General features: G+C 42.3%; 51 protein-coding genes and 4 non-coding genes across 55 annotated transcripts; 25 read left to right on the top strand and 30 right to left on the bottom strand.

Moving 5' to 3' along the window:
• Positions 1-2,413: 2,413 nt before the first annotated feature.
• On the top strand, positions 2,414-4,221 carry PCOAH_00049550 (Uncharacterized protein; the record flags this gene model as incomplete). The annotated part of the gene is made up of 6 exons (XM_020061737.1): positions 2,414-2,713; positions 2,908-3,187; positions 3,361-3,502; positions 3,727-3,844; positions 3,968-4,041; positions 4,196-4,221. The coding sequence occupies 6 exons, from the start codon at positions 2,667-2,669 to the stop codon at positions 4,219-4,221; spliced, it is 687 nt and encodes a 228-aa protein (XP_019917344.1).
• A 1,538-nt stretch (positions 4,222-5,759) lies between these two features.
• PCOAH_00049540 (DNA helicase) lies at positions 5,760-9,023 on the top strand (the record flags this gene model as incomplete). Its single annotated transcript, XM_020061736.1, has 2 exons — positions 5,760-5,913; positions 6,108-9,023. The coding sequence occupies 2 exons, from the start codon at positions 5,908-5,910 to the stop codon at positions 9,021-9,023; spliced, it is 2,922 nt and encodes a 973-aa protein (XP_019917239.1).
• Positions 9,024-9,607: 584 nt separating this feature from the next.
• On the bottom strand, positions 9,608-10,731 carry PCOAH_00049530 (Uncharacterized protein; the record flags this gene model as incomplete). Its single annotated transcript, XM_020061735.1, has 4 exons — positions 9,608-9,787; positions 9,947-10,031; positions 10,213-10,266; positions 10,616-10,731. 4 exons carry the CDS (start codon positions 10,729-10,731, stop codon positions 9,608-9,610), a joined length of 435 nt encoding a protein of 144 aa, XP_019917462.1.
• A 621-nt stretch (positions 10,732-11,352) lies between these two features.
• On the bottom strand, positions 11,353-14,227 carry PCOAH_00049520 (Ubiquitin fusion degradation protein; the record flags this gene model as incomplete). Its single annotated transcript, XM_020061734.1, has 10 exons — positions 11,353-11,727; positions 11,834-11,959; positions 12,157-12,197; positions 12,294-12,375; positions 12,516-12,609; positions 12,761-12,891; positions 13,040-13,108; positions 13,263-13,348; positions 13,577-13,706; positions 13,810-14,227. The coding sequence occupies 10 exons, from the start codon at positions 13,810-13,812 to the stop codon at positions 11,644-11,646; spliced, it is 846 nt and encodes a 281-aa protein (XP_019917361.1).
• A 910-nt stretch (positions 14,228-15,137) lies between these two features.
• Positions 15,138-25,419, bottom strand: PCOAH_00049510 (Uncharacterized protein; the record flags this gene model as incomplete). Its single annotated transcript, XM_020061733.1, has 2 exons — positions 15,138-18,875; positions 18,934-25,419. The coding sequence occupies 2 exons, from the start codon at positions 25,417-25,419 to the stop codon at positions 15,138-15,140; spliced, it is 10,224 nt and encodes a 3,407-aa protein (XP_019917163.1).
• Positions 25,420-27,645: 2,226 nt separating this feature from the next.
• Positions 27,646-28,597, top strand: PCOAH_00049500 (Uncharacterized protein; the record flags this gene model as incomplete). Its single annotated transcript, XM_020061732.1, has 3 exons — positions 27,646-28,006; positions 28,146-28,240; positions 28,553-28,597. 3 exons carry the CDS (start codon positions 27,646-27,648, stop codon positions 28,595-28,597), a joined length of 501 nt encoding a protein of 166 aa, XP_019917195.1.
• A 430-nt stretch (positions 28,598-29,027) lies between these two features.
• PCOAH_00049490 (Calmodulin) lies at positions 29,028-29,438 on the top strand (the record flags this gene model as incomplete). The annotated part of the gene is made up of 1 exon (XM_020061731.1): positions 29,028-29,438. The coding sequence occupies one exon, from the start codon at positions 29,028-29,030 to the stop codon at positions 29,436-29,438; it is 411 nt and encodes a 136-aa protein (XP_019917431.1).
• Positions 29,439-30,548: 1,110 nt separating this feature from the next.
• Pro_AGG lies at positions 30,549-30,620 on the top strand (the record flags this gene model as incomplete). The annotated part of the gene is made up of 1 exon: positions 30,549-30,620. It is a non-coding gene; the product is annotated as a tRNA-Pro (tRNA).
• A 1,397-nt stretch (positions 30,621-32,017) lies between these two features.
• Positions 32,018-32,135, top strand: PCOAH_00049474 (the record flags this gene model as incomplete). Its single annotated transcript, XR_002198264.1, has 1 exon — positions 32,018-32,135. It is a non-coding gene; the product is annotated as a 5S ribosomal RNA (ribosomal RNA).
• Positions 32,136-32,635: 500 nt separating this feature from the next.
• On the top strand, positions 32,636-32,753 carry PCOAH_00049475 (the record flags this gene model as incomplete). The annotated part of the gene is made up of 1 exon (XR_002198265.1): positions 32,636-32,753. It is a non-coding gene; the product is annotated as a 5S ribosomal RNA (ribosomal RNA).
• Positions 32,754-33,691: 938 nt separating this feature from the next.
• On the top strand, positions 33,692-33,810 carry PCOAH_00049476 (the record flags this gene model as incomplete). Its single annotated transcript, XR_002198266.1, has 1 exon — positions 33,692-33,810. It is a non-coding gene; the product is annotated as a 5S ribosomal RNA (ribosomal RNA).
• Positions 33,811-36,414: 2,604 nt separating this feature from the next.
• PCOAH_00049470 (RNA helicase) lies at positions 36,415-39,147 on the bottom strand (the record flags this gene model as incomplete). Its single annotated transcript, XM_020061730.1, has 2 exons — positions 36,415-36,455; positions 36,624-39,147. 2 exons carry the CDS (start codon positions 39,145-39,147, stop codon positions 36,415-36,417), a joined length of 2,565 nt encoding a protein of 854 aa, XP_019917137.1.
• Positions 39,148-40,372: 1,225 nt separating this feature from the next.
• On the bottom strand, positions 40,373-42,727 carry PCOAH_00049460 (Uncharacterized protein; the record flags this gene model as incomplete). Its single annotated transcript, XM_020061729.1, has 1 exon — positions 40,373-42,727. One exon carries the CDS (start codon positions 42,725-42,727, stop codon positions 40,373-40,375), a length of 2,355 nt encoding a protein of 784 aa, XP_019917241.1.
• Positions 42,728-42,810: 83 nt separating this feature from the next.
• PCOAH_00049450 (Uncharacterized protein) lies at positions 42,811-43,682 on the bottom strand (the record flags this gene model as incomplete). Its single annotated transcript, XM_020061728.1, has 2 exons — positions 42,811-42,828; positions 42,864-43,682. 2 exons carry the CDS (start codon positions 43,680-43,682, stop codon positions 42,811-42,813), a joined length of 837 nt encoding a protein of 278 aa, XP_019917299.1.
• Positions 43,683-46,564: 2,882 nt separating this feature from the next.
• On the top strand, positions 46,565-49,423 carry PCOAH_00049440 (Uncharacterized protein; the record flags this gene model as incomplete). The annotated part of the gene is made up of 1 exon (XM_020061727.1): positions 46,565-49,423. The coding sequence occupies one exon, from the start codon at positions 46,565-46,567 to the stop codon at positions 49,421-49,423; it is 2,859 nt and encodes a 952-aa protein (XP_019917401.1).
• Positions 49,424-50,454: 1,031 nt separating this feature from the next.
• PCOAH_00049430 (Uncharacterized protein) lies at positions 50,455-52,789 on the bottom strand (the record flags this gene model as incomplete). Its single annotated transcript, XM_020061726.1, has 4 exons — positions 50,455-51,730; positions 51,843-52,298; positions 52,483-52,556; positions 52,724-52,789. The coding sequence occupies 4 exons, from the start codon at positions 52,787-52,789 to the stop codon at positions 50,455-50,457; spliced, it is 1,872 nt and encodes a 623-aa protein (XP_019917181.1).
• Positions 52,790-55,004: 2,215 nt separating this feature from the next.
• Positions 55,005-55,958, top strand: PCOAH_00049420 (Glutathione s-transferase; the record flags this gene model as incomplete). Its single annotated transcript, XM_020061725.1, has 2 exons — positions 55,005-55,236; positions 55,379-55,958. The coding sequence occupies 2 exons, from the start codon at positions 55,199-55,201 to the stop codon at positions 55,956-55,958; spliced, it is 618 nt and encodes a 205-aa protein (XP_019917284.1).
• Positions 55,959-56,872: 914 nt separating this feature from the next.
• PCOAH_00049410 (Uncharacterized protein) lies at positions 56,873-63,054 on the bottom strand (the record flags this gene model as incomplete). Its single annotated transcript, XM_020061724.1, has 4 exons — positions 56,873-56,927; positions 57,108-57,350; positions 57,538-57,602; positions 57,721-63,054. 4 exons carry the CDS (start codon positions 63,052-63,054, stop codon positions 56,873-56,875), a joined length of 5,697 nt encoding a protein of 1,898 aa, XP_019917346.1.
• A 2,918-nt stretch (positions 63,055-65,972) lies between these two features.
• Positions 65,973-66,614, bottom strand: PCOAH_00049400 (Uncharacterized protein; the record flags this gene model as incomplete). Its single annotated transcript, XM_020061723.1, has 1 exon — positions 65,973-66,614. The coding sequence occupies one exon, from the start codon at positions 66,612-66,614 to the stop codon at positions 65,973-65,975; it is 642 nt and encodes a 213-aa protein (XP_019917448.1).
• Positions 66,615-67,537: 923 nt separating this feature from the next.
• On the bottom strand, positions 67,538-70,781 carry PCOAH_00049390 (Uncharacterized protein; the record flags this gene model as incomplete). The annotated part of the gene is made up of 11 exons (XM_020061722.1): positions 67,538-67,886; positions 68,051-68,125; positions 68,236-68,291; positions 68,462-68,533; positions 68,655-68,717; positions 68,850-69,079; positions 69,404-69,467; positions 69,604-70,000; positions 70,224-70,325; positions 70,526-70,586; positions 70,766-70,781. The coding sequence occupies 11 exons, from the start codon at positions 70,779-70,781 to the stop codon at positions 67,538-67,540; spliced, it is 1,485 nt and encodes a 494-aa protein (XP_019917359.1).
• Positions 70,782-72,862: 2,081 nt separating this feature from the next.
• PCOAH_00049380 (Uncharacterized protein) lies at positions 72,863-74,314 on the top strand (the record flags this gene model as incomplete). Its single annotated transcript, XM_020061721.1, has 1 exon — positions 72,863-74,314. One exon carries the CDS (start codon positions 72,863-72,865, stop codon positions 74,312-74,314), a length of 1,452 nt encoding a protein of 483 aa, XP_019917254.1.
• A 530-nt stretch (positions 74,315-74,844) lies between these two features.
• On the bottom strand, positions 74,845-76,815 carry PCOAH_00049370 (Glutathione reductase; the record flags this gene model as incomplete). The annotated part of the gene is made up of 3 exons (XM_020061720.1): positions 74,845-76,230; positions 76,396-76,474; positions 76,610-76,815. The coding sequence occupies 3 exons, from the start codon at positions 76,813-76,815 to the stop codon at positions 74,845-74,847; spliced, it is 1,671 nt and encodes a 556-aa protein (XP_019917150.1).
• A 1,070-nt stretch (positions 76,816-77,885) lies between these two features.
• PCOAH_00049360 (Uncharacterized protein) lies at positions 77,886-79,703 on the bottom strand (the record flags this gene model as incomplete). Its single annotated transcript, XM_020061719.1, has 1 exon — positions 77,886-79,703. The coding sequence occupies one exon, from the start codon at positions 79,701-79,703 to the stop codon at positions 77,886-77,888; it is 1,818 nt and encodes a 605-aa protein (XP_019917413.1).
• A 1,106-nt stretch (positions 79,704-80,809) lies between these two features.
• PCOAH_00049350 (Uncharacterized protein) lies at positions 80,810-82,407 on the bottom strand (the record flags this gene model as incomplete). Its single annotated transcript, XM_020061718.1, has 3 exons — positions 80,810-81,993; positions 82,120-82,230; positions 82,335-82,407. The coding sequence occupies 3 exons, from the start codon at positions 82,405-82,407 to the stop codon at positions 80,810-80,812; spliced, it is 1,368 nt and encodes a 455-aa protein (XP_019917286.1).
• A 1,635-nt stretch (positions 82,408-84,042) lies between these two features.
• PCOAH_00049340 (Uncharacterized protein) lies at positions 84,043-88,398 on the bottom strand (the record flags this gene model as incomplete). The annotated part of the gene is made up of 1 exon (XM_020061717.1): positions 84,043-88,398. One exon carries the CDS (start codon positions 88,396-88,398, stop codon positions 84,043-84,045), a length of 4,356 nt encoding a protein of 1,451 aa, XP_019917185.1.
• Positions 88,399-90,990: 2,592 nt separating this feature from the next.
• Positions 90,991-94,452, bottom strand: PCOAH_00049330 (Uncharacterized protein; the record flags this gene model as incomplete). Its single annotated transcript, XM_020061716.1, has 1 exon — positions 90,991-94,452. One exon carries the CDS (start codon positions 94,450-94,452, stop codon positions 90,991-90,993), a length of 3,462 nt encoding a protein of 1,153 aa, XP_019917452.1.
• An 804-nt stretch (positions 94,453-95,256) lies between these two features.
• On the top strand, positions 95,257-96,060 carry PCOAH_00049320 (Uncharacterized protein; the record flags this gene model as incomplete). The annotated part of the gene is made up of 1 exon (XM_020061715.1): positions 95,257-96,060. The coding sequence occupies one exon, from the start codon at positions 95,257-95,259 to the stop codon at positions 96,058-96,060; it is 804 nt and encodes a 267-aa protein (XP_019917351.1).
• Positions 96,061-97,323: 1,263 nt separating this feature from the next.
• Positions 97,324-99,840, top strand: PCOAH_00049310 (Glycyl-tRNA synthetase; the record flags this gene model as incomplete). The annotated part of the gene is made up of 1 exon (XM_020061714.1): positions 97,324-99,840. The coding sequence occupies one exon, from the start codon at positions 97,324-97,326 to the stop codon at positions 99,838-99,840; it is 2,517 nt and encodes an 838-aa protein (XP_019917245.1).
• Positions 99,841-100,240: 400 nt separating this feature from the next.
• Positions 100,241-105,553, bottom strand: PCOAH_00049300 (Uncharacterized protein; the record flags this gene model as incomplete). The annotated part of the gene is made up of 5 exons (XM_020061713.1): positions 100,241-103,186; positions 103,277-103,343; positions 103,448-103,548; positions 103,808-103,994; positions 104,196-105,553. One exon carries the CDS (start codon positions 103,160-103,162, stop codon positions 100,241-100,243), a length of 2,922 nt encoding a protein of 973 aa, XP_019917326.1.
• A 2,932-nt stretch (positions 105,554-108,485) lies between these two features.
• PCOAH_00049290 (Surface protein) lies at positions 108,486-111,459 on the top strand (the record flags this gene model as incomplete). The annotated part of the gene is made up of 2 exons (XM_020061712.1): positions 108,486-108,604; positions 108,753-111,459. The coding sequence occupies 2 exons, from the start codon at positions 108,486-108,488 to the stop codon at positions 111,457-111,459; spliced, it is 2,826 nt and encodes a 941-aa protein (XP_019917406.1).
• A 632-nt stretch (positions 111,460-112,091) lies between these two features.
• PCOAH_00049280 (Uncharacterized protein) lies at positions 112,092-115,059 on the bottom strand (the record flags this gene model as incomplete). The annotated part of the gene is made up of 6 exons (XM_020061711.1): positions 112,092-112,181; positions 112,275-112,449; positions 112,586-112,677; positions 112,779-113,189; positions 113,602-114,465; positions 114,661-115,059. 6 exons carry the CDS (start codon positions 115,057-115,059, stop codon positions 112,092-112,094), a joined length of 2,031 nt encoding a protein of 676 aa, XP_019917134.1.
• A 1,078-nt stretch (positions 115,060-116,137) lies between these two features.
• On the bottom strand, positions 116,138-117,221 carry PCOAH_00049270 (Uncharacterized protein; the record flags this gene model as incomplete). Its single annotated transcript, XM_020061710.1, has 4 exons — positions 116,138-116,181; positions 116,416-116,647; positions 116,855-116,948; positions 117,070-117,221. 4 exons carry the CDS (start codon positions 117,219-117,221, stop codon positions 116,138-116,140), a joined length of 522 nt encoding a protein of 173 aa, XP_019917126.1.
• A 1,356-nt stretch (positions 117,222-118,577) lies between these two features.
• PCOAH_00049260 (Uncharacterized protein) lies at positions 118,578-121,244 on the top strand (the record flags this gene model as incomplete). The annotated part of the gene is made up of 1 exon (XM_020061709.1): positions 118,578-121,244. One exon carries the CDS (start codon positions 118,578-118,580, stop codon positions 121,242-121,244), a length of 2,667 nt encoding a protein of 888 aa, XP_019917230.1.
• Positions 121,245-121,923: 679 nt separating this feature from the next.
• PCOAH_00049250 (40S ribosomal protein S25) lies at positions 121,924-123,082 on the bottom strand (the record flags this gene model as incomplete). Its single annotated transcript, XM_020061708.1, has 3 exons — positions 121,924-122,449; positions 122,643-122,716; positions 122,911-123,082. Coding segments are annotated over 3 exons (318 nt in total).
• Positions 123,083-123,964: 882 nt separating this feature from the next.
• PCOAH_00049240 (Uncharacterized protein) lies at positions 123,965-127,212 on the bottom strand (the record flags this gene model as incomplete). The annotated part of the gene is made up of 6 exons (XM_020061707.1): positions 123,965-125,460; positions 125,569-126,318; positions 126,490-126,578; positions 126,666-126,722; positions 126,854-126,922; positions 127,136-127,212. 6 exons carry the CDS (start codon positions 127,210-127,212, stop codon positions 123,965-123,967), a joined length of 2,538 nt encoding a protein of 845 aa, XP_019917461.1.
• A 783-nt stretch (positions 127,213-127,995) lies between these two features.
• Positions 127,996-129,815, bottom strand: PCOAH_00049230 (Uncharacterized protein; the record flags this gene model as incomplete). Its single annotated transcript, XM_020061706.1, has 6 exons — positions 127,996-128,004; positions 128,146-128,538; positions 128,701-128,766; positions 128,855-128,911; positions 129,134-129,429; positions 129,611-129,815. The coding sequence occupies 6 exons, from the start codon at positions 129,654-129,656 to the stop codon at positions 127,996-127,998; spliced, it is 867 nt and encodes a 288-aa protein (XP_019917453.1).
• A 587-nt stretch (positions 129,816-130,402) lies between these two features.
• On the top strand, positions 130,403-133,698 carry PCOAH_00049220 (Uncharacterized protein; the record flags this gene model as incomplete). The annotated part of the gene is made up of 7 exons (XM_020061705.1): positions 130,403-130,471; positions 130,660-130,729; positions 130,890-131,055; positions 131,276-132,092; positions 132,201-133,371; positions 133,464-133,527; positions 133,665-133,698. The coding sequence occupies 7 exons, from the start codon at positions 130,403-130,405 to the stop codon at positions 133,696-133,698; spliced, it is 2,391 nt and encodes a 796-aa protein (XP_019917186.1).
• A 608-nt stretch (positions 133,699-134,306) lies between these two features.
• Positions 134,307-135,410, bottom strand: PCOAH_00049210 (Uncharacterized protein; the record flags this gene model as incomplete). The annotated part of the gene is made up of 1 exon (XM_020061704.1): positions 134,307-135,410. The coding sequence occupies one exon, from the start codon at positions 135,408-135,410 to the stop codon at positions 134,307-134,309; it is 1,104 nt and encodes a 367-aa protein (XP_019917287.1).
• Positions 135,411-136,083: 673 nt separating this feature from the next.
• On the bottom strand, positions 136,084-136,569 carry PCOAH_00049200 (Ctr copper transporter domain containing protein; the record flags this gene model as incomplete). The annotated part of the gene is made up of 1 exon (XM_020061703.1): positions 136,084-136,569. The coding sequence occupies one exon, from the start codon at positions 136,567-136,569 to the stop codon at positions 136,084-136,086; it is 486 nt and encodes a 161-aa protein (XP_019917390.1).
• A 186-nt stretch (positions 136,570-136,755) lies between these two features.
• Positions 136,756-139,364, bottom strand: PCOAH_00049190 (Ribosomal protein; the record flags this gene model as incomplete). Its single annotated transcript, XM_020061702.1, has 5 exons — positions 136,756-137,152; positions 137,316-137,383; positions 137,485-137,651; positions 138,131-138,960; positions 139,074-139,364. 5 exons carry the CDS (start codon positions 139,362-139,364, stop codon positions 137,066-137,068), a joined length of 1,443 nt encoding a protein of 480 aa, XP_019917211.1.
• A 1,028-nt stretch (positions 139,365-140,392) lies between these two features.
• Positions 140,393-141,310, bottom strand: PCOAH_00049180 (Uncharacterized protein; the record flags this gene model as incomplete). Its single annotated transcript, XM_020061701.1, has 1 exon — positions 140,393-141,310. One exon carries the CDS (start codon positions 141,308-141,310, stop codon positions 140,393-140,395), a length of 918 nt encoding a protein of 305 aa, XP_019917329.1.
• Positions 141,311-142,156: 846 nt separating this feature from the next.
• On the bottom strand, positions 142,157-143,332 carry PCOAH_00049170 (DnaJ domain-containing protein; the record flags this gene model as incomplete). The annotated part of the gene is made up of 1 exon (XM_020061700.1): positions 142,157-143,332. One exon carries the CDS (start codon positions 143,330-143,332, stop codon positions 142,157-142,159), a length of 1,176 nt encoding a protein of 391 aa, XP_019917128.1.
• A 1,754-nt stretch (positions 143,333-145,086) lies between these two features.
• On the top strand, positions 145,087-149,763 carry PCOAH_00049160 (Uncharacterized protein; the record flags this gene model as incomplete). The annotated part of the gene is made up of 1 exon (XM_020061699.1): positions 145,087-149,763. One exon carries the CDS (start codon positions 145,087-145,089, stop codon positions 149,761-149,763), a length of 4,677 nt encoding a protein of 1,558 aa, XP_019917391.1.
• Positions 149,764-151,384: 1,621 nt separating this feature from the next.
• On the top strand, positions 151,385-153,555 carry PCOAH_00049150 (Uncharacterized protein; the record flags this gene model as incomplete). Its single annotated transcript, XM_020061698.1, has 4 exons — positions 151,385-151,519; positions 151,726-151,989; positions 152,107-152,997; positions 153,193-153,555. The coding sequence occupies 4 exons, from the start codon at positions 151,385-151,387 to the stop codon at positions 153,454-153,456; spliced, it is 1,554 nt and encodes a 517-aa protein (XP_019917334.1).
• Positions 153,556-154,832: 1,277 nt separating this feature from the next.
• Positions 154,833-156,254, top strand: PCOAH_00049140 (Uncharacterized protein; the record flags this gene model as incomplete). The annotated part of the gene is made up of 1 exon (XM_020061697.1): positions 154,833-156,254. One exon carries the CDS (start codon positions 154,833-154,835, stop codon positions 156,252-156,254), a length of 1,422 nt encoding a protein of 473 aa, XP_019917231.1.
• Positions 156,255-157,360: 1,106 nt separating this feature from the next.
• On the top strand, positions 157,361-160,369 carry PCOAH_00049130 (Uncharacterized protein; the record flags this gene model as incomplete). Its single annotated transcript, XM_020061696.1, has 1 exon — positions 157,361-160,369. The coding sequence occupies one exon, from the start codon at positions 157,361-157,363 to the stop codon at positions 160,367-160,369; it is 3,009 nt and encodes a 1,002-aa protein (XP_019917172.1).
• Positions 160,370-161,136: 767 nt separating this feature from the next.
• PCOAH_00049120 (Actin) lies at positions 161,137-162,627 on the bottom strand (the record flags this gene model as incomplete). The annotated part of the gene is made up of 1 exon (XM_020061695.1): positions 161,137-162,627. One exon carries the CDS (start codon positions 162,625-162,627, stop codon positions 161,137-161,139), a length of 1,491 nt encoding a protein of 496 aa, XP_019917438.1.
• A 2,343-nt stretch (positions 162,628-164,970) lies between these two features.
• PCOAH_00049110 (Uncharacterized protein) lies at positions 164,971-166,671 on the top strand (the record flags this gene model as incomplete). The annotated part of the gene is made up of 1 exon (XM_020061694.1): positions 164,971-166,671. One exon carries the CDS (start codon positions 164,971-164,973, stop codon positions 166,669-166,671), a length of 1,701 nt encoding a protein of 566 aa, XP_019917421.1.
• A 629-nt stretch (positions 166,672-167,300) lies between these two features.
• On the bottom strand, positions 167,301-168,920 carry PCOAH_00049100 (Autoantigen ngp-1; the record flags this gene model as incomplete). Its single annotated transcript, XM_020061693.1, has 1 exon — positions 167,301-168,920. The coding sequence occupies one exon, from the start codon at positions 168,918-168,920 to the stop codon at positions 167,301-167,303; it is 1,620 nt and encodes a 539-aa protein (XP_019917183.1).
• Positions 168,921-172,693: 3,773 nt separating this feature from the next.
• Positions 172,694-174,886, top strand: PCOAH_00049090 (Uncharacterized protein; the record flags this gene model as incomplete). The annotated part of the gene is made up of 1 exon (XM_020061692.1): positions 172,694-174,886. The coding sequence occupies one exon, from the start codon at positions 172,694-172,696 to the stop codon at positions 174,884-174,886; it is 2,193 nt and encodes a 730-aa protein (XP_019917335.1).
• A 1,472-nt stretch (positions 174,887-176,358) lies between these two features.
• PCOAH_00049080 (Cyclophilin) lies at positions 176,359-178,739 on the top strand (the record flags this gene model as incomplete). Its single annotated transcript, XM_020061691.1, has 8 exons — positions 176,359-176,578; positions 176,688-177,481; positions 177,633-177,698; positions 177,872-177,929; positions 178,070-178,143; positions 178,262-178,291; positions 178,459-178,518; positions 178,695-178,739. The coding sequence occupies 8 exons, from the start codon at positions 176,359-176,361 to the stop codon at positions 178,737-178,739; spliced, it is 1,347 nt and encodes a 448-aa protein (XP_019917439.1).
• Positions 178,740-179,425: 686 nt separating this feature from the next.
• On the top strand, positions 179,426-188,913 carry PCOAH_00049070 (Serine/threonine-protein phosphatase; the record flags this gene model as incomplete). The annotated part of the gene is made up of 20 exons (XM_020061690.1): positions 179,426-179,663; positions 179,801-179,939; positions 180,055-180,181; positions 180,313-180,408; positions 180,498-180,623; positions 180,749-180,828; positions 180,952-181,112; positions 181,252-181,332; positions 181,441-181,958; positions 182,068-182,225; positions 182,338-182,642; positions 182,769-183,125; positions 183,252-183,355; positions 183,521-183,625; positions 183,723-183,883; positions 183,993-184,092; positions 184,751-184,793; positions 184,932-185,011; positions 185,151-187,971; positions 188,090-188,913. 20 exons carry the CDS (start codon positions 179,426-179,428, stop codon positions 188,911-188,913), a joined length of 6,624 nt encoding a protein of 2,207 aa, XP_019917330.1.
• Positions 188,914-189,170: 257 nt separating this feature from the next.
• On the bottom strand, positions 189,171-192,424 carry PCOAH_00049060 (Uncharacterized protein; the record flags this gene model as incomplete). Its single annotated transcript, XM_020061689.1, has 2 exons — positions 189,171-189,280; positions 189,394-192,424. The coding sequence occupies 2 exons, from the start codon at positions 192,422-192,424 to the stop codon at positions 189,171-189,173; spliced, it is 3,141 nt and encodes a 1,046-aa protein (XP_019917433.1).
• Positions 192,425-195,714: 3,290 nt separating this feature from the next.
• Positions 195,715-197,498, top strand: PCOAH_00049050 (Calcium-dependent protein kinase; the record flags this gene model as incomplete). Its single annotated transcript, XM_020061688.1, has 10 exons — positions 195,715-195,818; positions 195,931-195,976; positions 196,095-196,220; positions 196,320-196,376; positions 196,468-196,539; positions 196,662-196,726; positions 196,846-196,951; positions 197,115-197,177; positions 197,275-197,338; positions 197,461-197,498. 10 exons carry the CDS (start codon positions 195,715-195,717, stop codon positions 197,496-197,498), a joined length of 741 nt encoding a protein of 246 aa, XP_019917121.1.
• Positions 197,499-198,407: 909 nt separating this feature from the next.
• On the bottom strand, positions 198,408-202,223 carry PCOAH_00049040 (Uncharacterized protein; the record flags this gene model as incomplete). The annotated part of the gene is made up of 1 exon (XM_020061687.1): positions 198,408-202,223. One exon carries the CDS (start codon positions 202,221-202,223, stop codon positions 198,408-198,410), a length of 3,816 nt encoding a protein of 1,271 aa, XP_019917225.1.
• Positions 202,224-229,366: the final 27,143 nt, after the last annotated feature.

Here is a 229,366-nt window from a genome sequence, read left to right as displayed (position 1 = left end):
AACATGTGCTTTCCTATGCGATGATAAAAAAAAATGCTTCCAATTGCTAACGTTGCAAGGAAAAATTAACTGCTTGCATTTCCGATGTGGCAAGCACGTACATGATATTTCCATTTTTCTCAAAAGACTTTAAGCGCTCTATCTTTAGTGGTGATTCGTCAGTCTCACCCGTAACGTACACCTTTATGAAGTGCCATCAGCGCGTTAAATTGACATGTGTATTTCTGTGAGCTTGTTTAAAGTTACCTTTTTTTTTTATCCCCTCGATGTGAAAGCGGGTATGTGTCAGTCCCAATTTTACATTTTGGCCTTTCATGAAAATTTCAAAACGTGTAGACAAGCAATTTTGTGTGGAAATAAAAACAAAAAAAGGACATGCTTTAAATTCTTCTGTCCACGTAGACTTCACTATTGTGTGCCCAAATTTTTTGATGACAACGTACTCAAATGTATGAATTCTTTTATGTTCAAAAAAAATAGGACATTGTATTATCGCGTTAATCCTTGCGAGCAGTGATGTGTGGCGTCTGCTTCGGGTTACTTGTCGCCCCTTTTTGCTATTTTTCTTTTACCATTTTTTCTCCCCGAGGGAAAGAAAAAAAAAAAAAAAGGGCGCGCCAAAGCTTCGGCTTATTTCTTCACATGCACATATACATTCACAGCATATTAAGTGCAATTTTTTTTTTTTTTTTTTTTTCCGAAATGTAATGTGCTGTGGTGGAACATTTTGGCTAGCTCAGATATTACATTTCTCAAAGGCGGAAAAAACGTAGAGGGGAAAAAAGAAAAATTGTATAACGAAAAAGTGCAAAACGAAAAAGCGCAAATGCGTAAAGAGTGTAGGAGCGAAATGCAAAACCATCGACTAAATCTCCCCCACAGGCGAGGACTCAGCTACGCCCCCTTCCCATTAATGTGTAAAAAAAAAATTATCAAATGTTAGGCAGTTTCTCAATTACACACTCGAGAAAGACAATATTTACAAATTTTATATGTACATATAAAGCCTCAGATCATACTTTAAAAAAACGCAAAAGTGCATAAGAAAGAGCTCCACGCAGGTTGACATGAAAATTGCTCCTCCAATGGATGTAAAAACGGGGAGGGGGGAGCATATCATCCTCCATGAATCGTGGTACACTTGCCTGATTATCCATACTTGGTACTTTTTTAAATATATTTTCCCTATTGTTACATCTTTTTTTGCCAAATTGGAAGCACACTTTATTGATTGTTAACAGTCCACAAAAAAAAAAAAAGGATAACACTCCTACTTAACTGTTAGCACATTTCTCCTCAACAATGGTGTTTCGCAGCAAAAGGACCATTTTAGAAAAGTGAAAAATGGAAAGAGCGTGTGTAAATATTTCCTCCCGCGCACACATTTAATTCTCCACCAAACAAAACACGCATAAGAAAAGGTATGCGCAACATGTTGCGGTTTTTCTAATCATATGCTACACGGTACATATTTATATAATTGACTCATTTGACATTTTTCTCATGTGTAAAAATTGATCCCATAAAATTAAATGTAAAATGGAGATAATGTACTGTACGCTTTAAGGGTGTGTGTGTTTTTTTTCTCTCTCTTAAGAACATTTTCCCTTCACGTTATTACACTCGGGTGGGAAAAAATGAATAAATAAAACACAAGATTGTTATTAATCTTTTACACACTTCCCTAGGATTGACAACTTTGAAAATACTCATCCGTGGTAAGAACTTTTATATGCAACGTGTGCCAATAAAAAACAAAAAAAAAAAAAAGGGGGAATCCTTCCATGAGCTGTGACGTTACATTTATGTAAGATGATATCCATAAGCACGTAAACTACACATATTATATCACCCAATTTTCCCCTTTAAAGAAAAACCATCTCTGCTTTTCCTTTTGGTATACCAAATGTGAGATTGTTCCATTGTGAAAAAGTTTCGAATTGCTAAAAGCCTTGGATGGAAACTCCTTGAGAAGTAATATTTTTAAGCTTGGCATGAATTTTCCTCAATTTTATCACCCTTAATTTTATGAACATATATTTAACGAATGACCAAGCGCGGTAGAAAAAAAACTGGAATTTAATTTAAGTGGCTTTTTACAAGTACATCAATTTTAACGGAAAAGGCTTACCACGCGATTGTGTGGCATCGAATAAGAAATCTATACACCACAGGGAAGGAGGGAAAGCGCGGACACAATAAATGCGAGAAACCCGATAACCAGAAAAAAAAAGTTACGTCACTGACTCAGGTTAACTGAACGAAAACCATTTGCCCCTTATGCGCTCTCAAAATTTTTCCATTCTGCATGAAGCAACAATTTTTCTTCCGAATTTATGCCCTTTTCGATTGTTCCACTTATTTTTAAAAGCTTTTTTTTTTTTTTTTTTTTTTCGTACTTTTAAATGTTCGTAATATATGCTATCATTTTATTTTTATTATTTTTTTTATTGTTTTATTTTTGCCTGTTCGCATATGCCATATCTTTCCTCATATTTATTTAAGTTGAATAATTTAAAATTATTCAATTCAGTTGTGAGATATCGCATTGGAACAGCATCATTTTCGCGTGCCTACATACGTAGAACATTTTTATAAATATTGTGTAAAAGGTTAAAAATTTCTCCGTTCTTTTTTTTGGGGTCATTTGGTTAAATTTTTTCAAAATGGGTGTTGAAGACATATCCGCTGAGGAGCTAGAAAAGGCGACAAGGTAATATAAAAAATGAGAATAGGAAAGACATTCTTCTGTTCACTCCAAATGAAGGGATTACACCTGTTCTTGTTTTGTCTTTACGTGACAGTTTTTTTTGTTTTTTCCACACAGGTGCACAAAAATGCAACAGTGTTTTCGTTTACTTCTTTACATTTTTGGAGAAATAAAATTCCCCTCCTCGCCTTCCGCAGATCCTTCGTTTCGATAGAATCGGCTACCCAAATAAGCAGAAGATACGTCCGAAAAAAGCTAGAAGAGATTTTTAACTTGGAAGAAAATTCCCTGTATGAAAGGAAAAAAGAGATTAACGACATTGTTGCCAAGGTATTGACAAGCCTCCTGGAAGAGGAAAATAGGAAAAAAAATGAAGAGTTGCGCGCTAAGGATGCAAACACGCACAGCATAGAAACGAATGACAAGGCTGATCAGAATGGGGAAAACTGCAATTCGAGGAAAAGGCGCAATAGCCAGGTAAGTCTGAACAGGCACCTCGAACATTGCTTACACATGGCATTTTTAGAGAGCCTCAATATCGCATCATTTGTGTACACCTCTATCACGGCATTATATCTCGCACATTGTGTACTATTTAAACGAATAAAAAATTGCCTACCCATTTTTAAACCCACGAACACTTTTTGTAGAACAAGACGAAGGGAGAGATTGTAAAAAAGGAAAACTTGAATGATGATAAATCGTCTAGTGCAGAGTCAGATAGCAATGATAGAAGTTCATCCAAAAGGAGGAAAAAAAATGACGAACCCCTTTCTGCTAGGAAAAAACAAGGTACTAAAATGGAACCAATTGATTTTAGCTCAATGTTCTTAAATGTTAAAAGAAAGTTACCCCGTCCTTCAATCCTCCCTTCCTGCCAATTGGGGATAGACTCACGTTTTTTTTGCTCTAAATTCGTAATGCGATTCTGACAGCACCATATATACATATATGTATACGCACATGTGCACACCTTTTGGCTCGTTTGCCCCCCTTCCCTTTCCCCTTGTAACCAGCCAACGTGATGACGAAGGATTACTTCCTAGACAATTCCGAGTCTCTACTTTGCAACATATCGGATAACATAAAATTAAAATTGGAGCCACGAATTTTCAGCACGGGAAGTTGCGGATGGTAGGAAAATTCACTTCAATCATCCATATCAATTTGTTGCAATTTACTTATATTGTTACTTTTTTTTTTTTTTCCTTTGCATCTACATGGCGCCATTTTAAAATTACCCCCCCCTTTTGCCAGGCACATGATGGACAAGGTGTATCTGCTAGTTGGGGATCACAACGTTCTTTGCCAACTTTGCATTAACTGTTCAGGTAGATCGACACATGAGAGTGATAAAAAGAGCGCACACCATACCATTTCCCTCATAGTACATAACAGTGTCGTGAAAAAATCTGACAAAGTGTAATTTAAAATATGCTGAAACATTTTGATTTTTCACTTTTTCGTTTTTATTTTTGCGTACAGTTATCGGCAGCAAGCAGTGGAACTAAATGGTCAATGATTAAACGAATGTCATGAGAGCAAGTGGACGTGGACCCAGCAGACAACTCGCCGTTGTTAAAGTGGCCGCGAATTGACTTCCTATTGGCCACGTGTTGTTCGACAATTGTTTCGAATTGATGTGAAAATCGAAGTTGCTACAAAAAGGCGAGACGCTTTGCAGGGAAAATGGCTTTATTAAGTGTCCTTTAATTGTTTACGTTGTTCCTGTAAAAGGTTGTTCATTTTTTTCCCCCACAGAAGTGCTATTATTTTTTCCCATTAATTTAAATTTTTTTTTTTCAGTTTTTTAAATCATTTTAATTAAAATATCATTTTTTTCAATTGCCTTTTAATGAATTACATGTGCCACGTTGCCAAGTTGCTTATTCCCCCAAAGTGTTTTTTTTTTTTTTTATGTGTTTGCTTTGGAGGTTTTCCTATGCTCGCGTAAGTATTTCCATGTTTTCCCTGCCCGTGTGAGTATTCCCATATTTCCTTATGCGCACTTACGTTTTTCTCCCCTTTTTACGTTTCCTATGCCACCACCCCTTGGGTCAGGAAAATAAAAAAAGCGAGCAGCACTTGTGTATGATGATTTACCTGCAAAATGTGTGTACTCCCTTTTTACACATTTTACGAATAAATTTACCCATTTCGGATGCAAAAAATTGCACTGTTCAAATTTTTGGCGCTTTTTCAAATACCCGCGGGGAGGAAAATAACAAAGCAATGGGAAAGCGCGCCAAAAGGAAGTGACTATTCAGCTTATTTTTTCCTCCCAAGGAGAAGGCATACGTATGCGCTACTAAATTGATCGAATTGTTTTTTCTCGTTCTTTCGCGTTTTCCTGCAGCTAAGGTCGCGATAAAAACGTGTAAAGTCCCTTTTCCCGAACACAGCGCGACGCACGTACGTATGTGCCTGCTTGGGCGCGAGGTGTGCTGCGAATTGGGATTTCTCTCCAACAAAATTGGGATAAAAGGAGCAAACCTTCTGTGCAGTATCAGCAGAGCATCTTAAGACACATGCATTTCTTTGCCTTCGCAGGGGTTACTATTTTTGGTTTAATGCCAGAAAAAAAATTAGCAAAAAAATTTTTTCAAATATGCGCTTAAAAAAGGTGAGGAGAAAGCAAAAAGGTTCATCTTAAAACAATCGGTAAATAATCCCACATGAGGACATCCGCGCAGCTCATTGGGGCCCATTACACATTTATTTTGCACAAAATTTGCAAATCGTTTTTCAAGGCAACATCGAGCGGGGGAAACCGCTTTATCGCATGAGCGCATGCCAAAAAAAAAAAAAAAAAAAAAAAAAAAATATAATTTTTTCCGAAGGAAAAGAGGAAAAAAAAATATTCGCACAAAATTGTAAATGTACACCACTAAACACACAAGAGCGAGGAAGTGCAAAGCAATGCCCGAGTTCCAATAAAAGCACAACGAACTGATATCGAGCCGTGCAAAGTTGCAGGGATAGGCAACGAAGTTGCTGGGCGAGCAGGAATTACAATAAATTACTGCTGAAGAAGGGAAAAGCTTAAAATCCGGAGGACATAACGATTGTGCGGTGCGCATGCTACGAGTGTGTACACCTTTCAAGAGCAGGAATAAAAGGAAAAGTAGATGTTTTGCACCCACCCCCATTTGAGGGGCCCCTTTAAATAAAAACCATTCCACCTTTTCCACACAGCAATGGAGGTAATACAGGAGATGCTTGATAAGCGTGGAAAGTGGAACAAACGATTCCACGTTTCAGTGCACCATTTTTTTTCTTTTTGCATCTTCGCACTGGGCGCATATTTATGGCCCCCACCAAGGGGTGACTTCACACGTAACATCACCCGTGAATGGCTCCCTCATGCCCTGCCATTCTTCCCACACACACACCGCAGGACAAGGATAAAAAACTGGAGGAAGACTTAGAGTCGAACAAGTACGACATTGACGAGGAAGACCTGTTAGACGATGAAGGAAGATTAAACGAGGAAGAGAGGCAAGCGGAGCTGGAAGGAGAGAGTCTGTTTGAAGAGGATGAAGGGTTCATATTCGGAGTGGACGATGAAAAGAAGGAAATGCAAAAGCTCCGAAATTTGGGGCTAGACAATGACGAGTATGATGATGATTTTATCGACGATGAGCTGGACTATGAAGACAACTTGAAAGCGAGAAGAGCAGCAGAAAGACACATACAAATGCAAAGGAAACAGGAAGGGAAATATGAAAAGAATAAATTTTGGAAGACACTAGAAGATCAGCTAGAGGGAGATGATGAAGAAGAAGACATATTTGACAAAGTAGCAGAAAAAGTTGCAAAGAGAAGAGAAAATATGCATCTCTCAGCAGAGGAAACAGATATCCCTGATTTATCAAATTTGGAAAGCGCCAAAATATGTCTCTCTGTAAATCCAAAGGATGTCATATTTGATGAAAGATACCAGCAAGCAGCAGACACATGCTTCCGCTACTTCCTGCATAAGTTTTCTTTGAAAGATTCCATGGGGGTCAATTTGGACCAATCTATCCAATCAGAAGGAAATGATGAAGAAAGTATGAACAACTCTCATCAGTATTATATTGACAAAATAGAAAAAATGATTTTAAATGATAAGCACACCCTAATCGTGTCAGCGAAACATCTGATTCAATTCCATTGTGAAAATTTAGTCCAATGGATCGAATTTAAGCCAGAACAAATATTAGAAGTGCTACACGAATGCCTCATGGTGGAGGCTTATAGAATTTCTCCAAAGCTGTATAAAGGAAGATTGTGCAAAGTCGTTTTGAAGGACTGGCCCTATTCTACTCAGTTAAGAAATTTAAGGTGCACCGAATTGAACACATTAATTAAAGTCACAGGGGTGTGTATAAAGAGGGGTTACGTATTGCCTAAACTGAGAGTCATGTACCTGAAGTGTAATTCTTGTGATACCACCTTATCAGAAGTACCCATTTATTTTGCTGATGGGAAGAAACCAGTACTTCCTAGACGCTGCCCACACTGCCAATCGGCCACTTTCTCAGTGGACAGAATCAAAACGGCTTACACAGATTTTCAAAAAATTACGCTGCAAGAATCACCCAGTTCTGTTCCAGCTGGTAGAGCCCCCAGACAGAGGGAAGTAATAGTCACAGGGGATTTAGTAGATAAAGTAAAACCAGGAGAAGAAGTAGAAGTACTGGGAATATACAAAACCAAGTACGACATAGGACTGAACATAAAGTACGGCTTCCCCATTTTGCAAACAGAAATTGAAGCAAACAATATAGAGAGAAAAGAGGATATTCAACTGAGTGAATTAACAGAAGATGACATTAAGGATATTATAAAATTGTCCAAAGATCCAAACATAAGGGAAAGAATTATCACCTCCATCGCACCAGCTATTTGGGGACACAAGGATATCAAAACGTCTATTGCGTATGCATTATTTGGAGGGGTCCAAAAAGGGGGAGACAAAAATAATGCAAAAGGTAGTGACAACAGCAACTTTGGAATTCAAAATAAAGACATTTTAAATAGCTTCAAAGGGGGGCATACCATCAGAGGAGATATCAATGTGCTTCTTTTAGGAGACCCAGGGTTGGGAAAATCACAAGTATTGCAATATGTGCATAAGACTAACCTAAGAACTGTGTATACAACTGGTAAGGGAGCTTCCGCCGTTGGTTTAACTGCTGGAGTGAGAAAGGACTACACAACTAACGAGTGGACATTAGAAGGAGGAGCATTAGTCTTGGCTGACGAAGGAATCTGCATCATTGACGAGTTCGACAAAATGACAGATAAGGATAGAGTCAGTATTCATGAAGCCATGGAACAGCAATCCATCTCAATTTCGAAAGCTGGTATTGTAACGACGTTAAGGGCTAGATGCGCCGTGATCGCTGCTGCAAATCCGATATATGGTAGATACGACCCGACGCTGACATTTAAAGAAAACGTAGATCTTTCTGATCCCATTTTAAGCAGATTCGATTTAATTACCGTCTTGAGAGATATTCCAAATGTGGACGAGGATTTTTACCTAGCCGAGTATGTCGTCACAAACCATCAATTGAGTCACCCGAAATTGGAGAACACACAAAATTATCAGAAAAGAATTGAAAATTTAAAAAATGTGATTGTCTCCTCTTCTGCGTATGAACCAATTCCACAGGATTTATTGCAAAAGTATATCATCTATGCGAGAACCAACTGTAAGCCGAGCTTGTCAGATGTGCCCTATGCAGAAATTAGTGCAAAGCTTTCCAATTTTTACAGCCGTGTTAGACAAAAGGCTAGCGCATCAGGGGGGTACCCATTAACCTTAAGACATATCGAAAGTATCATTCGTATTGCTGAAGCAAATGCTAAAATGAGATTGTCTCAACAAATTGTCTCCAAAGATGTAGATTACGCAATTGCAACGTTGCTTGAATCTTATGTGTCCTGTCAAAGATTCGCTGTCGCTAAACAGTTAAGTAAGGAATTCGCTAGGTACCGGGCTCTCTTCAGAGGTGGCCATGAAGTCCTTTGCGAATTGGTTAGAAGAACCATACAACAGACCATCCAAAGGGAAAATCTAAAAAATGCATCTGCCAAGGCCTTCCAAAATGATGCCGAATCGGGAACCGAAAACGAAACGGAAATTTTGAACCCGAACAATGTTTTCCTTCCGTTGCAAATTTTTATGAAAACAGCCATGCAGAATAAGTTTTCCGAGTACCAAATTGTCAACTGGATGAAGTCCAAGGTTTTCAACGAGCAGTACGCGGTTATAAAGCGGGACGGCGTCGAGGGCATCATCAGCAAAAAGTTTAAGCTGTGATGGGGGGCGCCAAGCCAGGCCAAGCGGGTAGTGGCAATTTGCGGCCATTATTGGCTTGTTACATGCATACATAAACCCACCGTAGTGATTGCCTTACATGGGTGTATGGAACTCTTTAAGAAGTCAGAATGGACATCCTCCACAGGAGCATACATCCTTTTTTATTTTATTGAAGGGGAGTATTCACTCCACTGCATAAGCTTACACTGTTGTTGAGGGAAAAAAAAAAACGCATAACAGGGACTATATAAATTATGCTCATCCTACTGTAAAGATTTTTTTTTTCCTATCCACCCCATTTGGGGCATTCTAATCCGACGCTGCAAACATTGCAGTCGTGGGTATAAAACTATTCCATACCGTATAAGTGTCAAAGTTTAAACAAATGTTAAAACATTTCCATTGGAAGTGTTTCCACAGGAATGCAGAGCATCATGTGATCACGTGCGATCATTCTGTGCGAAACTGGGGAGTACAACACACCACGTGTGCCACCCTTACATTTTTAAAAAAACGAGAAAAAAAAAAGAATATATTGGAGGGATAGAAATTCCTCTTGTTCACATGACGGCGCTTCTGCACATTCACCACTTGTATGCAACGAATTTTTCCTTGAAATTTTTTAAGTGCAGCGTTTCTTTCATTTTTTCCAGAAATGCTGCCGTGTTGGAGTTGACCCTTTCTGGGGCGTCCACAGGCCCTATGGTGGCGCTGCTAACGTTGTACTTGTCCAGGTGTTCCTTCGCAATTACGTATTTTCCGTCCTGTCGGTGGAGGAAGGTTGTGGGGGTGAATGCGCAGGTGAGTATACATGCGTAGGAGTACACGTATCTATGCATCCACGTGGATATGTGTGTTTGGACGAGGCAGGTGTGTTCCCGCGTGTACATTCTATTTGCCTCCTTTTCCGCTTTTCAAAGAACCTCTATCAGCATGTGCGGTCCATCCGGGCGGTTGCACTCGCGGAAAAGGAAAAACTCCTTCGCGCAAGCTGTGGGATCGGGGTTCCTAATAAATTGGGGGCCAACAAAACGAATTAATAGCTATTTCATGTAATTTGTCCCGCTTTGCATTTCGGGATGGAACAAACGAAATGTTCGTTCGGAAAATTCTATTACGCGTCATGCGGCTGTCAGATTGTGGGTTTTCCATTTGCATATAACCCATTCTGTGGGGAGCGTAAAAATACCTGGAACAATCCATAAGGTTGTTAATCTCGTCTATGCAGTAGGAGTCCCCTGTCCTGTGGTGGACGTAACGAAGAGAAGCGTGATGAATTATCGTTGCAGGTAGGTTGGCACACGGCGATATGATATGATATGTGCATGAGAGGGGGGATACACTCTGACCAGTTCATTACGTTTAGGAAGTCAGTTTTCACGAATGGGGAGGGCAACGTGTGTGCTCGCCGTTTCCCTCTCTCGACGTTCCATCTCTTTCCTTTTTTAATTTTCCTCGTCCTTTCACGGAAAACGCTCAAGAGGTCTTCTACTTTTGAACTTGGTCCGAAAGAGAAGACCCCCCCACCCCGTGTGCATAAATATAAACATATATACGAACATATGTGCATATATTTATTTGTGCGTGCTTACGTTTTGGAGCATTCCCTGAGTTCGGCTTCCACACCCCTGCACCTGCTGGGGTCCCTCTTGCTGCTATTCAAGCATGTGTAGTAGTTTAGTTTTATCTCTTCACATTTTTTGTTCATTTTAAACGGTTGCCTTATTTTTATTTTCGTGTATAACTGGTTGGTCTGCTGGAAATGGCGCTGCAATCAGATGCGCTACCACGTGATACGATGCTATACGATCCTTTGGGGGGTTGCACACAGATTTGGATTGGTCCCTTTGTGAGGTGATGCATACAACGTGTTGGGCAATCGCTCCTTGTGGGTGGTGAGGGTGTTAACCTTGTTCCTCCGTTTTTGCTTCCTTAACGGTTGGTGCGATATGCCGTCACATCGCCTGTTCGACTGCTCGTTCCCTCATGCAATTTAGTTCTTCTCACGGTTTAGTGATGATGAGTAGGGGACCCTCTTTCGTGTTCAGTGTGGGCCGCAAAGGTTATTTTATTTTTTCTTGATTCCAAATTACGCTGCTCGGGTTAAGCTATCATTATCACGTGCGTTCTACTCTTCCAAAACTAATCACACAAATGTTTACACTTACTGCATACATTTATGGATACGCCGCGATCACACCAATGCATTTTTTTTCTCTCTATATATTTTGCGAGAAGATTTGAAGCAATTGTTTTCGCTATGCATATTGGATGAGGTGACTTAAAAATTTTTTTTTTTTTTTCCGAAAATGGGCTTTCATTTTTCGGATCGTTTTGGGTAGTTTTTCCCCTTTCGCATTTTTTTATTTTTTTTGTTGCAAGTTGCTAATCATACATAAAACACATTTTAACAAAAAATATTTGTGAATACGCAGAGGTGACGTTAAAAAAAAAAAAAAAAAAAAAAAAAAAAAAAAAAATTTAATACACAAATTTACACGAATTCGAATTATGGCTTGTGAAGAGAAGGAGCTCCCTTCAGCGTGGTAACTAAATGGAGGCAAACCGAACAGGAGCCAAAACGTATACAAAAGTGTACACTGCATGCCCTTGATTGTCCTCAGTTTTTTCGTTCTTGAAATTTTCCGATTATTCCAGGGATACGGCCCTTCCTTAGCAGATCTTCATACTCGGCACACTTGGTCTAAAAAGGAGGTCATTTGGCAGCATATTTTAGTACTTCACTTATTTATATATGGATCGCATTTACATGAAAAGAAGTATTATTGATTGATCGTTTGAAGAATTACCCTGACTCCTCCAACTAGCTTATCCTTCCACGGCTCAATATTTTCAACAACCTTCTGCTTGACTTTATCCTTCTTACTGGTTTTGCAGACTTTTCCATCTGTCCTTTGTCCCTTTCCTTTGAATTTCTAAAGCGGGTTAAGGGCCCATTTGTGATGTTTGTACAGGTACACACACATTTGCGTGCTGATCAGGGGGGAGCTCAAAAGGCTACGCGAAATGGTCGTATGGAGATCCCTTTAATGCTAAATGGAGTCCACATAGCAGTGGCGTGACTCCCCTTTATAGTTTATATATATATATTTTTTTTTTTTTTTCCACTTACGCTTTCTTCCACGGACACGGGCTCCTCTACATATTGCACACCTGTGATGTGAGTGCACGTAAAAAGTATGTATTACTGACTACCTTAAAATGGATGCAGAAATAAATGCAAACGTTGGTGCGTGCAAGTGTAATTACTTTGGTTGTAGTCCGCTGGCTCTTCAAATTCAACCTCGACGTCCGTTTCGATAATAGTGCATGCGAAGGCGGGTTTCAAGTCCTGCGTGCCAAGAAAAGGGTGCGTAAAAATTGTTGTGTATATGTAGATGGAACAAACAAGATGGGTTGCTAAAAACCGGTCCGTTCACGCACACATGTTAGGGCCATTTCGAGCCGCTTCTAAAAAAAAAAAAACTGTACCACAATCTTTATCTCGTATGTCTTTCCCAAGTAGTGAATTACGATATTGTCGCCAATGGTCAGGGTGGCGTAATTCCGCAGGGCCGTTTCAAGGCTGAATGGAGACAAAAAAAAAGAAAACCGTTTTGCACATTTCAGCCTAATCAATCAAGCACAAAAAGATGCTCCAAATATAGCAATACACACATTTGCTTGTTGATTAGGGGGGGAGGTACCCCCTTAACCCTGAACCCATGTAACTGTACACAGCTCTGTGGTTGGAGAGTTCCATAAAATCCGTCGAGCACGGCTTCAGTTTAACAAATGTGCCTTTGGGTAGGCTAACGCTGGTGACTCTCACGATGTCTCCTTCCTTCAGGCACAGCTGCTGCATCATCTGCGAAGGGAGGGCACGGAAGAAATGCCATTTATACGCACTTACATAGGTACACCATTAATGTGTGCTCTATTAAATTTGCACGCTAGCGTGAGCGTCGTTTTCGCTGGGAGATTAATGCCTCTCGTGCCAATTCAGCGTCCCTTACCCAGTATGGCATGTGGCACGTCCCCTCGTCTGAAATAAACTCCAGAACCCCACTGTGTGTGCGCTTCTCCTGTAATGCAATTTGGAACAGATAAATTTGGTTGTCGGTGAGTAATTGCCAAAACAGGTGTGTCGTCCAAGGGAGCTTCCTCCTTATACACTTGGGGTCATCATTCAACTGGCTTCATTTGATGTAGACCCCTTCAGGAAAAAACGACTCTTACCGTGTACGGGTTAGAAACTTCGAACAGCATTGGCCATGAAATGTGCCTCCTAGCTAGGGCATTTAGAGCAGTCTGTGGAAGTATAACTTGGGGTAGTGAAACGAAAGGGAAGATGGATTACTCGAATGTGTAGGAGTAGAACGACACGGTGGAAAAATTAAACATGCCCCTCCCACGGTTAATCGTTTTCAACACGTAGTATTATTTGTTTATCATGTATGCACATCAGCTGTGCCTGATGAAGTAGGTTGAGCTGACAGTGTCCTTCTAGCAGCACTGCTGGGTAAGCACGATCAGCACAAAATAGTAGTTACTTTTGTTTCCATTTTCCATGTCATCTTTCCCAATGAATGACACAGGATAGCAAGTGTATTCTTCCGTGAACGGTTCGGATATGTTTAAAAAGTCCCTTCCCAGGAAATTATTAAAATTCGTAAAACTCCACTGCGGAAAGGGGAATAAAGACAATTTTTTCCATCACCTTTTTTTTTTTTTTGAAATTTCGTATATACATCATGCTTACACGTTTTAATGTTTCAATTTTTACCATAGTTAACACGATGATTGTGAAAAAGAAGGGGGGACCAAAAGAACTTTGATGAATTTTTTCTTTCCTTTTTCGTATTTATTTTGTGAAATGTTATGTAATCATTTGGCTGGGAAGACTTCTTCAAATTTGTGCGGCCAGGGGGGTGTTTAGCTATTTTGCTGTTTGGTTGTTTGGTTGTTATGCCGGTTGATTATTAACCGAGTGGACTGTTCAGCTTGTGGACTGCTCCCCCCGTTGACCAATCGGTTGATCGATCAATCTACTGACTGACTGCACGAAAAAAGTCGTATCACGGCAAGGAAGGCAGTTTCCCTTGCCGACGTGGAAAACTGCTATAATATGTTGGCAAGCGGAGTGTCACACTTCCGACTTGGCGATGTACCTGCGCGTGCGCTGGGCATGCATATAAATGCATACGTTCGCATACACGTTTTTTTTAATTTCCTTCTTGCAATGGTCTTTCTGCGCAGAAGCAATTTTAAGTCTCCGAAAATGGAGCGGACCCCTATAATCCTTCGTGCTATATCCTGCAGTTTTCTTTTGAGTTATATTTTTTTTTTTTTTTAAAAAAGGTGAAATGTGGAATGTCATACATTGGTATTTGCTACAACGATTGGCAATATATATTTTTTTTTTCCGTGCAGAAGAAATTCACGCATTTTTCTCCACATAAAATTTTTTTTTTTTTTCGCCAATTTTATTTCGAAATGGCATGTGAGGGTTGGAAACCTTTACAGTGTCATTCCCACTGTCTGCACGGAGCGAGAAATACATGCATATTTTCCCTCGAACGGTGTGGCTGTTTTGCAGCGCTTTTTGGAGGGACACACGCCAATGTAAACATGTCAACATACGAAGTACCACCGTTGCCAATGCCTTTATCCCCATAATCTTTTGTGGACAACGGGGAGACCGAAAACCGGCTGAATAATTTGCCCTCAGTGTGGATACAGTGCGGGGCTGTTTTCCCCCAATTGTGCGAAATGTGTTTATTAAAAAAAAATCGTGTTAAAGTGGAACTTTAAAAGGTGTTTATTTTTTTTTTCTAGCATGTAGTGGTGAGGAGTTCTCCACACCCCGTCAATTCTTTAGGAATCACTATCCTAGTAGAAGTGGCTCTTTGGATGTCTCTCACGTGTGTGGAGTAGCCCCCCATGTGGTGATATCTCGTGGGGTTCCACAAAATTACAGAAGCACAACGGTTGATAAGGGGGAGCTCTTAAAAAGGTGCTCGTAACAAACGCAACGATCAGGGGGGAAGGTGCACATTCGTGTAAAATTATAACGCTCTCCCCTCGGGTGCACTTTTTTTGACACCCACTGTATCATCTCCTTTGCAGCGACTCGTAAGAAAAGTCAATAACGACGGAGGAAAAGTGTTTAATAAAGTCATCGTAAAAATTGGGCTTGAAAATCTTGACCTTGTCTAGCTGTAGAACCAAACCAGCGTTGTAGTAGACGCTGTAAAAATTGGACACAGTGAGGTTGCTCAGAATGTTCGCGTTCAGCTCTTGTATCTTTTTCGTGACGGGGTTCATGCTGACTATTACTAGGTTTATTTCAAATTCGTAAAATCTGGTGTGGAGATTTTGGGAAAGTTCTAGGCGCTCAAAATAGTCCTTAAATAAAATGAGGAGGTATTCCTTGATGGAAACAATAAAGGTGCTGGAAGGGACGTTGTTGATAATAATTTTGGGGGTAGTTGGGTCTCTGAAGAGGTTGTTGTTTTCCAGTGCCTTCAGCTGGAGGTACATCACAACTTGGAAGTTGTTTTGGCTCAGGTCGACGATGGAGGGGTACGAGCTGAGGTGCATCTCGGGCATGTCACTCAACGCGAGGTTGCTACTTCCGTCATCACCGGTACGATCGCTTCCCCTTTGATCATCCTTCTTCACCACTTTGAGGAGAAAATTCGACTTGGAGTACCTCAGCACAATGTCATACACGTCCTCGATGGATGCGTCTGGCTTTATTTCGAATACATCCTTTCCGTCTAGGATGTAGATGAGCTTATAGAAGGAGGACACCTCGTTGTACTTCACCCCGTGGATGTGATATCTTGCCTTGGACAGCTCATTGATGAGAGTGGATACAGTCATGTCTCTATATACATTCTTCACAAACACATGTGTTCCATCCGAATTGTGAAGAAAGAATTCCACAAAATGTTGTTCATGTAAATTTTGGAAGGAATGTACTTGGGTTATGTCGAAAGATTCTACTCCCCCCATTTGGAACCCGTAATAATTATCCAACTTGTTGTTGTGACTCAGATCGAAGTAAATGCTGAACCCGTAAGATAGCAAACACTGAATATGAGGCACGCTATTTTTCAGTCCTTTCTTAAAACTAATTCCTTTCTTATCAATGTGGGTCAATTCGAAGAGCTTATACAAGTAAGGCGACAAGTTAATGTGGCACAAAATATTTTGGAGAAGAATTTTTTCATTCACTCGGAAGTCAATGTATGGCAGCATCAACGTGTTGTTGTAATTATCCCGGATGACCACTGAATTTGCCATAAAACCTAAGACGCTACTCCTCCAGAATATGGACGACGTGTTGAGAGCTGATATCATATCGGTACACTCCTCCATGTCTTCCTCATTTTCTAACTTCTGACATTCTATGTTTAATTCGGAGGTTGTCAAATCTTTTATTGTGTCGATGTATTTCACATCCTTCTTTCTGACCCTCATGATAAGTCTCATTTTCTCCTTTTTGCTTTCTCCCTTGAGGGAATCCTTCAAAATGGGGTCTCTCTTTTTTAATGCGATTTGCGTATGATCATACGGATCCTCTTCGTTAAACCTATCATCGTACGAACACCCGAAGAGGTCCAAGTACGTCTTCCCTATCAGTTTGAAAAAATTGTATTGCACTATGGTGAGTGTGAATGCAGGGGTTAAGTAACTTGGGAACCCATACAACGTCGTGGAATTGTTGTGAAAACCGCTAATGCTCGTTTTTAGGGAGATGTATTTTGTCTGGTAGTTTATCATAGCAGGCATGTAGATAACTCTGGAAATTAAATAATCATGTATTGCATTATGCTCCGATTTAAAGATGAAGGTGATGTTTCCTTCTTCGTACAGCTGGTCCTTAAACGTTTTTGCCTTCTTATCTTCCTGGTAGTTTCCCTCTGGTTTGTCTTTCCCCAGACCATTATGGTTATACTTGGAATTGCTCCCAACAAAGGTGAACAGATCCTTCCACTTGTAACTCTTCGTCGTTATAGATTGAAACGTTTTGCTTAGCAGATCTTCTATCTCCATGTCCATGTTGAAATTTTTCACTCGAATAGTTTTATGCACATTTGGGAAGTGAATATTCACATCGATGTTCATTAGGACATCTGGGTTATTGTTTTTCTTGTTGGCTTTTGTTTCGCTAAAATATTGAGATTTTTCAAAGTTGAATTCGAAGTGACTCATTTGGCTGTAGAAATTTTCATGCGATTCGACTGTAGACAAATAGATGATTTTCTTCTTGGCGATGTGGTATGATAAAGACGCAACGAAGGAGAGCTGCTTCTTCTCCAAGTGGACATACACAGGGTTACAATTCGGGTAGATACAAACTGACGTGTTGTCTTTCATAAATTTAATCACTTCTGCATTTTTTGTTAAATAATTTAGCAGGTAGGTAACTAAGTTGTCCTCCGTAATGCCAAAAGGAATATTTTTCAATTTCACGTTTTGCAAATGTCTTCCTTTTTTTATGTACAGCGGTATGCTCTTCTTCACAAAGGTGTCATTCTTTATGTCTATGACGGTATCGTGGAGAGTCACATGCACAAGGTTCAATAGTTCATCCTTCTCCGAGACGGAAACAATAGACGGCGCATTAGTAAAGTAGTAATTTATCACATATTCCATGTTCAGTTCGGCTGGTATGGTTACATAAGATTCGTTAAATATAATTCTAAGTTGTAGGTCATCCACATTTTTCATCTTCGTTTCTTCTTTCAACTTTTTCTTCACGTAGGCCAGTACATCCGCCACGGTGTAATTTTTCGGAATGTTACAAATTCTGGATGCTCCAAAAAGGTGCTTCTCGTAGAGGCCTGCATTGTATTCGAAGCAGACAACGGAGATGTCTAGTTTTTTATTGTCAATTTCGTCTGCCATAAGTTTACTTCTTAACTCCTTTATGACTACATTTCCCCTGTCTTTGTTGTCTAGGTTTTCCTTCTTCAACTTGTTGGCTGAGTCATGACCCATAAATTCAATGTGAAGGGTACATGGGTCTCCAGATTTACACATTTTGAAAATTTCGCTGATAGTTCTTCCATACCGTATAACATCCTTATAATCGTTTAGGACGTACTTTTCGCTTCCCTTAATGAGGTAAAAGTTGACATATTTGTAGATCCATTTTCGCTGATATCCAATGACAAATCGTAGAAACTCTGTAATGTACATATTATGTGGAATGTTCAGAACAGTTAAAACTTTTTTTTTGTTTTTGTTAAACATGAGATTAAGGGTGAGGGTACCCTTCTCCTCACTCACATTTATAACGGTATTCTTTTCCGACTTGAAGTCATACTTTCTTCCTGCCACATTTCTGAATATATCGTCTAGTGGGTTAAATAGGGGCTTATGAACTATGTACAGTTTGGTTCTGTCCAAATTGATTAGTTCTGTGAGTTCGCCTATGAAAACGACATTTTGCTCCACAATGGTTTTTGTCTTCATCAAAATAAAGGACTCTTCGTTCAGCAGCAGAAATTCGTCCACCAATTTTTTCGTGTTAATATGATTTGCCTTTATCAGTAGGAAGTTTATAATGTCCTTGTTGGTTGCGCTCAAGGGGACGTTAAAAATGACCACCGGTTTGTAGGCCACACCGTCATACACGTAAATGGATAGGGTGTATCCACTCACGGAAATATTATTATAATCGATGTAGTCCTTTACTAGGATCTCCCTCAATGTCTTATCGTACAGCTGAGCCGTCTTCAATTCTGCATCAGAAACGTTTATCGTATCTACTTCTGTTATTTTGTCCAAATCGACGTAATTCTTTTTAGACTTTTTCTGGTCACTTTTTTTTTTTGCCTAATGAGATGAAGGTGCGCAAATGGGCGCCCTCCCCAGAATTTATGTACTTCCTCACATCCGTTATTTCGTCGTTGTCCACGTAAAGCGAAAATTTAATCTTCTCATCCTTTGGCAATTTCTGCCACTTGGAGTACATATCTAGCAGGATACTCTTGAGCAGTTTATCTGTGGTTATCTTCTCTGGCACGTTAATAATGTGTGTAATTTTTTTTTCATTTTTGTAGTTAACGTAAAAGCTTAGAGACCCAACCGGGTTGTTAAAGTCGATGACGGAGGGTAGCGAATCAAGAGGGAACATCATATACGAGTCGAAATGTTCGCTATTCCGAATATGGTTGAGGTGATCTGGGTATGCCTTCATCAGAAGTAGGTTGTCCTTTTCTATAATTTTTAGCACTTCTTCTATGGTATACCCAGGGATGGAGCTAAAGTAGTAGTCGTGGTTCTTCACCTTTTCCTTATCCCTCGGTACGATTACAAATAAATTGTACAACTTTTCTTTTTCTTCCACGGGGATGTTGAAGGATCCTCTCATCAGTATGTTGATAAATTTCCACACCAATAGGGATAGGGGTACATTCTTTACTGATATCTTTTTGGAGTTGGTCCCTAGGTAGAGTTCCAAATTTTTGGTCTTCTTTGACGACTTTTTCACTTCCAGTAGTGGGTTTTCGACTGAGTCTTTCCCGCTCAGTTCTAGCAGCGACGCCAGGACGGTCTCCACCATTCTGCTCGCACTGAATTTTATCTTGTAGAACCTGCTAAGCATATTGAGGAGGAAGAGGAAAGCTATTTTTTTATCCCCCCCTTTGGATTCTTCCTCGTCGTCGATGTGCACTTCTGAGTTATCTCCGCTGTTCAGTTGATCGCTACTGAATTGACCGGTGCTGAGTTGGTAGTTCACCGAAGGTGCGCTGTCCTGTTCTGGGTGCGCCACTTTGTAACCACCCCCCACCGGGTGCCTCCTGCTATACACAAAGAAAAACTCGCGCAAAAAGGAGTCCGAAATGAATGCATTCGTATTTCTCAGCACCAGGTGCTTCAAATTGTTAGAGTCAATGTAGAGTGATAAATGGTGCAAGCTATACGGACCAAAATTATAGTTCATGTAAATGTCCAGCTTCTTTATGTAGATATTACTATCGGCTAAATCGATTTCCAAATTAGCTAAAATCTGGAAGTTGTTTTTCGACAAAAATTTTTTCCTAATAAAAAGCGTATACAAATCATTGTGGTTCATTTTTAATTCACTGACGGTTAACTTGTCATCCACATTTTCCCACTTCTTCTCCCGGATGGTAAAAATTTGTAAATCCTTAAGGGTATTTATGTTGTAGGAAATCAATTTAGCGTTAATTATATTCTTCACCAAATTGGACAAATCCAATGCGGTCATATTTTCTGGCACATTCATCAGCGTTAATCTGTCATGATAAAAGTAGGACTGTTCATCTAGATAAAATATTGGTATTTCCAAATGTATTATTTTGGAATCCTTTAAATTTACGGATTGTGGAATTTTTACATTTTTCAAATCGTCCACGTCTTCACAGTCTTCCGTCCTCTTATTTCGAATGAGCAGATGTTCGTCCTTCTCCTTCAGGTGCTTCAGAATTTCATATAAGGTGACCGATTTGTCGTAAATAATCGAACTAATAACGTTCGTATCTCTGTTAAAGGAGAAATATTCCAAGCAAGTGTATATGTCCAGGATGGACATGCCCTTCTTGTACGAGTTGGTATTTATAAATGTGGACGGCACGTGCACTATTTTGTTCATAAGGTCCACTGCGAAGAGATGCAAGTTATACGTCTTCTGAATCGGTGCGTTGTAGACGTTCACTTTCCTATTCGGGTTGTCCAGGTAAATTTCAAAGAAGCTGTAATAACTTCCCTTTCTGTACAATTCTTCATCTTCCAAAATGGTTATTTCTTTGTTTATATACTCGATTTCGCTCTCTTCGTAACTTCGCGTTGGGGGTTTCTCATCAGGTACGATATGCTTACTCTTCTTGCTAAGGGTAATTTCGCTTCCCAGGGTTGCCTTGTCGTCGGTCACTTCTGATGCAGCGAGCGCCTGCACGAACTCCTCCTCCCCCGGGACGAACTCCTCACCTTCTCTATTCGACTCGTACAAGTAGTCGAAACTTTTGGGTCTTATACTGTCCATGTCTTTCTCATCAACCGAAGCAATCACTATTTTTCGCCCCATCGATCTGCTATAGTTATGCAAATCTTGCACGTTCCCGATGGAGTGCGGAATTTCCTGAAATACGCTTGGGTTGTAAAACTCGACTTCCTTCGGGACGAGGAAAAAATTAAACTGATCTATCGACTTGTCCGTAATGTTGCTGATTCCGAGGATGCTCATCTTGAGCATGTCCAAATTGCAGTTAACATCCGATGTGACATGGATGGTGTTTTTTGAAATTTTCCCATTTTCTATATAATATATGGGTATATTGTGAACGCTGAAATATTTTTCCATGTACTTTTTCACTGTTTCGTTAATTGTGTCTACACCTTCATCACCATCAATGGAAATGGATTCGTACTTATCGTTACTTTCGTCCACCTGTTCTTTCTCTCGCTTGGGCTCATTCCTTTTTATAATAATTTCTATGATTTCTCCTCCGTTTATTATCCTTTTGTCGACGACCAGATTATTTATGTTGTCTTTGATCACGCTCATGTCCTCCTTGGAGAGCAGACTTCCATAATTCGATAGGATTTTCAGGAATTCTGCATTGTGTTCCTGTTGGCCCTTTTCGCTTTCTGCTTCCTTTCCACTGGGGGAGACGTCCTCTGTTTTTTCGGTTGGTTTGTCCGTTAATTTTGCTTCTTCACCTTGCGTCTCTCCACCCAGCATGGGCTTCGTCTCCTCTTCCTTCGGCTTCAACTTTTCCACCTCCTGATTCAGCTTTGCCTTTTTCAGTTTCAGCTTGTCCGCTTTTTTTTTCGCCTTCTCTGACTTGTGCTTCTCCTGTTTCGTTTTGCCTTTCTCCTGTTTTGCTTCGCCTTCCTCTTGGTTTGCTTTGTCTTTCTCTTGGTTTTCTTTGTCTTTCTCTTGGTTTTCTTTGTCTTTTTCTTGGTCTGTTTTTCCTTTCTCCTGATCTGATTCTGCGCGCTTCTCCTGGTCAGGTTCACCTTTCTGAGAGCTCCCATTCTGGTCCTCCTTCTCCCGGTTTTCGCCTTCGTCCTTGTCCGTTCCCACTCGTTCTGCTTCCTTCTCCTGTTTCGCTTGTTTCGCTTGTTCCGCTTGATCAGTCTCATTCACCTCTCCGTTTGACACCTGCTCCACCGCTTCCTCTCCGGGGAACGTCTCCCCCTCCTGGGTGTCCCCCTCTTCGTAGCGTGTCACAACCCCATCGGAGGGTTTACCCTCCCTTTCTTGGTGTATCTCTCTGATGATGTCCTCGAGAAGAATGTACTTTTCATCTGGCCCAATAAAATAAATAGCCATATTGTGTATGTCAAAAACGGAGTGCCTAAACATGTTAATCGAACCAGCATAATGCTCCTTTACTTTTCCAAAATCCATATCGAACCCGGTTAGTTCTGCATCCTCCTCTTCATCACTCTCCACCACCGGGATCATCTGAACTAGCGATTCCTTAATTTTATAATCTACGTCTTTAAAAATTTTGCTGAACAAATTTTTGAATAAAAAGAGGATTTTCCCCTTGTTGTACTGGACGTCTAAATTAGGCGTTTTCAAAAAGGCACTTACAACTGTCCTCTTCCTGGTAAAGAATGTAGTCTTATATAAAAACCTCAAGTTTAGGAGGAAGCTCTTCTCTTCTTCCCTGTTTTCATTACTGTCTTTGTTATGGACAGTGCTGTAATAGAGGTCCTTAAAATAGTTCATGTGCTTGTCGCTCTTCAGCATTTCTCCAAAATCGTAAATATTCGTGTCATCTAGGATGGCATCATCCTCTTCTTCCATTTCGAGATCTTTACCCGTGACATGAGTTTTGTCCTCTCGCTTTACGTCCCCCTTACCCGCTTCGTCATCTTTTCGTTGGCGTTTCTTTGCCGTTCCTTTGTTGTTCATACGCAGGTCAGGCTCGTTCATTTGGTTATCTCCTTCCTTGATTGATAATTTTTCCTTCCTTCTAATTCCATCTTCATCGTTTCCGTCATCATCTTCATCTGCTTCGTTTTCCTCGTCTTCTCCGATGACATCTGGTCCATTTTCCCCCTCCTTTTCTCCACCTTTCTCCGTGTCCTTCTTCCCCTCTTTTACCTCATCCTCCTCTTCTTCGTCTTCAACCTCCTCGTCGTCCTCCTCATCCTCATCGTGGGCCCCATCTTTCCTCTTTACGTTGCCTTCATCGAAGAAATCGCTGCTTAGGGGCACCACCCTATTGGGGGATCTCTGTTCTTCTTCGTCGTACTCGTTTGCATTTATGTCTATCTTGTACGTCTTTTTGAAATATCTTTCTTTTGGCTGATCGTTTTCACTTGGATCCTTTGGTTGGTCTCGTCCTTTCTCACCATGTGGCTTCTCATCTGAATGCGTTTTCTTCTTATCGTCCACTTTTTTCCCAGAGGTCACTATTCCCCGCATGTAATCGTCATCCTCATCATCATCAAGGATGGTAAAATTCGACACGCCCTGTCCGGAGAACGCGCCCTGCTGACTCTTGCAGGATGGCATCTCAGTAAAATGTCCACCAATGGAATCTTCCCCCTTGGGCGATCTCCTTAATTTACAATGCGGGCAAATATAGCTTCTCTGAAAAAGGCTAAAGGTTTTACTACTGGGATGGGCACAACTGGTGCATACGTTGTTGTACATACAACTCTGATCATGCGGGTGATGCAAAATAACCTGCGGATGTTTCACCAGTATTTCTTGAGCTGACCTGTTCATCGTATTCACATTACAGATGCAAGTGTTAAGTGCACCAGTGGGGACACATACAAGGCAGTTGTTGCCATAATTGAGATTGATAAAATGATCCCTGAAATCGCACTTTTCATATGTACTTTTATCATAGCTAGAACAGGGTATACAGTACATACTACCTGATGGGTAGTTAAAGTGGATTAGGGGGATGGCATAAAAGTAACCATCCCTAATGTACTGGGAGTTTTCTGGACAGGGTGGTGTACCTTGTCCTTCATGTTCTAACGGTTGTGGATGATCCTTTTCAATTTCATCCCCCGTGGAATCTTTAGAAAAAAACTTTCTAATTCTTATCATTTTTAAAATATTGCTACCGCTTGTGTGGGGGCTGGACACTGTTATGTGTTCCACTGGCACAGTCTTCGTATCAAAATCTGCAATGGCGTCTGCAACAGCGTCAGCTCCTACCTCGTCTTCTTTCTCTTGACACTTGTTTAAAAATATGTGATACTCGCATATATTCTTTTTGTCTTGCTCAAAATTTTCTTTCTTCCTAAGAAACAGTTGGCCAACTTTGACAGGCGATTTGACCTTAATATGTGTTTTATAATTTGTAAAATTTTTTTTTCTCTTCACGGGAATTTTTATAATTCTTTTAAATCTCTTGGGTTGAATGTATACAGGTTCCTTAGCATGTCTACCGAGGATGTGCCTATCAGCCGGTTTGCTGTTCCCCTCGGAAATTCCCCCAGAGTAGGTAAAGATCCTGTTATATTCCGTGATTTCTTTTTTCATTTCATCATTTGGCTTAGAATCAGGAAGTTTGCTCATTGGGATGTTCAGCAGGAACTTCTTCACTTCTCCATAATTTTTATAATGGTCTCGAATGAGGAAAAAGATCTCCTTCTTTGAGTCTTCATATGCCTTCATTTCATGTTTCAGTGCAATTTCTAGCAGTTCTAGGTTGAAATCAAGAACGGGTTTGTACAGATCGATAAATTTGTTAAGCTGGATCGATTGGAAGGAGCTACTGCTACTTGAGGATAGATCATCTTGACATGCATCCTTATTTATAATGTTAATGAAGAGAGGGTAATCTATCTCTCTTATGCTACTATCTGATAGGTTGATTTTTCCGGGGGCTCCATATAAAAACTGTTCACTCGATATGCCACACATTTTAAATTTTTTATCCAAGTAGGATTTTCTTATAGATATGTCTTCTGTAATTTTTTTAAAATTGGCTAAGTCTCTCTTGATATATGTATTTTCTAGTTTAAGTAAAAAGTTGCTTTTGTTTAGCTCTTTTTTGCTCTCCACATCTTCGTTGTTTTGGTCCACTTGGGGGATATTTTTCTGAAGAGCCTCCCTAATATCAATAATGATATTTGCTATTGCCCGCTTTTTAGCTCCATCGTCAATTTCTTTATATTTCTTATCTAGTAATTTTAAGGTCGACGCTATATTTTCCTTGGTCACTATTTCTTTTTTTTTTATTTTATTGAATAATTCGCTGTCTACCTCTTGCAACAATGTTTTGTATTCATCCTCGGCTAAAAAGGAGAGGTACTCCACTAAGTTGCTACTCTTTGGAAAACTTCCAAGAAGTTTTCCTTTTTTTTTGCTGCACAGAACATCATGCGCTGCGAGGAATAGCAGGCTCAGGGAAAAAAGGAGGGCCACCCTCATGTTTTGTTTTTGCAGTTTGATCGCGGGGGTGATCAATTCGGCGCTCCCTTCCGCCCTGTGGAAATATGTCCCAAGCTATCTTACAAATGTATGTACGTACGTAAGTGTGTATTTGTTTTTTTTTTTTTTTTTTTTTTCTTTGCAGCCTCCCGCTTAGAACAAACCGGGTGAACAACTCACGCCGCAATTATCACCTGTCTTGGGAATTTTTTTTTTTAATTTCCCCCTGTTGCACCCTTAGCGCAAATCTAATCAGTGTTGCAAAGCGGGTACAATAACTGTGCACATAAATTATTTTTCAACGGAAATATGTAGAGAGAGGAAATCAAATCTTACGAATGAGAGTTACACGCTGTGCAGTTTCTTATCTTCTTTTTTAATAACATAAAAATGGGCATTCATTTTTACGTAGCTTTGAGTCGACAAAGAAATGGGCGAATGCACATGCCTATGCATGCGCGTGTAAAAGGTGTCTCCTAGAAAGCCTATACTCTTTTGGCATACATGAACGTATAGCATGTGACATTTAAGCGAAACTTAAACCACTTACAATAATCGTTCGAAAAATATATCCTGTTGCAGAGTGTTTGTTTTATAATTTACCATTTCCCTTATTCACCCAATTAACCGAATGATTGAATACATATATAGAGCATTTTTTTTTTTTTTTTTTTTTTCTTTTACCTTACAAAATTTGGTTGTCGATTTATTCGATTGTAATTTTTCACAAACTGCATGTCCACATGGAGCCCCTCCTCACATATGCATATTCGTGGTGCATATTCCTCACGTGCCCATGCAGCATGCAAATGTAGAAAAAATTAAAAGAAAAAATTGCCCTTTCCCTTAAATAGGTCGTTAAAAAATGCAAGCTTCCCTTTTCGATCTGCACATCAGAACACAGCAAATCTCCACTAACGTCTGAGCGTTTGAAAAAGTAGGCCACAATGCAAGAGAGGTCGTTATTATTAGCCTTCCAGAGGAGCCAATCGTTTAATTCGTTGACATGTCAGTTCGAAGAGGAATGCAAACGTACATATACATATGTGTAAATTGTTATCGTTTATTGGGGTGTTTATTCAATGTAGGTTCCCAAATTGACGTAGGCCAAAAGGTGACTTCCTTAATTTTAATAAAACTCCTCATCATGATGATTTGTGAAGGGTCTTACGGAAACCACATGACACGAGTTGCACAGACGACAAACACCAATTGACAACTCCCCAGTTGTATTTATTTCACAATTTAGCCAAGCAAATTGGTCTATTTAAAAAAAAAAAAAAAAAATGTTATTTCTGTGCATACATTTTTATCACATAAAAAACGGGAATTATTCCAAAAGATGCAAAAAAATCGCAAATTTGTTATGCTACCTGATGTAGTGAAAAGTATTACATGTTGTTACATTGTCACATTGCTACACCTCAGTAGAAGCTCATTCTGGGAGTATTCCTCTTTAACTCATGTTTCTTCCCCCTTTATATGCGTGGAATGGCAAATTTGCACATGTGAGAATATAAACTGTAAGTGCCCACAGCCCGATCGCACGTCGTTCTACGCAACTGTAAGAACACACTGACGTATGCGAACGTGCGTGTTGACTGCACAGATTTACGTGCTACGCGAAGGGAGCATGTTTCAACGTAGATCTGTCCCCTTAAATTTTGCACTTGCAATTTTTTCCGCCATTTTCCCTTTTCCGTTTATCAGTGAATTCTTTGCTTTTTTTTTCTTTTTTTTTTCTTTTTGCGACTACGCGAACGTATTAAAGTGCACTTACTGTACGTGTACCAACGTGTACGTTTTTACCGCAAAAATAAGAGTTATTCTTGCGCGGAAAGGAAAAGTGAAACAAAGCAGGAACACAGCCATTTTTCTCCGGAACCCTCATTTAAAGCAACTTTTTCACAATTAAAAAAAAAAGAAAAAGAAGTAACCTTCCAACATTGTTGCGATGAAGTATATTTTTGTAGCTAACGCTTCTTCAAATTGAACGAACAGCATGTGTATTTATAAACAGCGGTAAATATGAAAGGCTTCCCCTGATCTGCGAAATTACATGTTGATAAAGTTACTTAAAAACAGGGCGTTCATCGCAAAATAGGGGAGAATCTACGCATTCGTACTCGTTCCAGCTGTTTTTTATGAAAGAAAACTTGCTCCTTTTCTTATTACACTTAACTGTTAAGCAGTATTGTTCCCGTCCATCTGATCGTTTTTAAAAATATGCACGAAAATCAAAAAAATGTTGATAAGGAAAGGAGTAAAGCGAAAATATCGAGGGATAGCTTACTAGATGACCAATTCAAACAAGACACAAAGGATAAGCTTTTTTTACTTAATGACCAGGATAAAGACCTGGACGAACCGCGCGACACTCCCCCAGAACAAAAAACAAAGAGGGAAAAACCGCGCTTCCACAGGGATTTAATAAGCAGTTCGTCCTTAGAGAAATATAAAAATTTTCTGGCAAAGATGGAGAAGTCGAACGAAGACTTAAGAAATATGGATGCAGAAAGCGTGAGGATTGACAAGGACATCCTTGATGAGTCTTGTGAGAATAGCGACGAAGCATGCGTTGTCATGGGTAAGCACCATGTATTTACGTCACCACCTTTTAGTTTTACGAACAAAAGACAAGCTGCATATACATATACATGTGCATATGTATAAACTTGTATGCACATTTCCCTTCAAGACGTTATTCCCCCCCTTTCCCGGTGTAGACGTTTCCATGGGGATTTTCGACGTGTGCAACGACAACTTAAGCGAGAGCAAACTTAAAGACATGAACATTACAGTGGCGGACGTTGCGAATCAGGTAGGGAAAAAAATTCGGCCAAGGTGTCCATTTCGCAAATGCGTAAAATAAAAGTGCACTCTCTTTGGAGAAGGAATACACAGCTGTCTTCGTGCAATTACAACAATTTGCGCCATTTCGTTCGATAGAGGGAAATTCATAATTCTACGTGAGGAAAAAATGGTTATTCCATTTTTGGGAGTTTTCTTTCGCAATAGTGGCTACATTTTTTGGAGAGCAATGCTATTTTTTTTTTCAAATAATGGCTGTTTTTTTTCTCATAATGGCTTTTTTTTTTTTTTTTTTTTTTTTTTTTTCTGAACGTTCATGCAGGAACCCGAGGATCAGGGCGAGGAAGGGCTAATTCAAGAGATGTAGAAAAAAAAAAAAAAAAAATATGAAGCAGAACTAGCTACCATGGCCACGAGCTGTCTAGCTATTTTGCCATCCAGAAAAAGAAAAAAAAAAAAATTTTTTGACAATGTTGAAGAGAAAGGAAAGAATTTGTTGAGTTCTTTTTCAACCCGTTTGTTTCCGAATGTAGTTCCCATTTTTTTCCAACCGAAACAGCTAATATATATTTGGTGTGAAGATTTATCTGTTTATTGACAAAAATTGACTTTATTTTTTTTCTGCCCCTTACGTTTTTTACCCACTGCCACAGTTTATTGTTAATTTTGTTAGTAGCACCCTCGAGTTACTTTATTGTTACCTCTATTATAGGATCATAAAATATTATTTGCATTTGCGCGTGTGCACCACGTGAACTGAACACCATTTTACGTAGGATTTCCCCCCCTCTGTCACCATGGCCAGGACAAGTACCATAATTAGTGAGTCGTTCATTATAATGGACAAGGACGCTGACGGGTTTGTATCCTTAAACGAGTTAGTGTATGCCTTAAGATTCATCGGAATATCGACCGATTATAGCAAGCTGTATCAAAATAATAAAATCACTTATAACTTAGAAGAGTACTCCAAGATAGCAAGGAAGGAGCTGGGAAAGCTGACCCCTCAAAAAAAATTAATACACACTTTGAAAAATTTAGACAAAGATAACACTGGCTATCTAAACGTAGATACAATAATTTTTTTAGTTATGACAATGAGTAATGTTTTATCTGATGAGGATTGCAATAATTTTAAGAAGTTTGTTGATCCGGACAATAAGAATTTAATACCCTTAGAAGAATTTGCGCAGAAGATATTTTCTTGAGCCCGGCTGTGGAAACACTGTTGTGAAGGTTTATTCGTTTACGTAGAGAAGCAGTAACCCGCTTATACTGCCCCACGTCTGTTACCCTTTTTTTTGTGTTTTTTTTTTTTTTATTTTTTTTGTTCTTAATGGAGAAGTGGTGTCACTCGCTCCTTTATTTCACACAGTTTATTTTTCTCTCTTTAAAATATTCCCCTTGGAGAGAAATAAAAAAGACGGGTTTCTTTCCCTCGCCATCATATTGAACCAGCGGGCGCAGATCACGCAGAACACGTCAACTGCCCCCAAATGAACTCTACCAAGAAGCTTTCAAATTTACTTTTTTCGGTTAATCCGCGAGCAAAAATGTCCTTGCAGGGTAAATAAATTGCTCACCATTTTGAGTATTCCTCGGGGAAGCACGAACACATGTGTATGTCGATTGTTAAGGGAACCTCCGAATGTGTATAGTACACGTTTCTACATTTTGCATTAATTGCGTGTCTTAAAAACTGTCTTAACAAAAATGATCACAAATGTAAGGTACTGCTATTGTGCAAGATGAGGAAAGGAAAAAAAAAAAAAAAAGGGGAAAAAAAAAGAATGAAAAGTTTTTACTATCTCCGAAAATGGACGGAAGAGAGAGGGAATGCATGCCTCGCCACAGCAATATGTATTAAAAAAAAAGTGCCCTTTCGTATTAGAAGAGAAGCTTTTTTTACACCTTATCCAGGTTATTATTCCCGTCCGCATTAAACAAATTATTTAAGGTTTACCCTTTAGCGCTTCTCCTTCTATTGGAGGGACTTTCTCAAATGGGAAATGCCATCCATCATTATATGTGGTACATCCTTCTCATGCGTAACATATATTCTTTTTTTCCCCACGTTAACTGCTCTCCTTACGTTTCCCTATGTTGTTGCATAGAAGCATACTGGTATGAATACGCAGAGATATATTCCCCGCTTTATGTTTTTCCTATCCGATTAAGTGGTGATTTATGCTGCATTTTTTCCAATGCGTGCACAGGCTATAAGGCACTAAAATTATTTTTTTTTTGTGTTATTTTTTTCATTATATGCTAAGGAGTATTGAGGATTCAGGGCGAAAGAGTAACATATAATAAAATGAGGCTACTTAGTCTAGTGGTATGATTCTCTCTTAGGGTGGGAGAGGTCCCGGGTTCGATTCCCGGAGTAGCCCACAGTGTTTTTTGCTTTTGTTGAAAAGAACGAAAAAGGGATAAATGTTGCAGGCAATATATATAATGTTTTCCTCAAAGTAATAAATTGTTCGGAAAAGTTGTTCTTATTTATTATTTAATTTTTTACAACGTGGCTGATTTATTATACCCAAGTGGGAAGATGGAAGCAATTTATTTTACCTCTTTGCAAATGGGTACAACTTATTTTTATCCCTTCAGGGCGGGGGGGAAGGATGACTCTGTTTATGAATACGACCTAGTATGCCATATGGTACGTACAAAAAAAATATATTTTTTTTTTTTTTTTTGGGAAAAGATAGTTCCTAATAAAGCGAACCATTAGTGTAGGAAGCAGAAAAAATCGCTTACATTTTTTCATGCCTTCTGTATATTTATTCATGACCGGTTGGGTTGTTCGATGGGGTACCTGTTCGCTCGGCTTGTCCCTACCAGGGTGAGGAAGCGCATATTCAGCCATAACATACGAACTAATGCTTAAACGCATTCGCACATATTTGCGCATTTACCACCGAAGGAACGGTGTTTCTATTGTCATTAAGAGGACAGCATAACTTGCCTTCATTGTATTAGAACGCAGAATGCCTATTAGGAGGTTACTGCCATCTGGTGTTAGTTGTGTTCCCATTTTGTTAGAAGTTGGGTGTCTTTTTTTCGCTAACTTTTTGGCTATGTAGAAGGGGATATTATGTTTCCTTGTTGGTATTTTTTCCTTTCGTACAAGGGGGAAATAACTGGCCGCATCGAGACGGACAAGATGCAATATTTCGCTATATACAAAATGGGAACAAAGTATTGAGTGTTTTACCAAAAGAAGCAAAACAAAATGGTGATGCTACCAGAAAAGAAATGATGTTCGCAGCCAATTTTGGGAAACTATCCTTTACTGGACTGTAGCATAACGCGCGAACGAAGTTCCATTGTGGAACAAAGATGATAACACACAACGTAGTTTATGTTAACTGCAGAACTTTATTCAACTTTATATTTGTGCCTAATTTTAAATTTAAATTGTTTTCACAAAGCTGGCCCTGAAAATACGCATAAGTGGTTGAGTTGTATAATAATAACTGTTATTTTATTTTTCTTTTTTGGTAGTTTTTTTAAAAAGGACTTCACAGAAAATTTGCCATACATATACGCAAACGCTTGACATAATTTTTTTACGTAACAATTTGAACCATATCGCGGGAAAAACCATTAAAAATGACCTCAATTTTATTGAGCGATTTTAACCCATTTTGTAGCTACGAAATGTAGAAAAAATTTTTGCGACAAATGAAAATATAATCGGCAGTTATTCTCATGCGGTGGAAAAGTTATAGCTTCGGCAAAATTAAGAGCAGAATAATATGACCCGTCAAGTGAATTACAACTTCGACTCGTTCACACTACAGTGGCCACACCAGATCCCATCAGAACTCTGAAGTTAAGCACTGTAAGGCTTGGCCAGTACTGAGGTGGGAGACCGCTCGGGAACACTAAGTGATGAGTCATTTTTTTGGGTCACGAGAAAAAATAAGCAGCACATAATAATACTGTCATATGGTAGCATTTTACGCATTGTTTTTGTTATATGAATAATAAATTTCATTTATTTCCTCTTTTGAATTTTACTTGTTACCTCTTTCAAGAAAAAATGGCAGCGTTATGCCGCATTAATGAAAAAGTTATTTTTCCCATGGGGAAGGTTCCCAAGCTTTACGCAAAAATGGGTCCACCTGAGCACTGGATCCCACCGGGAACTCTTAATGGAAAAATTAAGGGCTCTGGAGGAACCGCTAACAGATGCATCATGTGACGGTTCGCAATTTTTTTTTTTTTTTTTTTTTTTTTGCCACAAATGAAACTATACTGAGGGGCCACGGAATAAAGATGGAAGAAAATTCATGCAATGTTAAGGCGTAAGAAGCGCCATACATAGGTGCCCCTTGAACGATATGCTTGCCTCGCCAAAGAAGAAAAACATAATGACATTCCAGGTGCCTTATAATTTTGACTCGTTCACACTACAGTGGCCACACCAGATCCCATCAGAACTCTGAAGTTAAGCACTGTAAGGCTTGGCCAGTACTGAGGTGGGAGACCGCTCGGGAACACTAAGTGATGAGTCATTTTTTTTGGGTCACAAAAAATTGTTTGCATATCGCCATGGTGGAAAATTAAATGGGCATATTTTATTAAGAAAAATGGGGTCATCTTCTCATGCTATTGGCATAATAATAACGGTGATAAACAACTTTACTTTTTACTAATAAGAATACAGCAAAAAAATAAAGATATAAATGAAAGGGAAAAAATTACGTGAATGTTCCCATACCTTTTAATGCTACAAAGAACTTTGCCTTCTTTTGTACCTACTTGTAGGCGAAATTGAAAGAGATTTTTGCTCTACATATGGTAAAATAAAATAAAGATTACCCCATTTGTGAAACCTTATAGAGTTGGGTAAATTTTTAGTTTAATGACTAATCCACTTCAGGGGATGTTGCGGGAGGAATACGCTTACATTGACGTAGTTCCACAATATTGTTCCTTTCAAATTTTACGATTTTAAGGGTTTTCCACTAAGTCAAAACTTTTGGGGAATGGAATCCCCCAATGGTTTCGATCAAGGATACCATACTGGGAAGATCCCCTTTTTGAAAGCTGTGTTTTTATGATGGCTTTTCGGGAAAACCTATATAATTTTCTGTACTTTTGGCGCGCGGCTTTTTCTTTTTTTTTTTGAAATTCGCCACGTACAATAGAAGCTCAAAGGTATTATTCTTTCGCAGTATTAAATTGGCACATACAAAATTTTCATTCCTCCTTCGGGGAAAGGAAATGGACTGATTAATGTTATTTTCTTTGAGCATCGTGCTAGTTGGCCTACCAATTATGCATACGCAAGTGCTCAGTTATTATATGTACATTATGGCCTTTATGGGTCATATATATATACGTATGTTTATATGCACTTTGGGTGAGGAAGCACCGGTACTCTTCTGAGTCCGTTACATTTAATGAGGGGCCGTGGGAGCAATATTACCTTGCAGTTGCCCTATAAATTCGACTCGTTCACACTACAGTGGCCACACCAGATCCCATCAGAACTCTGAAGTTAAGCACTGTAAGGCTTGGCCAGTACTGAGGTGGGAGACCGCTCGGGAACACTAAGTGATGAGTCATTTTATTTTTGGGTCACAAAATTTTTTGCAACATTATCGACATTTATGGGGTCCCCATTAGAAGTTAAGCAAAGTGAGCCCCTCGTAGAAGAATCTTTATATTATTTCTGCTTGTCGTTTGAATCGCTTAGTAGTAAGTAATAGAACCAGGCATTATGGGTTAAGAAGCCCCACACCCAGTTCCTTCTCCCTTCCCCATTATGTTAAGGGGCCGCGCATTTTTATATTATGGGTAATACCATTAATCTATATTTTTTTCTCCTGAAGGGGGGACTATTTCTTATATGGGAAGGAAGCGCCGCCGATATAGGCAAATAACATAGCTATCCCACTTGGAATAATATTATTTCAACACCTATGAGGTTATAGTTTCCATCGTGGGCGCCCTTATTATTTAGCTTTATTAAACATCGAACGCAACGGAAGAGTTATATTATACTTAACAGTTTTTATTGAACCATAAGCCTGACTGTTTTTACTTTACTGTATAGATCTCACTACTGAAGTGGTAAATCAACCAAAGGGGAAAAGTTCCACATTTATGAATAAATTTCATATGATGGGGGATGGGCCATTTTGGCTAGCTATGGTTCATTTTGACCTTTGAAAGGGGAAATTAAGGAAATAAAAGAAAAAAGCCTTCCATACGGGAATATATATAGATGACGGAAAAATAAGGTTTCATTTGAACAACCCTCGTATGCCCACTGGGCAGGAAAAGTAACTCATGAGTAGTACCAAAATGTAGAAGAGTGTTCGGTGCCAAGAACTACTCCCACCTTACTATGACAAAATCCTAATGCTTAACCCTAAAAAAACATATTCTCCACATAGGCGCTTATTCTCCATGATGATAAAAGTATCATTACTAAGGCTCTATATCATATTTCGAATGTTCCTCTTATTCTCCACATATGGCCGTATTCTCCGCAATGTTCTCAATACACGCAATATAATTACATGCCTTTTTTTTTTGTGCAAAAAAATAATGGTGCACATACCCTGTCAGAGAGATTCAGACACCTTGCCCGCTCAACCGTAATCTTCGCACCGTACACCAGCGACCACTGACCCTGCTCTGTTTCCAGCCTGAGGCGGTTTGCAGTTCATTATTACTTCAATATGTTCTCTTTCCAACAGAACACATTCAGTAACTGGTGTCTTGCAATAGACGGGAACGGACGTTAGGCATTGGAATATCCTCTCCACATTGTAGCATCCCATGATTTTTGCAAATAAATTTGCGCGTCTCAAAGTTACAGCTGCATACCCGAGGGCATGCAGCCAGACGTAAAGTATACAAACTCGTAATGTACGTATATGCTAAAAAAGAGCCGTTTCGGTCACCCAATTTTGGGGATATTTTGCGGGCAATTTTTCTGCCCACAAGAAAGCACCCCGTTCATTAATATTTAACCTGTGAAGAGCTCTTCGCCCCTTGGGGGAAAAATAAAAATTGTGCTCACATACCAATGATGCAGGGGCATTGAGGCCTCTTTTACACGTATACCTAAAGTGCCTGGAACGCAAGTTTACGTGTACCTACAATAATGCTCAATGTGCCAATTCATTAAATCGCGGGCCAATTGTAATTTTAATTCACAGAAAAAAATAAAATGCCTTTTAACATCACCACTTCAACCGCAGAAATGAAATTTTTTTTTTTTTTTCCAATTTGTTACATGTTTCTTGGATTTTTTGCGGGCGTGGCCTTCCGGAAGAGTAACCCCTATTTTGGGCATTTACAATTTTGCCGAATTGCTCTGATAAATTTTATATATATAGAAAAAAAAAAAAAATACAGCTAATTCTCCCACTTTGTAAAAATGTGCTGCTGTAAGGCTTCACTTAGGGTACATTTACTCATTTAGCCATTTCACTATAGGATTATGCTTCCTACTACGAATTGTAGCAACACGGCAGTTACGAAACAAGCGCCCATTTGGCCTGTCCATTAGCCGAACTGTTCGCAAGCTCGTTCCTTAAACTGCTTCTCATCTCCGTTTATTTCCCTCCTTTTGTGTATCCCCACAATTTTACATATACGCAGGTTGAACATTTACGAATTTGGACCCCCGAGCGCGCTCTTTTCGTGGGCCATTTTACCATAATCCGCCACCTCCCTATATGATAAGAGGATAAACCGATAGAACATTGCCCTTTCACCAATTGGTTAGGGGGCTAACGTGCTCATCGTGATTGAATATACGTTCTCCACTGCACCAAAGCGATGCTTTTCTCAATTCGTAAAAATTAACGACAGCAAGGGGGAATTGGGAAAGACTTTCTTTAATTTTTACATTTAAGGGGAATGATAAAGGTATGCACTCATGTGCCTATGTCTATATGCACCGCATGTAAACCGCTTGCCATTTTAAAAATGGCAAAGTCACAGCAGTAGTTTCAAATGACAAAAACAAAAAATAACTCCATAGTTGGACTCTTTAAAGGCAGAGTACCACTGCATGGAGAAATTTGTACCATTAAAAGCACCTCTCAAAATGAACGATGCTATGCTTAGCAAAAGAACAAAAAAAAAATAAATAAATAAACACTTCTGGAGGCGGGAATTAAAAAAAATAGTCCGGGCATGGGGAATATTGGACTATAAAAACTGCATCACCTTACTTTCCAAGTCGGATATATCTTCTAAAAAAAAAAAAAAAAAAATCGTTCATATGTGAGAAGGTAACATTAAATATGCAACGATGGGGAGGGGGGCTGAAATTTCCACTATTTTGCGAATGTACGCATGTAGGTGCATAATAGGAGTAAAAAAATATATATATAAATAAGACGCAGGGCGCTTCTTACCATTTTCGTTTTCCTCCGGAGTAGCCTTCAGTTTGCCCTTATTCAACATGGTTTTTTTCCTTTTCACAGAATGTTTATCCTTTCCTCCCTCCGACTTTTCTCCTGAAAGTTGGTCACTCTGGGAACTTCCCGATTCGTCACTTTCGTCGGTGGGTGAATCTGTTGCGACGTCTGAATAGTCATCTGAGTTATTCACATGCTCACTTCCGTCTTCATATCTTAGCTTGCTCATTCTTCTTTTCTCGTTTTCCCTTTGGATTTTCTCCTTCAGCAACTGAATGTAGGTATTTCCACCAGGGGCAGCATCACCGTTCTTGTCATCGTCACTATCGTATTCGCCTTCCGTGCCTTGTGCATCCTCATTCAATTCGTTCACCAAAATTTTTAACTTCACCCCATCGTCATTGATTTCATTTCCGCTGTCATCATAGAGCACACTCCTACTTAGCGTTTTGGCGACCTTCACTCGCTTCTTTCTCTTTTTCGTTGGTAACATCACTGGAGAGTCGTCCTCAATTTGGGCTTCCCTTTGGGTAAATAAATCTTCGTCCTCTTCTGCGTTCAAATCTGGTAGCTGTGAGGTATTTCGTGGGGAGTTGTCCCTCGTGCCTTGTCTACCATCGGGTTCGTGTGAAGGAACATCACCTTGGCTTTTCTCCCCCTCTATGGGTGCATTTCCCCCCTTCAACTTCTTCTTTTTTAGTATTTCCATAAATTTCTCAAAACGAGACCTCTTCTTTTTCACTTCGACCTTCTGGTGGTCATCTATATTCAACTCCTCCATCATGGATTGGGAAAATTCGATGAGCCCATATGAGTAGGCCAGCTGATTAAGGTTCAGCTTCTTTATGTCCTTAAATTTCATGACAATATACAAATGCCTTAGATAAATGATGAGGGCCTTTTTGGCCAAATATTTTATATCGACAAAGGCAGCATTTAGAGAGTGTATTTTATTGTTAATGTCAAACAGCTTATTTTTTTTGATAAATTTTTCCTTAATTTCTATGTTGTTTTCCTTTAGCACATTTAAGAAAATATTTTTGTTATCAATTTCTGTGGTTAGGAAGATGAGGCTGTTGCCCACGTTGGTGAATCTTCCCGTTCTTCCTGACCTGTGAATGAAGGTTTCCACATTTTCTGGAAAATCAAAATGGATAACCCAGTCTACAGAGGCAAAGTCCAAACCTCGGCAAGCGATATCAGTAGTGAATAAGCAGACGAAGTTTCTTTTTTTGGAAAAAAAATGGTACGTGTTTAAGCGGCTTGTTTGTTTTAGCTTCCCATGCAGTTGTAAGAACTTCATTACGCCAACTTTGATTTTTCTAAACACTTCATACATAAATCGAACTTGCTTACATGTGGAGAAAAAAACAATTATCTTCTTGTTCTTTTTTGAAAACAAGAAAGTATACAAATAGTTGATTTTGCTATAAATGTCACACTCGATGTAGATCTGCTTCACGTTGTTACTCTCGATGTATTTGTCGTTGTCGTTGATGCTCACGTATTCGTAGTCCTTAATGTTGAAGGTTCTTAATATGATGCTTAAGAATTTACAAATCGTAGCTGAGAACAGACAGATTTGGCAATTTTCCTTCGGTTTGTACAGCAAAATATTCTTCAAATTGTCGTAAAAACTGCTATCAATTAATTTGTCAATTTCGTCAATCACGAGGGTGCTCAAGTAGTCCAAGTTGCAGTAGTAGTTGTTTTCCAAGTGGTACAGTAATCTGCCCGTTGTGCAAACAATAATGTTTGCGTAACTAAAAATGGCTTTTTCTCTCTCTTCATCCTTCCCGCCTATCGCGCAACATATATTTAGCTTGTGATATTTATTTAACATATTTAGGACTTCAAAAATTTGAAATACCAGCTCCCTCGTTGGGGTAATTATTAGCCCTCCCAAAATTCGATTGTAGTTGTCGATGCTATTTCTGTACAGTTTTTCCACCAGGGGAATACAGAAACATAGCGTTTTCCCAGTTCCCGTTTGTGCCTGTGCGTAGATATGCTTATTTAGTAAAACGATGGGGATAGACACTGCCTGTATGTTTGTCATGTGCACAAAGTTGTTTTCGTGCAGCGCCCGTAGTGTCCTTTTACTTATTGGCAATGACTTAAACTCGTGTTCTGTCAGAACATTTTTGTCTATGATCGTTAGGTTATTTTTATAAACCTTATTATTTTTTTCCTTCTTTTTGTCGCCATTGTGGTTGCTATTCCCATCCGTGTTGCTCTCATCTTCGCCATTTTTCCCCTTCTGGGGGCTATCACTGGGGTGGTTGCCTTTTTCAAAGTGGCTTTTCCATTGTTCTTCGTATTGTTTTCTTTTATTTTCCTCAACAAGGGCTTCTAACTTTTCATCGATATCTTTCTGCAACTGGGCTCTCTCGTCGACGTGGTTCTTCCCATCATTCTTCCTGCCCTGGTTTCCTTTCCTGTTCTTCTTCACTTTGTTTCCATAGTTTTTGTTAAAAATTTTTTTCTTTTGAATTGACTGTCCCCCGTTTTTACCTGACATGTTCTTATTCTTTTCTTAGCTAGCTATTTTTCTCTCTTACAACATTTACAAGCTGGTCGTCTTATCGCTTGTGGGGGAAAAGCAAAACGGGAGGCAACTCCAGTGGAAACTTACATGTATATAGAAGCGTATTCTTTTGCGTATATATGTACATATTGAAGATCTTATAATTTAAACATGTAACCACTGCATCGTCTTGAAAAAACGAATTTACAGAAATGAACTTCAAAATGGCATAAACTCTATATTTTTAACTTTTGCCCCAACATGCTGATATTTATGGTTAGGCAAAATACATGTTGCTAGTGGACCGCACTAAGGCGCGTTATTTTATTATTTTTTTTTTCATCACAATATCTCGATATGTTGCACGAAACGTAAATAGTAAAAAGATGTGGGGGCAAATTATTTATCCCAATTCAGTGACCCCAATTTTCTGGTTTGTTGCGCATCCCCGCGAAGATTCAAGTTAATAAACATGCGTCGCTTGAGATTTATTCTTTTCATTTATAAACGGGAAAAAGCACTGACGGTTTTGCTTTTTTTCCTATTTTTACGCTTTACAATATAGGAAAAGAAAAGGCCATTTATCCTGCTCACCTCTGGGCAAATATGAATGTTTTATGCGATCACTCGCTACAGCGGTCAGAACTCCTAATTTGCGCAGGGCGGCTAAAACAGCATCCCAAATTTTTGTTCTCCATTGCTAGACGCCCTTTTTGCGTGCTTCCCCCTTTTTTAAATAATACTCGAAACAAGCAATTAAAAAAAAAGCAACACAGGCGATTAAAAATAAAATTTCGCAAGGATTAAAATGTTGGCACACGTGCGCGAATGATGTATGCACGTGCAAACGCATATGCTCAATATGGGTAAAATAATAAAACACTAAAAAGGGAATAATTTTTTCTTTTAAGGGGAAAAAGAAACACGTGGCTCATTTAAAAATTACTTAAAAAGGTTCACAACAAAAAAGGCAGAATGAATACGTCAAGAGGGAATGCAAAAAAGGTTAAAAAAAAAAAAAAAAGGAATAAAGAGACACTTTAAAAAGGTGTTTAAAAAAAGAACAAAATGACAATTTTAAAAGGCGTCTTAAAAAGAACGAATTGGCGACAAAAATTTATTCCTTTTGCCACACCTAAACGCACGGGTGTAGGAAGATTCTCCTCTGTACGCGCAGGGAAATTTATAAAAAAATTCGCGAAACGTCACGAACGTGGAGTCACTCGTCGTACTTTATAAATAGCATTTTCTTCAACTCAAGCGGCTCCAATGTGTCCAAATGGGAAAAATTTGTGTTATCAATATAGTCCAGGTGCAGGGCTGAAAATTCACCAAACTTTGTTTCATCCAGTTTATCGGAAAAGGCATTTAAACGAATAGAATATTTTCCTTTAGAAAGAGACTCACATTTTAAATAGTTTACTTTATTAAGAGTTGTAAGCTCAATGGATTTATCAAGCAGTTTTAAATCTATGTTATGTTTTATGTCTGACAAAATGGCATTTCTCTTCACCTTAATTTCTCCAATCACTTTGAGATACCTCTGTTCTCCCTGTTCATTTTTCAGACATAGAACAAAATCTGTATTTACACTACTTGCTGTGCTTTCACTACTTTTGGAATATAAAACAGAGTATAATTCCTTTTCCGTTTTTTTTATGAATTCACTCGATTCGGATGTTTTTATCACCATGTTGGTATCCTCATTCGGCTTCACAGATAAAGGGGCTGCTTCCTTCCCTGCCTTTTCATCTTCACAGTCATAGAAGGTCATCTGGTTGCTGTCCATCAATTGGGCTCCTTTTCCCGGGGTTACCAATAAGTTGTCATTCAGTGAGATATTCAATTCTTCATCGTGGATTATCTCCCCAATTTGTTCATCCTGTCTCGCGTCTACGTCCTCGCAGTAGACCCGCGCGTGTTGGTCGATGGGTGGTGGGCAAAAGACACTGCCATCCGAGTGGCAGTTCTTGTTAGCATAATCCGTTTGGCCATTTTTGTCCTCCTTAGAAGGCTCTTCTCTGTTTGTGTTACCTTGCAGAAAATTATCCCCTTCCGATTTGTCCAAATTATGTTTACTCTTATCCGAAGTGTGATGTTGTGCGTTGTTGCGCGAATGGGCCTCTTCGTATATGTTGGGCTGATTTAAACTTTCGGGAGCCGTGCTAATTGGGGGTCCCTGACACTGCATTCCGTTGAGGCCATCTCCAGAGGTGCTAACCTTTTCCCGCACCATTGGTGATACGCTGTTCGAGTGGGCAATTCGGTTGGTGGCTTCACCAGTGGAGCTTGTCCCGTGCCGAGGAGTGCCAAAACTGGCGTGAAAAATGTTGCACAAGTTGTTCATGTGTGGTCCTTTCTTTTGCTCACTTTGAAAAGGATGGGAGAAAATCCCCTTCGGAGGTGTCATCCTCCTTGGTGTTATCAGCTCCTTGGGCGGTGTCATCGTTTTGGGGGGTGTTAACGATGGATATTTTGCAACTGGAGTGCCCGCCGGAACGGTGTGGTTACTTCCCTCGTCCTGTTCTTTCGTGACACTTTTGCTTATCTCCTTGCACAACTCAACACACGCATTAAGCAGTGTCACTGGAAGTTCCTTCTTTGTGTGGTTGACACCTTTTAACGTGCCCTTTACTTTTTCTTCTTTCTTAATGGATTCCTTTACGCACAAAGGGGAAATCCTGCTTTGGCAAATTTTGTTAATCTTTTTAATGCTTTCATTAAATTGGGTATTTGGCGAATCCTCCTTAATCATTTTATTAACTGACGTGGATGCCTTACTTCCCACGGTATTATCCTCCACACTGATCTTCCTTGGTGTGCTATTAAGATTAGCGAAGGAGTTCAAATTGTCGATGTAATGCACCGGTTCATTTGGTAAGGACGCTATTTCAATAATTAAAAATATCAAAATTGATATATTCGATTCCTGTTCCTCATTTTGATTGGTTAGTGAAAAATTAGTGGATACGATTTTGCTAGCTTTTCCATTTTCCGTGTTGGTAATTAACGTCTTTTGTATGCAGTTGTCTTTACTGTACGTACACAAATTATTTATGTTAAAAATGTTGGCCATTTTATTGTACTTAATTTTGTATATATATTTTGCATTTGTCTTTTTTTCCATATTTTCGATGCCCAGGAAAAGGCTATCTTCATCTTTGACTTGATCAATATCCACCACTGAATTGTTCAGTAAGGTGGAATTGCTTTTCGACTTGTTAATAATAAATAAATTGTATTTATTAATTTGTCTATTTATATCACTACAATGGTTGATATTTTTCTCCACACATTTGCACACCAATTCGCATTGTTCTCCTTCGATGTTTCCCCTTAAAACTAAGTCGCACTTCCTATTGGATGAACCGATAACAAATTTTTGCTTTTTTATATTTATAATTTCTGGTATTTTATTCAGCTTTCTTTTATTTTCTTCTCCATCGGGTTTATCTCCACTACTGTAGTTAATTCTCTCCAAGGAGTAAAATACGTTTTTGCCTTTCCCGTAACTATATATATTGTACTTACTGTTTGGTGAAAAATTGCTGTTATTGCGAGAAGTATTTTTCATGAATTCGTTTATTGACTTCCTTATTTGCTTATTCTTAATGATCGCCATTTTTTTTTTTTTTTTTTTTGGAACTCTCATTTGGGTTACTCCTTTCTCTCGCGCTGATTGCCAGATTAGGGTAGCTTGCCTTATTCACCTTCAGTCTTTTTTGTAGAAAGATATCCTCTTTGCATTCGGAATCGGATCCGCTTTTTATCTTGTCGCATGGGAGGTTGTCCTTCACGGGGGATGGTTCCTTCTCTACCTGCCCGGTCTGTATTTCCTCTTTTTCCTTCCTTTGAAAATTACTCCCTATTCTCATTTTGCACCCCATGAGGGAGTTACCTTTACTCTCCCGCGCTTTCCCCTTGTTGGCCAAGAGGGGCTCCCTGTTCACCCCCGTCTTGTGCTTTTTCTTCTTCACGATCATTGTACTGTGCACTTTGTTGGCTATTCCTTTTACGCTTGTTCCTTTCGAATTCGTGCTGCCCTTGTTTAACGATGTGTTTTTTTTCTTATCCACCTCGACGATCACGCCCTTTTCGATTTTTTTCTTATTCACTTTTTGGGTCTTTCCCTTGTTTCCGATTAAAGAAACCTTTTTAACTAATCTGTTCTGCTTTACACCATTTGCCGCCTTGATGTAGGTCCCCCCATGGGCGCCCCTTTTCTCCCCATTTTGCAATTTGTCTTTGTCCCTACTTGGTGCCCTTTCCTTAAGCTTAACCTGCACGATTGTCTTTAAGCTCACACCACGTCCCGTGGTTTTTCCCCCATTCGTACCATCCCTTAGACCCGAATAGTCATTTTGTTCTATCAGTTTGGTTTTATCTCCACTAAGCTGTAACAGCCTGATACTTCTCCTTCTCTCCGTGGAGGGATAACCATAAGTGGCTATTTCTTCCTCTTTGCCTTTTTTACTCTGCACATGGTTTTCATTTTGTTTTTGGATTTCCTGGACAATGTTCAGCGTCATGCTTGTCTTGTCCGGGCGGTGGATGCCACTTCTATGTTGTCTTCAATGGTGTATCTCCCACGTCTTTCCTGCTCTGGTGGTAAGTTTCCTCCCTTTTTAACAAACGCGTTTCTCGCGCGTAAATTTGCACTTCCTTCCTCCTTCCACGTTCAAGCAAAATGACGCCTTACCAAAACCTTCTTTTAGCGCGTTCTCTTTTCTTTTTTTTTTTTTGTCTTCCTTGTTCGTATTCGATCCTCCAACATATGCCTCTTTCCCCTCTGGGGATTCCCCTTTCCGTCCTTTTTATGCTTTTCCTCGTGCAACCGCACCTATAGGAAGCACCTTCATATGTCAGACGGAAGAAAATACACCTCCAGACGACTCTTACAATCAGTGCAAATACATACACTCATAGCATTTGTATCCACACGTCTGTCTGCCTTTAAAAAAGTCAACTCACTCTGGGTAAGTACCCTTTCAAATGAGTGGTGTCAAATGGGGTCGGTGGGTTGCTAACTGTGCCACTGACTCGTGCGAACACACGGGTGGGTGTGCACAAAAATGTTACGCCTTATGTGCGTATGGTTAAGTGCCCTCTAGTCAGCGTAAATAAAACAGTGCCACAAAGTGGGCAAAAATTATTCACAACAAAAATGAAAAGGGGAAGAGAACAAGCTTGAATGGGTAATAAATCCCCCCTTATGGTACTTAAAATGATAAAACAGTGCAGCACACTGGATTCAAATTGAGCAAAAAAAAAAAAAAAAAGAAAAGGAAATCATATAACCAAAAGAAGCAAGCGAAGAAAAAGGCTGTTAAAAGATGGAGTAACAAAATTTTTTTTTTTTTTTTCCCAATTTGCCAGAACTTATTTTACATGAGTTGATACGATGTGTATTAGGGAAAATGTAAGCTGAAACTTCAGAGACGAGGATGAGGGATGGGGGGAAATTAAAAAAAGGGGAATTCACTAATGGCAAGCGGAATTGATTGCGCCGAGCGGGGGGTTGACAGAACAACTTTCAACCTAACAAGCGGGAAGTCGAATGTGTTGGTTTTAAAAGAAGCAAAGCAAAAGGGCTTCGCTCGGTACTGTTTGGTTGCTTTGTTCCACTTCTTTCCAATTTTTTTTTTTTTAAATGACAATTTATTCCCAACTTGGCTGAACGGTGCGCGCAGCAAATTTCATTCCCCCGGTTGGAATTTCTTTTCGTCCCAATTGTCAAAGTATTGTCTTTTAGAAAAAGCCCCCCTTTAGCAACTGGGCTGGAAAATTATGCACACAAAACTTATGCAGCTCATTCAGGTTGACCTTCCTCCTGCCACAGAATGTGCAAGTGACCGGGACGTAAAAAAAAAAAAAAAAAAATTGCACAACGTTTGATGTGACAAGTATTTACGCAAAATAGTGAACATATCAAAGTTGCATTTCTTTTCACCTTCCTCCACTCTTTTTTGTAAAATATTACTATGTTTTATTTTGCTAACCTTGCGATGCTGAGCTCCATTCTGTCTTGTACCTCTTCCCCTTTTACTCAAACTTATTGGAGTGCGTCCTGCTTGGAGCTCGCTTCCAAAGAGGCATTCCAGTTTCAAATTGCAATTTGCATGCTGCGGAATTTTTAGGAGTTACAAGGTGTAGGGGGAAAAAAAAAAAACGAATGGGTGATAATCAAGTAGACAAACCGTTTAACAAGCCGTGCTCCACGCGCATGTCAAGGAAAATCACTTTATTCCCCTTTTCGACTAAATATTTCCCTCGTCCGTTTGTTCCTGTGTAATCAATCATTTTGGTTTCTATAGCGAAGCTAAGTAAGGTGAAATAGGGGGAAAGGGCATTCATTTAGGCATAGCGATAAGTCCACATGTGAAAGGGAGCATGGTGGGAATTCCACCTAGTAGCCAACCGTTTAGTGTTTGCCAAATGAAAATTGTTAGCCGTTCATTTTTGGTGCTCTATTTTGGTCTAATAGTAAGGGGGGGAGAGTACTTCGGGGATGAGCATTATAAATGAGGAGGAAGTTTCTCCCTTTCTGTGTTAGTCAATCCCTCAGTATGAATAAACCCAGAGTTACCATTCACCCGTTACACGTACTTCTATGCATGCACGCCGATTTGCCAAAGCGCTGTTGCAAAAATGGGCAACATGGGGGTGGCCATTCTGCTAGACTTTGGCTAGCAGTTCCCTGTTGTTGTTGTTCCCCAATTTTTTTTTGCATCCGACAACATTTCCACACGTATGAACTACCGTATAGACGAAAAAAAGAAACATGGAGGGGATAAAATTCTCAGGATTAGCATAAAACTTTGGTGTTTTGCCTTTTTTTTATCAATATAAACTGTCCTTTTTTTTTCGTTGCTTCTTCCACATGCGCATACCTCCAAGGGTTAAAAAACTGTGCCTTTTTTATTTTGCATCAATAAAAATGGCCAAATGGTACGAGGAGGATGTCCACAATTTTGCAAAAATAAAAAAAAAAAAAAAGTTGAAATAAAGAGATGAACAAGTCATTTTGGGATTTTTTTTTTTTTTCTTTCAAGCTAAATATTCTCCACCGCCCAGCGGAGTTGGCAAAACGGTTCCCCCCGCAGGAAGTACTTCAGAAAAAAAAAAAGAAAAATTCATAAGTTGTTTAAAAAATACATACCGCTGTTATTCTGCGGGGAGGCAGTTTTTTAGCCCCTTCAAATTTTAGAAGGAAGAAAAAAAGGAAAGAGCGCAAATTATAAATTACAAGTCACAAATTACAAACGCGTAGATGGCAAGGTGTGGAAGCTGCTCACCATTAAAAGAAAAAAGGGCTAAATTGCCAGCTTTTTTTTTTTTTTTCTTTTGCCGACATATGAATGAGCAGCATATAGGTTGGAAGAAATAGTGCCATGTGATGAGTATGGACAAGATGAGCGAGAACGAGGGGGAGAAGCAGCCCGTAGAAGGTGCTTCTCTCTTAGGGGAGCTGCAACCCACGGAGGAACGGACGAAGAAAACGCCCTTCACGCAGTTGAAGCTAGACGAGTCCATACTATTTTCGCTGCTGATTCAAAGGTACCTGTTCTGCGCCAGCATACAGGAAAAGGCCATTCCCCTCATTGCGAAAAAGGAGAATGTCCTCCTGCACTCCGAAACGGGCAGCGGAAAAACGCTATGCTTCGTTATTCCTATGCTGCAAAATTTGGTGAAGTCCAAACTTGGGGCCATAAGGAGAGACCGCTTTCGCACGTCCACATGTGAGGAGGCAAAGGAAGGGGAAGTAGAAGAACACGATTGTTACGACGAGGGCAGGGTCAACTGTATCTACAACAAATTTGAAAATGTAAACATAGAGAAGAGCATCCCCCCTGTTGACATAAATGTAGCAAAGTTTATTCAGCATGTGAGGGCGTCCTTGGAGGAAAAAACCCTCAAGAAGGATGGCGCCGTGGGGAATAGAGGGAGAGTTAAAAAAGATGATCAGTACCCACCAGGGGGTAATAACCTGCACAGCGAATCCATTAAGGACGTTGTAAAAAAAGCCATTCGATGCACCACGAGTGAGAACAAGAGCAAACAAAAAATACACGTGAACGGAGTGATTGTAGCCCCCACGAGGGAGTTGTGCATACAAATATACGACGTAGTAAATAAATTTCTCTTTTTCATAAGGTTATATTTTGCAAAAACTTTTAACATCAATGTGGACGAATTGGACAAGGAGGTCTTTTTTGTGAACTCGCTATTATTTAGGGGTGCCGTAAAAATTGAGGAGGATTTAAAAATTATAAAAAATGAAAAAAAAAAAAAAAGCAGATACCAAATAATTGTGGCCACCCCGGGGAAATTATCAACTTTGTTTGTCGATCACAACTGCCACTTTGACACGAACGAGTTGGCATATTTAATCCTGGATGAGGGGGATAAATTGTTGGAAGAGAGTTTTTTAAACTATGTCCAGGATGTTGTTAGGAGCATTGTCTCGAAGGACTATGCCACGTGTATTTGCAGCGCAACGTGTCTACAGGAGGAGAAGTTTTACAACTTGTTTTCTGACAAGAAGAGATCCTTTATCAAGTGCGTGGGGGGGCCAGCACCGACAGCGTCAATTACAACGGGCATGGGAGTTGCTCCTTCTACTGTAACCACCAACCCTGGCAGCACCGCGGGAAACTCCTTCCAAATGCCAGACAAAATCGAAAATTACTATATCACGGTGCGAAACCTGGACAAAAGCTTCTTCCTCTTCAAATTCGTTAGCACAGTGGTGCGCGAGGGGGAAGCAGTGATCGTATTTTTGCCGACCTGCTTCTGCGTGGATTTCTTCTTCCACGTATTCAAGAACGTACTTAACACGGAGCAGAAAACCGCGAAGGAAATTTTCAGCCAAATTGTAACACTCAACGAGAGACATAGAAATGTATTCACCCCAACTGATCTTGCGCTCTTCTGCAAAATGATTTGTTACACTCAAAAATACATGGGGAAGAAGAAATTCACCCTTTTAAAAATCCACAGGAAAATGAAAGACAAAAAAAGGATAAGTGCGTATAAGAAAATAAAAGAAAACAAGAATAAGAGGAGGATCAAAATTATTCTGTGCACAGATATTATGAGCAGAGGAATTAACGTGGACATTCATTGGGTCATTAATTACGATGTTGCGAATAAAAATATGACATACATCCATAGGAGTGGAAGAACAGGCAGATTTGACAAAAGGGGGAAAAATATTATTCTGCTTAATAAGAAGGAGAAAGAGTATATATACTTCTTAAAAAATAAAAAAGTGAATATCAGCAATTTTAGGAAAACGTCCATGTTTAGGGATATGCTCAGTTGGGAATCTCGAGTGATGAGAAGTGAAGACGCGTTGGACACACAAGTGAGGGAAGTAACCAACTTGGAGGACGTGAGGAAATCTGTCCCCGAGAAAACCTTTTCCTTTTACCGATGCCCACGTGGGGAACGCGTTCAAAGGAGGGAGGCAAAGGGAGGTGCCAAGGGGCACATTCTTAAGGGGGATGATCGGGATGACCACATCCTTCTGCTGAACAACATGGTGAACATATTTCTAAAGTACATAATTTTTTTCATCATCGAGAACAGAGAAACATATTTGCTCTCGACAAAGGCATTCCTGTCTTACATTGAGTTTTACAAAAACCACCAGCTGAGTTTTCTCTTCCCCTTCCACAAGCTCAATCTTTCGCACCTGTGCCACTCCTTTGCGCTGGTGAAAATCCCCAAATTTAAAGAGAAGAGCCAAATTAAGAATTTCAAGCGGGTTGGCCTAAACACGTCCGACATACCATACAGAAATGAAGAGAAGGAGAAAAAGCGGCAGGAGGAACTGACACGCTTGGCGCATTTAAGGAGCGAGGAAGACGCGGTCAAGGGGAAGGCGGAAAGCCAGACAAACGTGGAGGGAGGCAAACCCCACAAGAGGAAGCAAGAAAAAAAACAAAAAAAAAGAAAAACCATTGTTCAGAGAAAACACGAACAGAGAGACATGGAGGAAAACGAAATTGAGTCCCTATTTTTTGAAGAAAATTTGTACAAAAAATTAAAAAAAAAAAAAATTTCCAAAGATGAGTACGACAGGTTGCTCAACATGGAAAACCTGGACAAAATATTTTCCACCTCGCCTAGTGCGGGGAAGAACCAGACCGTGGCCCCCCGGAAAAATCAGGCAGGTGCGTCAAACAGGAAAAAGAGCAAGAAGAAGAGAAAGGTGTACAACTTGAAGGTAAAGAAGAGGCGGAAGGGGGGCGGCAAACGGAGGTAACGACCAGCTGTGCTAGGGGAGTTGGTAACACAGGTTACAAGGCGGAGGTGCCCAACGGGGGTGGGGAATTCCACTTGGCGTTTTCCCCATTCGAGTATGTCTTTACCCAGGTTACAAAATATCATTCTGTAATAACCTACTTTTAAACGCGTTTGTAAGGTGCGACAGTCTCATGTAGACGCGTGTCCGTTGACAATTTTTTTTTTTTTTTTTTTTTTTTTTGTTCTCGTCCCATTTGATGGGAGGCGAGTTGGCACACATGTGTCACATTTCATTCGCCCATTCCGTCAAACATAACTCACGCGTTGGGGTGGACGGAGGGAAAAATCATTCCCAACAAGAGTACACTTGTGAATGTACAATTTTGTGTAAATAAAAATTATACGTGTGTGTAGACGCACGTGAAAGAAACTCCTATTTGCTATTTGCGAATGGCATTCCCTTATGAAGGGTGCATACTTTTTTTCCTCTTGGGGAATTGAAAAAATTATTAAATGTGCCAATTTAAAATTTAACAAAAAAACGTTTTATTCTTACGCGAAATTAATTAAAAAGGGGGAAGTAAAAATGAATATTTTTAATTATAAATGGATATACGAGAAAACGCAAAATGGAGGCAATTAAAAAAAGGGGTGTAATTTAAAAATGCTGCTCCATGCTGTACAGACCAGTACGCACACATGTATGCAAATATACACACCGCTGCGCAGGACAAAGATTAATAAACCAGGCGGCAAAAAAATACGAACGTTATTATAAACATTAACGTTTTCGCATGGGGATACGCAAAAAGAAAAAAAAAAAAAAAAATGCTTCAATTTGGGGGGGAAAAAAAAGATGATGTAATATACAAACGTAGCCATAATGCTGTCCCGCACGGGACTAACGAGACAATCCCATTTTTGGCAACAATGTGTCATAATGGGAAGGAAGAATTGACAACTTATGGGTGAAGGGATGGCCCATGTGGTACACACCTTTGGGCCGTCTGCACAGTGATAATACTCCTTAGCTACTTTCTGCCCGGCGGGCTATACCCCCCTGGTGAGCACAATGGGAGAGGCGTACAAGTCGTCGCCATAGTATTTGTTCACGAAGCTGAAGAATTTGTCCTTGTTAATGACGCTCTTGCCAGCCAAATTTTCTATGACGTCCAGTTTGTTCACCTTGTCCTTAAACATCTTCTGGTTAAACAAATCCAAAATGACCGCCTGGGTGGTGTTATCCACTGCGCAGAGCTTTTTCAAAGCTTCGTACTTTTTATCGTCGGTGACGAGGAAGTAAAAGTTAATTTTCTTGCCCTTTCTGTTTTTATTATACTGGCCAATCAAGTCATTGTACTGGTGTAGCAAATCCAAGTTGAGTTTCTCACTGAAGAGGATGAAGATTGGCGAGAAGACGTTTAAGTTATTTAAGTTGCTAACATTTTCATATTTGTACATGTAATTTTTTTCATTTGCCTTTTCGTGTAAACTTTTGTAATTATTTTGTATGAAGCCAGCTATTTCGTCTTCCTTCTTCTCCACGTGGATATACTTGCTTATAATGTTTCCCTTTTTGTTTACGAGAATGCACACAGGTTTGAATGTCACGTCGAACATGTCATAAAGGAGCAGTTTGTAAATGGCGTTATTTTCTTGTTCACCTAGGTAGTACACATCGTCGACGTAGTGTTCCGTCTGGTCATTTGTGCCACGCGATTGGCCGATTTGATTAGACGTGTTTTTTTTCTCCCCCTGCTTTTCAGCCACAGGAAGTGCGGACTGTCCTTCCTTTTTGCTTGACTGGTGTGTATCCTTGTTGTCGATTCCTTCGCTTGGAACATTCCCCTCAGTTTTTCCATCCGTCAGTGGGCCTACTTTTTCACCTTCCTGCTGACTCACCATACCATCTCCCTTGGAGGAGGTCTTCCCCTTCATCATTTCCATGTCTTTCACAAAAATAATATCCACGTTAATATTTTTCGCCGCCATTTTTTTCTTCACCTTGAGGAGGGATTGGAGGTCCCCCTTGTTGTCCTTCTCATTGTTAAAATAAAAGAGTACATAATCTGAATTTAATTTTTTAAAATCGTATTTTCGACCATTTTTATCATATAGCCAATTTATGTATGTCAAATGGTTAACGTCTCTGTAGGGAAAATCCTTCCTCTGGTGAAGCAGCAAATAATTTATATTGTCATTTATGATGTTCATATTTTTGTCCAACAATACCATCGTGGGGATATTCATAATATTGTAATTTTTTATCATTTTTAAAATTTGTTTTTTATCGTGAAATAATATACTGTACCAATTGTTCATATTGCTAAAGTGTTTAATATTAAAAAGCAGTTTACTATCCAGCGGGACGTAAACAATGTTGACATTTTTTTTTTTTGTTAATGTCTTGGTAAATTTCCTTCAACCTTTCAGCATACGTTTTGATATTTCTTGTGTGCAAAAATCTGTCCACATTGTAGGAATGGAAAAATAAAATGGTGTACTCATTTGAGGCATCCTTTGTACTGACCTTTTTTACATTCATGTAAAAATTTATTAACGTTCGAATGTTGTTATATATGGCATGGATTATGTAAAATAAATTGTAGGATTTTTCTTCCTCATAGTTGCTTCCTTGTGTCAAATTATTTTCATGCTTGTAGAGGAACTTTCCCATAATTTTTTCCGCTTCGGTTAAATTTTTGTTGTCATTTTTTATTTTGCTGTATATCATGTAGGTTGCTAGGAACAGCGGGATGGACAACCCGGAGAAACCCATCAAGCCTGCGAAGCTCACCTTCCGCAAGGGGCACTGCCTACTCCCTCCCTGCGTACCCAGGGCGTTCCGCTTCCCCTCTTCACCTTTGCTTCTTCGTAGATCCACATAGGCATATCTGCGGTGAGGAAGAGGTCACACGGTGTGTTACGCAGTCATCACGCGATGCTTAAACCGTTTGTGGAGCGGGTGGGCCGATGCACGACCCAACGTGTGCACACAAATGGATGAACAAATAGATGAAAGAGTGCATACGCGGGGGAATAATCCCTCCGATTTGGTAAATTCTCCAATTTTCATACTTCCTCTGTCGGTTAGACTGCCATCCTAGGGGCGCATTTACGTGGCTTATGGTGAGAAAATTTTTTTGATTAACCTACGGGGGAAGGAAAAAGGGAATTATGAATGCATGTGGAGTGTAGGTGCAGGTCAATCAGTAGGATCTACACTCATTAAGGATGCATACGGGTGTGTACGCTCATAGGTCTATGCCAACTGCGCCGCACACTTGGGCTCAGCGGATTATCCCTCCCCTCCCCTTACCGCATTCACATTTTGTATACACACTGCAATCACTTGGAAGATAAAAAGGAGAAATATCTTTATCATTCTAGGGAAGCGAGGAAACGGTCATCAAGAGACTTCCCTGATGTTGCTGAATGTGGTGATAGCTTGGCTTCTGTTTGGCTTAAGCTCTGTTCCTTTTTGCTTTTTCCAGTCTCGTTTTGTTTGCCGTTCTACGTTCCTCTTTCGTTGCTTCTGAGATCGGATTCGTCGTTGATTTTTCACTTCAGCTGTTTTCTCTTCTCCGTGGGGTGTTCCTCCAAGCGTTTTTGTTTTTTTTTCGCCCCCTTCGTTTTCAGGTAGCTATAGTTACACGGTCCCCCCCTACCACTGCTGAGGCGTCCACGACTGCCACGATGTCACGGCTACTATGGGTGCTACACCTGGGAAGTCTCTCCACCGCGCGTTACTACTCGTGAGCGTTTTTGTTTGCTCTTTTTCTTGCAATGACGTTCCGATTTTACGCTTCAAAAGTGCTTCAGTGAGAAGGAATGGCAAACGTATATGGCGAGGTGCTATGAAAAGATTTTTTTATTTTACGCGTCGATGCCACGGCGGGAGAAACAGAAGAGAAGAGAAAAAGTTCAATTGGCAATTCCTCAAATGTTTTGGCGCCCTTTTTTTTTTTTTTTTAAAAGGCATAAATTGGGGAAGTCAAGTGTAGAGTTGAAGGGCTAAACGAAACAGCGCTACCATGCAGGTGAGTATAAATATATACGTATGTACTTGTATGCACACATGCCGGTACACGGTGGGACCCTTTTGTGCATTTGTCGAGGCGAACATGCCGTCGCTGCTTCAGACCAGCAGAATAACCTTCCTCTGCCGTTCGTCCGGTACACACCACGAATAAACTTTTTTTATACACCGAAGAGCAAATACACATGGGTCATTTGGCGCTCATGTATTCTGCAAACTCTTTGTAGAACAACCCCCCAAAAGTTAATTGCACATATTAGCCTTTTTAAGGGGGGAAGATTTCTTTTTTTTTTGATGTATCCCAATTTTTGCACGAGTCGAAAAGGGACGCGACGTGAAATGGTAACACTGGAACGATTGAAAGTTGCAGTGGACGAGTGGGCAACAAACAAGTGTGACTCAGGTGGCGCTTCTTCCCCACCACATGGTTATAAGTATGCACATGTATGTACGCATATGTAGGCAGGATTATACAAACACAACATGGAGTGTATGCATGGCGAAACTGCTATACGGTGAGGTAGGAACTTCGCTGTGCGAAAGATGTCGAGTGTAAGTATAAAACCGAGGTGAGTGTTTATGTGAGCTTCTTACATTACAGAGTTACAAAAAAGAAAAAAAAAGGAAAAACGTAGCATCAAAAATAAACTGTTTTTTTTTTTTTTTTTTTTTTTTCCTCCAAATGTATCCATACGGATATGCACATTAATACGCATCCATCATCAAGTATACGACCAGGGGATTATTACCTCTTTTTTAAGCGCTCCTTTTTTTTTTTTTTTGCACAGATTGTTTTTCGCCCAAAGGGCAAATAAGGTTGTCGTGAACATGGATGGAAACGTTCATGAAAACATCGATGCGAACACTTTTACCCCATTACATACACAGCAACGTATGCCAAGCGTTGGAATGCTTTAAAGAGTACGTTATAGGCCTCACTTTTTCATCCCGCACCTGAGTTACTTCATCCCAATTTTTATTCGCAACTTCTTCACCTCACCGTTGCGACACAGTTTTATTCCATTCCACAGTCTCCCTCCTCTTTCAAAACAAACAGCTGCTTTGCTAGAAATTTGGCTGAGCAATTTTCCCCTGCTTTGTTAGTTTTTGCCTTTCCCCCTCCGCCAAATTAAAATCCCTCTTTATTTTGCCGCATCACCACGTTGCTATCCCCCAACACGTGTGTCACGCGCAGTTATTTGTTCAGTTTTTTTATTCTTCATTGTTCATTTTATTTTTTTTGCGATTTGTTCATCGTCCAAAAAAGCGCTAGGGGGTCTTCGAAAGTTGTGCTGTCGGAAAAAAGCGACATATGTACGAGTGCCCTGACCAGCTACATAGTGGTTTTTTTTCATCCCACCCCATTTGCCATACATAATTTTTTTTTTTTTTTTTGTTCAATATTTTTAATTCCGCCCCAAACGGGTTGGCAATACTCAGTGGCTTAAAGCAGAAGAGGAGAAACGAAATAAATGGGGAATGGTCCAAATAAGAAGTGAAGCGAGGCACCTTTCACACAGACATTTTTCTCCCTTCCCCGCCGTTTTAACAAGCAATTGCAACGCTTTAACCGACGCGCTCCTTCCCTGATCAGACGAGACAGACATCACATTTTTGCAGACCGCTCCCAGTAGCAGTGGGATAAGGGATGAAGCATATCTGCACATGGTGACTACACCTGTCCATATACACACTTTGCACATTTCCATTTTGAGAATTTGAAAGGAACCCACAGGTCTTTCGTTGCACAGCAAAATGGCGGGGGAAATAGTCCTATACTACTTCGACGCGAGGTAAGAAAAGGGGGAATGCTCACATAGTAATACGGTTCAATGGGCATAGTTCACACCGTGCCTTATTTGAAACCGCGAACTAGCCTCCCATTAACCTTCATTAACCTTTCTTAATCACGCTTTAACCTCCTCTCCATCGCAGGGGCAAAGCTGAGCTGATTCGGTTGATCTTCGCCTACCTGGGAATCAAGTACACGGACAAGCGCTTCGGTGAGAAAGGAGATGCCTTCATCGAGTTTAAGAATTTCAAAAAGGAAAAGGAAACCCCCTTTGAGCAAGTCCCCATACTAGAAATGGACAACAAAATATTTGCTCAAAGTCAGGCCATAGTAAGGTACCTTTCAAAGAAGTACAAAATAAGTGGGAATACTGATCTGAACGAATTCTACGCAGATATGATTTTTTGTGGTGTACAAGACATACACTATAAATTTAACAACACAAATTTGTTTAAGCAGAATGAAACTACCTTTCTTAATGAGGAGTTGCCAAAATGGTCAGGTTACTTTGAAAACATTTTAAAAAAAAACAAGTCCAATTATTTCGTTGGCGATAATTTAACGTATGCCGATTTGGCTGTTTTTAATTTATATGATGACATCGAAACGAAGTACCCAAACAGTTTAAAAAATTTTCCCCTTCTGAAAGCCCATAACGAGTTTATTAGCAACTTACCCAATATTAAAAATTATATTAGCAACAGGAAGGAGAGCGTCTACTAAGCTTTTTTTATATAATTTTTTTTTTTTTTTTTTTTTTTTAATTTACTTTTTTTTTTTGGGTGGGGTAGGGGAAAAGTGTTAAACGTTCATGGTTCATGGTGTTCCCCCGCGTTCGTTTGTTCGTCCCTGGTCCGATGGTGTGCATCTCCTTCATTTGTTGCGCGCTCGGCGTCCATTTTATCCTCCCGTGCTTTTAAAAAATCCCCACATAATCTTTCCACATGTTTATAATTTTTTTTTTTTTTACATTTATGCTTTTACCAAATTTATGTACTCTTTTGCGTTTCCTACTTTGAGTGGTACAATTTCCCCCTCCAGCAGGGCAGGGGCGCAGTCACACGCGTACACACATACATATGTGTGTATACGCATAAACCTCGCGCGCACAGTGAATGCTCGCCAACACAGAAAACGTCCTACACACTCTACATGAGTTTCCTACAGAAATGTACTCCGTGCGAATGTGCCTTTTTTTTTTTTTTTTTTTTTTTTTCGTTCATGCATGAGATGATACAAATACAAGCTTATATAGCGAAATTTAGAAGTTTAAAAAAATTACTCTTAAAAAATTAAAAAAAAACTTAAAAAAAAACGACCTGGTCGGGGGGACACTACAAATGGGTAGGTTTACTCCACCAAGGTGTACTTCTCGCGTATGTAAATGAGACAAAAAAAAGTGTAACAAAATGGGTACGACGACAACGTTATGATATTGATAACGTGACAGGTTAAGGAGGGTGGAGATTACCCTCTAAGGGGAAGGAGGATGTTACCATCCCCTTTAACAATGCCAACCATGAACAAACTAAAAGACAAAAAAAAAAAGGCGTCTCTCCCCCACAGCGCCACTATGCTGGGGTAAATGACGTTAACCGAATTGGGGCCTCTCCTTAAAAATCTCAGGTGGTTCTCCCTCATTTCTGAATGTAGTTCATTATGATCTCTACAATAGGATCCTTTCCTAAATCTCTGTGGTGAGAAAAGGGGGGAGGGGAAAAAACAGAGATACATGAGGTGATGTGATAACGCGATAATAACACACAATGTGGGCAGGATGGACAAGGGAACAAGGTTTGTAGCAATGTGAGGTTAGGAATGCCAGACATATTCCCCTAAGCACCCTCACGACTTTTCGACGTGGCGACTTACTCTAGCATGCCGATGATCTCCTCCTCGAAGAAACTATCCTGGTGGGAATAACTGCACACACTCTTGTAGACAATTTTGTAAAAGCTAATTTCGTTGGACATGCTCGTTAATATTTTCAAGTGCAACTCCGATTCGGGTCCCTTATATGTCTTCCTTTCCTCCTCCAGGCGGTGCGTGAAGATGTTGCACAGGATGTAGAACACACTGTGCAGCACAGAGTAGAGGAAGCATATTATGAGGTTTCTGCGGTGGGGGGGAAGGAAAGGGAAGCATGATAGGTGGCAAAATGGGAAGCAGATACACGGCATGGAGTAACCATGATATGCTGCATCTTATGCATAGGATGTGCGCACACACGGGGGCTCCACTTTTGCGCGCATTACAAAATAGGAAAAAAAAAAAAAAAAAAAAAAAAAACATGCAAACAAACCTATCAAAATCCTTCACGTAGGGGATAATTTTGACAAGGAAAATGGTTAAAAGGGCGGTTCCACTCTGAAGGAGGAAAAAAAGGAGTCAGCAAATGGAAAGAATTGTGCATGTGCGTGGGGTGGTGAAACATGGGAAGTGGCGCCACATGGTCACTAAACGTGACCGTCCGCTCAGTGCTTACCTTGTAAAAGAGAAGCTTCGTTATGTACAAATGCACGTAGTTGTAAAAGAGGAGGAGAGCCAAGATGCTCTGCACGTAGGAAATGCCAATGCCCGGGGTAAACAAATAGGAAAGAGACACATCCAAGAGGTAGATATACAGTGATGAATAAACATTACTACTGTAGAGTTTACACCTAATGTTAATAAACTCGTGGATCCCGCTATTTCGCAAGTGATCTTCGTGTTCGTTCATGAAAAATATGTTCTGCATTTTCTCATTTTTAATAAACTTATTTAGTGTGTTTATATTTGCGTTCATGTGGAGCAGCTGCAACTTTAGGAACTCCTCATATTGGAGCATATTTTCGAAACAGTAATCCGCATGGGAGAAGAGGAAGAGGAGAAGAAGGTAGTTACTGAAGAGGGAATAAATGAGGGTCATTCTCTTTTTCCTTTTTACAATTTTTAATATTTTCTTGTATACGCATGCTCCTTTTTTTTTTAATATGCTATTAACGAATAAGCAGTTTATACTCTTCAATTTTTGGAGCTCCTCATTCAGCTGGTTTGTGTCCACGTCCAGTTTGGTTACCTCGTTGTGTATTCTCATGCTGTTTGCGGATGTGGGAAGGGCTTCATTCTCTTTTTCTTCACTCGTTTGATCATTTGCACCTTTTTTACTCTGCTTCTCCTTGAAGAAGAAGAAGGATTTTTTCTTCTTTTCTTTGGGGGCCTCTACGGAGGCGCCGTTTCCTGTACCGTCTGCATGACTCATTGCGGCACTGTCCCACGGGGGAAGAATGTCCCACTCGTTGTAGCCTCCGAAGTTGTAGTAGCAGTACGTTCTGTTGAAGGGGACGACTTTGCCAAACTGGGTGGAGCTTCCCAGTTCCGCGAGGTTATCCTTGTAGGGGAACTGGTGCGAAAAGATGTTACCAATGTTGCCATTGTTGCTATCTGACGTAGTGTCGTTACCCTTGGGGGGAAACTCCACATCCCCTAACTGCTTACCACCGCGTCGTGCCAACTCTCGCTTGACGTATTTCGCAACGTGGTCCTTGTCAAAGGAAAGGTTTATAATCAAATCTGCGACAGTCGGGTAAATGAGGAATTCAAAGTTCCTATTGATGCTGCTGTAGAGGCAGTCCGTTAGGTACAGGTAAAGGTGCTTGTTAACAGTAACGTCCACGTTGCTTATGTTTTTCATCAGGAACATGTTGTTATGACTACTCATGAGGGAAGTAGAGACGGTTTCCTCGTCGCTGGTTTTCTTCAAAAGTATAAAATTGAAGAGAGTGTTTTTTTTCTTTTTAATCTCTTCATTATATTTGGATATAGTTTCTATATGTGTGTAGGGGCACTTGTCTATGTCTTTGTAAATGTTCTTTATGTCTATATAGAGGTCCCACAGCATCTCCAGCATTTTTTTCGTGACGACGTCTCGCATGGGAAGCTTAGCCATCGCTGATGCTGTTTCATCTTGAGCAGGTTTTTTCTCTTCCCTTTTTTTGTCATCCTTTTTTACACCCTTCGGGGTGATCTTCTTAATGTTCATAGGTGTATCCTCTTTACTTTCCCCGTTAGGTCCCTCCATGGCTACCTCACTAACTATGATATTTTTAAATTTTTCCACCACCCCATCGTAGCTATCAAATAGGGGATCATTCTTCGCTAGAGTTATTAAGTTTCTTGGTTCATGCACCGTGGCGAAAACGAATCTGCCCAGTTTGTTTGCGTTATCATACTTAGGCGTGTCGACTTGACCTCCAGCTTTGTTGTCAGTTTGGTTGGTAGTTTCTCCTTTGTCCTCTTTAGAGACTTCACCTTCGGTTGGTCCTTTACCTCCCCCGTTTGGATGATCCGCGTGGGCATTCTCACCACCTGCGTTATCATTCTCACGGGAAATTTTCCCCTCTTTATTCCTTTCCTTCTCTACCTTCGATTCTTCACCCTTCAGTTCTGTTGCACTGCTGGAGGTTAAGTTTAATATTTTGTTCAGGTCAATGTTGAGTATATTTTCGCTGTGCAGATCAAAGTTATCCTCATGCAGTAGGTTGTACAGTTTTTCTTCCTCCCCATTGGCATAAAGCATGGTAAAATTGTCACCGTTTGGCAAACAGTTCGTTTTTATCCTGTCTGCTCCACCAGAGAGGTTTATAATTTCGCTATCACCGCTGTCCACACTGTCATCATCGGTGTGGTCACCTTGATCTGCTGCGTCATTATGAATTTCATAACCATTTTTTTGGGTGGGTTGTGCCGGGTCAACATTTCTGGCCTCACTTTTAAAGTTCCACTTGCCACTATTCCTCTGTATGGACGGGTTTATAATCATATAAGACAGTTGTATCCTCAGCAATTTATCTTTGTCACTTTTCTTCATGAGATTTCTATACCTGAAAAAGTAATTACTCTGTTTAATGTTTCCATTTATTTTGTTCAAAAATCTGTAGTATTGATACAGATCGTCATTCATATCATTGAGGTTGGCTTTTTTGTAACTCATCCGTAGGAAGTTGGTTAATTTGAGCATGTGTTGTTTTTTCAAACGGAGTATGTAGTTTTCGCATATCGATCCGTTCGTCCCGTTCGTCCCACTTGTACGACGGTAGATTTCGCTGCTCATCACATTTCTCAGGGGAGGACCACGTCCCTTACCACCTCCACCTTCATAGGTTAAGGAGTAACTCATTTGGTACGCCTTACTGTTATTATTATTTTTCATTCTGTCGTTTTTGTAAAAATAGTTCTTCTGATCGTATTTGTCTATGTACCCACCGGACGACGTGCTTCGGTGGGGTCTATCCCGTAACATGCCTCCATGGGCATTCGGGTAGTTCTTGTTCGTTAGGTTGTTCCCCTTATCGAAGTGGTTGCCGTGATTGCCGTGGCGGTTGCGGTGGTTATCCTTCGCATAGTTGGGCCCGCCTTTCACCTTGTGTCCTGCTGATTTGTTGACCTGCTGGCGGTCTCGAGGGAGGCGCTCATTGGGTGGTCCCCCCAGTAGCGATCGTCCATTTGGTGATCTCCCCTCTCCTGGGTACCGCTCACCCTGGTAGTCCGTACCCCCTGACAAGTTCAACTCCCCACCGAGGAGCGAATTTTTATTCTTTCCCATTAAGAGAAAATCATCAGCCTTTTCATCCAAGTAGTAGTTATTCAAAATCTTCAGCGCGTTCAGGTCATTGGTTATGTCCTGTTTTAAATCCCCCTCTTCATTAAGCAGCAATAAATCCTCCTCTTCCTTTACGTTTTTTATTTTTTCATTTAAATTGGCGTAATAATTTTCTTCTTCGAGGTTATTCCTCAATGGGTAGTCCTCCGCAGGGGGGATAACTTCCCCGTTAATTAATCGCTCTCCTATGTGCATACCCCCCAAATGGATGTCCTTGGTGGGATCCACCTGGAAGAGAAATTCACTTGACTGATCTTCCTGTTCAGGAAAAATGAACGATTCGTTCTTATGACCTTCCTTGTAATGCCTCAGGTCATTCACAAAATGGTGGTTCATTTTATCACTTTTCATGTAATACTCATCCTCCTTCGAAGGATACAAGGATTGTTTTCCGTTCATGCTTAGCAGGAACTCATCGTTTATTTCGTCCTCCTTGAAGGGGTACAGATTTGTTAGATTGGCAAGTTTGGCCAGGTCGGCTGGTATTTTTCCCGAGGGGTCCAGATAGCCTTCCTCCGCTGCTAACCTCAACTGCTGCATCTGCTGCATCTGACGCAGTTGGTGGTGCGCTTCCTCCTTCTGGTGCACATCATTAGTGTACGTGGCATCCATAACGGGGGGGTGTCCTCCCTTCAAATCTCGCATACCAGTCATGCTGGGCATCCTGGCCCCGCCTTCTTCCTCACCCAAGTGGCCATACACACTTTTGAGGCTATTCAAAAACTGCAGATTTTCGTCCAGTTCATTATTTCTGCTATCCAACATCAGTTCGTTCATGTCCCTGATGGGGAAGTCCCTTTCTGCATTGTTCATCAAGCGGTGCTTTAACATTGTTGCCTCTTGGGATTTGTCTTGTCCCCATGGGAGACCCTCCATTCGTATTGCTTGCTCTGCAGCACCTCCCATTTGGAGACCCCCAACGACGTTATTACTACTGTTTGCCTTTTTCACATTTTTTCTCCCCAAAAGGTGTAAATAATCTGCCTCCAAATTTTCAACAAAAGTGCTGTTTTCATGGATCTGTTCAAAATTGTTCATCAGATACATTTTGGTGAAATCATTTTCGCTAAGTCTGTACGGATCGATATTTGCGTTCCTCTCGAATTGGCTGTTTGATTGGTCCCCATTTAGGTGTTCTTCTTTTTGGTAAATTTTCCTCTCCATGTGTTCCTTACCGTTGGAGGGGCTTTTAATTCGTTCTTTGCTTAAGGCGTTATTTTGTATTGACTGTTTATTCCCCTCGGGGGTGTCGATAAAACTGAATGGGTCTGCACTCTCCACGGATTCGTAGTCGTCCATTACGTCTCCTTTTATCTCGTCATTTTCATTTCCGTAGAAAATATTTTTATTAATAAATTTGGTTAGGTTACACATTTTGTTGTCAAACTGGAAGAGGTCATCATTTTCGTTGTTCCTTTGTTTGCCACTGTGGTTTGCCTCATTCGATGTCACGTCCTTTTCGTTAATCCCGTAGACACCCACCTGTGGTTGCCCCTCCTTGTAGGCAAAGAAGGGATCCCTCTCATCCTCCCTTTTGATAAAATGTGCGGAGTTGCCATCAAGGATGTCCCTCTCATGTAGACGCAAAAACTCGGAGCAGTCCACATTTTTATTTTCCAATTTATTTAGCTTAAATAATTTTTTTTCATTTTCAATTAGGTTGTTATTCATAGTGTAGGAGAAGTCCCCTTCGGGATTGTCGTTGTGGCCGAACGTGATGCTGTTTATTCTGTCTACGTCTTCGTAGATGCTATCATTTTTGTTCAGACTAAACGCCGCAAGATCTTCATGCGTCTGGGCGCCTCCTACGTGGGGGCTATTGTCGACGCCTCTATTCGGGCCACCCCTACTGGAGGTGCCACTATTCGTGTTACCCCTGTTTCCGTGTCCACCATTCGATTGCTCGTTTTTGTGAGGCCTCCCATCGAAATTCTTCTTCTTTTTATCTCTTTCCTTTGTGTACTCATTATCGTACGCACCTTTTCCATACTTGGCGCTGTTTTTTTTTTTGTGGTAAGACGAACTGTTGTTGGGGTAGTAGCCGCTGTTGTAGTTGTGACTTCCACTATACCCGCCGGCGTACCCCACATTATATCCACCGCCATGACCTGCCCCCTGGGCAGCGCCCTTTTCCCCCTTCATTTTGCTCCTAGAGCTGTTAGCGTTGTAGTTTTTCATTTTTTTCGGATGGGCCAGTGGATGGTACTTTTTCTTCCGGTTGGCTCTTCCACTGCTTATTCACTTGGTGGCACGTGGTGCGTTTCTCGCAGGTTAGTATGTGCACTAGTACGTGGGCTTGTGCGTGACATATGCATAAGGTATGTCTGCCAGGACATGCGTACACGTCTGTTTATGCATACACATGTGCATGCGTGTATAGGTGTATACACGCGTTACGGGACAAGGGGTAGCTGCTCTGCGCCTAATACGCAAACAATGTCAGCATCCCTGGGTAATTTTCAAAAAGGTGAATTCCTTTTTGGATCGGATTAACTCTATTTGGTTAACAAATCAAAAAAAAAAAAAAATAAATAAATAAATTACATAAAAAATATGTAAAAAATAGAATTTTCCTTCCAAGTGGCTATTTCTCGCCACTTTATTGGGTTTTTCCCCTTTTATGTTTATTTTCCCCTTTTCCGGTTTGAAAATATACCTCCATAAAATGAGCAACAAAATGGGCGCTTCGCGTTGTGCACGTATGATGTAAGGAGAGGGACGCATTCGCGGTATGCACAATCGAGGTAAGGTATGGAGGGCGGTATGCGCGCGTGGTATTTTATGTAAGGACCTCGCGCCTGCTAGGGTGACACACAAAGGGGGCTTAAACAAACATGTACATATCTGTATGCAAACGGAATGAGCCAGAAAAAATGACAATTCAAAACGAAAGCCTTAAGAGCGATGGATGTCCCGTGCTCCCTCCCCTTTAGGGCATAATCAAACAGAGGTTAGGCTCTTTTAAAAATGCAAAACTGGGGAATAAAACGTTGAAAATGCCAATAACGATGAAAACGCTGGAAATGGAGAACTAAGCACGTTCAAAAGGATCAAAATACGTAAGTGGGAATTTTTTTTTTTTTTTTTTTTTCCGTTTGATTTTTTCGCTGTACTGTTTGGGAACCTTTTGCGTAATTTTAACGTACCTTTTTGCGCGTTTTTTTCCCCTACCTATTTTTGCGTACATTTTTCCCGTACCTTCTTTTTTTTTGCTTACCTTTTTCACTGCCTACTGCGCATGAACGTGGAAAAAAAAAGGGCGGGGTGGGGTCGTGGAAAGTTGCTCTGCGTGGATTGCCCAACGGTAGGCAAGCGCGACAAGAGTGGTCAACAACGGTACGATATAAAAAACGGAAGGGTAGCCTTTCCCCCTCTTTTTTTTTTTTTTTTTTTAAAGATGCAATAAGTAAAAGAAATAAGCAAAGAGAGGAAATAAAAAAACCCCGTCGGGTATGCAAAGTTTTACGCATAGAAATGGCTGCCCGGAGGTGAAAATAAAAAATTTGGCCTTTCTTATATTAGCACGAAGCATATAGGAAGGACGGCGTTTATTATATATACCTGAGCGTAAAAGGAGAAAAGGAAGTTTAAGTTTGCTTTCAACCCCGTTAATCCGTTGGCAGGTGCTCTATGTTTGCACATTTAGGGTTGGGGGGAATTCATTATTCCTTCGGTGGGTGCTTTTTTTTTCTTTTTCAATCATACCATCTGAAATATATACCTATATCTACTAGATAAGAAAAAAAGGTCGGTAATGAAACCATTAAGGTAACTTCCTCCCATTTTTGAAAGGAACAAAAAAGAAAAAAAAAAAAAAGTAGCATCCGTGTAGGATAAAACAAGTAGTGCGCCTGCAAGCTTGTTATTAGGTTTTTCCCTTCCGTAAAAGCGTGCAAGTGGTAGCAAGATATATGTGTACAAGATAGATACACCTTCCACCGTCACTACCACAGCGCCTACAGTTTGTGCTTACCCCAACTCTGTAGTAGCTGCACGTGCTTCGCCAATACACAACCCTCCCACGCGCATTCTATATACGTATGTTATATAAGCTGCGCCGAAGTAAAAAGTTCGAAGTGTGAAGCGGGCGATACTTTAACAGTCCTTTCTGTGAATGCTTTCGCCACTCAGAAGGCACTTAGCCTTCGTGAAAGGGGGATGGCGCCCCTCTTCCACGTAGCAATGCACCCCACAAAGCAAACTGTCATAACGCAATGGAAGGAAAAACGTATACTGTGTCGCTGCAGCGTTTAGCACGGAAAAAGATCGATAGGCAATTTTTGCACATTTTTTTAGTGCCCAAAGGGTGGGAATACATGTGCATATTTTTTTTTTTTTTTTTTTCCGTGCTGCTAACGCGTCGCAGCACTTCACAGTCTATGTCACCCATTGGCACATATTTCAGTGCTATTTTTCATTTCCACGCTTTAAGTCAAACGTGGCAACATCTTTGTTGGACCTCTCACTTGCACGTTGTGAGAGCAATTAAGGTCGTATTTTTAACGGGTTATAAAAATGCGTTAAAATTGCATTTAGGAGGTGAACAAACACGCAGCTGATTTTTCAAATATATGCAAAAAAAAAAAAAAAAAAAAAAAAAAAAAAAGGTTTTTCCTTTTTGCTCCAACGCGCGTGTAACGGTTTCCAATAAGACGTAAACAAAAAAGGAATGACGCAGCAAATGTAACGAATCAGACCAGCAAAAGGAACAGGGCAACACCTGTGCAGTGTGCATGTTGGGCTAGCTTCACGAACCTCGTCCGTCGCTCGCTCCAGGGGATATTTTCCAGTCCGGGGAATGTATCTGCTGGAGCGTGGTGAACGAGGGGTTCCTTTAAAGAAGGCGTCTCTCCTGCACCCCTAGGGGCAAACGATTAAGAATTAAAAGAAACTGACAATTTTGTAAGGGGGCCCATTCGGCCGGGATGTAGGGTCGTCCAATTTTCTCGGCAGCGGAAAGTGTGACCCTATTCCGAACGGGTGATATTAAAGCAGAGTTATGCAGAATGGCGCCTCGCAATGTAGACAGGGTAAATATACACACACTGCGAATACCCACACTGGAGAAGCCTTCCCCCTGGCGCGCTTCTTAGGAGTCACAATCCGGTGAGGGAATTTTCCACTTGGTGATAAAAACGCTGAAACATGTTGGCCACCTCCTTTTGAAAGAGCAAGGAATTTTTGGCCAGGACGAACAGGTCGGTTAGTGCATTGTTATTTATCGTCTGCAGAAGGAAGTGAATCTCTTTTTGTAGGATTAAAAATTTGTTAAAATATGCAGTGGCTTTATTTTTAATTTTTCTAATTCCTTCAAACATAGACTTTATGGAATATTCTCTCTGCACGTTTAACATTAAAAAGTTTTGCTTCACTTGGTCGGTGAATTCTTTCAACTGTTGGAAGTTAAAACGTTTGTGTAACAAGTTTTCGTTTTTTTTCTTTTCATTCTTTTCGTCTTTCACTAACTTTAATTGAAAAAGAACGTCCCTTTTTATATCCTTCATGTATTTTTTTTTTTTGTTGGAATTTTCCTTTTTTTGCAATAATTTTTGTGCAAAGCATTTGTTCGCGTTTAGCAATTGTTTGTTGTTTTTTTTTTTGTTTAATTCGCTTACATGTGTGTCAAGTAGCTTTATTTCATTTTTTATATTCTCTATGTTGCGTAACTCCTGCTCCTCAAATTTGGCAATATTTTCTTCGAGTTTTTTTATCCTTTCTTCAACTTGGTCCAAGTCCATGTTTGTCTGGGATTTTATCACTGTTCAGGGTTTAGGGTTGGAAAAGCTGTCCTATTGTTACTTATTCGCGCATTTGTTTTGGGCAATTTTTTCATACACTTGTTAGTATGCTGCGATTATCTTTGCGAAAGGGAAGGAACGGGGGAATAGGAAGCTCCCTCAGAATGGCGGGCTGACTGTACTGTTATGATGCTGTATCAGTTTGCTTTCCCCGCGCAATGCGGATTTAACTTCAGCTGATAAGTTCCAAGGTGGAGGTTTTAAATGGCCATGGGCGTCACATAACTGTGCGAGCTTAGGACGCACACCCAAATGGGGCGCTAAAAACGAGTTCGCGCTTTTTATCTTCTTAAGAATTGTTGGCTCAGTGGGGAAAAAAGAGAAATAAAAAAAGCGAACACAGTTGCGCGCAAAGGTTGATCGCCACAAAAAAGTACACACACTCATGAACATTAACACAAACAAAAACGTATCAAACAGTGCCGCTAACGGCACAAGGATTGACGCACCGTAAGACAAAAAAACGAAAAAAAGAATGTGGCCCTTTCCGTGCCTAACACTGTTGCACGACTGAGTTGCGGAAATAGCCGATGAAAGTTGGAACACCTCGATAATTTTTTTTTTTTTTTCTTTCTTAATACCTTTGGCTAATTTGTGGAAGTAAATCGGGCTGGGTGAGCTATCCAAGCGCACCAAAAAAAAGATCGAAAAGGAAACGAAAAAAGGAACTAAAAAAATAACTCGCACAGTGCATCCTCCTTTTTGTAACTGCTAACACACGGTGAAGTGTACACACGTGCAGGTGCAGACCTTAATGTGGTGCATTATAACCAGGGGGGGAATAACTCAGGTGTTCCATTGATTCTTCGCTTAACCGCTTTGTCAGACGAACCCCCCCCCAATAAGATCAGACACTCCTGCCATCATGTCCTGTTCTGAACATTCATCATATAATCCTTCATATACGTATGAACCAACTCGTCTGTGATTACCGGCTTGTTGGACTTAACCAGGTGGGAGTTTTTTCCATTTGTTCTATCATCCCTGCTTTTTTTAGGACTAGCAATCACGCCGTGATCTTGTCCTGCTTCCCTTTTTTCAGCGACCTCTTCATGGTACTCATGTGGAGCTTCGTTAAGAGTCACGTTTAGCGGTTCGTACAGGTGGGGGAAATTATTCACCTTGCCCTCATCAAATTTTTCTATAATTTTAAATTTGTCGCTTTGTATCAGTTGCAGCTCTTTGTTAAAGAAGTAGGTGTCCACCATGTTCCTGTGAGGGAGTTTCAGTTTTCGCGCAAAGGGGGAATAACAAATCGATTAGACAGGGCACATTCACGTGTGGCACACTGATTGGTGTGTTCACCACGCAGGTGCTGTCACTACGTTTCAATGTATGTTTTTTTTTTTTTTCTTTTTTCCCCGGGGGGTCATTACTTCCTTTTCTGCTTGGATAGTTCGTCATTCAGGGTTGAGTTCTCCTTAAGAAGGTTATTTATTAAGTCATCAAATCTGCAGGTTTGGGGGGGAGAGCAGTTTACAGGAAGTGCTTAAACGGAACGATGCAAATGGGGGAAACTCTCTCCGAACAGTGGAAAAGGCCACTAGGGGAAAGGACTTACTGGTGAACATTCACGTCCCCGCGATGGACCTTGTTGATGTACTCCCTCAGAGTGTCCTAATTTGAGAGGACAACAAAATCAAGCGAAAAGGAAAAAAAAAAAAAAAAAAAAAAAATGGGGGGGGGAGGGGGAAATAAACATATCAAAAGAAGTATTTTATCGCCATGCAAAAATAAGGGCCTGTTTTTATATTTATTCGCTATATGCGGGTGGAAAAATGACTTACGATGATTCCCAACAAATCCGTGTTTTCCTTTTTCAGGTCATCTATATGATCAGTCAACTTTTTAATTTTGTTCTGCGGGGGTGCATACGTGTGACGTTGATGCGGGGTGTAGAGGCTGGGTTAGCGCTAACTCAGCTACAGCAATGACGATGTTGGTGCGCGTGGTGTTTCCCGCTGCTTCTTTTCTCCTCACCTTCAATTGGTCATTGTCACTCTGTGACTCCACACACTTTTGGTACAGCTCCTCCAATTTTTTCTGCGCACAAGGGAAGGGTTTTAAAAAGGGAAGATGGACAGAGGTGCATCCATGTCGATGTAATAGAAGTGGGACCAATACGGGTCAACGTAAGGGAGAATATGGTTCAGCCCACTTGCCTTTAAGACTAACCTCGAACGTAATTAGTTGCTCCCCGTTGTGGTTAAAGGTGTTACTGTTTGGGGAGTCCTCCTCATTTGGGCAATCCTTTCCCATTGTATTGTCCTTCCCGTTGCAGCTGCCATTGTTGCTTTGGTCTATTCCCTTCATCATCTCCTCCGTCAACCTCTTCCGCATCAATTTTTTTATTATCATATCTTTGTACTCTATTTCTAGTTTGAGCGGATTGGCTTCACTTCCATCTGGAAGAAAAATTGGGAGAGACAAATGTGAGAAACTCAACAAAGCTTAAGGAGAATAATGCAACAAGCGATGGTACCTTTGCTGAGGTTGCTCTTCTTCAGTAGACCCTGAAATGGGACGAAAGGGTAAAAGTAAAATGAAGAGAATTATCAATACGGAGAAACAACACACTTAGTGGATTCATCAAACAGGAAAAGTTCACACACACATGAATGGGACAACCTTCCTCCCCCCACTCAAATGGAGGGCACCCATAGGATAAAAAGGTGAAGTTTTTTAAAAACAACGTGGCGTTCAAATTTGAAAAGGTATGAAACATTCACGTGTAAAGCATTTTCCTACCGTTCCGAGGTTTAAAATTTGAAGGGCGCTTTTCTCGTCAAACTCCTGTAGGGTGTACATGTGTGGGGTGCAGGTTAACAAATCGAACGACGTCATGAACATGTCGATGAGAAAAGGGAGCCTCGTGAAAGAGCTCACATGACAAATGTTCCTTTCCATCCCAAGTGCACAACTCACCCACCTTTGTACTATGCATCTTTACAATTTCCAATTTCTTTTGACTCTCCTGCAGCTGCTCTTGTAGCATTTTGCAGGAGCATTTAAGGCCACTATTTTCCGTAAGCAGATCAGAATATTTGTTCGTTAGCGTTTCATTGTCCTTTTTAAAATCTTCATTCTGTTTTTTTAGTGTAATTATGAACTCATTCGTTTTATCGTTTCTGTATTTTTTTTTATTTTTCAAATGTTTCAGCTCCTCTTCCTGTAGCTTCGATTCCTTCGCCAAGACATCGTACTTGTTCGATAAGATGAGGAGCTTTTCGCTCATGTTTAGGATGGCTTCATCCTTTTCATCGGATTCTTTTTTCGAATTCTCTAACTCGTTTATTTTTTCTTCCAGGGATTTTATGCTGTCCTCCCTGCTCATTGGTGGGAAGAACGAAGAAGTGAGTAGGAGGTAAGGGCACATGTGCCCAGATTAATCTGTGCCAGGGGGACATCGTGCAGGGGGGTAGTTGCGTGTTCTTGGCACCATATATAGGGAAGTGCATATACATGTGCGGATCTGCACAGATTCGAGCGAGTCGAAAGGGGCTGCCCCTTACGTTGCGGCAACGTCGTCGTGCCTTTTTTCCTTCCTACTTTTCCTGTACTTCAGCCTCGTGTCGATTTATTTCGTACTCGAGCTGCAGCTCCAAATCCTTGACCTTTTTCTTTAGCTCCTCGACGGTCACCTCTTCGCTGCTGCGATTTCCAAGGGGGGCATGCGTGAAGGGGTACATCGATGTGGGGGGAACGAACAGAAAAAAAAAAAAGGTGTACATTAAGCCGTCAACGCATTGAACTGCTATGTATATTTGCATGGCAGGATACGAAGCCGTCGACATGTCACGCCGCGCAACCATCGACATGCCATCCAGGCGTACACACCCGTAAGTATGTACCCTTGCTTTGATGAGGAAAATGCTTCACTAGTCGTCCTTGACAAATCCTCCGGATGTGATTCTACCAAGGGAGGAGCTACGTAACAGCAGCAGTGGGTGTAATGTGAATTTGGTCTCACACAAGTGAACAAGGTATGGCGTGGAGGTATAATGAACCATTCGCTTGTATGCACTGGGAGGTGGCTAATGTTGCCGTTGGGTTGGCATTCGTAATGGGTGTGCTGTCGAGGAGGGTTATACCTGCGGACTGCTCCATTGGCGAGGAATTCGAAGAACGGGACGGCGTGAGGTTGAACTGTGTGATCACTCACGTCGACAGAATGATACAAAAGACGAAGAGGAAAAGCATGTGGGGTGAAATCAAACCCACACATGTAGATGAGGAAAAAAAAAAAAAAAAAAAAAATCACCAAAATTTCACATTTTGTGAACCAAATTAAAACCCTGGGGAAAATTAATTCGCGCGTGTCACCTAATGGGTTATTTTCCGTTTCCCCATTTTGGTAACTTCACCGTTTCTAAACTTGGCCGTTTGGCAATTTCGCTGCTCCACAAAAAATTTTCCCCTTTACCCGTTTCAGCTTGCCTTTTTTACAACGCTTCCTTTTTCCAACTGTTCACATTTATTTCAAACAGCGGAAAAAAAAAAAAAAAAAAAAAAAAAATTGATAATTTCCAAGCGGATGGAAAACGGATGTAGATTTCCCAACTTTATGCGAAAAAAGTGGTTAGTTTAAAAAGAAAAAAAAAACAGAGAGAGGAGAAAGTCTAACAAGTGGGGTGTTTGCCGAAGAGGTGGGGAAAAAACGCTGCTAGTCGTGTGTGAAAGGGAGGCCCACTCCACATAAGCGCATACGCGCATACGTGCGTTACATACATGCGTGCGTGAGTGCGCGAGGGAACAGCGCCCCCCTTCTTTCTTAATTTGTCAACCCCGTGGTGATTTTTTTCCTGCACCAAGTATAGCGTGAACGATGCAAACTGGGGGGGCTGGCTTTCCACTGCAGAAGGGAAGCGGCAAAGAGAAGCGACCAACGGAAAGCCACGCAGCAGCGCCTGTTTGCCACTTCCGGTGTCACTTTCTCGGCCAAAAATTCGCATACCGCGCATTGTATGCTACCACTAACCTGACTACTAAACCTGTGTTTTTTTTTTTTTTTTTTTTTTTACTTTATCCCGTTACGCCCTTTACCATTTCGGTTTTCCTTTTCATATTTTTTACATTTCATTTTTTTTCCCATTTCATTTTTTTTCTCACTTCAATTTTTTTTCTTGCGTATTTTTCCTCCCTACTCATCACTTCACGAAGGGAAAATAAATATACATAGTAAAAATACATATGTATGTATTTATGCGCGTACGCATTTGCATACATTTCCCTGCGTATGAGCAAAAGCATAGAAGCAAAAAAACCACGCGTTCAACGTAGGTTATTGTTACCAACATAAAGAGTAACCCATCAACTGCGATTGGGAAGAAAAAATGCAGAGGCATATGTAGATACTAAATATGAAATTACATAAAATGAAATACATAAATATGTAGCATTATATATAACATACACTTTAAGAGTTTTTTTTTTTCCCCCTTCTTTTCATACCATCTTTTATTGTTGACATGGTTAAATGTACTGTCACAGCGCTGAACACCATAAATTGACCAACCCCCCCATCCTATATTGGTGGTACATTTTTGCCTAGTCGCATCTTTTTGCGTTGAATTAGTAACCCAATAGCAGAACAGCGTTAGCAGCCTTGGTCGAGGGTTCATAAAAGGGAAACGCCTCCCCCCCCTTAAGGAAAAAAAAAAAATTCACACCCCTGCTGCCCTTCTGCTAAAACAACCATTTTTGCATTTCCCTATTGATGTTCTTGGACATCTGACGCGTTGTTGCATAGTTCGCCCCCCCTTGTGCTAGCGTTCGGATGTGCCGACGTAGATACGTATGCACGTGGGGGTTCGCATCAGCATGTGATATGCTTATCGGAATTAAATTTTCAGCCCATTAATTCATCTTTTTTTTTTTTTTTTTTTTTTTTGAGTGCAAAAAATTAAAAGTTTGTTTTGCCACCACATCGTGATAAGTTATATTATTGTTCTGTTTTGCTGTGTTGCTCTTCGTTGCATTGTTTTCTTCATTCGAAATTGCAATTTTGACTAACCTGGGTGTGGCCTCAAGGAAAAGCAGAAGAAAGCACCTCACGTCGCTTTACTTAGCTCACAGGCCGCATATTTGCCTTACGCATAGACAAACGGCAACCTCCCTTCCCCTTTGCGCAATAGCCGCAGTTAGGTATAATCGTCTGCACGCAGTCCTCATAATTACGTGACGGCAGAATGAAGTACGTACCCCCCCACATGAGGGCCCAAACGGAGGCCAAGGAAAAAAAGGAAGCAGAAGCAGAGAAGCTGGAACAGTTAAAGGAGAAAATCGAAAACGCAAAGGAGGAAAAAGACATTGACAGTGACAGCTCGACGGAAGGAGATGACTTTGAAATTGTACTAAACAGTGTGGTGATCAGTCAGATAGCGAAAAACAAAGACCTGAGAGGAGAGTTGCTAGGATATTACATAAAAAATGGGGATGAAAAAAAAAAAAAAAAAAAAAAAAAAAAGGGAAAAAGTGGAAATAACGAGGAAGAAGAAGATGGAGCGGGCAATAAAAGGAAAAATGACAACGACGAAGAAGATGACGAAGATTATGATGACGACGACGATACGGATGATGATGATGAGGAAGATGATAGAAAAAGAAAAGATACAGCAAAGGATAAGAGAAAGGGTAAAAAAAATGACCCAAAAAAATTAAACGTCATAGAAATTAACCAATCGTTCTGTGTGTGCAACACTGAAGACATATGCATAGACAAAATATCGAAGATCACGAACAAGTATCAGATTGCAAAGCAAAGACAAACGGAGCTGCTAAATAATTTAACCTTATATTTTAATAAAAATAAATATGAAGAAGAGGGAGAAAAATATATAAGTGACGTAAACGCATATTATGACGATTATGTTAATATTATGGCAGAGCTAAATTTCGATACAACTTCCTTCGGATTTTACGTTAACATTTGCGACATTAAGAAGAAGGATGTGTTGGCCACATTGTTGATGTGTTCCCTAATTAACAAAAATTCCTTTGTCCTTTGCTTTAGTGAAAAATATGGAAAATTAATTTTCTCTGCATACAAAATAGACGTCGATGTGGTGTTCGAAATAAAGAACCAAATAAAAAATGGGACATTTAATCAGTTCAATGATATTTTGAACGTTGAATTGAAGAAAAAGGGACTGAACAGTAAAACGATTTTGCAGAAAATCCCCATTCGTATAAAAAACTCCGTTATAAGTTCCCTCTTTTTGAAGGTACTTAAAAATAAAAACAAGAATTTTGTGTCCTCTATGGATTATTTAAACGCACAGGAGGTGGACTCTCTCGAAAGTTACATCCACGATACGTGCAAATCCCTCGAGTTGCTAAAAACGGAACAAGACAAAATGATCAAATATAAGAAGGACGTCTTCAAGCAACTACAGACACAGAAAATTTATCAGGAAAAGAAAAAACTCGAGAAAGAAAAAAATAAAATTGAACACGACAATCAGGAGACAAACGAAGAAGACATTAACATGCAGAATATTTTTAAGAACATCCCGCAGCCATCTTTACTGTTCCCCTACGTGCTGACCATGAGCAATAACCTGCTAAACGATAATATCAACAATTTGTGCAGCCATGCCATTGCCAAGTCGTACTTGTACTACAAGAATGCGAAGCCGTGAAGGGAGGATTAGACGTTGTGGACGTTTTGACTTTTTAGGGCCCCTTGCAATGTTGCTGCGTGGGCTTGGTCGGATTTAGGATGGGCGCCCCGTTTGAAAGGGGTCGAACGAGTTTGCCCACCCAAATTAGCGAAGTGTTCGTGCCAGCCAAATGTTTACCACGCACGTATTTATGGGTGCCCTTTTTTTCTGCACACATTTGTGTATGGCCATTTTTACAGCTTTTTTTAAATGCCCTTTTAAATGCGTTTTTAACCCTTTTACGTTGAACGAAAAGGAAAAAAAAAAAAAAAAAAAAAAAAAAATTTTTTTTTAAATATTCCATGTGGAAGTAGGTGTGGCAAAACACTGCTAACTTATTACGCAGTGGTGCCCCCGCAGGTTGATCGATTTAACGAGTTGAAAAATGAGGGAAAGGTTCACAGTGCAAACGGTCCATTAATGTTTGCATGTGCACATGAACTGGTCGATCGCACAGGCGAAGCCGCCAAATTGGCAAGGGGTGAACCTCATACCACAGGAAGGTCACTTCACTTCATCCAGGGATGCATGGTGACGAACTCTTCCGCAGCCGTGGGGTGTATAGGTATGGTCTCATCGAAGTCCTTCTTCGTGGCATTCATCTTCAAGGCAACGGCAAAGCCTTGTACAATTTCATCGGCATTGAGTCCGACAATATGAAGGCCCTTAATTAATTCTTCCTTGCCAACGCAAACCAACTTGAGGTAAGTCTTCTCCTTCTGTGCAGGGTCCATATCGTATACTGAGAAGAATAAGTTTGTAAATCTGGACTCGTAAACTTTCACATTCTCCTTTCCATATATATCAATAGCTTCCTGTTCTGAATATCCTATAGTTCCAATTGGGGGATGAGAAAAGATAACAGTAGGTATTAACTTATAGTTGGTTTTTCTGGACCTGTTAAGGAAGAGTCTATCGGCTAGTAACCTTCCAGCGTTGATTGCAACTGGGGTTAGTTGCACATTATAGTATACATCTCCAGAGGTGTTTTTCTTTTTGTTTATGTAGGCGTCTTCATTGTAAAGTTTGAGTAAATTCAGATCTTCAATTTCTTGTTGTTTTTTCACCATAGCACAATCACCTACGGCATAAATGTGTTTAACATTTGTCCTCTGGTTATCATCCACGAGAATGTAGTTCTTCTCTGTCTTTATGTTGAGTGCCTCCAAATTTAGGTCCTCTGTATTTGGCGATCGACCAACACAGTAAATGACATAATCGAAGTGCTCATACTTCCTACCGTCTGCCAAATAAATAGTTAAATTTTTTTCTTTCACTTTTTCGATTTCTTCTACATTTGCATGGGTAATAATATTGATGTTATTCTTTTTCATGTCATTTTCTAATTCGTTAATAACCGTTTCGTCGAATTTTCGGAGGAGTCTATTTCCTCTAGCAAATATGTACGACTCGATTCCTAACCTCCTAACCACGTTAATGAGCTCCACTGCTATGTAGCCACTTCCTACAATTCCTATCCTTTTGGCTTCCTTTATTTTAAAAAAATCATCACTCGAAATGGTATGTTCTATTCCTTTCACGTTGGGGAATATTGGTTTATTGCCGACTGCAATGAGGATGTTCTTTCCTTCGATCACTTCGTCGTCCTCCTCATCGTCATCCGGCACGTATTCCTCTTCATCTTCCTCGTCGACGTGACCTTCCTTCCTTACCTTTTTTATTAAAACTTTATTTTCGCTGAGGAGGCTAGCCTTACCTTCAAAATACTCCACGTTGTCCTTCTTCAAATTTTGCCTATAAATATCGTTCAGTCTTCGTATGTACTTATCCCTCCTTTCGACAAGTAGCGGCAGGTTGAAGGTGAACTGCGTGTCGAATCCGTAGTGTCTCGAATTGTCCAGGATATCGTGGATCGACGCAGCGTTGAACATTATCTGGTGGGACAGAAAAGGGGAAGTGGAAAAACGGGGTAATGAAAAAAGGGGGAACTACAACCTAGTGGCGCATTTGCTTTCCAGTGCAGATAAATTCGCTCCCCCCCCTTTCTAGGAATGTCAAGAAGGGGCGGATTGGACTCCGCCGCTTTTCCTTTCCTGTACCTTCTTTGGCACGCAGCCGACATTCACGCAGGTGCCTCCCAAGTAGGACTTCTCCACAAGCGCAACTTTCGCCTTGTTCCTGCGAAGTGAATATGTGTGTGTGTGTGTGTGTACATAGGTTCAAGTGGTCATTTTGATGAAAATTGTAACGTGGATGCAATGCATGTGAACCCTTTGGTGTGTGTACGAGGGCCACCCCTCCGTGAGAACCTACTTCGCTGCTCGCCTCGCAGCGGCCATGCCGCCACTGCCGCCTCCAATGACTATGAGGTCGTAAACCATGTTGGGCTTCTTCTTCAGGTACGTGGGGGCGCTCGAGTGATCCAAGTTGTGGTAGAAGCTAAAGCTCCTTGTTAATTTTATCGACCGGTTCAGGAGGGCGAAAAGCAAAAGAAGGTGAAAATAGCTGAGTTGGCGCATGTTTTGTCAGGGGGGGGGAGGCAAATCGCGAAGTTGTAAAGTTAAGCAGTTATGAAGTTACTACGTTGCTACGTTCTACGTTGCAATTACGAAGTCACAGGTGGGTGGTTCTCATGTAGGGGTGAAAAAATTTACACAGGGAGGTACGTACACGCGGTCACGCGGGAAGAAAAGGTGTAAAAAGAGTGACAGTGCAGTGCTTCGCAAAAAAAGTGAGATGCCACACGTAATGGTACATACACTACTATATATAGGGGTGAACTGACGAACGTTAAAAGGAACTGCCTTGCGAGTTACGCAGGGGGGGAAGAAAAAAAAAAGTCAGGGCACGAAATGAGGAAAGGGCAAAAATAATATTATACAAAATTCTCTTGCAAAATTGGTATCATACCTATTTAAAATTAGCAGGGATCGAAGGGGCGTCGTTTTCATGAGAACACGTTTTCGCTAGCTGGAAAGGGAATTTTTACACGCAAATGCATTTCCGTGTAAATGCATAAATGCGCACGTTTGTTCGTCTGCAGGATTTGTAGGTTGCTTTTCCTTTGATTCAAGTAACTCTTTTTTTTTTTTTCCTTTATCATTAAAAATGTATATTGGTATACCTATAAAAGTCCCTAAGCAACCACTTGGGAGGTTTCCTTTTTTTCCCAACTGGCTTTTTATGCCTTGGTGGTCATGACGCACAAAAGTGGCTTAAGCTTATTGAAAACGTTTTTGCAGCAAGGGAACGGAAAGAGCCAGCGCTGCCGCTTTTATTTTTTGACGCGCCCCGTCCTACATGTGCACCCAACTTAGTTGCATTCGTTTTTTATATAGTAGTTTTTTTTTTTTTTTTTTGCCCCTTCGGAAGGCAAACTGCTCTTTTTGCATTTTCTTTGTGTATTTTTTTTATTTTTTATGGCTGTTCCTACATTTGCAGTCAGCTAATGGGGAATACACGCAACTAACACGCGCAAGGAATTTTTTTTTCCCACGTAAGGGACAAATTGCTATGGCGTGTTAGTTGCGTGTATTCCTCACGGGAGTGCATCGTTGTGGGGGTGTAGTCTCTCCCTGTGGATTTGTTCCTACCCGATGGCCTGCTCCGTGCCGTCGATGAAGGTAATACGCTCACAGTCGGACTGCTGGTTGAGGCAAAATATACGCATATCCCAAACGGTGTTGCTGTTGAGCAAACCCTGTTTGTGTAAATTCTCAAAAAAGGCTCCATGGTTTATCCGGCGCTTGTACTCATAAATGGTGCCTGCTAGGAAGTCTTCACTTGGCAAAGCATATATCCTGTTGCATATGATGGAGGCCAAGTTTAGGGGCAACTCAGTTCCATCTCTACTTTTTTTCAGAGGTAAATTATCGTTACATGGATTCTTCATATTCTTAAAAGCATCAAAATCAATTTTGGCAATCTTTATCCACTGGATACGAAAATTCCCCCCCAATCTACTCGTTATAGGTCCCCATAAATTTTCATACAAATTTTTTATCGGTACAGTTACCATCTTTGCATAACCTTGAAACCCTCCACTTTCATTAACAGAGAAAAGAAATACGATGGTGTAATTTTCCCTAAAGAGGGTGGTAAATTTCCTTGTGTTATTTTTTCCCGTGGCCCATACACCGTACAAAATGGATAAGTAGAGGTGAGAAATTTGATTACACTTGATTATAAAAATTTTTATTTTTTCACTTGGGACTATATTATTGTTTATGTCGTATATGCTTGGGATGGTCATCAGATTGTCTTGGTTCCTCTTGTCTGCATTGGAACCCATCCTGTTGTTTGTGAATCCCCTTTCGTTGTCTCGACTAGCCATTGTGCTGTTATCACCAGGGTGGGGAAATTCATCAAAGTTAGAAACTGCGCTCCCTCCAATTTTGTTATTATAGTACCTGGCGTTGCTTTGCGCATTTGAACCATTGGGATAATTTCTACCCCCGTCAGGTCCATTATGGTCGTCCTTTTGGAAAGACGAACCACCCCCGTTGTAGCGGTGCGTATCACTGTTGACTCCACGTTGGTGGTGGTCTAAATTCCCAGCAAATGTATCACCCGTTGGGAATATATCCTTATCGTTTTTTAGACTGCTTGAATTGGTAGAGAGAGGCACCTTCTCCTGGTACTTCTCCCCACTAAGAATAATTAAGGCGTCCTTCAACTTGCTCATATCTGAGGAAAGCTTCCTCTGATTGGTGTACAAGTGGGCGTACAAACGCTGGTTCACTAAAATGTGATCCAAGTAAAACTTGGGAAGGATACTTATTAGGTTAATAAATTTCCTACCTTTACATTTGTGTACCCTTTTACAGTTGTAACCTAAGTTACAAAAGCCTAGCAAATAATTCACACAAATATTTTTCTCATACAACAGTTTCAATACATCGTCCAGGTGCTCGTCTTTATTTTCTGAGAACCCTCCAGGGTTGACGTTCTCCTGCGTGTGCCGGAACATACAAGACCCTCGTACCTTATCAGCGCAGTAATTATTTTTTAGGAAATTTTTACAGGCTGGTATTTTAGCATAGATAAGTTGGTGTAAATAGTTACAGAACAGATTCTTCATGCACATGTTTTTTATGTAGTGAATACAGATGATGGAATGTTTTCCTTTTTTCTGTTGGATATCCACTCTGTCAATACCCTTTATGGAGAGTAAGCTAGATTGTTCCTCCAGCTTTATTTTGACCTGCTTTTCTAAATGCATAATGTGGGGTTGCTCATTTGGGTGGACACCACTTTGGTGGTTTGAATGAATCCCGTGGGGATGCTCCCCATAGGCATCGTCCTGACGTCCTTCTTCCTTTTGGCATTTCTCCTCTCGCATGCTCAGGTACAGTTGGAAGAGGTTCCTCCTCCCCCTCCGTTTGGCTATTTCCTTTCGGGGGATCATTCTACTGTTGGGGGGTGGGTTCCTTCATAAGGAGTTTCCTTTGGGGGCCTCCCTTGGTGACCTTCCCCCTTGTAACCTGCATTAACCCGTTCGATGAAGCGCGTGATTGCGCCTACACGGGTACAGCGTTGCACTGTACAAATGCTAAGGAGGTACTCACAAATTGCTTCACTATTCCTAGTACATTTTTGCTCCTATTGAGATGATTCCCTTTAAGGTATAACGAGAGTATTATCCACATTGCATGCATGGCTTAGCCTCGCTGCTGCAGTTACACCGGCAATGAGCAATTCAAACGTGCAACGAGTAGCGTATTCTTAGCGGAGCGGAGTTCCCCCTCGCGTATTTTTTTTTTTTTTTTTTTTTCCCATTCAATGTAATCATTGGCACAGTTACTTGGGGTACTTGCCATTGACGTTTTCCGCGTGGTGCTTTTTCCTTTTTTAAAAAAAAATTGTCGTATTTGTTAGCGCACGATTTGTTCTTGCGCCTGCAAAAAGGACTATTTCGCCTCAAGGGGCAGTACCCGGAAGGAGATTAAATTTTGGCCTTGCCTTACATTAGGCCGTGGTGAGGTGAAACTGGCGCTCCACAAGGCAGAGACTGTTCGGCAGAAACTGTTTGGCAGGTGGCGCGACAAATCGGAGATGCACAACCTAATCTGTTGTCCCACCCAGGGTGAGGCACACTTTCGTCATTTTTAGAGGGTCCTTTTATTCAAACATCCTTTTTAAAATTATGTGATAATTCGCTTGGTTAAAAAATGAGGGGAACAAAATGAGTAGCAGAATAAATGAACAGATAAGTAACTAAAATGGGAGTAGTAGAGACCGTTTAAGAGGGGCAAAATGCGCATATGGTATGAAAAAAAAAGAACGGGGGAAATGTCCCTTCCTTTTGTAGGCGCATGTGCATTTCAAATGGAGGTGCAAGAAAAGAGCGCGCCTGGACGTCTCTATCTCTTTTGCAAACATGGCAGGAAAAGAAAACGCATTATAAAAACGCATTATAAGAACATATTATTAAAACGCATTGTAAAAATGCATTGTGAAGGCACAGTACAGGATGCACAGGATGACTGTCACGCTGCTCGGTCCCTGCCAGGGCTAACTCCCCGTGACTTCATTTTGCTCACTTGGGCCACTCTGACTCGGTTCCGCAGTTGATGATGCGTTTAAGGAGCCGCTGAGTTGCATACCGGCTGGAGGGGTGGGCGGCAAATTGGGGGGAAAATTGGGTGGAAAGTTCGGAGGCATGTTGGGTGGCATGTTGGGTGGGAAATTTGGCGCAAAGGATGGAGGGAAATTCGGGGGGAAGTTGGGGGGAAAATTGGGGGGCATATTCATGGGCGGCATGTTGAGGGGCATATTTGGGGGGGGCATATTCAGTGGCATGTTTGGTGGTATATTCATAGGAGGCATGTTCAGAGGCATATTTGGAGGGGGCATGTTCGGGGGTATATTCATAGGCGGCATGTTGGGGGGCATTCCTGGAGGCATATTCATGGGTAGGTTCGGGGGCATATTCCCCACCATCCGGTTGCCCATTTTCTGTGGCATCATGAAGGAGCCATTGGGGCGCATTCCGTTATTCATGTTCATCGGTTGGTTCGTAAAACTGGACCCCATGGGGGGCGGCATGTTCCCTGGAAAGTACGAATTCATAACTGGCGGCAGGGAATCGTTTGAAGGGGGATTTATTGCATTCGAAGACGTTAAGGGCGGTCGTACAAATTGACTGTTGTCCCCATTTAACGAGGAATTATTTCTGCCACGTTTTGTATTAGTTGTATTTTCTGCATTGGATAAATTATGTGGCATTACATGATTGGCATTTTCATTTCCTGAGTATAAACTTAGAGCCTTGTTAGCGGCAATGAATCTTTCAGCCGCTGTTCCATGCCTTTCCCCTTTGGAATCTTTTTTAAAAGCATAGGATATGTGAACCTTTTTGTTGCATATAAATTGGTTGTTCATATTTTCGATGGCCATGTCACTAGACTCGAAGTTGTCATAAGATATAAACCCATGTCCTTTAGACGTATCATCTTCATTTCTAATTATCCTAACGGTTACTACTTGCCCAAATGAGGAGAAAATATCGAAGAGCATTTTCTCATCCACTTCTGCGTCTAGGTTTCCTATGAATAGATTCGCTCCCACGTCGAAGGACCTTCTATCTTGGGACGCCTTGTTGCACCGCAGGGGCTTTCCAAACAGCTTCGTCATGTTCAGCACCTTCCCTGCGTATTCGCACTCGTATTCGTATTCGTATTCCACGAAGCCGTAGCCTGGGGGGGGCAATGACACAATAATGACACAAAAACGGATGAAGTACAAATGGTTGATGTACAAATGGGTGATGTACAAATGGGTGATGTACAAATGGGTGACGTACAAATGGGTGCACCTCGTACCTGCGTGGAAGCCATTGATCTTATCCCGTGGTATGTGCACATTCTTGACGTTACCGCATTGCATAAAAAGCTCGCACAGGATTTCTTCGTCCACTTGGGCGTCCAAGTTGGCTGCACACAAGGAGGGAAAACAACGTACACATGATAATATTACATGCGTGAATTGAATACGTGAGGAAATGTGAACGGGGCGGTACGACGGCACGACGTCCTACCTATATAGAGTGTCGCTTCATTGTTTCGTTCGTAGATTTGACTAATCTCCTGGCTCTTATGAGGAGCGAACATTATATGATGTTCCTATGCTGCAGTGATACTCATAAATGGACTCTCTCTTTCGTCTGTATGGGGAGGTTCATCGGCTTGGACGCTATGCACTCATAGGCGTGGCAGGAAGTGGAGCGTAATATAGCACAAGGGAGAGAGCGTGTCCGTATAGGTATATGCCACCACCACAAAACGATCATATGCATCTGAGTACACGCGGGGACACCCCAATTGATTGGCTACCTATCAGTGAGGCTCAAACAAAAACAAAACAAAAAAAGGACCAAACGGCAGATGGCACAAAACGGGCTTCCCGCGCAAAAGGTACAAATAGCTCAGTCGCGCAGAACGCACAAATCGAAGAGAGGGACAATTCAGCCGTTCCCAAAAAAGAAAAAAAAAAACACAATAAAAGGGGAAGCCTCAGAGAATGATAACTTTTCCTATTTTTTTTTTTTATTTTTCCTCCTTAGGGTAAAAGAAAAAGAGGAAACTTTTAAATATCATTTCGTACATAAAGGAAAGGGGGTCCAGGTGTTTAAACAAGTTTTCATTTTTTTTTTTTTTTTTTTTTTTCACTGAAGCGCTTGATGCGTAACGCGTATGCAAACACAAAAAATACCTGTGCTTATTTTATGCCCTATATGATAGGTATCTGTTAAGGGGAAAATGGGCACGACACTTATATGAGAGGTGTTCATTACGGTGGATAAAAAGAAAGGGCATTTCAGTGTCCCACGTTTTCTTTTCTTTCCTTTTTTTTTTTTTTTTTTCCCCTTTTGACAGTGGCTTCTACAGTGTGGAGGAACCCTTTCAATGATGGAGAAAATTCTAAACGGGGCTAGCAAAATTTCACGGGGTAGACCCACGACCGGCGCGGAAATTAACGCACAAGTGGAGAAAGCGGCAAGGGAAAGGGTAAAAAGGTTATGCTCCACAGTTTGGGAAATATTGCCACGCAAGGGAACCCACCTGCAGCTAAATAACTGAGTTTTTGCGATGTGACGCTGATGGGGCGACAAAACAACTGTGCACAAAGGAACCAGTCACTGCACGCGGGGGAAAGCAAGCCATCGTTGTGTCAGCCAAGCCTTCCACTCTGGAAGGTGACTTGCCCCTAGAACAAGCTTAAAAAAAAAAAAAAGAAAAAAAAAAAAAAAATACTAATAGTAATAATAATAGTAATAGCAATAGTGATATTATTAAACCGTGAACTGTGTGTGTTTCCCCCAGTGGAGCCAACCCAAAGGGATAAAAAAAGAAAAAAAATCCGATGGGATACACTCATGTGCACACACCCCTTTTGGACAAAACAACCTGCTCGATGCATCCATCGTTGTTATGTCAGAAGGGGGGAAAAAGAATCCGATCATATGGGTACTCCATCTGCTCTCCGGCCAGTGTTTTCCGCGTGGGACGGCTAACTGGATCATGTGCTGCGTATCGCCTCCGGACTAACCGCCTGGTGGACTAACGTAGTGGTGACCCCGGTGCTTCACTTACGCGGTTCAAGTTGGTGGACGGTACATCATGCAGAAAAAAAAGTAGTTTATATTGGACGAAAAAGAGACAGGGACAGACGCATAGGCGCATGTGTAGATATACGTTTGCCCCCCTTCACATTGCGTGGCGGCGTGTTGACCGAGTGCGTTGTCTTCACCGCGTAGCGACCGCGCGCAGGATGCGGGAGTCCATGTCCACCACGCAGACGTCACGCAGTTCCTCCATTTGGAGCAGCTCCACCAGCTTTACGCAGTGGAAGACGCTCTCACAGAGACGCTTGTTATAGTTGTTCATCATTTTCCCCTTCAACGTAGAAATGTTAATGCCCCTCTTGTGAGACTTTAGAATAGCACCCAAATAAAACTTTAACTCTTCCATGGAGGCAATATAATTTTTTGCATTACCCCCCCGGGTGTTTAGTATACCCATCTTAGCATCCTCATACTTCCTACACTGAGAAATAGGCTTTATAAAATTATTCTCGTAGGCAATGATTTTTTTGGTAGCACTGATATGAACAATGTGGCATAGGTGACCCAAGTAGAGTCCCTGAAAAAAGGGAAGTTTCCTTCTTTGCAGCTCCTTCGCCATGCCATACCTCCCCCCTGTAAAGGAATACAAATTCGGATCATCCGAGCTAGCTATTTCGAGTAAATATTTCTCAAACTGATCCCATAAGGTAGAATCGTATCTGTCTACTGAATCGTTAATGGAGAAAAAATAATCCTTGCCTACCATCCTATCTGCAAAATGAACCAAACAGTTGTCAGCAGGGGGAGGGGAAGAAGCAGTAGAGGGGTGGTGCTCCTTCAGTGTGTACTTCTCAGGGAATAACCCATAGGCATTTAGGATGTTGTTCTTTAGCACATCCCTGAAGTTATATTCGTCTGCCCTTCCTTTTAAATTAATGATCAGCGGAATTATCCTGTCGTCGTAGAGAGACTCTAGTAGACGCTCCAAGTCCTGCTCATCCTCTTTCGATAGACATGCCTTTAAGGTTTGTGAGGATAGTTGATCCCGCGCTTCTGTCGATTTCTTCTTTCCCCTTGTGTTGGACATCCCTCTCTTTTCCTGTGATTTGGGTCGATCCATTCGGAAGTTGTTTCTGCCTCTGTTCCTTCTACCGTTGTTGTTTCTAACGCTACTGCTGCTGTTGCTGCGGGGAAGGGCGTATGCACCGTAGGTGCCCCGCGTGGCCGACGAGCCGGAGACAAGGTTCCTATTCCACAGGGAGTTATTTCCGCTATCTTCAAACGCATCCTTCCCTCTGCTGCTGAAAGATGGGTCTCTCCTCCTTCCTCCAAATAGGATGTCCTCCCTCTTCGCCTCTTCGGTGTCCCTTTCCCTTTCCTTAAAATTCCAGCTAGACCAGTTCGACCCCACCTCGTCTATGAAGTGTCCCTTTTCGAAGGATCCCACAACACCACTGAGGGAGTCACTCCCGCCGCTGGCACCAAATGCCCGATCCATCTTCAGATTTTCGGAGCCCCTTTTCAGGAAAGAGTTTCCCCCCTTTGGAGCTAAGACGTCATCGCGATGTGCATTTGTGGGGATTCTCATCAGGCTGTTCCCCTCGTGTGGTGGTAAAACGTAACCATTCGTAGAAGCATCCTGTGCTGCACTCCCTTCCTGTTCCACCTTCGACACATCACCGAAAGGAAGGCTTCTACTATTCCTTCTACTCAGTAAAAATAAAATTTCGTATATTTTTCTTAGCTCCTCTTCGTTGTTCTCTTCCTTGTTAGCTCTTCTTACATGTCCACGCGTCGCATCTCCCCGTTCGATGGAATAGTCCCCCCATTGGAAAGAACCCACGTTTTCGGAGTTTCTCCCGTCTGACGCGGCCAAGTCATCCCCACGTGGGCCCAACGCGGAATCACCACCGAGGCTAGTACGTTGCCCGACTGTGTATCCGCTCATGTTCCCTCCTGGGATGCCGGGCTCCACCGCTAAACCTGCACCACCAACTGCCCCTACAGCTGCACCCTGCGCGCCCCTCGAATTGCTAATGTTGTTCGCCACTAGACTGTTCGCTAGGAACAACTTCAGATTGGCCATGTTGCTCCTTTGGGTTCTGTTCCTCACGTGCGGGCTGCCACCGTTGAAGTTGTCTGCCCTCCAGTTGTCCTCACGGATCGCCTCCAACTCTGCACCCTGAGGGGGAGATCCACGTCTTATGCGATCCACCTGTGAATATCTCCCATTATACGTTTCAGTGTGGGCCCTCCCCAGGAGAAAATCTGCTGTAATGCCATGCTGGCTATGGAGATCCGCTTCGCTCAGATGCTCAGTTGGTCGACTGTAATTGTAGTTCATTGTCTCACTTTTGAGGATACCATTTTGTGTGCTCTGTCCAACATGGCCAGTTTGTTGTTCTCCCGCGAGTCGGTTATACACTAATCCTGCACTTGCCCCAACTGACGGACGACCCACTTGCATGCTTTCCCTGGTGCTGGCGGCCCTTCCCCATTTGCTACGGTTATAGTCACCTATAGCGTCCATAATATATTCACTCAGAGAAGCCTCATCATCCTCGTTGTCTAGAAGAAATCCTATCTTATTCTTCAACGCTTCGAACATAACATTTTTTTTTTTAGCAACAGTATTCGGTGAGCCATGTGTAGATTGTCCTCCATTGGGGGAGCTACCCCGTGCATTATCATGCGAAATGGACAAAGGGGTAGTGGGGTATTTCAAGTAGCTCTTCACTGGTAAGGTCGTACTGCTCATATTCCCCATGGTAACTCCTCTTTCTAATTCGCTCATCTTTCCACCATTGTCCACCCTACTTGTTCCGTTTGCATAGTTCCTCACTGCTTCGTAATTGGCCCGACGTATAAATGCATGATTACCCCCCCTGTGGTGGTCACCCACATGAGAATCTCTCTCCCCCTCATGTTTCATACGTTTAAGAATATCTCCATGGTAGTACGGGGCAGTTCCGCCCCTAATGAGGTCTTCCCCTGAGTGCATCCCCACTTCGTGGTTCATGTTATCCACCTTAACATTGTGAGACCCATCATTTAGTAGTTCCAACAAATTATTGTATAGCTCTGACGTGGTGTACTCCTTAAAATTCGTTCCAACTGAAGGAATCTTTTCATCCCATTCGTTTGCAGGTGCCACATGATTGGGCGGTGTGGCGGTACTTCTCTTCCCTTCAGTGTCCCCCCTGTCGAGACCTCTTCCTTGCATGCCAGTTCCTCCCTGATAGGTACGAACCCATTCGGGGATGAAAAACAAACTTGGGGCATTCGAATCGGTGTGCTCATAGCCTTCCTTCTTGTACTCCTCCAGGTCCTGCTTCACGGAGTTGTCCCGATTTACGTTGTCACCGCTCGATTTTGATCTTTCCGATTTGAAACCAATGCCTCCTTCGTTGCCCCTGCCGCTCTTCACATACGTCTGGGTGTCTTGACCGTTCAACATGATGCTGTTCTCCCTAGAGGGTAAGTCGAAGCACACGCTTTTCCCCTTCCCGTAGCAATCCAAACGGGGGGCATTTTGCCCTTGCACGTGTCCTTCGACGACTGTCCCGTCCACACCTGTCTCTTCGACGGCTTCTCCTCTGATGACTGCCTCTTCGTCGCATTCTCCCACCTCCCGATACTTCTTAATATAGTCACGAAGGAACTCCCTATTGCTGCTGCTGAGAAGTTGGAACAGATTCTTGTTCAGCTCCTGTGGATTTCCCGTTTGGACAGTCTCTATCCCGTCCACGTGTCCGTTACTACCGCTTAGCTGCGCTAGAAGGAGTTCCACATTAACGTCGTCGCTCTCCTGCTTTTCTGAAGATCCACCCATATGAAACGCATCCTCCTCTAACATATGGAAGTTTTCGCCCCTCTCCATTGGACTACTCCCCCTAACAACATCATCTATGAGGAGATCACCTCTCCCCTCGGTCATTTCCATGCATTCCCCATTTTGCACACCCTTACCCTTTGGCGCATTATAAATTTCTTCCTTCTCCGTCAACCAAACTCCTGGGTTGCCATTCTTGTTAAATGATCCAAATTGGTTGAAGAGAGACTTGCTTCCGAATATGTTGTAGTTCTGTTCGTCCATGTTTTCTGTCACCTCTACTGCAGCCACCCCTTCCACCAACTGTGCGTCCCCATTTGGGTAACCCCCACTCTCCATCGTCTCAAACTCGTACGTGTTGTCCAACTCCCACTCGATGTTCGAGCTATTATTTTTTGTGTGCAGGCGCGAAATGGTTTCACCAAGTTCGCTACTTTTTTCGTGGGTGCCCTTCGTCTTATCATCCTCCTTCGACGATACCGAGCCGTCACCTTTTGCCAGCTCGAATATTTCCGTCAGGTAACTGTTAATGTAGTTGAAATTTTCTGCTTCGTCGTTCTCCCCACTATTTTTTTCCATCTCCGCTTTTTCATTTTCTTCTCTCTTTCCTTGGATGGTCTCACGAGTGATGTCTACATTTTTTCCCATTCCGTGCTCCAACGGTGTAGTGGTATTATGGTTGGTCCTTTTATTTGTCTTCTTCATCCTCGTTGTGTGATTCTTCAAATGATTGCAATAGGGAATAATCTACAAGTCGGTATTGCTTCTCCTGGTGTGATAGGCTCTATTCCGTTCTTCTCCAGATGTCACTACCTTAGGTGTATTTTTATACTATACAGTGTGTATTCCCTTCCGCGGGGTTCAACACTTATTTTTTGAGTGGGGTAAGCCCTCCCTACTTCGATTCGCACAATATGATACGATATGTCGCTACTCAGATGGGTCTATTGCGTGAAAGACTCAACTGAATGGTGCAGAAGACTGGCTGCTCAAATTATGAACCAGTTGCATTACCCCAGGTACAATTATGGGGATCTCCTCCCTTTCACAATTTGTGTAAATGTTCGTGTAAATGCTCGTGTAATATTTAAAAGAGTCCCCCCCAACATGAATGGACGTACTTATCGCCTGAACATATATAAGGGTAAAAAAAAAAGGACATAAAAAGGAAAAAAAAGAAAGAAAACATGGACAGCTTCGCTTGAAAGTGCTGACTTGTATAAGCTTCTAAAAAAACCTCTTCTACAGTTCGAACAAAACAGAACAATGAACAGGCATGTACGCATGTATGTATGCTCATGCATGCGCAGTACAAAATGGTGCGTAAAAAAGGAGAGCACAAACAGAAACCACTACGTGGGGAAATTCAAACATGCGATAACCCCATCCCCTTTTTCTTTCATAAAACACTTTACAAAATGTATACACAAAATAGCTCTTAACTCTCCAAAAAAAAAAAAAATAATGCACGGAATGGAGGCAGTTAAAAAAGGACAAAACTAGCACTTCGCATTTGGAACAACATATGCGTAATGTGTAAACAGTTCAGTGGGAACCCCAAATCTGCTTTGTAGCTTTTATATACACAACACGGTGAGCAAGCAATTTTAATAAAAATATATGTAGACACAGTGGTAGTTTTATAAATGAGAACTACACTAACATGGGGAAGTGGGAAATGGCAGCAGGGGGGAGAAAGGAGGGTCGAACAAAATAGAAGAATATTTCTCCCCCTCGATGGTGCATAATAATACGCACCAACACAGGATGCACTACACAAAGCTGCTGTGTCACGTGCAAAATGAGAAATGTAAACGGAAAAAGAGGCTGAGTCGTTGCACTTCAAAAGGGTGCAATCCGTATGTACACAATTCATTCGTGTCACTCGCTGGACAGATGTAAGGCCCATGGAACGATTTAAAATTCAACAATTACTAATTCGCATTCGCTTTCATGGATGCGTATACAAATGTATGTGGTAGAACAAGGGAGAAACAGGTTTCGTCTTGTTTTTTTCAGGTCGCAACAAGCGCAAAACAAAGATGGGGGGTGCATATGCATATGCGTGTATGTACGCTGAAGCGCGATTTTTTTTCTCCCCCGCGGTGATTGAAAAGTGCAATTAAAAAAAGGCAAATTAATGTTGCGGGCGAAGTGCAACCGCAGAGCGTGCTACGAATTGCGCCTTACCACATGGCAAGGATGGCGCACAAAATGAGCAAAAAAAAAAAAAACAAAAACAACTGTTACTACACTGGCTAACGGGTTCCTCCCCACGCGCGCTCACAAAAACATAACATTTGCGCGGATAAACTTACTCTCACACAAGTGCCGAATGAACAACGGGTTAAAAGGAAAGGCGGCTCAGGTTGAGAATTTTCAATATTTTTCGAGCATACACAAGTGTTAACATTATGTTGCATACGAGAAAATTAACAATAACAACAACTGCATTTTTTTTAGGGAAAATTGGGAGAAAAGAAAACTGTTTTGAATTAAGGCGGAAGTAGAACGGGAAAAATGTTTGTAGTTGCTGCGCGAAGGTAGACAAAGTGGCATGGAAGAAATAGCAAAATGGTGAAAGATACGAACAATGAAGCGGCGAAATGCCGAAATAGCGCGCTAGCCAAATCGCTTGCAAAAGACGGCTGTTCTGACAGAGTGTTGCAAAGCGTGTGCAAAGCTTTGTAAACAGCTACCTACGATAAAAAAAACACTATGCACATTTTTGAGAAAAAAAAAAAAAAAAAAAAAAAAAGGTGTAGAACAAAAATTTTATGAACGGTTCATATTTTTTTTTTTTTTTTTCGAAACAGCTAAATGGCTAGCTACAGTTGTAATTGCCTGGATTTCTTTTATGGCTAGCCTTATTAACCATTTTGGAAATTAAAAAAATGCTGACGATCTATAGACAGCTTTTTTTTTTTTTTTTTTTTTTTCCATCACGGCTAAGAATTATCAGGAGTGGGGAGGAGATAAAAATGTAGTCACGTGGGGCTGCCTTGGGACAGCTTTTTCCCAATTTATAAATAGATTTAGAGGTAGTTACAATTTTTTCGCAGAGCTGCTCGGTTTGTTAGAAATATGCACAAAATGATGCGGACGTTCGTCAGGCGCACACGCGAGTCGTGCTACCCGTTATGTCCAGCGAGGCTGCCCAGCGGTGTGGCTGTTCCGCATATCCATATGCACATATACGTGCGTACAAAAAAAAAAAAAAAAAAAAGGATAGGGGCGATAGCAACCCTTATGGGCAGAGAAACGGTAATCCGCTAAAGGCGACTTTTCGGGACAACATCACTGAAGAATAAACTGCGCAATTTGCGCATTCTCGCCATTCAAACCCGCCTTACCCCGAACGGCGTCCCTCACCCGTTTCACATCATCCGATGGGACATTTTCTCCCAGTATAACATTGTTGAAAAAGGTTAAAATGCGAAGTAAAATCTGATCATCGTTCGTTTCGTTCAACGCGTTAAAAACGTGGTGGAAGCCCTTTGTCCGTGTTAAAAATGTGGGCAAGCGCAAATCGGAGGACAACATACCAAGTGCCCCCGTAGCAGCAAAAACGGCCTTGTAATTTTCCTTCTCCATGGTAAAAGAAAACATTATTTGTATGTCTACGAAATTGATTTGTTCATCTTTTCCTCCCCCCTCGGTAATTTTTTTATACTTATCATACACGTACTGATGGACGTAGGGCTGAGAGCATAAGTTGCATATGCACTCTAAGCTGGCCGACCTTATGGAGTCATTTTCCGATGCGAGTATGTCGAAGCATTTGTTCCACAAATTCAGTTGCATGGCTTTAATGGCTACGTTCTCGTCGATGGTCAATATATTCGTTATGGCCATTAAGGACTTGAACACCAGGAGCTCTTCTTCGCTATCCAGTTGGTGAATCAACAGTGGCAGTGAATCATATGCTTCATAAAAATGGATCAACTTCGGGTTGGTGTAAATAAAAATTTCGCTCAAAGCTAAGGCGCAGTTTTTCTTATTAGCAATATGTTTGGATGCTAACAGTAGTGTCTTCAATCCGTTGTTCACAACAACGAGGCCAATATTTTTTGTATCCTTAACAAGCTTGGAAATGATGTCACACACAGCTTCCGCTATGTTGACGGTAAAAAAATTGGTGTTAATAAAATTATATATGGTGTTAACAATTGCGCCATTTTTGTACTTGCCCCCTTTGGGTAGGATAACTTGTTCGCCCCCTTTTTCCTTCACCTTGAGTACATAGTTCTCATTATACATTAATAGGTTAATTAGCTTATTGCTCGTTTCTTCATCCCCATAGTCATAGAGGGGGTCAGTTTTCGGCTTCGCTCCTGTGGGTAACTTTTCGTAAAATTGTTCCAATGCTTCAATTTGCTCAGAATCAAAGTTGGATAAATTGGCTTTGTTAATTTCTCTTCGTCTAGCCTTTTCATCTTTTCTTGTTAATGTTAAATTGTTGATGGTGTTGCAGTATATGTACTTGTAGGTGTTGTCTAGCTTTTTCTGGTTAATATCGTCTCCGACTTTGAGGAGGAAAAAGAGGATGTAGTGGTTGTCCTGGTTGAGGAGCTGCTTCTTAAATTCGATGTGCAGGCTGAGGTAGAAGACCATTTCGATGAGATCCTTCAGCGCGTGTGCATCGTAATCTGCATTGCCATTCGAGGAAAGGTTCGTTTGCTGTTTCGTCATTTTGCTCACTAATTCGCAGTTCTTTTTGCCATTGTGCGTGGCTTCCGTGGGCTTCTGCATTGACTCGAGAAACTCCCTCTTTTGTAAACCCGTTGGGGGATCCTCCCGGGTGGGACCATCCTCAGTTAGCTTGCCCGTCTGCCCCTCGCAGCGCAACAGGAAGCGCTTCAACAACTCCCTAGCGTAGGAAAACAAGTCGACTCTTTTTACAATTTCCTCCTTGAACTCCTTACTGTGCATATACAGTTTGAAGGAGCCCACGAGGAATTTTAAAAAATTCTCGTCATAGGGAAAGGTCCTCAAAATGTTTATGTACAGATCGATGTAGCTGTTCAGCATGAAGCGTAGCTCTGGGATGTTCAGAAGTAGAAGCAAAACGTCTATAAAAAGGGAGACGTCTTTTTTTGGTTTCCTTCCCACGGATTGGTTAATAAAGGTAAGTATGTCACACATGTATTGATTTTTTCCAATTAGGTAGTTTAGAACAATATTTTTGTCCACCAGGAAGAGGCACTTAAGTGAGAGAAACCACTCCACGCCAATGTCTCCCGGTTTGAAATACAAATCTATGCACTCATATATTAGGTCGTTCATTTCGGTGTCCTTTTCACTCGGTCTGTTCTTATCATATAGCAGGGAGAGGATAAGAATTAAGGCGTACTCCACGTCACTGGAGAAATTCTCATGCATACTAATGCACTGCTGAATGGTTGCTTTAATTTCGAGGCTGGCACAGAGGGGGTGTTTACATACGTCACCAAAGTGGGCGTCAATCAGGTTATGCTTCACATCCACGTGGGCATCATCCCTTAAGGTGTTTAAAAAAGTGACTGAATTGTTCCCCCCTTTTGTATTTCTCCTGCTTATAAAGAATTTTTTCTTTTTGCAGAGGAAAATAATCGCGTCAAGTGCGCTGCTGGCTATGTCTACGTCGTCGTTGGGGAGAAAATACACGTTGAGCATTCTTATGACTTTTTCATTTGTCACCACATGGATGTACTTAACTATGTGGATGGTAAAGATGAGGATGTCCTTCACAAGTTGGTAGATCTCCTTCTTCTTATCGAATTTGAGCGTTTCCATTTTTTTCACCTTATCTTTTATATAGCTATTTATCCATTGCTCGTCGAAGGACTCATGGAAGGACAAAATCGTTCTCACGAAGTCAACGTCGTAATAATATTCCAACTTCATGTCACTCACTTTGTTGATGCACACGTTGGTGTTCTTCGACGTTTCCTCTGCTTCTCTCTCCAATTTGGACACTATTTTGTAGATGACGTGGAGACATGCCTTCTGAATAGGTAGGGAGTTCCCTTCATTATTTAACACTTGGGAGAAAAAGTGGAAAATATTTTCCCTCAAGAGGGTGTGTATTTTATGCTTATAAATACTGTATATCATTTTTATTTTCTCCTCTTCCGTGGTGGCATTGTCGAGGATTGTCTGTTTGATCACTTCGATGGTGATGCTCACCCCCTCCTTTTGCTGCTTCGATTCTTCCATTTCTCTGATTAGCCTCTTCAGCTTCTCATTAATTCGGTTCACTTCGTTTTTCACCTCGGCACTGTCACAACTGTTAGAAGTGGCCTCCTTCAACAGGACAACCTTACAGCGCTCAAAAGACTCTACGCACTTTTTGTAATTTTTTAACTTCTCGTAGCACAGACCCAAGGTGTGATAGCTCTTGTAGTGCTTTCCATCCATCTCACTTACATAGGAGGAGTAATCTATTGCCTCTTCTGGCCGGTCCAGGAAGTAGTAACATAAAGACACGTTGTGGCATATCTTTGTGAACAGGTCCTTCACGTGCTGCTTCACATGGGGGGGATCTGCGTCGTTACCCTCACGGATGACCACCTCCTTTTTTGCCCCATTTTCGCGAAAAAACTGGACGCACTTTCGAACCTTAATCGAATCGACTGGCTCACCGCAGAGCTGCCCAACGGCACTCAGATAAACGCCCAGAGCCTCTTCATACTTCTTGCTTCGGAAGAGCTTGTTCCCCTCGTTTTTCGTTTCGTCCAGCAATTGGGCGCTGGCAGGGGTAATCTTGGGTGCCTCCATTGGGAAAGGAAAAAGGAGTTCCTGCACAGACAGTTGTTTCTTCCCTCGCAGTGATACTATATGCTTCCGTTAGCCGGGGGGCTCCCTTCCTGGACGTGAGAGTTGCCTGGGCTGTTATGGGGGTCACTGTGCAGCCAACTCGTGCAGACCAGCCCGTTCGATGTGCATTAAAAAAACTGCTCAGCAAGGTTTCCCCCTCGGTTGCGCAAAAATTATTTTTTCACTTTTCGCTCTTTCCTGAAAACATCCGTAGGGTGGGATGTCGGAACTGTCCCATTTTTTCGCCTCAATTTGTTTCCGTCATTTTGCTATTTGTTAATTTGTTGAAGTGCTAATTTTGCTAATTTTGTTGATTTTTTTTTTTTTTTTTTCCCGTGCGTTCGCTATTTTCACTCCGCGCAAGGGCCCACAATGCGCGTGTTTTTACGCATCCCGTGCAACGCGGAAAAGTGCAGTCCGTTGCCCTGACGGCTTTGCGAAAGAGTCGGCAGAGCGGTGTTGTCCCAATGCAGGAGCATTCTACGCAGTGGGGTATCGTCCTGCCGTTCACCGCTAATTGGTCACCTTTGTGGCACGACGTAGTGTGAGAAAGAGCTGAGCAGTGACAACTGCACAACATGCACGCAACGTCAGGAGGAACAACACAAAAAAATATATATTTAAAATTCTTCATCTACACGGGCGCATGGGCACTTGTGCCTCCAAATGAGCGAATATATGATCAGGCAGCCAAAGTGAAAAGCTCCCCCCTCCTTGTGCGGTCGCAAGTGGTTTTAAGCGACAGACAGAAAGTGACCCACAAAAATGGTGCAAAGGGTGGGGTATATAATAGCGCAGAGCGCTGCACACGTGGTGACCCGCTTCGCAACAGGGAGGGCGCAAATTGCAACGAAAAGAATTCCTGCAAATGCGCTCACTTGTTATTTTCCACCCCGAGGAGGAACCTGGGGAAACAAATTTAAAAACATACTTGCGTTGTCCACGCTTGGAAGGAAAAACCTTTGTGAGGGCTGCCACAGTAACAACCGTGTGTCATTTAGGAAGGAGCATTTTGGGACAGTTAATAAAGGGGGAGAGACGGGGAAGGGAGATGCATGTAACCTTCAGAACGAGGCCAACACAGTGGTTTCCCCTTTGTGTGGAGAAAAATCACATGATCAGAATGCGTGTAAGGGGAAAACACGTGAAGAGCAAAGCAGCCATGAATATGGAGCCGCTACAGATATCGTCCAACTGAATGAAGAGGGTACCCCCCTCCCAGGTAATAACCCACATGTGACAACCACCGATGTGACAAAAAATGAAATTGCAACAGAAGAGGGAAGTGACCAAGTGAAGAAAGAATACATGGTTCTCATGTTTACGTGCAAAATATGCGAAAAGAAAAGTGCCAAGAAGTTTTCCAAGCAGGCATACAATAACGGGGTGGTTATTATTCGTTGCCCGTCTTGTGAGAACCTTCACTTAATTTCCGACCAGCTCGGGTGGTTCCAGGACGGGAAGACTAACATCGAGGATATTCTAAAACAGAAGGGGGAAAACGTGATTAGGAAGTTTTCCTACAACAACATGCTCGAGATAGACGATCTGCTCAATGCATACAAGTGAGTCCCGCAAGGGGGGGGCGCCTACGTGTGAACGAACTCACGTGTTAATACACTCATGTGTGAATGAACTTATGTGTGCCTATGGGTAAAACATAATACGTCTGCGCATGTACTCACACATCCGTATCTACGTGTGTTCCTTTTGGCCACGTTCGCAATAATTAGAATTATCACTTTTTTTTTTTTTTTGTTCTTTTTTTTTCTTTTTCAAATGAGAAAACCACAAATGTTATGTTAGTCGGGGAATGGGAGTCGATTATCCACTCACCCCCAGGGGGTTCCTCCCCTTTTATATGCTCATGTTAAATAAGGCCCCTCCGTTTAGCCACTAATTCTGCTTTGTGCGTAAATGCCAAGTTGGAAAGCCCACGCAGTTCCGCTACATAGGTTTGAAAATGGTGGGGTAAACTTTTCTATATGTCCTCACCTCGGACGTGAGGTAACTTGGCAGAGGGAACTGCCCAGGTGAAGTTGCCGACGAGATAGGCGGTCTCCTACCATGTGTTGCTTGTCAGGAGGGTGGTCAACCCTTGATCTCTCATCCGGAGTGTGTCATGTGTGGAGACCCCAGTTTGCGAACAGTGGACGCACCGCCATGATGCTGATACGGTTTGCCAAATATGATTTTAAAAGGAGCAGAGCGGGAAGTAGTCCCTCCCCGGACGACGGATAAAACAAGCACAGCAAAAAAGTTCAGTTACAAAGAGGGGATATTCCCCTGAATGTGCTCACATGAAGATGTACCAAAGTGTATATATTCACTCGCGTAGCTACGTTGAGGGGGAAAAAAAAAAAAAAAAAAATTTTTTTTTTAATGGTGCCATGTAACCAAGGGAAGCCATTTCGCCCTTCTCAGATCTGCCCATCGGATGGTGCGCCACCCGCTGCACGTGATGGATGCAACTTGGCTGCAGCACGGCGCTCACATTTGCGCAGCTCGCCTTGCACGCGTCGTCCCAAAAAATTGCCTCGAAATATTTCCATACGTTCGCAATTTTGCCCACATTTTTTGACGTTACTTTTTTGACGTTATTTTTGAGGCTACTTTTGGGACTATTTTTGAGACCATTTTTCGCGCTTCTTCATTCGGTTGTTTCGTTTTTTTTTTTGATGCTGTGCGGAGATTCCCCTGAGAGGATTTTCCAGTCGTTCTACTACCCCCCGTAGTTGCATTAACCTTTGGGCAGCCGCTTGGTATCTGCATCGACATCGCGGCAAAGCCATTCGTTCCACCCCCAAACGACGGCGCAGGAAGGAAAGGTACATGAGACTGTTGGGGACGTTGCTCATTTTGGTGCCCCTGCAAGTGAAGGCGCGCAGTGACGTTCTTAGCAGAGTGAACTCCAAACTGCCCAAGGTAACCCTCAGCACCGTTTGCGCGAATAGGCATAACAAGGCCACGTATATCATACATAGGCCAATACCCAGGGAGAGTAAAAGGAGGTACTACTCCTTTGTAAGCAGAAGGGTGAGTGCCCACCCAAGGAGCGCTGCTTTTAGAAGCATGAAACAAAGCCACGTTGAAGCAAGCGGCTCAGCCGCTGGGGAAACGATCCGCATAGAGGAGCAAATAGAAAGGTGCAGCCAGGAAATATCAACCCTTGTCGAGAGGAATGAATGCATCCAAGGAATAGACGATGAGGAGATGAAAAAGGAACACGCTGCGAATGAGAAATCCCTGCAAGAGAAGAAACGAAAGTTAAAACTTTTGTATGGTGTCCCAAGTGAGCCACTAAATTTAGTGAATAACAGAACCAAGGTAGATAACTTAGCCAAAAGGAAGCTCTTTTACACCAACTCTTTTGAAATCTATGGAGGTTCCTCAGGGTTAATTGATTACGGTCCATCTGGCTGTCTTCTAAAATCAGAACTGGAGACCCTCTGGAGGTACCATTTCATTTTTTACGATGAGATGCTCGAAATCTGCGGAACGTGCATAACCCCCTACAACGTTTTGAAGACCTCTGGACATGTGGACCGGTTCACAGACCTTATGATCAGGGATGCCGTCACGGGGGATTTCTACAGAGCGGATAAATACATCGCAGAGTACTTAACAAGTAAGGTAGAGGAGGCGAAGAAGAAGAAACAGGAAAACAATACGGCGAAGAGAACAGAGGGGGATGACGGGTCCATGGATAAAAGGGATAACAAACTCGAGCAGGACAGCCAAATGGATGACCCCGAAAAAATGATGGCGATCGTGAGGAGGCTAGACGGAATGAATGAGCAAGAAATAAAAGACGTCATCAAGCAGTACGATATAAAGTCCCCTGCTAAGAATGACTTCGTAGGTCCCTTCCCCTTCAACCTCATGTTTCAGACGAGGATTGGCCCGAAGGAAGACGTAGAAAATAACCCCGCCCAGAGGGGAAAATCAAATGAGTCATCCACACATGTGGACGCAAACAGTTTGAACAGCGTTGCATTTCTTAGACCAGAAACTGCGCAAGGAATTTTTGTAAATTTTAAAAAGTTGCTAGAGTATAATGGAGGGAAGATGCCCTTCGCAGGGGCGCAAATCGGACTGGGTTTTCGAAACGAAATATCTCCAAGGAATGGTCTCCTACGTGTACGTGAATTTGAAATGGCTGAAATTGAGTACTTTGTAAACCCGGAAAAGAAATGCCATGAAAAATACCACCTGTTTAAGCATTTAATTCTGCCCCTGTATCCACGAGAGGAGCAGCTCGCCAGTGGAGAACACAGCCATGTAGTCTACATGGAGATAGAAGAAGCAGTCACCAAGGGTATTATTGCAAATGAGGCGCTAGCGTACTTCCTAGCAAGGACCTATTTATTCCTCCTAAAATGCGGTATTAACAAGGATGGTCTACGATTTAGACAACACTTACCCACTGAGATGGCTCACTATGCGAATGACTGTTGGGACGCAGAAATTTTAACATCCTACGGTTTTATCGAAGTGGTGGGACATGCAGACAGATCTGCATACGATTTGAAGAATCACATGAAGGTAACGGGGGCAAACTTATATGCCTGTGAGAAGTATGATACCCCCGTGGAGGAAGAGCATATAAAAATTTCTCCAAATAAGGCAAAGATAGGAATGAAGTTTAAAAGCCAACAAAATGCCATCTACCAATGGCTGAATGAGAGGACAAAGGAAGAACTATTATCCATCGATGAGGAGTTGAACAGGAACAACTCCTACGTTGTGGAAATAAACGTCAGTGGTGCTTCCTCCTCTCCTATGTCATTCGAATTAACCAGAGATATGATCAAGTTTGATAAATGTAAAAAGAAAGTACAGGAAAGGAATTTCATTCCCAATGTGATTGAACCTTCGTTTGGGATTGGTCGACTCATTTTTTGCATTATTGAGCATTCATTTAGGACCCGCACCTTCACAGATGACAAGGAGGAGAGACAATACTTGTCTCTGCCCTATGCACTGGCACCGATTAAATGCTCCGTGCTAACCATATCGAACAATAAAACGTTCGTTCCGTTCGTGAAGCAGGTTCAAATGATCCTAAATGAGTTCAGCATTTCCTCCAAAATTGATAACTCCAGTGTCTCCATTGGAAAGAAGTACGCTCGGACAGACGAAATTGGCATCCCCTTTGCAGTCACCATCGACTTCCAGACGCTGAAGGATAAGACGGTCACACTGCGGGAGAGGGACTCCATGCTGCAGGTCAGGATTGGCTTGTCAGATTTGGTCGAAATTGTGACTTCCCTGCTTCGCCAGAAGAAGACCTGGGCCGATTACGTTGCTCAGTACGGCCTCTTCACGCAGCAGAATTTGGACCCCTAGGGGGGGGGCATCACATCATCACGGGGAAAAACCCCACTGGAATTGCCATGCGGTGAGAAGGTCTTCACACCGCTTAACAAAACGCCACGTTCAGTTTAAAAAGAATACCGCGCGGAGAATCTCACCGGGGGGGTGATGCAAAATGGAAAAAAAAAAAAAAAAAATAGCTAGCTGGCTAGCTGTATGAACCGTTCAGGTGAAAAAGAAAAAAAAAAAACACACACACACGGTTACAAATTTCGGTACTCCTGTTGGAGGAGAACACTCTGTGCCACTATTTTTTTTTTTGGGTTCATTGGAGAGGCGTGGGTAGGCACACCCGTCTGGCCATTTTGTCCTGTTAAGTGGCAAGTGGACACATTTCACATGGTGGGCATCGCATATTTGTGTCGCCTTTGTGTCATATTTCGCGGAACTGGCTGGAGCGGTGTTGATGGTGGAGGCGAATTAGGAAGAGCGAGATGAACAAAGAAATGACGTAGACGAAGTCAAAGTGGTACTTGAGCTTGAGCAAATCCAAAAGGTTGTTATTAAAAAAAATGTAAAGTATTTTCATCTTCTCCATGGCAGGAAGGTAATCAAACAGCTGTATGCAGTAAGCAGAAAAATACAAGTCCATAATTTCACACATGAGTAAAATGGCTAGATTTGAATAAAGGGAAGATTTGGCAGAATATCTGAGCTTAATTATTCTCTCCATAAAAGATTTAAGATTTGCAAAAATGAAGCATAATAATAAAACTGATGTAATGGAGACGACGTAATTTTCCAGGTTTATATTTATGTGAACAATGTGGAGAACTTTCTTCAGGTCATTGATAAAATCGATGTTAATATTTTTTGCATAAAATAACATGAGAACATGTCCACTGCTGTACGTACAGATAAATCTGTAGTAAATTTCTACCATGTAAATGATGTAACAGGTTCTTGTAATTTTATATACACATAAAATTGACATGAGTATCCCCAGGAGGTAGAGTAACATACCAGTGAAGGAGGAGCTTTGGTTTATTCTGATCTGCTCCTTTATTACGTCGTCCAGGAGGAAGTACAGATTTTTGGCCATATATTCTAGTGACTTAATATCCTGCATGAGGATTTCTTTTTTTTTTTTTTTTTTTGCGTTTGCTTTGTTTCGCTTGAAGAAGTCCTTCACGCTCTTCAGCGTCCTGTACGATCGTTCGATGCTCGCGGAGAGGAACTCGGAGATGTGCCTCCTTTGCTTGGGGGTCGCACCGTCAGCATTTGCGCCCTTTTCAACATTTGCAATATCTTGCTTCGTACCCCCCTGCGGCAGCATCTCGCTGTGCTGGAAGAATCGTCTAACTGAGCAGATGCCCCTCAACCGCGATAGGAAGGCCGTCCCTTTCTTCTGCCTCTTTTGCTTCTTCCTTTCCTTTTCCTCCCCCGGGGCGGCCGTCGCTTCTGGGCACAGTTCCCCCCCCATTTGGAAGTCCACCATTTCGGTGTCTCCTTCATGCTGCCTAGATTGAAGGTGCTTCTCCTCCCCGTCAGTTGTTTTGAAAAAGAGGAAGCGCCCCGTATAATAGACATGCTTCCTCTCTCCTACAGAGCTCCCCGATTTTATGCTTCTCTTGTAGAGCGAGCTGCCACTTCCCATTTTGTTCATCTGTGCGGTGCTAAAAATGCTATTAGGTTGCTGTCCCCTGGGGTTGTTGCAGTCCCAACATTCGCCATTTTCCTCATCCGTGTGGCTTCTAGCTGCCGTTTCTTCACCCCTTGAAGGGACAAGTGGGTTGGCATGCCCCCTGTGCGGGGTTTCCATTTCGCGTATGCTACAACGCTTCTCCAGGTTTGACAGATTAGACAGGTTGTCCTCCCCCTCAAAGGTGGGCAAGTCCTTCCGGATGTCCTCCCCCATGCAGGTCTCTTCGTCGTCTTCCCCGCCAGGTAGCATCTCCCCCAAGTCAAAATCATTTTCCTTTTTCATGAAAGTCTCGTATATGTCTTTGTAGATCGACTTGTGTGAACCCAGGTAGAGGTTGCACTTTTTAAATGGCTTACATCCGATGTACTCGACTTCATCCTGCCCCGTGCCCATGCGCGTTTGGGAATGTTTTTCCCCCGTTGAGGTCCCTACGAAGTGGTCACACATTATGGTTGCCAACTGGTCAGACAGCCCCCCATCGATATTCTCACCCATCCCCATGTTTGAATATCTCTGCATCGTGGCGATGTGGTGGTACGGCCCCTCCGATGAGTGGAGAGAGGAGGTGGTGGTATGCTCCACGGGGATGTCCACGCCAAAGGCGGCACTTCCGATGCGATCTTCGATGAGGCTCCCCCCATTGGTGAGAGACCCATGCAGGGTGGAAGAGTCCCCCGCATTTCTGCAATGGAAGGTCTGCATCAACTGCGGGTGATCATACAAAACAAGGAGTTTCTTCTTAAGGGACAATTCATTTGTTACAAACTTAATTTTATTCTCAATAATTTTCACCTTTTTAACGGTGACGAAGAAGAAAAAGAGACTGATGTTTGTGTAGGGGGAGTACAAACTGGTGAAGGCAGAAAGTGCACTGACCAAAGTCATGCCAGTAACAGACATATAAATGAGTAAATTTTTCATAACTTTAAAAAAAAAAGAGTTTTTATTTTTCTCACTATTTGTATCATAGTCTTGTGAAAATTCCCTATTCACATCGTTCAACTTTTCCTGTAAAACATTCCCAATGTTGTATAAATCAGAAGATTGATCGTATATGTCGTTATTGTTCTTCAGTGTGATCATGGAAATTTTGTAAAAAGTGAACCAGATAAGTGGTAATATGATCAAACAGCCAATAATAAACTGACAAATCTTTTGTTTGTTTTTATTTCTGATTTTTCTGTTGTAGTTTTCCATTTGTTTCATTAAGTCTTCACTTACGTAGAGTAATCTTCTCATAAAATTTGCCTTAACATGTTCAGGTAAAATATTTTTTTTATTTTTCATTTTTCTCAATGCATTGTAAAAATAGTTAAACTTGAAAAGTCCATTTGCCGCCTCTTCATCTTCGTACGTAACGTATGTGTAAATTAAACTGATTGGGATGATCAAATAAATGAATAGAACCAAGGAGGTTATGTCTATGTACCAGATGAAGAGCTTCAGCGTTGTCGTGAGGAAGCCGAGTATTTCAAAAAGCAACATGGACAGCAGGGACAGACACAACACGAAGGAACAACAGAAAATTATTTTGACGATACTGAAGCTGTTGTCAAAATCCTTGAATAGGAAATTTTCGAAAAACACGGAGCCCAACACTGCCAAGGCGACGTGGTAGACGCACAAGAAGACCGCTGCTGGGCTAACCATGTTTTCCCCGCGATTGACAAATGGCTACTCTCCCAAGGGTACATCCCCCCTGCGGGGAAGACGTTCCAAGCAGCGCTTTTTTGCCTGGTGTCCACGTGGCCAGATAAGACGTACCCATTGGGCATACACACTTTTGTTGTGAGCCCGTGGTCCTTCAAAGGTGTTGCGGTGGGCCAATCGTCTTATCCACGGGGGGGCAAAAAAAAAGGGTGCCAAAAGAAGCGGCCACACAAGGGAGGAAACAATGTAGAAACAATGTAGAGACAAATGATGGGCGAACTGGACTAGGAGAAAAAACACCCGATGGCGCCTAAAAACCCGTCGTGCTTGAGGAACAAAACTTCGGGCAGTGCGTCCCTCCAAGCTGCTTCTCCGCAGTTGCGTTCCTTCAAAAAAAAAAAAAAAAAAAAAAAAAGTGCAAATTGGGGAGGTAAAAATGTGCAAAGGGGAAGGGGAAAAATTGGGTAAAAAAAATTGCAGTCGCGCTAGCCGCCTCGGATGTGTGTGCGGGATGGACTGCATGTAGAATCCCAGTTGAGGAAATGCCCTGCAGGGGAAAATTACACCCCGAATAGGATCCCTCCGAAAAGGTGTATCAAACCGACGCAAAGCATCAGTTCATGCACCTCCCCTTTGGTAGCTTACCCATCCGCGAAAAGGACACTGATTGGAGGGTTTCTTAGGAGTTCCCCCGTCGATTGGCTTGCCGCTGAAACTATCCTTTTCTCCTCCCCCGCTGGTATGGCAGTACATATAATAGTAGTACACCCCCAGGGTAAGGGACTCCATGATACAGTCGTGGTTACTTATGTATTTTCCCGAGAAGAATATTCTACAAAGATGGGAAGGTGAAGAGAAAAAAAAAAATAAACACCGGCCGGAAATAAAATTACTTACAGTTTACAATGCATAACGCGCTATTGTCAATGCATTAGTATTGATTGTGGGATTGGATCCAGTTTGGACCAAACGGAATGGTAACTACGGCTATTACTCCCTTTTTATGATGGAAAAAAAAGGGGAAAGGTCTTACCTGTGCACGCCGTGGATCCGTGCAAGGAGGTGAACCAAGTAGCCTATGTTGTACGACACCATGGTGATGAGGCTCCTGGCTACAGACTGCCCAAGTGATTTCACATCATCAGTATTTTTCGTTTTTACAATATTGCTCAAGAATCCAAAGCTCGCTGCCAGGGCGTCCTCTGCATACGGGGGGGCGCCAATCCAAGCTGCGTCTTTTCGAATATGCCCCAACGTTAGGTCGAAGGGGGGAGGTGATGACCATGTGGAGGTTGTCCCCTCCAATGGCGCAGCCAATTTGATGAGCTCTTCAAAGGATACCTTCCCTAAAATCATTTGAGCCAATCCCAGGAGGGTCCCCCCACCGATGGCTGTCCCACCGATCCTCTTATATTTATTAAGTCCATTGGACAATAGGATGGAAATACCTGATCCTATGTTTGCAATGATGAATGGCTCATAGGGAAGTTTCACTCTAACAGGAACTTGCGTTTTTAAAAATAAGTCATATCTCACGATACTCTTTTTTACACAAAATAGTTTGTACAATCCATTCATCACGCAGTGCATTTCGTCCTTCCTACTGCACTGTAGAAGTAGTTCCCCTTGGAAAATCTTTTCGGGGGAATTGTATTCCTCATCGTTTGCTTTATCCACCTGTTCGCAATTTGTATGAGTGGGAAAAGGGTCTTCCCTCTGTTGCTGCTCCGCTTTTGGGTGTACCAAATATATGCGAACGGTTTCGCAGGTGGGGAAGGAGTCCAGCAGGGATTTGTCGAAGGGAACCCCCTGGTCGTTATGGCCATGGGGGATGGTAGTCCCCCTTAGTTGCAGCTCCACGGATAGAGTGCGTGACGCATCGCAGTGGTACCTCTTGGAAACCCACAGGGGGCACTCCTCTTTTGAAAGAATCCCCCGAGAAATCACCTCATGTCTGATGATCTGATCAATTATGTGAAAGAAGTACTTGTGAGCCCCCCCACCAGTTAAAAATATTTTTTGTCTCACCAATCCATTTTCAGTTAAAAAGGATAACGTCTCCTTAAGTTCATTTATGTTGAAAAAGTGTACATACAAATTTTGGCCCTCCTCAATTTTAATACTTAAGAATTTTGTATTTTTCCGCGTGGGATGACGTTCATCTGTTATGTAGTGGTCATTGAGGTAGGCAACTTTTATTAAGGTCCCTCCGATGTCCAGTGCGCAAGTGTTAAGCTGATCGGGACCGTTGAACAAGTTTTCCACAAATTCGTAATTATAGTGTTCACATCCTTTTTGTTGGTTTCTCACTTGTGATGCTTTCCCTTCATCCGACTTATGGTTCTCTAGTGAGTTGTTTCCTCCCCCAGGTGTAAGCAGCATTGCGCTCATCTTTGCCTTTTTGCGGATAGGTGCACCCTTTCAAATAGCAGTGGTGGAAAGTTTAAGTCTGTTTGCGTGTGACCTACACCTCGGCGGCGAATCAACCGTTAAAGTGAGCATATACCAGGATGGTTATTTGTTGGGCTGCCTTAAAACATATCTATACACTTACGTATCGCTTCTCTCAGGAGGCCTCCCCAGCTGGAACGAAACAAATGTGCGCCTGGGCTAACCCGTTTTTTTACTCCCTTTTGTAATCATAAAAAAGTAATATATATATATATATTTTTTCACCTGAACGGTTCATACAGCTAGCTATTTTTTTTTTTTTTTTTTTTTTTTTTTTTTTTTTTTTTTTTTTTTTACACATAATGCGCTTAATCGGAGGGATGGCTAACTTAGACTCATTCACAAAGAATTAAATTAAGGAGATCTTTCATTTTCACAATTTTCATTTCGCTTCTGCATTCCATCCAAATGAAAGTTCCGCCATGTGCGGAATACCAGAACACATCTATACCTTTACGGAAGGCTTACACGAAAAACGTGTCGCAGTTTTGGAGAAAAAAATCCTCTACGGTGAATCGAATAAAACTCCCTTTAGAGGGTTAGCTAGTGGCACTCTCCCCCCGTCCAGGCATGCAGGCACGGAATGGTGAAGTTCGTTAGGGAGATCTCCTTTTACCTATCGTTGCGGATTGACATAGCATGTCATGCAAATTCTTTTCGTGAGAAACAAAAAGGGAGGTAACATTTTTTTCAAGGTGCAGAACAAGTACAGAGGGTGATGTCCCCAATAGAACTGACCTTCTCCTTATATGTGCGTACCACTTGGGTTAAGATCGTAATAAATGGGTAGTGGCTCGCGAAGGAGGTTGTTGCCTTTGTATGGCCACTCACCTGTGAGTGTTGATTAACCCCCATCCCTTTTGGACGTACTTGTTCGACCGTGTTGCCACTGCTTGGCGCATCCGTATGGCAGCATAAACTGGGAGGGGGGCAAATAACCTTCCCCTTGTGTCCACCAATACATGCGCCACGAGAACAATGCGGGTAAAATTGGCATGATGCAAGCGGCCCATTCGAGCTTTCCCTACCCTGTGTTACTGTAGCGTGGAAGCGGTGGAAAATTAAAAAAAAAAAAAAAAAAAGGAGGGGGAACATGATGAAAAAGAGGAATAGAAACGAGCATATGACCGTGGACCTACTAAGACCAAGTGCATGTGGAGAGTGGATCGCACAGTTTTTTTTTCCTTCCTGTTTCGGTTCATCGCCCCGTTTTGTGGAAGCAGTTAAAAGTAATTATGGCAGTGTGGGGATCAGCAAACAACGGGGGAATTATTTTTCCCATTTGGTGAAAGCGGCCATTCGCATTATGCTGGCAAAAAGAAATTGCACGGAAGGAGATCTATTGGCGCGACGAACTGTTCTTTTTTTTCCGCCTCGTCCGCATTAATTAGGCGCGTTCGTTCATCTGTTCGTTGCTTCTTTGCGTTTTTGGGCCACTCCGACTTGCCCTCTTTTTGCAACGCCGGTCACATATTTTGGGAGGGTGCTCCTTTAAGGCCACTTTAGGAAGTCCGCCGTGGGGTTCGTTCGATACATAGTAGCGGGGGCGAAGTTGCTCTTGGGCCACTCTTGCGCCCTTGCTCTTTTTCCCCCTTTTTTTTTTTTTTTTTTTTTTTTTTTAATTGCGCTACGTGAACATCTGAATGCGCATATATAGGGAGGGCCACATAAATACATCAGGTTGGATTTAAAAAAAAAAGCAGAAGTGAGCAGTAGCGTAACGGAAAGATGCACAACAAAAATTACAAAAAATGAGCAATGGCGCAATGAACGGTGACGAAACAAAAATGTAAAGAGCCAAAAATAAAATTTCTTTTTTTTTTTTTTTTTTTTTTTTTTTTTTTTTTTTTCTTCCAGCGATCAAACAGCATCATTGCTAAAACGCGCAATTATGACCCTACTACTGTGAGCCCCTCCACGTTTTGAAGTTTAGGGAGAGTTTGCGAAGGATGTGATAAAAAGCCCATCCGGCAGCTGCGCGGATGAGAGGAATTCGAACGTAATTTACAAACGCCATGTATATATATATGCGTAGTCCGCCATCATTGGGGGGGTTACCATTTTACGCTTTGTAGAAGAGTGTAGGATTAGTAACCCCTGCTTTGTGTAAGCCCCCCTCGATCGGCTTGCGCAAGGAGAGCATCTATACGTGGGCGGCGTGGTGGTATTTACACATGCGCATGTAACGTATAGTTGTGTGCATGTATATAATTTCTGTACCTCTGATCATTAGAAACTTTTTTTTTTTTCCTTTTCCTTTCTTTCTGTTTTTTCACCCCTCCACGCCCAAGCCGTACAATCTGATGTTCCCTTTTTTTTTTTTTTTTTTTTTTTTTTTGAGTCGACCTGAAATAGGCAACCACTTTGGTTTGTGCCATTGGTACGACATGCGCCCCGGTGAACACCTGTGCTGCAATTCTTAAAAATAATTTGCGCACCCTTTGTGTCGTTTTTTTTTTTTTTGACCAGCAGTCAGTTTTATTTGTTTCTTCTTCCCCTGCGTTTTATTTTTGGCTTCATTTTTCGTGTTCGTGTTCGTTTACAAGTTTGTTCTTCTCTTCTACCTTTTACTACCACTTCTTTTCCCTAGTTGCGGCCATTCTGCACACGGCCCGCCCCGTTCAACCTAATTAAATTATTATTCCCCTCCATTTATTAGTGTTCGTGTGTGCACATAGCGTTGTGCACCTGCGTATGTTTGTGTTCGAGCGGGGGGTAATTCCACGGCTGCTCAACTGTGCAGGAGAGCGCTTAGCTGCCACCTTCGTTAAGCGTTGCTCCGTTTGTCCCAGTTGGCTACCAGTTTAACCTCTTTCTTGTGTACCTTTTTTCATGTCGTTTTGATTCCTATTTCGCCCTTACCCTCTTTAAAATGAAGTTTCCCCCCCTGTGGCGCATCCCCCTGGCCCTCCTGGTGCTATGTCTGACGTCTCTAGGGAGATGCTACGTGAATAACGACGTGATTAAGTTTGGGGAGCAAAATTCATTGAAGTAAGTCCAAACGGGTGTCTGCTGTGTTGTCTGAGTGTAGAGCGGGTCTACTTACCTAGCGGGAAAGCACACCTCAAGCTACATCCCCCCAAACACATGACGCTGTGAACCCCGCATAATCCTCATAACCACCGTTTCCCTTCCATAGGTGCCCCCAGGGAAGCCTCTACATCCTGCACTGCGAAGTGAAGTGCCTGAACGCGAAGAATCGAATCATCCACCGAAGCTGCATAGATGAAGTGGAAGCCAGATGCATGGGTAACAGCAAGTGCAAGTACTACTTTGACTACGTAGTGAATAGAAAATCCCATAATTTGCGAAACGAGAACGAAATAGAAGTGGAGGAATGCGTCGAATCGGAGAGTAACGAGATCAAAACATCGACTACGTGTCTCCTTAGCAACTCCTTTCTGCTAGACGAGAACTACATTCAGTATTTTTTTTTTCTTAAGAATAAGAATGAAGAACCAATCACCTGTAAAGATGGAAATATCAACGTTAAGAGTGCAATACTTCACTCCCCTTTTTGTAAAGTTAACTTAAAGGACGTGACTGAAGTGCTGAAAAGACAATGTGACAACAATAAGGAGTGCGTGATCAATCCGTATGTGTTGCAGAAGGATGCCCTGAATGAGAAGGACCAGTGCTACATTAACAACTCCTACGTGTCCCTTAATGTTGTCTGTACAAAGGAGGGGGAAGAACTACCAGGGGAGAGTAGCCAAAAGGAGAAACTAGATGATGATCTGGATGAGACTGAAGGAGGAAAGTATGAAAACAGCTTGGAGAAAAAACAAAGTGGGGAAATTGCAGACGGGGATAGCGACCCCGAATCGTCCAATGCGGAGGACGAGCTGAAACAAATAAATGAGCAAGTAGACCTTATAATGAACAGCAGTGAAAGTTTCACAGACAGAGTAAAAAAAGCGAAGACGATTCTCTTATCTGAAATGAACGAACAAGCAGGGAGAAAAAATGCCATTTTTAAATTATTAGGAGAAGAATTGTCTAAAATGGTTCAGAACAGATATGATCCAGCTGAGCTGAAGGATCTACTGGAAGATCGATACAATGAAATGAAGAGAAGTCCAGACCAGGATCTGTATTACATCTACTTGTTAGATACCCTAGACATTAACAAAATGGAAGGCGTAAATGTAACAGCTCTGCAGGATAATCTAGCCATTTTGCTGAACGAAGAAATGGAAAAACTAAACCAAGTAGAAAAAACCATAAACAGGTTAAGGAAGGTATATCTCTCCATTTATAAAAAAGCAAAGGATAAGGAAGTGAAGGATGTGTTCGATGAGAACGTAGATCCTGTCTTAACTTATGACGACTTTGCTCACGGCAATGGAATAATTTCAGCAGATATTTTTTTTAAATACAAGCCGAACGTTAAGCCGCTCATATTTACCCAACCTAAGGAGAGCGATACGAAAGGTGTTGCCAAAAAGGAGTACAAGGATTTAAATGAGATTGACACACTTGATGACTACGGTAGGAAGAAGGTCATCGTCGACATGAGAAATGGTCTTGTGGAGACCCTGAAAAAGTTGTATTATGAGAAGAATGGAATTTTTAACAATTTAGCTAGCTGTATTAAGTCCTACTGTTATAAGAACCCACTGAACCAGAACGTGCTCAGTAATGTGCTGAAGAGTAACTTCGAGGGGCTGAAGGAGAATAAGATCAGCGATCCTGTTGCGGGGATTGTCAGGTATCTCGAGAAGGTGAACATTCAGGGGGATTCCCCTGCAGGTGGTAGTTCCTCCCAAGTGGGGGTTGCTGGATCAGATGATGGATCAACTGATGGATCAACTGATGGATCCGTTGGTAGTGCCCCTCCTCTGTGGGAGAAGAACAAGCGAATCTTGGGGAAGCTTCATGCACTGCTACATCTAGGCTACCAGCAGGCGTACGAAAAGGAACTCGAAATAGAAGAGAGGACAGAAAAGTACAGCGCTCTGAATGAGAAGGCCAAGGAGTACAACCTTCACCACCTATTCAGCGAAAGTGACAAGGTCTTGAAAAAGGTTTCCGTACTGACAAGTGGAAAGGAAAGTGCCGATGAGGTGTTCGGAAATCAGGCCTCCTTCTTCGACGTATACAAGGAGGGAGAAGCACCAACAGGAAAGAGCGACGCCACAAGCGATAAAGACAAAGACACGTCACAAACGAATAATGAGGAGATGAAAAAAAAAGAAAACGAAAAAGAGGTAAAGGGAAGCAATTCGGATGAGCAAGTGGTTGATGAAAAGGAGAAGAAAAATGATAAGGATGACCCCGATGAAGGATACGAAAGCGACAAAGAGGATGGAAAGAACGCGCCAGAGGAAGAGGGAAAAAGTGAAGAAGCCGACGGTATAAATGCGGGAAGTAAAAAAGAAGGTGACACTGATGGAGGTGACAAGGATGGACAGTTGGATGACGTGGGAAGCAACGACGATGAAAATGACGATGATGAGGAGGACGACGAGGAGGAAGCTGAGGAAGAAGCCGAAGAAGCAACGACCAAGGTGGTGGATAGCGCAGCAAAGGATGATAAACCAGATGAAGGCTCCAACGATTCGACCGCCGCAGGTGAAGCCACTACTGATGCAACCGATGGAGAAGTGGCCGAACCGACGGGGGCAGATCAGAAGGATGTACCAGTTAAAGGGGAAGACAACGAAGATGCAGGGGATGCAACGGATAAACCCACCGAAGAGACAGTGGTGAAAGGCGACTCAGAAGGGGCGGTGTCTCCTCCAGATACAGAGAAAAAGGGCAACGATGGAGGGTCCTTCTTCCAGGGCCTGAGCACAGTACTCCTAGCCGTACTGGCCATCCTCGCCCTGGTGTTCCTCTTTTAGGAAGATCCACACGTATATATGCACAGATGTGTCTATATGTGTACTGTGCTCGGACAGTCAGTTTGAAAAGTTGTAGCGACCACCACAGGTCCCCCTCTGGACAGTTTATTTTTTTTTATTTTTTTTTTATTTGATCATTCCTCATATATGATTATGCTCACTCCATAAAAAGATGATTCTCAGTTGTGGCATTTTATTTTCCCTTAAAATTGAGGAGAAGTCTTCTTTTTAGATTTTCCTTTTTTTAATTTTAGCAGCTTTAAAAATTTTCACGTTTACGTATTTATTTATTATTATTTTTTTTAAGCTTTCCTGCTTTGTATATTTGCCCAGTTTATTAACCCTAACGTTGGTTTAATTCGTTCACTTAGTCTTCGTCTTTACTTTAGTCTTCATTTAATTTCGTTTTTTTTTTCTTTTTTCCAAATATACATCCCAATTTTGAATGATTTAATTTTTTCTTAGTTTTTTTTTTTATTTTCAAATTGTGTATACTTAGACTTTTTAGGAAAAAAAAAAAAAAAAAAAACGAAATGAAATGAAGACAAAGATGTAACGTAAATCGGTACAAACGTAAGGTCAAAGGAGAAGCCTCTTCCCGCTGGGCAATCGCTTTTCTTTTTTTTTTCCCCTCAGAGCTGCAGCAGCCGTGTGAACTCGTCTCGCTTCCTCTGGTTGTTCTTCTTCAGCTTGTCTATTTTGTTCTGATAAATTATGTTCACCTGGGTGGTAGGTGGGTTGTTAGGGGTTGGTAGGTGTAAGGGGGTAGAAGGTGGTATGTGGTAAATGGTGGGTTGCTTCCCCAACAGCTGTACCTCGGAAATCTCCCGCTCCGCGTTCTTCCTCTCCTCCCCGATCAGCTGGTCCGTGTCCAAAATTTCGCTCTTCAAAGAATTTATGGCCTCCTTTTTGCGCTCTATTTCTTTGCGCAGCTCGCTCATCGTGTGTCTCCTTTTTATTTCCTTCTTTAAATTGAAGGCCAGAGATGACCTACCAGGGTAGGGAAGAAGAATCCACGTGGAATGGCAACTCAAGCAGGATAAAACGGGAATGTCGATCACGTGGAGAACAAACTGGAGAGAATTTTGAGAACGCCGCAAGGTGGCCTGGCGGAAGGCTAACTCACCTGACCAATTTTTGGTAGTGGAAGAGGAGCATGGTGTTGTAGTTGAACAGCTGCCTGAGGAGGGATCCTCGCTGGAAGCACGTCACGGAGACCTGCACGTGGTGGGGAAGGTATGCACATGTCCCCATTAACACCACAACTGCTCCCCCCATTCGAACCATGACAGGTGACCAAGGCAGTGATATAGACTTACCTGCCTGCATAGCTCCATAAAAACGGACAAGAGGTCCTCGAGAAAGTCCTTCTCGATGAGCATATTCTTCACATACATCTTCGAAACAATGTCGTGTATTTTTTTAAGACAAACAGTTGCATCCTCCTCGTTTGTCACTCTACACACGTAGGAAATTTTGTCCACTTTTTTGTCCTTCAGACATTTGAGTGGAAACATATTATATAGGGGCTCATTGAAGAGGACATTTTTCCTATCATTTTTGTATAGCACATTTGACCGTAAATTTTTTCGGATTTCTTGTATGACGCGGACGATGTTCTTATCCTTCACGCAGTTTTCTCCTTTCGCACTTTTGCTCTCTTCCTCCTCATGTTCCACAAGTATGCAGTTGTCGTACTTTAGGTATTTGTTGTACCCCTCTAGGTAGTCCTTCATTTTTTTTCGCGCATTGTGGGGAAATGTTCACGCGGTTAAACAGTTAAATGGTTAAATGGTTAAACGGTTAAACGGTTAAGCGCATTGGGGCAGTTCAGTGGGACGTTCGAGTTGTTCGTTCCACTTGTACCGCACAATCCATGTTGTAGATGTTTTACACTTTAGGTGAAGTTTAAGAGGGCAATTTGCGCCCCGCTTTCGCGAAGGCACGCACGTGCTATGCGGGGGAAAAGCCCCGTCCATAAGCGCGCTCCAAAAAAAAAGACATACACGTACACACACAAGTGTGGTGAACCGCTCACGCACTATAGGGAGGACACAAAAAAAAAAAAAAAAAAAAAAAAAAACTAAACAAAAAATTTTATCACATGATAATCGCGCCCTTTTCATATATCGAGCTGGTGACCTCCTTGAAGGGCAGAATGAAGGCATTGTTGACAAAAATTTCGGGCTTCAAAATGACGTTCTCGCCCAGCACGCATAGTCCCTCAATACGAGACCAGCTTCCAACCCTCGACTTGGAGCCAATGATGGAGTTCTCAATGTAGGAATACGAACTGACGGTGGAGTTGCTCATGACGCAAGAATTTTTTATGCGACATCCCTCTCCAATGGTGACGTTTTCCCCCAGAACGACGTTATCTCCCAAGACGCAATTTTTTTCTATGATCGTCTTGGATGAAATCAACACATTTCCCTCGACTTTTGTGTGCACAAGGATTTCATCGAAGAGGTGGCTCTTCCTATGGGTAAATTCCTCCAACTCGTTTATATCTTCAAATGTTATAAAAAGGTTTTTCTTGCTGCCACTCTTTGCGCCATTTTCCTTGTCCGCTATGCCGTAGCGTATGAGGAAGTGGTCTCTCAGAATGGACTCCTCCGTGATGGGTTTTGTCTCGGTTACCTTTGCAGTAGTTGTTTCTTTCGCTATTTTTCCTTTCCCTTCTATTTCTCTTTCCTTGTTCTCCTTCATATCCTCCAAGTACAACGCCTGTCCCTTTAAAAAGTCCATCGGCTTGCCAATGTCGGCCCAAAATTTATTTAATACGTAAAAATACAACATGTTCTCTTTGGCTAGCTGGGGAAATATTTCCTTCTCGAGCGACGTGTTCCTCATCGGAATGCGATTTAAGATTTCTCTGTTCATTATGTAAATTCCTGCATTTATTAAGCTCGACTTAGGGACTTGCGGCTTCTCCTCAAATTTGGTAATTCGATTTTCTTCCGTTATGACTACTCCGAACGCTCTGGGGTCTTCCACTTCCTTCACCTGCACAAGCGGGAGAAAAAAAAAAAAAAAAAAAAAAAACTTATTTTTGCCTGAACGATGCAGGTGAAACGGTAGACATGTGCGATGCACACGCTATGTGTGTGCACAAATTGACACAAAAATTTGCAACCAATTCATACGCAGACAAGTAGTATGCAACGAACACACACGCACTGCGCCCCCCTCTTGATTTACCAAAATCGTTAGTGGCGCATTGCTCTGCTTGTGGAAGCTCATCATCTCCAAAAGGGGGAAGGAGCAAATAATGTCCGAATTGAACACAAAAAAATCATCGTACTTGCTCAAATACTTCTCTGCCAATTTTATTGGCCCTCCCGTGCCCAAAGGCTCCTCTTCAATAGAGTAAATAATTTTAACGTTGTATTTTTTTTCTAGGTCATCCACAAAATTCGTTATGTGCGTGGGTTTATAAGCTATGGCCAAAATTATTTCCCTGATTCCACATCGTGCCAAATTAAAGATTTGGTGTTCCAGTATTGGCTTGTTGCAGAAGCTGATTAGTGGTTTGGGGGTTGTCAGGGTGAGCGGTCTTAACCTCGTGCCGTACCCCCCGACTAGGATGAGCGCATTCATCTTCGCTCGATGGGAATGAAAGAAAAGTGTATGTCCGAACAAATGATAACTGGTGGGAGGAAAAAAAAGGAGAGGATGGACCCTCTGGGGGTAGTAGGTGATCACCTAATTTGAGCGGAGAGAGAAAAAAAAACACACCTACGAACAACCACAGGTGTTTGAGGTGGACATATATTGATAAGGCGAATTAAAACATACAATGAAAGCGCAAATTGGGGGTTTTCAAAATGCGCGCATGGTCCAACTGGGGTTGCTCAGAGTGTGGTGGCAGCATGCACACGCGGTATCAATGAGCAAATTTAAGGCACGCATGGGGGCATTTTCCGTTGAACACTGAACCAGACTGTATGTCCGGACTGGGGTTGGAAAGAAAGGGGGGACGTGTGAAAATGAGGAAAAACACGAAAAAAAAAAAAAAAAGCTACCAAACTCTTAAAACGCGAAAAAAAAAAGAACTGCTCCTGTGTAAAGGTGAGAAATATGAGGGCAGCCTTCCGTCGGCACGGAAAATTCCTCTGCCGATTGGAACATTGCCACGATGGGCACTACTTCAGTTCCGTTTGGCAGACGTGCATGTATCACTTTCGTAGAAAATGCTATTATTAATCAGTGCCGTTTTGTTTAGACTCCCGTCGCATGCTTAGCATATGTGGGACAGTTACACGTTTAACTGTTCGTTTGCTGGCTTATCCTTTTTTTGTTTTTTCCCTCACTCAAAAATTGTTATCTTGCAACGAAGGATGTTTTAGCTCGAACGCGCAAGCACACATTCGTATGAACATGTACATAAACATTTGCGCAAAAAAAAAAAAAAAAAAAAAAAAAAAAAAAAAAAAAAAAAAAAAATTATCAGGTTGATTAATTGGTATGTAATTGGCACAGGGGGGCGAGTTCATTTCTTCACATGCTTATTTATGCATACATGGGAAAAAAAAAAAAAAAAAAAGGGTTGGTAGCGCAGTCAGTAGCGCTTTCAACAGGTGGTAAAAAAAAAAAACCAACATGTTGTTGGACGGATAGACTACAGTAAGGAATACAGTCGAGTCAGGCGGGAGGAAAAGACCTCTCCACAAGCGGCCTAATTGAACATCAAGTCGAGGTAATTTTGGTCCTTGGCGTTATCTGCGGGAATGGGGAAAAAGGAGGTGGGGATACAACGGATAAGTGCTTCTGTCTGTGCTGCCTGTGCTCGTGTAGGCCTATCTTAACCACTTCACATGTGCGCACGTCCGAACACGCATTGGTACACACGTGTGTACGCCCACTTGCACACACTTCCTAGGAGTAACGCCCTGCAGGGAGGATGCCCTTCACTCGGTGCAACAATTCAGTTGTGGCCCTGCTCACTGCCCTTACCTTTCCGTTTGCCCACATCCACGTGCATACCCTTGTGGGGAGTACTTTCAAATAACAGCATGTCGATGTTCCCCTTGGTCTTACTCATCTGCACATGATCATCTGATTTGTTTTCCTTTATGTCAAACATAGTTTTCTCGTTTTTGTACAATTTTGGCACATTTTGATCGAGAAGTTTCCTGTCAGGAGCTTCCTTTGCCTTTTTGTGGTCCATCCAACTGAGTCGCAAAACCTGTGCAAAGTTGCAAAGCGTAGTTACACTTGATGGGAAAATAAAAAAAAAAAAAAAAAATACTTCCTCAATCGTTTTTTGCCCAACCGTGGGGATGACCATCCTACGTTCACGGTTTAGCGAGACTGTCCACCACACGTTCCAGTTAGTACATGTATGTTATTCCTTTTCTCTTAACAATGTTGCGAAGCGGGTAGAAAAATTTACCTTCGCGTAGATACAGGAATTCAAGCTGGGGATTGGCGAGGACTCTTCACTGATGTCTACCCACGCAGGGGTGTTGTTATGGATTATTTTAAATCTGCAACGGAGTTGTTGAAAAAGAGGAATGGTGAGCAGGCAACGTAATCACGTGAACGCAACACGACATACACATGCATTTTCCGCTAGTGCGTGCAAATATCCATGGTGGAAGCACGAACCTGAAGTGGTAGGTACCAACCAAGGGAAACGCATTCCGTATGTCATGTAACGTTATCGTGTTTATCGGTTTTTGGATGTAAAAAACGTTTTGTGAGTTTTTGTCCTCTTTGTCATTAATTATGTTGTAAAACACAACCGTCGTTTTCGACATGGTGATTGCTTTGACGTGGAGTAAGTGGTTGCACAGGTTGTTGCATAGGCGTTCGGCGCAGCCGTACTGGATGCGTAGGCAAAGCTGTAATTCAAATTGGGGTGGAGGCACACAGCTAGGCATGCAGATGAGCCATGGTTGGCCGAATGCGTTTTGTGCAGCCTGTTTAGTGGTGACGCGTAGGTTGGTTTGTCAGTTTGTCAGTTTTCCCCCTTTGTGGGAATTCGTGTGACCGTTTCGCTAGGCCCCTGTTTCCCCCTAACGACGCTTGTCTGATCGCCCTGCATGAAAATGAACAGAAAAAAAAAAAAAAGAGGACACTGAAAAATTGGGGATTTTTAAAAAAATTTTTTTTTGCGGTGCTCAGTGATCAAGTGAATGCAGATAAGTGACCCAGCGCGTGTGATTGTATCTCTAGGGGGGGGGAAAAAAAAAAGATAAAAAGAAAGAAGAAAAAACACCCTCGTATAAGTAGTTAATTGTCGCCCTAGGATATGAACACATATAAACTTACGCAACTGAATATATGTACAGTAATATATGAGGAAGGCGTAACATGAATATGGGGAGTTTACCACTGGCACATGCGGGTTTTTCACTGAGAGCACAATTACGTGCACCGCCTTTTTCCGTGCCGCACTTCCAACCCCCCGCCTGCACCGCCCAACTTGTTCACCCTCAACACAAATGGAGGCGGCGTCGCGGAACAGGGCATAACTGCGGAACTGCATAACTGCCCAACTGCCCAACTGCCCAACCGCGGTGCCCCTTTTTTTATGGCCGTTTGTTTCATCCCAGAGAAGTAAAATTGAACACCTGTCACCGCACGTGTAGGCATACATACAACTACATCTTCTGAGAAGGCAAAAAAATAGCCACGTGAATGTACCAAAGTAGATTCTTGCATGTTAACACCGCGAGCAGTTGATTCTGTGTCCCGCGCCTGGAGGGACATACAATATATTTGATTGGAGTAGAGGGGTGTTTTTTTTTCCCCCTCTGGTAACGGTTACCGTGGAAATAATAAGCTTATAGAGGGAAGGTCCTACTGCCCGTTGTGCTTATCCTACCATTACGAATGAAGGAGTGATTGCTTGTCCGTAGTGCAACGCGCATGTCAGTAGAAGTGACAACGCCTAGGAAGAGCAGCGAATAGATCCCTGTGAGTTGTTAGCGGCGTAAAGAGTGGTAGTGCAGAAGTGCGTGAAATGATCGAAGAATAGGAAGACAAATTGCGAACAAACTGGTAGACCCACCCGTGGCTGAATTGAGCCACGTCCCCCTCGTGAGAAGAATAACTGCACCCCATCCTCTGGTAACCGCTTTGCCCCGTGCCCCACAGGACAACATCGCAAAATGAAGGACGTCAAGCTGCTTCTGGAGAAGCTGCGAATTAACCGAGAAAGGGAGTTCGAGAGGGAGGTGAAAATATTTCTTGAGTTAAAGAAGCTGAACGATGGCACCCCCAAGGGGGACGAACAGAACGTGGTGGTGGGTGAAAAGGCCGCAAACGGCGTGAACAGTCCAAGTGGGGTGAACAGTCCAAGCGGGGTGAACAGTGCAAGCTGGATGAACAGTCCAAGCGGGGTGAACAACCCCGACAACTACACCAACTACGTGAGGAAAAAGATAAACAACTTAAGAAGGAAAACCGTGTTTGAAAAGAGCTACTACAGAAACGTGCTCAATTGCTATGACCAGAGTGAGCATTACAAGGAGGTGCTAAAGTACACCTCTAATGATTTGCAAGGGACGCACGAATCCGAATTGAAAAAAGCAACAATTCAGAGGGAGAACCTGCTCATCTTTTACTATGCCTACTTGGTTAGGAAGTATTGCGAACGTAACTTTTTGAAGTGTATCCACAACGATTTCGTCCAATCTCTGACTTACACTTTTTTGGAGAAAAAACTTTTTTTTAAGTTTTTATCGACCAATTTGTGTGTACTAGATAGATGCATAAAGCAAGTGGAGGTCCTCTCGGTGGAGACGGAAAATAAGAACCTATCCCATTTGTTGAATCGGTGCAGGGATGTCCTCCTAGGTGTGCAGATGGAATTATTTACTTTGCAGGGGAAGGACAAAGAAATTACGAAGGAGCAGCTGGTGGTAGATGAGGAAACGCACGACCTATGTAGCAGCTTAGTGAAGTACTTCCCCTTTTTGGATGAGCACTTTGGGAAGAGCAGCGAAGGGACAAATCGACACGACCCCCACATGATGAAGCTATACGGAATATATGCCTTCATTTATGTGTTCTCGAATGTTTTCTATGTGAGCTCCTTGGCCGTTAGTAGGGCCAAGTTGGGGCAACACCTCCCCCTCAAAGGGGTACCAAACCAGTTTGTGGATAGCGAGCTGCACCGTTTTGCCATGTACCGAATGTACATCGAGCAGTACGCCCAGGGAGACTTCATGGATCTGAACGAAAAAATGTTATTCTTCCTATCGAGGGAGAGGTTGTCACAGAATGGTTGCAGCAACCACACGTGGGACGACATTTTCCATGACTTAAACGCACTAAACAACGCAACGGCGCTGCAGAGCGAATTCTTCGTTGCTAGCAGTGTGAAGGAAATTGGCGGTCACACCCAGGGGAAGGACAAAACGAACAAGCACTCCCTAGTTAACTGCAACGTGAACCAGGTAGAGAGGGACCCCCCCATGGTGCTGCCCTTCATCCACCAGTTCTTCTACATCGGCATCGATTTCGACAAGACGATAATAAAAAAGGATTCCTATTCCGCTTTTTTTAAAATTTTAGAGAAGCACTATTTTAAGGAAAGCGTCAGAAAAGGAAAGGACACACTCACAGAAGAGGACATATCCTTCTTCGACAATTTCTCGTTGGAAAAAATGGAAAACAAACCTGAACCGACAACACAGGAGAAGATTGAATACATCCATAAACTGGGACATTGGTTTGTAATAAAAGAATCAGAGATATTAGAGGAGTTAAAAAGGGATCAGAAAAACAACGAACAAGTCTATTCTAAGTCTTACTACTACTATCTGAACCAGGTGGATAAGGTGCACGTAACTTATTCCATGTTGCTGTCCTACTACGATGTGTTTAAGGACGTAGATGTGGATGTATTAAACAGCCTCATCAGTGAGCACTACGAACGCTTCGAACTGAACGAATATTTTCTGGAGGTTTTTCTTCACCTGCTGAATTATAAAATGGACAACAGGGACTCCTTCTACTTTGACATTATCACGCTTAACTTGAAAAAGCAAATTTGCCTCTACACGATAAGGAACAATTTGCTGAAGGTGAAGGGTGGGGAGGGAACAACCGTTCGTCTGTCACCACCACGACCAAACAAACAAGGAATGGTTTTACAAAACGAGGAGGATGATTACTACCATACGTTTAAGAAGTACTTCCATGTGTACTATTCCAAGACGCATACATACGACAAGGACAAGAGAAAGTACACCGGAGCGTTCGAATATAATCAGCTTAAAATCAAGCACGGTGAATACCAGCCCAGGAAGGATGGTAATGACGCTGATGATGTGATTGAAAAGGTTTCGCTCTGCTCCTTTTACGACAAAACATTAATCCAAACCAGGGTGTGTTCGCTGCTTCGCAACATTAACCACAAGTTATCTGCCTTCATCGGAGACAGCCTCATAGATCTGGACGCCATGCTCCACTCGGATATCCCTATCCTGGTTGGACACAACGAACTGTTAATCAGTTTCTGTGAAAAGCATAACATTATTATTAAGCCCCTCGTGTGTGCAGCGGCCAAAATTGAGCTGCTGGCGCGCAGGAATGGCACAACAACCAACAACAATGGCACAACTACGAACAACAATGGAACGACTGTGACCTGCAATGACGCTACAGCCAACGTGGGCCCCACCATCAATTACAGCGCGAACAAAATTGCAACCCCCACCGACAACCAACACGAGGAGGAACTAAACAACCTCTACGATGAGAACGAAAAGGTTATTTACTCCACGGAGAGTTGGCTGGAAATTGGCATTTTCTTCTTCGGCGATATTTAGCTGTTCGTGTGAAAAAGGGGGCATACACGCGACGTTACATCTGTTTTTCCTCCGTCCATTTTACTACATACTTTACTACATGCTCTACTACATGCTTTACAACATGCTCTACTACATGCTTGCCTTTTTTTTAAACTGCACTAATCTGTTAACCCTATGAGGTGCCCATCCTTTAACAACCTCCCACCGATCGCGGGGCAGCCTACCAGGGCTTCTCCGTCTTAAACGCATTAAAAGAATTAACCCCCCATTTGTACACATCACGCCGGCCGAAGGTCAAACACTAACGTGAAGACACCTTTTTGCAACATTGTGATGACCCCCCATTAGCAACGCCGCATTAGCAACGCCGCATTGGCAACGCCCCGTTTGGCAATTTTTTTGCATTCCCTCCTCACTGTCCACCACAGACGAAACAATCAGAGTAACTATGACTAGGTTGTGCGGATCATGTTGCGTTCGCAAAGTTGAAAAGAAGTGAATAAAAAGAAGAAATCTTTTACTCACTTTTTCAAAATTGCGTCACCCTTTCTTTAGTTTTCTTGTGTCATCATTTTGTTTCATTCATGTGGGGGGACAGTCAGGATCGGTTTTACCAATCATGTTATCTGCGGGGGGTAGGAAGGCCCGCTTAGATTCGTTAAGGATGAGGGTGCTTGTCATATAACCTCCCCAAATATTTTACTACGTCTTATCATGTGGGGTATTTTCCCTTTTAGGGGGTGTTCCTTCCCTTTGGTAAGAGTCACGAGTGTAGCAGGATAAATAACATGATGGGAAAGTTACATGAGGGAAAAAAAAAAAGAAAAAAAAAGTTGTACCGTTGTGAAGGGCACCTGTTCACCCTTAGTAAGTATATGCGCACATACATGCACACACAGGGATGAGGCAGCAAGCAGGTTAAGCAACTACCGGTTATGCAACTACCGGTTATGCAACTACCGGTTGAAGGACCTCCCCTCCTAGGCAACCTTGGTGTACAATTTCTGACTGTGGCTCTGAATACAAACCTCCTTAATTAAATTCTGCTCCGCTAAATATTTAATGACCGATCTGGCGACACTTAAATTAACTTTATATTTTTCTGAAATGGTGGAAGGGGTGATGACCTTCATGTTTTTACTCTCCAAAATTTTTGACTGCAGGGCTTTGTCGATGAACACGGCGTGGTTCAGTTTTTCCTTGTTCTTTCCCTTTCCCCATTTCTGCGGAGGAGGTAAGTGGGTGTGACAACGTGCGTGTGGTAAAGTGAGTAGGTGGGAGAAACATTTTGCTTGATAAACACGTGGATCATGGTTATCCAACGGGGGGTTACGCAAATGTAGTACGACGCGCATGTAATATATGACCCCACGTCGGGTACCCACGTATGGGTCACTGCCCAGGGGGAGCCATTACCTTTTTCTTGCTTCTTCCCGATGCTGCTGCGGCAGCCGCGATTTGCTCCTTTGTTTTTCTCTCCTTAGGGGGCACTGCAAAGGGGAATGAGCCATACGTGTGAGGGTACAAGCAAGCATATAACGGAATGCAGCGCGAAGTTACAGGCGAATTAACGCCCTGGCCATTCAATGTAGTCTCTCGCCCAGCAGGTATCTTTCATCTCATGGGATGACACGCATTTCATGGTATCTCATCTGGTTCATCGAGTACATGAACAAATGCTTACTTTTGCGGAGGGTTGGATTAAAAAGATAAGGTACTTTCTTACGGATAGGTCAAAAAAGTGACTCGTGAAAATGAGGTTTCCTCAAAATAGTTGCCAAGTTGGTGTTTTTTATTTTTGTTGTTAATCGTTAAAATGTTTTTTCCTTTTTTCCCTTTTTTTTTTTTTTCTTTTTCGTTCAATCAATCGTGCATGGGGGACATTTCACTTGACCTCTTTTTTTTTATGGTCATTTTGCGGCAAAAAAGTTGTGCGGGGCGATACTAATGCAGAACTTCACCTTCTTCAAATAAGTAGGGCCTCCTTTTTTGCTAAGCGATGTAAGTGGTTTTTTTCGCTCCCCGTGGGGGCGTTATTTTTTGTGGGGAACACGGTGCTGCAAGGCAATTGACCAGGGGTCGTGGTGCCCGAATTCGTCAACCCTGATGCGGTGAAGGAGCCGCAAAAAGATGTGACGAAATATAAGCGTGGGCTGTATCGCGGTTAGAGGCGTGCACTGCGCCCAGCAGTTGTCGATGAATTATATCCCTATGGAAATTGAAAATGTTGTCCCGACGGGGAGAAATTCCAACCAGGTTACCAAAAAAAAAAAAAAAAAAAAAAAACGTATCTATGTACATTGCAATAACGTGTTGTATGCATAAAATGTATGCCTATATGCTCTCTCGGTATGCATGCTAGGGATGTAGGCTTGGGACCCAACAAATTCCCGACCGATTAACTGACAAAACGGCGCGCACGCCCCATCAAGGCTGAGAGGTAAAACTGATATGGAACTTTACTAATATAACCCACCAGGAGGAGAAGCGAAATGTACGACGTTGCATGTGCTAAGGATGCTCTCTTCATATTCCAAGGGGGGATTATCCCTTACCGCACCGCCGCGTAAGTGGAGAATACATTTTCGCACGCTGCTACGTAAATACGAGTGAGAAAAAAAATCCCCATGTTGGGGGAAAACATTTCGACTAGCCATTTGGAGAAAAAAAAAAATATATATATAATAAAAAAAAAAAATATGAACCGTTCAGGCAAATTAGCGCTTTTTTTTTTTTTTTCAGTTCTGTTGAAAGAGGACGAACTCACTGAAAGGGCTATATGTCCCAGTTTGCGCCTTCTGCCTTAAGTTCGTTAAAATAAGGTACTGCCATATTTCTCTATACACGTATTCCGTTTTGTTTTTACATTTGATCCTTTTATTTTGATCATATCGAAGGTAAATGAGCAATTTTTCGTTGCGAATTAATTTAAACAGGGGGTCCAGGTTGTGGCACAGCTTCTGGTTAGTGTTGTAGAGCATGGCCTTGTTCTTCTTGGCGTTGTTCACGCTGACGTCGCTTTCGTACAGGATTAGGTTGTCATCATGCAGGGTTTGGTTATTTAACTGGTTGCCCATTGGTTGATACAGGGAGGCATCACCTGGTGACCCACTCCCCATTGGTGCATCCTCCGATAGGCGCTCCTTCCAGTGCAAGTAATACAAACATAGCACATTCCAGAAGAGCTTCCTCACCATGTACATAAAAAAAAAGTCGTAAAAGTATTTCCTTTTGTATGTTTCAATTTTGTTTATATCATGTGTTAAATAGTAGATGAAATTTTTTTGCTTTATTTCTTCCTTGGTGTATTTTAAATTTTCGTAACTTATGTAATAATCCGATGCAGTTTCTTCGTTGTTAAGTTGGACGTCTGACGGCGCATCGACTGCTTCGTCAATTTCGGAGTTGTGTGTACCAGGGGGTCTCTTAAAAGTGTGCATACGTTTCGCGTGCCTTCCCTTACGCCCTCTTTTTATGTTCCTGTTTGCCGTCTCCGCTTGGTCTTCTTTGTCTCCCTCTGCACAGTTGGGATTTTCATCCCCCTTAGTGGCCTCTTTTTTCACCTTCCCCACTGCTTCGCTTGGCTGATCAGAAGAGACGACTTCCCCATTTGGGACGCATTTTTTTTTGTTCTTCAAGGGGGGGAGACTATCACATGTAGGCGTACTTACAATAACTGTTTCCGCTTCGCCTTCGTTTAACGGGGGAGACTCACCAGAAAGGGTGTTATCCCCATTGGGAAATTCTTCCTGTGTTGTAGCCGCATCAGTTGGCATAACAACCTGTGTGCAAACACTTCCTTGGTTGCTTTCCGCCACAGTAGAAACGTTGCCCACCACGGTGGTGTGCTCTTCCATCACACGTTCAACGTCCAACACTTTTTCGTTGAAAAATATGTTCAAGTTGTGCAAAACGCAGTTCATTATTTCTTTTATATTTTTTCCGACAAATTGAAAATTGGCTAGCTGACTACTATGTATGTACTTATGAGTTTTTTTTTTTAATTTTTTTTTTTTTTTTCCCTCCTTCTCCCTGTCCCCTTTGTATTTTTGTACGACTTCCTCGAGGGTAATCCTTTCCGTGTCTTCTACGGTTACTTGTATTTTTGCTTCCACATCTTCTTCGTCACTGTTTTTGTGTATTTCCCCTGGGGGATCTTCTTTTCTGTCTTCCCTTCGGTCCATTTTTTTCCCCTCCTCATCGTAAATGTCGATCAGGTCGCTCTCTTCTTTGCCTGTCGGGAGGGAAGGGATTACCAAGTGGGACACGCACTTACACATGTAGTGAGCAAAAGAATGATCTGCTGCCCCTTATATCCTTGTTTTGGCAACCCCTTGCATACCTTTGTAGTACCCCTGGTACTTGTCCACCAGGAAGGAAATATATATGAGCTCATGCAGTTTGTAGTAAGTAACAAAGTTGAATGTTGTGAGGTGTTTTTTTTTTCTCTCCTTTTTTTTTTCTACGTTATATATCACCCGCTTCATGAGCGAATCGTAGTAGATTTGCTTGTCCGTCTTCTGCTCCTGCGGGGGGAGTTGCTTCGTTTCCTCTGTGGGGGGTCTTTCACTCGTTTTCTTTTCCTGTTGTAAGGCGGCGCTTTTTCCTTTTCTGCCGGGCGTAGACTTTTTCATTTTTCCACTGTTATGCGTACTGTGATTGCCTTTTTTCTTTTCAGTTGCTTCGACTTCCTTCGGACAGTCCACCTGTTCATGCGGCTGTTCCGTGTTAGCACAGTTCGCTTGGCTGGGGCGCGGTTCCCCGTTGGGGTCTTCACCATTTGGGACCCCTTCCCCGTTCTCCTTCCCAACTTGGCACACACCCCCGCTGTCACTATTTCTTGTTTTCAAATCGGTGCTCCCCAACTCATGTTGCCCCTCACGATCTATCGACATGGCCTCACTGCAACGGTTGGACTTGCCCCAAAGTTCATCTTCCCAAACGTAATTCATCTGCTCATTTCTCTGCCTATTTTTCTTATCCCTCTTCATCTGTCTTCTCAAATTGTCCCTTTCGATTTGTTCATTTTTTTTTTTTTTTTCTTTTGCTTTTATGAGTCCTTCTTCGTAGCTTCGTATGTGGTTACACTTTCCTGTGAGGGGGAAATATACAAGGTGGATCTTACGGAGGGGGGCCAAGTCACACTTAGAAGGGACGCTTTAGCTAAGGTGTGCTTCCCCCATGGGGACAAATGCTGCACAGGGAGCGATTCCCTTTGGTTCATTGTATTCTCAATTTTTCGTTGTGTCCACTGTGGCATTACCTATATAAACGACGACCGGCACGTAGAAGCATCTGTTCGTTTTTTTGGACGTCAGGGATATCAGATCGTCGGCGGTGATTTCGCGGCTCCTGCAGTGGGGTATATAGACAAAATGGGTTCACAAAATGCCTTCACAAAGAAGGATCACACGGTTGACATCTTTCGAATGGACTTACTCCCTTTCATTTTTTTTGTTTAGAAAGAACTCCTCGAACATGCATTCAATGGTGTGTCTGCGGGGGGTAGAAGAAGCTAGTATAATAAATCCTTGTTCACTTTAAAGGTACCCACAAACAACAGTGCACCCAGTATGGACGAACGTTGATATATAATACGACGCTGAGGAGACCACTACAAAGCTTACTCGCTTATCGGGATGTTATTTAAACGGCAGTACTGGGCTAAGTCCTTTTCTGAGAATGATTTGCCGAACCTTTTGCGGCAAAAAAAGGTGTGCAAGGGTGGGTAGTGGTCTGGAAGATTTTAAACAAGTATGCTTTTTTTTTTTTTTTTTTTTTCTGTCCTACTTAGATTATTCCCATCTGATCCGCTACTGCCACTACGGGTGACAGCGCATGCACCGTGCGAATTAGAAAGACATTTTTATTTTATTTTATTTTTTTTTCACCTTCTGTGTATGCCTTACCTTTTGACGACCCGAATAAACTCCTCGCAGTCACTCCTCGTTATTTCGCATTCTTTCCTGAGCGGGTTGAGGAACATATGACGTGGCATCACTACTCAGTTGCGAAAGAAAAAAAAAAAAAAAAATGCCACAATTTGCCCCCACGTCATCCGTTACAACCAGGTGAGGGGATCACCTCCACCTTTCCAAAAAAAAAAATAAATAATAAAATAAATAATAAAAGGTTCCACTTTTACGAATCATACTGGACTATTCTTTGTTCCTTTATCCGGGTGCAATCCTTTTCCCTTTTTGTTCTTCCACTCATAATGGTGCGGGTTGTCTTTTTTTGTCTCCTTCAATGTGTCACCCGTTGAGGACGGAAACGCACAGTGCCACGTTAAGCGGTACACTACATTAGGCACATCACGTGTACTTGTACCTATGTTAATAATTCACACGCAATTGATTAAACTGTTCCCTTTCCTTTATCCACGACTCCTTTGGACGGAAAAAAAAAGGGAAAATTGTAATAAAGTACAGAGGTGTCTTTTCTTCCAATTTGACAAATGCACTCGCAAGTTTGAAAAAAAAAAAAAAAAAAAAAAAAAAGGACACACCTATACGATGGGTCTTCAAAAATGGACAGAAAAAAAAAAGAAAAAGAAAACAGATTGACAGTGGTATACAAATTTAAAGAGAATTTAATACATTTAAACTAACCCACGGTTCGTTGCATACGTCGCGTATATGACGAAACATAGCATACAAAAAAAAAAAAAAAAAAAAAAGAGGACAAAAAGGGGGATAATGCACTCCTGTCTTGACCCTCTAACGGGTGCGTAAATCGCGCCTATCTTTTCTTGTCCCACGGGATGGTGTTACTCATTCTGTAGGAAGGGCAACAAATGGGAAGGAAGCAGGATGAGTGACCGAATGGGGATCTCAACATCGGTGAGCTAACACACGAAGAGGCCATACCACCTTGCGAGGTAACCCTGGTAACGGCCCTCCATACATTCACGCATTACCTCGAGGTTAAGGTAAAAATTCAAGTAGACGCAGTTCTTCGGATTAATGGCCGTTTTCGTGTCCGAGTTACACTTATTAAAAATGTCGCAGGAAAAGCAGGGGAAGTTGCTAAAGTAGTTTTTCTTCTCATTATTGTAATAATAAATTATCTCCTCGTCGTTACTATTTTTGTAAATTTTGATTCGCTCCTCATACAGCAAAGTCTTTATTACTCTATATATATCATTGTCGGAGAAGTAGCCGATGCTGCTGTTGAGGTTTTTTATGTAATTAATGACGGACAGGACATTCGAGTTGTTGTTGTTGTAGAGGTAAAAGCAAATGTTCTCCCGTATGTAGTCCACCACCTTTTTGTTGAATTCCCCGTCGGTGTAAAAGGAGCCTCCTATGACCTGCGCGGTGGAGTGGAATGGAGGAAGAAAAGAGTGATGGTCAGCAATACAGTGATAGAAAGATGGCAAAACGGCGCTGCAGAACACCTTGTGCTGCTACGAATAGGGTCCTCTTCGGATGGTCAGTTGGACCCCCCTCCATTGTCCACTCAATTCAATTACCTTTTCTGAGGCTTCTAAATCGTACAATATGTACATTTTTCGATTTTTCACGTGAATGTTATTTACCTGAACGGGGAAAAAAAAACTCGCTAATTTGCCTGAACGGTTCATGCAGCTAGCTATTTTATTTTATTTTTTTTTTTTCCTGCCTTACCTGCTTTATCAGTTTACACTCGCACAGCAGCTTGACGCCCTTCTGAACTTGGTGAATCTTAAAAAAAAGGGGAACAGAATAAAAGTGAGGGGGGGTGTCTTTCCCACTTACACGCGTGTGCACAACATGGACGATCTATTTCTGAACAGCTAAATGGTGTAGTTCACACAAGCTGTCCCATTCAGGCAACGCAGCTAGCCGATTTTTTTTTTTTTTTTTTTTCAAAAATTATGACCAAGTCAGGTAAAAAAGAGGAAAAAAAATGTATATGTATCTTACTAGCAATTTTGTTTGCTTCCTCAGGTCAGCTGTCCAAATTCCATTATTTTGGCTATTTTCCACTTTGGTAAAGATTAAAAAATCAATGTCGCTGAGCTCTTTCAATTTCTTGGTAACTTCTTCACTTCGCATCCTCGTTATGATTGTGTTGTTTTCATTCTTTATCGCGCAGGCCCTTGCATTTTCGAGGATGTTCAGGGCGTACACAATTTCGCTTCTCCGTAGCTTTACATTTTTTTTCTTTTCATATATTTCTTCCAGGTTTTCTATGTTGATGAAGTCCTTGTGGTCTAGTCCTGCACGGGGTGGGAAAAAAATGGAGGCGTGTAGTAAGTATATCTGTGATCGGAGTGACCTAACCGGTTGGGTGGTCTCTGAAGTGGTCACTGGTTGCTCCTTCACAGGCTGCAAACCCTTGCCTGCCCCAACATGCGCAAATGTCGTACAACGCAACCCTCGCACAGTTGCACACTGTACCTATTTTGTAGATATCCTTGACTAGCTGCCTATTGTTCGCGTTCATTTTTCCCCCCGGTAATGTTGACTGAAGGACTTCCTACCGGCTTCCCTGGGGGTATCGCAAAAAGGAAAAGGAGCGGGGGGGAATGGGCAGTTCGACGCAGAGTTGTACATTCCCATGATTTTTCATTTCTCAAGTAGGAAAAAAATCAAATAAAATAAAAAAAGAAAAATTCTCCTTCTCGCTTAAACGTGCCTCCAGGAAAAAGAAAAAAAAAAAAAAAAAAAGGACGAGTTCCACGTGAAAAAGGAAAACGTCACGGGTGCGAAACGGGAACGTTATTATTGCTAATAAAGAACAATAGTGTTGAAAATTTTTTCACAACAGGGTTTACAAAACGTTCTTTTTTTGCATTTTCCTCTCTTTATCGATTAGGTGATACGACGCGGTGTATACATGTATTATATGTATCATGCGCTTCCTTAGTAGAGGACCCCTCCTTCGAGGCAACTTACACAGATGGCCGCTCATACGCATTCGCATCAAGTGCCCTAAATGATGAGAAAACATCGAGACGTCGTTTTACCGTTTTTACGATTTTTTCATGTTACTTTATCGAGCAACCTATTATAAAGGAATGCATTTAAAAGGTGACGAGACGTACACGCTGTTGAACGAAGTGAACGTTGCCTTCCTACAACTACTTGTGAGGACATGAGAACATATCGTACGGTTAAAAGAGGAACGGATCGACCAGCAGTGAAGAATACGCTACACCGTCCGTGCATGCCAACCCGCTTTACCTAACAATGGATAACGATACCAAGGATGATAGCAACGTGAATAATTTCCTATCCCAACTGAACACCCTAAACAAGGTACGTCTCTCTTTTGTGGATGGTGTTGCGGTGGGTGTGCCTCACGTAGATGCACGCTGGAACGTGTGAGCGTCGTCACAAACCTGTGCCTGTGTGTGATTGATCGGAGTGGGAATCTCCCCCCAGTGGGGGACGTTGTCCAGCGATTCACTCTTTACCGTGTACTCCTTCCCATTCCCACCGAGCAGATAATAAGCTCCTTCAAGGAGACCTGCAAGATATCGTCCTACTGCTTCGATAAATGCGTGAGCTACCCGGGTAAGCCATAAAGAAAAAAAAAAAAAAAAAAAAAAAAAAAAATTGACAAAAAGTGACAGTACGTATGAATAAGGGTTGATAGATGTGGAAACGTGTTGTAGTCACGCATGGCCGAACGGGAGACAACTCACCCTTGTTACCTTTTCTTACCCCATCTCAGAAAAAAGCCTGAGCAACACGAACAAGAAGTGCATCTGGAATTGCACACAGAGATACCTTGAATGTGACTACTTCATAAAAAATCGCTCGAAGGATAACGCGGAGCTGTCAAATATGAACGTACTGGACGGGGTTATGAAGTCGAAGTTGAGGAGAGAGAACCAGAAGTAGAGCTCCTTAGAAAGGATTAAAACGGGAGGATCGAACATGCGAGGCTTGGCTGGGCAAGGATAGTTGTCTGGTGTTGCACCGTTTGGCAGGAACTGTTGGGTGAATCTTTTGGGGGGGTGTTTCTCATAACCATTCCATTGGACCATTCTTGTGGAGGATTTTTCCCCTTTTTTTTTTTTTTTTTTTTTTTTTTCTTTTGGGTTTACCCCTCCTTAGGATGGAACAGAAGGGCCACTTCAAGGAGCCCTTTCTCTACGTGGAAGCGAAGGACGTGGAGGAAGAAAAGCGTGAACTGTACTTTTCCTTTGTGGAGAGATGTTTTGACTACCTTTTGCAACAAAGCGATGAGTACATCATCGCGACCGTGAAGAGGAATGGGTCATTGACTTCGTTCTTCTTTTCCCATTTGTTAAGTCCGAATAGAAGTTACGACTTGCCGTTCGATCGACCGGATGAGGAAAGGGAGCGCTCCCCATTCGATAGACACATTTTTGAGCTTTACATTAAATTGTTCAGAATTTACCTGAACAAGGACAGGCGGGAAATGAGTACAATAAAATCGAGTTTCATAAAAATACACATTTTTATGGACATCATCATGATGTTCCATCGATCGAAAAAGAGAAAAAAGGAAATAAAAAAATTGCTAAACGAGGCATACAAATTGAACAGAATTAATTTCCTGAGCGTAAGTAAGTATTTCTCATTCCTGTACGAGGAGGTGAAGTCTGTGAAGGAGCAGATCGAACGTTATGCACACAACAGGGGGAGTCTACAGAACCTTCTGTTTAAGATTAACGAGTTTATAGTTGCTGTTTTTTGTTTCGTAAAATTTTTTCACCCATTCAATTACTTCGATCGCAACCAGAATAAACAGACGAACGATTTGATTCTCCTAAGGTTGATGTTTTATCGTGGGGTGGACGTGGGGTCCTTCTCTCTGTCCACTTCTGCGCCGGAGATTTTAAAGGGGGAGGAGGGCTCCAGTGGCAGTTCCTTCCTCCACTTGGTGGTGCAGACTTACTTCGAAATGGTAGGCATAGTAGAAGAAGGGTCTTCATCTTGACAGCGCGTTCCCAACCTACGACAACGTCATCATCACGAATTCACTTGTTTCACTTTCTTCCCCCCCTTATGGCAGATTCACCACCTGTATGAGGACACCCTGAAGGAGCCCGCACGCAAGGACTTGCTCTACCTGCGGCACCTCTTCGCGCAAGTGCTAACCATGATGATGAAGTATGTTCTCCTACACGGGAACGAAAAGAACAAACTGGTAATCGTCTCCATTATTGTCGATATGCTGAAGCAGGCAAGTGAACAAATGAACCTGTTGTACTTTTTACGAAACGACATGCAGCTATGCAACTGGAGGTTCCTCCAAACGTTTGTCCTAAAGGGTAAACTGGATATACATTTTTATTTCTACCTGAACGGACTTTTACAAGTGAATAGTAAAAAGAGAGTGAACAGAATGTGCCGCATAAAATATCGACAGGAGATCGAACGTGTCATGGAGGTTACCAGTTTGGAGGACGAAGGTGTTGTTCTGAAGGTTCTGAGGAGGAACAACTTCGACGTCTGCAAAGCTGTGGAGGAGGTGCTGGCCACGGGGGTGGGAACGGGAACAAGTAATCACAGCGTCAGTAGCGATGGTCTAAGCAGCCACAGTGTAAGTAGTGATAACCTAAGTAGTGATGACATAAGTAGTCGTAGCAGACGTGGGGATGATGGACGCCGTGCCGACCTTGTCGAGTGGGACAAACAGCACGCACCTGCAAAGCATAGACAGAGGAACATCCTAGACGTGCTGCGCGAACGAACACGAAGGGAAAAGTCCCACAGAAGGAAAAGCAGCAAAAGCAGATACACCAATGATGACCTGGGGGAAGAAAATAAGAACAAAATTTACGACCTCCTGGATAGGTCAAGCAGTTCTGATGCCTTTCCAGAGGATGGCTCACTGGAAGAAATGCAGAATGAGGGGTTGCCTTGCACGTCGTACAGGAGGAATTGTGAAGACGGGAGCGGCGGCAGCGATGGCGGCCTCCCACGTGGTGTTACTGACAGGCATGGTTTTGCTGACAGGCGTGGTGTTACTGCTCGAGGGGGGGTTACTGACCGGCGTGGTGTTGCTGGTCGACGTGGCGTTGCTGATCGACGTGGTGTTTCTGACTCACGTGGGCATGCCAAGCAGGGACAAGGAACCTTTAGCAGAGGCAGGCCGCCCCGGCAGCAGCATGGCACTAGGACTCCTGAGGGTGCAGACGGTGCAAAAGGCGAGCCGAAGGGAGACGCATGTTCCGACGGAGGTAATAAGAAAAGATGTGCTTCTTCAGCACGCCCGTTTCTGTGCACTATAACTAACGATCTCCACACATGCACCTTACCTTCTCCCCCGTAGCGAACAGGACCAAGCGGTACTACATGAAGAAGACGACCAACAAGGGGAAGTCCCACAGGCGACAGTAAGAGGGAAAAATGGAAAAGCGGAACGTCCCCTAGTTAGACCGCTGAGCTGAGCAGCTTGTCAGGAGAGCTCGACCACCCCAATCGGATCGACCTAGTGATCCTCACCAATGTTCTTTTTTTTTTCCTCGCGCAGGTACGATAGGAAGATGAGCCGAGGAATGCTGTGACACGCGAAGTTGCATTAAAATGTCTAGCCATTTTTTTTTTTTTTAATTTTTCAAAAAAAAAAAACAAATAGGAAAATTGTTTAAATATCTTTTCATTTTTGAATTTTCTCGTTAATCCGTTTTTTTGCGTCTTTCGCGTGAAATGGTTAACTTTTAAATTACTTGTGAATTTTTTCGTGGGGCAGTGCGCGCACCTGTTTCCCCCTTTTTTTTTTTTTCGCGTATCCTCCCCCGATTGGTTCACTTTGCTGTGTGGACGAACTGCAAAAGCGGGTGTCACTTGAGGCACATCACCTGGGCAGTTACTTCATGCGATGTTGTTCCCCCGTTGTAAAGTTGATTAAAAAAAAAAAAAAAAAAAATTCTTCAAATTTGCTACGAACTCAGCCAACCGTTTGTGTGTGCACATATGTGTTGGAGGGAGATAGGCAAAAGGGATAGACACGGTGTAGTAATCAGTTAAGTATGTTTGTGGGTTATTTAGGGTAGGTTGTTCACTTGCTCTACGCATGAGCCAATTGACGTAGGCACAAAGGGCAGTGACGAGCTGCTTTCTGGGTCAGCCGAAACGTCTGATACGTTCACGTTCACGTTTCCGTTCGCTGTGTTCATGGCGCGTGTGTATCCCCTGAGCGCAACAAATCAATGTGCCTCTTCAGCGTGATGTTGTTCTGACTGAGCTGCTCATTCTCTGTGAGCAGAATCTCGTAGGACGTCTGGATTTTTTGGAGTTCACGTTGGTGCTTCTCATTTATATCCATGTAGTAGTTAATAAATTTGACGAGAAGAATCCTCTCCTCGTAGAGGTCATCAATTTCGTTGTACAACTTCACGGTGTCATTGCTTTCGAGTAGGTTTTTGCACTTTCCCATCATTCGCTCTTTATTCTCCTCCCCCCACTTATTATCTTCTCTTAACGTTTTATTTATTAGGTCGAAATTCTCGGTGAAGAAGGTATCCTCGTCGGGCTCATGACAGGCTGACAGATCATTCGATAAACTCGCCGTTTGACTTTCCATCCGATTTGCTGATCCGATAAGACAATTTCTGAGAAGTCTTACCCTGGCGTTTTTAACTTTGCTTCTCGCATCGACCTGGCTGGAGCTTCCCCCTTTTGGACGTGCTTCCCCCCTGTCTGCCCCGTCCTCCAAATAGGCAATGTTATTATTCGTCCTCTTGAGCAACGATTTGGACGTTTTAATAAAAGCATTCGATACTTTGTCGTAGCTTCTGTGAATGTATGACTGCAACATGGTTGTGTTAAGCATCATGTTGTTGTTTTTTTTTTTTTTTCTCTCTTTGTTTAGGTCCTCTTTTTTTACAGATTCGCTAGTGGAGCTGTGCCGGGGGGACACAAAATTGTTGTCATCGCTTTCGTACAGTTTGTGAAATTCGACGTCGCTGCGAATGGTGGGGTTTTCACTCTGTCCTTGGCTCTTCTTCCGGTCGGTTCGCTGGTCATCCGTCAGGTCGCTCTCCCTTTTGAAGCTCGCCTCTCTACTATCGCCTTGCTCTTGGGTCCCCCCTTTCCGCCCCTTTTGTCTTTGCGCATCTTTAGCTGTGCCACCCTCAATCGTATCCACATCCGTGTGCATCCCCCCCACCTGCAGTTCTGCCTCCTTTCCAGTCGGTGTCACTTCCCCCTTCCCCTCGGCACTGTGTGCACTGCTGTTCTCATTGCTTAGCCCCCGTTTAATATTTGTTGAGTCCATTTTGTTCACATGCGGGAACAGCGGTGAGGAAGCAACGTTGTGGCAACTACAGAGGAACAATTTAATAACGAGGGAAATAATGGAACAACGCTGGAAACACAAGTTTGTCCTCCCCCCAGAAGAGATAAAGAAAGAACAAAAAAAAAAAAAATTTATTCCACCTTTGCGTACAATTAAAACAAAAAGAGTGACGCGTCCCAGAAATGCAGAATAACAACGGAAATTGAAAATCTGCAAAAAAAATGGGGAGCACTATTTTCCCAATTACAATCACGAGTAGGCAGGCAGGGAACCCCGCTTTTTTGCGCACAAATCAGATACGACACCATGCGACGTGGTGTGGTATGCACTTTTGGGTGAATGTGCTTTGCCCTGCTGCACGCTTAAAAAGGGAATTACCTGCTTGTTAAAATGGAAAAAAAAAAAAAAAAGAAGAGGTGGTTAAAAGTGCGGCACACGGGGAAATTACACAATTGCTGTATTTCCCTTCTTTCCCCAATTGGTATTTTTTTTTTTCCCCTTCCAAAATTGGCGTGACGTCGCACTTGGGGCGGTTTTTATTTTCCCTTTTAAGGATGAAAATGTAGAGTTCTTATAAAGGGACGGGTGCGGATGTTTTTTAACGATGGGTTAAAAAAAAAAAAAAAACTACCATGGGGTGTTGCGCCGCTCCTCACAGCGCTAACCGGTGGCCGTAAAAAAAGTAGCCACAGGCCACCCCCAAAATGGTACTTAAAAAGATGAACACGTTGAAAGTCATAACGATAAGCATCAGCAGAAAGTCAATTGTGTAATTGAGAAAAGACAACCACCCGTACACAGCACTTTTGCCAGAAAAGAGGATGCTTAGCATGTCCAGCTTGGTCTTTAATCCATTCGAACTTTCCGTAAAAGCTTTTTTCTTCAACACTTTAACATACACAGATAGGAAGCCCAACAGAATACAAACAACGTTGCAGAGGAAAAATTCGCTCTCATTCTTCACTTGCAAAAAATCAAATAAAAACTTTATATTTATATTGTTGGAAAAATACATGGGCAATGGGTAGCCATCTTTGCTTTTGGCGCTATGACAACAGTTGCTTTCAATTTGTGTCGGCAGGAGGGCATAAAAAAGGGGAAGAATAAAAAACCACAAGTTGTGTGTTTTCCTCTTCATTTTCACGTTTAACTAATTATGTGTTTGTTTCCCTTTTGCGTGTCTTCTCACGGATAGGTGACTCTTCTCCGTGGTGTCTGTTTGGAAAGGTTAATCTGTTCTGTTGGCTTGATTTTGTGCAACTGTGTAGGATCCTTTATGACGTGAGGGGAATGTTGTACGCGCTTTTTTTTTTTTTTTTTTTTTTTAGCTCTACCTGACTGCAAATAAGCTGACCTGTTCAGGTAATATTTTCTGCGTCTGTAACCTGTTTGGTTTTACTTATTCGACAAATGTGATTGTACAGTTGGGAGAAGCATCCCCTGGGATCGCTATAAAATAGTCGTGGAGATTCGCCTTAACCCCTTGAACGGGTGTTCTCTGCATTGGTTGTTTTTCTTAGAAGAGTATTCCTTTTGACTCGCACAAAATGTGTGCACTTTTTTTTTTTTTTTTTTTTTGACTAGCTAATTTGATTGGTTACATATTTTGGCTAGTTGCCTGTCCAATCTGCTGATTATCTGGAGAGATCAACTTGGCTCTTCGGGATGAGACCATTCTCCCGAGCGATCCTAATTTTATCGTACAGTTCTTTGCGTTGTTTCTTCGACAGGTGGGTGAAAAGAAAATATAATAAATATGTATTTATGAAGATATGGTCTTCTGTTAGCAGGCGTTAATGGCAACGACTGCGGTGACATCCACACTTGTCACTTCCTTGTGGAATGCATGTAACAGCCCTGTGTTCACGCTTCACTCGTACTTACTTCCTTCCTCATGTAGTGCTTGTAGGAGTAGTGTACCGCGTCGTTCCACATGTGAAAGAAGGAGTATCCTGTGGGGGAGAAGGGCGCGCATGAGGTGGACCCACCAATAAACTATGGACGTTACAGTATGGCAACTACATTTCGCAGCTTGGCAGAATTGCAAACTAACCCAGGTATATGGTGACGCCCACGAGGGAATACGCCGTGGTGGTATGCAGAAAGGTGTAAAGCTTTTCCTTCTTCACGTAAAAGGCGTAGTAGTTCAGCTTGAAAAATCTGAAGAACTCGAACTTCACCCCCATAGTATGCGCCACGTGTGCTACGCCGTAGGGGCTTCTGTGCAAATGGGAGGGGGGTTAACACAAGTGTTCCGCTCGGCGTTTCTCTGCATTCGCATTGTACGGTGGGTGTGAATAGCATAGCGATTCGGATTGTGATTATGATTCAGATTGTGCCTATTTTTTTTTTTTTTTTTTTTTTCTTGTAAAATGCGAACTGTACGCAGTTAACGTAGCAGTTGAGATCACCTCTGGGGAATTTTTTCGCGGAAGGAGATTCCTCATCGGGAGGGTTCATTCGGTTGGAGCACGGCGCGGCGCATACATATAATTGCACCCCGAGGAGGGAAAAAAAAAGGGGAAGAGCATTGCGCTGCCGAAAAGAATAAATGGCGCGGAAAAAACAAGCACGCAATGATATACATACATGACGTTCACCCAGATCGTTACATCAGCGCAATTGTCACACCCTTGCGGGGGGGAGGGCTACACAATTTTGTGCCTGCACGGAGGGTCGGTACTGCCAAACCCTAATACGTGTGAGGGACTCTCGGGTCAGGGTAAAAGCGATAACAGTCGGTAAGTCCCCTCCGATGTAAAGTATTCGGTTGGTGTTCCACTAGGTCGTAAATCTGTTCCGCTAAAGGGGCAGTGCCACTTTCGTTAAACTTAATAAAATTCAGTTCCTTTTCGTACAGCCATCTATTTGCCCACAGGTCCAAAATTTGTAGAGGTTTCTTCCGTTCATCTTTCACTGGCTGTTTTGTGTCGATAATTATGTCATCAATTCTGAGAATAGTGATCCAATGTTTTATTCGGAGGAACCTACTTGACCTCCTGACCTTTTTATATCGGAAGCTTAGGATTTCTTTGCTTAGGGTTATCTGTTCTATTGTGGCTTTCACTCTACAGTAGGGCACAGTGGGTTTTCCAATTATTGTAAAATCTTTGGACCCTACGAGGAGGACCGTTCCAAAGTATATGACATCGCCTGCCTTCCTTCGATGTAACTTCTCCGTCTGTACAATATCCCCAATGGTTACTTTATGCTCACTTATAAAATTTGACTTGAAAATGCAGAACAGATCTTCTGTTCCTTTTCGGAGCAGGTGCTGCACGTCGCTAGGAGGTACCTCATGGTAGTTCAATTGGGTTGTGAAGTCACCTTGGGGGATGGGATCCACTTCGTCGGGGTGACTCAGTTGATGTGGTTCATCATTTGGCTTACCTGCCTCCCCCTCTGCGTGGCATACCCGTGTCGAATTCCTATATTTGGCCTTCCTGCGTCTGCTCAGCGTGCCATTCGTTTTTGCACATGGCGGTGTGGCAACACCATTGGGAAAACCTCCCTCTGGGTTATCACTTATCTGAAGGGAAAAGTGGTACATAATTGTGTAACTATGTAGACACGTCAGTACATACGCATGGGTGCCACTTCACTACCCCCGTTTGTGCATACCTATACACCGTTTTGTATTACCTGTTTGATGGGCCCCCCCATGGAGGCATCCCTCCCTTTAAAGCGAGTGTAGGGCAAATTCTTGTGCAGAATAAAAATGCACGATTGTTTATTCATCGGAAGGATGCAATGCAAGTTCTTCCACTTCCTCGCAATGGTCACTTTTTTCCTATAATTTTTGGAGGTGTTTCTCCAGCGTATTTTCAAATCCTTGTAGGTTATAAAATTGTTAAGGTTTTTTTTTTTTTCCTCGTTTGGGTGGACTGGGTAGAGGGGGGGGTTGATTTTCCTCTTCCGGTGTTTTCCCATCATCAGTTCCTGTGTGTGTGGGGTAAACCAGGTGTATGTCATGTATGCAGGTGTAAGCGAGGTATGCCCTGTCGTATGTATTATGTGCACGGGTTGACCGCCGCAACTTTTTTTAACATACTATTTTGTGCCCCTCCTGTCTGCGGCAGGGGTAGTACGTCATGCCTCGGTTCGCTGAAGGTTACGGGGTGGGCGAAATGGAAAAATTAATGCATGTGGAGAGGAACATGCACATCATCGCACGGAGCACGTTGCACGTAGCATGTTGCAGCGGTACAATTTGTTGTGACAACTGTGTGACAGGACAGCCGCAGGGGATACACTACTTACACGTACGGTTGAGACCCACGGGGGACATGCCAAAGTGTGCACCCCCCAACCAGAGGGTGTTCCACTGTCGAGCAGCCACCCCGAGGAGCGTTCCCCGGGCGCGGTCCATCCTGAAGGGTCAACCGTAGATGCTACTGTATGCTACGTTCCTCTCTCTGTTGGGAAAGGCCTCCCAAAAAAAAACAACTAAAAAAAAAAATCAAGTGCACAATTTCGAACCATGTCGATATGGGGAGGAGTGTGCAGTTGTTCTCCCACTTCTAATATACTGTGCTGTGGTTTGTTCCTTCGAATGCATTTCTGTGGAGAGTGGTCCTTTGGAGAAATGCGTGTGAGGGGTGCACCACTCGGTTGGCTAAGTCGTCACCTCTGAGGTGGGGCACATTGATGTGTAGTCCCGCTTCCCTAGCAACAGAAAAATGGTTCACCGCTGGAACGGATGGGGGACCCTCCAGCTGTGGCGAACTTGTCGTCAAACATGTTACGTTGGGGCCTTCCCCGGGATGGAGAAAAAGTTGCAATTCGGGAAGGATGCAAAAAGAGAGGTGGGCACGATTGCACTATCGCGGTGGAAAAAAAAAAAAAAAAAAAAAAAAAAATAGCTGCACGGTGGAAGCGTTTGTGGGATGCACATTTTGCGACATCCTTGGTTCGTTCACCCAGCGTGGTAAAGCAGCTACGCGGCAATGCTGCCAAACCGATTACCGCTTTGCCAGGCCCGTACGCAAGCGCCTATACTCGTTGGCGGCCCTCTCCATTTTAATGAGGTTCCGCATGTCATCCTCGTAGTGGGTATTTTTAACGAAAAAGTCGTTGTCCAGTTGGGCCCCTCCAAAGGGAGGCTTCCTCTCATCACCTGTTCCGTGAAACTCCTTGACCATTTCGAGCGACTCCAGAATGAAGGGCTTAAGTTTCTCTAAAGTGTCCCTTTCATACTGATCAGCTGACGGATGCATGACAGTCCCAATCGAATTTATGTGAAACATATTCTGAGGAGTGGACAACTGAAAGGGGTTTGTCACTTCCACGTTGGCGTATTTGTTGCAAAAGTTTTGTATGCACGACTTCCTCTTATAATCGTATGATAAGAATGTGTAAAAATTGTGACAGAAAATTTCAAACGTTATTTTAATATTGTTGTCACTACGGTACCGGTATATATATGCAGACTCTATTTCGTTAAGGCACTTCATCATGCAGGTTAGTTTGTCCTTGTCTTCCTGCACTCGGTTATTTAAGAACTGGTCGTAACTGGAGGGGTTGTATATGTTACTTACGATGTGATTCATATTTTCAATAAAGTGGTAATTTTTTTCCTCCTCTCCTAAGTGGAGCATTCCTTTTTTTCTTTCCACCGGGATTATGTGGAACCGCACCCGAACGAAGTCGTCGTATTTTAATGCATGCTTAATGTCACTGGTGTATATGAAATCGGAGTTGCTGCTCCCGCAAATGGATGCGCTTCCCTCGTTTATTCGTTTGAAGACGTCGTACAGGATTGCTATTTTTTTTACTATATTTTTGTCCACCGTGTTTTTCTGCACCTCGTCGAACATACCCTGACTTTTTAGCTTGCCCACTAGCTGCTTCAGCCGGGCCTCTTCGCTCTGCGCTATCATGTTGAACGGTGGTGTGGTGATACGGTGACGCAGTTTCACCGCTGTGCTGCGAAAAGGACGCCCCGCTTTCTCTGCAGAGGAGAAAACGTGCCGCGAAAATGGAAAAAAAAAATGGACGCGGGGGTGACTAAACGAAGGGGGCCCAATGAAGTAGACATACTTTGTTCTGCTTCAATTACGTTTTACTTATTTGTTTATTTTTTTTTTTTTTTCGCTTTACTACACTTTTACACATTTTTTTTTTTTTTTTAACGCTCACCGGTTAGCAGTTCCACTTCGCGCAGGTGTGCACCTCCGCCCACATGTTCATGCGGCATACAACAAAAAAATGGACAACAGAGGACGGTGCAACCTGGGGGGGACGACGCCCTTCACCGGCACGCTCATCAGTAAGTGATGAATAGTGCGTGGTGACTACCGCTGGTATGCCGCCAAATGGACTGCTTAAATTAAAATTTGTTCACAAAATAGGTGAATAAGCAATGTGCTACATTTTTTTGTGTTTCCCCTCCAAGGGGGGACAAATGGGTAATTAGTCCCACACAGGGGAGCGAAAAAAAAAAAAAAAAAAAAAGGACAAACAAATACAAACGCGTGGTATATGTGTTAACCTGTGACAAAACAACAAAAAAAAAAAAAAAAAAACACGAATGCATGCCAGTATGCATTCCAGTATGGTACAATATGATGATATACAACCAGCGCAGCTTCTTTGAAGGTGACAGTTGCGGGATCGCCTGTGGGAAAACCCTTTCTCAAATGGTCCCCCGTGGAGGTCACGCATAGAGCGGGTAAATACGTCTCTTTGACACAACTTTGGGGGGACCACCTTAATCGGTGGTCTCCTCAGAGGGAAAACATCTTGTCGAGTTCGTCTACCATTTCGTTCATCATCCTGTCGACGTTGTCCTTGGCGCCTGTGTCGTTCTCTCCCCCCTTTTGGGGACTTTGACCCTCTGAGCGGATTTCTCCTCCCTCCTTGCACGGCACGGCCAGCCTCAGTTTAAAATTTCGATCAATGTGTTTGCCATTTTTTTTAAAGTGCAAGTACGCACGAATGGCCTCACTGCGATGACTGAAGGAGAACAGACCAACCCTCCTTTCACTCTGCGTCTGTTCCTCATTTCTGTTCAGGGAATACTTTTGGAAGTTAAAGTCGAGGAAGAAGGTTAAGAATTCTTTCTGATCAATGTACCTTTGCAGCAGGTCGACGTTGCGTGGATAGTTGTGCAGGTAAATTTCTATAACTCTGTCCCTGTCGTCTCCGTCTTCCCCTTCAGGGACGTCCCTTTGGCGTTTATTCTGACCGGGGTGGTGTGCGGAGTGGGTTCTTACAAAATCCTCATTCTGCGCTTTGATTTTTTCTAAATTGTTCCGTTCTCTGCGTGCCGCATTTTGTTGCGCATTTTGCTGTCCATTTTGATGCCAATTTTTTTTTTTCCGATTGTTCTTCCCGTTGCGGTAACTGCCCGCCGTGGGATCACCTGCCTTTCCACTGTGTTGCCATTTTGCTGCACTGCCTTTCCATTTTTTCTTTCCTCTGTCCTTTGCCACCTCCCTCTCTCGTGCCTCCAGTTTCCTTTTGAATGCCCACTTTTCCTTCTGCTGTGCGTCAAGTTTTTTCTTGTCGAAAAAGCGATTCAGACTGATGTTACTGCTAGTTGCGGCATTTTTTTTTATTTTCATCTTCTGCTGTGTGACGTACAGGTTGTATTTATTCCTCAGTTGTTCGTTCATTAAAAATTCGTAGGCGCACTTGAGCGTGTTGAATCTGTCCATGTTGGACGTGCTTGAACCGTTCGTCTGTGTTCCACTTCCAGCGGGGCCACTTCCAACGGGGCCACTCCCCTTGGAGCCGCCCTCCACCTTGTCGGGGTGCAGAACCAGCGCACATTTCAGGTACCTCTTCCTTATTATATTTTTTATGTTGTCCTTCCCTGCGTCTTGGAAGGTGAGACCCAAGATTTGGTAGATGTCCTTCCCGACCAGCTCCTTGGGGATGAATGACCCGTCTGCATCCATGGTGGGAGGAGCTACGGGGAAGTGAGCAGGAAGCTACACCAAACGATGCAACAGACGAAGGAATCCTCCTTTGTGTCTCGATGTAATGTCCCGTTTTAGCAGTTCATCCCCCCCACGAGGCACCTTCTTTCCCAATTCGCATGCCGTCAGGACGAAGCAGCTTAACCCCGAAGTAGGATCCAAGTCACGTCAGATAAGGGGGGCCACCGGTTGAGAGAAGGGGTCTTTTTTTTTTTATTTTACTTTCCCCTTTTTACCTGCATTAGCTACTGGACGGGGGAAAATGAGATAAGCAAAAATAGATGCCCTACTCATTATTGGTTCATTGGTTCATTCGTTACGTGAAAAAACTGGGCAAGCATGCTGGTCAGTAAGACTTCTTCTGCTTCCCCCGATGGGGCAACTCAGCCACTACGTCACTACGTGGCAACTTCGCTACACGGCTACGCGGGTGGCAGCCAAAGTACAGAAAAAGGAGTAACCAAGCATCGTAAACGTTTGAGGTGGGGAAAAAAAAAAACGTGTTACGAAGTTAATAGGCAAGAACTGAATTTTCACAATTTGGTCACTCAAAAATGGGAAGGTGAAGAAAAATAAAATGGAAAAGGGAAAAAAAAAAAAAAAAAAAAAAAACGGGGGGGGATAATTTTCCCTTTCTCTTTTTCGCTTCTCCCGTTATGCGTACCTCGCCGAATAAACCCTTCACCTGGGGCGTGCAGTGCGGCGATATTTTGTGTTATGTGTTGGCGGGGGGAGAAGCCACAATGGCTGACCTCACTCTACAGTGTTGCTGCGTCGACCAGGGGGAGCGGCGTAACTTCAGTGTGAACCTCATCGGTAAGCCATTTTTTTTCCGTTTTTTTTTTTTTTTTCATTGTGTGCGTACTTGGCCAGGAATTGCTTACTCCCCCTTCTGCGCATACCGCGTTAATGTGTGTCCTCCAAAGAAAAGGGGGCAACAACAGGGCGGCACCGTACCCATTTGGTCCAAAGGAAGCGGGGTCGGCAAGCTACTTCTTTGATTCATCGCTTCTTCCCCTCATGCATAAATATATATAAATGTGGGTACACTTCACATCGGGCCCGAAACGATAACACCATATGGTTTGCCCGCACAACGGAGGAATAAACGCCTCCTGACCGAAAAAAACTTCACCGCTCGGTAAGCGACCGACGGGTGGGCTGATTTACTTCTTCATTGCCTAACCCAGCAGCGCATAAGAAAAAAAAAAAAAAAAAAAAAAAAAAACTGACTTTTGAATACGTATCCGCCGCTTCACCACCGTGTAGAGGATTCCGCTGAAGAAGAAGAACTGCCTTCGTTTTGTGGTCACGGGGAACGCCAAACAGGAATGACCCACCATCGCTTGTGCGGTCCTACGTGACGTACGCGTTCAACTACGCATGAATGTGCGAAAGGAAACGCTGCCACGTGGCCGCAAAACGACGCAACGGTTGAACGACCGCGGGAAAGAGGAGCAACTGTTTAGCGGCATTGTTTTTAATTTTAAATAAAAAAAAAGAACGCCTACATAGCTGCTTTGTATTTGCAAGGAAGAGAGGCTATTATACGTAGCCGACTCCACCTGCTTAGTACAACACATTAGGAAAGGGGGTACCCCTTCAAATCTACATAAAGCGGGAAAAACACTCCCTTGGTAGGGACCGCTTCTGAGAAGGCATACATATTACAAAGAATCGCCTCCCTGTATGTAAAGCTGTTGCCTTTTTTGTGTCCCACCTTTTGTACCGCCATGCCACGCCCAGGATCGAGTGAAGTGACCTTCGAGCTGAGCGTGGAGGCCCCTCTGAAAGACGTGGATGAGGAAAAGCTGAAGGTCCTAGCAAAAGAGCAGAATGGAAGTTACGAAGATACGAACGGTGATGACCAGGTGGAAAAACTAAACGATATATTACTAGGGTTGAATTATCACAAAAAAAACGTCACCAATGTTACTCTCCTCACATTAATAAAAGATGCAACGGTAAATTTTGTGGCCAACTTGGAAGACGAACTAACCAACTACCTGCAGGATGAGAAAAACGAATTCAATGAGCCGTATGCGAAAAGTATTAAACTGAAAAGGGGAAAAATATTGGGCAGTTACAAAAACAACACAATGCTTAACAGCCACCTGAACATAGACCTAGGATTCGAATACACTTTAAACATTAAATTGGGAAGGAAGTGCAAATACAGGAACCTTCCTCAGTATCATAACCTGTTCCTTATTGTATTAAAGAATTTTTTTTTCTCCAAAAATTTTCTACACAATTTAAACGAACAGAACTTATCGCACAGTGTAGACATTCGCGTGGGGGTGAAGACGTGGTTGAACAACTCCAAGTCGATTCTGGTCCTCACCGTTTATAAGAGGGAGAAGCACGTCGGGAATATCCACTTGATTCTTTACCCCTCGAAGAAGGTCACCTCGAGTCTGCTACAGGTGTATAGGAAGTGCTATGCGGGCACACTGGAGAGGAACTCCAACCAGGTGGAGGAAAAAACGAATGCGGGTGAGGCAAAGGGGAAAAAGAAAAAAAATGCAAAAAATGCGAAAAATGGAAAGGGAGCAGAGAAGGGACTAGAAAAAGGAACCGGTGGAAAGACCATCAAAGCGGGAGAAAAAACACAGGCAGAGGAAGATCAGCTGAAAAAAAGAATAAAAACGCTCTGCACGAAAAGAACCATTTTAAAAAAATTTATTCTGACGGAGTGTCACCTGATCGAGTGTGATGATTTAATAAAAAGGAGTGTCACCAATGTAGATGCGTTCAGACAGGCTGTAAAATTACTAAAGCTGTGGTGTCTGAATAGGAGGTTACTGCATACCTTCTCCACTTGTGATGAAAGGAGTGAGGGAAAACTGAAGCAAGGAGAGAGTTGTAAAATTGGAAACTTCTTCCACTATACGGATATTAACTCGTTTACACTGGGACTGATCTGTAGCTACGTCTGTCATGAACAGAAACTGGAGAGGTCCGACGCCTTCCTCATTTTTAAGAAAACGATAAGTTTCTTAAGCAGCATGGATTTATGTAACCACGTGTATGAATATCGGAACGGAATGTTTACCTCTTCGGAGCGGGACAAGGGGAACTGCTCATCAGGAGAAACGCCAACACAGGGACCACACCTCTTCCTGATCAACGGATTGTATGACCCGTTTCAGTCCATTTTTTGCTCCCTCACTGAGCTGATTGAGGAAGCGAAGAAGGCAGAGTATTCCCTGCGTTGCGGCAAATTATACGACGTGTTGGCATCGAATTATGATTGCTTTTCCGTGAATTATGAGGAGCAGTTGTTCTTCCCCCTGTTGGTAAGCAACTACCTACACAACTACAACGAGGTGGTAATTACCCTGCGGCGAAATTTGGTGCGTGGCTTGGCTGACCGTTTGGGTGAGGTGGCCGTCCGTCTGGTGCGTTTTTGCCTTCACGAGGGGGACACACCTGGAGAAGTGCAGGAAGTGGGTGAAGAGAACAGATCCAACGGAGTCGGTGTAACGGGTGAAGAGGATGGTCACACCATTATTTCGGGCAACCTCCAGCAGAGCCTCTTCCAGGACGTGCTGCTCACGTGCAAGCGGCGCAGAGCAGAAGCCACCGACCCGTCAGGTGCAGAACAGAAGGATGCATCGAAGAACGGATCGAAGAAGATCCTTTTGACTAGGAAAACCCTAGTAGGGGTGACCTTCTTCCTGAAGACGAACAACGTCATGAGGGTGATGGATATTTCCAAGGAGCTTTACACCCCCGAAGGGACCTCCGTTTTTAAACATTTCTGGGGCGATAAGGTAACCATTAGGAGGTTCGAAAACAACACCATTTTTGAGGTGGTGCAGTGGAAGAAGCCCGGCATGACAATGGTTAGGAAGAAGAGGAACTTCACAAGCAGCCAACATGATGGTACTGAGAGCGAGGAGGAGGACCACCACGTGGGTAACCCCTTTTTTGAAATCCTATTCAGCCAGCTCTACGAGGGAAAAGCCCCCTCAGTGCACGTGCAGGCGGTCAAATGCATCCTACGCATGATGAGGTTTAATGAAGCAGCCACTATGCAGGAGGGATTGTATGAAAGGATGGATTCCCTAAAGAGGGATGACGCAATTCACCTATACAGTGGAAAGAGAGTGAAAAAAAAAACCTTCTTCGTATACCTTACTTCCCCCTTGTTGTTGAAGGATGCCCATTTTAGCTACTACGAAAACGTTAGCGATTTATACAACGAAGTGAAGAATGTCCTATACAGTCTGAGTGAGAAGCTTTTCACCGTGTGTAACGTGAGTAGCTCAAACGACCTGCTTAAAATGACCGATCTGGGGTATAAGAGGAACCAAAAAAAAGTCATAGACGTTGTTGTAGACATAAAGTTCAACAGTGTTAACTATAAGAATGCGCAGAATTTTTTTCGTATTTATGAAAATGCCAAAGGGATAATTTGCAATAAGTTATCCTCTGAGGGGAAGAATTTTTTCGCAAAAGTGGAGAACAAAAACTTCTGTCTTGATGTGTCGTCCAAGCTGGTCGTATTTAGATTACACATTTTTGTCAGTAAAGTAATAGAGAGGAATCTCATCCAAGTGACAAACCTGGACGATGTAAGAATTGAGCAGGTAGATCATATGAAGAAAATAAAAAACTATATTTTCAGACCGTTGGTTTCTTCCTTCGTTTATTTTTACGCAACGAAATTTTCTTCCTTCCATTTATCGGTGAAGATATGTAAGCTGTGGTTCATGGGGAAGGGTATTTCATGCTGTGATGACTTGGTCGAGAACGTTCTTTTTTACCTGTACACGGAGGAATTTAGAAAACACGCTAGGAAGAATGCCTTCCTTTTGCAGAAAGGCCTACCTGGAAGTAACACCCCAAATGCGTTGTTCATGCGGTGGAGTCGCCTTTACAGGAGAATGACCCACACGGAAAAGGCGGAAGAGCGTCTCTATTATCGTTCCCTCTGTGAGAGGGAGAAACTCCCCCTGGAGGGAAGCCCCCTTGGTGTCACCAGCGCAAGTGACAGTGGGGAGGATGACCCTCTTGTTGTCATTGCTCCTGCACAGAAGGGCTCCACGGACATGAGGAAGGAAAGCCCCAAAGCGACTGTCTACCCTACTAAGGGAAAAAAGGGAAACAACAGCCTACATCAGGTAGGCAAATCGAAGAAGGAAGACGCCTGCTCAGGAACAGCAGCGGCAGACAATTTGGGTGACCCCATCGATACGACAGACGGAGGAGACGAATTCTTGGACTCCTTTTCCATATGTCCCAAAACGGCACTAACGAAATTTCTGTCCTTCCTGGTCAGCTACGATTGGCAGAACAAACCGCTAATAATGGACTACGATAACTGCCTCAAGGAGGAACATAAAGTGAAGCTCATAAACTCCTTCCATGCGAGAAAAAAAAACAAAGAAGTGAAAAAAAACTTCTGGATTTGTTCACTCTACGATCCGCACTGTCTGCTCATCAGTCTGCCTCACCAGTTATTCGACTTAATTCTTGCAGAGGCGAACAAGTCCCTCGAAATGGTGAAAAAACTGGAAGTCAATTTTGAGAGGGAAAATTGGATATCCCTTTTTCTCATGGAGAGAAGGAACTACGATGTGGTTTTGAATTTCCACCGTCCGGAGAAGTCCCTAAGTTTGCTAAAGCAGAAGGTTAAAGTTGCGGAGGAGTCGGCAGGTGTTATTGAAGAAGACACACCAACGGGGGGAGTTCTGCCTAGCTCGAACCCACCCAGCAAGAAGAAGAAGCAGCAAAAGGAACAAGCGCAAGAATCGAACCAGAAGGAGGAAGACATGGAAGATGCGAAGGAAAGCGAAAACATAGCAACCGCAGCAAATCATAAAAAAGCAACGACTGAAAACAACACGCAAACACTGAACCAGATGTACCGAATGGACGAGGCGTACGATCTGTCCTACCTAGACGACGTCAGCAAAATGAAGGCAACAAAAGTTTGTGATATGCTGAAGGGGTTGCAGAAGTATGAGTTGCTTCTTGTGTATAAAAGCTACTTCGATCATTTTATAAAAAACGTGGAGAAGAAATTCTCATGTCAGATAACGGTGCTGTATAACCCCCTGTGCTTTAACGAAATTATGGACATTCAATGGTTCCGAAAAAAAATAAAACGAAAACTTCGTAAGGCACCAGAACAATATGAAAAGGTAAGCATGTCCTGGAGACCAAACGTATTCATCACATTTAACCCCGCCTTCATCAGTAACGTCGTCCAGAGTGACGTACCTGTGGAGGTGAACCAAGACACAGGGGAAGCAGATCCAGGAAAAACTACAAACAGTTCTGAAGGCCTCCCCAGCGCAGTAAATTCCTCTCTTGCGCTCAGTAACTTTAACGCCTTAATTCTCTACATAAAGAGTAACGCCTGGGATTTGCTTCGTGGGGTTCACTTCCCCACTGTGTGAAAGGAGGGGAAGAAAAATACCCCAACGGGGGTCACTTTTACTAGCACGCAAAATGCATGGAATGGGTGAAAAGTTCATTTTTTAACTCCTCCGTTTTGCCCCCTGCGGCGTTTTTTCTTTTTTGCGCAATTTTATCTGTGATGCGCCTGAATGTGTTGTGTGTGTTCCGTGGGGAAATGTGACCCCACGTGTCACGCCAGTTCATGAATCAGCGGACGTATCCACACATCTTTGCATGCCACCTGCCTCTTCGAAACAGCACTAAACTGATCAATTGCGTTAACTTTTTTACTCGGCAGTATTGCAACTGGGTGGGCGTTCCAAATGTTGCCGGTATCCCCCCCCGTTGAGGCCGTTTCGACCAAAAGGCATACACAAAGGGAATCAACAAACGGGGGATCAGTCAGACACATGACACACACACATACGTATTGCTAACCCCCCTATTGCGATGAAAAAAAAGTGGACGCAAAATGGGGAAGGCACCTTTGCCAATTGTCACCCGGTTAAGATGTTTCCACCATCCTCTACCGTTACTATGCAACGTTGGCTGCCCCACTTTTAAGGCCTCTTCGAAATGCCGCAGAATATTGTATGTGTAACCGCGTCAGTGGTTTCTTCCTCTGTTCACCACCTACATGGGTGGAGTCTCATTTCGCACAACTCCTTTAACACCCCCTCAAATGTGTAGGAAGTCCAACAGGGTGATAAATAAATATATAAATAAGGGACAGTGCAAGAAAAAAAAAAAAAAAATGGGAACATAGCAAAAGTAAAAATTGGGGAAAGGATAACCCTCCTGCAAAGTTAAAACATTTTAAAGCATTCGTCCCTCCATTCTTTTCTTTTTTTTTGCATAAACGGCACTACCGTAGGGAGCAACAAGAAAAAAAAAAAAAAAAAAAAAAGTGGATCCTACGTAGTGTAAATGGGAACATCCTGCACAACGGCTCGCATACAATCCGTGGCAGTGTTAAGGGTCACAATTTCCCGTTACAGGGGGAAAACATAATGAGCGAAATAATATGACAGCGCAAATAATTAGCTGCTGCCGTGAGGGATCCAAACCAAGTTCTCCATTTGTGCTCGCCCCGTGCGGCGTTCACTCGTTCGTCCCCTCCCTCGTTTGCTTGTTCGTTTATATTCCTTTGTGCGGTCCTAAGATTTATTTATTTTTTATTTTATTTATTTTTTTTTTTAATTTTCCACTTGCGCGCGCCCCCTACGCGAAGCAAAAGGAGGATAAATCGAAAGAGGTTTATTCACGTAAGGGGCATATGTATTACCGTACGTATGTATATTCCTACCCAGCGAAGTACGTGCATGCTATAAACACGATTTAACACTTGGCCAATTTTAAGATGGTCTACCATTTGGGGAGAAAATTTAGCAGTTCGTTTTTCTCAGAAGTATATTTTTTCCCCTGCGTGTGCTAATTTGTGTATATATTTAGCATTTTTTTTTTTTTAATCCTCTCGAGTGGACCATTTGTTAACTTTACGCTTTGGGGGGATGACCACCTGGCAGAGGGCATGGCACACGCTTGTTAGGTTGTGACGGCGTGTCCTTCGAGAAGCGAGCTCCCCCCGATTCCCACCAACGAACGTGCAACCCCTTCACCATGGAGGTCAACATGCGGATGTATATTTTCCTGAGCCACCTTGGGCTGGCCTTCATTTTAATGTACTCCTTCATGAAGTACAACGAGTTCTACTCGGCTGTGGTGTACCTGTCGACGGAGAAATTCCCCAGGACGGTAAGCGGAAGGGAAGAAAAACAGCACAAGGGGAATTCACCCCCCGTTTCAAAGGTCACCCCCTTTGGGAGGTGCACACCAGTCATGCATGTTCTACATGCCAAACAGTAGTGCGCCTGTTTAGTATGTTCCGCCAACGTGTCCAACCATGTGTATAACAACACAGAAAGTAAATAAAAAAAATGTCTTTTTTTTTTTTCACGCAGATAATTTACAACTTCTTTTTGATGATTTTTATCATCCTGTGCAAGCTTCTGTTGAACATATTTATTGGCGAGCTGAGATACCTGGAGGTGGAGCAGCTCATAGACAACGCCCGGGCGTTTATAATGGACACGATTTTATTTCTAGTTCTGTCCAAGCCAACAATCAACGGAAAAGAAGTGTCTTCCATCATTTTAATTAAGTACCTATCCATCATCGTCATTTTGAAGGCTTACCACTTGGTCCTTTACTCCCGGGTTTCTCACGTAAGAATTACCAGAACGTGCATCCACGTGGGGGGCGTTTTTTGAGACACATTTTTACATTTCCATTAAAATTGGTTCATTTTAATACATTTTTTGTTACTTCTCCCCCCATGGCAGATCTTCGAACTGGGAGTGCCCCGAACCAGAGTGCTGGTGAAGCTGTTCATTTTCATGTGCCTCCTGTCAGTGGCCAACCTGACCCTGTTCACCTACTTTTACAAATACTCGCTGAAAAACTCGACCATGTATTTGTGGCTCTTTTTCGAAAGCTTGAGCATATTCGAGTCCTGTCAAATATCGATATTTAAATTTTTTGTGAACATAATCGACCTTAGATCAGCAAATGGATTATCCTCCAAGGCAACCATTTTATTTTTCCTGGACATCCTGCACGACATCTTGAGCTTAATAATATTCTTGGTCTTCATCCTCGTGTTTATTCTCAACAATTTCAGCAACCTGCCACTTCACATGACAGCAGATATTATACACGTTGTGAAAACATTAATATCGAGGTTTAAATCGTTCCAGAGGTACCGTGAGTTGACCAAAAATATCGAAACAAAGTTTCCCGATGCGACGGAGGAGGAGCTAAGAGAAGTTGGCACGTGTATTATATGCAGGGACGACTTAAAGGAAGGCTCCAAAAAGTTATCCTGCTCTCATATCTTCCATGTAGAGTGCCTAAAATCTTGGTTCATTCAGCAGCAGACCTGCCCCATATGCAGAACAGAAATAAAGCCGCATAGCAGCAAAGAAAACACGCAGAATGACGCCAAGCAGAAGGAGCAGGAGCAGCAGGAGGAGGAAGGACAAAACGAGCAGAAAATAAGTCAACTAACCGTGCAGGAAATAATTACCAAGGCGTCTTTTCTTCCCTCCGATAAGAATTCGCCCTACTTGAATGACCCTGCCACGGGTAGTATGTTCCCCCCCAAGGAGGACGAATGCGTCGTTTTTAGCGATAATGTGGAGGTGAAGCAGCGAATAAAGATTCTGACCGACCTGGTGAGACAGCGACGCGCGTTTGCCTTTATTTGTGCATGAACTGTTCATACTTTTTTTGCAAAATGGCTAGCTTTTTTTTTTTTATTTATATAAACCATTCATATTTTTTGCAAAATGGCTATTTTTTTTTTTTTTTTTTTTGATCTATTCATATTCTTCACAAAATGGCTATTTTTTCCCCCCAAACCCCTACAGTGCGACTATTACAGGGAGTTGTGCCTGACCTGCCTGAAGGAAATAGACAAGATCAACTATACCGCGGTGCCGGCGAATGTCATGCTGAGGAACATATACGGCTCACTGAATTACAACGTGCTGAACAACGTGGAGGAAGACGAGGTTAAGAAGTATTTGACGAAAATTTCGCATGTGCCCCAGATGAGTGTGTTTAAGAGCTACCTGGAGAGGGTGCTCATCGACGACATGAAGTACACCAAGGAGATTTGTTCGCTCATGTAGTTCACGCATCCGACACGAGCACATGTACATATACCGCTTGGTGCTTGAGTGGACAGTTGTGCCCACTGATGGACACCCGACGGTGTATCCGCAAATGTCTAGGCGAATGAGTGCAGCGCCACTTTGTTTTCGTTTATTTGTTCACTTCCCACTACCCTCCTGTAATTCTTTCTCGCTCCATATTTGTACACACAGGTTATTCCCCTTTATTATTATTATTTTTTTTTTTTGTAACCCTGAATAGTGCACACGGGGGTGTATATGCTGTTTATACAGCGTTTAAAAGTGTAGGCACCTCAAAAAGGGAAAAAGAAAAAAAAACAGAAAACAAATTAAACTATTTACCTTATGGTTCATTATTCGCAAAATGTTATTTTTTTATGTGTAAAAAGTGCATTACTCGAAAGTGTGTTTTTTTTTTTTTTCTTTCTTTTTCCCATTTTGAGAAAGGCTTACATTTTCCCCCCCTGAACAGTTTTAAATAAAGACGATCTAATTACCCACCCGCGGTGTAACGTTACTTATGAATGGTCGCGCCTTTTTGCAAACGTTGGGTGTACTTTGGACTTGCACAGAGTGAGCTGTACCGCGGGTACCACTCTGCATCCTCTTCCATTCACACGGAAGGAAGAAAGCGCCACACATGTGTGTGTTCGCTCATATGGTCATAAATATTTGTACACGACGAATAATACCTCCGAACGTTTTCTTGTAAGTGCTCCTTTTAAGCCCCCATTTTAGACAGGGCGAAGGGATAGGAAGTAAAAAAGTGAAACAGAATGGAACAAAATAAACATACAAACTTAAGAGACCCTTATGTGGGGCATTCTTTTTCTCCTTTCGTACTTTCACTGTGCTAAAGCGGCCAAAGGGTCAACCATTTCGAGAGACGTGTTCTCCCCGGATGGGACGTTATAAGGTTGTCTGTGAAGTTATGCTGGTTTGAGTATGAAGTTCCATTGGGGCATGTGCACACCTCTTTGTCCAGGGTGAAAAAATGATCGCATTCGAATATCAGCTAATTGCTCACATTTAAGACTGCGATTTTTTTTTTTTTTTTTTTTTTTTTTTTTCAAACTACGTAACGAAGCGGCACGTTGGTGTGCACCAGAGCTATGCAAAAAAGAGTAGCATACATTTGCGAGACCCCCGAAGATAATTTCTCCTTTTTAAATTTTGCAATTAAGAGGAAAGGACAAATTAACGAATAAAGTATACTTTCCCCCCATGGCCGCGCCAACTTCGCGAGAAAAATTTCCTCCGTAAATTTAGCGAAACATTAGCTGTGCATTCATTACGCACATGTGGCGGAGGTGTACATATATAAGACGCACACGCTCCTCTTCTCCCCCCCTGCAACGATTGGGTAGTGACACATGACAGAGGGGAGCTCCCCAAACGGTGACGTGGAAACGATTGGGAAATGTCCCCCGACGGACAACTCCAACTCCAAGAAGTGCAAATACACTTATAAGAGGAGGGAACTGGAGGGGGGTCCAGAAGCAGAATGGGGAGATGAACACGATAGGAGTTTAAAAAAATTGAATTATAGTAGGGACTTCTCAGAGGAGACAAAGCCACCTGACCTGCTTATAAATTATTACTACGAATGGGAGGACATCCCAACAGTTAACAAATTACCTTATGGCTTAATTGGGAAGGAGAAAAATGCTCTCTGGGAAGGGGGCGTACGAAGTGAGGGTACCGGTTTGGGAGGGAACCTTTCTAAGGACCGAGCCGAAGGGGAAGAAGTTAATGTGAAGTGTGAGGACCTAGGAATTACGGTCGAATTGGGATTGGATGGTGGTGCATCGGATGATAAACCGACCGAGGGGGAAGCATGCAGAGGGGATAACTTCCTAGCAACCCTCATATACGAGGACATAGTGGAGTACATTCAGAAAATTAAGAAGAAGGGGTCCAGGTTAAAATGCGCCAGTGGGCACATCGAGCCAAATACGACGAACAAGTCAAACGAAACACACATGGAGAAAACCCGCCACAGTGTGGACCGGCAGGACGGAGAAGGCACCTGGGTTGATGACTTCGTCACCCTGACTAACATACAAATTTTAGCAAAAAATACGAAAATATTTTCCGTCTGGGAAAAGTTGGAGGTTGTCCTTCCATACATAACGACGCAGTGTGGGAGTCCCCGATCCTGTTTGTGCAAAAAAAGTTTTCTCACGATGAAGCATCTCTGTATGAGCATTAAGGAGGATAAATTAAATGTGTGTCGATATTTCGTGAAGTCCTTCCCCCATGTTATTCGAAAAATGGACACCAAGAATCACTTCTTGGACGAGTGTGCTTCTCAGGTGGTGGAAAATTTTATGAAACACAGCAATGCAGTGAACGACTACGAAATGCTCAGGGTGATGTGTTCCTTCTCAGACAATAAAAATTCATCCATTATTAAGAAGCTAGCTTTTTTTGTTTTTTTATTTTTAAAAAATTTGCCCACAAGTGAGTTGGTCAGTCTACCTGTTAAGGACTTCGCACAGTCCTTCCTACATTTTATGAACGCCAAACTGGAGGAGACTAAAAGGTATATGAAACAGACCTTTACTCTTCTCCTAACAGTACATAGTGAGGACGATTTAGTTTCTTCCCTTTTGGATGGAGCCCCAAAGAAGGGAAACTTATCATCCCTGGAGAGGGAGATACGCACCTTCCTACGGAATAGAAGCTGCGGTGACGCGTTCCAGCCGCTTAAGAAGAAATACGCCACGTTTCACCAGTTTAGGAATTCCAAGTCGCTCAGCAAGGCGCACAAGACATCGTCCTTCGTTCTGTAGCGAAGGGGGAAAGCGGGACAATGTTCCGAAGGGGTTACTTTAATCACGTTTTCCGAGTTGGCCGCGTCAAATGGGGGGGAAGCTAAACGGATGTTTCAAAATTGGAGCAAGTTCGAAATGTAGAACTTTGTAAGGCTTCTCTCCCATGTTCCTCCTCGTCCTCTTTTTTTTTTTTTTATGTCACAGTGATCGCGCCACAGATGCAAAGGGGGAGATACACCTTTGCTTCCCCCCACGTGGCGCAAAAAAATAAAATAAAATAAAAAAGAAGGTAAGCGTTTGTTGTGATATACAGATGGGAAAGCACACCCACGGGTGAAACACTCCTCCTGAAGGTGATACGTCAAACTGAATGATTGTCGTGTTTTTTCGGGCGAAGCTTGTTATATGTGGCAGTCACGCCCTCTCCGCACAACGGTCGCCTCGCGAAGCACTCGTTGCGCCCTTATTTTTGAAGCGTTATTTTTTTTTTTTTTCAAGTTTCCTTTTTAAAACATTTTTTAATTTTTTTCTTTTTTTTTCCCGTGGCGTATGGAGAGGCCCTTTGGATAAGCCAGCCTCATTTGTGAGTAACAAACTGTCGCGCACAGGAGCATGTGCCTGTTACTGCGAACAGGCATGCCAATGTGATTGCTTATGTTAATGCCTCAGAGTACGTGAATGCAATTGCAAATGCCTGCGGGTGTATGCGATCCGTGTATGAGTCGATAAACCCGTGGGGGAAGTCCTCCTTTGGCAGCAGTGAAGAGACCCTTCCTCTTCTACTGAACGCGCTCGAAACGGCGTGTTAGCCAGCTGAGTCAGTCCTCAGTGTAGCCATTTCCAAGTCCGACCATTTCTGACTATAAATTCTTACGCTAGGCCATTCCTCGGATTGACTGCGAACGACTGAGGGGGGAAGCACACAAGGGGCGCCCCCCCACACATGCGTTACTTCCCCAAGGAGTAAGGGCTAATAGCAAAAGTTAGCCAGGGGGGAAGGGCAAGACGAGTCAGTCAGCACAGAGGGAGAAAGGTAGAGAAAATCTGATACGTAAAGAAGAACCCCTCTTATAAGAGAAGCCCCACACGGCACACGTGTATTATTCTTCTGCCGGTATTTTGCAATGCCCCTTTCGAAGCGGAACGATAAGGTTCTTCGCTCCCTGGCGAGGACCGTAGGGAAGTTGTGTCAGTTCTTCGACGACAACCAGGTCTGGAAGAGTCTCCTCTCCAACGTCTATCGATATGAGAACGAAAAATGCAGCAAGTACAACGATTTTTTAAAGTCCTATTTAAGTAGCAGTGTTCATTACTGCCCCACAAAGTCGAGCAAGAAAAAATTGAGGGGTGAACTGTTTAAATATTTGAGGGATAATTTGAAAAAAGGAGGTAAGGAACCCACGGAAGATGTATTCCTTGTAGGTTTTACTGCCATTCGACATCTTGGGAGGGTTAAGAATTCGTTGCTGTTGGCACTGTCGTCTACGGGAAATCTGCCCATAACGCACAGGTACAACAGTAGGGTGTGTGTTCCCAACAGGAAGAATATATGGCACTGTGATGAGGAGAAGGATTTGTTTAAAAGGAATTTTCACGTGGTGAATTTTGGCGCAGTGGAGCAGGACGACTTGGTTGGGGAGGGGTCCAGTGGCAAGGGGAAGAAGCGGGGCGGGGCGTACAGGAAGGGGGAACAGGGACAGTCCGACGGGGGAAACAAAACTCCTGATGTTAGTGCGTTTGGTGAAGCAGATAAACCGAGCATCCCTGCCAAACGAACAAAAAGCAGCATCGTCCTGAAGAAGCCCAACCACAAGCAGGAAATAAAAAAGGGGATGATTCTTGTGGCCCATCCATTGACGTCAAGTACTTTGTGGAATAGGTCAATCATTCTAATCACGCACAGGGATAAGAGCAACCTGGTCTGCGGTATCATTTTAAACAAGCACCCCCTGTATAACAGCTACATGGGGATGAGCAACGATAAGGAAATAATAAATATACTAAACAAGCTTTACCTGAAGAAGCGGAATTTCCTGGGGGAGTTCGCCGAGGGGGTTACCAATCATCATGGCAGTGATCGTATTCGTGGTAAGGGAGAGAGCCAAGCGGTTGTCGAAAGCAGTGACCAGGTGGACAAAGCAGCAAGGATGACCTGCCCCGTGGAGGAAGAGCCGCAAATTGAAAACGTTCCAAGCGATGCAAGCCAAATGCAGGTAGAAGGAAGTGCAGAAAAGGATAACCAACCAAAGAGGGAAGAAGAAGGCCTTGTCCTGCTGCAGAATCAGTGCATCGCAAAGGAAGAAGAAAAAAATGTCATAGAGAAAAAATATCAAATTCAGACGAGGAGAGAATCACGCTGCGAGCATCAAAGCAGTGGAGATGAATTCCCAACGTTGAAAGATTTGCAGGAAATGTTTTTGAGGATTCAGTTTAGGAGCTCTTCCAAACATTATGCGAACAGACAGAGGAAGCAAAAAAACGTCATCCCCGCAGATGGAAACTCCGTTGGTATACAGCCCAATAGGAAAAACAGCCTCTTCGTAATGATGGATGAACATTTGCTGGATATTATTACCCACTACATTATTAAACTGAACAAGGTTCCCATCTATCTGAGGTTCCTCCCGTCCTACAACATAGGATCCATCATAGACATAAAAAAGGAAATAAAAAAGTTGCAGTTTTTAAATGAATTTTACAAAATTTATTTTGAAAAATATAACAAGTGGAAAGTCGTGGTGATTAATAATCGTATCCATATATTCGACAAGGAGAAAAAAAAAAAAAAAAAAAAATTCCCCCATATGAGTGTGCATACGGAATTGGGGGGAACTGCACGTGTTGATCTAGCAGACGGAGAAGCTTCTCTGGAAAAAACGCAGAAGACGCAAAAACTCACCGAAGAGGAGATACAACAGATACATAAGAAGATCAGGAAATTCCAGGAGACCAATCAGTTGTGCGACGATGAGGTGGAGGGGGACAAAGAACATAGTGACGAAAAGGATGGAAGGGATAAACGTAAGGAGAGGCAGAAGGGACAAAGGAAGAAAAGCGACGGAAGGAAATCGGTGAGAAAGTCCGGTGCAGATGTCCAAGCGAATGATGAAAACTGCGTAGCGGCAGACGATCAGGCTGAAAGTGAGTATGACGAGGGGGACGACAATGAGGATTATGACGAAGAGGATGAGGATGATGATGACGAGGAAGATGATATGGAAGAGGACGATGAGGAGGACGACGAAGAAGAGGAGGAAGACCTGGTGGAGGAAGAAGAGGAGTTAGAAGAGGAAGCTTACCAAAATGAAGACAGTAGCGGGGGAGAGAGACTCACCCAAGTGCACACAGCGCAGGAGCAGGTGGACAGCTCCACCCCCGGTGAAGGAACCAAAGTGGAAGCAACGGTCAATGGGAGAGAATCAGACAAAAAGAACCACTTGGAAAGGAACCCCATGGAAAGGAACCCGTTGAACTTCTTCTGGCTGGGAGGACCCCTACCTGGACTAACCATTCTCCACAACATAAAAAAGTTTTCCAAAAATACAGTGGTCAACGATTTTATATATGAGGGGTACAACGAAAACGTGAACCTAGCCAATTCGTCGGACGTGCATGAAGTGGATGGCAGGCCAGACTATTTGGTAGCTGAAGGTGTACCCCTCGATGGAGCGAAAAAGGAAAGCGCCCCCACGGAAGTGCATCACCACAATGAAGCCAATCAATCTGAGCAGGCAACCACCCACCATGCGGATCCCACGCAGGTAGAAATAACCAACAGCGACAAGCGGATGGAACAAACTAGCGAAGAGGAAAACAAACTCGTTAAGAGATTCATCGGAAAAGCTACGTGGGACATAAACCAACTGCTGGACGAGCTGAACAACGACTATTGGATTGCCCTCAATTGTGACAGCAAGGAATTGCTCTCCAGCATTATTTTTAACACCGCCGGCGGGGGCAACGCTGGAAGTGCCACCAACGGAAGTGCATACAAGGGAAGTCCGTACAAGGGAGAGTTCCTGTGGGAAAAAATCGTGGCTTCCATAAATAGCGACTACGAAAGCATATCGAACATTCCCCAAAGTGTCATAGATAGTGTGCTTCGCGATTTTAGGGGCGTGGAAAGTGACTAGTAGGCTTCTAATCGGAGGAGTGGCTCAGCCAGAGTGAATTTATTGGGCCCCATTCCATACATGTGTCTACATACACGTTGCATGTTTTTACCCCTTCCTTTTTTTTTATTTCTCCTTTTTCTTTAAATTTAAATTTGGTTTGATCCCTGTGGCGGAAGAGGCAATGCGGACGTCGTATAACGCCCCTTTTTTTTTTTTTGAGCATTTTTTTCCCCTGCGTATGGTTCGCTAACTACGCAGTAGCCCTTCGTCCGTCCGTTCAGTCAGGACACACGCGAACGGACGTATCATATTTCCAACTCGCTAACATAAAAATAACCACCGTATGTATATCAGTATTGTTAAAGTGTGCCCCTTTGAGGGTTTTCCTTTTTTTCACCACTCCTTCGGGCGTTTATATTTACTGCCATGTGATGTATGCGTGGGTGCGTGGGGCAGATGAGAAGAGTTAACGAATTGCGCCCACGTCACGACGGCGCGTTGAACAACGTTACAATTACAGTTGGACCGTTCCACGTGGATGTGTTCCACCCACTGGTAGAAGCATGGTGAAGCACACATGGAGAGGGGGTCATAAAACTGAGGGAGTACACAAATCGGTGAAATTATCACGTCCAAATCATCAGGAGACAAATATGCATTAAAAAGCACTACAAAAAAAAAAAAAAAAAAAGAGGTCCCGTGGGGGGGAAGGTTGACCAGACGTGCATGCCCCAGCGCATCTACATAAAACGGTACCACTTCTACACGGTGCTATCCAGTACCACTCAGAAGCAGCGATCGAGGATGATGGAGTGACCCCCTTCTTCGTACTCCGCCCGAGAAACCCACAACTGCTGGAAGGTCCCCAGACTGGCCAGTATGGAACCCCCCAACCAGGAGGAGTACAGACTTTCCACGGTGGAAGTCATGTTTAGGATCTTCATTTTGATGGTTTGCGAAAAGCACTCCTTCTCTCTTAGCGAGTTGTATAGACGATCAACCAACCCAGGAAAGAGAGAAGATCCGCCCGTGACAATAATGGCCTGCAGCAATTCCTTCCGTATGTCTACATCCGACGAGATGATACATTTAACTATTGCTTCTGGTAGTCCATTGAAATTTTGATCCGATGGAACAGCACGAAATAATTCCTCTGCAATGTCGTACTTGTAATGGTCTGTCTTGATTTTTACCCCATCGGGTAATTCAAAGAATTCCTCTTCCTCTTCGTCTTGCCCCGTTTTCCATTTGGTGGGTGCATTACCATTTTTTGCACCGTTGTTTGTTTGCCCGGGAGATTCCCCCTCCTTTCCATTTTTCACACTCCCCGTCGTACTTTCATTCTTTTTATTAGTAGATTCATTTTGTCCGACGCGAACTCTGCAGATGCTCTCCTTCATGTAGCGAATGACGTCTAAAATGGCTTCTTCCTCGTAGGAGGTATGCACATTGGCGTAGGGTGAGACGATACCAGAACAGGTAGCCACGCCGGCGCTCCACCCCAGCCGCTGCTGGTAATACGGAATGACCCTCACTTGGTCCTTCCTCAGCAAAGCATAAATCAAACGGTCAAAGTAATCCCCGCCAATGTTAAATTCGAAGGAGTTTTTCTGCAGCACGTATCCTTCATACACGGGGGTTACATTTAGTGAACTCGCCCCGATATCCACAACTAGTGCACTACATCTACCTAAACTGAAGGCAGATAACTTTGCTTTCTTCGCAAAATACAATGCAGGGATGTTAAACGTTTCAAAAAGTATTTCCGTCATTTGTTCTCTCACTTTGTGGTTGTGTATGTTCTCTTCGGATAACAGAATTGGATGTTCATCCATTTGTAAGTTTAGTCCACCCAACTTTATCGGATCGACAATTTCATCTGTGCATTCGAAGACTCTCCTTGACTCTACTCCTTCGATGCCATACTGCAGGATCTTCTCGAATACATCACTGTTCATGTGTGTTGTGTTGTCCACTGGGTTTCTCTCGAAGAGCGGTTTTATGCGAATATATTCTTTTGGGTTGTGCAGATTCAGAGGGAATTTCAACTTCGGGTGGCGATTATCACGGATACCTGCGCTGGCAGCATCGTTCGAATCAGTAGCGTTCCCTCCAGGTGATATGTCCTCCCCGCAGGTACTTCGCAAAAACACCCTAGGGGTGTCTTCCTGGTTGTGGCCAATTTTTGTTGTGCTGAACCCCATGTCGACGACGAGCGCCGAAATGTCCTCCCCCCCGCACAGCAGGCTTTCGCCCACATCATTTTTCGAGTTCATCTTTTTTTTTTTTTTGTTCTATACCCCTGGGCCACATCATCTCGCAAGAGGGGAAGGAAGCCAAGTTCGGTAACTCCACCTCTTTTTTTATCTCCTCCACGGAGAAACACTCCTAATTTAAGCGTTGCTCACTACTGAGTTGTTTATTACATGTGCAATTTTGCCTCTCCTCTTTTTTTTAGCTAGCCATTCTGCGCGTAATGCTACACGTACGCACATATATCTTGTTCCTTCTTCTCAGATTCCAACTTTTAAATTATTTCTCTTTCCTTACTATTCCCCTCTTGGGGCCTATCCTTTTATAGGGGCTTTGCAAAAAGGAGGGAAAGAAAAAAAAACGCCTCATGCGTTGTTGTTTACGGGGCCATTTTTTCGTGAAGCTCCACAACACTATTTGTTCGTTTCGCATTGTTGTATGTGACCAGGTGGGCACCGGGCAGATGCGCACATAATGGTTAGGCGACCTCCCCTAAGGGTGCGTAAAAGTGAAGCGCGTTTATAGATACAACATTGGAGAAAAAAAATACTACATTAAGAATCACATTCGTAATTGTACCAACTTGGCAAACTTCCTTTTTCGTTTTTTTTCATTTTCTGAATACAGGTATGCCCCCACATGTGTATTCACACGATGGTATATGAACGTGGGGATATAACCCCCACCCCTACCTAAATGGATGTAGCCAATGCATACACGATTGAAAAAGCAGCTTCCAACCATTTCGCCATTGTGGATCCAAGGGTAGTTGCCAAATGTACGTGGAGAAAATGAATAAAATGTAAGGGAGTCTTCCCAACAAGCGTCACAGCCTTCTTTTTTTTTACGAATGGGGTTCGCTAATGGAAGAGCTGATCTGTTAATGCATGTTTGGGGCGTGCCCCCGTCAGTGCAATTCCTTTGGGGGTAACTATACGTGTAAAGCGTTCGTCTGTTGCAATTTTTTTAACACCACGTAAAGAGAATTTTACGTTGTTCAGGGGGTGTTGTCTCTTACAGCTGCGACGGACCCATAGGTGAAGAACCGCCTAAGGGCATGTCACCGACATTGATTGGACCGTTCTTTGCCGCGCGAAAAACTTATGTGTTGTTTCCCCCATTGGGGCGATAAGACAAAGTGACTATATTGGCCAAAATAAACTCGAACATCGTTCACATGCGTGGTCAATTCCCCAATGTACTCTCCTTAAATGCTCCGTTGGGTGTTCTCTCCAAGTAGTAGTACATCCGTATGATTGAAACATAGAGCATTTCTTTATGCCATCGTAACTCGGAAGAGTACACAAAAAGGTGCACGGAGATCGGTGTGACATTCATTTTGAAGTTCTCATGTCTGGTCAGCGGCATATCAGGCGGAACGTGCAGAGGTTTTCAACCCTTGTCTGTTGCTGCTTGCACATGTTGTGCAAATCCGTTTTTCCCATTTCAGGGCGTAACTTCGTCAACTGAGGACGCCACTCAGAAGGGTGAGTAGGTTTGTACCTTAACCCAACTTAGCGATAATTTCCCCAAAGTGGAGATAGTCGTTCTTCCAGTTATTCGCTCTTTTGTGCGTTTTTCTTGTGTGTAAACATTAATGTAGCCATTTTGCAATTTTAAAAAAATATATGAACAAATTTTTTTTTTTTTTTTTTTTTTTTACCTGCTTTACCTTGCCAAGTCAGGCAAAATACTGCCAAAATGGGATAAAAAAAAAAAAAAAAAAAAAAAAATAGCTATAAAACGGATCTGCAACGGAGTAGTTACCTCCCCCAATAGCTATCCCCTTTTTTGTTCTATTTTTTGCTTCTTTGTTTTCCGCCTTTTTTCTTCCTGTTTTGATTGTTCTTTCTTTACTCGGCGCAACGTGAGGGTTTTCCAAATGGGCGAAGTGTTGTAGACACATAATTTGCTAGCCTTGCCCATTCGGTCAAGACAGAGGTGAAAGATCGCGTGGGACGTGGTGCCAAAAGGACTGCGCGAGCGGCCACAAGGCAGAACATCATCCCAAGGCAACCACTCAGCATTTACGTGCACATAGTGAAAAATAAAAGAAGAAAACTGTTTTTTCGTTTTTCACGCGTAGAATGGTACACATTTCGACGTAAAAGTTAAAAAAAAAAAAAAAAAACTGAGCCAACCAAGACGCTCAAAAGTGCAGCCCATTTTGCAAAAAAACTTATGACTATTTCTGTGCATGATCTGGGCTCCCCGCGTGAGAAAAAAAAAAAAAAAAAAGTCTACTCATATGTGCATTTTGCGTGAAGCACAAACTTGGCTCTACATAGACACGCAGGAGGAAAGCTACGTATCAATGCCTTGGGTGCAGAAGGAGTCTATCTGGGATACTTTATCTCTTCGTCACTATGAAGGCAGCGGAAAGGAACGCGCACGTGAGTAATCGGAGGCCTCCCTTACTGGTGGCGAAAAGGAAGGGAGCGACCACCACTAGCCATGCAAGGCAGATCAGACAAAAAGAACCATCCCCAGATGAACGAAAGGAAGCACTAAGGATCAACATTAAAAGAGTCACCCCTGAGTACATCACCGACAGGGCGGCAAAGTATAAAGACCCCCCAATCGTGCTCCATAAAAGTGACGGGAAGAAAGACAAAGCTGTAAATGGAAAGAAGAAGGATAAAGGAATGCACAGTACTGGATCCACCCACCCCAGTAGCAGTCAAAGAAAGATCAACACCGGGGTGGAAAAGTCACACGTGAAGCCTTCCTCCCCCCATTTGGGTGAAAGTCACCGGAGTGAAGAATCACGCACAATAGCAGCAACGGGTATAGCCCCAGTTGGGGAGACCCCCTCGAGTAGAAAAAAGACGACCCACTTGGGGAAAATCAAAAATTCAAAAAGGTACACAGATTTTAACAAGGGAAAGAATATAACCGACGAAAAGGAGGGAATCAAAAATGTGGGGATTTCATGCGAAAGGAGATCGAGCTGCCACGGGAACAGTAAGTCTCCCAAGTTGGCACCACTGACAGAGCAAGGTTCACAAAGTACACCCAGTCCAACCATGTTGAGCTCACAAAAAATCTACTCACACAACGATATTCACATCATTAACCTTTGCAAAGAGGACCAAATGAATAGAAAGGAAAAAGTGAAAAAGCTCAGAAATAAAATTCTAAAAATGTATAGTGAGTTATTTTTACACCATTTTCGGAGGAGCCAAAAGTTGATAAAGTCAAGTGGGAACGAAAATTTAAATGTTTGTCTGAACAGAGAGAGTGTGCATAGCTTCCTTCGACTGTCTTACAAATATGGGGACTATGAATACTGCGTGGGTTGCGTAATGGTGTTGCTGCTCGATCGGCTAACCAACTCAGAGGTGGAGTTGAATCCGGGGGAAAGGGACGATTTGGAAAACGCCGTGCGGGCGTATAACTATCACACGTTGTTGGCCTACCGGGGCACCTTCAAGGCGTACCACAAGTGTAACCTGAAGAACGGCGCCAACAGCGGTTGCAACAGTGATCATGTGAAGGATGTGCACAATGTGAAGGATGGGGATGACCCTCCTGTGAAAAGAACCCTCCAAAACGCGAAAAGAAAAAGCATCTGTAGAAGCATCCGGGCTATTATAAAGGACAAGTTTCTACTCAACTGCGAAGCCATAATAAACGTGGTGAACTGTATCCTCTGCACGATTAGTGAGGAGAAGGAAAAAATATACTACACGCACCTCAACGCAAACCAGTACAAGACCATTTCTGATATCACCGAGACGGGGGTGAAATATAAATATGAGCAGCTAGCTAGAGAGACTTATCAGAAGGCATTCCAATTAGCACAGATACACTTAGTACCAACGGATATACATTTTTTGCAGCTAGCTAGTCGCTATATTTCCTTCCTTTATTTTAAGGTGGGGCAAGAACAGTTGGCCTTAAAAATCTGCACTGGCGTGTTTGATCGAACGGCCGATGAGCTGGACAATTTGCAGGACGAGGGGGAGGCGGATAGGTGCCTCCAGATTCTGAGCAGGATGCGTTACAATATAAAGCGCTGGTCGAGGAAGCTCCACGGGAACAGCATCCTCTTCCTGGACTTCTAACCAGGGGGTAGCGGAGCGGGCCTGTCGACTACTTTGATCACACTGGCCCGTTTGATCACATTTATTCGTTTGATCACACTGATTCGTTTGATCACACTGGTCCGTTTGAGCATGTTGCCTTTTTCAAAATTTTTATGCGCATACAATCGCAGCGGCTAACCAACGTGGGAATTTTTTTTTTTTTTTTGTCCATTTTGCCACTCCCGCGTTGTAACAAGCAGAAGTTGTCACTTTTGTTAAAAAAAAAAAATCCATTTCTCTGATAAACCAAATCGGAAATGTACGGGGGGACGATAAAACGGATGCCGAGGTGGTGTCTGGGTCTCCCCCCCCCCCCCCCCCCCCCCCAAGCGGGAAGGTAAGAAATGCCTCTTTAAAGATGTGCATTAAAAAAGAAAGGTTGCACCACTCCGCGGGGGAGTTAACAAACTGAGTTGCCATCCCTCGTGGGGGGAAAAACAAAAAAAGGGAAAAAACAAATGTAGAGCAAATGTAGAACAAATGTAGAACAAATGTTAACAAATGTGAACAAATGTAGGGTGAAAATGAGGGACAAACTGTGACGGGCCAGGGGGGAAGGAAAAAAAAAAAAAAAAAAGATTCCCTTCGGCTACTGCGCCGGTCGGCTTCTAGCACTCCTCGGTGGTGACATTGTTGGTCACCCCATCGGTTGCCAATTCTTCCTCTTCAACTAACTCTTCTTCCTTGTCCGACTCTTCAGCCAATTTTTCTTCCTTGTCCGACTCTGCTGCCAATTCTTCCTTCTCGCCTGACTCTGGCATCAATTCTTTTGTTGTGTGTCCTGCCCCGTCTGGATCCACGTAGTAGGGGATCTTGCCCTTGATCCAGTCGTTAAGGATGATCTTCGACACGGAGGTGATATCTGGCTCTCCTCCCTTAAGCAGCTTGCCCATTTTTCTAGCCAATATTTCTAGGAACTCCTCCGTGCTACTGAATTGCAAGTCTTCAGGCAGCTTGTAGATGCGAAGGAGGTGTTCCCTGTCGACCAGTTTGAAGACGTCATCAATATAGAAGTGTGGGTTGGTGATTTTTTCCAGCCTCATGGTGCATCTAAGTATTTTATCCGAATCGTCAATATCGTAGGGTACAATTCCTGGGCAATCTATGAGGTAGATTTTGCTGGTCAATTTTATGAACTGCCAATATTTGGTCTGCCCAGGTAGACAGGCAGAAATACAGACAACTTTTTTTTTTAATGAATTGATGATGGCACTCTTCCCTACATTGGGGTAGCCAATCAGACCTATGTGAATGTGTTTCTTTCTCTGGTTTTGAAAGAACTGCGTGTACTGCCTAATCACATTGAAGAGGTCACTTTTGCCAAATGGCTTATTTATACTAGCGTGGTAAGCAATGGTTGGATATTCCTTGGATAAAATTTTTATCCATTTTTGAGCTACACTGGTTGGTACTAAGTCTACTTTATTTATGATAAGGATGATGTGTTTATTTGGTCTGTCTTTTTTTAAATTTTCCTCCAACCTTCTGCATCTAGTTCCTATGGGATCACGTGCATCTAGAACCTCCAAAATGATATCCGAGCTGTCAATCACTTTGTACAGCTCAGTCCATATTCTTTTCGACTGTCCAATTTTTAGTAACTGATCTTTACTGAATTTTTTCTCCACTTCTTTGTTCCTCGATTCGATTAGTGAGTTGTCCTTTTCCGCCTCGTAGTTAGTTAACTTCTTTTTCGCATCATCTGCCAGTTCTTCCAAACTGGTGACATTTAATTTGGGCCTTTTCCTTTTTTTCTTCTTCCCGTACACGTCCTGGAAGTTTTCCATCCTGAGGAAGCTCTCACTCTGATGCTTTTTCTTTTCAAACTGGGGGGGGCAGACCAATCCATTTCCACTACCCCCAACGACATTATTCCCCCCTCCTCTGAGCAACTCAACCGGAATTTTGGACCTCTTAATGACCACGCTGAACGGGTCATGTGTAGCTTCCTCCATTTTGTCCCTGAAAATTTCCAACTTACTCTGACTAATGGTCCTGGTATTGTTAAACCACTTTATGTTTGGCTCAATCCTCCTGACCTCATTTATCTTGGCATTCATTTTTTTCAAGTTTGCCTTCGTCCTGTACATTTTGAGCCTCTTTTGCTTCTCGTCATTCTTCCTCTTGGCGTCATCTTTACAGATGGATTTTCCATCCACTTTTACGTTCCCCACGGAGCTGCGCCCGATTTTCAGGCTCCTCAGCTTCAGGCTCCCCTTCTTAATCATCTTGCGGGGGGAGGAAAAGTTGTAGAAAATTTGTTATAATGGTAGAGGAACTCCCACTGAAATATAGCATACTTCAAAGACGTTTCCCTGGGATATGGGTTGTCAGAACAGCTTTTTTTTTTTTTTTTTTCCTGTTGCCCCCCTCTGTAGTGGCGTTTATGCGGAAAAAAAGAAAAGGCGGACTCTTCTTCAGTTAGGCTGTTATCTTTTTCTTTTTGCCTGACTCTTCCTACGCATTTCCGAATCCTTTCCAAATGGCAAGGAGAGAGGTAAGAAACAAACGATGCGCTGCTCCATACAAGTATGTTGTGCTTTTCCTTTTTTCCTTCTTCCGTTGACCCACTCCTCCAAATGGTTGAAAGTGGGGTTCCCTTTCTGCTAACTATTGCTGCCTATAACCTTTGCTAAGTATACTTTTCCCATTTCAGCGGAAAGTATATCTCCTTCTGCTGCGCAATGAAGTTAAATGACGCGCTTCAATGTGAGTAGTAATAGAAGTCAGTCCGAAGTCAGAAGCGATCTCCAATTTTTTGCGGGGAAAAAAAAACTACGTATACCTTTGTGCCTGCCCCGCTGGAATTTTTTTTTTTTTTTTCCCCAACGTGTCACATTTCGATAAGGTACAAATGACGCTTCGCGCATGCCCCATCAGTATGCGTGGTATAGAGGAAGAACCGAGTGAACGTGACATGATAATAAAAAACGTAGAATGCCGCACAGAGGGAAAATAGCCATTTTATGTAGCAATCGTTGCCTTTCCGGGGATTATCACAAAATGGCACATATATGAGGACGCTTCCCCCTCCACCTGCAAAATAAGGTTATATTTTTTTTCCGCAACTGTGAGGGGGAAAGTAGTCAAGGAGTTACGTCAGCAGAGTACTTAACAAATATTTACAGTGGTGTTCATTTCCTGCGCATTTAAAGGGTTGCATTATTTGGCATTCCCCCCTCACAAAGGAGAGTTAATTTTTATGCCATCATTTTTTTGGGGACTTCAACGTAGTTACTACAGAACGGTAGAACAAGGTCAGGTCCACCTTCCAACTTGCGTGGCATCCATCACGGGGGGGCCCCTTACAACGCCTTTTCCTAAGAACGTAACTCCAAAGAACTCCCAAATGGAGACCCTTCCATATGTCACAGTTGGGGATGTTCCTTCCATTTTATGCCAATAATTGCGAGGCAACATCCATTTCCATGTAGAAAATGTCCCATTTTAAAAAGGAATCCTCGAGTGAACATATTTTGGGGTATACCCCCCGTCCGCATTATGGTCATTTCGTCATTGGCAAAGTTGTGAAAAGAAGGGGGACAGACAGAATAGAAACACTGGAATAAATGAAGTGATGAATTCTGTAACCTATGTAGCCTTCGAAAAGTTCGTAATTTTTGCACCCCGATTGCGAATAATTATGAACAGTTCATACGAAAAGGGGGAAAATGACCAAAATCGCCTGAACGGTGCAGGCATTTTTACCATTTTTACCATTTTTGCCATTTAAATTATTTTATTTTTTTTTTTTCTTTGCAATAATGTGAATTTCCAGTGGACCTATGACCAGTCCACACTAGCACTCGTTTTTGTGGCCTTTGTGTTCTATGCGAAGTGGCACGTGAAGATAAACGCGCCTTTGCAAAAAGAAACGCCAATTAGGAAGTGCATACGGTGCAACAAAAAGGGGGAGTAAAAGCATGCACCATCGTGGAGGCTGACCGACAAACCTTTTCTTCTCAACCCCTGGTGTGCACTCGGGGGATCTACATGTAAACCTGCTTAAAAAAACGACATGCACTTTTATGGCACAATTAGGGAAAAATGGGGAAGCTGCGAAAAGATTGTTCCTCCTGTGCAGCAAAGTGGCTGTTGGTTCTTTGCCCCGCTTGGGTGATCCATCACTGGAAGGGGTTATAAAGTGAAAAGAAGCGTTCTGGGGTGACGTGGATTTTATTCCTCCATATGTCCTTCGCAGCCGTCGTAGGGGTATGTTCTTTTTTTTTTTTTTTTTTTTTTTTTTGTCATTCCATGCCTCTCTGCCTACGCACAGAATGTGTCCACTGCGTGCACTCGCAACGGACGTGCAGTTTTCTTGCGTAGTGCCGCCTATGCATACGTGCACAGGTGCATATCCGTGTATGCAGGTACCCCTGTGCACGCAATGAATGCAAAAATGATCTCCGATGTTTGCCAACGAAGGGCAGACAAAAAGGAACACTGTTCCGGGCATTCTATACACCCCCTGTGGTATTACTGCACACGAAAATGAATGACGGAAAAACGGAAAAACGGAAAACGAAACAAAAGAAAAAAAAAAAAAAATTAAATAAAATCAAGTTAAGAAAAATAAGATCAGAAAAAAACGTAGAAACAAAATTCTTCCTGTATCCATTACGCAATTTGCCCCTGTATTCGTCAGTAACTGCGGTGCTACGCGCATGGTGTTTTGTGGGCATCTTGAAAGGTGTGTAACGAAGCGGCCTAGTGGTCACGTGATGATGCGATGAGGGGGCTGTTTTAACGGCAGCACACAGTTGTTCCCCGTGGAAGTACTACGCCTTTTTTAACCGATCCAACGCTCACAGTTATCCTCCTTCAGTGTGCCATAAACTACGCTTCGCGATTTTCCAAGTTCCCTGAACACACTTCTGTGGCGAGAAAACGCAGGAGGCCCATTTTCTTTTTGGAGGTCCCCACTGAGTTTTCATGAACAGTATCCTCCGCTACCCGGCTGTGATTGGTTGGCCCGATTTGTTGACCTGCTTCGTTTCTTCTGTTAGTGCCCCCTTTTACATCTTTCGCGTATTTCTTTCCCCTTTTTTCCTTCCACACTGAGCTTGCACAACTTTTTACCCGCCCCTTGGGTGTGATTATCGGCAGCGCGTTAGCAAACACGAATTGCAGGTGGCCAATTGGTGGGATGCAGCTTACCGGTTAATACCTGATAGGACCAACGCACGAAAGACGAAGCAATTGCCCATGTTAATTCAACAGGAGGGTCGGTGAAGGGGCCTTCCCCACTTTGCACGCGTGGGAGAATTCACGCGTCCTTTCTCCATAACCTCCTTCGATACAGAATCCTTTTGAACCCCTTGTTGCGAATGCATACGGGAGGGGGAGTTGTACATCTGATGAGCGTCTTCCTGACCGTCTGCCCGTCGTAACCATCATTACTTGTTTGGCTGCCACTGAAGGGGCAACAGTCACATAGGAAAAGGGCTTCCTCATCTCCACTCCCCCATTATTCGATGAGCACACCTCCGTAGTTCCCCTATCCTACAGGAGCCAACCAAACTGAAACAACAACAAAAAAAAAAAAAAAAAAAAAAAAAAAAAAAAACGTTTTAAAGGACTACCCGCGTCTATAGAAACGGAGTAGTTTATTCTCATCCATGTGGTTAGCAGATCAGTGCATCAGAGGAAGTGGGACTCAGTTTCAGCAGATCCTTGTCATCGCGCATAAACAACTCTGATCAAATAGGAAGAAGTCTGCAAAGAGTGCCCAATTTTAAGTTACCACGTAGACACAGACATAAGACCAAGTAGAGAGCGCATGTTTGGAGATTCCACCCCCATCCACTTCCAGATGTAGACGCATAACTGGATGCAGCGCTTTGAAAAAAAAAAAAATTGCACAGCTACTTGGTGTGGAGACAAACTTGGTGACACGATCGTGGTGTAAATAGGGCCAAATTCATTTTTACATTTTTATATTTTTATATTTTTTTTTGTTTTTTTTTCCTGCGAAGAGAGCATCACCTGATCTGTGTCACCCATGAAATTGCTGTTGTGTCCGCACAGGAGCGGGGGAAGCGCAGAGGGGGACCTCCGAGTGAAGATGCGAGCTCGGGGGATAGGACGGGGAGGTGACCACACGAAGGGGTGCAACACCGGTTGGAGCAGGAGAGATGCAAAGGAGGATCCACACCAAATGGGGGGAAGTGACTCTACTACCCGGTCGAATCATCTCCCCATCGAGAGAACAGCAGTGGAGGAGATACAAAGTTCCCCCCATCATCACCCAGTCGAAGGAGTTAAAAACTGTTTCGCCCATTTCGATTTCGCAGACACATTTATGCGTCACAGCAACGGAGTGGAGCGTCAGATGGAGGAATCGCGCAACCCCCCATTTAGGGGCACTTGTGTGTATGCCATCCCTCTGATATGTTACCACCAAAGGGAGACGAATAAATGGAGTTGTTCCACAGAAGGGGATCCACTAATAAGTAGCGCTGATCTGCCAACTGGGGGGGAAAAAGGACCGTCCATCCTGAGGGGCAACAGTTGCCAAATGGGTAACCCCCCTGCTAGTGTGATGGACAGGGTTAGAAGCAAAGTAGAATGTAGGAAAAAAGGGAGAAAAAAATTGGCGTTCATAGACCAAGTCATTTTGCGTCATTCGAAGTGCTCCTGGTGTCCGTTTTTGAAGAAGGTGAATAGAACCTATAGATGCACTAGGAAAAGTGGTGCCATGTGCAGCGGTGTTGGCGGTTGTCACTTTGATGCGTGCATCATTGGGAGGGATAACCAGCAAAAGGACAAAGCGTCCCCTCGTAGGGAAGAGGGTCTTGCGAAGAGGGGTATTTTACGTGGAGAACACAGCAAAAGGAGGGGGATTCAGAAGAAAGTAGGTCTGCGTGTTCAGTGGGAGGATGGGAAAGAAGCCTACCTTTTTCAGGATGGTTCGTCTGGCGTAGATAAGGGAGAGGACTGTCATGGCAACTCAGATGATTCATCGGATTCAGCACAGTTTCGCTTGGACGGTGGGGAGGAGAAGGGAAAAGAAGCATTCACCCCTGGAGAAGCTTCCCTCCAAAGAAACAGCACTCGAAGTGGAGAAGAAACCATGGAGGATGCCTGTGGAACACGCTTTGGAAGAGGAGGACCTCCGCAGCGAAGCAATATCGGAGAGTGCACGTGCAGCGAAGTGGACGCATACATGGATGTGTTCAGAGAAACTTTGGAGAATTCCACCTTTATAGACGACATAACAGATTTGCAGCCAATCCATTTGGCAACCAAAGAAGGAAACATGGAATTAGTGAAAAGAATGATAAAATCAGGAACTTACATAAATAGTAAAACGAAGATAAGGAAGTTCACTCCATTGCATCTATCGGCATCGAAGGGGGATCTAGATTCTGTTAAATTTTTAATAGAAAATGATGCAGATGTGAACGCTCTTTCATGTGATAACGAAACACCTTTGTGGTGTGCCTCCATGTCAAACCATCTGGATGTTTGTAAATATTTTCTAACCCATGGTGCGTTGCCTAATTTGACCACAGGGAGAAGGAAGTACGACTCTCCCTTACACGCAGCGTCTATGATGGGAAATTTTGAGGTGGTAAAATTGTTGATTGAATATGGGGCCGATGTAAGTTGTCTAGACGCCAACCAATTAGAACCAGTACACTATGCGTCGTTTGAAGGACACAAGGGAATTGTAAAACACCTCCTTTGGCAACAAATCAGAAATTCTGTTCATACAAAAATGAAAGAGGTTGTTAAGGCTATGCACAAATATGGGGTCTACTCCCAAAAGTTAGAACAATTCTACTTGCTAAAATTTAAGGCGTTTTATAAAAAAAGGATCACCAGTAAAATATTATGTTGTGCTATTACTTCAGGGAAGGATAAAATTGTTGACATAATTTTGAGGAGAGGTGCTGACCCGAATTACTTCGACGTCCGATTGCAGTTGTTCCCCATCCATGCTGCTTCCATCACAGGGAATTTAAGAATATTTAAAAGTTTAGTCCGAAGAGGTGCGAACATTTATGCGAAAACGGGGTGTAACAATTCAGCAATGGACTTAACTGAAGACGTGGAGATTAAACGATACATTTTGCAGCATTCCAGAAAAATTAACTTGAGAAATGCTTGGCTGGTCAGACGACGGAAGAGCGCAGACGTGTTGTCCCGCCTTTCCCCAGACGCCTTTTACTACGTGTGCACATTTCTCTGATGTGGAAATGTACTCAAAAATGAATGGGGGGAGTGTGCATCAGGTCCATCCGTTAATTTGTGTATCCTTCCACCTTTCCATGCTACACACCAAATGGGGAGACAACACATTCAAAGGGTCATCCATCGACGCTCCCCTAACGATTTCCCATTTGGTGAAGATTTATCCCCCCAGGAAGTGCAGATAGACTGTCGTTTGAGCTGCGCCGCTTTTCCCTCGATGGGGAGATAGCCACCTTTTTAACATTCCCACTAATTCACCATGATCGATTTAATTTGTTCAACAATTTAACCCTCCAGTTTGTGATTCACGTGTGGTTCGTTTTGTCTGCGCTACTCGTCTGATTCAGTTCGTTTGTGTTTTTACCCTCCCCACGTTAGCAGCGCCATTCATATACCGTCCAAGTTAGCCATTTCGTTTTTTTTTTTTTTTTTTTGTGCATGTGTGTGTGCGTTTTTTTTCAATTCACCTGACCTGTTCAGGCAACTCATTTTTGTAAGCGCAAGCAGAATCGAAAAAAGGAAACATTCACCAGTTGTCCTCACAATGAAAGGTTTACCATTTTGTATGTCCATTTGCAGATGACTCTGTTCAACTGTTCTGTCACGTAGAAGAGAGCAAATCTTTCGGCCGAAGGAGGCCTCTCCGTTTGGCCATTCTCATCCATGATGGGGGAAAAAAAAAATGTTGGTCGAAGGTGGAGCTGCGTTATCTTCCCCCGTTCGGGCATACGTGTATGGGCTATTCATGTTCACGCTTGATGGCTACCCCAAGGGGGTGGAGGGGGATTTCCAAAAATAAGTATTCCTCCCAACCTTGGGGAAAAAGCAACCCGAACATGCTTTCCCTTTGCATGCATTTTAAGGTTACCCTATTGATTGCTCCCCCATGGTTGCTGCTGTAAATAGTTGCTAATATGTGCGGTGCGCAGAATTACCTTGGACGGTGCCGCAGCGCAACGGGTCTGACGCACAGTGAGAAAAATTTCCTCAGGGGTTCATCCAAGCGCCGCAAGATAGGCTTCCCCTCTCTTAATCTGCTTTTCCTTCCCATTCCTTCTCCACCTTTGAGTGCAAATTTGAGAAGCCCCAGTAGGGAAGCAGCAACGTTGGAGGAGCACCAACTCGAAAATGTACCACCTCGAAGGAGTGAATTTAAGTGAACGCACAGCTTCCTGGGTTCCTCCTAAGTAAAAGGAAAGGGAGGCAGGACATTCATTTATTTATTCGCCTATTTATTTATTCTATTTTTTATTTTACTTATTTATTATATTTTTTTTTTTTTTTTTTGCCGGCTTTCCCCTCTTCCATGTTGCGGCAATTCCTTTTCTGAGCCGTCCTCGCCCCTCCACAGCTAAGCTAACCAGTGGGGGGCATCTTCCCCCAGGGGGGAGGCAAGCTTGTTTTATTTTCTCCATCCTGCTGGCCATCCTTTCTTCCCCTTTCCTGTGCTGCTCCCTCCCCCTAGTGCAAATGTCCGAAGTATACAGCATCGAACCCAAAACGTCTGGCAGGGTAACTATCTACACCAGCCTGGGGGAGTTGGAGGTCCTCCTTTTTTGCAACGAGTGTCCGGTAGCATGCCAGAACTTCATTCAGCTGTGCCTAAACAACTACTACAACGGAAATAAGTTTTTTAGAGTCATTCCCAAGTTCTTGATCCAGACGGGGGATCACACGAATACGGGACTACGTAAGGGAGGGGCGCCAATCAGCAAATGCCTGTGCATATGGTTATGCATGTGACTATGTATATGTGTACCCCCACTCACATGCGTAACCGCCACCCCCTACCCACACAGACAACGAGTATGCCTTCAAGGAACCCTTCCCGAACGAGTGCAACCGCCGACTAAAGTTCCTCTACGCGGGCTGTATATCCTTCGCAAACCTTAATATAGAAAAGCCGTCCAATGGAAGCCAATTCTTTATAACCTTAGACAAGGCAGAATACCTGAACAACAAGAGCACCCTTTTCGGGAAAGTCGCGAAACATAGCATCTATAACCTGCTCAAATTTAACCAGATAAAGACAAACAAGAATGATGAACCTATAGAGGATGCTCCCTACATACAATACATTAAAATAGAGGAGAACCCCTTTCACCACTTGGTCCCTTATGCCAATTATGAGAGGGAGGTGAAGGAAAAGAAGGAACAGGACGCACACGGGGAGCAGTCCAGGGAATTGAAGAAGCTCAAGGGGAACTTGCTCTCCTTTGGGTACGACGCGGAAGATACGGATAAGGAGGGGGAAGCATTCGACAAGGGAGAAGTTCCTGATGCGGGAGAAGAGGAAGACGATGACGAAGAAGTCACTGATGAGGTAGAAGCAGCCGACGATGGAAAGACGCAGGGGGAGAGGGAAGATCCATCGGGAGATACCCCCAGGGACCGCCCCACCGAGGAAGACGCAACAAACGGGGAACCCCCCGAAGAAGAACCCCAAAGGAAGACATCCTTAGGAAGGAGCAAAAGGGACAGCAAGACGGTTGAGGAAAAAATCGATAAGCTGAAAAAAAAAACAAACGACATTGAAAAGGACAAAGCGAAAAGGAAGGAAAGGGACTTTGGAGCGAGGGACCTGGGCAGCTTGGTGAGGCCAAATGGGGCAAGCCTATGCCGGCACATATATATAACAATGTGTACCACATGGAAGGGCTCTGAATCGGGGAGGGGACTGCTCCGATTGACGCCACACCTTCATATTTTCTATCTGCTTTTTTTTTTTTTTTTCCACCCCGCAGGATGAGTCTTATTTGAGGAAAATCAGGAAGTACAACAAGATGTCCAAGCGTGAGAGGGAGAAGCAGGTCAGTGGCAGAGTTAAGTGGTCATACAAAATGGTCATTACAAAATGATCGTTGCAAAGTGGTAGCGATTATAGGCGTCCACCGCCAATCGGTCATAGATACCCAGCCACAGTCACACACACACAGCCCTCACGTCGCTGCCCCATTTTTGTTCCATTCCTTCCACCTTTTAGTCGCTGCAAAAACTGGAAGAATTCGATAACAGGCTGAAGGGGCTCTTTTCCCGTGACGGTTAGCAGCTAAGGGAAGATCGCCGCACGGTTCTGTGGCTTTCCGGTCGGGCTCTGTTCCCCAACGGGAGTATAGAAGAGTGCCTCTCCGGACACAGCTATACGTCTACCCTGCATATCTGTATGTGTTCCCTCCTTTAGGAGAAACCAGCCAAGGGATGAAGCATGACTGGCTGAACACCGAGGGGTTGAAGTTCCGGATTGACTCCGCCAATGTAAAAAAAAAAAAATTTTTTTTTTTCAAAAAACTGTTATCCCAAGGGACATGTGTACATGCATATGTACATGTACATTTATGTATTTTTTTTTTTTTTTTTTTTTTTTTTTTGCAAGGCATACGAACATGAAGACATAAAAAAGAAAGTACGCATTGGAGCCAGCGCGCGTTGTTCTACATCCGTTTGGAGACACCAAAAGTTTTTTTTTTTTCTCCCCATTTGTACATTTGCCTTACACCTGTTTATTATGTTACTTGGAATGCCACCTTTACGTGACACATGTTCTTCCCCCCCATGTACCCCTCCTTCCAGGTGGTTAATCCAATGGACACTGAAAACAAACGTCCCTACGATTCGAAGTTCAGCATGGAGGTAATTTTACCTCATAGTGTAGCAAGCACATGAGACGAACGAGTGTGTATGTATGTGTGTGTGTGAGGGTTACCACTGCGACCGGTATAGGATGGACACAACGGTTGGAGCGTTGTCGTTCTATTCACGCTTTGTTATTGCTTCCTTTTTTTTTTTTTTTTTTTTTCCCTGCGCAGAAATATATGAAGGAGAAACGGTCGAAGGAGGACTCCGCGAAGTAGCGATTGGACAAGGAAACGAGAGAAATTGAAAAAAAAAAAAAAAAAAAAAACTGTCCACCCGATATGTACCACTGGGTACACTTACGCGAATGTATATGTGTAATTATGTGTGTTTCCCCCATTTGGCATTTTTCCGCGTGATCCATGTTGTGCTTTTGCTTCGTTTCGCTTTGTTATGATTTGCCTTCTTTGCTTTGCTTTGCTTTGCTTTTTTTTTTGTGTGTTCCCCCTTGTGCGCCACTGCAACTGCTTCACCTTTTTTACAATTTTTTTAAACCGCAAACAAACTTCCGCGCCGAACAAAAAAAAAAAAGAAAAGTGCATTCATTCACATGCGCATATTTTATGTGAAAAAAAGGAAAGTAGAGTTCTCCTTCCTCTGTTTTTCTACCTTACCATTGTTCTTTCCATTTTCCTTTTGAAAAACGCGCAGACGCACGAAGCGAATATCGCGGGTCACTCACCCCCTTACGTGTGCAACTGTTGCTCGATCGCACACCGGCAGGACAATTCTACGTGGAGCTTTCGTTTGGCGTGATTTCACTCCGTTCATTTTGATCAATTTTTTCTGATGTGATTTCGTTTAATTCGGTTTATTTTCCTTTCCATTCCATTCTTTGCGTTTTTTCCTTTTTTTTTTTTTTTTTTTTTTGTTCCGTGTCTGCCATCTCCCCGTTCAGTTCCCAATGGAAGATGTAAGAGTCAAGGACACCGTCATGGTATATGGCTACAAGGCCACCATAGAACATATAGAAGAGGTCCAAGCGGGAAAGGCTTCCCCCGAAAGGAGAAAAATCTACGCAGCGAAGTTTAGCAATAGGCATGGCTACACAGATGGTGTGTATAGGAAGGAAAGGTTGTTCACTGCGGAAGATGGAGCTTTGGTCGTTTTCTGTTTGCGCGATTCGATCAGACCTTTCAGTGGTATCATTGCATCTGCGCCTTATCCGGGGGTCATTCGTCCCTTTTGGGGGAGGTCGAGCAGTTTGGCATCCCTTGTGTGTATCCTTTTCGCATCGCTTACTTTACGTTAACATGTCTATTGTACTCCCCTCATGCAGAAACGGAAAGCGCATGCATAAGAATCCAAAGGGTGTTTAGGGGACACAGAGCGAGGAAGGAATTCCACTCCTTGGTCTCCTCCCTCGTGTGGAGAAAATTCGAGCACCTCCACGAAAATATGACCCTCCACAATCATGAGTAAGAACGAGGAAACATTTACCAACATGAAACCAGGGGGAGCTACCCCACTCCAGTAGGTTTATTCGCACCAACGTACCGATCATAACTCTCCCATTTGCCATCCCACCCACAGCGAAATTTACAAGCCCCTCATCAAAGTAATAAACGAAGACATAAAGAGTGGGAAGATTCAGTTCACGTCGAAGTGCTTTTCGAGTAATTCCAACCAGTTCTCCCGCATCTCCACGACGTCCTTAGAGGTAGGATCGAGTTCAGGGGGGTATAAAATGTCCTTTCCATTATTGGGATTATTCTCTCTGTTGATGTGTAGACAGAACGAACAGATGTCCGTCACCGAGGAACCACATGCAATGTTTTTTCTCCTCTGCAGTCCAACAATTACGATGAAAATGTGCCGAAACTGAAGGGCAAAATAGACAAGGCATTCGCCATGGAAATCTTCCATTTTTTCCTAACAACCAAAAATGTAAGCAACGTTGTAACGCCGCCATCGTTACGTTGGAAGTAGTTACTTAATTACCGCTTCATCATCACCTCCTGACTGCCCCCCCACAGTATGTCCTCCCAAACAACCTTGTCTGTAAGATCCTCACGAAGACGCAGAAGATGCTGGAGGAAAATATAAAGAGCTCTGTGATACACGTAGACATGACGAAGAAGTCAAAGGACACCAAACTGATCGTAGGGCAGAACAGGCGTTAACAACGAAGTGCTTCAACGTGCTGTGCCGCTTCACTACCTCATCAATCTGACTTTGCTGTCTTTTTTACAACCCCTTTTTCTCCTTCCCATTTCCCCTTTCGAAGATCCTGGGAGATGTGCACGGCCAGCTCAACGACGTCCTTTGGCTATTTAACCGATTTGGTTTACCTTCCTCCAACAATATGTAAGCAAGGGAGTGCAAAAAGCGGATACAGTTCTAATGAGTGGACGAGTGAATGACTACATACAGTTACGTCTACATGCATATGTTCCATGTTGCGTGGTCATTCTTCACCCATTTATGCAGCTACATCTTCAACGGAGACATTGCTGATCGAGGGGAAAACGCCACAGAGATCTTCCTCCTCCTGTTCGCCTTCAAGTTAAGCAGTTACGACAGCGTCATAATTAACAGAGGGAACCACGAATGCTCCTACATGAATGAGGTTTACGGTTTCTACAATGAAGGTAGGGGGGTGCTCATACTTATACTTATACTTATACTTGTTCTTGTTCTTGTGCTTGTTCTTTTTTTTGCATCGCATATGGTGACCTTTGTGTCACTTCCCTACCCCATCGATGATTTCTTTTTTTCCTTCCCATTTAGTCCTCTCCAAATACGACAGTGCCGTCTTCGATCTGTTTCAAGGGGTATTCGAATTACTTGGCTTGGCCGTAAATATTCAAAGTAGGGTTCTTATGAACGTGCCGCGTGGCTGACTTGGTTTGCCTCTATATGCGTGCTTCTTTCCTGCGTGTTTTTACTTCCTGCCACCTTACACCTTTCCCCCCTTAGACCAAATCTTCGTGGTGCACGGCGGGCTGAGCAGGTACCAGGATCTGACCGTTCAGGAGATAGACGAGCTGGACAGGAAGAAGCATGAAATTTTGCACCCGGAGAAGTATGAGGACACCGTCATTTTCGACTTACTCTGGTCTGACCCACAAAAAAAGAACGGCATAGGAGGAAACGCACGAGGGAACAACTGTATCACCTTCGGCCCCGACATCACAGATATGTTTCTGAGGAAAAATAACTTCGACATTTTAATTCGATCTCATCAAGTGCCTAAAACGTTGAAGGGTATTGAGAGTCACCATGAGGGAAAGTGCATTACGTTGTTTTCCGCTTCGAACTATTGCAATAAAATTAAGAATCTCGGGGCAGCCATTGTGTTCAACCAAGATCTAACCTTCGAGGTGCAGGAGTATATGTCACCCTCCCTCGACGTCATTCGGGAGACCTTCGAGGAAAATCAGAAGCTCCGAGAGAAGGTCCTCAACTCGTCGAAGATAGTGGACCTGGAGAAAAATGTAAGCACAGGACATTCGTATTTGCTTCGCTTTGCACACATCATCGCGTGTGTATATTATCACGTGCCTACATCAACGCGTGCGTATTTACCGCCTGGCCCCCCCGCAGGTGCAAAGGAGCAACGATAAAATTTCGACGGAGGGACAAATGAACGACATCCTAAACTGTCTGAGCACGCTGATCTGCCATGAGAAGAACTCTCTGTGGAGTAACCTCTACGCGAAGGACAAGGACAACACGGGCAAGGTCCACATAAACATATGGAGGTAACGCCACTGCACATTCGTGTGATTGACACGTCGATACGTGCATATATCGGTTTATCGGTTTATTGGTTTATGGGTTCACCGGTTCATTGGTTTACCACGCCCCCCACAGGGAGGAACTGGAAAAGCTGAGCAAGACGAAGAAGGTGCCGTGGATATACCTCTGCAAGAAGCTCAAAATGATCGAGAACAACCAGGTGCACTACAACAGCATCCTTAACAGGTTCAAGGTAAATTATGAACCAAGCAAGAACTTCCTTAACACAGAATGGAAGAGTGAGTGCTTCGAGCATTTGTATGAGGCGTTGCTGAAGGCGGACTTGAGTTTAAGGGAGACCCTCATGGTGTTCGATAAGAACTTGGATGGGAAGGTTTCCTTTGCGGAGTTCGAGCAGGTGCTGAAGGATCTCAACATAGGTAAGTGGGTCGGAAAGAGCAAGGGTTACCACACTTAGTTGTTTAATTTACATATTAGTGACAGTGTCGTTTGAATATATTTGTGCTTACCCTTTTGTCATATTTATTGAATGTTCCCCCCTACAGATTTGTCCAACGAGCAGATCCGCATCCTGGTCCGGCTGATCAACAGCAACTCTCTGTGTAACCAGGACAGAGCGCAGGAGAATGACAAAATAGACGTTGCAGAGTTCATTGGAAAAATGAGGGTGTGTTATCGACTGGCAATAAACAAGGAATACACAAATAACGATAAAATTAGGAAGCTAATCGAAACGATTGGAAAGCATATCCTGGCCGACAGTGCAGACACAGCTAACTTCCATTACAGATTTTACGAGGAAAATAATGAGAGGGGTGGATCGGAGAGGAGGAAGAGGTCCAGTGTGATCAAGTCCGTTGCCCTCTTTCAGAAGTTTAAGAATTACGATAACTTTGGGAATGGTGAGTCCAAAACGGGGGTATAGAGTATGATACAACGGTCGATACAATGTTGGATACAATGCTGAAGTGCAGTCACTTCGATGTGGTGTGCCTCCCATCTTTACAACGCCGCTGACCTTTTCGTAGGCTACCTCGATTACGATGACTTCGTGCGGGCGATCAAAAATTTCGACATGAACAAGATCAGCAAAGAGGTGGAGTTCGACGTGGACGATGAAATTCTGATGGAGGTATGGGCCAGCGTAGTCATATCCACGTTCGTCTCCCCCACTGCAACTGCAACTGCCACTGTTGCTGTGACGTTCGTTCGTTTATATCATCGTTTGTTGTTTTATAGCTATTTTATTTTATTTTTTTTTTTTTTAATTTTTTTTTTTTTTTTTTTTTTTTTCCAGCTAGCCAAATCGATAGACATAACAAAGTCGTCCAAGATCAACTTCCTGGAGTTCCTGCAGGCCTTTTACGTTGTGAACAAGAGCAAGTATTCCTACGTGGACGAGGTAGGCGGGCGGTCATCGGTGACACGATTGCCAGTGATACAGTCACCAGTGATGTCACTGCAACACTGCTTCCTCTCCTTATTGCTACCCTTCGCAGATTTGGTGCCACATATGCACCGTGATTTACGAGAACAAAGTGGCCCTGAAGAAATGCATGAAGTACCTGGAGGACACCATGCAGGGGAAAATAACGAGCATACACTTCCGCTACATTTTGATGGAGCTGAACAAAATCCTGCAGCAGCACAAGCACGAGAAGTAACCAAAGAGGGGGGTCATCTGCAAATGTGTGCGAAAATACACACAGTTATATGTATATGTACATGTATATATTTTATTTTATTTTTATTTTATTTTTTTTTTTTAGGAAAAAACCCCTCACGGACGAGCAGATCGACCTGCTGTCCTACACCGTGGAGACGGACGACAAGATAGACTACGTCGATTTTTTAAACTCCTTCAAGCCAGTCTACTATATATGACGCGGCAGGGAAGTTCGCCTCTCCAGTTTGATTTGTATTTTGGGGGGCCTAGCCCTCCAAGGCCGCTTCCTCTGTTGAGTATCCGCACATGAAGGAAAGAAAAAAGAATTTACTCCCCACCCGTATTCACGTGTACCTACATGAAGGAAGCGAACCAAGCAGTGCAAACCGCGCAGCAGCCAAATTTTTTTTTTTTTTTTTCTTTTTTTGTTAAACGTGATGTGTAATCATTTGTGACATATGATTGTGTCCCCCATATCACTGCATGTTTGTTTTAAAAAAGGAGAAATGTCCCATTTGACGTCTTTCCCCTTAAGCAACTTACGTGTCAACTAATGTGTGTAAAAAAAAAGAAAACTCAAATGAACCAACTTGCAAAATATGCCTGAAGTGGTGGACGAGCTGAAGTTATTCCTAACCAACTTGGCAGTAACGAAAAAAAAAAAAAAAAAGACACCACGTGAAATATGCACAAATGGCAACTCTGCCAACTGTCGTAATGGTGTCGCTGATGGAAGTTTGACAGGTGGAGGTGATCTCCCAACTTTGTGCACATGACCTTCGTTCACTTTGTTCACTTCGCTTCATCCGCTTTGCCCACTTCGACCGACTCATCCTCATCTCCCCCTTTCTCTTTCTCAAGAAAGGGTCCGAATTGGTTGACGCGAAGGATCTGTTGAGCGCAGGTTGGTCGAAGGGGTTCCTCTACCCGCACGTATCGCACAGATGTGGGTGTTTTACCTGTGTGTACTTACTTGCCCACACACCAACGTGCAGTCATTGCACAGATTAAAAAAAATCTGTGTGCCTTCCTTTTCCCAAAGGGATCGGCGACAAGTCCGTCATACAAAATATTGAGGCCAAGCTCGGGGAGAGTCCCTGGAATGTGCAAAGATTGATAGATGTAAGGCGGGGGGTGCAAAAAAAAAAAAAAAGGCAAACGCTCATCGTGGGAAACTAACAACGGGGTCTGTTCCCCCCCATACATATCGTATCCGTGAAAAGATCACACTAATCACTTCCTCCCTTTTTACATAACTCAGCTGGGTATAGATACAATTCAAAGTGGACATGCAGATGAAGAGGAGAATGAGGACGAGCACGAACTGGAGCAGAGGCAAGACAGCAGCGATGACTTCATTTCCGACTTGGGGAGTGCGCGTGTGGTGAGGGGCCAATTGGGACCTCCCGTCGATGGGGAAAGTTACGGAAGGAACGGCGAACAGAGTGGTCCCCACCCGGGTGATGGGTCTGACGAAGCCTCAGATGATTTTACTGCTAATGACACAGCTAATCAGAATGGAAACCGAAGAGCCGAGCGTTGCGACCGCCAGGGGGAGATTCCCATGAAAGAAACGGACTTGTTTCACACAAATATAAAATTGAAAAGTTGCGCCTCCATCGCAGAAGAAGTGAAGAGGGAGGCACAGGAGAGCTGCATCAACCTTCACCCGGTGGTTAAGGAGTTCATTTGTTTGTTGGTTTTTTTGTTTGCCCGGATAAGGGAGGAGGGCGCACGGGGGGGCACCTCATACGGAGGGAACCCGGACAAATGTGCCGACGTCAATAGTGATGGGCAGTGCGGCAAGGTTAGCCGTGGGCGCACGGGACCCACAGCAGAATACGAGGAGGACCCCCCAAATGCATACCCAAGGAAGGGTAGAAATGTAGCTAAAATGAAATACCTGAAGAGGTCAGGTCAAAAATCTCCCTCCGCCTGTAAGAGCATATCCTGGAAGGAACACCACGGGGGGGAAGACCCTTCGTCCAATTCTAACTGCACCAGTGGGGAGAGTAACAACGAGGAGGGGAACTTCCCCTTCAGTGGGTACTCAAATGGAAAGAATCATTTTGGTGCACATTACAGGAATAGTAGATCCTCTCGCAAAAGTCGCAATAACTACAATAGGAGTTGCCACCACGAGGAGGTGATGAAGTCTGTCCTATTCACTCTAAACGAGGAGGAAAAGAATGACTACAATTTAGATGACATCGAACAAGCATTGGAAGAAGAAAATGTTAAGAGAGTGTGCGAAAAGGTTTGTAAACACATGCAAAGAGTTAGCCAAATGAAGGATGATCTAGTGAAGGGAAGAAACTTCCACTTAATTACGTCCCTTCTTTTTTTAACCTACACACATCTGGGATTGTCTCTCCTCAGATGGAAAGAGGTGTTCCAAATGCTGTGTCATGTCAGCAGAACGTTTCAGCAGTATAGGAAAAAAAACAGAGAATTAAAAAAAGAGTTGGAAAAGAAGGTGAACACATACATGCAAAAAATAAAAATGAGTGAACAGTGTATAGAACAGTACGAAAGAATGAAGGCTTCCTATGAGGACGTAAAAAGAGACAATGATAAGCTGAAAAAGTACGATTGTGTTTTGCATAGATTGAGGACGAAGATTCACTTGCTCGAGGCGGACAAAGTTTTGCTTGCGAAAAGGAAGGAGGAACTGGAGCTTGTGGTCAGACGGAAAGGAGCCTACTTTGTTGGGGGCAGGCAGGGCGGGGGAGTAAAAACAACCAGCGGGAGGATAACAAAGTTGGTGCCGAAGCGAACGCAAGACACGTCCAGTGGGACTCAGTGTGCCGTCCACAGTGACAGGGCTGAAGCGACCCTTCCGGATGGAACACGCGCACAGGAGGACAACACTGGTGAGGAAGAACAAACGGTGAACCAAATGGTGGTAGGCATCTCCCCAGTTGATAACCCTTCCGTGGATGAACTAATCGTCTCCCCCATTTCCGGACCAACAGAAGAAGGGAAAACGAAAAAATCAGCATGCCATATGGTAAGTAAATCCGTGCAGACAACGGAAGAGATCCAGTTGGGGGGGACTAACGAAACAAACAACGGGAGAATCTCGGAAAAAGAAATACCCAGTGACCGAAGGGACGCTTCACCAGTAGTGCCGGATACCCATCGAACGTGCGGAAGGACGGCACTCGTCCATGTGGAATCCACTCACCTGACGCTTTCTATCCTGTTATTCATGAGACGTGGGGGAGACAGGTCGACCATGTTGGAAGGGTTCCATTTTGGTGAGGTTGCTCAGTTTCAAAAAAAATTTAATAGGGGGTGCCTCCCTGTAGAAGTGGTCACCCCCCTGTGGAGGAAAATCCTAATTGAAAAGTTATGTAGCCAAATGGAGGGAACGCATCTCAGTGGTGATTCATCTGCTGTCCATAGGCGACTCGTCCTCCATTTGGCAGATATATTTTCTCGCTTTACTTTACATGACCAGTTGGTAGACGAAATAGGAATTGTGAATGAAAGATGGATTGGTGGTGGTGTCCGTTTTAACAGAGAGTGCCTCGATCGAGTGTCCTGCACAAGAAGGAGCATTCTGAGTCACCTCCTCTCGCGGCCGGAGAGCACCGCACAAAGTGGGGAAGACTTCATCTCTTCCTTCTGTTGGCATTTCTTTAGAGGGGAAAATGAGCTGACTGTAATGCGCCATGGTGATATGTGTGTAGAGGGGTACGACTCCAGTGCTGACGCTTTATCCGTGGAAGGGGGAAGTGAAAACGAAGTCGGTGGGATGCCTTTTGGTGGGCTCCCCTTCGATGATCACCTCCTGGAGGACGAAAACTGTTACACTGATCGAACCACCACACAAGCTAACGCATCAGAAGGATTAAACTACTTTGGAGTTTTCCCCCATGTTGGTGTCTACGTCAGGGGGATGACCCACCATTGGTTATGCACGGTTCACACGGCGAGGAGGGGAGCATTCCCATGGAACATAATCGACCAGAAGGCAGAGACTCACACCAACAGGAAGACTTCACAATTGGGGGGAGGAAATCAACTCACTCTCCATGGAGGTCCCCCCTTGAAGGAGATCTACCCAAGTGATGAGAGTAAGAAAAAAAAGCGTCACCAGATGGGAAGGCGTTGTCCGTTCTTCTTCATTCGATCTTCCCAATCAGAGCAGTGGCCTTTTCACCAACACATATAATGCGAACTTCCCTTACGCAGGACACACAAATTTTTACGTGGACAAAAAGACACACGAGATTTACGTCCCCGTGGATGGGACACTAAGGGAGGAAGACCAGCTGACGGGGCGCTCTCCAAATGAACTTAGCGAATGGACGACCCCCCAGATGGGAAGCACCTCCAAACGGGGTGAATATAGCACAAGTCAGTATTCGCCCAAACAGAGTAACAATCCTAGTAGAAAGTTTTCTCCCCTGATATGGGAACCCCCTTTAGGGGTGAAGAAACCATTCCTGCATTCTGATGGCGGGGGAAAGTCCACTCATGGTAGAGGTTCCTGCCATCGCAAGTACATTCACCCCGACAGTGACCTTATCCCAAAGGGGCATCGTTATGGGTTCAACGACGGAAGAAGGAAATTCTTTTTGGTGGCGTGGCGAAGGAGAGTAGAAACCTGCTACCGGGTTGTGAGGGGCACCTCCAGAGGGAGAACACCAAGGGAGGAAAAAACTTACTTGAACAAGTGGGGAAACAGGAACCAGTCCAGCGAGTTCATAAAAAAGAACAGAATGTGGATGGTGGCAGTCTCCCTATTAGTAATTTTAATTTTCGTCGTTGACACGTACCTATTGGACAGATCCATCTTCCTGTGCCTCATGTATTGTGTCTGCCTAGCCATGCTACTAACAGCTTCCCTGGTCAGGAAGTTAATCCACATGGTTCACGTCCCATTTGGTGAGAAGATAATATCGCAGGATTGGTTGGATGTTCTTTGCGTTTATTTCATTCGCATGGTGAATCATTTTCACCGGGGGTTGTATGAGGGTGGCGGGGGTACACAAACGGAAGAAGCGTTGATATAAGAAGGGGAAAAATATACATTTTTTTTTTTTTTTTTTTTTTTTTGGGGGGGATACTCCTCCCTACTCTCCATGTGGTGCATTCATTTGCCACTTTGTTGGGAAGATTCATCCGTCGTGAGGAGAAAAAACGTTCGATTTTTTTAAATTGGGGTGGCGAACTACCCATTGAGGTGGAAACAAGTTCATTGTTGACGGAGGGGAAGATGCTTATCCCTTGCTTCCCCCCGATGGATGAAATGGACCAAATGTGCCCCCCATCAGGTGGTTGCAATTTTCCCCTTTCTGCGTCTTCTGAAAACGTTGGTGGGGACTCTACACCTGACTGGGTGTGCCACAGGAAGGGGTGCAATCCAGTTTGGGGATTTTCCTACGGGGAGAGGGGGGAATGACAGGAGTGGAATGGAAAAAAAAACAACGCAACGCAGTGTCAGGGGGGAATTCCCCAACGGGTGGCAAGACACAGGATGTGACGCAGCTCACCATGGTTGAGGGATATGTGCGGCGTCCCCACCCGCATGACGGATATATTGGGCGTCCGCACTTGCTTCACGCTGCAGGTCGGTGTGCACGGGGAATTGCTTTTTTCAGGGAGGACCGAAAGGATGAATGCTACAATCTTCGTTCTTCGCAGCTCCTCCAGATGCCTCTTTACGTTTCTTCGCAAACTGCGTAGATAGTTCCGTTTGTCTCCCCCGGGGGAGTGACTCCCCTTGGTGAGGCGTCCCCCCGTGAGTGCCGAATTTACTTTCCCAAGTTGGCTCCTCAGGAATGCAAAAATTGCCGCACAGTTGTCCAAAAGGTCCGTCCTAACGGTCGGTGAGAGCCGCATCTCTCCCCCCTTTTTGAGTCGAACCTCACGGATGTACTCCTCACGTGGCGCCTTGTTCTCACTGGAGCATAGAAACATTTTTCCACTTTTCATGGCATTAATTTTTTCCTTTGATTTGCTTAGGGTATCCAAATGGGACAGGCAAAATGAACTCCTCCCGAGGGCACTCCATCCATTTGGCGTTTCCAGTTCCTTCGTCAGGATGTCGCTTCCGTTCAGGAATTCCTTCACTCGTTTAGAAGAGAAGCTTCCAGGATGAAGGAGCTCCTCTTCAAAGGTACGGTTATCGAAAATTCTCTCTTTGACGCTACCCTTATCATCTTTAAGGTTTATTTCACTTTTTTTTAATTTTCCTTCCTCCTCATTTTTTGCATTTTTATGTACTTCCCCCTGCGTGGTTATGACGGAATAGTCTGCATCATGTGTTACCACGAATGGCTGCTTCGTCAATGAGTCTGTCTTCTCGACATGGCACCCGTGGGAACTCCTCCCCACAGCTTCGCTTAACAGTGGAGTAACAACCATTTGGAGGTCTTCTCCCTGGGGTGGACTAATCATGGGAGAAAACTCCCCTTCTTCGTTCACTTCCCCACAAGGTTGGTCTTTCCTTTCCTTTTTCTTCCTCTCTGAGTCTACCTCCAACCACATGGCTACAGTGTTATTTCCCCCCCCTTTTTCTGCTCTCCTTTTATGTAGACACTCTTTCTGGTGCCTCCTCTGGTGGATCAAGATATATGTTTTGACGTGGTTCATTAGATGCTTCTTCCTGTCTATGTATTTTCTGAGCAGCGCTTCGTTTTTGTTTTTCTGTAGGAAAAGTTCGCATGTGTCTGCTCGTTGGTAAGGCTCAGGTTGGCTTCTTCCCTTTGGTCTATCTTGTCCATCTGGGGTGGTTACCATCCCACTGGTTGACCCTGCCCGCCTGTCCTCCAACGCTCTCTTGGCCCGCTTAACAAACTGCACGAACTGTCCTCCAGGATGTCCTCCTGCATGTGCTGCTTCCCTAACCGAATGAACCTCCCTTATTCTTTTTACCCCGTTTAAAATTTTCCTCTTCAATTTGGTGACGGCCTTTTTGTACCGAACGATTTGGCACATTTCTTCCACCGGGTCGATTTGGTCCAGCGGGACAACTTGCTCAGCCTTTCCATGAATTGGGATGCTCTTTTTTGCCCTTTTTTCCCTCTTTCCCGTGGAGTTCTTTTTGCCGTTCTTCCTTCGTACCGTCTGTCCCCCAACGGATATGCCCACATTAACGGGGCACCCCTCTGCGCTCTCACCTCTTAACACTTCCTCCTCCTGGGTATCCATTTCACAAGGAGGGACAAAAGGAGAAATATTTTTACCCACCTTCACTGCTTCCTCCCTCCCAACCGTATAATGACGTGTCATTCCGTGTGTGTGTCCCCCCCTGTGGTCATCTCCGCCAGAAAATACAACCCTGGAACTTTTTCTCGTTCCCTCCTTGTCGTACGAAGAGACAGAATAAATTACATTGCAGGAAGAGGAAGAGGAAAAAGGTGACGACGACGATGAGGACGCTGAAGAAGACGATGATACAGTCAGGATGAGAGAGTTTTCCAAAGAATGATCAATGTCTACGCGTGAGGTACTTGTGTGCCTATTCTGTTCATCTGGGGGGAGATGCTCTTTCTTTCCTCCCTCACGTGGTGTTCCCCATTTTTCGTTCTTACTTCGATCTGGTCCGCCTCGGTGGCTGCCAGCTAAGTTTGGCCTAGCAACGTTAACACGGCCCCTTTGGAGTTTAAACCCTGCCCCCCGAGGGAGGAGTCCTTCTTTCCACCGGTTCGTTGTCGTCTTTTTCACCCATTCGGTTGAGTGCACAGCTTTAGTTCTCGAAGCATTTCCTCCCATGGGAAACAAATTAGGAGAGCTCTTCTTTCCATGTAAAGAAGAAGGTACTATGTCTATCGCAGAATTATTTTTTAAAAACTCTTTCTGTTTTTTTTTTCCTTTTGAGATTTGTACTGAGCGGGAAGAATTATTGTTTTGAAGGGAAAGGAGAATATCTTTTCTGTGTCTTTTTATTTTTTCGTTACTATTGGGGGTCGTTTTGGTGTTTTGCTCCTTTTTGCGCACTTGTGAGCAGGCAGGGTGTTGTTTTGGTGTGTCCTCGCCTGATTTTTGCGCTGCCAGGGGGTCTTCCTCCTTCGGTGCTTCCCTCAACTCTTCCTTTGGCCCCTCCGGTGATGCTCTCTTCGGCACCAATTTGGCGATTCTCTGTTGCGACCTGAGCCACTGCTTGGCCGTCCTGTTGACCCCCCTGGCCGAGCCTAGTTTTTGCGAAGAGGCATGGTTTCCCTTTTGAATGGCGGCCTTCTCCCCCCCATTTATGCAAAACGAATGGTAGCGAAAGATATTTTCCTTTTTTTTAGGACCGTCCAAAGTTCCTTCCTTGGAGAAGCTAGCTCTGCTGAGGCACTGCAGTAGGTGCAGTTTGTCGCTTTCCGAGATGAAGGAGTTTTTTCTTCCCCCCTTTGGTTTTCCCTCGTTCGGTTTGTTCTGCTCAATTGGTTGTGTAGACCCATTCTGTTCATTCATATCCTCCCCTGAGAAAACCATATTGGTGGAGTTTTCTCGTTTCAACCTTTCTTCGTATTTTTTAATAAAGTCCAAGAGGTTTTTATTCCCATCGAGATCTATGAACAAGCTTTCCTCCATCTTTGGTATCTGCCCGGTGGCTGTCTGCGCCACAGTGTTGTTTAGACTAGCTCTAGGGTGGTATCCCCTTGGTTTAAAAAGGTAAGCCACGGGAAGACAGGTGAAATGGTAACAAACTCGGCTTGCATTCACACAAACCGACCAGATACCGTGTCCTCATTCTGTTATTCTCTTCCAACGAAGGGGCGTGACGATGGTTTCTCCATCAATCGAGAAAAGTGCGAAAACTTTTTAACCCTCATGGGGGAAGCAAACATAACTGCTTTGTTAGTGTATCCACATTTTTCGCACAACTTAGGGAGCGATACGATTGGGACATAGGGGAAGAGGAAAGTCCCCTATTCTCCGTGCGGCTTAGTGCAAGCCCCATGGTTGGACTCATCCCCTCCACAAAAAAAAAGAAACCTGTTCCATTTCTGTTTTGCCACCCTGGGAAGGAAGCGACTGCATGTATTTCCCGAAGTTTGTGCCCCCAACGGAAGCTAGGTGGTAGAGTTTTCTAAATGTGTGAAGGAGCTAAACGACTAACCAGTCGATCCTCAAAAACCACGGAACCACCACCACCACCTTTGTGAAGTTTACACCGATGTAGCTTTGCACGCACGTGTGTGCACTCCACATGCAAATGAAGAAAGTACTAAAGTTGGGACAAGAACTCAAAGAAGAGAAATCTCACACGCAGTGTATGCCCTCTATTATGCCAGCACAGTTTCGCAGAAAAAAAGAAAAATTTACAGCATTTTTATTTTTCCCCTTCTCCAAGGAGCATTCACATGAAGAAGCAAAAGGGGAAAAATAAGCATGTCATATTATGTCATGAATTTTTTTTTTTTTTTTTTATTTTAAAAAAAGAACTGTTCTGTCCTCTTTCAATTTTCGTAGTAGCTACATGCGGATCTACCTCTTTAACTTTCTTTCCTGGACGAACAAAATGGACAACTGGTGAATCCTTTTGTAGGGAGAGTCACCGTGCCGCATATGGTTAATTCATACCCTTGTAAGCCTTTCGGCCAGCCTCCATCGAGCAGAGGGCTTCCCAACAAGTTTGGGTCCCAAAACGGGTTACATTTGAAAATGGTGTGGCAACTCAAATGGATTGGCAAGAATTGGTGCAATTCTCCCACTGGTAGGCAGCTGCTTCGAAATGATGACAAAGTGGGGGTGCATACGTAAGGCTCAACCGATCATTCCTTCTAGCCCCCCACGCTGCGGCAAATATATGCCTACCAATTTGGCCCCCCTCTATTTACGACATCCCCAGTACTTATGGGAAAAACCCTGGGGGGGAACAAAGCAGGTAGCAGAGTTGTAAGGATCATCTTCCCTTCTGTGCTTCCTACTGGGGGTCCATTTCTTTCCAGTTCTACCGTTTGGCTGTTCCTTCTCGGTTGAGTCTTTCGGTGGGGTCACCGATTACCCTCAAAAAAGTATACATAAATATATCTATGAGAATGTACAAGTGTGTGTATGAAAACAAAGGAACACTTTCCCCCTTGGGGTAGGATGACAATAATTCCTTCGTTTTGTTTTCCTAACGACTACCTACTGAACGGGGGCGCATGTGCAACAGGATCGACCCTTATGTTTGGCGAAATGATAATAGCTCTCTCCACTTTTCCACCTCAAATTGGATGTTCCTTTTTTTCAAAAGTGAAGGATCTACTGGGCAATACCATCTTCACTGCACAGCGGCGTGGTTCCATGGGGAGGTATCAAAATCAAGCCATTTTAAGTGCGCACCATTGGCCCCCTTTTTGGGTCATCGTTAATTCAGCTTTTTTTCCAGAGGGGAGTTGCTCCCTCGTTGTAACGTACCAGCATTTATCTACATATATTATGTATATCATCATCGTTTTTTTTTTTTTTTTTTTTTTTTTCCGACACGCAGCTGTAAAAGTTGCTTTTCCCGTGTGAGCTGCTGCAGTGAGTGAATAAACGGAGGGAGCCTAGCGTAGGCGGTGCAGGCGACGGTGCATGCCCCCGTAGATCCCATCACCACGCAGCTGTTTTGTGCATCCCCCCGGAAAAGTTTTCAGTTACGGTTAGCATTACCTTGCAAGCTCTCCTGTAATTTATTTTCACCACGGCGCATTGTATGTTATCCTTTTCTGTGCCATTTTTTTCTCCACGCCATTTCCCGAGTTTGCTCTTTTTCCCCTCCCCACTGTGCTTCCTACATGCCGTCCCCTGTTCTACATTCCACCCCGTTAGAGGATTCTCTACTTCTTCCTTTCCCCCTCCAGCGTTGTTCTGCAATGTAGAGCAACTCCCCCCGAGCATCACCCATACGTACGTACGTACATAAGTACATGGGCGTATTTGTTCCCCGTGTAACGGCGCGCGACTCACTCCAGCTTGACATGGCTCGATTTGTTCAGTCCCCCGTACACCCCCTGTTAGCACAGGAACTTTGCGGCGGAAGGACATACCACGCGTGTACGTAGCTAAGCGTGCATGCATACAAATAAGGGGGAAGAGCAAAAAGTGCCTATACGTTAGGCACGTGAATAAAGGAAAAAAAAAAAAAAAAAAAAAGTAAAAAAAACAACCATCAGTTGGAACTGCAAAGAGAACTATATGCGCGCTTTGTCACGTCTTTGAATGCCGCCCCAACGATGTCCCACGTCATCGAAGCGCAGAGCTGCCTTGAGTTTTTTTTTTTTTTTTTTTTTTTTTTTTTTTTTCGAATGTGATATACTTAAAGGCGTAAGAGAGTAGAAAGCCTCCGTCTGCAAAACTGCTTATGCGCATGAACGTGCTCGTCTACGCATGCGCGTATGGGTCGCTCCTTTGTCTGTCTGTTTGTCCACAAGTGAATTTTTTTTTTTTACGAAAGAGTTATTTGCGAGCGCGCCCCGTGTGTCCTTTGTTGTGTTATATGCGTCTTTTCCGGCGAGCCCTGCGTGGCCAAGTTTACACGCAACGATTTCGCAGACTGCGGTTTTGCAGATTGCGGTTTCGGTGAGAGGTGTTTTTTTTCCGCTCGATCTCTCCACCCTTTTAGGCGCACTGCTGCACCGGCCAAGAACGATGCGGCAAAGCGCCTCCAAGCCAACCATGTGTTCGCAAGGATAGTGAATTTTTTTTCAGTTTTCCATCACGCCAACACATTCGAATTCGTATTAAGCACAAAGAAGAGTTGCTTCAATGGACAGAAACGCATTTCTATTTTTGCAAGATGTTTCCCACAGTGCGCACAAACGTACACGTATGTCACTGGTTGCTTTGTTGCCCTCCCTTGTTGCTCCTCCCTATGTTAAAGCTAGCACTCGTTTGGGGCATGAAGGAAAATGGGAAATGCAATAAATAAACTGATTGATCATTACAGCAATGTAGAAAAGAAGAAGAAGAGCGAGTACAAGTTTGGGAAGGTGTTGGGCTGCGGGTCCTTCGGGTGAGCGTCTACATGCGTCTGTCTATGTGTAGTTACTCCTTTACATTTGAGTGGTTACTCGTTTGCATTTTAATGGTTACCCCTCATGCGGTCGAAAATTCCACCCCCACAGAGTCGTGCGAGAATGCATCAACAAACAAACGAAGGAAGTGTACGCCGTGAAGATCATAAAAAAAAAAAAAAAAACACAAAAAAAATTTAAACTTTGAGAAAATGGTAAAAAATGAAATAAAGTACCTCTCCGTAATGAGCCACGAAAATATCATCAAATTTAAGGACTTCTTTGAGGACAAACATAAGTTTTACATAATTCTGGAAAAGTGTGAAGGGGGAGAGTTGTTTTATACAGTGGTGAAAAATAAGTGTCTACTGGAGAGTGAGTCCATCCAGATTGTACGCCAGGTGGGTCTGCGTTAATGGAATTGCCTGCCAATGCGGGGCTGCTTTTTTTTTTTTTTCGAATTTTTTCCTGAATGACCTTCCACTTCATCTCCCCCTCAGATCTGCTGCGCACTGGAGTATTTGCACTCGAGGAACATAATTCACCGGGACATTAAGGTAAGGCCAACGGGGGAATCACCCCAACGGAGGAGTTACCCCAATGGAAAAGTCACCCCAATTGGAGAAATTCCCCTTCTTCCCCCCTCAGGCAGAGAACTTCCTCTTTAAAAATAAAAACACGAAAAGCATCAAGTTGATTGACTTCGGAATGGCCAAGAAGGTGAGCGTCCAACCATCGGCTGGACCAGTGGACATATGGACGTGTGGACAGCGTGATCCCTACTACTAGCACGCTCCTTTGAGCAGCTTCACACACGTTGCAAATTTATCCCCCCCCCACAGGTGAACTGCGAATACCTAACCGAACTGTGCGGCTCCCCCCATTACATTTCGCCTGAACTGATCAGGTAAAAATGAAAAAAAAATGAAGTAATTTTTTTTAGTAAAAATAAAAGCACACAAAGAGATAACCACGTGCAGTGCCAAACGAGCTTCACACACCAACACGTATACACACCTCCTGCAGGAAGAAGTACACAATCTCGTCGGACATTTGGGCCCTGGGGGTGATGGTGTTCTTCATGCTGACTGGAAAATACCCATTTGAGGGGAAGAACACTCCCAAAGTTGTGGTAACCAAAAGGGAAAAAAAAAAAATGTTTGCCCAGCTGGTTAAGCGGCAAATAAACCAATGCGCAAAGTAGTGACGATAACGCGTTGACGTGAAGACGCACACCAGTATTGTTTGACCCCCCCATGTGATGTGCATGCCCCCCCTTTTTGTAACTTCCCCAGGACGAAATACTCAACAAAAATATAAACTGGAAGAGCAAAGAATTCTCCTCCCTTTCCGTCGAGGTTGGCATAGAGAAAGAGAGGGCCGCGAGAAAGAAAAAAAAAGAAACGTGCACACAGCGTTTTATTATTTTATTTTTTTTCCTTTTTCCTTTTTAAGGCCGTGGATTTTTTAAAAAAGCTGTTGGAGAGAAATGAAAAGAAAAGACTCACGGCATATCAAGGTTAGTCTAAGGCGTCCAGATTGGCGGCACGGAGAGTTGCGCGTTTAATTAAATAGACAACCGCCCGCGTAACTAATTCGACACTTCCGATGAGCTGAAATTGCACCTCCCTTTTCCTGCAGCGCTCAACCACCCGTGGATCAAGCCCCAAGTGGAGTAGCCCACCTTTGAGAGCGTCTTTTTTTTTTTTTTTTTTTTTTTTCCCATCCCCCCCATTTGTTTTGTCTATGCTCTTAGCGGTCCTGCATCCCCCACTTGCCCCTACGTTATTGTGCGTCTCGTAATTATCAATTACCAGCAGAAGCGTACGCGTGAGGGACGACTCATTTTTGTTCCCCATTCGGTTTCCCATTTGGTTGCCTATTTGTTTCACCACTTTTTGTCGCTTCATTTTGTTAGCCCACGTTGGCCCCCTTTTTTTATTATTTTATTATTTTTTTTTGTCTCCTTCATCTCGTCGTAATTACGAGCAACCCACTTTATCGACGTCCACCATTTGTTTAACCCTTTCATTTTGGCTAGCTGTTTTTTTTTTTTTTTTTTTTTTTTTCTTGGACGCTTTCATAATTGAAGAACTTTACAAAACGGCCTCCCTCGCCAAAGAGGTTGTGTCCAAAGGAATGTGTCTTCGTGCAGCAGGGGCACATAGACAAACATAAATATGCCTCTCCCAAGAAGCTTCACACGCCGATACAGCATATAACCATTTCAACCTCACAGAGGGAAGGCACCCCGTAGTAGTTGGCTGGTAAAATTAATCAGAAAAAAAATTAAGATTTAATTTAAAAGAAAAAAAAAAATTCTTTTGTAGCAATATGATTTTTGCACTTTGGAAGGGGGTAGCGCAGAAGGGGATTATTTCCCCCTTCACCTCATGACTTCTCCCCCCACCGAGGATAAAAACATGTGTACAATAAACAATGCGCCTCTAGGGGAATACAACTTTTACGCGGAACCGATACGCTAGTTCGAGGTGTCAAACGCAGCAAAAGCGAGGACACATGACACATGCAAATGGAAGCAGCTCACGTGTCTCATTTGCTCAGCTTCGCAGCCGGTTCGAAACGGCTCACTTGACAAAAATGTTGTTCTTCTTGCTCCTGAACTGAGCCACGCCCACCGTTGCCACCGTGGCAGAGGATCCTCGGATGGAGTTCTTGTAGCGGTCATCCTTCCCCTTGGATGCATCCAGGGGAGCGCCTCCTCCGAAGCCGTTAAACTTCCTGTTGTTCCTCTTGGCAGTGTCAGGCGTTTTCTTTTTCTCTTTAAAATGCTCAATGCTTAATTTAATACCGTTGCAGTAGAGGCCCAGGTCTAACAGCAGCTTCTGACTCTGTCGGCAGTCCAGCTCAGCGATGGCGTAGGAATAGTTTTCAGGCGCTTTTCCCTTGTCGTAGCTAAGAGAACTGAACCAACTGGAAAACGACTTTTTGGCTGACCGCTGATATATGTCCACTTGCACGGCATGTCCGTCGTTGTAATTTTTCAGTCTGTCGATAATGCAGTCATGGATTTTTTTCTTGTCCATATTTTTGTGTATATTGTGAATAATAATTTTTTTGTCATTTGCGTTTATTTCGTGTTCTTCCGTTTCTTCCTCTTGGGTCTCCACGTCGGTTTCTCCTTCCTCGGTGGGCTTCTCCTCCTGTGCGTGCTTCTCCCCATCGGCATGCTTTGCTCCCTCTTGCACCTTCTGACTGGCACCTGCGGGAGTTCCATTTTCTGCCGAGTTGGCCCCTGTGTTATTTTTCATCACTCGGAAGACCCAGCTGTTCGGGTCCACTTTGCTGCTCTTCTCCTTTTCTTTCTTTTTTTTCTTGCCATTTTCATTAAGGGTTTTTTCTTCCTTGAGGATGGTTTCCATCTTGGGGCACTTCTCCTCGCTGTCTACCTTCCACGCGTTGTTGCTTCCGTCGCTTTTGTTTTTCTTCATCTTCTTCTCGTCCGTCGTTGCATCTGGTTTGGAAGTAACGTCGTCCTTCTCTTCCGCCTCCTTACCGATGCTCATCCCCGCGCGGGTAGTAGCTGCTGCCGTGATATCGGCCTTCTCTTTGGCTCCTTCCTTTTTCGCCGACCCGTCATTCGTTGCCTGCGTTTGGGTGTTTCCAACACCATTTGCATTACTGTTCGTTGTGTGCACATCCTCCTCTTCTTTCTTCAGTTTGTTGCTTTTTTTTAACGTTGCGTCAGTTCCAATAGATTCAGGATCGTGCTGTCCCGTCACCTTCTTTACCGGTTTGCCTAAACCCTGTGTTCTTTTGAGCAATGCCGCTTCGTCCTTCTTAGAGTAGGCACCTTTCTTTGCCCCTCGTTCGCTTCCTCTGTTCAGTTGGGCCATTTCCGCGTCGGCTTCCGTCTCCATCTCTGCTTCTTCTAGATCTTCCTCGAACCGTTCCAGGTCCTGCTGCTCCTCGTCGTCCTCTTCCATATCATCTTCTTCGCCCACATCGAGATAGTCGACTTCTTCGTCATCCTCATGATGGAATCCGTCACCAGGTTTGCTATGTGGGTACTTCGCAAGGTGGTTCTTTCCCTCCGTAGATTTATTCATCACCGAGGAGGTCAGCACGGACTGCTTGGTGCCGGTTCCATACGCGGCATGTCCAGGAGGATAGTTTCCTTCATCCAGTTGCCCCTTAATGGTGGACGCTTTTGCTTTACTCTTCTGGGTAGATGTCAAAACGGGTTCTACATCTGTCTTCTTCACAGCTCCTTTTTTCAATCCGTTTTCGCCCATTTTGGGGATGATCCCTGTCTTCTCCCCAAGGGTAGCATTCAGCTTGCTAACTTTAGCTTTCTTCTTTGTGCCATCATCTTTTCCTTTCACATCGAGGGCATGACTTCCTGTGATAGCCTTCCCTACCATACTAACCTGAGACGACTCCTCCAGCTGTTGATCCAGCTGTTGATGCAACTGCTGATCCGCCACGTCAAGGTAGTAGTAGTGCACAAAGTCTACGTCCACGTAGTACTGGCACACGGTGTACTTATGCAAATGTATATTCTGCACGAAGTAATAGAATACGTTGGTGCTTTTATTTTTTTTTATTTTTCCATGTATGTACAGGTAAATTTCCTCATGCAGGTTAATCACTTCGATGGAGTTTATATGGACTGTGCATTCGTTTATTTCTAGCTGGTCATAATATTCTGCGATCGTTTTTTTGTTTTTCATTTTTATCGTATTTCCACTTTTTTCGCACCCTTCGACGTTTATTTGGCTGAGGTTAAAAAATTTGTCCGCGTCGCTCTGCTGGTTTGTGGGGCTATCCTGGTGGGGGGACCCTCCTTCCCCTCCTGCCTTATTTAACAGTCCATTCTGGTAATTAAAGCTCAGCAGCAGAACAGCATTTTCCGCGTAAAAGTTGTGCATCATAGCCTTCTTCGTGTGCAGGACGTAGTAGTACTGGTATATGAACATGTAGGCGATGTTGTAGGCACTTCCCGTTGTGGGGTCCAAATTTTTGTTCTTCACGTCGGTGAGGTGGTTATTCGGATTGGATACTTGTGGTCTCTTAATCGTCTCTGCATTGGTGACTCCATCAATGGGTGTGTTTACCCCCTTCTGTGCATCATTCTTCGTAAAATTCACCTCCTTTGCGTTGTTGTATGCGTCTCGATGGTTACTGCTTCCCCTGGTGGTACCAACGTTAGGTGCGTTCTTACGGAAGGACATATCTACTTCCTCTTCCTCATCGTTACCATCATCGTCTTCTACGTCGTCGTTTTCATCTTCTTCGTAATCGTCGCCCCTCTTCGCATGGTCCTCCTTCACCACTTTCATGCCCACCTTGCTCACATCATTGCTGTTGTTGCTGTTGTTGTTGTTTCTCTCCCCGTTAATCATAATTAGCATGGGTTCTTTCTTTTGGTTGCTCAAGACGGATGGGTTCTGCAGCGTGTTTTTTCCCCTTGGGGGTTCTCTCCTCAGCTGATCGTTCGCATTGTAGGGATCCTGTCCCCCAGCCTCCCTGTTCCCACTGTGTGCATTGGTATGCACTCCAGTGTGTGTCGTTCCATGTGTGGCACCATGATTGTAGCTGCCCCCTGTGCTATTACCCATATTGGCGTCGAAATAGTTTACCTTCTTCTGCCCAGACATGTTCATGCAAGACGTACCGTCTCCTACATCGTAGTAGCGGTTCACATTTTTGGGACCACCGACGTTAACATAATTCTCCCTATTACTATCATAGTTGTAGTTCTTGTAGTTCCTGTTCCCGTGGGTTACTTCTGCGTGACTGTTGTTGTTCGTTCCATCATGCATGCTGCTCAGGTAGTTTTCATAGTTCTGTCTGCCTTCCTTCTTGGGGTGAACATTATACGTATTCTTGTTGTAGAATTTTCCCTGGTGGCTGTTTCCGTGGTGACTGCTCCCTGGGTGTGCGTTTCCCTGGTTGCCTGCCCCATTGTTGATGCTGCCACTGGTGTTGTTCCCGTGGGCGGCATCCACATGGTATGCATTCATTCCTCCGGTTGTCCCTCCGTTTAGCAACTTCTGCTTCTCGAAGTGGTATATATCATCATTGTAACTCATCATGGTGCTGCTGTTTTTGGGATCTGTTCCGCTGGCACTGTTGGGAGGGACCATACCCGCTCCGCTGAAATTACTTCTTCTCTTGTAGTACATATTGGAGTTGTTGTTAAGGTTACCTGGGTTATTCGTGGTACTTCCCTGGAAGACGTTACAGACGTTGTCGCCTACGTGGTGGGGACCCTGGTTGGAGTGGCTCCCTTGTGTATTCTGTCCACCTTGGGGATTCACAGGGCCGCTCCCTTGCCCAAGACACTGCTTCGCGCTGGAATATTTATTTTTGTAAAAGAAGAGGGGGAACTTATTCTTACTCTTGTTATGCTGCTTCGTGTCAGTGCCTCTGTAATTCATTTTTTCGAGCGGCAGTAAACAGGGATGGGGAGGGCAGATCGGCCTGGTGAGTCAACCAGGACTGCTTGGCACAGGTGAGCAGAAAGAAAAATATATATATATATATGCGTGTAGGAACTGCTACCCCCACAAGGGTAATAACACGATAGGGTGTGTTTCTCCAGGGGGGCGGGCAGTCTACTTCATTTCTCTCCTCCGCCTCGGCGCGAAAGGGACGTCCAAGGGGAGGTGAACAATGGAGGGTAAAAAATGGAGGAGTGATACTGGGACGATAAAGGAATTTATGAATGGAGTGATAGAAGCTGAACGAGGTACGACTGCCGTTTGGATTGCTGAGGCATGAACGTTCCTCCTCATACAAATCTGTGCTCCGCGCGATGTCACTGGGGGGCTGGCTTTTTTTTCCCCAGCTTCCACTACATGACTTTGCAGAAACAGCAATTCACAGGCGTATACTCTGCAATTGCGTTTGCGATGGTCGTGGCGATAGTAGCGACGATTGGCGATAACAGGATTGCTTTATTGTTTTGCCTCTGTTTTTATTTTCCTTTTTTTTTCTGTTGTTTTTGTTTTTGCTTTTGTTTTTTTGGGGAATTTTTTTTTTTTTTTTTTTTTCCTTTTCCTCTCTTTAACGTTGTCGAGCGTAATAAAAAATCGAGTGCAGTTTTGCTTGACGCGAATTGATATGTGGGAAGCTGCAGGAGCTGGGGGCTTGGAAAAAATGGGGCACTAAAAATTTCCCCTTGGCTGGAACGAGTTCGACGTGGTGAAGGTGCCCACTGTTGGGGTGATCACATGAAGGATGGGGGGGCGGCTGCTACTGGGGGTAGCATGCATATATGCGCAATAACATGCGGTACAAACTTATTGCCGTGGTTTTTTTTAACAAAAATTACAGAGCGGAATGCGAGAAGGGGAGGCGATGAAAAAGGCGGCTTCCTTTTGCAGGTAATGGTTTAACGTGGCCTATGATGCATTGTTATGATTTTTTTTTTCTTTCTTTCCCCGCCAAACTGCGGTGGCGGAGTTTGACCCATTAGGCTTGTGGCCGCGTGGTACACCATCTCGTCGCGCATTGGCTTTTTGCGCAAAAAAAAAGGGGAGGGAACACCATCGTCCCTGGGGGAACGGCATACAGGAAAAAGAAATATATATGAATTAAATGAATATGTGTACGCATCACACGGGCACATTTTTCTTTTTTTCTTTCTGTTGTTTTTGCTTTTTTTACTTTTTTTTGTTTCTTCGCATTTTGGGAGGCAATTAAAGGCTCGTCGCGCTTGCCTAGTTGCCCCACGAAAAGCCATCCACTCGGCCCCTACGCACCTCGCACAGTCATATTGCACATCCCTTCGTAGACCCTCCCCCAACTGAACACATTTTACATTTTTCCTTTTTCCCCACCTTGTGTTAACACTCCATCATGAGAGAAGTAGAGTGGGAAGTGATGCCGGCCTTTTCCTTTTTTCCACCACACCCAGAATTAGTCATATGGAAATAGAAAAAAAAAAAACGTATCTCTCCATTTTGAGGGGACAAAAAAAAAAAAAAAAAAAAAAACATCCTACCACGCGGAGGTGGAGGATTATGAAAAAAGGGGGAATACAACCTGGTAGTGTGTGGCACATTGTTTTCTTTTTTTTGTATTCCTCTGTACCACATGAACCAACGATTCAGAAAACCTGTGTTGAAGGTGTGGTGGACGCCCATTTTGAGGGGTCACCCCCGGGATTTTAATTTGGCGCTACTACAGGAGCACACGTTCGGTGATGTAGGAACGTTTCCCAGGCAATGTTCGTAGCCTTTCTCCTCCTTTTTTATTTCTGTTAAAAGGGATGGTGATAAACTTCGAATTCTGTGCTTACAGCTTTGGAGGATGGTGAACCTCCCACCAAAGCAATGAAAGGGAGAAAATATATATTAACAAGTGGAGAAGCTTAAAAGTTAAGGGGGGAATAGGAAGTTAGGAAATTTTTATATATTTATTTTTTTTTTTTCCCTGATAATGCCCCCCCGCCCGCATATACGTATATAGTTCCCCTTCTAAGGGCAGCGAATGGTGCGTTCAGAAAGGGCCCCTTTTCCTGTGAGATGCAGACTCTTGCTTGTTTTTTTTTTTCTTCCACTACAATGATCCTTTATGAGGGGGAGGTGACGGTGATTTCTTTCCAACACGCACGGACACGTAAGGAAAACAAGGTAGTCCACATTGTAATGTACCTGTACATGGTAAATGCTCATCAGTATACATAATCATAAGGGTAACACAACCCCTTCACGTTGTCCACGTAGTCATTCCGTTCTCCATTAATATACACACCATTATAACTTGTTCTTTTTTTCTCTTCCAACCTGGTAAGGTAATGCACGTACATATTTTTTTTTTTTTTTTTTCCTTTTATTTGTATGTATGAATAACTGCATAAAGGATACTCAGAAGCCACTTGCGAACAGAAAAAAAAATGAAAGTGTTGATACTCCGGGAAAAGTATTTGTATACAGAAAAAAGGAAAAAGAAAGTATTATATTAAAGGAGAAAAAATTACAAAGGGAAAAGTTTGTAACAAGTATAAATAAACATGTTGAATATTAAGTGAGAAAATTACGAACAGGTAAAAATAAAATGGGAAGAAGTTTTTCATTTATATTCAGTACTCATATGTGCATGAACGCTTCAGTATAGTGAAAAGAGAAGAAAAAAAGAGGGGTGAAAAAAAAGAAAAAGGAGGGCGCAAGAAGAAGGAATGGTCATTCCGTTCCTGCAGTGCATGAAGTTACCGGATACTTATGGCCCCCCCCGAAAGGGAAATTTCCATCCTTAGGTGTTACATGTTCTGATAGCGTATATTTCTTTGTCTCTGTTGCCTTTGTTGCCTTTGTTGTCTTTGTTGTCTTTGTTGTTGTTGCTGTTGAGGTTGTGATTGTGGTTGCGGCCTTCTATTATTACTTGTTCCTGCTCCTCTTTTGGGTGGTGACCTATGATATATAGTAGATGCTCCATCTGTAAAATCTGCTATTGTGGAAGCTACAGTTGAGACGTGCGTTGAGCTGATTGTGGAATTGTTGTCTGTGAATGCGTCCCAGCTCTTTGCACCTGATGTTCTTTTTCTTCTGTTTATTCTATTACTTCTAGTGGAGGTGTTTCCTCCTCCTCCCCCCAAAAAGTTGTCCTTTATCCAAGAAGGTAGGAGATTATGCTAAGGGAAAGGGGTAAAAAGTAAGGGAAAGGAAGAGTATTAAGGGTGGAAGAAAGGAAGGTTGTTAGGGGTGGTAGGTGAGAATGAGATGCATTATGTACATATATATATACATATAGGGTATATGTGTATATATATATGGACATATATGTACGATGTACAGCCTACTTTATCTTCGTAATGTTGACAAAGAATACTGTAGGTTCACGGTACTATGGGTATATTATATTAATTTTATAATGGTAGCTTATAATGGTAGTTGTACCTTATATAAAAGGAATGCGAGTGTTGGTAGACCGATTAAAGCAAATGTAGATGAAATAGCTCCCGAGAGGGCTCCTCCACTTGCTGTACTTAGCCCGTCCTGTGATGCTGGGCGCTCCGGCTCTTCTACGGGTTGCGTGTCTGCCACTTTAATACATTTCAATTCTGATAGTTTGCTCCCTCCACCGAGTTCACTATGCTTATTATTAAACTCATTACAATATGGATCACCCCCGTCTCTTCCTGTACACTTACCATATATTTTATCGTAGGCTAAAAAGAGTTCCTGCAGGTATTGGTAGCAGGTGTTATCGCAAGGAGTGCTGTTATTATCATATAATGCCTGCTTCATTCCATCGTAGTTTATTATGTATTCATATGCCTTTTTCTTCCTATCAAAAAGGTCTTCAACAACATTAGTTTCCATAACTTCACATTTCGGTTCAAGAGGAATTTTTTTCAGTATTTCGTAAATTGATGCCATAGCTTCTGGAAATGTGGTGACAGTTAATTTGTTCAATAATAAATCTCCTAGCCAAAAATAAAAAAAATGACATGGTATATTATTGGGCGGACTGCTTTCCCTCATTTTAGATGCGTAACAGTAGGATTCAAATATTTCGTTCGTATAGCTCCCCCTGTTTCCATATTCTATTAATTTTTTATTCAATTCTGACCATACCCTGGTGACAGTGCTTTCATTACCGCAGATGTCATTATTTCCATTGAAGTTATTATAATAATCCGTGTTCGAGGGCGACAGTTCTTCCAGATCTTCTCTCTGTAAGAATAAATTACAATGTAAATATGCTGTTACCCTTCATTATTCTGTGCTTATAGTATTATATGAATAATGTGCACACACTTATCTTAAATAGAAGGAGAACAAACCGTTAGTGTCCCTTTGGATTCTGACATTGTCCATGTGTATTCTCCCGTATAGAATAAGTTTATTCTGAAACTTCCGTTCATTCATGAAGAATGAACATATGGAACGTTCGCCTACCTCTATGACTACGAATAAATATTACACTTTTAACTTTCCATTCCAATTAATGTACGCACATTAAGTTCTCTCTACAAATAACTATAACACATTATGTACTGTATCTGAATTATTATATATATATAAATAAAGCCAGAAATATAGGAATGGGGTTACTGAACTAACAACACACGGAAAAAGAAAAATGGACCTTCTCCCTTTACATTACTCACTCATTCATATTATTGTACTGTATTGGACCATTTGAAATAGGGCAGAACATTATAATTTACCTTATTCAGTTATTACATATATATAAAGAAAACATAATTTCTTTTCCCCCTGTGCACATAAAATACATCGCTCGCACTGCTCTAATTTATGTCCAAATCGTATGAGGAGAATGACAAAAAGTTCCTCAAATGTAATATACCTCATACATACACAATGTATTCTTTCTCCATTAGGGAGGTGTATGCATTTTCCGTATGCCATGAGAAAGAGCGTACATTTATGCAATAAATCAACAATATACAGTACATAAAGTTGGATTAAGTTATATATGGAATAAAGTAAAAGCACCTCACCCAACGTACACATTCCAGTATACATACCTTCTCTACTTCCGATTACTCATTACTCATATTTTTTCCTTCCTTCTTCTACGAGAAAATTGTAAACAACCTACATTCACTAAACATATACATCACACTATTTAAGTTACTTCCCTACATACCCTTAAGCTCATAATATGTTTTTATATATAAATATACTTCCCACCATTCTTCAGATTCTGCATGATAAGTATGCTTACGAGGATTCAAGGTTAATGCCTCAGGATTCAAGGTTCAGGGGTTTAGGCTTCAGGGTTTAGGTTTAGGTTTCACGGTTAAGGGTTCGGAATTTAGGATTCAGGGTCCAAGATTCAGCGTTTAGCGTTCAGGATTTAGCATTTAGGTTTTAGGGTTCAGGCTTTAGGTTTTAGGGTTTAGCGTTTAGGGTGTACGGTTTAGGGTTTAGAGTTCATCGTTTAGGGTTTAGGGCTAAGAGCTTAGCGCTCAGGGTTGAGGTTGAGAGCTTAGGATTGAGGTTTTAGGGTTCAAGGTTCAGCGTTTAATGTTCAGAGTTTAGGGTTCAGTTTTTAGATCTAGATTTCTGGGTTTAAGTTTCACGTTTTAGGGTTCAGGATTTAGGGTTCAGGGTTTAGTTTTTAGGGTTTAGTTTTTAGGGTTTAGTGTTTAGTGCTGAGGTTTAGGGTTCAGGGTTCAGGTTTATTGTTCAAAGTATAGATCTAGGGTTCAGGGTTGAGAGTTTAGGGTTCCGTGTCTAGTGTTCTGCGCTAAGGTGTTCAGGGTTTAGAGGGGTTGTTCTAGGTATATCAGATTTAGATTTTTATAAGGATCTCCCCTAGATAAGGCGTTCTTTGAGAAAATGGGCGTAGCCAACAAATCAAAAAGCTAAACCATGAAAAGTGAACCGGGAATACAAACCTTCAAAGCCTAAACTACAAATCCAAACCTAAACCCTAAATCTTATACCCTGAATCCTAAACCCTGAACGCTAAATCCTAAACGCTGAAATCTAAACCCAGAAAACTACAAGTAAAACACTGAACTCTAAACAATGAACCGTGTACTCTAAACTATAAAAAGCCCGAACTTTGAACGCCGAACCCTAAACCCTAAACCCTAAACGCAGAACACTAAAACATACATCCTAAACAATAAAGGCAGAACACTAAAACCTACACCCTAAACCCTGAACCCTAAACCCTACATCCTGAAGATTAAACCGTAAAACCTAAAGACTGAACCCTAAAACCTAAATCCTAAATCCTGAACGCTAAACGCTGAATCTTGGACCATGAATCCTAAACCCTCAACACTAAACCCTAAACCCTGGACACTTGAACAGGGACCCTGCAGATAATGCATATAATATCAGTGATCTACTTTTAGGCCTGCATACCTTGAGAAGCTTTTAACTGGAAGAAGAATGAAGTATACATTAATATGTAAAGTATAGTGTGTACTATAAAGTGAAAGAGAAAAATTAAATGGAGCAATGTATGTTTTATACCTGCATGAATTCGTTGAAGTGTAAGAAGTGGGGTAAGTGAAAAAAGGAGGACATTATTAAGGTGCAATCATAAAGAGAATGAGGAATATTCATTCATATGTAGAATGTAATCTGAGTAGGTGGAAGAGAGGGGTGTGTGGAAGTACAATATATATTCTTTTTATTCTGTTTTTAGTATAATTATGTAGGAAAGTGATATGCAACGAAGAATAAAGTATTATTATAGTAGTAAGATCATGAGTGTGAAGGGAGAAGTTTACTAGGGGGGGAATTAATATAAGGGCGCGAGCACATATTTTTTTTTACATATAGTGAGCACAATTATTCTAATTATAACGCAATCATTCATTTTATAAATGTGTACACTTCCTACTGGATATGGAGCAGTAATTACAAGTAAGTAGGAAAAATAATGTGTATTCGGGAACTGTATAATATGTACGCTGAAAATTTATAGAATATTCTTTGAATAGTAATAGAACACGTTCCAATAATGAATATACGTGGTTCAATAATATAAAATGATGTTGATACAAAGATAAGGAGGGGGAGGGGGGTCCTTACATATGAGTATAATAATCTGAGTAGTTATGTGCAGTCCAGCAGTGTAGTATAGGTATAAGAAGTATGTAAAAATTTTGACTTCTCTTTGTTATTTAAAAATTCCCATCTGATTTGTTCATACTTCCTACCTTAATAATATGCATATGATAATTTAATAACAATGTACTTATTCTTGCAGTTTAAGAATAAGCGAAGGTGTAATACTGGAACGAATAAAAATTCCAATATTTTCTTGCATGATTATTGTGGAATCGCAGGGAAAATTTTGCACTTCACTCTATTGTGAAATTATGAATACATATGAACAGTGCATGTTAACATAAATTTATGAAATATAAGTAAATATACACATACAACAATGACTACAGAAGTAAGAAGAATACTGAACATCTATCCTCATACTGAAAAGAGGAATAGGTGTGAATATTATAAATACAGTACAACCTGTACAGTAGAATAAATTGAAGGCTATATACATTGGAATGTATGTATACACCCTGTCTCCTGACAATTATTCATATTTATAGGAATGCAAGGTGGAAGATTTACCTTCGGCAAGGAATTACGAAAAATTCGACGGAGGAGAAGAGGGCGCTTTGGATGGTACAACTGATTGTAATAAGGATAATGTGAAAGCTGCCTTGGACAAGACATTGGGGAGTTATCCAAATATTAAGGGGGATGCTCATAATATTGCGAATGCCTGGTGTACTATAATTAATGGAGCAGATGGAGGAACAGGGGCTAAGAAGAAAGTGGAAGGTGTTGTATATGACCTTTTTTATTTTTGGCTAGGAGAGAAAGTATGGAAAGAAGTGAATGGCGGCAGTGAATCATTTAAGGATATTATGGAAAAAATTTACCAAGCACTGAAGGAGAAATTCCCCGACTCAAAATATACATATGTACCTATATGCACGGACAACATTGAACAAAATAAGTTCAACAAATTGAAAAAAGCAGATGAATATTATTTGGACTATGAGCAAATAAAGGATATCTCAGATGAAACTGATCCCGATGGCACCCCTCCTTGTAATTGTGAATGTAAGCAACACTTGGAACAAACTGCTTCTTCCTATATAGAAGTGTACGAAAAATGTAGCAGTCAAGCTGATGATGACTACTGTCCCAAATTTAGAGAAATGTTTGAAGGTTACACAGAAGACAAACCCCTAGACACAAAATGTAAAATGGAATGTGCGGAGAAATTAATAGCCGATATAGACTCTTTTACACGCAGCAACTCATCCGGAACAGGCGCCACCCCAATCATATCATCCGTATTTTCTATAGCAGGAATTGGCACTGTTGTTCCATTCTTCTTATATAAGGTAATAGTTGCCACTAAAAAGTATGAATAATATAACTAATACATACACACCATCTTTCTTATGTAAACAGTACATATAAAGAATAAACATTACTATTTATGTGTATAATCTATATGCTCTCCCAATTCTTCCTCTTCCACCCCTAACAACCTTTCCTTCCACCCTACCACCTAACAACCCACCTACAACCCACCTAACAAACCACCTACAACCCACCTAACAACCCACCTACCACCCCTAACACCCCCTCTTTCCTTTTCTATTAGTATAATCTTCTACCCTCTTGGATACATAGCTATTTTAAGGGGGGGAAAAGAAGCAGAAGATCCGCCGAACCCAATTTTGGCGAACTGAGGGAAAATGATTCTTCCACATTTGCTTGAACAACAATAAATGACTCCTCCAGGGACACTTCCACAATAAGTGATTCGGGAACAGAATATTCTGCTCCATATACTGCAACATCTAATAGGAAGAAAAGAACCAATATAAAATATCACCCTACATAATGACATATTTAAAATTATAATAACGTACAATGTACCCCCTTCCTTTCCACCAACCGCCAACCACTAAACAACCCTTCCTCATATTATAAATAAGGTATGTAATGTTCCTGCCTTTCCTTCTCCATTTCCTTCCCCCATTAATTATGAAGTAGTGTATGTTATGTCTCCTTCCATTCACACTATAGTAATTTCAAAAATTGTGAATGCATTACCATAGAAGAATTATGTTAAATGTATAGGGAAAAAAATTTTATAAATGTGAACATGAATAATATTTAATGAATAATAAATGAAATCAGGAAAGGGAGCAATGGAAGTATAGTAGTAGCAGTGAAGGAAATATGTGAAAAGGAACCATAAAAAAAAAAATACTAGGACTTAAGGGAGAAGCAGCAACAGAATGAATTAGGTACGGGAAATGTAAAAGGCGCAAGGGAAACGTTACATGTACAAATGTGGACAAGCCTGCGGAAAAGATATATGAAGGATCCTACCTTAAAAATCGTTTAACACCGAAGTTGTGGATGCTAATCCTTTGGCAATAATCGTGGTGTGTTCTTGAGGAATGTGTGTGAAATGGAGGAGAAAGGAAAATGTGCCTGTGTGTGATAAAGGAATTGTATATATTTAGATCATTTATTACGAAATGTTTGAAAAAAGCATATGATCATATAAGTAGATGGTAGTAAAATACGATAACAATATTTTACTTCCCTTTCATTATTTAATATACATTATTCTCTACTGTGTTTATACTATTTTCCATTTTTTTTTTTATTTTTTTGCCTATTTTTTGTATTGTATGACAGTTTTTTTACGTTTATGTCTAAATTAACATAAGTTCAAAAAATTTTTTTTTTTGTCCATTTTGACCTGTTGGCACAAACTTTTTAATTTTATTCTTGTTTGCAACTCCCTTACTTTAGATCCAACATGTTCATTTATTTTGTTACCAATTTATATCTCTATAATTATTTTCATTTTAATAATTTTTTCCCCTTCTCTCCTTTCTAAGGTCCAATTAATGCACATATTTGAAAAAAGTGCTCCTAATTTGCGAGGAAATTTTCGGGAAGTTTCTCGCGAAAGATGCGCGAAGGTTCTTCGCGGAGGAGGTTCCCGCATAGGTTCGCGGAAGAGGTTCGCCCCTTGCCAATTCTATGCCCTTTAATTGTACCTCTTTGGCTTTTATTATTTTTTTCCCTTCTCTTTTTTTCTTCCTCCTTTTTTTCTCAACTTCCCTCGTTTTCACACACCGTATGCTTTAAAAAAAAGAAAAAGTCCATCTCATACGCGTAGGAAAACACATTCTCATAAAATTTGTCCTTACTCCCTCCTTCCCGCGGGGTCATATGTGCGCGCCTCCATGAGCAAATTAAGGATGCGCAAGAAAAATTGACAAGAGTGTAAAAAAAACAAATAAGAAAAAGGGGGAAATCAAAAAAAAAGAAAAAAGAAAAAAAAAGAAGAAGAAAAAGAAACTTGCATGTGTTGCAGCATGCTTTTTTACTCAGTATGCACATCGCGGAATTCTAACACTCTTGGAATATATAAAAAGAATGAGTTTTTCCTTTTTTTCCGAGTTTTCTCACATATGTGGTTTACACACAAATGTGCGTGTATTTGGACTAATCGTGTAAGAACAATTTTTTCTTTTCTTTTTATTTCTTTTTTTTTTTTTTCATTTTTCCTTTTTTCTTTTTTCCCATATATGAACCCTTCATAGCTAAATAGTAGGCCATATTGTTGTTCCTAATAACTAGGAGGGGACCCTATTCCAACACCCTTAACCCCTTTTTCCACCACCCTAACAACCTTCCTTCCTCTTCATAAAAATACGCTTTTTTTTCATCTGTATGATGAATTATATGGAATAGAATATTCTGTTGCAATGTCGGTGGCTGTTAGGTTTATTCTGGAATATTCTGTAGATATGCCATCTGAGAAGGCGTTTAATTCATGGTTGATGGATCTTTTTTTTCTGTTCCTGCCTCCTCCAAAAGTGTTACGTATTCCAGAAAATATATTGGTATACTGATAAAAAAAAAAAAGGAAGGTGTAGTAAAGGAAGGGAAAGGAGGGTGAGCACATATGTGTGCGCAGAATATATATATATATATGTACAATTACTGCTCACATTTTAAGCATTCCATTTTAAACATTCATTTTTAAATATAGAGAAAAATAAAAAATAACTAATATATATATGTTTCTATTTATAATTGTAATTACCACCATTGTAATTATAATTACAATTACAGATGTAATGACAATTATAATTTCTACTGTAATTATAACTGCAATGATCATTACAATGGACAATTATAATTGTTACTTTACTTACTTTATATAAAAGGAAAGCGACGATTGTTGGTATTCCTATGGTAGCAAGTCCACCAGATACAGCAGCGGGGGTCATATTGGTGCTGGTGTTGTTTTCGATAGGAGAGGTATCCACAGAGGGACCTTTCTGTAATAATTGGTCCCCCTTATCTGGCAAATGCCGTGCTCCCAATTTTTCCTGTGATGGGCACTTTTCTGACATCTTGCCCGACTGTCCACTACATTCCTCAGTTTTTCCCTCTTCCTGAGTAGTCAATTTCTCATCGGGAAATTGTGCTGTTGCTACAGTTTCCTCCACAGCTTCTTCCATGTCACCCTCTGTATCTTCGTCCTCATCTTCGTCTTCTTCTTCCTCCGACAACGTCGCGCTAACTTCTATACATTTTAACTCTGACTCCAATATTTCTTGGTATTGCTGCTTTAATGTACTATTAAATTCTGTACAATATATAGGATCAGCAGTACTACTGCCAGGGACACACATACCTTCCACTTGTCTATATACTCCCTTAGTATCCTCAAATTTTCCCTTTAACATCTGACATAAGGGAGATTTATTATACTCAAGATTCACCTGCAGTTTATTATAGTCATAATAATAATCGAACAGTTTTTTATTGTTCTCGAAAAGGGTATCGCTAATACCGTCGTATGTATAATTGCAATTCCTCCCGGAGATGAATTCCTGCAGTGCATCATAAACAAGGGAGATGGCACGCGGAAATTGGCGTTCTGCGTCCTTCAATTTCCCCCTTAATTCGTCACCTATCCAATAATATAGTAAATTACAGCTCTGAGCATAATGCTTATTGCCCTTATCCTCCATGTTTAATGCATAACAGAGCGCATTTACAAATTTGTTGGCACAGTCTTCATTTTCACTCCGTAACCATCTTAATTTTGTTCCTAATTTTGTCTCTATTTCCTGCTTCATATTTGGTCTTCCCTGAGGAACAGTACACTCTTCCACATTCGCAAATTTACTATATATTTCTTCTGAGGGTAATGGAGGTGAATCCTCCTCCTGCTGAAGATATGAATTTGATAGAGTGTGTAGTGTACGGACCAGTGTTTCCACATATGTACTTCTCCCATATTATTCTTATTTCAATGTGTGTACAAATTATTTCATTTATATTATTTATTCCCCCCCTAAAAATATAACGTAACCTCAGGTTCCAGTGGTGTCATTTTTTCCCTTTAATTAGATATTCTTTCTGTATATGTATATATGTATATATATACATAGATAGATAGAACAAACAAACAAACAACAAACAACAAACAACAAACAACAAACAACAAACGAACAGACACACACACGTACCAAACAAATGAACAAAAATACAAGGTTACAAACACAACAACCACAACAAACAAGCACACTTCCTTTTTTTACTGTGTCAAGGAGGACGAAATTTTTATTTACTTCCCTTTATATATATATGTGTATACATGTATATATATATATTTATATATAAAACATGTGCGTGTACAGGCAGCACACTACTGCCCCTTCCCCTTTCATATTTTCACTACCCCCCCCTTTCACAACCACCACATTCCTCTTACAGTTCCTTTTACATTCCTTACTATTTATGTGTTCCTTTACTACAGTATGATATGACAGTTCTCTCCGTACCGCTATTCTTTGAGGACATTGCAGAACATTAAACTATTATTATTACGTATATTACACGCACGAATATACGCTTCCCTATTATGTACATATATAGAAGGGAAAAGGCGCGGCTTGCGCGCAACTGCCTTTCTTCTTTAGAAAAAATTTCAGCATGTGACATATACTCTATGTTTTATTTTGCTATTATTAAATGGAAAGCGGGGGCGTTGGGGGTTGCGGTGGTAGGTGGGTTGTTAGATCATTAAAATATTGTTAGATCAGATATATATATATTGTGTGGTGCAGTGGTGCAGTGGCGCAGTTCATATATTCATATGTGCATTAGGAGCACCTTCCTTTCTCCTCTTCCTTCCACCTATCACCACCCTAACAACCTTCAATACGGGGGTAATGTGTGTACATATTTATTATTAGTACTCGGAATAAGCTTAAATTTATTGGATAAAAATTAAGCTGCACATGACAATAACGGGAAGCAATTGCACTAAGTTGTATATGAACAAAGTTGCTCATATATTGCGCACCCCCCTTTTTTATATAGTAGTGCTGTGCTTTCGTCACACTTTCTCCCATACATGGTATAGGGGGGGGGCGGGGTGCGCATACTCTTTTTTTCCGCTTATAGTTGATTAGTGGGAATGTAATTACATTTTTACCGCCCCCCGCGCCATGCTCTTCCTTGTTGCCTGGTAAATAGGGACTCCTTCCCATCCCTATACTTCCCTTAGCGAGCTCTAATTTATACACTACGAACAGTTCATATTAGGTGCATGCATTGTGTCCTTGTAGCACCTTTTCACCTCCTCCTTAGACCCTCACTCAATCCACACTATACCTTATATATTAATGCACCCTTCGCATTCATACATTCTTCTCTATATTTTTCCTTCCATAACCACCTTATTCCTTTTTTTTTTTTTTTTTTTTTTTTACACACCCTTTGGGTGTACTCCCCCCCCCTGGCGCGGTTAAACTAGCAGGCCACTTTGTTGTTCCGTAACCTAGAAACCCTTAGGTTACACACCTTGAACCCTTACTTCTAACACTCTCAACCCTTCCATCTAATAACCTTCCTTCCACGCTACCACCTAACAACACACGTACCACCCAAACACCCTAAAAACCCACCTAAAACCCACCTAAAACCCACCTAACAACCCAACAACAACCCAACAACAACCCAACTAGCATCCACCCTACCACGAACCTAACAACCCACCTAACAACATTCCACCCACCTACCACCCCCAACAATCTTCATTCCAACACTCCTACCAGCACCCCAACAATCTTCCTACCACCTAACAACAACCTTCCTTCCGTATACGCTACTTCCTCCTCCTTATACCCTACATCCTCGTCCTTATAGCCTACTTGCTCGTCCTTAGACTAACTTCTTTGCTTCCTCCTCCCTAGACCGTCGCTCCCTTCTTTCCTAAGACCCTCCCTTCCTTCTCCATAGACTCCTTAATTAATACTTTAAACTCGTCTCCTTCCAACTCTCCTTTAAAATTTCAATTTTAAACCCTTAAAACAAGAAATCTAAAACTTAAACCTTAAAACCTCAACCCTAAACCCTAAACTCTAAAACCTAAAACCTAAACCCTAAATCCTAAACCCTGAACCCTAAATCCTAAACACTAAAAACTAAACCCTAAATCCTGAACTCTAAACCTTAAACCCTAAACCCTAAACCCTAAACCCTAAACTCAAAAACCGGAACCCTAAAGGCTTGACTATAAACCCCGAACTCTAAACCCTGAACTCTAAACACTTAAAACTAAACCCTGAAACCTGAATTTGGAACGCTAAACCCTAAACGCTGAACCCAGAACCCTGATCCATGAACACTGATCCATGAACCCCCAACCCCAAACGCGGAACCCCTAAATCCTCAAACCGGAAATCTAAAGCCTTAACGGTAAACACCAAACTTCGGATCCTCATCAACTAAACCCAAAAATCTAAACCCAGAAAACCTAAATCCTAAACCCTAAACACTGAACCCTAAACCCTGAACTCTAAACCCTGAACTCTAAACCCTGAACTCTAAACCCTCAAACCCTGAAGTCTAAACCCCTAAAGCCTCAATCCTGAGCCCTAAAAACAGAGGATCCAAAACGCTGATAGATAAAGCTCCAAAACCCTGAATGCTGAAGTTCCAAAATCCTAAAACCTAAATCCTAAACCCTGATGCGTAAACCCTGAATCCTAAACCCTGAATCTTGAACGCTGAAAAGTAAATGCCGAACCCTAAACCCTGAACCCTAAACCCTGAACCCTAAACCCTGAACCCTAAACCTTGAACCCTAAACCTTGAACCCTAAAACCTGGGCTCTAAAATCTTAACCCTAAACGCTAAAACTTAAACCCTAAACATTACACCCAAAAGCCTAAAACCTAAACCCTAAAACCTAAGTCCTAAAACCCCAGAACCTAAAATAATGAACGCTAATACCCTGAACCCGAAACCGTGAACCGTAGACCCTGAATCATAAACCCTGAACCCTAAACCCTGATCCCTAAACCCTGATCCCTAAACCGTGTATAACTTTGTGAACTGCATATTTTGGTCCAGTGTCTTGTGACCATATATATTACAACATATAATTGTATAAATAATGATGATGATGTCATACTTCTATATTTATTCATGTAAAGAGAAAAGTAGTAACCATGACAGAAACAAAGAATTTATATATTTTTGAACCACCTAAACTATTTAAAATATGCATGCAAACACCCTTTTTAATTTTTAGAAGGTTCAAATGAAGGAAACAATAGAATGATCATTAACGCTATAAAGTCTCCTTTGATGCATTAATTCGGTCAACTACTTTAATTCCTTGTACTCCTTTAAGCATCGTGAACTTTTTGATCCTATAGAACAGAGAAAAAAGGAAAAAGAAGGAATTTATTGATATGTAAAAAGTATTATGTTTTGCAAAGGGAAGGAGCATAAATAATATAGTGTCCACACTTTGTGTGAACAAGATATTTAACTGTGTACACAATTAAGAGGGAAAATGTACTGTCTGTACATGAATTTATCTTCATATATGAGCGGTTTTTAACAATTCCTTAGAAAATTTTAATAGCCCTCCTTTAAAACCATAATGAAGCATAAAATATGTTGTACATATAGGAGTTCCCATCTGGATGATATTTCACCCCTATATATCTAGTATGCGGGATAGTTTATATAATAATACAATTATATGGGGAATAATATATAATTTAATGGTGTAGAATATATATATACGGCACATAAAGGAATCTTGACTTTTCTCTTTCATCGTGCTATTTTTACATATTTATTCCTAACTTCACTTTAATTATATATGCATATAGTGATTTTGATACATACATTTGTTATTATTATTTGGAAATTAGAAAATATATACTCCTGAAAGAAGTAAAAAGTTCATATTCATAATCATAGGAACAAGCAGAATTCTGAGATATTTTTTTTATATGAATATGTAAGGAATAACCTTGAAATAAATTCATCATGTACAGAAATGTATAAAGTAAAATGGCAGGGGACAGGACAACAAAAGTGAGCGCTCATTCCTCTTTTATTATGTAGACAATTATACTTTATGTTCACATAGCATTTTATGCATAGTGTAATAAATTAAAATAAAATATATAAAGAATACACACATACATTTATACATATCCCCCCCCCCCTTCTTACATTCATAGGAAGACGATAATCCATGTAATGTGAATACATTACCTTCCAAACAAATATATGCAACATTCGAACAGAAGAATGGCAAACAGCAATGTGGGGATAGCAAATCTTGGACAGAAGGAATAACAACCATTTTAGATGGTAAATTGAACGGAACCTTGGGAGCTAATACATATGCCAAAAAAATTACACAAGCCTGGTGCAATGTATCCAACATGAAAATAGAAAATCCACCTTGTTCAACAATTTGTGATTTCTTTTATTTCTGGCTAGGAGGTACATTATGTGATATATTGGAGGTGCGTACTACACTTCACAGTACTATGTCCGAAATCTATACTAAATTGAAAGACTCCAACGTTCCATGCAGTTACAACACTATGCACAATACTGTTGACAAAACTGTTTTCCCTCGAAGGAAAAAAATGTTCGATTATTACTATGACTATAAAAAAATAAAAAGGCAATTACAGGAAGAAGGCGGCTCCTGTACAGGGACATATAACCATTACCTAAATGAAGCTGGGGGCGATTATAACAAAATGGTAGCAAGCACCACACTTAGTAATGATCAATTCTTGGACACATTTTGGGGCAAGTTCAAGACTAGTAATATCCCACCACCATCACAACTGAAAGATAAAGCAACGTCCACAGGGGAGTTTGGACCCTACCAGGAGGACGAAGGAAATCTGGATCTCAGTTCCTGCTTCCAACAGTTGTCCTCAACAGTTTCTTCAGAAATTACTTCATCATCGCAGGGACTAACATCAACACATCGTCATTCATCATTACCTGGGGGGGATAGTACTGCCAGCACCTGCACAGCAGTCCCTGCTGCTGCTGTGTCCTCCATACTTGATGTAATGGGAATACCAGTACTTGGTTTCTTTTTATATAAAGTAATAGTACATACAATTGTCCATTACACACATTTATATAAACATACATACATACATGTACATATATATATATATACATATATAGACATGTATATATGTACATATACATATATATATATATGTATGTATATATACATATATATATATATTTCTTTCCCTTTCCTTTTTTCCTTCCTTTCTTTTTTTCATTCAGTACACTTCATTATTCTCTGGGATAAAAAACTCATTCTTTCGTGGAGGAAGTAACAGAAACAGCAGCAATCATAAAAGAAAGAGAAGAACAACAACTTCAGTTGAAGGAGACTTTGATACTCTAACGAACGATTCCACAACATTATATTCCACAAATGCTTCAACAATAGCAGATTCGACGATAAGTTCTATAGAAGAATCTACTATATACGATGGTAGGTCACCACCATCACCTAGAGAAGGAAGAGGGGCAAGTACTGGAAGACGAAGAAATATACATTATCATGCCACGTAACATTCTTTTCTTTTCTTTTTTTTTTTAAACTTTTTTTTTTTTCTGTTTTTTTGTTTTGTGTATTAAATTATTTACGTTCATTTGTAATTAATATAAGTGAAAAAAAAAAAAAAAATTTTCTTCCCCACATTAGTTTGACTTGTTTGGTAAAATTTTTTTTTTATTGAAGATTCAAAAATATGTTAAATTTTTTTTTGTTTATAGGTTTCTTTACCTGTATATATTTTTTTATCTTATTAATTTTTTTGAGATGGGTAAGCATTTTTTTTTTCCATTCCTTCTTTCGTGCCCCTTTGGGCGTACCTTCCCTTGATGCAGTAATTCATACACATACAAATGTAGGAAGAAAGGAAAGAAATATGAAGAAAAGGAATAAAAAAAAAGAAGAATAAAGGAAGGAAGGAAAAGGAAGGAAAGGGAAAGAAAGGAAAGAAAGAGGATGGGCGAAAAAAGAATGGAGGAAAAAAAAGAAAGTATCTTCTTTTTTTTTTTTCCCAACACTGCATATAAGCTTCCTGGTTATTTATATTCCTTCCTTCCGTGGGGCATGGGAAGGGAAAGAAACGTTCCCCTTCCATTCCCCTTCCCCTTATAGGTGTTATACAACGAGGGTGTTACACATACGATGTGATACTACATACGTTGGTAAGCTATATTCCTGTGCTGATCTATATTATTTGTTCGCTGATTTTCATCTAGATGTGGTGGTGCTGGTGGTGTATGGAATAGAATATTCGGACGAATTGGTTGATGTTGCTGTTAAGTTTGATCTTGAATATAGTGTAAAAGAATCGTCGTCATCAGCGAAGTCATTAAATTCTCTCCTAAGGGATCTTTTTCTTCTGTCACTTCTTCCACTTCCAGAGTGCTTATGCTTCTGAAAAAGAATTGTGATTTATACAAAAAAAAAAAATGAAAAGGTGGTAGGTGGAAGGAAGGTTGTTAGGTGGTTGATCGAAGGAAGGGAGGTTCCATGGAGGGAAGTTAGGGTCTAAGGGTATTAGAATGAAGGTTTTTAACGGTGGTGTTGTGATTCTTGTTTTTTTGTTCTTACCTTGTAAAGAATGAAAGCGGACAAAACTGCTGGAAGTGCCATTGCTCCTGCAACAGCAGGAATGGCTGTTGTAGGATCAGAAAGAGAAGATGTTAGGGTGGCAAGAATTCCTTCACCATTGGAAGAGGGTCCACCATTCAGTGGTGATGATTGTGCTAGTGCTGCTCGTTGTGGTGGTGGTGCATCATGACCACCTATTTTTTGTTGAATTTCATCCTCTAACTTCTGTACTACCACATCTATGTCTCCGTTCTGTAGTGAAGCTTGCCCATTATTCACTATTTTGTCAAATGCTTTTTCCAAATCGTCCTTCGATAAGGTGTATTCATTCTTTATTAGTACGTCTAACGGGCTCAGTTGAGAAGGTCGTTGTTCTGGACCAACACTGCCACCGTTGTCTTTTAATCCTAATAACTTGGTAATATTTTTTTTGTCCTTCTCATCCAGGCTTTGTAGATTCAGTTTGGATGGTTGGTTCTTCTTCGAACAGTAATCTTTACTTATCTCTACTGCTTGCCCTGCTCTCCTAACTCCACCTTTCCCGGTTATCTTGTCCACCGTAGCAATATCTTGTGCAATCCACTCTTTAATTCTAGTACCAACAGCTGCTTTGCCTATTATCAAATCTTGGATGGTAACGTTGCTACATTTCCTATTTTCCCCGCCACGCCCATGACTTCCCAATTTGACATCTATATATTTATTTATATATTCAGTAACATTCTTAAATTGACAGTGGTGTGCATAAATTGCCAACATTGCAACCATTCCAACAGTACATCTTTTATAAATTTCTTCATCCGTAATACCCTGCTCAACCTTTGTTCCCATCCACGGTCCTCCCCTTGGTCTTCCCAGATCCTCAATACCATTCATAAAATATATTATTCCAGTCATACCTTTACATAATTCCTTCAAATTATCCTCATTCCCATAAGTCCCCCGTTCGATGTTACCACAGAAATGCATTATTTCTCTTGCTTCCCACAAAGCCAGTCTACGAGTTAAATCCTTAAAGGTCCCGTCCAAATCCTTCCACAAAGCATCCTACAAAAAATATGTATGGAAGGAAGAAAGAAGACAGAACGGGGGGATGAGAACAAAAATAGTTTAAGATACATGCGCGTATATTTATATAATTGCGCCCTTTTGCATGTTCCCTCCGTCCTCTTACATTTACTTACCTCAATCTTCCCCTTCGGAATACCTCCTTTATCCTTTAACAACTTCCGTAACCACTTTTCCCACATTTTCCCGTCAGAATCTGCCATGATGGTACATTCACATTAAAACACACTTCTTTTCCTTTAATCTTCTTCCTTCTTCTCTTCTTTTTTCCTTAAACTTTCCTTTTTTCCTTCCCCCTTAAACCTTCCTTTTTCCCTTCCGTAAACCTTCTTTCTTTCTCACCTTAAACCTTCTTCTTTACACCTTCCTTCTCCTTACACCTTAAACGTTCCTTCTTTACACCTTACACCTTCCTTCTTTACACCTCCTCTTCTTCTTTTTTTTTCCTTAAACATTCCTTCTTTCACCTCTTTTTTTTTTTCGTTAAACATTCCTTCTTTACACCTTAAATCTTCCTTGTTTACACCTTCCTTGTTTACAACTTCCTTCTTTCTTTTTTCTTCCTTTTTTCTTCCTTTTTTCTTCCTTAAACCTTCCTTCCTTATACCTTGCTTCTTTACACCTTTTCCTTAGTTTTCTTTTTCTTTTTAAATCTTCCTTTTGTACTTAAATCTTCTCTTTTTTTACCTAAGCCTTCTTTTTTTTTTCCTTAACCTTCTTTTTTTTACCTAAACCTTTTTTTTTTTTTTTTTTTTTCTTCTTTTCTTTTTTATACACCTTTCGGGTGTACCCCTCCTTAAAAAGGAAGTGACTTTCTTTCCTTCAAATCTAACAAAAAACCTACCATTCCTAACAACAAACCTACCACCACCTTCCTTCCCTCCACACCTAGCAGAACCTTATTCCTACCCCTAAGAACTGCACCTCCCTGCACACATTCCCCTAAATATACTTCCTTACTTCTACCACCTAACAACCTTAAATCGATCCCTAAGAAATGAACCCCCCTACACACTATCCTCGCTTCCTTTTTTTTTCTTTTTCCTTTTTTCCTTCTTTTTTTCTTCTCTTTTTTTTTTTTTTTAATATTTTCTTCTCAAAAAAAAAGTGAGCAATCTTTCCTTCACTCCAAAACGCAAATCTGCACCCCTCTGCACACTTCCCCAACATGCTTCTTTCTTTTTTTTTTTTTTTTTTTATTTATTTCTCATCTTTTTTTTTTAATACACTTTACTCGTTTGCAGCCCCCTAAACAACTAAGTACCAGACCACATTGTTGAACCTAAACCCTGAACCTACTTTCACACCCTAAACCTCACTCCCTTTCCTTCACTCCTCTTTCATTCCTTTCCTTCTTTCTTCTTCTTTCTTCCTTTTCTTTTCTTTTCATTATACCTTCCCTTATATCTTCATACCCGTTCTCCCATAGGTACACACTCCTGCACACTTCCTCTTTCTTTTCCCTTTTTCTTCTTTTTTTTTCTTTTTTTTTTTTTTTTGTTTTCTTTCTGGTTTTTACACGATATGTATGTCGCAAATTTACTGCTCTGAAAAAAAATAAAAAGGAAGGAAGAAGAATTCCATTGTTGTGAGGCTGAGCCCCGCGGTGTCAATATTATTTAGAACAAGGTTTAACATAATATTTATTGAGCATTGCAATTGAGAGAACAATTCACATGCAATAGCCAAAGTTTTTATATACCATAATATGCGCTTCCTTTTTTTCTATCATGAAACAATAATATATTGCATTTTTCTGTTTTCTCCTTATTTTTATTTAGAGAAACATAAAAAATAAGAAGACAAAAAAAAAAATATCCACAACATAAAAAAGTCTTTTCTCGATATTTTCTTACATAAATTTTATTCTTAGGGGCAACATTTCTTCTTTAATTATGAGTTATCGCTCTTTATATATACACTATGCAAATGAAGATAACGCAAATAAGAAAAATGAGGACATAAGAATATCCCCCCCTTTTCTTGCATATATATGTGAGATGCTTTTTTTTTTTTGAGGGTCGAGAACATTAGTTCACATATCGAAATATATACCAAAATATTATTGTAAGCGGCGCGCGTAGTATACACGTACATTTATTATCATGTATATTTTTGTGGTACAAAAAAGTAAGTCCAAATATATTTATGTAGTTCCTCCAGAAAAGCCCATTGTCGTCCTTTCCTTTTTGCCTTGTGCGCTTTTAACTTTTTTTCCTCTTTTCCTTTTTCCACATCTTGTTCGGAGCATCTTCTCTTATGCAGTTATTTAAACATAAAAATGTAAGAAAAGGTAAAAGTAAAAGAAAGGAAGGAAGAACGGAAGAAGGAGAAATGTCATTCTGTTCTTTACAGCGTACGGTTATTTAAGTTCTTCCATGTCTTCTTCAGGGAGGGAAACATTAGATTCCCCTTCTCCTGGATGTTATCTATTCCGATAACCTATATTCTTATGCTGTCTGTTATTATTTCTCCCTGCTCTGGATTGTGAAGTATATGGAGCAGAGTATTCTGATGCTATGGAATAGTCTGTTCTATCATCATCTATGGTGGAAGTTTCTGTGGAGTTGTCTATTGTTGAGCCTAAGGTTGAATCGTCCGTTATTGTACGGAAATTGCGATCGGCAGATCTTCTATTTCTATTCCTCCTATTCTTGTTGTTGCTATTCCTTCCAAAGGAAAGGGTGTTTTTTATTCCAGAAGGTAGAAGATTGTACTAAAAATAAATAGTATAACGAAGAGAGGGGAAGGGTGTGTTGTACGTATATATATCGATATATATGTATTACATATTACTACACATATATATACCATATATATATGTAAGTATGTATATATTATGTTATCTGCATATATATGTATGTACATGTGTATATAGTTAGGATATATATATGAAGTATATGTATATTCTAATTATACATATATTCCAAATACATAGTGGTTTTGGTGATGGTTTTGGTGGTAATTATAATTGTTCTTACTTTATATAAGAGGAATGTGATGAATGGTAATCCTATGGTGGTGGTAATTACACCCGATATGGTTGGGATGGTGTTTCCAGATGGGGAGGTTATGCCTCCGTCTGTTGCGGACACAGCTTCAACTTCAGATGGAGCACTTACCGTACAGTCTTCCCCTAACAGTTCCTTATACTGCTGGTTACTGAACATTGTGGTAAAGTATGTACAATACTCTTTGCCTTTCCCTTTATCAGGGGTACATTCTAATACCATATTTCTGTATGCTCCACAAATATCCCCCAGGTGATCTTCAATATCATCTTTACAGGGAGAACCACTATCTTGTAACTGTGTCTGTATAGTGTTGTAGTCTTTATTGTAGTCATGTAATTTTTTCATTCGGTTGAAATTTCTTTCCTCAATATCACGGTATATATTCGTACAGGTAAAATTTGTTCCACTTACCTTTACCTTTTCGTAAATCTGTTCCATAACTTTGGGAAATAACTCAGAGTTCCCTGCGTCCGATACTTTATCACCTATCCAATAGTACAGGTATTTGCAATAATCACTCTCTCCTTTTTTACTTTCCTCTATCTTCCCGTGCATGCAGCATACGGCTTTCCTAACCTTATTGGCATACTCCTCAATACCCCCACTCCCCTGTGAATTTTCTTCTACCCCTTGGGGCCATGGACTACTTCCATTACAATTGGTCATGCCTTTATTAAATTCTTCATAGTATTTTACACTTGGAAGAAAATTTTCCAAATTACAGTCCTATAAATATAATTCATAGGGGTGCATACATATATTTTCCCATGTAATTTTACAACATCCCTATTGCAACACACATACATAATTGTGCACATATACAAGAGTGATATATATGTATTTTGAATGAGGATGTTGCTCATTTTCCTTGTCTACTTATAGTGGAAAAAAAAAAATTTTTTCTCCCTTGCCATTTTTTTCGTACCTGCTTGGTGACTCCTAATCCAGAAGAGGGATCTTCTAACTCCTCTTCGGGCTCTTCTGGAGGTGCTGTAGGGCATTTTAGTTCTGTGGACTCCCACGGTTTGCACGCCGTACCATTCCAGTATTTACTTTTAAATTCTTTACAATATTTATTATCACTGTCCTTACAAGTATCGCATACCCATTGATATTTTTGCTGAGCATTCTGACTATGCGTGGTGTACTCCTGACTTTCGGAACGTGCTTTACAATTCGCTGTGTCCTTCCGCAGAGCAGCGATGTTATATTCGTAATCGAATAAATCTTTAGGCCAATCGATAAATTTTCTGTTAATACTAGGGTATATATTACCACACTTTCTCTCGTCCTCACTGTCCTTACGGAAATTCGCCAGTGCATCATAAATAGAGTCCATAATATTTGCAAAATTGTGACTATCCTGCAATTTTTTCTTTATTTCAGTACATATCCAGAAGAACAGGAAGTAGCAAGGTTTATAATGAACCCGTTTGGTCGTGTCCTTCCTACATGCATAACAGTAGTTATGTACAATTTTCTTGGCTAATTCATCATCACTACTCAACAACATACTCAATACACTCTTCACTCTCCTTTCAACACGTTGCCTCTTTCCTGGGTCGTTACGGTATGTACAATAATCTGTGCCTGTATCGAGTTCATCATATATTTTTTGTGAAGGTAATTTATTGGTGTCTGCCTGCCCCTAAAAATGCAATTGGCAAATTACATGTATGTGCCTTTACTTCATAACTTACTATATTACGCATAAAATATTATATACTTTATATATATATATAATTGTTTATGTTGTATAAGGAAGGAACAAGGAAGGAGACAAATGGACCTTTAGTGTTCTTACCGTTCCAACCATTTTGATTGTATATTTTTGTGCAAATAACAGGATTTCTACAGAAAGTTGCCTTCCTTTCCTTCGTTCTATTTATTTATTCATGCAGAAGGAATATATAAATATATATAGGTGTGTGTGAGATTTTTCATTTGTATATATTCTGAAGAGAAGGATGGGGGAAGAAATTCATTGGAAGTTGTATAAATATCAAATTTCTACTTTTTTCTTCAATAATGTGCATTCCGTAAGGCCCCCCAAAGTGATGATACACTATACGTATGTATTCTAAACCATCATATGTATATAGAATTGAGGCATAAGAATGTGTACAAATATTATAGAATTACCAAACTGAAAGAGAAAAAAAGTAAAAAAAAAAAATTAATCAAAATTCGTTTACGCATACACTTTATTCCACACACACACACACACAGTACAATACAGTACACTCCACTGCACTACACTCTATTTGAAACCGTGTATATAATAATAATTATTATTATTATTCGTATAACATTTTATTATTACACAAGGTATATGTGCACATTCTTCCCCCCCTTCCCAATATGCACATTTATGTACTAACATTCTGCAATATATATCCTTCCCCCTTTCATAACTGCACAATAATAATAATAACACCTTTTTCCATTCTACTCCTATGCGTACACTACATGCTTATTTATTCCAAAAATATACATTACACTATTTAATCTCCTTACTACTTGATCCTTCTTATGTTACACATACTAATGTATTCCTCTTATTCCTTCTTTCCCTTCCGTTTCGGTGAGTATACTACAAAATAATTCATACACATGTGGAATGTTTGTACGTTATGCACTACTTGAGCACATTCTTCTTCTCCATTTATTTCGATTTTGTGACCATATCATGTTATAATAAGTGCTTATTGAGATCATAATGATGGTAACTATATATATATATGTAACAATTAGTGGGCTCAGGAGTTTCTTCTTTCCATAAGTATCATATTAACATACATTAGTGGTTACATATATATAGTTACCATCATTATGATCTCAATAAGCACTTATTATAACATGATATGGTCACAACATCGAAATAAATGGAAGAAGGAAGGAATATGCAGTAAATGTAGGAGGAAGGAGGAATGCTCAAATAATATAATGTGCATAGTTCACAACGTTCCGTGTATATACATAAACTATTTGTAAAAATACATTCAACTTATTATTAGGAATAAGTATAGGGATTCTGCACTTTATAATACCGTATTCCTTAATTATGTCAAACATAACCTTAATAACATCAAACTTGTAAGTCACTGTAGTATGTTACCCCATGTGTAGTGTGAACACAGAGTGGAATTTGCACAGTGAGAAAACACTTTTTTAACTGAATTAAAGTAAAAACGACATAACACATATGTAGAGTTCCCTCCCTTGCCCTCCTAAGAATGAAATATGCCCTCTTACATACAACCAAAGAATGTAACATACTCCTCTCCCCCATTTGCACTTTCCCCCCAGTTTGGAATTCCGCCCTCACTGATTAGTTCTATGGACGTTTCATACTTTTAACTTTCCCTTTTTTTTTTTTTTTTTTTTTGCACTTTTGAGCGGGGGTCATATGATAAGGTTAAGGGGGGAAACAACCAACCGGCAGGGGAGACCCCAAAGGGGAGGACATCAAAGAGGGGAAAGACTCCAGCGGGGATGACCCCATCATCAGGCTGTTCCCCACCGACAGGGTCTCCCCCACCATGGGGTGTTGCCCCAGGAGAGGAGAGTATAGACAAACCTTCAATACTACTATGGCTTCTATAGTTATGTACTATCCATATGGGCTATATATAAGAGACTTAGCTCATGCAGAGCACAGAGAACTGTCCAATTGCAGACTACGATTTTTTTGCATGCTTGTGTTGTTCAAGTTAAATGTACATATATAATTCTACGGTTCATGTGTTCTACGTAGATCAGGTGGATCATGTGGACCCTATGGCCATGTATAGTTCTTTTATATCCCCTGTTAATTTATTTGAACCAGTATCTATTCACCAGGTATACACCTTTTCTCTGTACATTCTTCACATAAACATTCTAGGCCCATCTTCATTAATAAATGCAGGACCTCCACTTTATGTTACTGTACTCCTTAATTATATGAATACAGGGACAGTCATACCGAATTCGTAAAACCATCCTACCTCCTTGGTTCT

Source organism: Plasmodium coatneyi, chromosome 13, assembly GCF_001680005.1.
Source record: "Plasmodium coatneyi strain Hackeri chromosome 13, complete sequence".
Classification (NCBI taxonomy): domain Eukaryota; phylum Apicomplexa; class Aconoidasida; order Haemosporida; family Plasmodiidae; genus Plasmodium; species Plasmodium coatneyi.
Note: the sequence above shows the minus strand (reverse complement) of the source record. Positions and strands in the feature narration are given on the sequence as shown.